At 42.0% G+C, this 288,358-nt stretch overlaps 1 protein-coding gene across 1 annotated transcript; it reads left to right on the top strand.

Annotated features, from left to right (window-relative positions):
* Positions 1–64,410: 64,410 nt before the first annotated feature.
* COLEC12 (collectin subfamily member 12) lies at positions 64,411–199,314 on the top strand. The gene is made up of 10 exons (XM_063451505.1): positions 64,411–64,843; positions 77,506–77,556; positions 170,598–170,720; positions 171,268–171,366; positions 180,764–181,810; positions 186,812–187,330; positions 189,173–189,309; positions 193,092–193,204; positions 194,029–194,174; positions 198,226–199,314. Exons 1-10 carry the CDS (start codon positions 64,837–64,839, stop codon positions 198,246–198,248), a joined length of 2,265 nt encoding a protein of 754 aa, XP_063307575.1. The 5' UTR covers positions 64,411–64,836; the 3' UTR covers positions 198,249–199,314.
* The last annotated feature ends 89,044 nt before the right edge of the window (positions 199,315–288,358 follow it).

The following is a 288,358-nucleotide window of genomic DNA, read 5'->3' as shown; positions in this document are numbered from 1 at the left end:
ATGGTGAACTCATGGAGGCTAGAAGAGCACTGAAAGATCTCATAGTGAAAAAACATCACCGCTCGCTACAACACTCGAAGGGCTTCTTCTATACCCATGCGAATAAAGTAGGCAAATATCTGGCACGTCTCCTGAAGGGCACCGCGCCCCACAAACAGATACGTAAATTACGCCTCGCATCAGGCACCGTCTCCCCCTTCCCACAGGAGATAGCAGAGGAATTCAAGAACTTCTATCGGACCCTCTACAACCTCCCCGCACCCGGAGGGAACGACCAAAGCTATAACGAAAACTAGGCAGTGACAAATTACCTACGCACATATATCACTGAAGTGGTTGATCCGGACACAGCATTAGCCCTGGAAGGAACTAGCAGCAGCCCTAAAAAATGCCAAACCCGGCATAGCACCGGGACCGGACGGCTTCTTTACAAGCTATTATAAGAAATTTGACGGAAAACTCCTGTAGTGGCTCACAAAAGCCCTAAACGCCGTGGCAGACGGCGAAAGCTTTGGGCCGGAAACACTGATCGCCACCATAACTGTACTACTCAAACCAGATAAGGATCCAATGAACTGTAGCAGTTATCGCCCAATATCCCTCCTGAACGTCGATACCAAATTGTTTACAAAGGTACTTGCAACTAGACTGCAACATCTCTTCCCATCCCTGATCCACATGGATCAAACGGGCTTCATTCCCAGAAGAGAGGTGAGGGATAGCACTCTGACTTTTTTCCATCCAACATCAGGCGATGAAGATGGGAGAATGCCTTCTGCTGCTGTCGACCAACGCGGAGAAGGCGTTCGACCGAGTAAACTGGCAGTATATGATGGCCACGCTGAGGGAAATGGGACTGGGTCAAAAGCTCTTAACGTGGATCACCTCCATATACAGCAAACCGAGGGCAGCTGTGAAGGTCAACGGGGCGCGAACAGTAGATTTTGAGATAAAAAACAGAACGCGACAAGGGTGTCCACTCTCCCCATTGCTGTTCACCATGTCACTAGAACCACTCCTCCAGCCGATTCACCTGAACCCGGACATTAGGGGATACAAGGGACCAGGAGTGACCCACAAAGTAACGGCTTACGCCAACGACTTGCTTTTTTCGTCAAACAACCGCGATTAACTCTCCCAAACCTTCTAGTGGAGTTCGAACGTTTTGGCAGAATGTCCGGGTTCAAGCTCAACCTGACGAAATGTGAGGTACTGAATTTAACATTCCCTACTGAGGAATATCTAGCACTGGATTCACAATTTGAATTCCAATGGTGTTACGGCAATATGAAATACCTGGACGTATGGGTTACCACAGATCCCAAACAACTATACGAACAAAACTTCCAACCCATGTTGCAAAAGATAACAGCAGACTTAGTTAGATGGGCTCTCCCACACATAACCTGGCACGGGCGCATAGCAGTGCTCAAAATGAATGTGCTACCAAGAGTTCTCTACCCCTCACACCACCGGCCACATTCTTCTCCTCACTAAAATCAGCAGTCATACGATACACCTGGTGAGGCAAAAGATCCCGACTTAGGCACGACATATTATGCCTCCCAAGGTATAATGGTGGACTGGCATTGCCAGATTTTAGAACATACCACCAGGCTACGGTACTACAGCGCCGCATTCTTGATTGGCACTCGAAACCCCCACACAAACACTGGGTAACGCTGGATAAAGCAGCCAACAAAAAAGCACTGGAAATGATGATTTGGGGGGTGTGGGGAACGGGGACCGAGAGACCTAGAGGTGGGCAAGGGACCAGTTGCACAAACACTACGCGGATGGCAATCGTTAAGAGCACAGTCACATATTTCGCCAACACCTAGCCCCCTTCTACCGGTGACGCAGAACAGCAAAATTGGCAGAGGGCTGTCAGGTAGGGCATGGAACTTCCTGGGTGCCGGAGACTATATCCCCATAAAAAGTTCCTTAAGATTGGCGGAATACGGGACCTGGAATCAATGCTGGAGGGCAGACCACGTACCGCTCTAGCCACTCTTAGATATATGCAACTGAAACAACACTATACCACGCTCACACATAGAGAACGCCTGCATAGGAAATTAACGTGGTTCAAGGGGCTTTGTGAACAGGGCTCTGGGCTTGAGCATGCAGTATCCACGCTATACCAACACCTGGTTACGAATGTGTAGCGGAGTAGAGGTATTATCCAAGGTATCTCCGCTGGTAGACAGGAAAGGTAATCCAAGACAGGTACAAGACAGGTAGCGTAGTTACAATCCCTTCCCTCCAAGAACTAGACGACACATAGCTTGGAGGTCAACTGAGGCTTTAATCACACACTTCCAGTATTTATGGGATTTCCCATGCAAGGGGTTTCCCTACAGACATTTCAGGGGTTATACAGTGGAGGACTACATGGGAAACTGAACAATGTGGATATCTCTCCCAGAAGCCCCTGCTGCACGCGAGGGATACTCCCACTAGAATACACAGTTAAGTGGATTATCCCTCGGTGCAGCAGAACATACAATTTACATTAAAATGCATAACTCTTATAATATTCGTCTGATTCAAACGAATAGACGTTCGGTAGATAGCTGGAGTCTGAGTGTACATTTCGTGAAAGTACCGCTCAGATCCCAGCATAAATAACCGAACGCTGCACGAAACCAACATTCCATTCAAGTTACATTCAAACTACCGATCAACTGTAGGGGACCACTTTACCGAAGGACCGGGGCTCCCGAACGGCTTGGAAGTCCAGCGGTATTCGTGCCGCCGACTAGCCGATTTTAGTTCCAGGCACTCGACGACCAAATACCGCTGGGCTAACAAAGGATCCAAGATGGCCGACCGCCGCATGGTCGGTAGTCGAAAGACGGCCACCCTGAATCCTCTTAATTTATCGATTGCAACAATGTTGCAATCCTTAATGGGAGCCACACAACCTCCTGTGTGTGGTCTCCCTTCGGTAGTTTGTTCGTTTCACGAACAGAGATGAAATTCACTGTTCGTGAAACGATTACATGAATGCTGACGGGTTTTTATGCCGCCAGCATACGAACGCCATAGACCTGAGCCACACATTATGCATGCATACACTTGGTTCTTAAAGTGGTACATACATATTCAAATAAACACAGTTTAAAAGTGGCTGTTGCTGCCACAGAATGGCTGAACAGACAACAGTACATTCCGGAGACAGTGGGAGGAATCACTCAGTATAACATTCACAACAGCGCAATGGGACAAAGCACTCATGTGGCAACATAAGAGCTCCGTGAGCTCCCACTATCAGGAGGTTAATTATAAATTGATTTCCTTCTGGTATGGAACGCCAACAGTACTACATCAAATCTTCCAGACAGTACCACCGACGTGTTGGAGATGCCAAGCGGAAAGAGGCACACTGCTACACATCTTCCAGACAGTTCCCATGGTGGGAATGCCAAGACATAGCCTCTTACTGGGAAATGATAAAAAAAGAGATATATCTCTGGTGTTGGGGGATGTTCCGGACTGGTCAGCAGAACTAGCACTCCTACATATTTCCCAGCAACCTATATCAAGCTATAAAAAAATCAATCTTGCACCACATGCTGAATGCGGCCAAGGCAGCCATACCAGCCTATTGGAAAAAAACAGAAGTCCCGACAAGGAAGGAGTGGATCAGGCGGATATAGGACATTCAGGGTGCAGAGTCGCTCCACGCCTCCCTGACAGGAAGGGAAACTAAACACGTGGAAACCTGGCAACCGTGGTTTATATATGTCTCTCGACATCACCGGAATGGAGGAGAACCTGGAGCCAAGGGCGATATGCGGGTGGACCCGGGCCCCTCTTAGCGTGGTGTCTGTCTTATCTCCCACCCCACCTGTTCTCTCCTTTTCTCCCTATCTTATTCCCCACCTCCTTACCCCCTCACACTTGCCCCCCCCCCTCGTACTCACACTGTGATTAAGACGATTTGAGGAACACTAGACACAGAGGGGGGAACCCCACTTTTCATTCCACATCCCACCAAATATGTATCACATCCTATCCATAACGCAACACACAAACACTCCACCCTCCAGACCACTTACACCAACAGATGATACAGAACACACACATACATAATATACCAACTGTAGAACACGGCAAGCAAGATACCTATAAGGACAACAACATCATCCCTGACCACTTTCGACACCACTTACATAACTCTCAAAATAAGGATAACTGTAATCTTCCCCATTAGGCCGCATACAAGGGAAACTAATCAAAATGAAACATAATGGCACATTAAAGGGGACCAAAAAAAAAAGCACTGCCATATAGCACCTAGTCAGAATGGCGTGAAACAAGCATGCCCCCGCCATCCCGCTAATATGGGCTTATCTGGAGTATGTGCAACATCATTAGGCTCTCACAGACCAGTCATAACCTGCATTAACCCACTTACCCATTTTCAAAAGTTACATATACCCATCTTGGACCTATATGTACCACTTCCAGGTACCCGTGGGCCGACATTAGCCTACAGAGATTTGTCAATGTCTCGTACATGGTCATAAAGCAACATTTTTATATATAATATCTTGAACCAGACCGGTATTCCGGTGCGAATCTGACTAGCACCTGACATAGCATGATCGCATAGTACTCTAAAAGCAAGAAGCGATGCAGTTACAAATTTATTTCTTTGAATTGTCTGAACAACGTTATTTTTGTTTATTTCCTTGCACGTACCTATAACGGTAGAACCGGCCTGCCTTATGTGTAATCACTAGTGCAGGCCAGAGTACCGTTGCCCCGGTGGTTCTGAAGCGACAGAATATCCTAGATAACTTACAGGAATAGATTTTATAAATGTACAGAGCTTAGTTAAGCAACGGAGGAACACCACAGTCACAATTGCTCATCCCACATTACCTGTCCTCCGTAAAACTACATCTAACTACGCTTGCCACGCTCTAGATATTAGACTCTCCCACCGGCCCTAATGCAATGTTTAGGCCATTACAGGGCTTTGAGCCAGGCATCTACAGGGGAAAGTAATTGCTCTGATCTGGCTGACTGATCGCTCCATTTAGCAACACACCACAAGAGTGCACTGAAGTACACTGCTCATCGAGGCGTCTTAAGCACAGCCCACATCCATATGTATGAAAGTCTCGTTAAAGCTTTAACCGTTTAAATCTTAACAGTTCTTAACTTTGTTCTACATCTTTATTGAATGTGCATTGTATTTTTCAGGAGTCACTTAAAACAAAAATTGGGCATTGTATCTCTATGGCTTGTCATACAGCAATGATGTTTACTGTTATATAGCGGGTGCCGACTGTTGTGACATGGCACGAGTACATGTGAATGTTAATCCTCCATATGCACTCGAAAGTAAAGAATTTCAAAAATATGCAGCTGACAACACTGTTAAGCTGGAATGTACCTACATATTTAGATTTAATTACTTTTCATAACTAGTCTAGCAACGACAAGCGCAGATGGTTTTTTCATTTGTTTTACATTTGTTTAATTCATTTAACTCTTGATGATACAATCATTTAGTTAAAACTACCTTTATAACTGTTATTTTATGCGTGCTATTAACCTATTGAAAAGTTTGCTTAATATAAAATATAAAATGAGGCTGTCATTCGACGGAGATGTACTATTGTGTTAAAGCGAACCCACTCTGTACAAATACTGTGCATCCCCTCTTCTTTATTCTGTACCCCATTTAACTCCTGCCTCAATAAAAGAAAGATTGACAAAAAAAAAGCACTAATCATATGTGCTGCAGGCCCCAAGTCCAAGGATGGGATAACAGCCGAGAGTGATCACAAGATTAGGGGACAGAAGCTCTGGCATCCCTCAGGGGAACTCGAGGTTTGGGACTGTCATGCCTTAACTACCGCTAATTCCTTGTCTCTTCCGGGTTGACGGAGCTTAGCCACACCCCCTTCTCTGACGCGGTCTCTCCGCGCTACATAATGCGACCGCGCCAGATACAAGACGCTGGATTATTGAACAGCGTTACCGCAATATCAAACCGGCTAAAGATTCTCTGCAACCTCTACTTGTGAACCGAACCGGACTGGAAATCTACATACCCTCCTTCTCCTCTCCTCGACCACGGCTAGTATCTGGACCTTCCTCATCCTGTTTGAGAAACTTCCCTCCCCGGAGGAGAACTCCGGGAACCTGAATTTCAACCTTGGAAGCTAAGTCAATTGTTATATCTGTAATAGGAGCTTACCTGCTCTCAAGCCCGCTAAGCATTCCTGCTACAGCCTGCTCTCAAGTCCGCTAAGCATTCATGCTAAATCCTGCTCTCAGGCCTGCCATCTCTAACTCCAAAACAAATCACTCCTGCTTCAACTTAATTTCTAATTTCCTCCGTTCCCATAAAACTTGCTGCTTACTCTGTTTAAACAAACAGCAAAGTAATTAAAGATACAGTACCTGTACTATCCATAATTGAATACACAGTTCCTATTCTATTCTCTAAGTATCCTAGTCAACAATCTAAGTCCTAAGAGATCTGCAGTTGTGCTCCATATCAATATATGTAAGCATTACAGAATAATCCAGCCTTTGTAATGGATCCAGCAGATTTCGATTCTAAATTTACTATGCTGAATCAAAGAGTCGATACACTTGCCCAAGGCATGCAAGACCTACAGGTTACAAATAAACGGATTCTTATTTATGTCAGAGACTTACAAACACATACTCCTCATACTGTTATGCACTCAGCTAGCGACCCTGCTGTCTGTAATCTCGTAAAGTTTTCTGGAGATCGATCCAAATACAGGGAGTTTCTTAATTCCTGCAAATTATTAATCGCTTTAAAACCTAGATCTTATCCCACTGAAAGATCTAAGGTTTGTTCAGTTATCTCCTTTCTAAGAGGTGAACCTATGGCGTGGGCCCATTCTTTCTTGGAAAATGACGACCCCATCTTAGACTCATTGGATGAATTTTTTGAAGCCATATCTCTTCTTTATGAAGATCCCAACAAACAATCTACAGCTGATTTAACCATTAGAACCTTACATCAAAAACATAGACCTGTCAAAGACGACATTGCTGAATTTAAAAGATGGGCAATAGAAACTCAATGGAATGACATAACCCTGCGCAACCAGTTTCGAATTGGGTTATCCGAAGCAGTAAAGGATGAACTTTCTAGAACTCAACTCCCTACTACATTAAATGCGCTGATTCAACTATCAATCAGCATTGACAGAAGACTTAGAGAAAGAAAGGCCGAAAAAGCTTTCTCGAGTTCATTATGGAAAAAAACATTCAGTCCTTCAAAAACAACTGAAAAACCATCATTACAAACTGAACCTATGGAAATAGGGGTAATAAGAAGTCCTCTCCAGGCCCGTTGCTACCGGACAGGCAAACCAAGCAACTGCTTGGGGCCCCGAGCTGGCCCGGGGCCCCAAGCAGAGCCGGCAGGGCCGCCATCAGGGCATGACAACCGCAACGGTTGTCATGGGCCCGGCGGTCCTGGGGGGCCCGGACTGCTCAGGTCGTCCGGGCCCCACATTCAGTGGGTACATACCGGGTCGCAGGGGGCCCTGCGACCCCGGTATGTACCCACTGGGCAAGCCTCTTCTCCTGGGGGGCCCAGCAGCCGGTCACCTCAGGGCCCCCCAGAGGCTGGCCCTGCTGACACCCGGCGGGCACGCGAGGGAGCACTCTCCCTGGCTGAGTGCTTCCTCTTCAGCTCCCTCGCGCACCGTACTGATGCCGGAGCCGGAAGATGATGTCATCTTCTGGCTCCGGCATCAGTACGCGGCGCACGAGGGAGCTGAAGAGGAAGCACTCAGCCAGGGAGAGTGCTCCCTCGCGCGCCCGCCGGGTGTCAGGGACAGGGAGGACATTTCAGTGAGTGGGGGTGGGGGAGAGGGAGGGAGGAAATTTGAGGGGGGAGGGGGGAGGAGAGGAGGGGGAGGGGGAGGGATGGAGGAAGGAATTTTGAGGGGGGAGGGAGGAAATTTGAGGGGGGAGGGAGGAAATTTGAGTGGGTGGGGGGGGAAAGGGAGGAAATTTGAGTGGGTGGGGGGGAGAAGGAGGAAATTTGAGTGGGTGGGTGGGGGGAAGAGGGAGGAAATTTGAGTGGGTGGGGGGAGAGGGAGGAAATTTGAGTGGGTGGGAGGGAGAGGGAGGACATTTGAGTGGGTGGGGGAGAGAGGGAGGAAATTTGAGTGGGTGGCGGGGAGAGGGAGGGAGGAAATTTGAGGGAGTGGGGGGAGAGGGAGGGAGGAAATTTGAGGGAGTGGGGGAGAGGGAGGGAGGACATTTGAGGGAGGGGGGGGAGAGGGAGGGAGGAAATTTGGGGGGGGAGGAAGGGAGGAAATTTGAGGGGGGAGAGGAAGGAAATTTGAGGGAGGGGGGAGAGGAAGGAAATTTGAGGGAGGGGGAGAGGAAGGAAATTTGAGGGAGGGGGAGAGGAAGGAAATTTGAGGGGGGAGGGAGGAAGGAAACTTGAGGGGGGGAGGGAGGAAGGAAATTGGAGGGGGAGGAAGTAAATTGGAGGGGGGGAGAAGGAAGGAAATTGGAGGGGGGAGAAGGCAATGAGAGGGAGGGGGAGAAGAAGGAAATTGGAGAGGGGGGAGAAGAAGGAAATTGACGGGGGTAGGGGGAGAGATTGACATCCATCACACATACACACACACAATGCACCCCTTGCACACAGAAAAACACACAATGCATTACACACAGACACACATACACAAGCAATGCATCCCTTACACACAGCAACACACAAAGCACCCCTTGCACACAGAAAAACACACAATGCATTACACACAGACACACATACACAAGCAATGCATCCCTTACACACAGCAACACACAATGCACCCCTTCCACACACTCAGTGCATCCCTTACAGCAGTGTTTCCCAACCCAGTCCTCAAGGCACACCTACCAGTCCAGGATTTAGGGGTGACCCAGTTGTGTCTAAGGTGTTTTCTTTTTTTTCTAAAAACACCTTAGACAAAACTGGGTAATCCTTAAATCCTGGACTGGTAGGTGTGCCTTGAGGACTGGGTTGGGAAACACTGCCTTACAGACACACACACTGCATCCCATACATACACAAACTCACCTTGCAGCCCTAACACATACAAACACAGATTCACACAATGCATTCCTTACACACATCAGGACATCCCCCCCCCCACACACACACCCCTGTGAACAAACTCATTGGTGGAACATGAAGGTGGACCCTGGGACCCAGACCTTGAGCTGTGTAAATGGCCCTCAAAAAATGGAGCTGCTTCCCGTTCTCCCAGAACATTGATTTTTGTGACCACAGTTACAAACCGCCTCCAGAGAGCCTGTTCTACACCAGACCAGTGGAGCCAGACGGCAGCTGAAGCCCATCATCATCCTCATCTGGTTGTAAGTAGGCAATCTAGTATATTATTCGTGGCACTAATCTCTAATTTACCTCACATTAAAGGGACACTATAGTCCCCAGAACCACTGCAGCTTAATGTAGTTGTTCTGGTGTCTATAGCCTGTCCCTGCAGGCCTTTTATTGTAAACACGGCGGCACTGCAGCACTGTGTTAGTTAACATGGCAGATCATATGGGTGGGGCACTGGGATGTCACATGGGGGGCGGCAAACTTTACTTTTGCCTAGGGCGGCAAAAATCCTTGCACCGGCCCTGCAGACACTGCATCCCTGTGGGCGGACTCGGGGGGGGGGGGGAAGGACCCGGGTGCAGGCGCCGGGGGGCCCAGATCTTGAGCGTGCATGTGGGGGGTGGGGGGGTTGGAGTTTGGGGGGGCCTCCATGTCCGTTTTGCTTGGGGCCCCCAAATTCCTTCAAACGGCCCTGGTCCTCTCACTCTAGAAGAGAAAACCAGAAGACGTCTACTAAACATCTGCATGTATTGTGCCTCGCAAGATCATTTGATCCCAGATTGCCCCTTATTGAAACGGCCAAAAGGCGGTAAGCATGCTCATACCACTTTTATACTAAGTGCACTTCCCTCCAAATCAACCACTCAATTCTCCTCTATTTCTCTCATATTACAGTGGGACAAAGAAAGAATTACGACTGAAGCCATTATTGATTCTGGTGCAAACGGGGTGTTCATCGATTCATCCTTTGTAACAAAAAATAAAATTCCTTGTGTTTGCAAAAGCACTTCTGTTTCTGTCAGAGTGAATGAAACCATTCCTGTCAGAGTAACCACTAATCATACTCATACTAATTATCTTATATTCGATGTTATCTCATCACCTTTTTATCCGGTCATACTAGGAATCAACTGGTTAAGGAACCACAACCCACAAATTACTTGGTCTCCCTTCTCTCTCACCTTTAGCTCTGCTTATTGTAAAGAAACATGCTTACAACATATTCCAATATTTCAGGTTATTGAAGAACCAATTATACCTTCCTGTTATTCTGAGTTCTCAGATGTTTTCAGTAAAAAGGAAGCAGAAACACTCCCACCTCATCGTCCCTACGATTGTCCTCAAGATCCTCTTCATCCAGTTGCCTTTTTCTCACTTTCAATGTCTCCTGCCGAAAAAAACTACCCTGTAGGAGAAAAAGAACTATTGAGTATAAAAGCAGCCTTAGAAACCTGGCGACATCTTCTTGAAGGAACACAAACTCCTATAATGGTTTATACTGACCACAAAACCCTTGAATATCTTCACTCCAACAAGACTCTCTCTGCTAGGCAAGTAAGATGGAATCTTTTCTTCTCCCGGTTTAATTTTCAAATTGTTTTTAGACCCGGATCTAGGAACAAAAAGGCGGATGCCCTTTCCAGAATTCACCAAGATCTTGAATTGGAACCTCCTCCGCATACAGTCATCGGAATCTTAACGTCCCTTATAGATGACATAAAAGGCCTAAGTAAAGAGGCTCTTGAACTTCCTAAGTCAATCAAGTTATCAAAGAAAGAAGGTCTCTATTATTTCAATGACAGGATTTACATTCCTCCCACATTCAGAAATAAAGTACTCGGATTTATTCATGATTCTCCTCTGGCTGGTCATCCTGGAATAAAAAAGACCCTATTATCCAAAAGATATTATTGGTGGCCTCGCCAGGACACTACCATCGAATCCTATGTCAAAACTTGTTCAACCTGCCAAAGATCCAAATCTGAACATCATCACCCATTTGGTCAATTATTGAATCTCCCGATTCCGGAAAGGCCTTGGCAATCCATTTCTATGGACTTCTTGGTGGAACTTCCCCCTTCTCAACATCATACCACCATTTTAGTAGTAGTGGACCGTTTCACAAAAATGTCCCATTTTATCCCCTTGAAGAAATTACCCTCATCATCTGAACTTTCAAAAGTATTCCTTGATAATATAGTGAAACTTCATGGACTTCCAGATGAAATCATATCAGACCGAGGAACCCAGTTCACCTCCAAATTCTGGAACGCATTGTGTTCTTCTCTTCGTATTCAACGTAAACTATCTTCCGCTTATCATCCCCAAACCAATGGGCAAACTGAAAGAGTTAACCAATGCTTGGAGCAATATTTACGATGTTATTGTTCCCACCTACAAGATGATTGGATCACATGGTTGTCCATGGCCGAATCTGCATACAACAACTCAGTTCATACCAGTAGCAAAATGACTCCCTTCTTCTCCAATTATGGGTTTCATCCCTCCTCATTTCCCACTCACACCATTCCTTCATCTAACCCCACCATTTCAAATCAAATTTCTCACATGTCTTCCCTATTTCTGAAATTGCATGAAAATCTTGAATTAGCATCTTCTAATCAAAATAAGTTTTTTGATACTAAGAGGCAACCTCCTCCCGCTTATAAAATTGGTGATCTTGTCTGGCTCTCCTCAAAAACATGTCCACCAACCGTCCTTCAAAGAAGCTAAGTTCCTTCTTTCTTGGTCCTTTTCAAATATTGTCAATTATCAACCGTAACGTTGTGAAATTGAAGCTTCCACCTACTTTGAAACTTCACCCTGTCTTCCATGTTTCCTTGCTCAAACCTCATCTTCCTGACCCTTTCCATAGAGATGCACTTACTACTCCTGATCCTGTTTTGGTACAAGGTGAAGAGGAAAACAAGATCCAAAAGATTCTGGATTCACGGATCCATCGTGGCTCTCTGCAGTACCTCATTAGATGGAAGCGTTACGGAATTGATGAGGATACCTGGGAAATCTCCTCTGTGATCCATGCAAACAGGTTAATTACCGCATTCCACAAACGCTATCCTTCTAAACCATGTTGATAGCACCCTGTGGGCGCTCCTTACAGGGAGGGTACTGTCATGCCTTAACTACCGGTAATTCCTTGTCTCTTCCGGGTTGACGGAGCTTAGCCACAACCCCTTCTCTGACGCGGTCCACGCTACATAATGCGACCGCGCCAGATACAAGACGCTGGATTATTGAACAGCGTTACCGCGATATCAAACCGGCTAAAGATTCTCTGCAACCTCTACTTGTGAACCGAACTGGACTGGAAATCTACATACCCTCCTTCTCCTCTCCTCGACCACGGCTAGTATCTGGACCTTCCTCATCCTGTTTGAGAAACTTCCCTCCCCGGAGGAGAACTCCGGGAACCTGAATTTCAACCTTGGAAGCTAAGTCAATTGTTATATCTGTAATAGGAGCTTACCTGCTCTCAAGCCCGCTAAGCATTCCTGCTACAGCCTGCTCTCAAGTCCGCTAAGCATTCATGCTAAAGCCTGCTCTCAGGCCTGCCATCTCTAACTCCAAAACAAATCACTCCTGCTTCAACTTCATTTCTAATTTCCTCCGTTCCCATAAAACTTGCAAACTCCAATGTGCTAGATTGCATGTATGTCAGAAGCTGCTTACTCCGTTTAAACAAACAGCAAAGTAATTAAAGATACAGTACCTGTACTATCCATAATTGAATACACAGTTCCTATTCTATTCTCTAAGTATCCTAGTCAACAATCTAAGTCCTAAGAGATCTGCAATTTTATCTCCATATCAATATATGTAAGCATTACAGGGACATAGATTAGTATTAGTTCAATCCACACACTCCAGAGAAGCAACCCAATACTCAGAATGCTGCTGTTTCTAAGAATCTTCAAATAATGCTTAACTAGTGATGTCGCGAACATAAAATTTTCCGTTCGCGAATGGCGAACGCGAACTTCCACAATAGGTGGGCGAATTTTAAAACCCACAGGGACTCTTTCTGGCCACAATAGTGATGGAAAAGTTGTTTCAAGGGGATTAACACCTGGACTGCGGCATGCTGGAGGGGGATCCATGGCAAAACTCCCATGGAAAATTACATAGTTGATGCAGAGTCTGGTTTTAATCCATAAAGGGCATAAATCACCTAACATTCCTAAATTGTTTGGAATAACGTGCTTTAAACCATCAGGTATGATTTTGTATCGATCAGGTAGTGTAAGGGTTACGCCCGCTTCACAGTGACAGACCAAACTCCTCATTTAATGCACCGCAAACAACCGCAAACAGTTCATTTGCACAACTGCAAACTCCCCATTTGCACAAGGTTGGATACAAAGCTAGCCATGTCCCATTCCTTGTCCTCACTGATGTCATTGAAGGTCTCTTCCTCCACCCAGTCACGTACAACACCAAGGGTCCCCGAAAGGTGACAACAAGCCCCCTGTATTTTTTTTTTTTTTTCAAATTGTAGTTTATTGAAATTTTTCATCACAAGAGGGATACAGAAAGGAAAAAAGGGGGAGAGGGGAGGGAGGTAAACAGACATATTTATGCATTTACAGGTTTAGCATGTTAAAGTACAATGAATCATGAATACGTTGTGCATTATGATAATAAAGGCGATCCAAATACGATCTCCATCCTTTCAACAAGGGATTGGTCGGCCTTTCAACGGTATGTCAACACACAGTTATATAATATTATACCTAATGAACATTACATGGTGATACAGTATGTGTAGGAAATGTACGGTGTTATGTTGGTACGTCTATTGTTACTCATTGTCTTGACAATATTGTCCAATGGGTTGTATATAAAAATAAAGTGTTGTCTCATGTACCAATATGGTGAGAGTTAATGCAACGATATGGCACCTCCGGTGGTACTCTAATTATGTCTATACCCTGAACAATGGGTCTTTCCTGACTATATGGGTTATCGACCAGTGTATCCCCATCCCCTAAGGGATTGCATCCCCTTTTCGTGATAGTAGTGTGTTTTTCAGAGGTGAACGATAGTAGCTCGTATCTAAGAAATTGCCTAGTCTTGTGCCACACCATTGTAGTCGGCGGACATTCCCTTTTTTTCCAATGACATGCAATAACATTCCGTGTTGCTAAGGTCGACAAAATCGTCAATTGTCTATCTGCATGTGATAATATATTTGGGAAGAGAAGAAACAAGCCTAGTGTAGTTGTGATCTGTGGTAGTGCGATCTCTAAAAGCTCCCAACCCTGTATTTTTTTTTAAATGTACACTACTGTTACACCAGATATGAGTTGCACTGGTGTGACACTGTGCCCTGGCAGGCTCTGAAACGCAAATGTGTGAAGGAAACTGACTGCTATTATTTCACAGTCAAATTTCTAGGTTTTTTTTAATGTACACTTCTGTTACACCAGAAATGAGTTGCACTGGTGTGACACTGTGCCCTGGCAGGCCCTGAAACGCACAGGTGTGAAGGAAACTGACTGCTATTATATTACAGTCAAAACAGTTTGTTTGTTTTTTAAATGCAAGCTATTGTGCCCCCAAAACGTTTGTGTGTGGGGGTGCTGGAATGACATGGGCCAATGGGAGACTGAATCAACTTTTGGCTCCCACTGCCCCTTTAAGAGCGAGCTTGTGACTCGAGCTGTGCTCCTAGTGCCAGGCGGGCCACGTGACCGATCACTGCGGTCAGTGCACACGGCTAAGTAAGAAGAAGAGATCAAGCCGCATGCGGCTCGTGTGGAGGCAGGAGTGATCCAGACACGCGCGGCTCAAGCTTAGGAGCCAGGTCGGTCCCAGGATAAAGTAAATACAGCCACAACCACTTATCCCAATCACACACCTTTCCTAACGTCCTATCCCATTAAAAGCATATGACCGTGTATTTAATAAAACAGATAGACCCCCTACTTCATCCAGGTTACCGATCGATGGTTCGATATTCTGAGCCCTCTCTGATTTACTGTATACGACTATTCGATATTCCCACAAATTTTATATCGCATTTTATGTTTGTTTGAGACCACCTTAAAAATATTGGATATCGCTAAAAATCATGATCACTATATACTTTCTCTACAAACCTCTAAAACGAACCAAACTACTCATCTATCCGCTATACCACTTTATACCACCTAGAACTAGTGCCCAGTTAAAATACTTGACTCTTACTTACCCACACTCAGTCATGCCACACACATTTCACCACTACTCTCACTGAATCCCTCTGACTATGGCTAAATTCATCTTCTACATCAGAACACTACTCCTAAGATTGGGTTGTATCCATGTCTCGGGTCTTTCATTTAGAATGGGAGCAGCTTCGGTCTCCTTCAACACTGACACTCCAGTGCATATTATTAAAAGATTGGGCAGATGGAAATCCTCATTCTACAACTGATATATTCCTCATCCCGAGAAAGAAATGAGGAAAGGTTTTAAAAGTTTGGCTTTGTAAATTTGATGCAATAAGTGTGTTTTTCTTTAATACCTTTTCACCCTCTTTGCATGAACCCAATTTACATATATTACTAATATGTTTCTGAACATATATATTATATTATTCACTCACTCACTCACTCACTCACTCTCTGGGCCGGCCTATGACATCATGCTGCCTAGGTCCAACGATAAATGACTATGGGGGATAATGTATAATAAACACATGTTACTGGCTATGGGAGGGATAATGTATAATAAACACAGGTTACTGGCTATGGGAGGGATAATGTATAATAAACACAGGTTACTGGCTATGGGAGGGATAATGTATAATAAACACAGGTTACTGGCTATGAGGGGATAATGTATAATAAACACAGGTTACTGGCTATGGGGGGATAATGTATAATAAACACAGGTTACTGGCTATGGGAGGATAATGTATAATAAACACAGGTTACTGGCTATGGGGGGATAATGTATAATAAACACAGGTTACTATCCAAGCTATCCAAATAGCGCTCAGATCCATGCAGTATAGGGGAAATGCCACCGTGTTAAAGTTCTGACGGGCCGAATATATGATCATATGCCCAAAATAGTTTTAGCGCATTTGGTGTTTTTGGCGGTCAATATTTGGGAGCTCCTGTGTCCGAATTACGGGGTGCTCCACCTGGCTTTCAGGTAGCACTTTTTCCCCTTATGCTCAGGCACCTTCCCTCCAAAAAGCGCTCTCCTGGCGGGTTGCAAAGTGGTTTAATCCCCGGACCAAGTTCCATAACACTTGCAGCGAAGTACTGAGCACCCACAAAGTCCTCATGCTGGAATTGGTTCCATAGCAGTCTCTGCTAAGTACCGCTGAGGACCATTCGTAGGGTTTGGTTCATGCGAACGACCGCCAGGGAGCTTGCATTCGGTTCCATTTGAATGAAGGGAAAGTGCCGAACTAGGGCCACCCAGAGAAAGCTGCTAATGGCGGCTGGGCAGGGTAACTCCCGAACGGGATCTCAGACCTGGACCATAGTCAGTGGGCAGGAGGCCAGCTTCCACACTCCTCCAGGAGTTCATGGCAAACGTTCCCTGGGAAGGAGCGTTTGTCACACCTTCCTATTTATAAGACCACATTTTTCTGATCTTCCTCTCTCCCTCGTTGCTCTTGGTGTGCTCTGTGTCTATCCATTGTCTTTCTTGACCTCTCTGTGTCTTTCAGACACTTAGATGTATGTTTCATGTTGTTCTTCTCTGTCTGTTCTGGAGCACAAACATCTGCAGGTTTCCATGGTTCATACCTATCTTTAATGACTGCCCACCAACATTGTTTGCCTGCTGTGATACTGACCTCCACATAGCAAACTGGAAAGCGCATTTTCTAAAATATTGCCAGAGCTATTATATTAACCCTTTAATGTTTAATGTCATAGTGGAAAGCAGCACAATGACTGCTCTTCCATGTGGCAGTCAAAGTTACATTAAAATGTATAAAGTATGTGAGACCTTTGCATCTAATTAGAGAAAGGTGAGTTTTTAAAGAAATGTTTATTAGAAAGAGGCAATCATACTGTATTGAGATTTAGTTGTTTTGAAATTGATTTCAATTCTGTACATCTAAAAATATAGGGTTTTAATATTTGTGAGATAGGAACAGTTGGTAAAATTTTGCATCTAAAATGTTAGTAAGTAGCTCTTATGAACTGCTATTACTCTCTATGGGAGACGTTAAATGTTTTATCAGCCATGAATTATGAGTCACTTATGGTAGGATTTTGAAGTTTGTACTCGCTAACGTTAGTGGCAGCCATTTAGCACACAGCAGCGTATCGGTAATATTTACTGACAACATTGGAAACAAGCCCTTGGTTAGTTATAATATCCTTGATATGACCCAATAGTAAACAACATATTTAGAATCTGCTGCCAGGCCTGTCAAGACGTGTATAAGCAGCACTTTAGAGCACATCAATAGGTTTTTTAGGTTTTCCTAGATGTAACGTATCAATAAATGTTTTATGACAATTAAAGGGATACTACTTTAGCTTAATGATCACACTACTTCAGTCTAAATGTTCCATTCTTTGCTGTTTAGGGTTACATCACTTAGTTTATGTAGCCTTAGCCACACACACAGTCTCCATGAAAAAGGGTTTCATTTTACATCATAGTGTGTTGTTATCTCCTGCTCTTTAATCACACACAGGTGACTGCTGTGGGCTTTAGCAGGCACTTAATGGATCAGGATATAAGAAATTCTAAATTAAACACACTGTGAAATAACGGTCAAAAAAGTAAAAAAAAAAAAAGGTATGCAACTTTTTCAGGCAGCGTATGGGGAGGCTGCTTGAGTCACAGACAGGGGAAGTGTGGCTAGGGCCGCATAATCAAAGTGATATCGATCCTAAATGGCAGATAATTAGGCAGTGAGCCTGCAGGAGTATAGGCTGTGCACTAAAACTGTTTGATTAAGCTAAAGTTGTAATGGTGCTAAGAGTGCCCATTTAAAAATACTGGTAGCCCAAATTCATTCCATCAGAGAAACCCATCATATCTCCCATTTGCATAGTGTATTTAACTACAAAACTGTTAGTCTACCACATTATAGAACGTTTATAGAACTATTTCATTGCATTCCTGTATTTATTTTTATAATTGTGCTTTGGAGCAACTGCAGAAAATGGTAAAGGTTTCCTAAAATCATGAAAGAAAAAATACAGTTTCAAATTTGGGCAAGGAAACTATCATCAGGATTTTTCAGTTGACTTTCAGACTTGATGTCTGTTGTTCAAACAGAGTTGCTAAGAGGAATAGGTAATTTTAGAAGGCCTTACACACAATCAAAAGAAGTCCTTATGGACATATAGAAAATCCAGGCTTGTGTTTGGCTGCCTACCAATCAGAATGACGACTGTGAGTTTCATTAAAGGTCTAATGTAAATACCCTTATTTTAGTTGTTATTTCCACTTTTTCTCAGATTGGAAGTTGTTCCCAGATTGTACTATAATTGTTTTCCCTAAATTTCAGGTCAGTAAAATATGGGATTACCCGAGTTCAGAAAATGTTTAATGCACATAAAGTCTAATTCCAGTGATCCCTAGTTATTATTGTACTTCTATAATCTAGGAGCCTTGAAAGTTTCTGTAGGTTTACTCACAAAATTGAATGGCAAATGCAGATTAAAGTAACAGAATTATCAGGGAGTGGTTAGGGGTATGACGTGAAAGGATGTTTTTGACGGGGCTCTGTCTTTCTACGGCTCAAAAGGCAGCAAAATAATAATAACAAAAAATAAATAACAGTAACTAATGTAAAAAAAGTTCTTTATTTTTTGTTACTTTACCCTCTTACATTTATACACCAATTGTTAATTACAGTATAATTACTCTCCACGGTTATAGAGTGGATAGTCTCTGATTCTTTCTATTTTTCTGATTTCGTCTTATTACTTTTGCTTCTTACACTGTTCAATTTCATCTATTTCTATTAATTTATACTTATCTAGCCATACTGTATGCTTGTAGGATTTATTAAGAATAATAGCGATTATGCACATGTGTTTTAAAATATTTTTAAGTGTATCCTAATATTGTTTTATATAACTATTCTACTTTATTTGTATTATCTTTTTTTAACAATAAAGGTAGTTTTACAATTAGAACAAGCTTTTCTTGAGCTCACTAAGATTAAGGGCATCATCTCAACTCAGAGTCTTGCCAGTGGTTATGCATTGAGTGATGTACTCTGCATGTGTGCTTATAAGAACCATGGAAGGGTTGCATCCTCAATGAACCAATGCTGACTTCAGCTGTGATGCGCAGTACATCTGTCTTCTCATTAACCCTAGCAGGATGGGTTAGAGATACCCAGCCTAGTCCATGTATGTTTAAGCCATATGAACTGAATCATGCATCATTCATCAGGGCAAGGGAAGTCTTAACTAAATGTACTGCAAGGTTCAATTGGCAGGAATTACATCTGTGATAGTTTCTCTGTCCGGGAAAAGGGCGCCCCCATTACCGTCATAGTAAGTTCGAATCCACTAGTCATACCTCCACCATTGGACCTTGAGGAAGAAGTGTTGATAATATGGTTCAGTGCGTGACTCTTAACAGAGCTCTGCCCTCCAGTTCCCAGGGCCCGTATCCAAATACAGTTAGTTTTTGCAAAAGTAAGGTAAGAAAAGATACAAATGAAGAGCAAGAAGGCGCAAGGCACACGCGAGTCCACCCGGCACCCCCTCAGCTAGTAGCATGTGTGTCTCCTACATTCTCTGCATGCACCAAGCACGCATACGAATTCTCTGTGTGTTTAGCACTTCGATACAAAAGCTCCAGTTGCTTGGCTTCTGCAGTATGAATCTCTTTAACCTGCATCAACCATTGTTCTATGGTTAGGGGGTGTATCTGATTCCAGAGGGTAGGTGCAATATATTTTATATTTAGAGAGTGGCAGATCAGTTTTGTGTAATAGGACTTTCTCAATGCAAAATTGTGGGGATTTACCCAAAATCTAATCACTACTATCCTGACCTCATTCCAGTAAAGCATTATCCTAGGGCAGTTCCACTATATATGTAGGGATGACCCCTGTAATCAGCTCCCGTAAATCCTTCACGCCTGCATTGCTGAGTATGGTTCTCAGAAGTAGAAATGCCTCCTGTTTCACAAAGGACCACACACTTGAAGGGAGTCCTCCACCCAGATCCTTATTAAACGTCAATAGGGTCAATGGGCTTGACTTCGGGGCAAGTATTTTTGTTCTGGTGGGAAACCTTGTGTACACCCCTTCATGGCAATGGTGTTCCCTGATGACAGTGGCCTGTTTCAGCAGGATAATTGCAAATATTGTTCAGAAATGGTTTGAGGAACATGACAAAAAGTTCAAGGTGTTGCCTTGTCATCCAAATGTCCTAGATCTCAATCTGATCTGATGTGATGGAATAACAAATCCGATCTATGGAGATCCCACCTCACAACTTGCAGGACTTAAAGAATCTGCTTCTCATTTCTTGGTGCCAGATACCACAGGACACATTCAGAGGTCTTGTGGATTCCTTGTCTTGATGCAGCAGAGCTGATTTGGCAGCATGAGGAGGACCTACACGATATTAGGCAGGTAGTTTTAATGTTGTAGCTGATTCTTATATATATATATATATATAAAGATTTCCAACATTAAAACCAAAGCTGGAACAGTGGAACAAGAAGATCACAAATTGATGAAATGATGCAGGTTCTTGGCTAAGTTAATCTAGATCCCAATTCCAACTCATTTGTTGGCATAAACAGCTGTTTAACAGAACTGCTGAATACAAGAAAGGCTTAGTATGAGGTGTGATGGGGTAATGTGCATAAACATCAGCATAAGTATCTCATGGAAAAAGTTAATAGAGACTAATATGTTCCAAGAAGGATGTATGCATATTTTTTTTCAATACTGTGAGCATTTATATATAAGTTATATTTTTATATATTTTTTTTTTAGAAACTCCAATTTACATCAGTCATGATTTTTATTTAAACTATATTAGCTCGCGCTATGGGCAGAAATTTCCAGGGCTATTGTGCTTAGACACATTGTAGCCTTTAACCCCTTAAGGACCAAACTTCTAGAATAAAAGGGAATCATGACTTGTCACTAGTGATGTACCGAACTGTCCGCCGGCGAACAGTTCCCGGCGAACTTAGCGTGTTCGCGTTCGCTGCGGCGGGCGGACACATGCGCAGTTCGATCCGCCCCCTATTCGTCATCATTGGGCAAACTTTGACCCTGTGCCTCTCGGTCAGCAGACACATTCCAGCCAATCAGCAGCACTCCCTCCCTTCCACACCCTCCAACCTCCCTCCCAGCATCCATTTTCGATTCATTCGGAAGATGCATGCTTAGTGAGAGGAGGGAAAGTTTAGCTGTTGCTGATTAGATGGGGAAATTGATAGCTAGGCTAGGGTATTCAGTGTCCACTACAATCCTGAAGGACTCATCTGATCTCTGCTGTAAGGACAGCACCCCAAAAAGCCCTTTTTAGGGCTATAACATCAGGCTGCTTTTTTTTTTTTTTTTTTTTCCTGTGTAATGTAATTGCAGGTGCCTGCCTGCCAGCTTCTGTGTGAGGTTCACATTGGATACTGTGCCTATTTGCCCAGTGCCACCACTCATATCTGTTTTAACAATTGGTTAAGCTTTAGATTTAAAATAAATAAATTTTTTTCACTGTAATAGAAGAGCAGTTGTCTGCCTGCCAGCTTCTGTGTCAGGTTCACATTGGATACTGTGCCCACTAGCCCAGTGCCACCACTCATATCTGTTTTAACAATTGGTTAAGCTTTAGATTTTAAATAAATCATTTTTTTCACTGTAATAGAAGAGCAGTTGCCTGCCTGCCAGCTTCTGTGTGAGGTTCACATTGGATACTGTGCCCACTAGCCCAGTGCCACCACTCATATCTGTTTTAACAATTGGTTAAGCTTTAGATTTAAAATAAATAATTTTTTTTCACTGTTATAGAAGAGCAGTTGTCTGCCTGCCAGCTTCTGTGTCAGGTTGGATGCCTTGCCCATTTGCACAGTCAGTGCCACCACTCATATCTGTTTTAACAATAGCTTAAGCTTTAGATTTTAAAGAAATCATTTTTTTCACTGTAATAGAAGATCAGTTAGTTGTCTGCAAGCGTCTGGGTGTCAGGCCTACTTCAGCGTGTGCTCTGCAGACCTGTGCCAGCGTGCTTTGACAGTTGCCAATCATATCTGGTGTCTCTTTAGCGTGCTTTTACAAAGAAAAAAGGTTTCCAGTGTAAGCTAATAGCAGACAGTCAGTGTCCTTCAAGCGGCTCTGTCAGGCCTTCCTTCAGCGTGTGCCCTGCACAACCCTGCCAGCGTGCTTTGACAGTTGCCACTCATATCTTGTGTCTCTATAGCGTGCTTTTACAACCAAAATTTTGTTTCCACTGTAATAGAAGAGCAGTTGCCTGCCTGCCAGCTTCTGTGTGAGGTTCACATTGGATACTGTGCCCATGTAATGCTCAATTGTTGATAAGATGGAAACAACTGCAGATTTCTGAGTTTGATAATGTTTATTACTTTAAATAAAAAAGATAATCGAATTGAACTGTCTCTTTAATTCCTGGCAGGTTATAAACAGCAGCGGTGTTGAAGTTGTTTTAAGATAAGGTAATTTTAACACAACCAGCGAGAAGTTCCAAATTAGGATGCAGATAATTAATAAGTAGGTGTTGAAAACAAGGTTAGGAGTTGATGTGGAGCAGATAGCGAACCCCTTAGAATTAGGATGGTTATATATTAAGCGTGAGCCAATCTGGTTTACTTAACTTATGAAGGAGCGATAATCCAAATTGGTGATAGAGATTCCACAGAGAATCGAGGTTGCAGCAGGCAAGAGAATATCCAAAAACAGTCCGAGGTCGTAGGAGAGGAGAAGGAGGGTAAACGATTAAACAGTCCGGGTCCGATACACAGTAGAAGTAAATATTCAGTTTGAATTTCGCGGGAGCTTTCGAGTTGATCCAGCACTGTGGTGTTGACGCGGTCTCTCTATGAACCCTGGGAACGACCACGTCATAGGAGGGGGAGTGGCCGCGCTCCGAGAACCCGGAAGTCCACGGGTAACGAATGCCGGAAGGTCTGACAGAACCCCCCTCATAAGAAGCAGCCACCGGATGCTGTCAACGAGGTCTGGATGGGTAGCGAGCATGGTACGCATTGATAAGTCGACGAGCATGCACCGCGGAGGACGACACCCATGAGTCTTCGTCAACTCCGTAGCCCTTCCACCGGACAAGATATTGTAAGGAACCACGATGGATTCGTGAGTCGAGAATCTTCTGGACCTCGTATTCCTCTTCACCTTGTACCAGAATAGGATCAGGAGTGGTAAGAACATCCCTCATGAAAGGGTCGGAGTGGTATGGTTTAAGCAATGACACATGGAAGACTGGATGTAGTTTCATGGTAGGTGGAAGTTTCAATCTAACCACGTTTTCGTTGATGAGAGACAATATACGAAAAGGGCCAAGGAAGAGTGAACTCAGTTTCTTTGAGGGACGGTTGGTGACAATGTTTTTTGAAGAGAGCCATACTAGATCACCAACCTTGTAAGTAGGGGAAGGTCGTCTACCAGTATCGAAAAACTTTTTCTGAGCAGATGATGCATTTTTAAGGTTATCACGTAACCTGAGGAAGAGGGCAGACATGAACGAGTTATGGTTGGAGACGTATGGATTAGAAGAAGGAAGTCCTTGATCGGGGAATGAAGAAGGATGGAATCCAAAATTTGAGAAGAATGGAGTCATTTTGCTACTAGCGTGTACCGAGTTGTTGTATGAGAACTCTGCCATTGGTAACCACGTGATCCAATCATCTTGTAAATGAGAGCAATAACACCGCAAGTATTGTTCAACACATTGATTAACTCTCTCTGTTTGTCCGTTGGTTTGGGGATGATAGGCTGAAGATAATTTACGTTGAATGTTGAGGGAGGAACACATCTCATTCCATAATTTGGAGGTGAACTGTGTTCCTCTGTCTGATATGATTTCTTCAGGAAGACCATGGAGTTTCACGATGTTGTTGATGAATACTTTTGCAAGTTCAGATGAAGAGGGTAATTTCTTTAAAGGAATAAAATGGGACATCTTGGTGAAACGGTCTACCACTACCAGAATGGTGGTATGATGTTGTGAAGGAGGGAGTTCTACCAAGAAATCCATTGAGATGGACTGCCAAGGTCTTTCTGGAACAGGTAGGCTCAGTAATTGACCGAATGGTGGATGATGGTCAGATTTTGATCTCAGACAGGTTGGGCAGTTTTTGACATAAGATTCTATGGTTCTGTCCTGGCGAGGCCACCAGTAATATCTTTTAGACAGCTCCAGTGTTTTCCTTGTACCAGGATGACCAGCCAGAGGGGAATCATGAATCAAGGAGAGTATTTTATTCCTAAGCAAGGGAGGAATGTATAGCCTGTCTTTGAAGTAGTACAAACCGTCCTTTTTTGATAGATTGCCTTGTTTGGGAAGTTCAAGATCTTCTTCTTTAAGATGTTTAATATCATCAATTAATGACGAAATAATACCTATGATTTTAGGAGGTTGAGTTTCGGTTACAGGAAGATCTTGGTGAATTCTGGACAGGGCATCGGCCTTTTTGTTTCTGGATCCAGGTCTGTAAATGATTTGAAAATTGAAACGGGAAAAGAAAAGATTCCAGCGTACTTGTCTGGCAGAGAGTGTTTTGTTGGAATGAAGATATTCAAGGTTCCTGTGGTCGGTATAAACAATTACAGGAGTGCGTGTGTCTTCAAGTATGTGACGCCAGTTTTCGAATGCAGCTTTAATACTTAATAATTCTTTTTCTCCTACAGGATAATTTCGTTCAGCAGGAGACAAAGATCGTGAAAAAAAAGCTACTGGATGGAGAGGATCTTGAGGCGTTTGGTGTTGAGAGAGGACAGCCCCGATAGCTGTGTCAGAAGCATCCGTTTCCATGACGTAGAGAAAAGCAGGATTAGGTAGTTGAAGAATGGGAGCACTTGTGAATCTCCGTTTTAATTCATCAAAGGCTGCTTGAGCCTCTTCGTTCCAAGCAAAGGACCGTTTACTGCTATTGAGCAGGTTGAGGGGATGAGCAACCTTAGAGTAATTTTTAATGAACTTCCTATAGAAGTTGGCAAATCCCAGAAAACGTTGTAAGTCTTTAGTATTAGTAGGAGTAGACCAGTTGACAATGCAATCTATTTTGGAGGTATCCATACTTATTGAATGAGGGGAGATAACATATCCCAAAAAAGTGATTTCATTGACTTCAAATATACATTTTTCTGGTTTTGCGTATAATTTGTGTGTTCTTAATCTGGATAATACCCATCTCACGTGTTTTCTGTGTTCTTCAAGGTTGTTGGAGTAGATGAGAATATCATCTAAGTAAATGATGACACAAACGTCTAGGAGATCTCGGAAGATATCGTTAATGAAATGCTGAAAGGTTGCAGGGGCGTTACATAGCCCGACGGGCATGACAAGATATTCGTAAAGACCATATCGGGTTCTGAACGCCGTTTTCCATTCATCATTGGCCTTGATTCTAACAAGGTTATATGCCCCACGAAGGTCAAGTTTAGTGTAGATGGTAGCTGTTCTTAATCTTTCAATCAACTCATTGATCAGGGGAAGAGGGTAACGATTCTTGATAGTTATTTTATTTAAAGACCTGTAATCGATGATTGGCCGAATAGTCTGGTCCTTGTTTCTTACAAAAAACATGCTGGAAGCGGCTGGTGAACAGGAAGGTCTAATGAACCCCTTACGGAGGTTTTCATCTAGGTATTCCTTGAGGGTTTTTAGCTCTGATTCAGAGAGAGGATAAATATGTCCAAAAGGGATAGGAGCACCAGGAACAAGGTCAATCGGACAATCATAGGGTCGATGAGGAGGAAGTGTCTCTGCTTCCTTTTTACTGAACACATCAGCGAACTCTGAATAGCTGGAAGGTATAGTGGATTCCCTAGTAACATGCAAAATGGGGATGTGTTGTAGACATGTTCCCTGGCAATATGCAGAGTTAAACGTGAGAGAGAAAGGAGCCCATGTAATAAGTGGGTTGTGAGTCCGTAACCAGTCTATCCCTAATATTATTGGATAAAGAGGAGAATTTATGACATCAAAAACAAGAAATTCAGAATGGACATAATTAGTAGTAGTCCTTAAAGGGACAGTTTCAAGGCGAATGGGCCCCGAGGAGATTAAGGAGCCATCAATAACTCTGACAGAGACGGAATTACGTTTTTGAACACAAGGAATTTTATTTTTTGTAACAAAGGATGAGTCCAGGAACACCCCATTAGCACCGGAATCAATAATGGCCTTAGTCGTAATTCTTTCTTTGTCCCACTGTAATATGAGAGAGACAGAGGAGAAATGAGAGGTTGGTTTAGAAGGAAGTACACTCATTACAGTCGTGGTAGAACCATGCTTACCGCCTCTTGGACGTTTCAATAGGGGACAGTCTGGGACCACATGTTCTTGCGAAGCACAGTACATGCAGAGGTTCAGTTGTCTTCTTCTGGTTCTCTCTTCTGGAGTAAGAGGACTTCTCACAACCCCTATTTCCATAGGTTCAGCGGGAGTTATAGGTTTCTCCGGTGTCTTTGAAGAGGTGAAGGGTTTTTTCCATAAAGAGCTAGTGAGTGATTTCTCAGCTTTTCTTTCCCTAAGTCTTCTGTCGATACTGATTGACAGTTGAATAAGTGTATTTAGTGTAGTAGGTAGTTCAGTTCTGGAGAGCTCATCTTTGACAGCTTCAGATAACCCAATACGGAACTGGTTACGTAGTGTTATGTCATTCCACTGAGTTTCTGGTGCCCATCGTTTGAATTCAGCAATGTAATCTTCAACAGGCCGATTTCTTTGCTGCAGTGTTCTAATGGTTAAATCTGCAGTCGCTTGTTTGTTTGGGTCTTCGTAAAGGAGAGACATGGCTTCAAAGAATTCATCCAGAGAATCCAATATGGGATCATCATTCTCAAGAAAGGAATGAGCCCAGGCCATGGGTTCACCTCTCAAAAATGAAATAACAGAACAAACTTTAGATCTTTCAGTGGGATATGATCGGGGTTTTAATGCAATCAACAACTTGCAAGAATTGATGAACTCTCGGTATTGGGACCTGTCTCCAGAGAATTTTTCGGGGTTGGAGACAGCAGGGTCACTAGCCGAGTGTGTAACTGTGTGAGGAGTATGGGTTTGCAAGTCCCTTACATAAGTAAGGATTCTTTCATTGGTGATCTGTAGATCTTGCATGCCTTGAGTAAGAGTATCCACTCTTTGGTTTAATCTGGTGATTTCAGAAGTGAGATCTGCTGTATCCATTAATTAGGCTGGATCAATCTGTAATGCTCAATTGTTGATAAGATGGAAACAACTGCAGATTTCTGAGTTTGATAATGTTTATTACTTTAAATAAAAAAGATAATCGAATTGAACTGTCTCTTTAATTCCTGGCAGGTTATAAACAGCAGCGGTGTTGAAGTTGTTTTAAGATAAGGTAATTTTAACACAACCAGCGAGAAGTTCCAAATTAGGATGCAGATAATTAATAAGTAGGTGTTGAAAACAAGGTTAGGAGTTGATGTGGAGCAGATAGCGAACCCCTTAGAATTAGGATGGTTATATATTAAGCGTGAGCCAATCTGGTTTACTTAACTTATGAAGGAGCGATAATCCAAATTGGTGATAGAGATTCCACAGAGAATCGAGGTTGCAGCAGGCAAGAGAATATCCAAAAACAGTCCGAGGTCGTAGGAGAGGAGAAGGAGGGTAAACGATTAAACAGTCCGGGTCCGATACACAGTAGAAGTAAATATTCAGTTTGAATTTCGCGGGAGCTTTCGAGTTGATCCAGCACTGTGGTGTTGACGCGGTCTCTCTATGAACCCTGGGAACGACCACGTCATAGGAGGGGGAGTGGCCGCGCTCCGAGAACCCGGAAGTCCACGGGTAACGAATGCCGGAAGGTCTGACAGCCCACTAGCCCAGTGCCACCACTCATATCTGTTTTAACAATTGGTTAAGCTTTAGATTTAAAATAAATAAAAAAATTTCACTGTAATAGAAGAGCAGTTGCCTGCCTGCCAGCTTCTGTGTGAGGTTCACATTGGATACTGTGCCTACTTGCCCAGTGCCACCACTTATATCTGTTTTAACAATTGGTTAAGCTTTACATTTAAAATAAATCATTTTTTTTCACTGTAATAGAAGAGCAGTTAGTTGTCTGCAAGCGTCTGGGTGTCAGGCCTACTTCAGCGTGTGCTCTGCAGACCTGTGCCAGCGTGCTTTGACAGTTGCCAATCATATCTGGTGTCTCTTTAGCGTGCTTTTACAAAGAAAAAAGGTTTCCAGTGTAAGCTAATAGCAGACAGTCAGTGTCCTTCAAGCGGCTCTGTCAGGCCTTCCTTCAGCGTGTGCCCTGCACAACCCTGCCAGCGTACTTTGACAGTTGCCACTCATATCTTGTGTCTCTAAAGCGTGCTTTTACAACCAAAATTTTGTTTCCACTGTAATAGAAGAGCAGTTGCCTGCCTGCCAGCTTCTGTGTGAGGTTCACATTGGATACTGTGCCCACTAGCCCAGTGCCACCACTCATATCTGTTTTAACAATTGGTTAAGCTTTAGATTTTAAAGAAATCATTTTTTTTCACTGTAATAGAAGATCAGTTAGTTGTCTGCAAGCGTCTGGGTGTCAGGCCTACTTCAGCGTGTGCTCTGTAGACCTGTTCCGGCGTGCTTTGACAGTTGCCAATCATATTTGGTGTCTCTATAGCGTGCTTTTAAAACCAAAATTTGTTTTTCACTGTTATAGATTGAATAGCAGTTACTTGTCTTCAAGTGGGTGTCTCAATTGACAGAGCCTGACAGAGCCGCTTGAAGGACACTGACTGTCTGCTATTAGCTTACACTGGAAACCTTTTACAAAGAAAAAAGGTTTCCAGTGTAAGCTAATAGCAGACAGTCAGTGTCCTTCAAGCGGCTCTGTCAGGCCTTCCTTCAGCGTGTGCCCTGCACAACCCTGCCAGCGTGCTTTGACAGTTGCCACTCATATCTTGTGTCTCTATAGCGTGCTTTTACAACCAAAATTTTGTTTCCACTGTAATAGAAGAGCAGTTGCCTGCCTGCCAGCTTCTGTGTGAGGTTCACATTGGATACTGTGCCCACTAGCCCAGTGCCACCACTCATATCTGTTTTAACAATTGGTTAAGCTTTAGATTTAAAATAAATAAAAAAATTTCACTGTAATAGAAGAGCAGTTGCCTGCCTGCCAGCTTCTGTGTGAGGTTCACATTGGATACTGTGCCTACTTGCCCAGTGCCACCACTTATATCTGTTTTAACAATTGGTTAAGCTTTACATTTAAAATAAATCATTTTTTTTCACTGTAATAGAAGAGCAGTTAGTTGTCTGCAAGCGTCTGGGTGTCAGGCCTACTTCAGCGTGTGCTCTGCAGACCTGTGCCAGCGTGCTTTGACAGTTGCCAATCATATCTGGTGTCTCTTTAGCGTGCTTTTACAAAGAAAAAAGGTTTCCAGTGTAAGCTAATAGCAGACAGTCAGTGTCCTTCAAGCGGCTCTGTCAGGCCTTCCTTCAGCGTGTGCCCTGCACAACCCTGCCAGCGTACTTTGACAGTTGCCACTCATATCTTGTGTCTCTAAAGCGTGCTTTTACAACCAAAATTTTGTTTCCACTGTAATAGAAGATCAGTTAGTTGTCTGCAAGCGTCTGGGTGTCAGGCCTACTTCAGCGTGTGCTCTGTAGACCTGTTCCGGCGTGCTTTGACAGTTGCCAATCATATTTGGTGTCTCTATAGCGTGCTTTTAAAACCAAAATTTGTTTTTCACTGTTATAGATTGAATAGCAGTTACTTGTCTTCAAGCGGGTGTCTCAGGCCCACAGTGTGTGCTCTGCAGAACTGTTCCAGTGCACATTGCCAATCATATCTGGTCTCACAGTAGTTTGCACGCATAGTACCACTAATCCACAAAAAAATGACAGGCAGAGGCAGGCCACCCCGCAGGGGCCGTCGTGGTCGTGGTGCTGTGATTCCCTTTTGCCCTAGAATAATGCCCAGTTTTCAGAAGCCACGTACCCTGAACTTGAAAAGTTCTGAGGACTTAGTTGACTGGCTAACACAGGACACCCAATCTTGTACAGCCTCCGCTCGGAACCTTGACGCACCATCCTCCTCCAGCTTAGCTTCGGGCACCTCTCAAGATAGCACTCACCAGCCTGCCGCCACCACCAAAACTAGCACCACAGCCGCTTTACTTGGTATGTCAGAGGAGTTATTCACACACCCGTTTGAAGAAATGAGTGATGCGCAACCATTATTGCTAGAGGATGTAGATAACAGGGATATGTCTCAGGCAGGCAGCATTAAACACATGGAGGTACGGTGTGATGATGATGATGTTGTAACCGCTGCTGCTTCCTTTTCTGAGTTGTCAGATACAAGCGAAGCGGTTGATGATGACGATGCGTCCATGGATGTCACGTGGGTGCCCGCTCGGCAAGAAGAAGAACAGGGCAAAAGTTCAGATGGGGAGACAGAGAGGAGGAGGAGGAGACGAGTTGGAAGCGGGGGGGGTCGTCGCAAGGAGCTAGTGGCACAGTCAGACAGCATGCATCGGCACCCGGGGTCAGCCCGACAGCACGCCAATCAACGCATGCTGTGTCCACCACCAGAATGCCATCATTGCAGAGCTCAGCAGTGTGGCATTTTTTTTGTGTGTCTGCCTCTGACAACAGCGATGCCATTTGCAACCTGTGCCAAAGGAGTCGTGGGAGGTCCAACACCCACCTCGGTACAACTGCTTTGCGTAGGCACATGATCTCACATCACAAACGCCTATGGGATCAACACATGAGTACAAGCAGCACGCCTACTCTAAGCCGCCATCCTCCTCCTGGTCCAGCATCTTCAGCCACGTCAACCACTGCTGTCCTTCTTGCCCCCTCTCAACCATCCGCCACTCCGTCTCCCGCCTTGAGCAGTTCCCGCTCATCTGCCCACAGTCATGTGTTTCTGTCAAGGACATGTTTGAGCGTAAGAAGCCAATGTCACCAAGTCACCCCCTTGCCCAGCGTCTGACAGCTGGCTTGTCCGAACTATTAGCCCGCCAGCTTTTACCATACAATCTGGTTGAGTCTGAGACGTTCAAAAAATTTGTAGCTATTGGGACACCGCAGTGGAAGGTACCCGGCCGGAATTTCTTTTCACAAAAGGCAATCCCCAACTTGTACTCGATTGTGCAAAAGGAAGTCATGGCATGTCTGGCACACAGTGTTGGGGCAAGGGTCCATCTGACCACTGATACCTGGTCTGCAAAGCATGGTCAGGGCAGGTATATCACCTACACTGCGCATTGGGTAAACCTGCTGACGGCTGACAAGCAAGGAATGCGTGGCATTGCAGAGGAGTTGGTGACACCGCCACGAATTGCAGGCAGTCCTGCTGCCACCTCCTCTACTCCTCCTACTCCATCCTCTTCCATAACCTCCTCGGCTGAGTCCTCTTGTGCCGCTGCTTCTTGCTCCACATCAACGGCACCCCCCCAGCTCCCCAGGTACTATTCCACATCCCGGATACGGCAGTGTCACGCCGTCTTGGGTTTGACTTGCTTGAAAGCAGAGAGTCACACCGGACAAGCACTCCTGTCCGCCCTGAACGCACAGGTGGAAAAGTGGCTGACTCCGCAGCAACTGGATATCGGCAAAGTGGTGTGTGACAACGGAAAAAAATTGATAGCGGCATTGAAGTTGGGCAAGTTGACACATGTGCCGTGCATGGCACATGTGTGTAATCTGATCGTACAACGCTTTGTGCATAAGTACACAGGCTTACAGGACGTCCTGAAGCAGGCCAGGAAGGTGTGTGGCAATTTCAGGCATTCCTACACGGCCATGGCTCACTTTGCCGATATCCAGCGGCGAAACAACATGCCAGTGAGGCGCTTGATTTGCGACAGCCCTACACGTTGGAATTCAACACTCCTAATGTTCGACCGCCTGCTCCAACAAGAAAAAGCTGTTAATGAATATTTGTATGACCGGGGTGCTAGGACAGCCTCTGGGGAGCTGGGATTTTTTTTGCCACGTTACTGGATGCTCATGCGCAATGCCTGTAGGCTCATGCATCCTTTTGAGGAGGTGACAAACCTAGTCAGTCGCAGTTGTGTGCGTGTGTATGGCTGTCTGCCTGTGTGTGTGTGTGTGTGTGACAGGGTGAAGATTTCTTGCACATGGGTGTGACAGGGTGAAGATTTCTTGCACAGGGCGCCCAAAGGCCTAAGGCTGGCCCTGCGCATGGGTCAGTGGCTCTGCACCAGACTTCCCTCCAATTGATCAAAGTTAAAGGATTTCAAGTGGACTGATTACAATTACAGGGCCTCTAAAGAGTCCTGTATTGTTATTTGTCGTCACTACCTTCCCGCGTCGGGAGTGGGTCATTTGCGCCCCTGCTGCCTTCCTTGCATGTGGTAGCTGTTTGTCAGGGATTTGTCAATCCATATCTGCCAAGTGACCCTATGTAGGGGTAACAGTCCCTATTCTGCTCTGTGTCAGTGTGTATCATGGTCTCTGTGGACAGGGAACAGTCTCTATTCTGCTCTGTGTCAGTGTGTATCAGGGGTTTTGAGGACAGGTGTCAATCCATATCTGCCAAGTGACCCTATGTATATCTGCTGTCAGTACACAGGAAAAGTTTAAATATTTCTTGTTCTACGTTCTCTGCAACTCCACGCACCGACTCATCCAATACGTGAAGATCTGGGGTTTCTCTGACTCTCCTCAGTAGTGTATCAAACAGAGTCTGCACTGTGGTAACACGGACATCTTCAGGACATAACTCAACTATTTGCAGATAGGCAGTCTGCAGCTTCTCTTTTTCACCTGTTCTCTTCTTTCTCTTATGCGTATTCTTGTCTATATGCAGGTGGTCTCTTGCCTTTCTTTTAACCAATTCGTTCCTTCCATATGGTTTCAAAAGATCTCTGGCATCATTACTTTCAACGCAAATAACGTCATCATAGTTAGTCTCCTCATTATTCACCGGGAAGAGAGTGTTTGCACTGACTACCCACAGCATGCTCTTGCCATTTCCTACTCCACCTTCAACGACAGGGTGCAAGTCCCAAGGAGAAGGATCATTCACTTTATTATCTGTCTTTATTTCACAAGTAGTGCCTGGAACATCCTCATGGGTCACAAGATGTAAATCTGGACTAATGTCAACCCCAGGGTCTGGAAAATCATCAATTTGAAATTTTTCGAATAATCCTAGTGGGCTGCCACATTCTTCCTCCTCTGATGGTATTAAAGTTTGCAGAGATTCACTATGGGGTGGTGTCAAGCATTTTGGAGAACAATTAAGCATCTCCATCCCAATACGTTTCAGATGTCCTATCAGCTCTTCCACCCTATGCGATACTATGGGCAGGCTACCCGTGACGTCATTACTCACGGCCCTATTTCACGCGGACACTCTGTGTCAGTGTGTATCATGGTGTCTGTGGACAGGGAACAGTCTCTATTCTGCTCTGTGTCAGTGTGTATCATGGTCTCTGTGGACAGGGAACAGTCTCTATTCTGCTCTGTGTCAGTGTGTATCATGGGTTTTGAGGACAGGTGTCAATCCATATCTGCCAAGTGACCCTATGTAGGGGGAACAGTCCCTATTCTGCTCTGTGTCAGTGTGTATCATGGTCTCTGTGGACGGTGAACAGTCTCTATTCTGCTCTGTGTCAGTGTGTATCATGGTCTCTGTGGACAGGGAACAGTCTCTATTCTGCTCTGTGTCAGTGTGTATCAGGGATCATTAGGATAGGTGTCAATCCATATCTGCCAAGTGACCCTATGTAGGGGGAACAGTCCCTATTCTGCTCTGTGTCAGTGTGTATCAGGGGTTTTGAGGACAGGTGTCAATCCATATCTGCCAAGTGACCCTATGTAGGGGGAACAGTCTCTATTCTGCTCTGTGTCAGTGTGTATCAGGGCTGGGCTTTGAGGACAGGTGTCAATGTTAGGTGATTTCTGCCCTTTATGGATTAAAAGCAGACTCTGCATCAACTGTGTAATTTTCCATGGGAGTTTTGCCATGGATCCCCTCTGGCATGCCACAGTCCAGGTGTTAGTCCCCTTGAAACAACCAGAAAGAGTCCCTGTTGGTTTTAAAATTCGCCTTCCCATTGAAGTCAATGGCGGTTCGCGCGGTTCGCCGGTTCGCGAACATTTGCGGAAGATCGCGTTCGCCGTTCGCGAACCGAAAATTTCGGGTTCGCGACAACACATGTCATGTGTCCTTAAGGGGTTAAGCAACACTCCAAGCACCATAACCACTGCATCACGCTGTAGTGAGTGTTCTACTGCTTGCCCAGAGTAAGTATTCAAATCATTTAAGAACAGTTTCACAACTTATCTGGTTGTGCCTGGGGACTCCTCACTTCCCCTGGTGGCGGAAGCTTCAGAAAGGAACTTTCTTTAGTTCCCCTGAGCTAAGCCCTAGCTCATTGGCTGAGACCATAACAAACTTCCCAAATGTTAAACCCAAATGTTAAAGTAAACTGGATTGTGACCAATAAAATGATTCTCAGAGAAGCAAAGTGGACACAGGAAGCATAATAATAATAATAATAATAATAATAATAATAATAATACAATTTTATGAGCACTTATTTGAGCTACAGTTTAATGAATAAATCTCAAACACACTTGTAATCTATAAAAACAAAAATGCAAATGGATATTAGTAAAACAAATATATATACAACATTATTGAATAATTACATATTGGATTTAGTTTATTTTTTAACAAATTATATAAAAATGTTTAAATAGTTACAAAAAGTCTGCAGGATTTCTTCAGTCTTTGGGTACGATCCCTATCTCATCTCAAACAGTAAGCTGCTGGCAAAAGCATTAACTGCCTCACATATCTGAGCAAGGAGATAATTTCTAAAGTAAACTATCCGATCACCAAGAAGACAGTATGAGACCAAAGGGGAAATATCATTCCAGGAAGTGTGAAGGGAAATCGGGTGATTGACTGGCAGGGAATGTGCGGATAGAACTACAGAAATAAAGTAATTTAACTGATAAATAGTAGAGAATAAAATAGAATATTCTAAGCAACAAAAACACTCATAGGGTTACTGCACACACAAAATGGTCATGGTTCCTGGAGTCTGCATGTGCAGCATTTACATTTACGCTGCAAATACAGAGTTTAACCCCTGTGCAGCTGGAGGGGCAACTCAACCTCCAGCAGTATCCCTGGGGCATCAATAGCCAGCCCAGTCTAGCTAACGTAAACTCTATGCATATAGGATATCTGACGTCAGCACACACAGCATGCTGGTGATAGGTGCCCACGGCCACCCTCACAGTCATACATGTCCTTTCATCACCCTGCCCTCTCTGACATTCATTCCCATCCAGCAAGGGGAGTACCTAGCCTCTGTGCTGAAACAGAGATCAGTTATTATATTTATTTTTTTTTAGCTTTTTTTATATTTAATTGGAGAGTGTACTACCCTAACCAAAAACAGTGTTTTATCAAAACACTGTCTTTTGGTTGTAGTAACCATTTATTAAGCTGAAGTAGCTTTGGTGCATAGATTGACATTTTAAAAAGTTACTATAATCCACTGTAAGCAGCATAACAACTTAGTGTGACTGCAAAACCGATGGTTCAGAATGTCCCCTGCAACCACTCTCAACATACAAATTGCTGCAGCTGTAAGCCAGCCCACCAGTGCTGTCAATTTTTGACCATATTGTTCATGCAGCATTCACACAATTTTGGATTGAAATTTTTCTTCTCAGAGATAGTCCCAAGCTGCAGATATCTGCACACAACCCATTTCATAAACTGGGCTTCATGTTAACTTATATCAGCTACTCTATGGCTGCTACCAGTCTACAGAGCATAACTGTTTACAAAATAGTGATGAGTGGAATTGCTTCTGGAGTTTAAACTACATATATAATAACCACATGCTGGACAGGAGTTTATGGGATAACAGCAGACCCCATAAACAAGAATGAGAGGTTCCAGATTGATGAACCTCTCCCTGGTGAGGGTGTCTGCCTGCTACTGACACTTGTTGATCATTGAGCAAATGATACAGAAAATTTTGATATTGTCATAGGATAATTCTGTCCAACATAGGACACATGCCCAGCCTGACTCTATCAGTGGCCAGGTGTCTAGCAGTGTATTTTATGTCTCTTCCCACATGGCAATTCTCACAAACTGCTCCTGTTACAAAATGGTCCTATCGAATTGTAAACGGCGGTCTAGATCTTTATTCAATGTGTTATTTTAATATTTGTTAGAATGGGAATAGGAGAGTAATCTGCTTAGAAGTTACTGATAAAGATTGCCGGAATTCGGGATCAAGCTGTATAACTACACCTGATTTCAGACTGCACCTTGCTTCGGCTTTTATATGCTAGTAATATATTACATGCAGCTACTTTTCAAAAACAACTAATAATTGAAGAAGAAAAGTCTTCTGTTGAGAAGTGTTGCTCTTGGCCATAAACTTAATGTTATGCAGTCATAAACTTAAAAAAAAAAAAATGTGTGACTTGGAAAACTGGCATCACCAGTCTGGCTATTTTTGTTTGAAGACTGTGGTTGGCAATAGCTGTACTTAAAAAGTAAGGAAGTTAAGTCCTCTGCAAGGAAGATTTACACGTTTCTCATACAGAACTTATTCCATAAACACTAATGACTCTGGGTGGATGCTAGCAGACCTCTGGTGAGAACTGCTCTTTGACAAGGAGCAACAAGATTAAGTGTGTGCCCTTAGCCCATTGAAGGTTACAGCGTTATACCATAAACAAAACAGCAATTCCAATATTACCTATATGGCTTATACAGTAGAAGTGAGGGTTCCCAAACAGAAAATAATATAATATGGGAGATATAAGCATGCTATTGTGATTGAAATAAAATAAAATAAAAAATACACAGCAAAAAATATGACAGAATGACTAATGTGTTTGTGCTAAAAATTATTCATTATATGTTGATTAAATGCTACAAAATACAGAAATAAATGAATCCCTTAATGCCTTAATCCCTGTATGCATTTTAATGTAAACCCTGTCTACTGTTAACATTGCTGTGTAAGGACACCTCCAGTGACAGTCACTAAGACGGCCACTAGAGGTGCTTCCTGGATGTTCAGCATTTCCCCCATGCTGAGCTTTTACCATAGATATGCATTGATTAAATATATATATGAGGAGATGCTGATTGGCCAGCATGGAGTTTGGCTCCTATCCTCTTTGGCTGAGATCATCAGAATTGATGATCTCAGCCAATCCAACACTTTCCCATGGGAAAGTGTTGGATTGGCTGAGATCATCAATTCTGATGATGGCAGGGCCAGTGCTGGCAGACTTGCATGGTTCTGGAACAAAGTTTAATTTTTATCCAATATAATGAGGGGTAAAGGGGGGGAGGGGGCACCTAAAGAGTTTTTTTAACACTATAAGGTCAGAAATAGTGTTCCTTTGAATTTCCTGATTGTTTGGCCAATAAGACTACCCTACATTCAATTAATGCAATGCCGTATGGATCTAGATAATTAGTGTAAACATTTAGGCATCCTTAAAGTGCATGAATAAATGAATAGAAAGAGCAAATGTTAATAGAGAGAATTGGGTCCAGTGAGTGATCTTACGGCCATTACAAAATTCCACCTTGTTTTTGACTTCAGCAGTTTGTTAATAATGGCGTGGGCTGTTTCTAGAAGCCTGAGGCCTTTGGCAGTGCTTTCATTCTTGAAAGGCATGGAATATGTAATGTAGTTAGCAATCTTAACATGTAATGTTTTCCTTTGCTCTAGTTGGTGTTTCTGTGTAATTTACTCTCTTTTACTAAAGAGAAAGGGACATGCAGACATAGCAGCAAACAGAAGTTTTTATGCAGCATTACAGAGCAATATATGGTAAAGATATTTTCTTAGATTATATAGATATGTATGGCAGGTGATGGCAAATAACCCATCTAGTCTGCTGGCGATTGTCACCATTTATTTAAATTCCTACAACAAAACTGCTCAATTTAGGTTTATATTTGATTATGAAAGCCTCTAAGGACAGCTGTCAATTGAGTACAGCTTTTTCCAAATATTTTTATCTAATGATTTTCCTAAAATAACCCCAATAAAAGTGGAAGTTTGTTTTTGGTTCCAAAATGTCCAAGAATTTTTTTTTTATATACCGTATATACTCGAGTATAAGCCGACCCGAATATAAGCCGAGGCCCCTAATTTTACCCCAAAAAACTGGTAAAACTTATTGACTCGAGTATAAGACTAGGGTGAGAAATGCAGCAGCTACTGGTAAATTTCTAAATAAAATTAGATCCTAAAAAATATATATTAATTGAATATTTATTTACAGTGTGTGTATAATGAATGCAGTGTGTGTGTATGAATGCAGTGTGAGTGTATGAATGCAGTGTGAGTGTATGAGTGCAGCGTGTGTGTATGAGTGCAGCGTGTGTGTATGAGTGCAGCGTGTGTCTATGAATGCAGTGTGAGTGTATGAGTGCAGCGTGTGTGTATGAGTGCAGCGTGTGTGTATGAGTGCAGCGTGTGAGCGTATGAGTGCAGCGTGTGAGCGTATGAGTGCAGTGTGTGAGCGTATGAGTGCAGTGTGTGTGTGTATGAGTGCAGTGTGTGTGTGTATGAGTGCAGTGTGTGTGTATGAGTGCAGTGTGTGTGTGTGTAAGAATGCAGTGTGTGTGTGTATGAGTGCAGTGTGTGTGTGTGTGTGTGTGTGTTGCAGAGCCTTGGTGGGGGATGGGCAATTTTGTTTTTTATTATTATTTTAATATTTTTTTTATTATTTATTATTTTTATTTATTTAATTTAATTTTTTATTATTTTTGTATTATTATTTAATTTCTTTTTTTTATTATTACTAATTTTTTTTTTTTCGTCCCCCCTCCCTGCTTGAAACATGGCAGGGAGGGGGGCTCTCCTTCCCTGGTGGTCCAGCATTGGCAGTTCAGTGGGGGGCTGTGGGGGCTGTAAGAGAGTTTACTTACCTCTCCTGCAGCTCCTGTCAGCTCTCTCCTCCTCCGCGCCGTCCGTGCAGCTCCCTCTGTCAGCTCCCAGTGTAAGTCTCGCGAGAGCCGCGGCTCTCGCGAGACTTACACTGGGAGCTGACCGAGGTGCTGAACGGACGGCGCGGAGGAGGAGGAAGCTGACAGGAGCTGCAGGAGAGGTAAGTAAACTCTCTTACAGCCCCCACAGCCCCAGTCTGTATTATGGCAATGCAAATTGCCATAATACAGACTATTGACTCGAGTATAAGTCGAGTTGGAGTTTTTTAGCACAAAAAATGTGCTAAAAAACTCGGCTTATACTCGAGTATATACGGTATATATATACCGTATTTCATCTTCAACTTGCATGCCAATCCCATAATTTGTCCGACTTTGCTTTCAGAAAGTAACAAACACGAGTATAGCTTTTTTAAAAGAATTTTAAAAAAAATCTTTTTTTATGTTCATCATTCGGAGGATACAGTGTTATGGCCAATCTCTTATATCCCAAACAGAAGTTATACCCTTCCGGTGGGGTACCCATGGATTCAAACTTTTTTGAAAAGAAAGGGATAAGAACAAGCAAAATCAGGGGGAGGGGTCATCATGAGGGGATGAGGAGGGGAGATGGGCACTGGTCCACCCGACCCTCTCTCCTTAGGGGAAGTCATCCAGGGCCCCAAGTCTTCAGTCGCTTTGCCATCCCTATTAGGTGCCAACATGTTCCTGGGCACCACCTCGGTGGCCCCCCAGAGGCTTATTTATGGGCATGAATGCAGTGACCTTGGACCTGGGCCCCCGGTATTTGTAGTGTTTGAATGAAGTGTTGCAAATGTGAGTAGTGAAAGATTTGTAGAGTATTCGGTGTAGTGTTTAATGTTAAGATGGATATGGGTTTCAGTATGTTGATGTGTAGGAGAGGGTTCAGTTGTGTATATGTGTTTGTCGTCTTGTGTGTCATTGGTAGGATATTTAATCCTCTTGTGTTGGTTTGGAATAATGGGTTATGGGATACAAGGTATTTAGGAGAGAGGGCGGGCAAGAGGTCTTTGAAGTGGGCTAACTATTTACAGATCTTAATGGTTGGTGAAATGGTGGGGTGGTTGGGTATGTGTGTTGACTTTATATGGGTAACTAGCCAGGGCAGAGCTTGCAGCGGGATTTCTGTAAAAGATTGTTCTACCGTTATCCATTTTTTTGGTAGACCAATCCAGTATCCGGCCCCATGTGAACTGCAGAGTGGTACAGCTCTATATGTGGAAGGCCTGCACCACCTCTGTCTCTAGGTCTAGTAAGGGTATTGTATGCTATTCTCAGTTTTCTCTTTGCCCACATATATTGAACAAAAAGCGATTTAATTTGGCGGAAGGAGTTGGGAACATGGATTGGTACAGTGTTTAGGAGGTATAATATCTTATTATATTCATCATGATAATATTTATCCTTGCCAGCCAGCAGAAGTGGGGTTTATTCCACCTATGTAGTCGTCTTCTATTTCTTGCAGCAGGGGCGTATAGTTAGGTTCATATAGATCTGAAAAGTTTGGTGTGATCTTGAGTGCCAGGTATGTTATATGTCGGTCTGCCCATTTGGACTGAAAGTTGTTTGAATCTATTGACTGTGCTAGTGGGGGCGTTGAGGTTCAGTCTTTTGCTTTTATCTATTGATTTTAAAATGGACATATCGCTGTATATTGTTAATTCGTTCATCAGCGGGGGTAGGGATTGAAATGGATCTGTCAGGGTGAAAAGAAGATTATCCGCAAAAGCTGAGACCTTACAGGTATCTGTCTTGCCATTGAATCCCCTTATGTCGGGGTTACATCTTATTGTTTGTAGGAGTGGTTCTAGTACCAAAATGAAAAGTAGGGCTGATAGGGGTCAGCCCTGCTGGGTACCATTACGTATCTGGAAAGGTTGTGATAATTGTCTGTTGATTTTCAATCTAGCGGAGGGTGTTGATTCGTTTGAGAAGATACATGTCAACCACAGCGTTCTGAAGTCCAACAAATTCAACATCGACATAAGAAAAGACCAGTGCACCCTGTCAAATGCCTTTTCGGCATCTGTTGATAATAAGAACATGTGATTTTGAGTCGATTCACGCGGTGGATTAAATTAATGATTTCAGTGGTGTTATCTTCAGCTTCCCTCGTTAGTATAAAGCCAACTTGATCATTGTGGACTAAGTGAATGTCAGTCTTAATTTCGTCATCCGTGTATGGGCCGGTGATTTGGCTATTGATGGGGTTATGATTTTGTCGAATTTGTCTGTTAGGTAGTCGATTTTGTCTTGGGGGGTTCTGTCTGTGGATGGGAGAGTTGAAGAGTGTTTGATAGAAGACACGAAAAGCATCTGCTATGTCTGCTGTGGTATGTACCAATTTGCCCAATGGGTTTTTGATTTTTGGTATGTATGAAAGTTGTCTTTGGTTTTTAAGGGCGGTCGAAAGCATTTTACCACATCTATTTCCCTGAGAGTAAAATTTATGTTTAGTCTGATGTCTGGTGTCACATCTAAACCCAACCCCTCCCCCCTTCCCCCCCCCCTCATCCACCCCCCCCACCCCCCCCCCCTTCTTCTCCTTCCAACAATATACGAGGCTTTTTACTCATCCCCACGCGACCTATTTCTGGGACACAGTGGCGGCGGCTCGGACTGCCCCAGGGGGGCCGGACCGGGGGTACCTGACTGTGAGGATGCGCGAGCAATAGGAGAACTTTGCAGTAGATCCCAGGGAGGCGCTCCAGTGCCATCACCAAAAACTGACTACAGGGACGACTAGGACACTGACCGAACTGACCAACGACTCCACAGTATGACTCAATAGACCGACGAGAGGAAGGGAACATTACATACGCCCTGCGACACTCCAAGGCACCTCATCAGGCATCTGACTGACGGACTTCTGAAGTGGACAGACGCACCCAAACCACTCCTGTAACATGGGTGGCCACTGGAGGTTCTCCTCCAGGGGACCCTAGACTAGGACGAGGATTTGAGGGTTACACCCTTAGTGGTGCATTGTATGTGCTTGACATTCACACTCTCAATTGCTACACAATGTACTTAGCTCATCGATAAATACTCACATGTCCTCGACACTGCTCCCACTTGGGATTATGCAGGGGCCCTCAGTCATATATGTCGCATCTCACCATGACTATAAATATGAATACTACCTACTCTCCCGGCTATTAGACTTATAAACCGGGCCACCTGAAGGTGCCACGGAACGGGGGCCCTGAGACATCCCATTATTTAGCTTTCATTGAGAGGTTTTTGATGTTACTGGAACGGTATTAGCTTTTAAAGATGCATCTATCTATATTTGATTGATTGTTTACTTTGCTCGAGTTGCCTACGCTTTATTGGTTGTTGAACAGCCATATGACGCTTGTTGCATATCAGATGATTAGAAGATAAAAATGCTTACTTTCGATGTTAATTTACGAACTGATTTGCCATATATACACTGTTGTGGTGTATGACTGTGTGTTTCTGTACTCACCTGTTCGTCATAATAAAGAATTTACAAAAAAAAAAAAAAAAAAAAAATTAAATAAAATGTATGTTTAGTCCACAGAATCGTCTGTTTGGCCCCGTAGTTTAGTCATATTTTTAATTCAGTTTGGAGGTTGAGTAGGGAGTCGTATTCGTGTATGGAGAGCGAGGTTTTGTGTGAGGATTCTAGTTTTGCTATATTAGTTAATGAGTCTTTTCTAGTCAGTGATCTTTCCCTTTTTAGGCGAGAACCCCATTTTATGAGTACCCCCCAGATGACTGCTTTGTGGGCCTCCCATAGTGTAAATATGTCTGTTTCCGAAGTGTTACTTTCCTGGAAGTAGAGTTGGATTAGTTTAGAAATGTCTTGTTTTACTTTATCGTGTTGGAGGAGATGAGGGTTAAATCTCCATTGCAATGATTTGGTTGAGAGTGTTGGTATATTTAGTGTGATAGAGATTGGTTTATGGTCTGACAAAGTTATGTGCCCTATGTCAGCCGACTTAAACCAGGTGAGGGAATGGTGAGTAAGTAATATGTGAATCCTGGTGTAGGTATTGTTAGGTTTAGAGTAAGAGGTGTAATCTTTCAATTAGAAGAGGGATGACATCAGATTTTTGTGGGAGTGGCGACATTGATTGATTACCAGTGCTGCAGTAGCTAATTTTATAGCGCAAGTGCAAGATTTTTTGTTGTTGTTTTTTTTTAAAGGAGGGTTACTGTTTTTTAAAAATGTATTTACATTTATCATTTTTTCCCCTTTTTTTCTATTTTCTATTCTTCTTTTTTCTATGTGAGTCTGTAAGGTGCTGTGTGTGTGAAGGGTGCTGTGTGTGTGTGTGTGTGTGTGTGTTTGCATGTGAAGGGTGTATGGTGTAGTGTGTGTGTGTGAAGGGTGCTGTGTGTGAGGGGTGCAGTGTGTGTTTGAAGGGTGCTGCATGTGTGTGAAGGGTGCTACATGTGTGTGAGGGTTGCTGTGCATGTGTGAGGGTTGCTGTGCGTGTGTTAAGGGGCAGTGCCAGTGTGAAGAGGGCAGTGTCTGTGTGAAGGGGGCAGTGTGTGTGTGAGAATCAGTGATTGTGTAAGGGGGTGCAGTGCCTGTGTGAGGGGGGGCAGTGTGTGTGTGTGTGTGTGAGAGGGGGGCAGTGGGTGTGAGAGAGGGCAGTGCGTGTGTGAGGGGGCAGTGTGTAAGGAGACAGTCTGTGTGAGGGAGCAGTGTGTGTGTGTTTCAGGGCAGTCTGTGTGAGGGGGAAGTCTGTGTGTTTGTGAGGGAGCAGTGTGTATGGGTGTGTGTGAGGGGTGTAGTGTGTGTTTGTGTGTGAAGGGTGCATAGGGTCTATGCTGTGTGGAGGTGGGTGAGATGTAAAAATCTATCTTAATGTCTCCCCCTCCCTTCTTCTTCTTCTTCTTACCTTTTACCAGGGAGGGGGAACATAATGCGGCAAGCCCTGGTGGTCCAGTGGTGGCATTTTCACTTTAGCTCCTCCAACTGCAGGCTGACTCTCCTGCACTCCTGCGAGCACAGAACTGTATCGGAGCGTTGCCATGGTAATGCATGGCAACGCTCTGACCAGTCTGCTTGCAGGAGGAACAGAGCCTCCCAAGTCCTTCCCTCCCTCTGCTGGAATTAAGGGCCAAGGGGCTGGTGATGGAGATCTTTGATCTCCTCACCAGCCCGAGAGAGCTTTCAGCAAGGCTGGCTCTGCATGGGCCGGCAGGGGTCCACAACCATCGAGGCTCACTGGGCGTTTTCTGCAAAACCCACCACTGCCCACCTGAAATCCCAAACTGCCCACTAGTGGGCGGTAGGGACTAGGTTGACTACCCCTGGTCTAATGATTCCCTTTCATAAGCAATCTCTTTGGCAATCACCACATTTGATTTTCAAATTTTGTCCTATAAGGAATGGAAGACTGAGTGGTGCAGTGGTGATAGAGGACTCACCGCTGATTAAAAGAGGTAAGTAATAATTTTGTTTGTTTGTAGATGTGCCTGGCATCTACATAGTTAAATGTGCACTCATTAACATTAAATATTGCTATTCCTAATAGTGGAGTGTCGTTTTCAATGGGTTAAGTATTTAAATTGGTATTGCCTTGGTCAAAAAAGATATTCATGCAATAATCACACTCTAAAATTGAAACATTGAAGTATTTTAGATATTATTCCAAAGAGGATTTAGGATTGGAATTGCATAAAGCATTGATTCGTTCTTGTTCTCTAGATTTTAATTCCTTGATTGCCTTAACCATAACCGTCATTTGGCATCTTTCATCAATGCCAGTAAATACCACATTGTACATTATAGTTTATATATTGTCTATAATTATAGTATAGTATACTTTGCCAGTAAAAGAAAAAGGACTCAGCAAATACAGCATGTGGCATTATATATGTAGAAGCCAAACAAACCTTTCCCAGGGCAAAGGTTGATTTCTCATATATACTTTATTCATCAAACTAAATTATTACATAATTCTGTCATGTGATAAAGTGGCATCCTTGCAGTGTACCTGCTTTAGAGAAGTCTTTTTACTGAACAGTGAGTTAGAGAAAGTTGACAAATGACTTTGAAAAGTTACAGTGGACGACCTGTATATAAAAAAAAAGTGTAGCCATAATATACTTGTATTTTCAAGCTTGGCTACATGTCTTGTGGTTTGAAAGATGATTGACACCTCACTACAATTTATGGTTTAGTGAGCAGAGCCTAAAATTGCTATGGAGTAGAATATAGATAGTATTATATCGTAGTTAAATTCTTTCATAGTGTACTTTACTTTTTTTGTAAATATATTCTTTATTCATGGATTGTTTATAAAGTACAATTGCATCAATAAAGGAAAAAAAACTGTTCTGCATTGGCATATACAAGGTTGGTCACGCAGGACCCTGATTGCTCATATGATCACTACTGAAACTTGTAGGTCTCCAACTTTCTAGCAGTAGATTACGTCAACATGCGGTTGAAAAAAATGTATCCTAGCAATGGTTTAGGATTTCACGACTGTATCACACTTGGCAAGACATTTGAGATTGCTAAGCTTAAAGGACACTATAGGCACCAAAACACCTATAGATTGATGAAGATTGATAACCACGCCCCCTTCCGATCACTCGCGTGATGTCATTTCCAGTTCGGCATTGTCTGTGTATCTCCTGACCCGGAAATACTGTAGCGTCCATTTTTAGAAATGGGCAACTTTACCCAAAAAGGGTCTTAATGTTTATCCTGTATTCTGCAAGCTTACAGACACTTATATTAGTATAAATAATGCATAACAATGTATAAATCCCCTAAATTTATAAAATTATTTGAAAATTGAAAAATTGCAAAATACAGGAATATAACATATATATAATATAACAATATGTACTTTAAAATAAGAACCCAGCAAGGCGGAAAAAGGAAGTAGTTATAAATAAATGGAAATATATCTAAATAAAGTATAGGTTATAAAAAAATGTACATTATAAATCTAAATTTAGGCTTTGAGTTTGCCATTTTTTTATAATATGTATTTTATATATAATATATATATATCTAGGATGATGGCGACTTCTTATGTCAATATAACTGTTAGCATCTGTTGGTTTAAAAAATTTCCTTGACTTAATGGCATTTTAGTCCACATAAATAGTGAGATCTAAAAAATCAATGTGTTTAATGTTCCATCCCAAATAATTAAAATATCATCAATATAGCAATGCCAGAGCACCAAGTTCACACTATAAGGATTATGGCTCCACACATGGGATCTCTCCCAAAAATCCATAAAAATATTGGCATAAATTGGTGCCCATGGCCGTCCCTTTGATTTGCAAATAAAACATGCACCTAAAACTGAAGAAATTATGATTCAAAATAAATTGTATAGAATCTAATAAAAATTATTTAAATCTTTGTCTTTGTCTTTTTTTGAGATTATCTTCAACTGCTGTAAGTCCTATAGTGTGGTCTATCGCAGTATAAAGAGAGGAAACATCTAGAGAAGCTAGTATGTATCCTTCTTTCCACTCGATACACTCAAGTTCCTGGATCAAATGTTTCATATCTTTCAAATATGATCATAAAGCCTGAGTACATTTTTGTAGAAAGAAGTCTATATACTCTGATGATCTTGAAGTCAGTGAGTCAAAAGGCCTTCCGGGAGGTTCATTTATAGACTCTATAAACTCATTTGTAACAAATGACTAATTTGTCCTTTTACCTAACTGAGGTCCCTTTCCTTCATTTTCATCTGTAAATACTGAACAAAAATATTCATTGATGCAGTCAGCTAGACCTTTATCCTCTTCTACATACCTTCCTTCTTTTGCTTTTAATCTAACTAATCCTTGTTTTACTTTCCTTTTCTCATTTATTTATCTAAAAATGTTTTGTCCCCTTTTTTATTGACAGTGCTATTTTCTCTTCTGTGTGTGATTTGGAAGCTCTTATAACTTGCTTAGCGTCTATCTCCCTAATCTTATAGATCTGTCTATCTTCCACACTATGTTTTTTTTTTTTACAATTACCAAATGCTAACTTTTAGTTTTTTACTATTTTGCCCACTTTTGCAGAGTACCACAGTGGTTTCTTTCATTTTTTTTGTTGTTTATACTGACAAGCCTAATGCAATTTGCTGTTGTCTTCGGTAGTGCAACTTTCAAATAATCCCATTTCTATTGGAAACTGCTCCAGTCTGATAATGACTCCTTTACACATATTCTAATTTTAGAAAAGTTTGTTTCAGTTATTTAGTTATGCCATATACATATCTATAAAACAACTATTATGGTAATTTCTGCCTAGTGAATTGTCCATTTAAAGCATTCTGTCAATTCAGAGGATTTAATTTTGTATGAAATACTAATGGTAACTTCTTTGGATCTTCATTGAAATTTCAACACAATCCAAAGGTACCACAGGACAAAGTATGGGCGTATTTGTCTTATGGGCAAGTCTGAGGGTTGACAAAAAGCGACTGTGGGATTTAGAGATCCATCTGGTTCATTGCAAGATGTGATCTATGGAGGCTCCCGTGGCGTCACAGGAAAGGTTACTCAGACCATAAAGTTTTTTTTAATGCAGCACTTGCAAAGTATAATATCACAAATTGTAATTTTTTGCTTAACATGACACTAATGAACTATGATTAATGTGACCAGATATGCCATATATAATAGGGAATTTTGATGAAATGCACAGCTGCTAGTAAAGCAACAATATGACATTTTATTTATAACTCTTAAAAAAGGGAAATATTACCATCAACGATTTGGGGCATATGGATAGTGTTTCCTGCTAAATTTTGCAATCCTCCTCTACAGTATGTTACACAATTTATAGGGTTATAGGGACTACGTTGGTTTTCAACAGACATTTTAGCAACAATAGGTGTGACAAATAAACTTGCCAAATAGTGCTGATCTTGTTAAAATCATTTATTTATTATATTTAAAATATATAAACTGAGATGTCACATTATAACAACTGTACACATGCACACTACATTTTGCCATGTAAAATTTGGGAACTAGAAAAGTAGATACAAGGTGTGATAAACCACAACTATTTTAAAAAGGGGGGCAGCTACATACATATAACAAGCGTCTGAAACTGAGTGGAAGCTCAAAAGTCAAAATAGTATGTGCGCTCAGAGTAAATACAATATGAAATGCGTAATAAATTTATTGAGTAATAACTCATATAAAATCACTTTATACAAATAAATCCATATAAATTAATCAATCAAGACATACAATAATAGGATAATAAAAATAAAACATAGAAATAAAACCTGAACCCACTGTTTACAACAATGCACAAATGAACTCTATATTATAGATACATTTTATGCATAGTGTAAAGAGTATCAACCGGCTGCCTAATAGATGATACAACGATAAAAAGAAAAATAGTTACAATATATACAAAACAAGTGTGAACAAGTATAGTCAAACACTCAAATATGTAGTATGAAAAATAATAAATACATTAAATACCTGCCTCGGTGTGGGCCCCCCACCGAGGTGTATATATCATGAGAATCCGTACTGGGAAAAAAAAAAAAGTTAAATGAAGATTGAGTGATGAAAATTGTAAAAAATTGCAGAGAGTTCGAAGTAGCAGACCTCCGTTAGATGGCAATAAAGGAGGCCGCGGTCGGGATCTTCGAAAAAGACCGCGGTGTAGATATAACGGACCACCCACAGGTACAGCTGATGCGATGCAAACGAGCTGGAGACTGATACCGCGGTCGGAGCCTTCACAAAAGACCGCGGTATAGAGGAAAGAAAGCAGCGGTCAGCAAGGACCGAAAAACCCTCCTTTCAGAGGTCCTGAGCAGGATACACTAAAGGACTCTCTTGAAAAAAATTAAAAATAAAACAATAACTGAAAAATGAGGATAAAATAAAATAAAAAGTCGGAAGCCGGGGAAACAGCAGGTCCAGAAGTAAACTACAGCCACATCTACGCGTTTCGTCCCACCCACGGGACTTTATCAAGACTAAGTAGCTGCAGAACTGGATTTAAATACCCTCAGCAATTAAGTAAAGTAATTAAACATTAAGGGAAAACACCCTAATTCAGGGAAATTGGTCAAATACATTTAACCAGATAACTGCAGTTTATATGCATATGTGTGTGAAAAAGCAATCTATAGAAACCTATGAAGTATATAATCTATGAAAGTTAAGCACCATAATATAAATAGTTAGATAGGAATATTGACAAGAAATATGAAATACGAAAATCCAAAGATATATGAAATTCAACCACGAGAATTCAATTACATAATCATTTCCATTTTCATTTAAAGGGACAGACTTGATTAATATAAAGACTCTTAATCGAAATGGGAATATCAATCCCAGTGACCAGAAACCATACATAAACTTATGGTAAAAGTATATACCTTGTGGGGAAAACAACCCCCCAAAAATATTATTATACATGGGGCAAATTGGACCAAAGGTCGGTATAGATATAATAGACACCCCATTAGACAGAGGAGTAGGTTAGACTATAATAACAATAGACACCCCATTAGACAAGGGAGTAAATAAGACTATAATACTTAGAACAGCTCCAACTCTTCATTTAAGCCATTCGGTGTCATAGAATTAAGCCTAAAAATCCAAAGTGACTCATATTTAATCAATTCCCTTTTCCTTAAAGCCCCATCTTGCTGGTGGGGAATATGTACTATCCCCATAAGTTGGATACCAGATGGATTTTTCCTGTGGAAAATGGCAAAGTGACGGGCTACTGAGGACCTATTGTCATTACGTATAATAGCTGTCCTATGTTCATTTCAGGGGTCTTGTGGTTTGGCCTACATATTGACGCCCACACGGACAAATTAGAAGGTATACCACAAAGGTGGTATTACAGGAGATATCAGATTGAACTGAAAAAATAGCATCGGAATTGTTAAAGGGGCTAAACGTAGAACTCTGTACACAAATATAGTTACATGTAAGGCATTTGGTATGCCCACAACGTTTGTTAGATAAACCATCTTTATGAACCACTTCATGTTTCTCAGTGGAATGATGAAGCTTGGAGGGAGCTAAGATGTTCTTTAAACTTGGGGCCTTTCTAAATGTAACTTTTGGAGTTGCCGAAATACAGAAAGAAAGCCATGGGTCCTTGATTAAAATAGGCCAGTATGTATAAAGGATATTAATAATATCATCATAACCCTTGTTGAACATGGTGGAGAAAATAGGTGAAGAACCTTTTCCAGGGGCGGACTGAGAACCCTCAGGGCCCCCGGGCAAAATAAATCAAGGGCCCCCTTACAGGCCCCACCCATACTCCGCAGCAAGCGCCACCCATGTCCCGCCTCCATGTCCCGCCTCCAGCCACACCCTACACAATCTTTAGACACACGGAACAAAAGTGCAATAATCCCTTCAAGGCCCCAGTAGAGACTACAATTGAGGGCTAATGGGCCATGGAGGGGGGTCTTTCTAGCAGAGGCTATCTCAGTGTCCTTTAGAGAGTGTGTTAGAAAGAATCCCCTCCAGGCCCTATTAGAGACTACAATGGAGTCTAATAGGCTTGGAAGGGGGTCTTTCTAACAGAGGCCATCTCAGTGTCCCTGCTGGAAACAGTCGCCTCCAGGCCCCAGTAGAGACTACAATTGAGGGCTAATGGGCCATGGAGGGGGGGAGAATTCTAGCAGAGGCTATCTCAGTGTCCTTTAGAGAGTGTGTTAGAAAGAATTTCCTCCAGGTCCCATTAGAGACTACAATGGAGTCTAATGGGGCCTGGAGGGGGGTCTCTCCAACACTCTGGTTCCTATTCACAATATAGCAACACAACATAGCTGATACCTAGGCCAAGTTGGCTCCTCTTACCTTAATTACTGTTGCTGGCTGGCAGTCTGTGGGCTTGCTGGAAGGCTGTGGGCTTACTGGCTGCGGCTGGCAGGCTGTGGGCTTGCTGGCAGGCTGTGGGCTTGCTGGCTACTGCCGGCAGGCTGTGGGCTTGCTGGCTGCGGCTGGCAGGCTGTGGGCTTGCTGGAAGGCTGTGGGCTTGCTGGAAGGCTGTGGGCTTACTGGCTACGGCTGGCAGGCTGTGGGCTTGCTGGCAGGCTGTGGGCTTACTGGCTACTGCCAGCAGGCTGTGGGCTTGCTGGCTGCGGCTGGCAGGCTGTGGGCTTGCTGGCTGCGGCTGGCAGGCTGTGGCTTGCTGGCTGCGGTTGGCAGGCTGTGGGGTTGCTGGCTTTAAGCCTAACTGGTGGCCTGTAGGCTGGCTGGCTGTCTACTGGCCAGCCTGTGGGCTGGCTGGCCTGTGGGTTGGCTGGCTTGCTGGCTACTGGGGCACTCGTAGATTATTTAAAGAAATAATCCATGCACAATAACCACTACTACTCTGTGTAGTCGTTATGGTGCCAGGAGGGCCGGGCCCCCCTCTCAGAGTAAGTAGTCAAACCGTTTAAGAACAGTTTGACAACTTACCTGGGGTCTGCTGGGATATGAGGCTGTAGTAGGGTATAGGAGCAGTGGTGCAATGTGTAAGGGGTGCAGTCTGTGTGAAAGGTTCAGTGTGTGTGAGGGGGTGTAGTGTGTGAATGTGTAGGGTGTGTGGGGCAATGTGTGTACGAGGGGGCTGTGTATGTGTGTGGCAATGTTAGTATGGGGGGCTGTGTGTGTATGTGTGGGCAGTGTATGTGTGTGTGTGTGAGGCAATGTGTGTAAATGTGTATGGTGTGTGTGGGGGCAGTGTGTGTGTATGGTGTGTGTGGGGGCAGTGTGTGTGTATGGGGGGCAGTGTGTGAATGTGTATGGTGTGGGGGCAGTGTGTTTATGGGGCTAAAGTTCACTCTCACCACTGCGACCACCAGGAATACCTGGTGGTCACAGTGTTGAGAGTGAACTCTAGCCCGTAGCTCCAGGGCTAGAGTTTACTCTTGCAAGAGCCGTAACGTTGCCGTGGTAACCGCGGCAACGATCTGTGCTCGCGCAAGAAGGACCCAGAGGAGCTGCAGGCTGAGCTCCCGGGTCCTCTCTTCCTTCCTCCCCTGCCGGCTGCCCGCACGGTGCCTGCGGACAGGGGAGGGGGCAATTGCCCTCCTCTTACTCCCCCCTCCCCCTCTTCTTACCCCCCCTCCCCCTCTTCTTACCCCCTTCTTACTCCCACTCTCTTCTTACCCCCATTCTTACTCTCCCCTCTTCTTACTCCCCCCTCCCCCTCTCCTTACTCCCCCTTCTTACTCTCCCCATCTTCTTACTCCCCCTCCCCCTCTTCTTACTCCCACCTCTTCTTACTCCTCCCTCTTCTTACTCCCCCCTCTTCTTACCCCCTCCCCCCTCTTCTTACCCCCTCCCCCCTCTTCTTACCCCCCTCCCCCCTCTTCTTACTCCCCCTTCCTCTTTTTACTCCCCCCTCCCCTCTTCTTACCCCCTTTACTCCCCCCTCTCTTCTTAATCTCCCCTCTTCTTACCCCCTCTTCTTACTCTCCCCTCCCCCTCTTCTTACTCCCCCCTTCCTCTTTTACTCCCCCTCCCCTCTTCTTACTCCCCCCTCCCTTCTTACCCCCTCTCCCTCTTCTTACCCCTCCCTCTTCTTACCCCCCCTCCCTCTTCTTACCCCCTCTCTTCTTACCCCCCTCCCTCTCTCTTTTTACCCCCCCTACTCCCCTCTCTCTTTTTACCCCCCTCCCTCTCTCTTTTAACCCCTCCTCTCTCTTTTAACCCCCCTCCCTCTTTTAACCCCCCCTCCCTCTTTTAACCCCCCCTCCCTCTTTTAAACCCCCTCCCTCTCTTTTAACCCCCCTCCCTCTCTCTTTTAACCCATCTCTTTTAACAACCCCCCCTCTCTTTTAACCCCCCCTCCCTCTCTCTTTTAACCCCCCTCCCTCTCTCTTTTTACCCCCCCTCCCTCTCTCTTTTAACCCCCCCTCCCTCTCTCTTTTAACCCCCCTCCCTCTCTCTTTTAACCCCCCCTCCCTCTCTCTTTTAACCCCCCCTCCCTCTCTCTTTTAACCCCCCCTCCCTCTCTCTTTTAACCCCCCCTCTCTCTTTTAACTCCCCCCCCCTCTCTCTCTTTTAACTCCCCCCCTCTCTCTTTTAACTCCCCCCCCCCCCCTCCCTCCCCTCCCTCCCTCTCTCTTTTTACCCCCTCCCCGTAGCGTGGCCGAGAGGCTCTGCGTCCGCGGTGCCGACCGGATTGATAGGAAGGTGCACACACACTGAGTGTGCACCTTCCTGTCAGTCCGGCCGGGTACAGGAAACAGAAACTCCTGTTCCGCGCGGAACAGGAGTTTCTGTTTCCTGTACCCGGCCGGACTGACAGGAAGGTGCACACTCAGTGTGTGTGCACCTTCCTATAACTCCGGCCGGCACCGCGGACGCAGAGCAGCTCGGCCACGCTACGGGGAGGGGAGGTGAGAAGCTGCAGCCGCCTGAGCGCTCTTAAGAGAGCGCTCAGGCGGCTGCAGCATTTAAAGGGGCGGCCGGGCCCCCTGATGGCGGGCCCCCCTCCCGGCCGGGCCCTCGGACCATGTCCGAAGTGCCCGACCGGTCAGTCCGCCCCTGACCTTTTCCCACCTCTTTGGTGCTAATATTGTACTTAGATCTTTTTAATGTGGAGACATGAGGTTTACCCAATAATTCAAGAATCGTATAATGCTCATTGGTGTATGATTCATGTTCCCCATAAGTCAAAGGAATTGTCAGGGTCGGGTTGGAAAGACTCGAAGTTTGAAACTTAGGCCAAAAATTATGGTCTGAATTGTGCCCTTTCAGATAGGCCCTTAGGATCTTGTCAGGTGGATAAGATTTTTCTAGAAAACGCTGACAAAGTCTAAGGGACTCTTTCTCATAGTCTGACACGAACGTACAATTTCGTTTGATTCTAGCAAACTGCCCTCCAGGAATATTTTGAATCCATGTGGGGTGATGGCCACTATTGGCATGCAGATACCCATTCACATCTATGCTCTTTAGGTATGTTTTGGTGGTAATACGACCTTCAGAACCCGTAAGAGACAAATCCAAAAAATCAATCTTAGATTTGTGTTTCTTATATGTAAAAGAAAGACCCCACAGATTGCTATTGATATAAGACATAAAGTCTTCCACTTCATTCCAGTCACCCCTCCAAACAATAAGAATGTCATCGATAAACCTGCGATAGAGGGCGAGTCGCTCCATCCAATGCGGATCAGAGAGTTTCATAGATTGTTCCCAACAACCCATGAACAAATTGGCATAGGATGGAGCGAAACTCGCCCCCATCGCGTTACCTCTGGTTTGAACAAAAAACTGGTCGTTAAACTCAAAATAATTATGTGTTAACATAAAATCCGTAAATCTAATAATATATTCGGCCTGCTTGGCTGGGAGGAGAGGGTCCGATCTTAAGTATGATGAAATGGCCTTAAGGCCCAATGAGTGGTCAATATTAGAGTAGAGTGCTGCTACATCGATTGTTAGCCCGCAATACTGTTCTAACCATTCCACCTCCTTAACAATAGATAACACATGTCCAGTGTCCTTCAAAAAAGAGGGCAGATGGGGTACATATCTCTGTAGGTGGAAATCAACCCACTTAGAGATGGGGGATATGAGCGAACCCATACCCGATATAATGGGGCGACCTGGAGGGCTGGTGAGAGATTTGTGCATCTTGGGGAGATAGTAAAAATTCGGGATCTCACCTTTAGCTGAGAGGAAAAAACTTTTCTCTTTTTTATCAATAGCACCATTCAGAAATGCCTGTTCTATGAGATCTCTTAGATCACTCCTAAAACGCGGAGTAGGGTCACATGTAAGAACCTCATAATAATCTTTATTGCTTAAAATTCGATCTGCTTCTTTTAGATAGTCCCCTTTAGTCCCCTTTGTCCAACAGGACAATACCCCCTCCCTTGTCGGCTCCTTTGATAATTAGTTTATGATTATTTTTCAAAGTGGTAATAGCTGTTAATTCCGATTTCTCCAAATTATTGCAGACCCTTGCTTTTTTCTTTTTAAAAGTATTGCAGAGGACCCTCAACTCCTTTAAGACCAACTCATAAAATAGTTGAATATATGGACCTTTGTCTGCCTGGGGATAGAATGAAGAAGGAGGTTTGAGTCCAGAAGGAATATTGGACTCTAACATACTCAACAGATCCTCATTCGGATCTGGAAAATCTTGTTCCTCCAAAAGTGAAATCAGATTATAAAAAATAATTTTATCTTGTGGGGTGTTAAGGAATTTGGGACAATCCTCCAAACCCTTTGATCCCCTGAGGTTAAAGGATCTAACAACAGTGAGTTTCTTCACAAAATGGTTAAGGTCTTTAACCCCTTAAGGACCAAACTTCTGGAATAAAAGGGAATCATGACATGTCACACATGTCATGTGTCCTTAAGGGGTTAAACAAATCAATTATATTCGGTAGTCTATCTGGAGCATATTTCAGACCTCTATTTAATAAGGACATCTCTCCAGCATTGAGAGTGTATGTTGACAAATTAAATAAACCTTTTATCAAAGGCATCTCATTTTGGCCGGGCTGTTTGCCCCCTCCTCTTGTTCCTCTGTGGGTACCCCCCTCCTTTTGTTAGATGAATTTCGGAATAGAGGAAAATTCTTCTCCTCCATTCTCCGAGGGGGGACTAACTCCAAAAAATCCTCTGATATGGTGCTGACCTGTTTCTTTTTATAATTGGGGGGTAACTGTTTTGGTTTCGCCCCTAGGTCTTTGGTTTTGTCGATCCTACTTGTAGTCTCATCCTCTCCAATACTACTACCGGGATCATTCCCCAAAGGGGTATATTTAGAGGTATATGATTCTTTCTTGTCCCTAGATAGTGGGAGTGTATTTCTCCTATTGGGGACAGATTGTACCCTATAGGTAGTAGATGGAGACTTTACTTAATTGCTGAGGGTATTTAAATCCAGTTCTGTCTGCAGGTACTTAGTCTTGATAAAGTCCCGTGGGTGGGACGAAACGCGTAGATGTGGCTGTAGTTTACTTCTGGACCTGCTGTTTCCCCGGCTTCCGACTTTTTATTTTATTTTATCCTCATTTTTCAGTTATTGTTTTATTTTTAATTTTTTTCAAGAGAGTCCTTTAGTGTATCCTGCTCAGGACCTCTGAAAGGAGGGTTTTTCGGTCCTTGCTGACCGCTGCTTTCTTTCCTCTATACCGCGGTCTTTTGTGAAGGCTCCGACCGCGGTATCAGTCTCCAGCTCGTTTGCATCGCATCAGCTGTACCTGTGGGTGGTCCGTTATATCTACACCGCGGTCTTTTTCGAAGATCCCGACCGCGGCCTCCTTTATTGCCATCTAACGGAGGTCTGCTACTTCGAACTCTCTGCAATTTTCATCACTCAATCTTCATTTAACTTTTTTTTTTTTCCCAGTACGGATTCTCATGATATATACCTCGGTGGGGGGCCCACACCGAGGCAGGTATTTAATGTATTTATTATTTTTCATACTACATATTTGAGTGTTTGACTATACTTGTTCACACTTGTTTTGTATATATTGTAACTATTTTTCTTTTTATCGTTGTATCATCTATTAGGCAGCCGGTTGATACTCTTTACACTATGCATAAAATGTATCTATAATATAGAGTTCATTTGTGCATTGTTGTAAACAGTGGGTTCAGGTTTTATTTCTATGTTTTATTTTTATTATCCTATTATTGTATGTCTTGATTGATTAATTTATATGGATTTATTTGTATAAAGTGATTTTATATGAGTTATTACTCAATAAATTTATTACGCATTTCATATTGTATTTACTCTGTGCGCACATATTATGTAAAATTTGGGACAAAATATCTGACTTGTATGAAATCTCCATTTTAACAGAATCGGATGCATATTTATTTTTGCCAACTCTGCTAGTTTGGCCCAGATATTTTGAGTGATGATATTATAATTCTATACTGTACACTATACAGAAGACTATTAGATTCATATCATATGCTTACAGTCCACTTCTACCAGGAACCACTGATAATTGTCAATAGCCCTCGCAACCAGCATGCTATATGGCAGTGATGGCGAACCTATGGCACGCGAGCCAAAGGTGGCATGCCGGGCCCTTTCTGTGGGCACACGGCCAAAGGTTCGCCATTAATGCAAAGTAGGCACCTGCCTGCCCAAAACGGCAGGCGCCTACTCTGCTTCCGGGTCGGGAGGCAGGGGGAGGGATCTATGAAGCAGCTCCCCACATCGCGCGGGAGGACAGGGGAGCTGCTTCACAGATCCCTACCCCTGCCTTCCGACCCGGAAGCAGTACTTACTACCACCGGACCACCAGGGATGGCTGTGTCCCCCCCACCTCCTTCATTAAAGGTAAGCAGGAGGGGGGGGATACAGATTTAGCATACTTTTATTTATTAATTTTTATCCACCCCTCCCCCCACACAGCACCCCTACCCACACAGCACCCCTACCCCCAACACACACATAGCACCCTTACCCCAACACACACACAGCACCCCTACCCCCAACACACACACAATCAAAGACCCTGGTGTGCATTCCATTTTCCTGGATATATATATATATATATATATATATATATATAGATAGATAGATATATGTCATATTTTTACATAATTAAGTAATTTTATTAACTACAATTTGCAGGACCTGCCTGATAACCAAGGCAGAAAGTCCAGAGAATTTCATTTGCTAGCACTATATTTACCCTGTTAACTTTCCAAGACACCATAAAACCTGTACATGGGAGTACTGTTTTACTCGGGAGACTTCGCTGAACACAAAGATTAGTGTTTCAAAACAGTAAAATGTATTACAACGATATCATCAGTGAAAGTGACGTGGTTTTTTTTTATTTTTCACACACAAACGGCACTTACACTGACAATATAATTGTTGTGATACGTTTTACGGTTTAATGGTGTTTTCAAAAGTTACAGAGTCAAATATAAGGCTTGTGTTTCAGTTTTTTCACATTGAAATTCACTAGATTGGTTACGCTGCCTTTGAGAGCGTATAGTAGCCCAGAAATGAGAATTACCCCCATAGTTAGCACTTGCAAGGCACAGAACATGGCTTTAGCTGTATTCCATCAGTAGATGGTGGGTAGTATATGGTATGAAAACACAAAATACATGAGTAGGTTAGTAGTCCTGGGTAAAGTGTAAGCATGTCAGTTCTACTATGTCTATTCGGCAGCCGCGTTTTCCAGCCAGTCATAACACAGTGTGTGGGTCATCCGATCCCTGTGCGCTGCTGGGTAAGGGAGCGTTCAGTGGGATTCAGTGGGTCTGCTGTGCAGCTCCTCGCAGGCATGGTGCCTCCTTGGCCCTGGGTCAGTGTGAGGGCTGGTACTTTTCAGGACCAGGATCTTTTCTGACGGATGGGTGCGTTGGGCCTTATATCGGTCGGGCATGTGTCTCCGCGTGGTTCCTACGGCCCTCCACTTATGTGGCCGGTACCTGTGGGTTTGTCCCCTCTGTGCCCTCTGTCCAGGCGGGCGTTTCATGGGAGTTGCAGAGGTATAGGTCACCTTGGAGCCCTTCAGAGGTTTCCCAAGCCTCCTTGTGCTGCAGGCTTGTGCTTTATTTGGGTCGGGGGTGTATATGACCCTGACTGGTCACATGCGGGCCATTAACTTAGCCCAGAACCGGTCAAAGATTTCCTCTAGGGAGTCTCTCGCTTTAAGTATGTGAATGGGTGTTACAGACTGTTGCTGCATGCCACGAGTTTTGCAGTCGCTTGTGTCCGCCATTTTGGAGGCCCTCACCTCCAGTCTGTTGGTGTCGGCTGTCGGCTCCGACTGCAGGTGTGTAGCAGGGCCAGCTCCGTGTGGCGGGGACCGGGATATCTCCCCCGGTCCATAGGGGGGGGATGCTTGGTGCCTGCCTGTGGCCCGGTGTGGCGAGCGGGAAGTGGCCTTCTTCCCAGCCCGTCGGTCCCGTATGCCCCAGTCCGCCGTCTCGGTTCTCAGGCATTCTGGGTGACAAGTCGGGTGTGTGCTGGGTTCCCCAAGCTACACAGCCGCAGTATGCAGGTCCTTCTGCGTTTCACCCCCAGATTTTAGGCTGAGTGTTCCGATCGGCGGGAGCTCAAGCAGAGCATGTCTTACTCGCTTGCTTGTCTGGCTCCGCCCCCCGGTTTTTGGGTTTTTTTTTCGTTCAAATGCCTAAACATGATATAATAATCCTTGAGCTCTGCCAAATCCAGAACTGGCAGCGATTGGCTATTTGAGACAGATAACCTTAATCTTTGTGTCATCAGCTTTAAACTTGTTGATTTGCCTGTTCAAGCACACATTATGTATGGAGAGGAGTTGACTAGCAGATTTAAAAGCTCTTTGTACACAGCCTCAGTTCTGTTCAGAGAGGGCTTTTAAGTACTTGTGTTTCTGTTATGTCCCAGAACTACTATTCCCAGAAACCTTTTCTAAAGACAAGTACACCTGTGTAGGGAGCTGTGACTTCATGTTTGCAAGTACAGTAACCAGAATGGGGTGAAATTCAGGAGACATAGTTAAGATTCAGATTGTTATAAAGCATGTATTTATTTATTTAGCAAAATCTATATAAAATGATGAGTATGAAAAATCCAGTGAATTATGTAGTCCAACGACAGCATGTCAAAGGATTACAACATTTAAAAAAGGGGAACTACAGACAAAGTCACAACCACCAGAGAAACTTAAAGGGACACTATAGTCACCCAGACCACTTCAGCTCAATGAAGTGGTCTGGGTGCCAGGTCCCTCAGGTTTTAACCCTTCAGATGCAAACATAGCAGTTTCACAGAAACTGCTATGTTTACATTTGGGGTTAATCCAGCCTCTAGTGGCTGTCTTCCGGACAGCCACCAGAGGCGCATCTGCGACACTGGAGTCCTGTTCTGAGTGTAACCTGTCCCGTGAAACTGCTGTATGGTCTTGCCCACCATGCTGCAGTTCAGTTTCAGGGTCTTGGCAATCTGACAGCAACAATTCTTTGCCATGAGGTGCCATGGTGAACTTCCAGTGACCAGTATGAGGGAGTCTGAGAGCGATAACACCAAATTTAACACACCTGTTCCCCATTCACACCTGAGACCTTGTAACACTAACAAGTCACATGACACTGGGGAGGGAAAATGGCTAACTGGGCCCAATTTGGACATTTCACAAATTGTGAGGGGTGTACTCACTTTTGTGAGATACTGTATGTGTGTGTGTGTAAATATATATATATATATATATATATATATATATATATACATATACACACACATACAGTTGCAGTTGTAATCAAAATTATTCAACCCCCATTGAAAGTCAGGTTTATTGTCAAAATGTACAGACTTTCAGCTATTTGCAATGAACAAAATAAACAAAAACAATTGAAATAGCTCATCACAATGAATGCTTCAATTTGTTTCCCCAAATTCAACTGAAAATGCAACTTATAATGACTTCACCCGTTTTAAAATTATTCAACCGCCATGAATAGAATCCCTCACAACAGCCCAAATATGCATAACAGTTGTTGTCTCAGGCACACCTGATGCAACTAATCCAGGGCTTCATCGGGTGTGCTTGAGTTGGAACACTTGAAATACCTGGACACTTGGAACACTTGAAATACCTGGACTGGCTAGGGGTTTGGTGAGTGTCATGTTTGACTGGATGCTAGAATTATGGCTAATTTAAAATAATGGTCCACAAAGTTAAGAGAAGAGATCGTCGCCCTTCAAAAACAAGGAACAGAATACAAAAAGATAGTGATGGCACTGAATGTTCCTAGAGACACTGTTGGAAGCATAGTTCGCAAGTTTAACGTTGAAAGAACAGTGGTTACACTACCTGGACGTGACAGAAAAAGAAAGCTATCAATGGTTGCAATTAGATTTCTGAAAAGGCGGCTTGTGAAAAAAAACCTTGAGTGACTGCAAAAGAACTGCAGCAAAACTTGGTGGCAACAGGCTCTGAGGCTTCAGTGAGCATAGTAAGGCGTGTATTAAACACAGAATGTTTCCATTACAGATCTCCAAGATGTAAACTTCTACTAACCCAAAACTACAAGAAAATTGCCTCTAATATGCTCAAAATCATATAAATTAGCCACAAAAGTTTTAGGATTCTGTTCTGTGGAGCACTGAAACAAAACTGGAACTTTTCAGACCAATATATCAGTGGTATGTCTAGGAGAAGAAGAATGAAGCATACGCTGAGAAGAGCACTCTGCCTACAGTTAAGCATGCTGGTGGCTTGGTCATGCTCTGGGGTTGCTTTGCATCCTCTGGCACTGGAAAACTGCAACATGTGGAAGGCAAGATTGCTTTATTGAAGTACAGGTACTCCTCACTTAGCGACCAGGTTCCGTTCCTACGACCCAGTCATAGAACGAATTGGACGGTAAGTGAGGAGTTAAGCGATTCCCTGCACTGGTGCGCTTGTCTATGTTCGGGGAAATTTCCACTAGAGCAGGGCATCCCTCTAATCTATCTTCGGGCAAATTTCCCTGAACATAGATTTAAGGGATTCCCTGCTCTGGTGCGCATGTCTGTGTTCAGGGACATTTCCCCGAACATAGACGAACACACAAGAGCAGGGTGTGAAGAAACGACACTTTTTTTTCGTTAACTGTGATTTTCCTCGTTTGGTAGATAAAACTACAGAACACCAACCACACCCCTGGCTCATTAATTACAAAGAAAACTGCAGATTAAGTGCTCTCTCTGTGTGGCCGTCGTTCGTATGGCCGAACGCCACGTGCTGGAGAAAACGGTGGCCATCGTGTCGCCTGAAAAGAAGTAGCGAGACTCGAGTGTCTGGAACTAAAATTGGACACTCAAATTCCTGAACGCCGTTCAACTTCGCGAACGCCTGCTTCATTTCACTGACCGGCCATGAGTGAGCGCTATTCGGTAGGTTTGTTCCCACGAACTAGGGGAACAAACACTACCCATGAGCCAGGGGAACAGTTTGTGGATATGTTCGGTTTTAAAGGGCAATACATCCCAGGGGCCATAGTCACATGGCAGGAGGCTGGCAATCAGTCTTCTCCAATGCCTAGTGGCGAGGTCGGTTTCACCACAGAGACTACTTATGTTTGTGATGGTTTTGAGCAGGCTAAGTATGGTGGGACTAACTATGATGGTGTTTGTCTTTGTGTGATAGTAATAAATTGTCTGCATGTGATGGGACTGCTTGTGGGTGATGGTAAAATACTACAGACATGCCAAAGCTTTCCATGATGATGTTGCGAATCCTCTTTCTACCCAACATTAGTGAATTTCTCTGAGTCACATCCAGGTGCCAAAGTTGGCCAAACTTTCCACATTAAGCACAGCTGTAGGATATGTTATAATCTGAATCCAGGATCCAATGTGGAGACACTGTGGGTAAAATGATAAAATGTAGAACTGCAGTGGGCCTAGTACCCCATCATGTAAATATTCATCTGTGCAGTCTGTGACCTGTATAAAGGTTTGTGAATCCTAGACCAATACAAACTAAAATTACTTGTTTTATTCTCATGCACACCATATGTAATCCTGCGTACATATATATTATTTACTCAAAAGCTTCACTTACTGTGTCAGTCGTAATTACACTGTCTGGAGTGTCCACTCCACTCACTCCCTAGTCCTTCTGCAATCTCCAGGCAAGGTAAGGTGTGGCTGCACTGTGTCCACTTGCTTCTACCCCCCTTCCATCCATGTCTGTTCTTCACCCCTGTCATCAATGTCTCTTTCTAACCCTCTTTCATTCTTGTCCCTGTTCCCTTCCATGTCTCCCCCATGCTCCCATCCATTCATGTATTTCCTGCTCCATGTCCACCCTACATCCATACCCTCCCCCCCCCCCCATCCATGTCTCAGGATCTACCTTTGGTTGGATCTCAGTTTATTTTTGCTCAAACCATATCAGCACACAGCAAAACCAGTCATAAATGCAACGTCATGAGCCTGTCATTTACCCCCTTAGGAAGTCCAGCCAACTTTCTAACAAGAACTGTTTTCACTGCAAAACCAATATCTGCCTCACAATGCTCATTTATTTCACTGCCACTCCAAAAGATGGTGCAACCAGAACCTTTCTCATATAGTTGTCTACCCAAACTAGCCGGGTCTCACTAAGGTGGGCTCAGTGGGCTGCGGAACTTCGCTGCTGCTCAGTGTACGTGAGAAATGACCCTATGGCTTGAGCCGCCTGTGTGCAGGTTTGCGGGTACGGCTGACAGTGTATCCATACTTGCACCTTCATTGCTTGCCTGTCGCCACAGAACTTGAAGTGAGTGGTATAAATGGCAGATGACAAAAAGTGACTTGCGCAGGTAAGTTGGATTAAAGTGAGGAAGAGTTGCGCAATGCGTCAACCTCACTCTCACTCAAGACCATCTGAATTCAGCAGTAGGATGAGGTAGGGATGGCTGTGCATGCTACAGCTGCAAGGAGCCACAGGTGAGAGCTGAGTGCCAGGTGGGCACCAAAGATGGACGAGCTACCCCCTAAGGGGTATGATTGCCCCCCATCAGAGATGCTTTTTCACACTGGGCACCCCATACACCACATTTACTCACATTAGTAAATAACCCTGAGTGTGTCCTAGTATTAAACAAGAGACTGGATAACTACTGACAGAAATAATGTTCACTCAACCTCAAGCATAGCGCTTGACAAATGTAGAGAATGATGCCCTGATGGAACCCTCTGTACTGCCAAGGAGCACCAGTTAGTGCCAACAGTTTGCCACCCCTGCTATGAGGCAAATTGGTACATATAAGTGCATGTACAATGGCACAGTCAGCTCTAAACTATTTTACAAATAAGATATCCAATACACTAGGTTTCTGGAGAAAAAGCTAGGGGACATTTTTTGTGATTCAAGAAATGGTTATATGCAATTCATTCATGCATTTAATTTGGACACTAATCTAATCCAGTCATTCTCTACCCTACCCCTTTTGCCAGTAAGACACCGTAACCCTATCCATTTCTTATGATGCTCCATCTTCCCCTCCCTTATCCTTTAGATTAGGAAAGAGGAATTTGAGAGGTATGGTATGTATTACCCCATCCTGTCTCTCCCTCCTCATATCTCAGTTGGCCACGGATCTCTTTGACCTCTTGCAGTGACACCCTGACAAGACCTCAGAGGGGAGGAGATGGAGCAGGAGGTAGTAGGGGAGTGGCACAGATCTAAGTCTCCTCTACAAAAAGCACATGGTTGCAGTCTACATTTACACACACACACAGTTCGATTGTACTTGCTCTCTGTCGTTTTGTCTGAGGGGACATTTTTTTTTTATTCTCCCAAAGGGATAGAGTGCAGCTTATCCCCAATAACAGTTTACAAACTCTAAACTTTTTCATCCTAAATCCCTGCCTGAAAAAAAAAAGTTGGAGGGAGGACTCAGCAGCAGCAAGTCAGACTGAGAGAGCCCGTTATCTCCAGTGCTTGAGCAGGCAAAAGGGATAGACCTTACAGCTGCGCTCTGGCTAAACTGAGCAAAAGAAGAAGAGGGGGGAGTCTTAAAATCCAGGCAACAGGAGTTTCTCTATCAGCTGACTGCAAGCAACATGGAAATCCAGTAGCCTAGAAGAGGACTAAACTATTGTCTACACTTCATTAATTACCACCTGAGTTTTCTGCGTGATCGCCCACTGTTACAACATGAAAGGTAAGATACAAGCCAGGAGCCCAGCGCATCCTGGCAGCTGTGGCTTCAGATACAATGTCCTGTCTGTGGAACGTTTGTGACAAGTTGGGACTGGGAGGATGTAGACTGAAGTAGAAACTTTCCTAAGAAATGATCTGCTGTTAAAGGCAGAGACGTGAGGTACAGATCCTGTGACATTGCCACTAAAATGAATTTAAGAGTCTGTTGTCTCTTTAGTCATGGGTGCACTTGATGCTACCTGAAAGGGGGTGGGGGCAGTTTGTATGTATTATTCCCCTATGATATATTGCATACTTGTTTTTATTCTCTGTGTCCTTTTTAAACACAGTTCTGAGCTGGGGTGTTCGTGATGGCTTGTGTTTTTTCCTCGGCACATCTGGAAACAATTAGATGCCAGTGGAGGCAGAACAGGCTTGTGAAATAAATTTGGCATCCATCTATTCACAATCCAGTGACTGGAATTGGAAACTATATATATGTGTGTGTGTGTGTGTGTATACTTTTCATGTACATGTGTGAATTCGCAGAATGAAAGTAGAAGTTACATGGCTGTGAAACATGCTGGTCTAATTAAATATGAGGACATTTAGCCCAAGGAGGCAGAACTTTGTGGAGAATACAGAAAGTACAGAATTCATTGGGAATTTAAAAGCCTCTCCAAGTACTTTAAACATTTTAAAGACATATGTTATTCTCTGCATTTATTGGAAGTAGGGTGGATTGATAGATTTTGTCCATGTGGCCAATTCTTTCTGGAAAATAATTGAGAATCTCTACTTGTAATGATCTTTCTTTTTATACTTTTAGAGGGTTATCTACTAAACAGTGAATAGTTATGTTGGATACTAGAATATCAAGCATATTAATGAGTTGGACCATTCTTACAACACATATATATATAGGACTAACTTTACTTAACTGCTGATTAGACTGTAAATCAGGGCTTGAATTGACATGAGAAAATAAGCCCAAATAAGAAAATTCTAAACCTTCTCCAACTATGTTTTTTGGCCTAAAGTTTGTAATTCTATTGAAATGTATTGATTAGCATATAAATGCCATTCTATTTCATATTTATAACAATTTACTGTTTATTAACCGCTTAAGGACCAAACTTCTGGAATAAAATGGAATCATTACATGTCACACATGTCATGTGTCCTTAAGGGGTTAAGTAAACCCTTTGCTGTTATTTTTACAAATGCATACATTGTTATTCTGGAACCTGTTCTAGATCAGCAGGTTTGGCCTTGTATTGATATTTTAGTATTAACCCCAGTTTTGTAGATGCTAGTACAAAGTTATAATTTCACAAACAGAGATCATGTCATCAGGAAGTGGAAACTCACCTGTGGCAGGTAATTGGAAATGGCACTTCTCTGAGGCATTCATTACATGCCTGAGGGAAACCATGTATATGTCATCTTTTACCATGATAAGGTTAATGTTATCATCCAATGTACAGGTTAAGTAGGTGCACACCATTTTGGAATCTGAGCACTTCCTTTGCAATTGCCAACAAGTCCCTCAGTAGAGTTTTGGCGATGATTGCTTTCCAGACCTCAGCACAACTGACACACAGGTGACTAAACAGATTTTATATTTAGTTAACTTGAAAATCTTAGGTATGAGTCTCTTTTGGCAAGCACCATATGGAAACCCATAACTCCTTTACACAAGTATTTTTGAGGTGAAAAGTTGAAAAGCATGTTGTTTCTTTCCCTTGTAATATAGCAGTATTTCCCTCAAGTATTAACTGATTCCATTTTAGAACCTCTCTTAAATATGTTCAATATTTTCCATTATCTGAATGTGATTTTTGTTTTTTCATTTTCAAAAACCCCAAATTCAAACAGATTTGTTTTTGACATTCTTACATAATTGACACTGAGGGGTGGTGATTTTTGCTTAGCTGTTTTTACTATGATTCATCGAGTTGTTGTTTTTCATTCATGGGATTAAGCAATGATCCCACAGGAAAAGGCAAATCAAAGGGAATCTTATTGCAAGGCATATTAAGCTTTAATTACATTTGGAAAAACTGCTGCCATGCTTTATAATGTATACAGTTCCAATTGCGCATGTATATATACATATATATAAAAATATATGTATATATATACAAAATAGTAGAAAATCCTTGCACACAGGCTATATTTTTAACGAGTACTTGCCGGGTGCTCAAACCTGGGACTTTCAATATCCAACAAGAAGTAGTGATGGTAGCACTCACGGTCTTCAGTTTAAAATATCTTCTTTATTTTGCAAGAATTAAAACATAAGCTCTAGGATCCTAGAGCTTATGTTTTAATTCTTGCAAAGTAAAGAAGATATTTTAAACTGAAGACCGTGAGTGCTACCATCACTACTTCTATATGTATAAATATATATATATATATATATATATATATATATATATATATATAAAAATAAAGCTACTAAGAGTAGCCATCTTGCTTTCTTGGCAGACATCAAATACAATACTACAGAGTTTTCATATCTTTTTTTTGGGGGGAGAAGATAAAAAGCAAACACAAACATTAATGTGTTTGCTACTTTTCAACTGCAATAAGGTGTTTTTTTCCCCCATATCAACCTTGCTTTATCTTAAATGAATAGTTACTCTGCTCTTTGTCTGATTGTGATTGAATTATTTGGTAGAGATTCACCAGATTTTAGCAAGCTATTAAATAGCTGCAACAAGGTCAGGATGATAACTGTTATTAAAATACTCCCTCATCAATTTCTATAGAGGATCTCTGAATATACACATTTGCGTGCACTAGTTATTCTTAGATTTAGTCTATAGATGCATAACATTGCATTTTTTATGTGGAAACATCACCATCCACCAGCTACCTTTACATCCTTTAATATAAAGTACATTTTTTAGAACATTAGCTGTAAAGTATTGATTAGCCAAGTGGATTGTGTGTATGTGCCTTCCAGCTGAAGTGGTAGAGGTTAACACAGTAAAGGAGTTTAAGCATGCGTGGGATATGCATAAGGATATCCTAACTATAAGATAAGGCCAGGGACTAATGAAAGTATTTTAAAAAATTGGGCAGGCTAGATGGGCTGAATGGTTCTTATCTGCCGTCACAAGTGTACATGCACCAATCACTATTAAAAACTGTAACCACAAAATAAGGTTACAATAGTTCATTTAAAACATCACCTAGTAGCATTTAAAATCAAGGACATTGACATTTCAATAACTGCTGCAAGCAAGTTTATTTCCCAATCTCATTGAAGTATATTAGTCAATCTCTGCATAGCAAAATATTCTAATAGTACTTTCTGTATACTTCATGAAGTTAATGAAACATAGTTGTTGTTTTTTTTTGTTTTTTTAAATGTCCATTAACTCCACTTCAAACAATATCTGGAGAGGTGTCAATCCTATGGAAAGCTATAGAATTGAGTTGTAGTGCAAGCATGGTTGGCTAACTCAGTTTTGCTCAAAAAATTCAAATCCATGTTGAAGTTAGTTGAGCCGAACTTGGCATGAAATCAGAAATGTCTATCCAAGTTTTCTTCCAATTCAGCCAATATGTGTTGTGCCTGTTTCAATACTAAGCTCAACAGATATATCTTTAGACTTTGTGAATAGAGCTATAAAAAATATTAAGTAAATAGAAAAATAACTATATCTCAACATACAGAATTTAGTTTTTTTTATATAGTCATACTATAAAATGAATGACAGAAGCAGACAAAAATACATTCTTTGACAGAGCATTCCGCATCTTAACTGCCCTCACTGTAATGTTCAATATCAGATTTCCTTAATAACTGTCCTGCTTTCATGAATTTCTTCCTCTTATTTTTAAATCATCAACAAATCCGCTGATAGTAAAGCACATTATTTTTATTTGACCTCAATGTACAGATGCAATAGGTTTTGAGTATCCAATAATTTCTTTGTAACTCACTAAATCAAAAACTTTTTTATATGATCCAATACAATTTAGTTTCAACTTCTATAAATAATACAGTTTTGATCAAAAGAATTTCACTGCGAATGAGTGGTATGGCAAGAGTGTATTGTGAATATGAATGAATGATCAACTTAGTTGCCAGATCTTAAACCAATTGAACATCAGTGGCATTCAGGTTATTTGGAGTGAAGATCTACTGGCCAATATAACAGAACCTTGGAAAGCAAGTCAAACACAGGATACTAATTTTTTTAGAATGCCTTTTAGAATCCATGTACCTGTGAATTATTGCGGTTGTTTTGAGGGCAATAGAGACCAAAGGGTGCGCATCTCAAAATATTCTCACTTATTTATTTATTTATAAAATATTTGACCATAAAGGATACATTGAGATTTCTCTAGTTTTCAAGTATGTCCCGGGTCCACAAAACATTGCATTGTTACAATTGGGTACAATAAGATACAAAAACAATATTAATACAAAATATATACAAAACTTAACATAGAACAGGTAGGAAATATATAATACTTGGTTATGTGCTGATAGTATTAATTAGTTATATTAACCAGTTTTCAAGTGTTTTTAAGAATGTTAGACAGATGGACAGAACTATTAGTAGATAATTGAAGCTCTGTAATAAGCATGTCCTACAGTTACTACATATAGATGTTAGAAGATTGGCAGAAAGATATCTCAATAAGTCCAAATTCAATTTGGCTTTTATAACATTTTTGTTTCCATGAATGGAGCCATACTGCACTCCCTAATGTAATTTTTTTACACTTTGCTTTAGGCACTCTTATGGGTTTTGAAACCATAAAGTCATCTTTTTGGCAGAAAAAGTTCAGTTTTACTAACCTTAGTAAAACATATTAATGCTCTTACTTGGGTGAGGGTAAAAGCAGAAGCAAAGTTATTGTTGCTGTAGGGTATTTTACCTCCATGCTCCCTAGATGACTTATTGTACACACTTTGATGTATATTTATAGGCGGTATGCAGTCATTGGATATTTTGTATTTTTGGGGGGATTTAACCCCTTAAGGACCAAACTTCTTGAATTAAAGGGAATCATGACATGTCACACATGTCATGTGTCCTTAAGGGGTTAAATAATATAACAACTAACAAACTAACAGGTAAAATTTTTATTTGCCAATATAAAGCGGATCTGTCATATAAAGCTGATCTGTCTCTGTCTGTGGTCTTTGCATACTTTGCAAAGACCCCCCTACAATGACATTACGGAGTGCAGCTGTCAGAAGCCGACAATAGCACTGTACTCCCGTACATACGTAGGAATACCTCATTTAGTTCTGTGGAGGATCCCACTGGCTTGCTAATTTTCCTACCACCGTCACTGGTGATGGCTAGAGAAATAACAAGGCTTGATGGCGGTAGCTCCATCTAGTGTCAAGATTTGGCAAACAGCGCAAAACTATTGAGACAAAGTAGCCCCTACTTTTTCTCAGTATATCTTTTGAATGAGTTGGATTTTTTGTGAAATCGCAACACAGCCAATATGAGCTTTTCTCAAGGATTATATCTCATTTTGAAGGGGGGGCAGCAGTGCCTCTCGAACAGATGTAGTCTCACTTTCAGTCTTGTTGGATACGGCACTTAAATGCTTTATTCCCCTAGTATAATGAGTTGTGATCAGTTGAATTCAGTCCAAACTATCGAAATGATAAAAAATAAAATACAAAAATATTCATCTACAAGATAAGCAAATTGTCATCTCTCTCTAAACCTCAATAAATCTCTAAGTTTGATTTTAGACTATTACAATTTAGATTTAAAGGTTTGACAAACATTTTTAACTACTCATATTAAAATACAATACATGTTATCTAAATAAATGAAAGATAAAAGTCTATTTCAGTTCCTGTCACTTTGGAAAGTTCTGCGGTTGTTTTCCAGTCTTTATTTTTTCAAGTTAATTATGTGAAAATAGCCCAAACAATAAAGTGTAATGTCTTAAAGTCTAAAAATGTATGAAAGTTTCTCATTTTATGAGTCTGTGATTTAGTGATGCTCATCTAGTTCTAAATCAAGCCAAAAGCTTTGTGAATAGTTTTTCTCATAAATCCGGTTTATATCCTGAATTACTTCCTAATCTGTTCCCGGCCTAAATCATGGGAAAGATACTGACAAAAAAAGAATTACAGAATTTTCAAGTCTGCATTATTGCCTTTAGCTTTGTCAGCAGAAACTGACCCAGAGTTCAAACTAGCCCTGCTCAACAGGGCGACATGTAGTAAAATACCAGCTTTGAGGATGGTTGTTTATTTACTTTTGATCCCATTCAACTATTTTTTTTTTACTAGGAGATACAGGGTAAGTTGAAATTCTCAAGGTGAAACCTGGGATGCCTGATCACTATATTATTTGATTTGTAAGTCATACCAGTTTTACACCTATATGGTGCTAGCTGAGATTTCGTGACACTTGGCATTGCCGATAGGCGGGGAGAGGGGTATTAGTCGGTCATTTAGACCTTTCAAGCTGAGGGTGATGGGTGCTGTCTAGCTTATTGCATGAGAAACAAAAGCAACAATAATGAGTAAACATTGATAAAACTGAGAGCAGTAGGCAACTAAAATATATAAATGTGAGCCACAGTGTGAGAGAGGTAGTCTCTCTGTGAGGATAGTCAGGTGGAGTCCACTGTTAACAGGTTCAGTGTGGACCGTTGAGGGACAAAGGGTCGTGCTGTTGCCAGATTCAACTTGTGAGGTGTCCAGTCTATTGCCCAGGTTCCCATAGGTGCCAGAGAGTCCTGTGATAGATTCAGGGTCGGCAGCAGAGATTTTGCTTCTTCCAGATCGTATATGAATAATTTTTCTTCGCCCTTGAGGACCATGAGGGTACGTACTGTGCGCCACCGATATTCGAGGTGGTGTTTTCTTAGCAAGGACGTAAAGGGTAGTAATGATCTCCTCCATGCCAGAGTACCTCCCGAGAGGTCTGAGTAGACTGTGAGTAGCATGTTCTCAAACTGGTAGGGTGTGTGATCTTTGATGTCTTCAAGGACTGCCCTCCTGTCCCCTTTGCTCCGAAAGCAGACTATTAGGTCTTGTGGTGCAGCAGCTGGGGCCTTGGGTGGTTTAGGTATGCAAAATAAATCCTCTAGCGCCACCGTTTTGCTCTGTTTTGGGGTCAGGAGTGCCACCATCAGGCGCCTAATGAAGTGTGGTAGTTCCGCTGCTGGAATGTCCTCACTGATTCCGTGGATTTTCACGTTCTTCTTACACCTTAAGTCTTCTAGCGCTGCAGAGCAATGGTTGTAGGACTTGTTTTGCTTCTGCAATCCCAGAATTGTCTGCTGCAGGGAGGCAATTTGTTTTGTGTGCTCTCCTGTAGTGGTTTCCTGCACTCCCAGCCTGTTTGACAGGTCTTTGATATCTGTGCGGATCGCTGCCAGGTCTGACAGTATGTTTGTCTGAAGGTCCGCTAGGAGAGATTTAAGCACCTCTGTGGTAACTGGTGCTTTGTCTGGGACCCGCGGTGCCAGGTCTAGAGGCCTTAAAATCGGTGGGATTCCATCTCTTTCTCGAGGGAGAAATCGTCAGAGTACTCCGAGTAGGCCATTTTGAGTCCGTGGCCATTTTGAGTCCTACCACGTTGTTTGCTTGGCGCAGGAGGTTTCCAATATGCAGGCCTGGACGCGGTTTATCCTGTTTTAATTTTTTTGCTTTTTGTCCCATAACGGTGCTAGGATAGCAGGTAAGTTCTCTGGAATCACCAATTTGGTGTCTTGGGCTCTCCAGTGGGTAAAAAGAGAGTCAAATGCCCGGAGCTCTCTCGCAGTGTGGCTACTCAGCTTGGTTGCTTGGCTCTGCCCCCTCCCATTCAACTATTTTCTATTCCATCTTGGTTTATTTGATGATCTCCAGATTTTTTCTCTTTCCTTCTCAACCATTTCCTCATCTAGACTCTTTTCCCAGGATCTTGTCCCTTTTTATCTAATCCTTTTTATCTCATCCTCTCCCATGCTTTAAAGTGTTCTCTTCCTTTGCCACCCTACCAACCATTTTTAATCTCTCTCCTTTGCCCTTCCTCTTTGTACTTGTTTTTCTTCTATTCCCCCTGCATTTACCTATCTAACTTTCTCTTTCTTGAAAAAAACGTGCATTATGAGCTGCTCTCTTAACTCCTAGCGGTGCATTTTTACCCTATACATTAATTTAGTATAAACCACACTGAAAATGAGGGTACTAAAACAACGTTGCAGAACCTAAAAATTAAAGACATACAGACATAGAGTCATTTTGGCACTCACCATTTTCCAATTATCACTACACTAAGATGCTAGTTCAAATGTTTTACTAAAACAGTTTAAAACTGATGAGTTATAGAAAGTAATTTTATATTGAATACTATTGAAAGGAGCAACTTGAAAAAAAATTTGGATCTATCAAATATATAAAATTCAAAAACCTTAGAGACTCTCATGCCTTATTTTATGTACCTCCATACAGTATAGAATCTGAGAAACCATATTACTTTAACAAACAGTTTATTGAGAAAAGCCTGCTTATTAAGCCTTATTTTAGATGTTTTTAACCAGCAGCAGTAATCCTTAACTAATGGCCTTGAACTTCTGCCACTGCTGAAACATAATAGCATAGTTGTGTGTGGGAGTGAAACAGCATCTTAGGCTAAGAATGGACCAAGTCGTGAATCGAAGAGGATTTTAGATTTTCATTTGGAAGGAGATGGAGCACGTAGAAGATGTTTCATTGAGTGTTGGCAGAAGATAAGTGTTGGACATATTAGTTACACAGCAATAACTTTTTGTTCAGGCTGAAGTTGAAAGACCACAAATTGCAGCATCAAGTGTCACGGGAAACATTGGTGAAATGTATGGTCCTGTTAACAGTTCTCTTTTTGTGCAAACACAATTTTTTGTTGTAGTTATACAGAAAATTATGGGCTCTTATTTGCCACTTGTCAACGTAGTCTTGCCACTTGCCTAGCATCTCAGAATATAAAGAGTGGCCTAGCGACAAGCAGCCTATGTGAATATTTAACTGGAAGCAGACCACAATACTAAAATCCCCAGTTATGAAAAAAAAACATACTAACATTAACCTTAATAGTACTATGATATCTTTATTAGCAGACATTCCCAATACATTTTTTATGTACCAACGGCATAATGAGAGAAAGCAAGCCCTTCATGATGTGAAGAGAAATGCTTAGTGATATTCTAGGAAATAGATAAAGATAAAAAAGAGAGATAAACTGTGTAACGATAAGAAAGTGGTGGGCTGTTTCTATTTATAAGCAGTTTAGCATCCCAGGAAGTCAGACAGACATCACAGAAAGAAGTGATGGTAAACAGACATTAAGTTAAAGGAAAGATTTAGTTTGGTTTTATTGGTATTAGATCTTGGTTGTATTTTACTTAAATGTAGCAAAACAGTTGCTTTATTCTTGTGCGGGAAAAGCTGAGACACCCAAGCAGGAACACCAACAACCAACCATGTTCCAATAATATGTTCTTGCCTGGTTAATTATGTCTCTTGAAGCTCCAGTCCTGGAGTTTTGCTTGTTTTGATGGTAACAATGTGGCAAAGAAGAAAATGTGGAATCTCCTATACAGCAGCCATCACAGATTTTCAATTAAGAAGAGTCATGTTCCAGACAGCAAATTAGATTTAGGTCTATACATAGTAAACATTATTAATTTTCAGTCTGCAGAGTGAGGCAACTGCTAAAGCTTTTGAATGAGACGGTTGTCTTAAAGTAGTGCATGTCCTGTTAAATTCATTTATTCATAAAATATTATACCAGGAAGGATACATTGAGATTTCTCTTGTTTTCAAGTGTGTCCTGGGCCCACAATAATTCCATTGTTTCGTGAGGATACAATATATTTTTAAAATTACAAAGAAACTTTATTGAAATGAGTTCGTAATACAGGGCTTACGTTACCACACATCAATTATTGTGGGTACAATAAATAGTAGGTTAGTCTCCAAGTGTTATTTTATTTTTATTTTTTTGCTAAAATAAAAGTGAATTGTCCAGCCCACCTTTATTATGTCTGGAACTAGGTTAGATACAGTGTGGAATAAAACCTATATGTGCAGAATCACAAAAAAATCTACCACTTGAAAGACCTACATCAGGATTTAGTAGTAGTTCTATGAAACAAATGCTAACATTCACATTGCATAAATGTCCAAACTTGCTTGTACAATAATAACCGCATACATAATCAAAATGACTCTTATCAACTCTGTATTTACCAATTATCTGACAAGCTCAATTCATGATTGACATTAAACGGAGTCAAATTGTCCTCACATGAAGACTTTACATATTGAGTCAACTTATTCTCATAAAACATCATGACCCTCTTGTTTGCTGCCTGAATCCATTACACTTAAAGGGGAACTATAGGCACCCAGACCTCTTCATCTCAGTGAAATGGTCTGGGTGCAGGGTCCCTGTCCTCCTTATCCCTGCAATGTTAAACATTAAAGTTTTAGAGTGACTACCTCTAGTGGCTGTCTACTAGACAGCCATTAGAAGCACAGCTTGACCTTTCACGGAGTTTGACTGCGTGAAACAATGCTGGATGTCCTTGCGCTTTCATGAGGATGTAATCCCCATATGAAAGCATTGAGTCAATGCTTTCCATGGGAAAGGCCTAATGCACCCTTCATTGGTTGACATTGGAGGCGGAGGAGCCCATCCCAGAGCCAAGGTACATTGGTGCTGGAGTAAGGCGAGTAGGTGTTTCATACCTTTCGCAACCGTGGGGAGGAACAGGGTGGGCCACTGGGACAGAGGGACACTAGTGTTAGGAATACATCTTTGTAAAGTGTTTTTTAGATGTTTTTTAGATGTTTGGACATCATAAAAATCTGTTTAGACATGAGGTACTGGTGGGGTACAGAGGTAGTTCCATACAAGCTGTGTAGACATTTGTGGTTATGCATGAAGGGTTCGAGTGTAGCCAATTTCAAAGTGATGACTGGGTCGCACATGACTCAGGTCACAGAGCCAATCATGTATTTTGCTTAATTATAGTGGCTGAATGCCAAGTTCTAGTCAGTAAAATAAGAACTGCTGGGCAGGCACACCAGGAAAGGAAAATCCAGACAGAAATATAAGAAGGGAAAGCCATAAAATAAGAAATATGGTGGATGAAACATGTTTTGACGTGTTCCACTTAAAACAATATCCTAAAGTTACCCCCAAAGCACACATTTTTACTTTTTTGTACTTTTTTTTACTACTGTAAGCCGAAGACTCTATTTTAAACACTTTTGAACATCTGAATATGCAACAGAAAGCTTCCAAACATAATTTTTAGTGTAATGAGCAACATGATAATTGTTTGCACGTACACGACTCTGACTCTAATATCCGTGTCAACACTGTCTCCGTAGACGGACAGTAGCTTACCAAAACGCATTTAAGCAGTAAATCAAATTATGTTAATGTACTGTATAAGGTTTTACTTTTTCATAATTCTTCATATATAATGTACTCCATCTGAGTTGAGTCTGACTGTCATATCATGCTGTCTTTAAACGCTAAATAACAAAGGATTTCTACATTTCTTAATTTACTTTAAGTAATTCATATGATGATTGTTTACTGTAGCATCATTGCCTTCCCGGTGGAACACTGAGAAAATTCTAATTAATTAAGGTGTTTTACAAAACTTATTTAAGGGGACTTTCTAGACATTTAGAGTGCACTGTAGAGGTTATGGTGTCAGAGATCAGCTGGGCTCTGTCTGCTGGTAATCTCCCAACACTTTTACAAATGATTTGAGAATGATGTTGCTGTGTGAGGCACCTGTGATCATTCTTCTGCACTATTACACCAACTAATATCATAATTGAATAATATTTAGTGGCTGAGAGTGTTAAATTATTTGACAGATTACCATAGGACACTACCTGAGACTATTTGCATTATAGCTACTACAGAGTATTGTTGTAATTATGGTGTCTAGAGTATCACTTTCATGTCAGTTAAAAGAGCACTGTAGGGTCAGGAATACACATTTGTTAAAAACACTATTTAGCCCTCTGACCCTCCATTGCCCCGCTTAAATAGCGTGAAAACTCACCCCCTATTTCCAGGGCCGTGCAGGTCTGCCATGATGTCCCTGCCCCCGATCCACCTTCTTTGTTGACATCATCAGAATTGACCATCTCAGCCAATCCAATGCTTCCCTATAGAAAACTATTGAATTGGCTGAGATTGTTACTTCTAATTATCTCAGCCAAGGAGAAAGAGCGGGGTGGGGGAGGGGCATTGATTCACTGTATCTCTAGGAGGAGTGTTCACTCAGTGCTTCCAGGCAGAGCATGGAGGTGCTCCACATAAGAGCTACAGATTGTGCAGCACTGGACAAGGAAGAACCTCTAGTGGCCGTCTGAGTCACTGCCACTGTCCCGAGGCAGCAATGTAAAACTGCCTTTTCTCTGAAAATGCCTGTAGGGACTGACAATACACACCGGAACAACTACATTAAGCTGTACTTGTTCTGGTGACTATAGTGTCCCTTTAACAAAAGATAAGATAACAAAAGATAATTTTCAGATCAAAGAATGGGAAGGCAAGCTATTGCCATATTCAAAATTTGTGTTTCTGTCAAAAAAAGCTATGACATACTGCTCTGATTAAACATACAATAGGTTTTATATTTAAAATTGGAGATTTATTAAATTACACCTTCTTGCTTTTACAGACGATTTTGCAGATGAAGAGGAGGTACAGTCCTTCGGATACAAGAGATTTGGTGAGTGACAGCAAGTTATTTTAAAGTAGGTTGTAATAGGAAATTGCATTTTATTTCTATAGTCCTTCTCTATAAGTAACATATGTAACACATATCTTTTATCAATGATAAGGAGCAGAGCCCAGATACATATAGGAGAACTATATTTTAGCAACGTTTGCAAACCACGTACACAAGACCGTCATGCAATATAAGCAAAAATCTGAAAGAAATATACATATTAGGGTCAGATGTTAATGTATTTGTTACAGTGGATTAAATATACAGTTTTATAGCAGACAGGTGGCTGACATTTGTTCTCAATTGTTTAATTTCTGGTTACCATCTGGATTTTGATTGGATGAAAGCACAGCAGCTCTCCACATATATGCAAATTAGTGATTGCATAATGTCATATGTTAATAACCTGTAAAACACTTCAAACCGAAAAGAGCACTCAATCCTCCAAAGATATCTGGGTAATGGCACTAATCCAGATGAACTTTAATGTCTGTGTTAGCTATGTGTTTATTTAAGAAAACAATTAAGTGGTCTTGCAATGCAACCAACTCATTGATTGATTTGATATAGCAAAAAAATGTGTCCACCTTAGACCAATTCTCAACACCTGCCTTTTGGCCCTCTAGTGAAAATGGAATATTTTCATGAACTGCCTTTTTGGATAATGTGTGTTTTGATATTTTATAGCAAATGGGAGATAACAAATAGGATACATATAAAATAGTAAGTAATCTCACACATTACATATTTGGTGTTGGACTTCAATCAGAAGTATGCCAAACCAACCAGTAAGTCCAGAGTGCCACTCAAACCCAAACAAAAATCAAATTAAATTCAATTACAACCTTAAAACACAGTGGGGGTTATCAACGTGTGTTCTAAAAAGTGCTAAAAGTCTGCCAATCACCATAGAGACAAGGGAAACCAATAGGCACATTCTATTGCTGACTTCTTCCCTTTTGCATTTTAGCACCATTTTTTTTAGACAGACCACTTTTATGTCACATGGACCTTACAAGATCTTCTTGCATTAAAAGAACTTTGATCTAGAGTACATGATGGAGTTAACTTAATAATATCAAGTACCTATTACGGAGTAGAATAGCAAACCTTTAGAACACCTTCAATCTCTCTTTGAATGCTGTCACAAGAATCCTAAACTGTGTATACAGTAGTGGGATATTTTGCTTTTCTTCAGAAAGGAACCTTGCAGTTAATTAATCAGTGAAAGAAATTATATTGCAGTTTGTGCTCCGGGATATTTCATTAATGTTTTAGTGGTCTATATTTGGTGAAAGTGAAGGTAGAGGAAGACAACTGACTTTAGCCTCTTGTTCATGAAACCACTAAAATGTGTTTAACTGTGTGTGAGTAGGTATTATCTACCTGAAATATAAGAACTTCATAAAGTGTTTGCACTGTAGGGTGCATTTGGTCCTGATAATGGCTTCATGTTCCGTGACAGTTACTGACCTTTCAGGACAATTATCATCAGTAATAACTTCCAAATAATGCCCATACAATTACAATGTCGCTGCCATATTTATTAACAGCTGGTAACAATATTGCATTTTTTGTTTAAACTACTTTATTGATAAAGATATATGGATACAAAAAAATTCAATACAAAAAAATTCCATATAAATCGTCTATCATGCAAATAAATATCCAAAGAATAAATAGAGTACATTCTAGACGTAATCCTTATATTATCAAGACTTTTGCCCCATACGTGATGCCGGCTGCCTTCTTTTTCCTTAAAATTCTAAAAGACATTAAGTACGCCAACAAATATTGGCCTGGTCTCAAAAAAGTATATCTAAAGATTGTATTTACAATGACAAGTTGAACATCCCATAACACATAACACATCCCCTACACACTCCACTCCCTGTGAGCAAACTCATGGGTGGGTGGAACATATAAGTGGACTTATGAGTGGGCCTTATGGGCATACCCACCGTCAGGCCCTGGGGCCCAGACCTTGAGCTGTTTAAGAGGCCCCCAAAAAATGGAGCTGCTTCCAATTCTCCCAGTATATTGAATTTTGTGACCACAGTTGCAAACAGCCTCTAGAGATCCTGTTCTACACCAGACCAGTGGAGCCAAACTGCAGCCCATCATCATCCTCATCTAATTGTAAGTAGGCAATCTAGTATATTATTAGTGACACTAATCTATAATTTACCTCACATTAAAGGGACACTATAGCTTAATGAAGTGGTTCTGGTGTCTATAGCTGGTCCCTGCAGGCTTTTTAATGTAAACACACACTGTGTGCAGCACTGGCGTTAGTTCATATGGCAGATCATATGGGTGGGGAATTGTGATGTCACATGGGGGGGCGGCAAATTTATATTTTGTCTAGGGCGGCAAAAATCCTTGCACCGGCTCTGATCCTGGGCAGGTGCACCAGTCTACTGGTGACCCACAGGAGGGGAGTGCACTGATTGCACTGCACTCTCCTCCTGCCCAGACCCGTCTTGACCGCAGTGCAAGTGCCCTCTGCCCTCTGCCCCTAATTTACAGTGGGTCACACTCACAACAAGCAGTGCCTGGAGCCCTTTGCAGAGACGGAAACAAAGAGGTTCTGCGGCAGCTGTCCGTCCTGCAAGCATTACATTAAACAGCTGTTCCCCATGCAGCCACAGGTGGCGTTGTGCTGGGAGACTGTGATTACTCTTCACTTCCTCCCAGCCTACAGAGCAGCGCATGGGGGAGAGAGAGGAGGAGGCATGATTTAATCTTACAATAAATCCTCTAAGCAAACCTTTTTTTGGGGGGGATCAGCTCTGTTTCCACAGTTTATTGGTGTTTACTCTGATGTCTGTATTAATATTGAGGGATGTCTAAGTAGTAACGTCAGTGTGTGTCAGCAGGGCCAGCCATTGGGGTGGGCTAGCTGTGCAGTCACGCAGGGTGCCATGACAACAGAGGCACCCGGCGGCCAACACAGCTCGCAAGTTGGGTACACCAGCATATTTAATTTAAACGATTCGCTGGTGGTCCACTGGTGCGCACCAGCAGTAGGTGCAGTCAGATCATATCCTCTCCCTCGTGGTTCCGGCGCTCAGTTAGTGAGTCAGAGCACAGGCTCAGAGATTCTCAGCCTGTGCTCTGACAACATTGAAAATCAGAGCCGTGAAGGAGCGGGTATGGCAAAGAGCTACTGATTAGCATAACATCAATATCCGTTATAAAACCAGGAAAAGGTGGGCATGGATGGTGAACTGATTTGGTGGCGCAATGGGCCACTTGACTGGTTTTGCCCCCCAGGCCTAAGGCTGCCAGCCCTCCCCTGGCACTCATACATACACACACTGCATTCATACACACACTGCACTCATACACACACTGCACTCATACACACACACACTGCACTCATACACACACACACACTGCACTCATACATACAGACACTGCATGCATACACACACACTGCATTCATTATACACACACACTGTAAATAAATATTCAATTAATATAATTTTTTTAGGATCTAATTTTATTTAGAAATTTACCAGTAGCTGCTGCATTTCCCACCCTAGTCTTATACTCGAGTCAATAAGTTTTCCCAGTTTTTTGGGGTAAAATTAGGGGCCTCGGCTTATGTCGGCTTATACTACGGTATATACGGTATTTTCTCTAAAGAAACCAAAACTTAATATGAGAAGCAAGGCAGCCTAAAACCTTCACAATAAGTTCTTCCTCCATAGAAAAACTATTTTATTTAGGTTTTTGATTTTCTCAGTAACATATCAGAGTCTGGAACCTGTTTTTCCATCTCCTTGCTAAGCCAGGATATTATGTGACACAACTTTAGTGTTAGGCCAGTCATTCGGAAGGCAGCTAGAGCTTCATTCAAGAGGTCAGTGTAGGCTCTGGTTTCATGGTCAAACCAAGAAGCCCGCTCAAAAGTACAAAAACACTTACCCAAAATTCTACAACCATCACACATGTCTACCACATGTGGGAGTACATTCCATTGTAGCTGCTAAATTTTCATTAACGGTTGTAAAAATTGATAATTTATGATTATTCTCAAAAGTAGTCTTCCCGGCTCCTCATCCAGGTCTCTCTCCCAAAGTGTCTGGAAAGGTAGCCAACACAATATGCAGTTTTTTGGGGGAAAATTTTTTTGGGCACAGACTATTCTTCTCCTCTTTGGGTGTCCTATTGCCTCAAGATGTTTTGAAACTCAAATTTCAGAACACTAATTGATCACTTTTGCAGTTGACGCAATATGCTAATTGGCAATTAACCCAATACATCTGCATTTCTCCTTTTCATGTGGTATTTACTTGAGACAAAGAAATTAAAGCTTAGTAGTATTTTAACAAAAAGAAAATGGCTAAGAATGGGTGCTTGTTATAAATCACTGGTCAGATTGCATGATAAAACTGTTATGTTAATATTTACTTTGTAAAATCATTTGCCAACAGAGCTGTTAGCTCAGTACTATGTATCTAACGGTGCAAGTGTGTCAGTATTGGCAAAATGGCTGCCTTCAGGCCATGTCGGGGCCTTTACTGTTTTTGTACGATAGCCAGCCTGACTGATTGCAGCTTTGGTTTTATTGTGTTACATCACTGATAGACTTCAGCCACCAGCAGGTAAAAATGATGTATTTTTGTGGGTCTGTGTTTAATTACTTCAAATTCTACTAGATCTAGTGATTTTACAAGTAATGCAATATTGTACTGAAAAAATAGTCCTAAACAAGCAAACTTGCTGATCCCACTAAAAACACTACAGGAGTATATTTAAACTGGCTTTCACTTCAGAATTACACACAGCTGGAAACATTTGCTGGTCACTTCTTGGCAAGAGTATCTCTGACCAAATATCCTCCTTAGAGTTCAGAAAAGAGTTATTGTTCAATTGATGTCTGTTTGCATTAATGCATGTTTATGACCTAGGATGATATGTAGAAATGCAAATCAGTTACAACTAAACATTAGGGTTATTTCCTTTTAACGTTCTTTTCAGTTTGTAAGCTCTATTTTATAAGTGAAAATATGACAGATTTCGTCTTGCTATTTCACTTGGCCATGATCCCACGGCTTTAGGCAGACTTGCTGTTAGTGTTTTGACCCTCCTGACTGGCTGGCTGAGGAAAGTATATCCCCCTATCAGGCAATCGTAGACATTGAAGTGGGTTGAGAATCAGTGCCAGCTGGGGCTAACAAGTTAGAGGGTTGTTCCAAACCAGCCCACCCTGATGTGCACCACAAGGGCAAACGATCAGCTTAATGAAACAGAGTGTTGGGAAGGAATATGAGACTAAGGGGTAAATATAAGTAGAACACACTGAAAATAAAAGAATCAGAAATTACATAGGGGGGGGACGGTGCCTGTATTGAAAGAAGAGGGAATTTAATTGGAGAAAGAAGTGGTAAAGGTTATTAATGGAGCCAAAATATCTGAGAGAACATGTTGGGGGCATACAAAGGTGAAACAACAACAAAGTACTGTGGAAGGAAATGCGAGAATAGAGGAGGACTGGAGAGAGAGACAAAGAGAGAGAGAGAGAGAGAGAGAGAGAGAGAGAGAGAGAGAGAGAACCGTGGACTCAGTGAAAGGTTGACTGAGGGCAAATGCTTTGTTGGAGGAAGTAGAATGGGAGTATAGAGTTCTGGTGAAAAGTCTGGAGGTTTTATATAACTAGCTTTAAAAGAATACTGATTAAGACATAGTTAAAAAATAAATCCACTACTTTCTGAGAAGATGTCATTTTCATACATACTGCATATGCATATTGATGTCTAGTATGCCAACATCGGAGACAGTATGCCCATCAGACTAGTGTACAGTGGAAGTTGCCCCCCTCTGCTCACATCCTTTGCTATGCCTGTGAGCTAGGGAAAATCATTTTTATATAATGTGATATTCCTATTAACTTACATTAGTCAAGGCTCTTTCCACATTGTCAGGTAATCAAAAGTTATATAAACACGGTAATGGCAAAAAGCCATGTGTGTACTTGCATATTCAGTAGTGGAAGCAGGAAATATGGGCAAGTGAAAAGATCTGAGGGATTTTGACAAGGGCCAAATAGTGATGGCTACTGATGGCTAGATGACTGGGTCAAAGCATCTCCAAAATGGCAAGTCTTTTGGGGTGTTCCCAGGGGCGTATTAGCCGCGAGGCAGACAAGGCATTTGCCTTGGGCGGCATTTTCCAGGGGGCGGCAAAAAAGCCGCCCCCAAATGCCCAAGGCAAATGTCTTGTTAGCCTTGAGGCTAACAGACATGCCGGCGGGCTGCTGGGCGATCGGGCGGCACTGCCTGGTGGGTGGGCGGGCGGGCGGCCGGCGAGGGAGCACTTCCCCTGAGCTGTCTGTTCAGCTCCCTCGCCAGCCGCAGAGTGAGGCTGGGAGGCGGAGCCGGAATATGACGTCATATTCCGGCTCCCAGCCTCACTCTGAGGCGCGCGAGGGAGCTGAACAGACAGCTCAGGGGAAGTGCTCCCTCGCCGGCCGCCCGCCCGCCAGGCAGTGCCGCCCGATCACCCAGCAGCCACTGGACCACCAGGGAGGAAGAGACATCCCCCCCCCCTCCCCAGCATTCCCAAAGGTAAGGAGGCTGGGGCGGGGGGGGGTTAAATAAAAAAAAAAATGTGTGAAAAATAAATTTTAAAAAAATGTGTGAAAAATAAATTAAAAATAAATTTAAAAAAATGTGTTCAAAAATAAATGTGAAAAAAATGTGTTAAAAAAATTAAAAAAAAATGTGTTAAAAATAAATTTTAAAAAAATGTGTTAATGTGGGTGGGTGAGTGTGTGTCTGTGTCTGTTAGTGTGTGTCAGTGTGTGTGTCTGTTAGTGTTTGTGTCTGTTAGTGTGTGTGTGTGTGTGTGTGTGTGTCTGTTAGTGTGTGTGTGTCTGTTAGTGTGTCTGTTAGTGTGTGTGTGTCTGTTAGTGTGTCTGTTAGTGTGTGTGTCTGTTAGTGTGTGTGTCAGTGTGTGTGTCTGTTAGTGTTTGTGTCTGTTAGTGTGTGTCTGTTAGTGTTTCTGTCTGTGTCTGTTAGTGTGTGTGTCTGTGTCTGTTAGTGTGTGTGTCTGTGTCTGTTAGTGTGTGTGTGTGTCTGTTAGTGTGTGTGTGTGTCTGACTGTGTGTGGCTATTAGTGTGTGTGTGTCTGTTAGTGTGTGTGTATGTTAGTGAGTGTGTGTGCTAGTTTGTGTCTGCTAGTGAGTGAGTGTGTGTCTGTTAGTGTGTGTCTGTTAGCGAGTGTTTGTCTGTTACTGAGTGTGAGTGTGTCTGTTAGTGTGTGTGTGTTTCTGTTAGTGAGTGTGTGTTTTTGTTAGCTAGTGTATGCATATCTGTCAGTGAATGTGTGTGTGTGTATTTAGAATGCGGGGCGGGGGGAAAGGTTGGGTGGGGGTGGCGCAGAGGGAGGGGGGGCACCTGAGTTTTGTCCTGCCTAGGGCAGCACAAAACCAGGATACACCACTGAGTGTGTGTGTATGTTAGTGAGTGTGTGTGTGCTAGTTTGTGTCTGCTAGTGAGTGAGTGTGTGTCTGTTAGTGTGTGTCTGTTAGTGAGTGTTTGTCTGTTACTGAGTGTGAGTGTGTCTGTTAGTGTGTGTGTGTTTCTGTTAGCGAGTGTGTGTTTCTGTTAGCTAGTGTATGCGTATCTGTCAGTGAATGTGTGTGTGTGTGTATTTAGAATGCGTGGCGGGGGGAAAGGTTTTGTGGGGGTGGCGCAGAGGGAGGGGGGGCGCCTGAGTTTTGTCCTGCCTAGGGCAGCACAAAACCAGGATACACCACTGGGTGTTCCCAGTATGCAGTGGTTAGTATCGACCAAAAGTGGTGCATGAAATGATAAGTTAAACTCCTTAGAGTCCAGGAAGTGCTTAATGAGGTTGACTTAACCCTGCAATGTAAACATTGCATTTTCTATAAAACTGCAATATCTGACATTGCAAGGTGAAGGGGACAGTGACACTGCACCCAGTCCACTTCAATTTCATTAAATGGTCTGGGTGCCTATAGTGTCCCTTTAAACACTCTGCCACTCTCAGTACATTTATCCACTAAAAGCTGTGGATAACTCAAAAGACCCAATAACAATTTAATTTGTGAATGGAGCTACTTGCTTGGTGCGTGGTCCAAAGCTCTGACAAAGAACAATTTAGCTTAATTTTTTTAAGCTAAACTTAAGCTAGTACAATGTATATATTACAATTTACTCTCTACTGTAATCATATGGGTGGAAAACCAGTACACGTTTAGCCCAGCATTCATTCTTACAAGCACCCTTTTTACAATTTGTTTCCTTAATACTTTTCCAAAAAATTGAATTGTTTATAACCATACCACCCACACATGCACACGGCAATTTAGTTAAGAGAATGAAACCAATCTGATTGCACGCAAATCAAATTATACGTTTATCTCTTTCTTTTTGGGCCAAGATAGGAATTCTGGCAAATTCAACTACAACCAGATCTTCATCTATCACAAAAGAATGTTTATAACTGTGAAATATGGAATTGAACAGTGGGTGGTCACATCAGAATGTATTGTATTGCTACAAGTTGTATTTCACAACTGCAGAAAAATATATGTTGAACAAATAAATATGATACATATCATAGCATAGTCTATGTCATTAAATTATTGCAAGCCATGGAAAAGCTGCAATTTATAAAATCTTGAAGACTCACAGTGGTACTGCAATCTCTTTTTATATGAAAAAAATGCTGATTTAGAACAAGCAGAACATAATGTATATAGTTCCTTTTACTATTGATATGTTAATTATGTTTATAAAATATGCAGATTTTTACATAAATATCTGGAGCAAATAGAATTCCTAAAATTCATAAACTGTACTAATTTAATAGACCTCTGTTTTCTAAACACTGATTACAGTGTGAATGTAAAGTATCACAAATATTCTTTGAGTTGCTAGAGTTGCAAACTAATGTATAGACACAGAGAAATAAAGTTATAATAAATGACTTTGTGGTAGCATTTCCAAAATTGGAAATAAACCTGGTTATCGAAAATGGAAAATAGAGAATAGTCTTGCCCCAATTAGGTATTGTGCCTTCTCTTTCAAAAGAGAAGAAGCAGAAAATTCCTTTTGGCCATACTTAAAAAAAACGAGTATTCTTGAAAAGATAAAATTGATACAGCTTGTAGAACTCACATAGCAGGTTGCTCCTAATAGTGTCCAAAATTATAAATTAGTACTCAACTCCAAGTGAATGCTTAAGCATTTTATGTTATATATATGATTATGTAGTCAAAAGTTGTTTAGGTAATAAAGTACTTTTAGAAGTGCTTTAAAACAAGCAGTTACCTTACGGCATTGAATACAAATATTGGCTCGCAGATGTATTCTATGTTCCATTTCCCAGTGATGAGGCATCTGGGGTACCAAAGTAAGCTATCACTGGTTAGGGTGATTCTATTTTGTTAATTACCTATTTTCCAGAATGCAGTTCAAAAGCCACTAGATATTTGCCTACTGGTCCTGCCTTCTGTTCTTGCTTAAAAATAGTTTACCCAAATATAAGAAACACGTGTTACCCTGCATTCCACATGGATTTAGGTCAACTCAGAGACTATTTGTCCAAAACAGTGATGTTTGTTTGATTGCGTTAGTAATGGTCAGAGCAGATGTGCATGTCACGTGACTGTTTCTCATCTTTAACCTGCCTTGTTATTGCATGACCACCCATACAAAGCATGGGGCAACATCTGTAATCGATTACATTGTATCCACACACTTCAATGAGAAAGGTTAGCAGTCAATGTGGTGCTCCTCTCTATCCCTGGAATGTCAAGTATGTCATTGTAATGGGGATGGAATTGTGAACACAATTCCTTTTTAATTTAGAGTAGATATGTAATATTAAATTTGGCTATATACATTTATAGAGGATGATCACTGATTGTAGGATTTGGTTGAGAGAAAACTTGAATAAATCTAAATTATTTCTACTGAGGCCAGTGTGTTTTTGATGGTGTTGACTGCGACCTTCTCTATTTTATTGTGTTGCAGTCTTTTTGTTTTGTTACTGGTGATGGATATTTTTAGTTAGTGATAGACAATATATTGGCATAGGTGTACACTTGTTTTATTTGGCAGGAAAAATTCTCAATATGTAATTTTTTAATAATTAGTAATAATTTATCATGTAGTGCTCAGGAATGTTAGTAGTTCTTAATGTGGACATGTCATGTTTGGTTTTGAGATTAATTACAAAACATATATGAGTGCTATATAATATATGTTAGTGTTGTTTAACAGTTAAACCAAACTGTGACAATTTTTTCAAATCTTTTATTATTCCTGTTATGTTATCATTAAATAATAATACCAAATTGTTTAACCAGGAAAGGTACGTGTATTATTTTACCAGTTTTTAAGAACCCTTTGACTGGGGTTGAGATATTCTTATCATTATCCATGGTAATAGTACACAGTATATTGACCCCGGAAGGATTGGTATACACACACATGTACACCCACTTACATACATGCACTACTGTACCTTAAATTGTTGTGAAACATAATGCTGGCCATGGTAGAAAGGTGTCAAAACACGCAGTGCATCGCAGTTTGCTGTGTATGGGGCTGCTTAGCTGAAGACCAGTCAGAGTGTTCATGGTGACTCCTTGTCCACCACTGAAAACACTTTCAATGGGAATGTTAGCATCAGAACTAGACAGCAGAGTTATGGAAGAAGGTTGCCTGGTCTGATGAATTATGTTTTCTTTTAGATCAGGTTGATTGTTGGGTGAGTGTGGACCATTTACCTGTTGGAAGAGATTGCAGTGGGATGCACTATGGGAAGAAAGCAGGCAGGTGGAGGCAGTGTTATGCTCTGGATAATGTCCTTCTGTTAATCCTTGGGTCCTGGTATTCATGGATGGATGTTACTTTGACACGCACCACCTACCTAGAGATTGTTGCAGACCACATACACTCATTCATGACAATGGTGTTCCCTGATGGCAGTGGTCTATTTCACCAGGGTAATACACCCTGCCAACTTGCAAAATTTGTTCAGGAATGGTTTGAGGAACATGAGAAAAGTGTTGCCTTGGCCTCAAATTCTCCAGATCTCAATACAATTGCATGTGCTGGAACAACAAGTCGGATCCATGGAGGCCCCAATGTGCTGGAATATGTGGTCATTTTCCAGACAAAAAGAGATTATGTTACAGTTATGATGTTAGACTTACTGGAAATATTGTGCAAAATATGTACAGAGATATTTCTATGTGTGATTGCCCATGTTTATGTTGCACTTTGCATGACTGTTTCAGCATGTGTTGATTTTATACATTTTTGTGTATAATCTAAATATTTACACATAATTCTCCCAATTTAAACTGCTGATTTGCAAGTACAGTAAGTCATTTTCATTATTCTGGAATTTTAGACATAAATTTTAGCTGAGGTATTTCATTTTTTTTAATAACTCACATTAAATTAACATTTTATTCAATTTATGTTCAATATATCAAAAAATATATGATTGTTTCTGTTATTTATTGGCTCCAAGTAGCAGTTCATTGACAGACTACTTTGAATGCAATTCTTTTTTTCAGTGGATTCCTGTTAGTTATTCCTATTTATGACCTTAGAAAGATCTGTCAAACCACATGACAGCTTTTCCGTTTTATTCTATGTAGTTTTGATCATAGCACAATCACTGTAGCATCCTATTTATGTTCTTAGCGGACAAGGGAAAAACCTGGTATGACCGTTTGATGTTCTAGAATCTAGATTGAACATCACCTTCCAGATTCAACACATTATGAACAAAGAGATGCTTTGCTGCAGATTACTCTTTTAATGAGTAGTTATTGAGTGTTTGTGATTTTTTTTTTTTTTGTCAAATAATTTTATGATAAATTTCTCAGTAACATCCAAAGAACTGCAGGTAAAAAGATAATTTAATTGATTATTGATTCTCTCTAAATACTAAAGATGGTTGTGCCATGAAGTCCGAAGAGGCAAAAACCACAGGATCTGGTAACAACCATCACTCCAATATTACAGATCCTTACATCATATGTCTTGTCCAAACAGCAACCAATCCATTGATCATGTCTGCAGGCTTTATGTGATGGGTAGAAGATGTATAATTTGTGTTTGGTTATGAGGTCCAACAGGCAGATATACCTAAAGTGGACGGGCATTCAAAGAGTTATTCACTAGATCTAATTATTGGGAACTTACATGGAAACGTAAATGATTTTTAATTTCAATTTGGCCATTTTGGCCTAACATTTTAAATTATAATTTCCTTGATAAACACAACGCAAATCTCGGTTTACTCAGTAACCCTGATCACCAACATAACATAGCCAGCCAAAGTAACATCTAAGGTGGCTTCAGGCTTTTAATGCGTAGGAATTTTTGACTCTCCATTGTTCATAGAGGAGGCGCCCAATGAACCCGAGGTAAGAAGTCAAACCATTCAACAACCAGCCAGGGCACTCATGGTGCCATAACCTCTACAGCGAGTTCTATCAATTGTGGAGCTTGAAATGTTTCTTTAACTATTATATCTTTAAATATTCACTTTTTTTTCCTTCTTCATATGACACATATTTGTTGTTCGTAATGTGAAAAGAGTGCATTTCTCCCCCTATTTCTCATATCCTAGAAAATTTTTATTATATGCACCTGAGCAAACTGACAGTATGGGCAGATTATTAATAAGGACCTAAGTATTCTATTGGCTAATTGTCTGTTACCTGAAACATAATTTTCCCAATTACAACTTTCTTTCACCTATATGTATAGCCATTATTTTATTCCCCACCTCACAATGTATTTCTAATTTTTTTTAAGACTTGCAGTTAAGAGCTTAAAACAACTGTATTATTAAAAAAAAATGCTATCCCTTCTAAGCATGCTGGATACCCCTGAGGATGTCTAAGTACAGGGTGACTGAACACATCAACAGTGTTTAAATCTATTGCCTTTACATCAGATTTTTGGAGGTTGTATGCTGGAAATCTCTTTTCGCGCAAAGAAAATGTAAATGATGATGGGCTTTTACTTTTTAACTGTCTTAAAGAACCACCATAGGCACCCAGACCACTTCAGCTCAATGAAGTGGTCTGGATGCCAGGTCCCCCTAGTTTTAACCCTGCAGTTGTAAACATAGAAGTTTCAGAGAAACTGCTATGTTTACATTGAGGGTTAATCCATCCTCTAGTGGCTATTTCCCTGACAGCCACTAGAGGCCTCTTCTGCGATCCTCAATGCGAAAATCGCGAAAATTGAGTAATGCTTTCCTACGGGCGATTTGAATGCGCGCGCGGCTCTGGCCGCGCATGCGCATTCGGAGCTAACGTCGGAAGGGGGAAGAGAGGTCACCAGCGCAGAGGGAGCCTGGCGCTGGATTAAGGTAAGTGGCTGAAGGGGTTTTAACCCCTTCAGCCCAGCGGGAGGGGGGTCCTGATGGAGGGGGGACCTAATAACCCTACAGTGCCAGGAAAACGAGTTTGTTTTCCTGGCACTATAGTGCTCCTTTAAGTTGGTAAAAGAGAAGAAAGAAGTCCCATCTGGTACCATTATATTCTGCCTGTTTTGCTTTATGCTTGTGCATTTTATATTTAGTGGTCTCTTGGTGTTTTTGATCTGCACTATTTGTAGTCTTTATTTTATTTATTTGTGTAGGTTGTTGTTTTTTCTATTTGTATTTACATCTTGAGGATCTTGAGGAATCTTCTTACAATCTACATTGATATAGGGTAATATATTTTATTATTTGCCTCTTCTACCACTGGTGTTTCCTTACTATCAGGGGTTAATATGCTTCTGAGCATGCACTGTATGCAAGTATGCATATTTGTATTAAGACGGCATTCTAGGTAAATGTAATATGCCTTTCCTACCACATCGAGTTTGCATGTGTATATTGGCATTGCTGGTCAGAGGATCATCTTTGCAGTCTGAGATAATTTCCCCATACAATCTTCCATCAAATCAGTAACTGGTGGTTACTAAGAAAATACCCTATTTTTGGTGAATTGGATTTTGAGAGCCCACAAAATGGATGCAGCTGGCCACAAGATAATAACGTGTATCAAATATAAAAATAATTTCTATTAAAAATATCAGGATAGTATAAATTGCTAGACAAAAATGTCTAATGACAGGAAATGCTTTCAAATGTTGATTGTGGGATACAATTTCCATAGAAAGGATCATTAGAATGTGAGAACTTTATAGATGTTCTGATTACAGCATATTTACAGGGTTCTACAGCAAACTTGTTGGAATAGACCCATGAAATGTACGTACTCTGCAGTTTTAATGAAGTGTAAACCTATATAACATGCCATGGACATATCCGTGGGTTGGATCGGATGTATATTTTTTCCGTTCGCAGACTTGTAGATATCCGTAGGGTCATTGCATTTGCAGCTGAGTGCCCAGACATTCTCCGCACCTGATTTGTATTATGAAAAGGTAACATTGCATCGTTTGCTCACTAACTCAGATCTGGTTCTAATCACGCTAGAATTAGGTAGTGTCAATGCTAACTGAGCTGCCTTTTGATGTAAGTTGAGTAGTTTAGTTAATTCAAATCTCATTCTCATGTTGTGGTCTTGATTAAATAATGTGTCTTGATCCCTTAGAGCTAGGGATTTGGGAGACTGGTATTACTATGTCATTGAACCAAGAAGAAGGAACTGCTATTTTTTCATTATGGAATTTAAATCATACCACCGGCCCTTTTTATTTTTATTAAGACAACCAGTGCATTTTACGACACATAAACTAGTCTATAAGTATATCCTGCATTGCTCTGCTTCAAAATTGCTTGGAGATTTATAGTACAAGTAAAATGCTTATTTATAGTTTTAGACTGGATTCGAAACTTGGTTGAATTTCAGAAGGAAATTAGAAAAATAAATGAAATAAAATGTATAACATATTTTTGTGATGTATGAGCAGTTGAAATGTTGGGGTCTTGGATGGGAGATATTTTTTTTCCCTAAAGCCCAGTGCAGTGTGATGTTACTATAATAACCATATAACATTATAACATTTATACAAAGTTTTTGCTAGTAACTATAAATCGAGGAACACCCTGAGCAATAAAGGATTACACGTAAAGGTGGCTTTGAGAGAGAATATCTTTCTAATTCTTTAAGTGTCAAACGGATGAACACATCGTTAATTCATCTCTTTTAGTACTTTTTGGAATATTGTATTTTTATTGCTGATACATTCAGGTCGATTTAACAGGCAGTGTAAATAGTCGCACATACGCTGAATTCAAGCATTCAAATGTCCTGAAAATATAAGTGCTTAGACAAGTATGTGGGGAGCCTTGGATAAGAGATGCATACTACCTAGCAGTCATATCAGAGGGTATAAGTGATACCTTCCTTCCATCCCCACACCTTTAACCCCTTAAGGACCAAACTTCTGGAATAAAAGGGAATCTTGACATGTCACACACGTCATGTGTCCTTAAGGGGTTAATGACCTTAATTATATATAAAAATGACTCAAAAGCAAAATAGGTCCATAACAGGGGATAGCAAGGGGTGTGGGGATGGAAGGGAAAAAGATTATCAATACAAGAAGTATGAAGGCATGAAGACTTATAATAGCACCGACACATTCTGAACTACTAAGTGGGAATACATATGATTCAATACGATTGATAAGTAGTAAATGGAAGAACAAATGAATATAACAGGGTGAATTAACAAAGTATATACAATCATATCACCTCTGGGGAGAGAGGGAACCATGTTTACAATATTCCAAATGTGACTGGCTGGGATTGGTAATCGGGTGAATTTGTGTACCACGGACCAAACCAACCGCCAACAAAAAACATTGAGGCTTCCTCGGGATTGATGGCTGTATACATCTTCACCTCCTTGGAAATTGTAAGTGTCCTGGAAGCAATGGCATACTAATATGGGGTGGGGGTGGGTGGTCCGCCCCGGGTGCCACTCTTTACGGTGGTGCCACCTACCCTAATAGCGAGAGGAGGAATGCCAAGGCTGTCCACGTGCTCTGCCCTCACGGTGTTCTGAGCAGAAGCGCTCTGGCACTCTGTGTGGGCAGAGCCACGGTGGGAGAGTCTAGGTTGTGTAGAGGGGGGTGCAGGGTTTTTGTAGAGGGAAGTATAGGATTTGTAAAAGGGAGACTGGGCAGGGGATTTTTAGAAGGGGGACTGGGCAGGGTTTTTTTAGGAAGAGGCGGTGCAGGGTTTTTGTAGAGGAGGGGGTGCACGGTTTTTGTAGAGGGGAGCCAGGGGTTTTGTAGAAAGGGAGGTTTTGTAGAAGGTGGACTGGGCAGGGGTTTTTGTAGAGGGAAGGGAGCAGGATTTTTGTAGAGGGGGCAGGTGTTTTGTAGAAGGGGGACTCGGCAGTATTTTGTAGAAGACAATTAAAAAAAAAATTTGAAAACATAAAAAATAAATAAAAATAATTTACATTTGATGGGGGGTGCCAAACACAGGATCCGCCCAGGGTGCCAAATGCTCTAGGTATGCCCCTGTCTGGAAGCAGGACAACAGTATCCGACACCACATCCTGGAGAAATTTAGTGATAGGTTGCATCAAATTCCTCTAGAGTAAGGTGGAGCCGTTTAAGTAATTAAAGAACGTAAGGTGGTGGATCTCAGTCGACAGCACCGTCCTCCTACTAGTAGGTGTTGACATCTGAATTAACTGGGTGCGTCAGCAGCATGTGGGAGTCTTTAGTCGTCGATGACTGCAGCTTTTGAGATCTACGACCCATTTCTGCCTCTACTGAAATGCAGCTGTACTGGGTATAAACTATGGAGGTGTGCAAATTAATCTGGGCTCCTGCCAGATCTACCACTGCCTGTAGGCCACTTGCGAGATTTGGCCACTGTAGGGGGAAAAAAGGCATCCAAGTGGTCCTCTAGACTTTCTGCAGTTATATTAGCAAAATCTAGGCTGGATGGGGAGTTTGTTCCATTGTAAACGTTCAGATGTCAATTAGAAAGCAAATAGCTCATGAAATGGTGTCTGTGCTGGTCTGCCCCGTTCAGTTCCCTTTTTTGCTACTTTATTACATTTTAATGAAGTGATGGCAGCATGTCTGTGAAATGGCACTTTAGAATTTATAAAGTTTTACAGAAAGCTGAGATGCCAGAAGACTTAACCCCTTAAGGACCAAACTTCTGGAATAAAAGGGAATCATGACATGTCACACATGTCATGTGTCCTTAAGGGGTTTTAAAGAAACACTATAGGGTCAGAAACACAAACATGTATTCCTGATCCTAAAGTGTTAAACCCACCATTTGTGGCTTCCCCCCCCCCCCCTTAGCCCCCTTAAAAGGAATTAAAACTCACCTTATTTTCAGCGCAGCATGGGTCCACCCCGATCCCCATCCTGGGTGACATCATCAGAATTGCCAATCCAATGCTTTTCCACAGGGAAATCAGCAAGGAGGCAGGATGGGGAGGGGCCAAATGCTGTTTTGGACAATCAGCACTTCTTCATAGAGATGCATTGGTTCCTGTGAGGAAAATTCAGCGTCCCTGATGCAGAGCTGAACAGGAGTGCTGCTTACTGTGCAGCACTGCCCCAGGAAGCATCTCCAGTGGCCATCAGAGGAGTGGCCACTTGGAGGTGTCCTATGGGGCAATGTTTGCATGAAAATGCCTGAAAAGGCAGTGTTTGCATGAAAATGCCTGAAGGCAATGATTATACTCGCCAGAACAACTACATTAAACTGTAGTTGTTCTGGTGACTATAGTTTCCCTTTAATAAATAATTATGTAGATTAGAATCTCTTAATAATAGTTAGAATACAATTGTAGATCTTCACCAGGATGGCAAGCAATTGTGCAGTCCCTAAAAGTGCTAATAGATTGGTGTAAGGAAGTGGCTGCTTCAATATAACATTACATCCTACTAGGCACAGTCTGCAGGAGAGCAGCAAGGAGCTTTCTTTTTTTATTTTTATGTTTATTTTGTTGTATTTTTATTGTGCATATGCTTACAAACAGGCTAGCAATGCCACAACAGCATTTGTAAGCAGTTAAAAGACAACATTGCAAGGAATGTATATGGCATATGATGGATCTGTACATTTTTTGATAATAATGACAGGCTAAGCAGAAAAGGCTCATTCACAAGTATGTCAGTTGGGCGTTAATACATAAACCATAAGCAAGTTTGGCTAATCTAACTGACTTGTTGTGGGGAGGGGTAGTATAATAAACACATGCTGAATCTCAGATGAAGGCTAACTGCCCAAACTAAGTAAAATGCTAAAACACTGGTGCTGGGCAAGACGTATATGGCTATTCAGTCATATGGAGCAGCATTGGGAAACACCGTTGCATAGTGCACTAGTTTAACACGAGTGCTGTCCTTGACAGGTGACAAGCTTTGCAATTCTCTGCTAGTCCCCCACTTTAGGGTGCTTAACCCCATAGCGACCAAGTCTGTATCAGGTACGTCCGACAAAAAAAACGGTACCTGATACGTCCGCGGGGAATTAGAGCGCTGTAAGCAATCATGATCGCTTCCAGCAGCTCTAATGGTATTGCAGCAATGCCTCGATGTTGAGGCATTGCTGCAATACCCCTCTCACTACCGGGCCACCGGTGTACACCAGGTGCTTGCTCCGCCCGGTGTGATTACTTCCGGTTTGCTCCATGTAGAGCCCAGCAGTGAGGCAGAGCATCGGAAGCCATCAGGCAGAGGTTCCAGGGGTTTAGGCACTCAGTAAAATAAATAATTAAATAAAATAAAATTTAAAAGAAATTAAGTCCCCCTGCTGGCGAAAAAAGTTTTTAAAAAAAAGTTGACAAAAATTACGTTAATAAATGTAATATATATTATATCTATATATAATATGTGTATATATATATATATATATATATATATATATATATATCTTATATATAATGTCATAGTAAGTGTATTTTTATATATATATATCTTAATATAAAAATACACAGAGTAAAATTACACATGTGTGTATATATATATATATATAATAACCATATATATTGTATATATTATTATAATAAATAATTCATTAAAAATAAATAATAAATTTAAAATAAATATAAAATGTAAAAATAATAAACAATATATATATATATATGTGTGTGTGTGTGTGTGTGTAATTTTATTCTAACTGTATTTTGATATATATAGATATATATATATATATATATATATATATATTACTATCAAAATACAGTTAGAATAATATTATATATTTTGTTTTATATATATATATATATATATATCAAAATACACTTAGAATGAAATTATATATAGTATATATAAATAAATAAAAATAATATTAAATATACCTATGTCCATATACATAATTACATAAATAATATCATAAATATACACGTAGACTTCAAATATACCGATATATTTAAATACTATGTGCATATTTATGTAATATTTTTACATAATAAAGTAATTTTATTGATTGCAGTTTGGGGGACCGGCCTGACAACCCAGACCGAAAGTCCAGAGAATTTAATTTGCTAGCACTATATTTAATCCTGTAACTTTCCAAGACACCCTAAAACCTGTACATGGGGGTACTGTTTTACTCAGTAGGCTTAGCTGAACACAAATATTAGTGTTTCAAAACAATAAAACACATCACAGTGATGATTTGTCAGTGAAAGTGACATTTTGTGCATTTTTCACACACAAACAGCACTTTCACTGATGATATAATTGTTGTGATACATTTTACTGTATTTGTGTTCAGCGAAGTCTCCCGAGTATAACAGTACCTCCCATGTACAGGTTTTATAGTGTTATTAAAAAGTTACAGGGTCAAATATAAGGCCGGTTTTTCACATAGAAATTTGCCAGTTTGGTTATGTTGCCTTTGAGAGCATATGGTAGCCCAGGAATGAGAATTACCCCCAGGATGGCGTACCATTTGCAAAAGAAGACAACCCAAGGTATTGCAAATGGGGTATGTTCAGTCTTTTTTAGTAGCCACTTGGTCACAAACACTGGCCAAAATTAGCGTTCATAATAGTTTTTTGCATTTTTAACACACAAACAAATATAAATGCTAATTTTGGCCAGTGTTTGTGACTATGTGGCTACTAAACATACCCCATATTGAATACCCTGGGTTGTCTACTTTTTCAAAAATATATGGTTTGATGGGGATAAATTACATTGGTCGGCTTCAATAATGTCCCAAATAGGAAATGGGTGCATGATGACCAGCTGTGAAAATTCCAAGTTGGAAAACTGGAATGCTCACCCTCCAAATAAGGTCTTTTAGCCCCCAGAGAACCCGACACACCTATACATGGGTGGTATCACTGTACTCGGGAGATGTTGCTGAACACATATTGGGGTTTTCTTTGGCAGTAACCATCAAAGTTCTCAGTACATGTATTCTTAAATTGCTATGTGCGTCAAAAAATCACCAATTATTATTATTTTTTTTTTATTTGGCATCGATTGGTGGTAAAATGGTTGCATGAAAAGAGTCAAAATACCCCAAGTTTAATACCTTAGGTTGTCTTCTTTTAAAAATATATACATGTGAATGGTTATTCAGGGATTCCTGACAGATATTAGTGTTACATTGTAACTTTTGTTAATTTTGAGAAAAAAAATGGTTTGGAAATAGCAAAGTGCTACTTGTACTTATTGCCCTATAACTTTAAAAAAAAAAGCCAAGAACATGTTAACATTGGGTATTTCTAAACTCAGGACAAAATTTAGAAACTATTTAGTATGGGTGTTGTATGTACGCCAGTGTGGCCAGCCTCTTCTCCTGGGGGGCTCAGGAGCTGGCCACCCTTAGGGCCCACCGAGGCTGGCCCTGGCACTCCCAAAGGTAGGGAGGCTGGGGGATCACATTTTAAAAAAAACGTGTATGTGTGTTAGTGTTAGAGTGTGTGTGTGGTAGTGTTAGTTTTTGTGTCAGTGTGTGTGTTACTGTGTGTGTGTGTTAGTTTTTGTGTGTGTGTGTGTGTTAGTTTGTGTGTGTCTGTTATTGAGTGTGTGCCTGCTAGTGAGTGTCAGTGTGTGTGTTAATTTGTGTGTCAGTGAGTGTGTGTGTGTGTCAGTGAGTGTGTTACTGTGTGTGTCTGTTACTGAGTGTGTTAGTTTGTGTGTGTCTGTTAGTGAGTCTGTTTGATGTCTGTTAGTGAGTGTGTGTTTGTCAGTGAGAGTGTATGTTTTGTAAGTGAGTGTGTATGTGTGTCTGTCTGTCAGTGAGTGTGTATGTATGTATGTCGCTGAGTATGTCTCTGTCAGTAAATGTGTGTGTCTGTTAGCTAGTGTGTATGTGTCTGTTCGTGAGAGTGTGTGTGTATTTAAAACCCCTTCAGCACTTACCTTTCTCCAGCGCCGGACTCCCTTGGCGCTGGGGATCCCTCCGCCCCGATCCGCCTTTCCGCGCACGCATTCAAACCGCCCATAGGAAAGCATTACTTAATGCTTTCCTATGGACGTCCAGCGTCTTCTCACTGTGATTTTCACAGTGAGAATCGCGAAAAGCGCCTCTAGCGGCTGTCAGTGAGACAGCCACTAGAGGCTGGATTAACCCTCAGTGAAACATAGCAATTTCTCTGAAACTGCTATGTTTTCAGCTGCAGGGTTAAAACTAGATGGACCTGGCACCTAGACCACACTTCATTGAGCTGATGTGATGTGGGTGTCTGTAGTGGTCCTTTAAGTGCGTGTGTATCTGCATGCACTGGTGTACATGCAGGGGTCGCAGCCCTGCGACCCCTGCGACCAGGTGCCCGCCGCCATGTGTTGCTGCTCCAGCCCACACAGAGTAAGCGCGGAGGGGGGGGGACCCACGGATCAATTTTTGCACCGGGGCCCCATGGGTCACGTGAATGCTACTGACTCAGAGGCCATCAAATGACCATCGTTGATAAGGGTCCTGGTCAGGCACCACAGCCCTTTAACAGCACAACCAGGCCCCCTGCTAAGTTGCTAAGTGTCAAGTTGCAGTGCTGGAAGGAAGTGACTAACAGTCACTTCCTCCCAGCTTACCAACAATCTCTGCGGGAGAGGGAGAGAGGGGAGGGCAATAGAGAAGAGCCGCATCAGCTTCAGCCAGATGCCACTAGACCCCAGGGAAGAAACCCTAATGAAAAATATAGAAGCAGGGGGTGGGTAAAAATATGTAAATTGTGATCTTTGTGTATAAATATATATATATCTGTGTGTGTGTATTTGTGTGTTTGTGTTATCTATGTGTGTATTTGTGTGCATGTATTATCTGTGTGTATGCGTCAGTGTATATCTGTGTGTATGAGTCAGTGTGTATCTGTGTGTCAAGAGTGTATCTGTGTGTCTTTCAATGTGCATGTGCGGGGCAATGTATGTGCATTTGTGCATACATCCCAACAATCAAACGCCATCACTACATGCAAATATATTAAATCACAAACTCTAAATACAAATATACCACTGCTTTCAAATAGCAATAGTAAATACACATACAATGGCATTCAAATACATACATACATTCAAACACAAACACTGCTCACAAATACAGCCCTGCAAGGATGGACACATGGTATATCCATGTGTAAAAGCATTGTGGGGGTTGTATGACACATAGGGATCTACCTTTTGGCCATGTTTGTGCTAGTGGAGGCCCCAAAAATAATTACGCCACTAATGTGAGTCTCTTTATGCATTGTCAATGTGAGTTTGTGTATGCATGTGAGTGTGGCTGTGTATGTGTGTTATTGTGTCTATGATTGCAGACTTTCACTTGTTAAATTTCAGCACAACTGCATAGCTAAAAAAAAGTTAGCTTTTGGTTGTGCTAATTTCTTTTAAAACATGGTTTATAATGTCTTTTATTTTAATTTATATGTCAATGCTTGGTAAATAGAATGTTATATTTTATATTGATTCCAAATATTGTTATGTTTTTAATAAAGACTGTATACACAGGCGCACCATGTAGACATTTTGTTGACTGAGCACAATGAGACTTGTAATTGCCGGCAGTTGCCAGAAGTGGCTGAGCTTGCTTATCCTGTATGTATATAGTGTCATGTATCCAGATACTTCAGTATCTAAAATCTGCGCATAAAGTACGGTTTTTGCTTTCAGAACATTTCGGTCTGCGTCCTTCCCTTGCCCACATCTGAGAGATGCATGCAGTGCATACAGGCATATAAATGTTTTAAGACATCTGCATTTTGAAACTCAGCGGTATCCCACGAGTGTATTAAATCTGCAGTGTGCTGATCTGTTTCCTGTCTTTGTTATGATTTCTTCTCTGTAACCGAATAGCCCTTATGAGCACCAGTGGATGGGAGTTATCTTGACTACAGCTGTGTCAGCAGGGCCAGTGGCTCTTGGCTTTCACTTCCTCTGCTTGCCTTTACGAAGTAAGGCTTAGAGAACCCCAGTGGGGTTTTTGTTAATTTGCCAGGTTTGATCTCTTCTAAGTTGGCTTCAGAATCATTCGACACTTGCACACATTCCACTTTCCAAAACACTTCATTTATTGGTTTAAAACTCTGTTAGAGGCAATGAGTGGGCTCAGGGACAACCACAAGCATGGCAACCCAAAAACCTCCAGAATTACAAGTAGATCACGTTACCATAATGAGTCCCAGGATTACAAAAACAGAGTAGTGAAGCAGACTAAGAACCAGTACATTTTTCCTACTTTTGTTTTGACCATTCTTTCTACACTCCCCCCCAGCCCCACAAAATAAAAACATTCATTTGAGTAGAAATTGCTTTTTTAAAAAACATGCAAGTCGTATTTTGTATATGTTGATATATTATTGTGTCATAAAAACTATATAAACTACAAAATGTTGGATCATATGTATATTTTAATGGCAAAAATTGTATCTTAAAATATTAATGTTTTTATATAATATAGAAAGTGTGAGTCATAAATGAACTCTCCGAGCACCATACTCCTTTCCCCTTATGTAAGGAGTCAAACCATTCCAAAACATTTCTACTACTTACCTGGGGTCCAACAGATTACAGGGAAGATATCATATCAGGTGCTGCTCCTTGCCTCCCTGCCAGAAGATTTGATTAGCTCTCCAGAGCTAAGTTTTGCAGTGCAGAGCCAGCTCATTGGCTGAGAGTGTCAGCTAAAGCACTGGCCATAGGTGGCACTGGCCACAGCGGATCCCAGGTTAGAAATCAAACCATTAGCTAACAGTTTGACTACTTACATTGTACCATAGCCAGTTGTTATGGTGCTTAGAATGTTCTTTGAATTGTAATTATGTTGGAATTGTATGTGTTTTGTAATGATTTTCGGATAGGGATATTGAAGAGAAAGATCTCTCTACCATCCCTCACATTAAAATCCACATAATTCAAGTCCTTTATTTTTACAGTCAGGTTAGACAGAATAATAGGGATATTTTAATTTTCACCTTTGTGTCCTGTCTGTTAAAACTATTCATCCACTTATATAAACACATTTAGGCATGTTTTAAAATAGTGCAATTGCAGAAGGTTGTGAAAGCACATAAATCATTTGTAAAAGCAGTATAAATTTGGTGGCGTATATAGTGTATACATCATGAAAGGCGGATGAGGAAATACACTCACAATGACATCTAGCTCTAGGTGTTATGAAGAAAGTGATTTATTCTTCACTTTAAAAAATTGTTTAAAACAGCATTGTAACCTGAGAGTTTCTTTGCATTCCTTTTGCAAGGACCCCTAAAGTGACATTTCTGCATCCAAGTGTCACCCGGCAGGAGATTGGAAAGCTTGTTCTAATTAGTGAAGGCTCCATGGTGGCTTCCATGGTGAGTCCTTCTGATTTATGTCTCTTTACAGTTCCAGGTGGACAAAGCTACCAGGACTATTGGTGTAGTGTAACGCACGCATGGAAGTACTGATCAGGGGTCTGTGGGAGATCTAATGAAACTGGGACCCTCCATTGATTTTCTCACATATGCTCAATGAGGTGCATGACAATATATGGTAGTAATTTGCACCTGATGTGGAATTAGTTAACTAATCACAGTGGTCCCTTTGGGATCACAATCAATTATTATTTTTTTTATTTTAACTAAAATTAATTCAAAAAAGTGTTAATCTCTGACCCATGTGTTTCTCCAATATATTAACATTTTCAAGAACCGTTTCCATTATAAGCCAGTCTAGACTATAGATGTTTTGAAAATAAACTGTCAAAATAAAGCACTAATATTTTGTCATATTTATCATTTTTAATTTAAAGAGGCATTGTGTTTCCATTGATTATCTGTCACCGGCATGCTATGTGTACTGACAACAGACGCTGAATATACACAGATTTAACAATAGCTAGCCAAGAACACTTGTGGCGCTACATTTCGTAGCAAAGGGCTTTAACTCTTTATGTGCAAATCGAAACGCTGCACATACAGGTTTCCAGCACCATGACCACTTTAAATCACTAAAGTGGTCATGTTGATTGGATCCTTTAAGTGCAAGAGAGTAAAAGTTATCAGATTAATTTGTATATATTTAAATAATTAAAATAAAATAAAGCAAAAAAATGATATATTGCCAAAAGCACAGAATCTAGGAGTAAAGGTAAAAGACTTGATACTCATAATAAAAATAAATCACTTTATGCTGTCACCCTCCTGGGTAGGCAATACTGGAAGGGACAAAGTCCAAACACACTCTATAAACAACTGCACTCCAAGACCCTCGCTTTGTATGGTAATGCTTGATTTCCATGCTTTGCATTCAAGTAAGTACTAGCATCCCAGGGGAAGTTACAATAGTTTGTTAATCAATCCATAGTCAGCAATGGCCACAGGACTAGAAAATCACAGAAATCTAGAACAGTGAAATGCTGGAGTACAAAACAATCATCAAAAATACTTGATCAGAAGACTCAAGTATCCCTAGAAAAATGCTGGGATTCATAAGGCTAAAAACTCCAGTAACCTCACGCAATTCACCAGCATTTCTTCTTCCTAATAGCATTATAGTTATTTTACTCGCAATGTGAGTCAGAAGAGAGACCTACGGTACATAGAAAAGCTTAAAAATAATCTCATATTTGGGACTTTAATTAAAATCAGAGAGGTTTAGTCACTAAACCAGAATTGTGGATAATTGACAACAAATGTTTTGTTCTAAAACTTGCCATATCTTGTAAATTGTCCCGGTTAAGCAAAAAAACCATAGCTGAAATAGAGTTACTGTTTTATACCTTCAGACAATTGCTTCCCCAGTAAGTAATAGTACCGTGACTGTGAAGAACATTAGCTGAACATAAACATTTTTTTAACCTGTTGGGATTTTAGGAAAATAGTTTTCAAATTGGTTAAAAGGATATGATGAAACCCGCTCCCACCCCCCCCCTCCCCTCCGCACCCCCCCCCAAAAAAAAAAAAAAAAAGATCTAATTCTTCATGTAAAATAAAGCAGTTTTTTGAGGTTTCCCAGGCAGGAAGTAAAAACTATATTTTTTGTTTTGAGGAAGTTCTCAGAAGAATCTAGTACACTGCCTAGGACAGGACTAACTAGACCAGGTTTCAAAATACTTAATAAAACTGCCTTATAGGAAACATTTCATCAGTAACCACAGCATGTATGGAGCAGTAGTTGGCTCTGCCTTACAATCTTTTAATATTTTTAAAAAAATACACTGCTCAGCCACAACCTTAAAACCACCACTGACAGGTAATAAAATGGCAAGGGGTGGGATATGTCAGGCAGCAAGTGAACAGTCAGTTTTTGAATTTGGGGGGTGTTCATTGTATGCAGTAGTTAGTACCTACCAAAAGTGGTGCAAAGAAAGACAACCAGTGACCCTTCATCAAGGTCCTGGGCGCCCAAGGCTCATTGATGCACATCAGAAGCGAAGGCTAACTGTATGTTGTGATCACACAAAAGAGCTACTGTAACTCAAATACTTGAAAAACATAATGCCGGCCATGATAGAATAGCATCAGAACACACAGTGCATCACAGTTTTCAACATGTGGCATAGCTACAGACCAGCCGAATGCTCATGATGACCTCTTACAAAAGCACCTTCAATGGGGTCATCAGCACCAGAACTGAATCATGGAGCAATGGAAGAAGATTGCTTGGTGTGATTAATCACATATCATTCAATCATATACAATCATATAGATCAGGTGGATGGCCGGGTGGGTGTGCATCATATACCTGGGGATGAGATGGCAGCAGGATACTCTGTAGGACGAAAGCAGGAGGGCAGATACAGTGTTATGTTCTGGGCAATGTTCTGCTGGGAAATCTTGGGTCCTGGCATTCATGTGGATATTACTTTGACACGTGCCCCCTACCTATAAATTGTTGCAGACCACGTATACTCTTTCATGGCAATGATGTTCCCTGATGGCAGTGGCCTCTTTCAGCAGGATAATGCATCCTGCCACACTGCAAAAAATGTTCAGGAATAGTTTGAGGAACATGACAAAGAGTTTAAGATGTTGCCTTGGCCTCTAAATTCTCAAGATCTCAATCCTATTGGGATGTGCTAGAACAACAAATTTGATTAAGTGAATGCCCCACCTCCCAAGTTGCAGCAATTAAAGGATCTACTGCTAATTTCTTGGTTACAGATACTACAAGACAAGTTCATATGTCTTGTTGAGTCCATGCCTTGACTCATCAGAGCTTTTTTGGCTGCATGAGGGGGACCTAAACAATATTAATAAGGTGGTTTTAATGTTGTGGCGGATCAGTATAGAGTCGAGCATCACAATAGATATACTGAATACATGAGTACCTTATATATATTATATTAACACCACACATGGCCTGGAAAGTGATAGAACAATGTGATGTTTTCCTGTTAGGCCTTAATCATGCATTACCTCCTTTTAATTCCTGATTCCCTTGTGGGAAGCCACCCATTCTCTATTCTGCCTTCTGCATTTTCATGTTGGGAGTTGCAGTCCATTTGTCAATTTCCCCCCCACATTAGCCTGCTTCGTTTGGCTTCATAGGGGTTCCATCTAACGGCTCCTTCTTGTGAAGCAATATTGCAGCACCAGCGATTCTTCCCTCTGTAGTACTGCTGCATAGTTTGTTATCTATAATATCTTCCCAGGTTCAACCCTATTTAATGTATAAATGGATTGTGGGTTCCTTATCCCAAATGCATAACTTTGCATTTATCTGTATTGTATCTCATGTGCCCCTTGCCTACCTGATCCCCCAATTTATCCATATTACTCTGTAGAGGAAGTACCGTATATACTCGAGTATAAGCCGACCCGAATATAAGCCGAGGCCCCTAATTTTAACCCAAAAAACTGGGAAAACTTATTGACTGGAGTATAAGACTAGGGTGGGAAATGCAGCAGCTACTGGTAAATTTCTAAATAAAATTAGATCCTAAAAAAATTATATTAATTGAATTATGAATGCAGTGTGTGTGTGTGTATGAATGCAGTGTGTGTATGAATGCAGTGTGTGTGTGTATGAATGCAGTGTGTGTATGAGTGCAGTGTGCAGGGGCGGACTGAGAACCCTCAGGGCCCCCGGGCAAAATAAATCAAGGGCCCCCTTACAGGCCCCACCCATACTCCGCAGCAAGCGCCACCCATGTCCCGCCTCCATGCACCGCCTCCAGCCACACCCTACACAATCTTTAGACACAAGGAACAAAAGTGCAATAATCCCTTCAAGGCCCCAGTAGAGACTACAATTGAGGGCTAATGGGCCATGGAGGGGGGTCTTTCTAGCAGAGGCTATCTCAGTGTCCTTTAGAGAGTGTGTTAGAAAGAATCCCCTCCAGGCCCTATTAGAGACTACAATGGAGTCTAACAGGCTTGGAAGGGGGTCTTTCTAACAGAGGCCATCTCAGTGTCCCTGCTGGAAACAGTCGCCTCCAGGCCCCAGTAGAGACTACAATTGAGGGCTAATGGGCCATGGAGGGGGGGAGCATTCTAGCAGAGGCTATCTCAGTGTCCTTTAGAGAGTGTGTTAGAAAGAATTTCCTCCAGGTCCCATTAGAGACTACAATGGAGTCTAATGGGGCCTGGAGGGGGGTCTCTCCAACACTCTGGTTCCTATTCACAATATAGCAACACAACATAGCTGATACCTAGGCCAAGTTGGCTCCTCTTACCTTAATTACTGTTGCTGGCTGGCAGTCTGTGAGCTTGCTGGAAGGCTGTGGGCTTACTGGCTGCGGCTGGCAGGCTGTGGGCTTGCTGGCAGGCTGTGGGCTTGCTGGCTACTGCCGGCAGGCTGTGGGCTTGCTGGCTGCGGCTGGCAGGCTGTGGGCTTGCTGGAAGGCTGTGGGCTTACTGGCTGCGGCTGGCAGGCTGTGTGCTTGCTGGCAGGCTGTGGGCTTACTGGCTACTACCGGCAGGCTGTGGGCTTGCTGGCTGCGGCTGGCAGGCTGTGGGCTTGCTGGCTGCGGCTGGCAGGCTGTGGCTTGCTGGCTGCGGTTGGCAGGCTGTGGGGTTGCTGGCTTTAAGCCTAACTGGTGGCCTGTAGGCTGGCTGGCTGTCTACTGGCCAGCCTGTGGGCTGGCTGGCCTGTGGGTTGGCTGGCTTGCTGGCTACTGGGGCACTCGTAGATTATTTAAAGAAATAATCCATGCACAATAACCACTACTACTCTGTGTAGTCGTTATGGTGCCAGGAGGGCCGGGCCCCCCTCCCAGAGTAAGTAGTCAAACCGTTTAAGAACAGTTTGACAACTTACCTGGGGTCTGCTGGGATATGAGGCTGTAGTAGGGTATAGGAGCAGTGGTGCAATGTGTAAGGGGTGCAGTCTGTGTGAAAGGTTCAGTGTGTGTGAGGGGGTGTAGTGTGTGAATGTGTAGGGTGTGTGGGGCAATGTGTGTACGAGGGGGCTGTGTATGTGTGTGGCAATGTTAGTATGGGGGGCTGTGTGTGTATGGGTGGGCAGTGTATGTGTGTGTGTGTGAGGAAATGTGTGTAAATGTGTATGGTGTGTGTGGGGGCAGTGTGTGTGTATGGGGTGTGTGTGTATGGGGGGCAGTGTGTGAATGTGTATGGTGTGGGGGCAGTGTGTTTATGGGGCTAAAGTTCACTCTCACCACTGCGACCACCAGGAATACCTGGTGGTCACAGTGTTGAGAGTGAACTCTAGCCCGTAGCTCCAGGGCTAGAGTTTACTCTTGCAAGAGCCGTAACCGCGGCAACGATCTGTGCTCGCGCAAGAAGGACCCAGAGGAGCTGCAGGCTGAGCTCCCGGGTCCTCTCTTCCTCCCTCCCCTGCCGGCTGCCCGCACGGTGCCTGCGGACAGGGGAGGGGGCAATTGCCCTCCTCTTACTCCCCCCTCCCCCTCTTCTTACCCCCCCTCCCCCTCTTCTTACCCCCTTCTTACTCCCACTCTCTTCTTACCCCCATTCTTACTCTCCCCTCTTCTTACTCCCCCCTCCCCCTCTCCTTACTCCCCCTTCTTACTCTCCCCATCTTCTTACTCCCCCTCCCCCTCTTCTTACTCCCACCTCTTCTTACTCCCACCTCTTCTTACTCCTCCCTCTTCTTACTCCCCCCTCTTCTTACCCCCTCCCCGCTCTTCTTACCCCCCTCCCCCCTCTTCTTACTCCTCCTTCCTCTTTTTACTCCCCCCTCCCCTCTTCTTACCCCCTTTACTCCCCCCTCTCTTCTTAATCTCCCCTCTTCTTACCCCCTCCCCCCTCTTCTTACTCTCCCCTCCCCCTCTTCTTACTCCCCCCTTCCTCTTTTACTCCCCCTCTTCTTACTCCCCCCTCCCTTCTTACCCCCTCTCTCTCTTCTTACCCCCTCCCTCTTCTTACCCCCTCTCCCTCTTCTTACCCCCCTCTCTTCTTACCCCCTCCCTCTCTCTTCTTACCCCCCTCCCTCTCTCTTTTTACCCCCCTCCCTCTCTCTTTTTACCCCACTCCCTCTCTCTTTTTACCCCCCCTCCCTCTCTCTTTTAACCCCCCCTCTCTCTTTTAACCTCCCCTCTCTCTTTGAACCTCCCCTCCCTCTCTCTTTTAACCCCCCTCCCTCTTTTAACCCTCCTCCCTCTCTCTTTTAACCCCCTCCCTCTTTTAAACCCCCCTCCCTCTTTTAACCCCCCCTCTCTCTTTTAACCCATCTCTTTTAACAATCCCCCCCTCTCTTTTAACCCCCCTCCCTCTCTCTTTTTACCCCCTCTTTTAACCCCCCTCCCTCTCTCTTTTAACCCCCCCTCCCTCTCCCTCCCTCTCTCTTTTAACCCCCCCTCCCTCTCTCTTTTAACCCCCCCTCCCTCTCTCTTTTAACCCCTCTCCCTCTCTCTTTTATCCCCCCCTCCCTCTCTCTTTTAACCCCCCTCCCTCTCTCTTTTAACCCCCCCTCCCTCTCTCTTTTAACCCCCCTCCCTCTCTCTTTTAACCCCCCCCTCTCTCTTTTAGCTCCCCCCCCCTCCCCTCCCTCCCTCTCTCTTTTAACTCCCCCCCCTCCCCTCCCTCTCTCTTTTAACTCCCCCCCCCTCCCCTCCCTCTTTTTACCCCCTCCCCGTAGCGTGGCCGAGAGGCTCTGCGTCCGCGGTGCCGACCGGATTGATAGGAAGGTGCACACACACTGAGTGTGCACCTTCCTGTCAGTCCGGCCGGGTACAGGAAACAGAAACTCCTGTTCCGCGCGGAACAGGAGTTTCTGTTTCCTGTACCCGGCCGGACTGACAGGAAGGTGCACACTCAGTGTGTGTGCACCTTCCTATAACTCCGGCCGGCACCGCGGACGCAGAGCAGCTCGGCCACGCTACGGGGAGGGGAGGTGAGAAGCTGCAGCCGCCTGAGCGCTCTTAAGAGAGCGCTCAGGCGGCTGCAGCATTTAAAGGGGCGGCCGGGCCCCCTGATGGCGGGCCCCCCTCCCGGCCGGGCCCTCGGACCATGTCCGAAGTGCCCGACCGGTCAGTCCGCCCATGGCAGTGTGTGTGTATGAATGCAGTGTGTGTGTGTGTGTGTGTATGAATGCAGTGTGTGTATGAATGCAGTGTGTGTATGAGTGCAGTGTGTGTATGAATGCAGTGTGTGTATGAGTGCAGTGTGTGTATGAGTGCAGTGTGTGTGTATGAGTGCAGTGTGTGTATGAGTGCAGTGTGTGTGTATGAGTGCAGTGTGTGTGTGTATGAGTGCAGTGTGTGTGTATGAGTGCAGTGTGTGTATGAGTGCAGTGTGTGTGTGTGAGTGCAGTGTGTATGAGTGCAGTGTGTGTGTATGAGTGCAGTGTGTGTGTATGAGTGCAGTGTGTGTATGAGTGCAGTGTGTGTGTGTGAGTGCAGTGTGTATGAGTGCAGTGTGTGTGTATGAGTGCAGTGTGTGTGTATGAGTGCAGTGTGTGTATGAGTGCAGTGTGTGTGTATGAGTGCAGTGTGTGTGTATGAGTGCAGTGTGTGTATGAGTGCAGTGTGTGTGTATGAGTGCAGTGTGTATATGAGTGCAGTGTGTATGAGTGCAGTGTGTATGTCTGAGTGCAGTGTGTGTGTGTATGAGTGCAGTGTGTGTGTATATGAGTGCAGTGTGTGTGTGTGTGTATGAGTGCAGTGTGTGTGTATATGAGTGCAGTGTGTTTGTGTGTGTTGCAGAGCCTTGGTGGGGGGTAGGCATTTTTATTATTATTTTTTAAGTATTATTATTTTATTATTATTTACATTTTTTTCGTCCCCCCTCCCTGCTTGATACATGGCTGGGAGGGGGGCTCTCACTCCCTGGTGGTCCAGTGGCATTGGCAGTTCAGTGGAAGAGGGCTGGCAGGAAGCTCTTACTTACCTCTCCTGCAGCTCCTGTCAGCTCCCTTCTCCTCCGTGCCGGTCCGGTCAGCTCCCAGTGTAAGTCTCGCTGCCGCGCTATGACCCCGCGGCTCTCACAAGACTTTCACTGGGAGCTGACCGGAACGGCGCGGAGGAGAAGGGAGCTGACAGGAGCTGCAGGAGAGGTAAGTAAATGCTCTCTGCCAGCACCCCTTCTACACAGCCCCTTGTCTGTATTATGGCAATGTAAATTGCCATAATACAGACATTAACTCCAGTATAAGTCGAGTTGGAGTTTTTCAGCACAAAAAATGTGCTGAAAAACTCGACTTATACTCGAGTAAATACGGTATGTCACTGTAAGCTCGTTTGAGCAGGATCCTCCTCAACCTATTGTTTTTGTAATTGTCTCATTTATTGTTAAATCTTCCCCTCTTATAATATTTAAAGTGCTACAGAATATGTTGGCGCTATATAAATGCTGATGATAATAATAATAATAATATTAATGTTCAGACTGTATTATCTTACCTAGTTTTGAGCCATCTGCAAACACTGACAAATGGATTTCAATGCCCACTTTAGGATAATTTATAAAGAGATTAAAGAGAAATGTACCCAATGAAGAACCCCGAGGCACTCTACTTTTGTAAAAACTGGAACAATTTACAACTATTCTCTGCACTCTATCTTTATACCAGAATTCTATCCTAGAACATGATTTTTCATCTGCACCAACTGATTTTAGTTTAGTAGAAACCTAGAAATATAATTGTATTTTTAGTAATTCCTGTTCTGTTACCTGAGACATGGGGTTAACTTATTAGGGATAGAGGCTTCTATAGAGAATAATGGGAACTGTTCGCTGCTACTTGGCAACTGGCTTTAAGTAATGGTAGCCATTCATTTCCTGTACCTATTGGTGAAATATTGCAGTTGGTAATTTGGTGCTAGTAGTGATAGGCATTTTAGTAAGTGAGACAACATTGTAAAAATGGCAATTCCTTTCTTTGGAGCAGGCTTCCCCAAACTTCGGCCCTTCAGATGTTGCTGAACTACAACTCCCATGATTCTATGAATGCAATAGATAGGGTGAGAATCATGGGAGTTGTAGTTCAGCAACATCTGGAGGGCCGAAGTTTGGGGAAGCCTGCAGAGTTCTTGATGGAAACACCTAATTGTGGTATACGTGATTTACATTTATTTTTGAGAATTTGTTTACTGCATGGAAAAATTTATCATTTTAACACATTAGAATTATACCCAGCAGTCATTTTAAAGTTTGTTTGCTACAGCAACACATTTGCAATCATTCAGTGGAATCCCATAGATCACTTCTTTTTAAATTATACTCTATAAATTAATTTTAGTTTGTGTCTCTTTGAGGTTGTGTGCCTGATATTTTTGTCTGAATCGTGTGTTACACTATTAAGAGAAAAATAAACATAGCTATTTGCCTTTTAATAACTAACACAGCCTGGATAGCTTATTTTCATAAATATATTCAAAAGCACTCAGTGTGCCTGGACATCAAACAAGTGCAAGCTGGGAACTTTCAGCCAAGATGACAGGATACATAAAATATGCCATTGATTTAGCAGTCTCAAAAACTAGAAACACAGAATATCTTAAATTCAATATGTACTGACCAATCCTGACCACAGTACTCCATGTTTTACCAAAAAGGTTTGTGTGGAAGGTCCAGAACCCAGGTCCAGAAAGAACCTAACCAGTCCAAAAGACTTTTGGCAAATTTAGCACAAACACCCCAATGTGGTCAAGGTTTTTTTTTGTTGTTGTTTGTTTTTTCTCCCCCTATTTTTATTTTCTTTAGCAGCAGTGTATAAACATTGCATTTTGTTGCATCCTTAGCTGAGAGCTATGCATACGTCTAGCTACATTGGTTTAATATTTTCTAATAGTATTTCAGATAGGAAACCCAATTTGAATGTAGATGCATATTAAGTAAAAAAAAACATTTTAGTACTGATTGTGGCACACTTTGTGGTGCTTTGAGACACATCATTGTGCCATGGCAGGCTGATTGAAAACCACTGGTCTAGCACACAGTTCCCTTCCTGGCCTGCTTATCCCTGATATCAAACATCTGTATTATATTCGGATACTTTTTACATTTTCATATAAGGTGACTATATATTAGAATAACACGCCAACAACCATAACCACTACAGTTCACTGCAGTGGTTATGCTGGCAAGACTTCCCTGGCATTCTCCCTGTGTAATTTGTCACACTGTTTTTAGAACAGTTTAACAAGTTAGCTTGGTCCCATTGGGCACCTGCACTTGCAGGGCTGTGCTCACTGTCTGTAAGCATCAGCTGAGCACTCCTGAGTCAATTAGTGCAGTCCTGTATAACCTGTGATTTAGCTCTAAGAAAATACCCAGCAATTTGCGGAGGAGAAGACCGGATGTGCCACGGGCGCCTGGAGAAATGATGGAAATTTTTTAATCTTTCAAAAAGTTACACTGTGAAGGTTCTAGAGTGGCTCTATAACCAGTACAGCAGAATGTAGAGGTTATGCTGCAGAGTGTTTCCTAAAACACTCTATCACATGTGTCTTTTTCTAGCTAGCAAACCAAAATACTGAGTGATGTGTGTTGCGTATGAGTGTGGTGGCTGTACGTGTGGTAGCTGAGTGAGATGTAAATGTTTTGGCTATCTATGAGGTGGCTGCATGTAGGATATATCTGTCAGTCAACTTGTGATATGTGTTGATAACGTAGAGACTAAATAGGATAAGGGATATGGGCTGTAGTGTATGGTAGTTAGGGGCTGATTTAAGGCAGGGGGCAAGAGCTGTAGTCTGGGGGATGGGAGTGGGGAGATAGGGTCTTAAGGGCAAGTATAAAAAAAAGAAAATGTCTTAATTACAAAAACCTAAACTAAAGTTTATTCCTCTCTCCCTGGAATTTACCATCACAGGGAGGTCACTGATCCCTGGTGGTCAGTTGCGAGATGCATCTTGTCTGTGCCCCCAATTAGGCACTGTGGAAAGTATTAGAGCATTGCCATGATAACCTACAGCAACAATTTATGTAGTTGAAGGAGCAGATAACTTGGTCTGTACCCGCAAAAGGCCATTGAGGGAGAATCTCTCGACTGGCCATCAAGGGGCCTGCCAGGAGATACTTTGATCTACCCTTTCAGCTTTGATCTACCCCATACTTTGTACATATGATAATATTCTTTCTTTATAAAATAGAAAAAGAGTAAACAATAATTGTTTTTCATAGTATGCACCATTCAAATAGATTAGTGTAACATGGTGAATACATTAGCAGTCCAAAAAGTGTGTTCTCATCTGGGATTAAAATATTGCTTACACCCACATGCAGCTTGACTAATGACGTGCTTGATGTGTTTTGTGTTCCAGTTTATTGCTGTGTGTTCAGTATAATGTTTTTTTATTCTTTATTTTTGAGGATGATATCAGAATTTGTCACATACTGTTTTCACAACATGTTTTGCCCATACATTTTACTGTTTTATGTAAAGGACATTTAGAGGAGAGAACTTGTGAAAAAAAAGAAGAAAAAAGCATATATCATTACATTTTCTTTTAGAACATTCCATATGAAACTCGACAATAACATGAATCGAGCACTTTTAAATGAACAGGTTTTCAGTATACTTTATCCAGTCTCTAACTTCAGCTATTTCATCCTTGATGCATTCTTCTCTTATTAATGGAGGATCCTAGTGCTCCTCTGCAGTCGATCAAGCTGTTCAGGTGATCTCATATATTAGATATTAGTGCGGTGTAAGTGACGGAGACCTACACCTATAAGTGGAGCGCTCAAACACATATATTGCTTACTAAACGTTGTCTCATTCAATGGTACAATGTGGGGTACATGTCAAATAAAATACAGAAAGATACAATATAGTGCAGATGGTACTTAAAGTGGCTTTGCAATGATTATAATAGTGTCATAATGGATTGTACACTCACATTTCAGGGAGCTTGTACATAGAAAACACTTGCTCTGTATTAAGGCTTGTGTGTTTTTTATGGTAGCACCACCCTTCTACTTCGACTTGGTGAAATTCTCGAAAATATAAAAAGAGAGCAGACCAATGTGTAGATTTGTAGCGATAAAAACACAGATATGTGTTAGTAAATGTGGTGCTCACCTGGTCCTGAGCCTATGGATCCCGGCTCTAGGTATATAGGTTTTGTGCCAATTTGGATGGGGATGGCACTACCCCTATGAAGATTCCTTAGAGGCTCCAAAAAAGGACTTGAGTGAGGTCTTAAATGAAAATGACAAATTTATTGGTGTAAAATCAATATAAAAACAAATGTTGTAAAAAGTCCTTAATAAAAGGCCAATATGCGTTTCACTCTCAAACAGAGCTTCTTCAGACAGCTGTAATGTTGGTCCTCTGAATCTTCCATTTTAAATGTCTCTTGGGTCTTCCCCTTTAATGAGCTAAATGCATTTTGTCCAATCATAGTCAAGTTTAGATCTTGCTTGTGTAGGAGGTTATGTGTGTGTGCCTTTAATAGGTTGTGTCTATTGGCGCCTTTATTTGCTATTCTTTTCATTGGTGGGCAGTGTTGGTTGGCGGAAGTGCTTTCACTTCGTCCGGGTGGTTGGCGGAAGTGACGTCACGTAACCACGTGATCGCCACTTAGCCGCCGCCCGGAACCTCCCAACCACTCCGACCCTGCCGCGCATCTCCCATGCGTGCAGGTCGGAGGGAGGGGATTAGGGTGTAGGAGGGAGTGGTCTGCGGGCGTGTCAGTGCATCACGCCCCTAAGGCGTGGCGCCACGTCCCTTGGCTCCTCCCCCTCCAAAATAATAAACAAATGATGGAAATAGCAAAATATATACATAAAGGCATAAAGATAATAATAGCAAAAGAATTATATAGTGATAATGCTAGATGCAATAAAGTATCAAAAAGGTTTACATAATGTAAATATAGTGAAAATATAGTTAGTGATTCTAACAATATTTAGAGCATCCATTAAAGGAGTTCCTCTTCACCCTCAACATAGAGCCTCGTCTCATGTGTGGAGGGGACAGCTATATTCATTCTGGGGATTTCTATAATCACTATATTCCCTTGGATTACAACATTTGCTCTTGTAAGAGCAGCCTGCATTACTCTCTGGGCTAGGAAAGGTCTGCCCACTGGAAGCTGGATCCTGGCCTTGGGTCCAGGGTTGGTGGAGGACAATGTGACCCCAACCATGCTGTAATGCTGGCTGTTGGGTTTACGGTGGTCATGGTGTCTGGTGGAGTGCTTAGGAGTACTCGGTGTTGCTAGGAAGCAGCGATTGGCAGAGGCACTCAGACGGGTGCCAGGTGGTCTGTAACAGGAGCGTAATGAGCCAATAAATGTTTCGAAAAATATGTACATAATATAAATATTATGTATTAATTTTACATTACCCTGTAAACCACCATTTCATGAATCAATTGATAAAAAGTAACTTATAACATGAAAAAGGGGAGGAGTAGTAAAGCTATATTTATATAATATATATATTTAAAAAATATATATGATATAAAAACATATAACTTCATATGTTTTATTGTTCCTCAAGTCTTCCCCCTATTGGCCACTTCTCACTTGATCTGTGAATAAAATTAACATTTAGTGACTTTCCCCTAGCCATCAATCATATTTTTCACATCAATCCTCTCTTTTTTTTGTGCCAGGGACAGACATCAGAATCACAAATCAAAACGAACATGTTTGTCCATGCATATTTAAAGGACCACTATAGGCACTCAATGGGAGTGGTGTGGGTGCCAGGTCCCTCTAGTTTTAACCCTGCAGCTGAAAACATAGAAGTTTCAGAGAAACTGCTATGTTTCACTGAGGGTTAATCCAGCCTCTAGTAGCTGTCTCACTGACAGCCGCTAGAGGCGCTTCCGCGATTCTCACTGTGAAAATCACAGTGAGAAGATGCTGGACGTCCATAGGAAAGCATTGAGTAATGCTTTCCTATGGGCTGTTTAAATGCGCACTTGGCTCTTGCTGCGCATGCGCATTCAAAGCTGATGTGGGCAGGGGGAGGAGAGGTCACCAGCACAGAGGGAGTCCGGCGCTGGAGAAAGGTAAGTGGTTGAATGTGTTTTAACCCCTACAGCCCAGCAGGAGGGGTGCCCTGAGGGTGAGGGGGACCTAATGACCCTATAGTGCCAGGACTATACTATAGTGATCCTTTAATGTGGTTCATGATTCAACTACATTTTGGTTCACTGTTCCAGAATTCAATCACCCAATTGGCCCAAATTTGGACAAATGCAGTTCCTAATGAAACAAACCTCCAAGTCTAGTTGATTTATCGAAACATTTCTGAAGCCATTGCCTTGTGTAAGGTGATAAATTATTGTTAAAGAATAACCAGTGCTGTAAAATCTGGATCTGTTGGTCGGTTTAGCAGGACTTGAGTCTGTAAACCTTTGGATTTCATTTTGTATAGGTGGGTCCACATTCCTTTTTAATATTCTTTGCCTGGGATCCTGTTGATGACATTAAAAACCATGTATGCTTATCATCATGTTCTGGGTGACATCTCGTTGTTTGGTTGCCCTTTAATACTTGAAATCACTCAGTCTTGGTTCATAGCAAGTGTAAGTCCTAGTAAAAGGCAGGACTGTCTATTAGATATTAACCACCTGCACTGCAAGATGTAAGTTGAAAAGCTAATAATTTGCAAATTAACAATTTTTGAAACTGATGATCCACTTTAAAAAATCCATACATTTCTCAATGCTCTGTTGATTAACGTCAAGTTATTTTTTGGCAAGAAATCTGCCTTATTTAAAAGTATGAATAATAATGGTGACAAGGTTGTACTAAGGCGTTACCGTACATATTTCCAGCTTAATTTCTCGGTTCCCAGTGGTATTACATTTTCTGTGGTTAAGTCTTAAATTCATATATTAATTAGTCATACATCACAACCTTTTTCTACCGTAGTGTTCATGAGTTAGTGCTAATTTTGCATTCTTTATTTATTTATTTATTTATTTATTTGTTTTGCAACTTTACATTTTTTTAGCAATCACCCAGTTTGCTGAGGATGTGAAAATATTTTATTTAAAAAGTCTGGCTAATGTCGACATAATTGACTTTACCACCATTAATTCACAGAGAGGCAGTATATTGCACAACGCTGTGCAATCTAAAATCAGAGCATCATGTGACTGATTTTTTGTTTGCTGGATCAGCACTTGGGGTAATGTAGAAATTTGCTTCTGTTGATAGACTTAGGTATAGCAGATACAGCCTCAAAAGAATGGTTGTCAGTGACTATGGTTATGACCCAGAAAATGAGTCTGACCAGATAAAGCTTAGTTTGTACTGTCATTGAGTTCCCAATAAAGAAAATACCACATACCTTGGCGTAACCTCTATGAATGCAATTTGCAACAAGTTAGCCCCACCGGGTAGCAATCAATCTATTTCATCAAACATATCAAGTCCAAATTACTGAATGACACTAGTGAGTTTAATATGTGAGTTGGCCTTTAGAATCCCATTAGCTTGCCTGATAAAAATGACTACACGTAGATGGTATTTTTGAAAAGAAATTATGTATCTTTCTGTTTTTAAGAATAATTTGTTGGAATTATAAAATAATGGAATTGAATAGGCTGTCAGGAATAAATGTATTTACTTATTGTTTCATATCTAGTCCCAGAGATTTAAAGCAGAATTCTATGAGATTGTTGTTTGGATATCCTAATCTTGAATACACCTGTGAACCGAGTGGACTGACATGTGTTAGTTGTCCTCTCTGATCTTCACTACATTGTCCTCAGGTCCATTTTTGAGCTAAACAGAATATGTATCTTAGCATTTGGTACTGTGACAAACCCAGCCCTACTCAATGAATATTCTTATGGATAATGACATTGTCAAGTGATTTTACTCAGGTAAGAGACATGTATTCTCAAGATAGCTATGAAGAAAGGTTAACAAATGTAAACCTCTTTAGTTTAGAAAAACGGCACCTCAGAGGGGATACGATACAATACAAACCATTATCTGGAAATCTATTCACAAACCGGACTATACATAGGACACAAGGTCCTGCGTTTAGACTAGAAGAAGCTTTAGAACAGGACACTGATATTAATGTAACAATATGTTGTTGTGGCATTCATAAACTGTCTGAGAATATTCTGCTAAAGTCTGTTATGATAGTGTATGTCAGTGGGGTGAGGCTACTACTATTTGTATACCTTTTATACATCAGTGTTGGACTCATCCCTGGGAATCTAGTAAGGAAGCAGCCAGTATCATATCATATCTAAGATGACAACATCATCTATTGCACTGTTCCCCACTCACATATTTTGCCAGCAGAAGCACAGTGTTCTGCTCTCTTGCATTTTTTTGTGAAATTGGCAATCTCCCTTTATCCCTTGGATATTCCTTGGCCATTATCTCCACCTTACCCATCACTGCTGGTAGTTCTACAACTTAAGTGAAAATACTGGCACATATTGTGGACTTTTTACGATACCACTAGGCACCACTATATGCTAGCCTGGTTTCATGCCAGTGACTTTTATGCAGCAATACGAGTCTAATCGTGACAACTATATTCCTCTCAAATCCAAGTTGTTGTTTTAAAAAAAAAAAGAAAAAAAAAGTTTTTTTAATCAGTTCCAGTATTTTGCAAAAAAAAGCTTGTTTTAGTGATCAGCTTGGAAGCTTTACACTTAGTCTGTGATATTCTAAGTGTCTGGAAGGCGAGCTGATAACTGCTTAGACAGTGGAAACAGAAGCCTAATCCTGACATTTAGTGGTAGATGCCTCAGTGGGAAGACTCAGCACTGACACATGTCTAACATAAAGTATTGCTAGAATGCTGAACAGTCTATCATAGCAGCAGTACTATGAATACATTTAACCTTTAAAGGAACACTAGTCACCAGTAAAACTTTACCTTACTGAAGCAGTTTTGGTGTATAGATCATGCCCCTGCAGTATCAGTGCTCAGTTCTCTGACATTTAGGAGTTAAATTACTTTGTTTGTGCAACACTAGTCACACCCCCTGCATGTGACTTACACAGCCTTCCCGAACACTTCCTGTTAAGAGAGATCTTATGTCTAAACTTCCTTTATTGCACATTCCATTTCATTTAGAATTTTCTATCTCCTGCTCTTTTCATAGCCTTCTAGACCTTACATGAGCCTCCTGTTTCTGATGAAAGTTAAATTTACAGAGCAGGAGATAAAAACTTCTAACGTAAGTGTGCCACAATGTGATATAGCAAGTGTGTGTTTTAGTGTTCATTTATTTAGTTGTATGTGATCTTAGAACAACAATGCCATTATCACGGTGAGTTGTGTGTGCCTAAGGTAATTTCTGTGACACAATACATCTGAAAATGGCATTTTGTAAGTCTTATCATCTACTTTCTGATTATTGTTGTATTTATGAACCGAGGTTCAGTATATAAATAGAACCTACAACTATCATCTGGCTTCTTATGGAAGTAGTTTCAAGTTTTCAAACAGTTGCCTAATCTAGGAAGCTAAAGCTATGACAAATTGTTATACACGGGCGTTTCCACACCAGAAATAGAGATACAGTAGTGTTGGCATACTTTAACGTTGCAGTCTTTCCTTGGCCAATTGTTTTGCCCAAACTGCAGAAATAATCGTTCAAGAACTATGCATACATTATTTTATGTTCATAGAAGTTCTGCCATGTGATAATTAAGCAAACAAGCAGATGCCTATTATTCTACGTGTCTGCAAACGCACCATGCTCTGCCAAATTTCAGAAAATTATTATTTCATAGTTTTGCTTGACAAAATGTGCTCCATGCCATGTGGCACGAGAAGATGGTGGCAGCTCATGAAGAATACATGATTATATTTTTATATAGCTTTATTTATGATATGCTATTGCAAGTAATTTTCTTTCTAAGTTTTCTGAAGGGACTGCATTTTCCACTTAAGAAATACAATTGTTCACAGAGAAATAAAAAAAACCTTTTGATTGTCTAAATTAAAACATGCAGTCTTGTGCTCTGTTCAATGCACTTGAAAAGAGATTTTGGCATCCCTTCATTTTATGTGTTCAGCACAATGGAATTATAAGAAAATAAAGATTTTCTTTGAAAATATAATGAAGGCATTGGCTTGCTTAATAACTTAATCTGGCTAATAATGCCTTTATACTTCTCCAGTCTTTATAGAGGCTTTTTTTCAACAATATTTGATATTAGACATACATTAAATAGTTGGAATGCAATATAACTTCATTTAATTTGTATAGAATTAGCATGATTATTTTCTAAAGTCAGGATTCAAATGTTTTTCAGGTCTGCTATATTGACCTTAGATTTGAAAGTGACTTTGAATCCACCTTGAATTCTAATTTTAGTCAATAGCCCGGTAAGTGTTAGTCCCCCATGCCATGGACATTACTCATACCACCCAAGCAGCAGAAAATACTGGTTAGTTTTGCATTATATTATTGATCATTAGGAACCTCTAAATGACAAATAAACCCAATTAGGCTGGATAAACAGACAAAACAAGCATGATTTGTATTTTTAAATGTCCTTTAAATGAAAACCTATTTTTATATATTTGTTTTTTTCACATGAAGACTTATTCTTGATGTTTTACCTTTAGAATAATACCGCAGTGTGATTAGACTGATTCATTAGAAAGTAATCATTCTTAATATTCCCCTTTCCATTTTGTAATAGGCCACTTTGAGCTGCTATTAAATATTTTGTTTGTAGCGAAAAAACACACGACAGGTGGTCATTCTACGAGAGATGTAGGCCAACAGGTAGCCCTGCAGGTCTTAACCCTACTCACACCCCTAAAATTAGACCTATTTGTCCAGTTGAAATGTTGGAAAGTATGTAGAGTCCTATATTGAAACCAAAATTACTTGAAAACCAAATGGAACATGTGCACAAATGAATGAGGTACTGAGATAGTTCCTGCTTTTTATTTGCAAACCCCCTAAGACACAAGATGACACAAGGTTTAGGAATTACACCTGTATTACCTTGTTAAATCTCCCCCATTGTTTCACTCTGTTATCAAGTTGTTAACTTGTACATACTTTACACATGGAACATTTATCTACTCAGTAGTTTCTTCTGTAGCTAATAAACTAATAATTGAAGATTGCTACAGAACGTGCTATATATAACGTGCTATATATACTAAATGTGAAGTAGGTCATATCTGGAGCAGACGTGCCTAAAAGCTATATCCCTAGATGTTTTAAACTCTACAGCTTTATGATGCTTTGCCATTCTGAAGGAGGGAGGGGGGGGAGGGGGCGGGCCGGGCCGCCATGTTGAACAGTCGCACGATAGTGCAGCTCCTGCAATATCTCCCAGGTTTAACACAAAAACTCGACCTTATACTTACCTGGCAGCGACTGGCAACAGCAAATCAGTGCAAGTAGTCACCCTGGTTCCAAGGAGAGGCTTGCTGTGAAGTTTTAGTCCCTTGGAGGGGCGCTCTCCGTCGTCCACGATGGAGGACGCTCGAGCGGTGAGTGGGGTGGACGGCCACTGCCCAGCTATCCTGCCCACCAGCGGTGTGAGCAAAGCGCGGGACTAGGAGGGTCTGGCCCTGTCCCCCCCCCTCTGGGTCGGTGGGGGTGATCCTGGTCCCCACCCTGGGCCTGCCAGTGTGCAGAAGTACCGGCGCTCCAAGCTGCGGCAGAGCTACCCCTAAACGCGGAGGCCGCACCCAAAAAATGGTGGAGACCGCATGGCGAGCCACCCAAGCATGAAGGAAGGCGGACGCACCTGCCACACACTGTCAGCGAGCCAATATGAGAGGCAAGGAAACCGGCAAGCACCTGAACAGACCCAACCTGGGACCAGCCAAACCGAGGCGAAGAAGCCGGGGCCACGCTGAACCACTGAAGGCAGCAATACAAGCGGCTGGCAGAGGTCGACACCTACGAGCTACCACCAAAGCACAACCAACTACACTCACGGAATGTGAACCTGCGGGGAGGGACGGGACCCCGGCAACGAACTCGTACACGCTGATCCTATCAGATAGCCGCTCAGAAACCGAGATCCATAGACCGACAGCCCGCGGCGGCGAGAACACACTGGGGAGACAATAAGGCTGCGGCACTGGACTGAATCGCAGGTACAACAGCGGCAATATTACCCTGCCACTCAACCGGACTGCAACTCACACGACAGTCCCCGGGCTCTTGTCCCTCTGCCAACAATATAACACCTGGGTGGGTCTCATGTCATGCAGTCCTGGACTTTCATCTTGCTGGTATGGGGTGGGCCTGGGGTGGAAAACCTCAAACATGTTTGATGCTCACATTTTTGTTTCATTAATTTAAGCGTAATGGCCCTTTATCTCGTTGGATTACTTCTATCTCAGGGAATACCTATTTCAAGGGGTCATAGACCTTGTCAGCTCTAGAGGCAGCATCATAGCACTTTTGTTTAAGCACCTAGGAGACTGCAATCAGGGCCTAGATATGTTATCACAGCATGTAAACCATGGAGACCACAGGGCTAGCCAGAATCTAGACTACTCAATAATATGACATATAAGCTACTACTAAATAATAAATAAGCTACTGCTAAATAATACTACTAAATAATGTGACATATAACTGTATCCATGCATGTTTAGTTAATACTCTACACGTAATAGACGCTACATCGAGAATAACAGTGTTGAACGCAAACTAACCATTAAATTGTGCACGTACTAACATACCCCTTGTTATACATGTTTATGACAAAGCTTGGGGAGTGCCGTTGGGGTACCCCATGCGCGTTGTTCCTGCAATTGCACTGCAAAAATAAAAAATATAAAAAAAAAGTTTTATTCTCCGAATGTGTCTTTATGAGATTAAGGCAGAGCATCTTTACGGTAAACACTTGTTGGAATTAGAGGGTCACAATCCATGAATAATCCTCTGAAATTACGCAAACACAAAAGTCCATCTGAACTTACCAAAAAAATGAGGAAAACTCTTTCTCTCTTGCTAGTTGGAATGTGTACAGCAATTGTCAATGGGATTTATGGAAAACAATGGATAAACAAACCATCAGTACAAACAGGATTCCTGGCAAACATTCAAAAATGTAATAATGTAATCTTTTAAAAGGTTTAATGAATCTTGTTCTCTCTTTTTTTTTCTATAAAAAGTACACAAACTCATTGCTGTACTTTTTCTATTGCACCAAAACAACTTTAGCTTAATAAAGTGTTTTTTTTTGTGTATAGATCATGCCCCTGCTGTCACACTGCTCAATTGTCTGCCATTTAGAAGCTAACCTGCTTTATTTTTATGTATTTATTTATTTTACAAAACAAATTATAAGGTTTATTGTACATGCACACCAAAACATGAGTGACAAAACTCGAGAATGCACAACATTTTATGTACACTGCAAGAACATATGTAGTTTTATTTATTTATAAATTTTTTATTGAGTATATTGCATTATTCAAAGAAATCATTAATGGCACAGCATACAACAGTTTAGTAGTACAAAGTGTGCCTTTAGGTAATGCTATATCTACACTTCTGGGTTACATTACAGTATTGTGCATGACAGATGTGTATAACAAATCTTACACTACCACAGGAAAAACATGACAATACATACATATACATAATAAATCATAATAACAATGAATGGAGTAATTGTGGTGCAAGCGGTATCTAGGAGTTCAGTCTGTTTGAACCATATAAAAATAATAGATAGAGAGGTCATTTCAGTGTGACCCCTCTTAGAAGTTTTTATGGTAGATTTACACAACTGAGGGCACCCCAGCCTTTCGGTTGGCCCTCCAGCCGTAGCGCTCTATGTGCCCTATCCAACCACACTTTGTCGGGAGGTTTGGCCAGGATTAAATTAAATAAGTCCGTCAGCGTAGACGTGAGATTTTCTTGGTCTTGCTCCGGTATCCCCTTAATGCAGAGGTTATTTTGCCTCCCGCAGTTGTCTATATCGTCCATGGATCTGTGCAGGTATGATAGGTAGGAGATGTGGGACTTTAGGAAGGATTGCAGTTGATGTATTTGAGTCTGCAGATAGTCCCTATCATCCTCTAGTTTGCTCACTCTGTCGCCTACATGGTGGATGTTCCTCCTGATGGCGTCCAGTTTGTGTTGAAAGGATCGCTCCAGCTTCACCAGCATGTTTGCATTATCGCCTTTGGTAAGTAGATTTTTGAGTATCTCCTGGAGGTCGACATCTGCAGAATGTGTCGAGTGCTCGGATCCTCCCGGGCTTGACGGTGCTGAACCTTCTTGCGGGGAAGTCGGTGCCATCTTGTGGCCCGATGGGCCTGGTTGGGAGTCCGTATTGTCGCGGAAAAACTTCAACAAAGCTCCTGATTTGCTGGCAGAAGTCTTTGCAGTAGTTTGTTGAGCTGCCTGTGATTTTTTGGGGTGTCTGTTTGTATTTCGGAAGTCACAGATGGCAGAATTAGAGCTGCAATGTAAACATTGCAGTTCTATGGAACTGCAATGTTTAACATTGCAGCGCTAAGTGCAAAAGGGTCACAACACACTCAGTTCGCTGAAGTGGTCTGGGTGCCTACAGTATCCCTTTAAAGTTCAATTCACAAATCAAAAAATAAGAACTTGTAAACCAAACATTCCACACTGATTGAAAATGAAACCTTTTTTTCATGTTTAAATACCTTTCCTGGTTAAATAAGTTATTATTATGTAGACTGTGCGATTCACAGCAGGCAGAGGTGTGGCTAGGGCTGCTTAAACAGAAACAAAAGTGAATTAGCACCAACATGGCAGAGAATCGAGCAGTGACATTTCAGGGGCATGGTCTATCTATACACTAAAACTGCTTCATTATTGTCTTGGTTTTTGGAGTATCCCTTTAAATGATTATACAAAAGGCTCCTACAATAATTGTTCATTTTCCTTATAGGTAGGAAATGTAAGCAGGACTCAATACTGTGACCTCAGGTGGAAACAGTAACAGAAAACACATCAAGTAGGATAAACTCATATATACACGTGCTGTAGTTCAATCTACTGAAGTTTGTTAATCACAATCATTATATGATGATCACTAATTATGCTGCTCCAACACTGCATTTTACCATGTTTATCATCATGTAATGCGACAGTTTGTGATGTTAGACTTCCCCTTCTTGTTTTTAATTGTCTATTCATTCATGACTGCTGACCCAAATACCAAACCCGTTACCCCCAATAACGACATGACACCTGATTGTTGGGTAAGGGCAACAACCACAGCTTTATTAAACTTTAACACAGCAAGCATTTCCACCAGTCAGCTGTTGGGGTGACTACAGACTACAGTGGTGACAACAGACAGATACTCCAAGTCTTTATCCAGAGTTCGTACAGCCTGCCTTCGGCCATCAGCCCTAGCAGGCTGCGACTCCCCAAATCCTTTTCGTGCATTACGTGCGCTGGCCAGGAACTCCGCCATAGCTGTGACAAAACAAGAACAGAAACAAAGAACACCACAAGCCAGAAACCATCACATAGCATAGGAAGCCGGGGAGGGCGGGCGGGAAACTGTTCCAGACTGCTCCTTCTGCACTGGTGAGTCCCTCCCATCTGCTCTCCTTCATATATCCCACCATATAGGCAACAATGTATCCCTCATACTCCCACCTTCCTTGCAGTGCAGGGGATATCTTTCTTTTTTTTCTTTTTTTTTTTTTTTACTGTTAATTTATTGTTAGCGTGCAGAAGCTTACCTATTAGGTTTACAAACTGTTTAAAAAAAAAAAAAAAATTCAAAAGGATTCTGTCTGTCTACTGAACAGCATTATGCAGTTTGGGAACTCATGGCCACTACATTCTTCTGCAATGCTCTTACCACGAGGTAAGATGACTTTCCTCTGAAAATAAAAGTTTTAAAATAAGTTTAATTTACCTTAATCCAGCACTGGGCAAAGCTCCCGGAGATGCTCAACACGCCCCCCCTGTGATGTCATGGGAGTCACGCAGAGATTCAATAAAAGACTTCTCAGAGAGAAGCATTTGATTGGACGATTTAACCAGCTCAGAGCACATGTGCGCATTCTGAGTCGGTGATGGGAGGATGAGAGGGAGTGGTAAGGGAAAGAAGGAGGAGAGAGAGCTGGAAAAAAATAGCCATGGGGAAAGGAGGTGGAAGGGCTGCAGTAAAGGAGGGAGGGGAGACACAAGCTTTCCTTTGCAGGGAGAAGCAGAAAATGCTTGTCGGTAGTGTATAGCATAAATTTAAAAAAAATCTAAATATTACAAACTTAAAATATGTTTCATAATATTAAATACTTCTAGAAGTTTATCCAAACATATTAAAGCATTTGAAAAGCTCATCCAACAATATTAACTTAATATTAATTATATTAACTCTGTAACTCTGTTGGATATTTGACTCTAAGAGTTGTAAATTCTCTATTAAGCTGAGTTTGGTGTGCCACAAATAGCCCCGATATATCTCCGACCCTTTTAAACTGTTTGACACAAAAGAGAGCATCCAGAGACTACAGGCAACAAAACCACTACACAGAGCTCTACAATACTCTTTAATCTTGCAGCAGAGATACAAGTATGTAGTGTTCAGCACATGAAATATGACTTGTTTCCTAAAATTATTTAATTTGTTACCTGTGCTTCGTATAGCTTTTTTCTTTTTTATCTATGACACTTGGTTGGTAGTTGATGTGCTTCACCCTTCCATTGCGTGTCTCCCTCATTTAGTAGAAAAGTGAATGCATGTGCGGCACTTTGGTTCTACAGATTTGTGATTTTCTGCTTGTGTACAAGCCTATCTGTATGATATGAGGGACACAGACCAGCACACTGCTGGAGAAGTTTGGATGATGTCACAATTCTTACTGAAAAATGTAATCATTAACTTGCTCCATTACAAATTTTAACAAAATGTGCCACTTAACCTTTCCTGTCCTTAGGTAACACCTATCAATTCAGGATGTGGAAATAGTTTACATTTGGTCAGACGTGTTTATTTATAAGAACACTACCAGCTGGCCAATTTCATGTAATGGGGAATGAGTGGTGAATGTTAGAGGTGCAGTCATAAACTCTTTGACCTTAGCAACGTGTCCACTGACCATGACTGCTTCCATATGTGCTAGTTTATCTGAAGTGAGTTGTGTGTATATATATATATATATATATATATATATATATCTCCATGTATAACATTGAGTGTTCCTGAAAATCTAGAATGGAACAGAAGAGAACTATACATACCGTATATTCAGGACAACTGGAATTATTCAGCAAATTCCCAAATGTAAAGTACAAATGTAAATATTATTAAATAACTCTTGGCTTAAGTGACCTTGTATAACATTAATTCAAAATATAATACATGCATTCCTGAACTTGTGTGTAAAAAGCCCTAAAAATTCCCTGTGGATTGGTGTAACACAAGGTCATTTGTCTCTACTTTGGCTCAAAAAAATTAAAATAAATTTGTCTGTGTGTAACTTTTGGAAGGTTATAGACATCCAGACATTGGGACCGGGAAACAACCCGTTTTTTGCGCCAGTTCTTAGAACGTTAATTTGTAGCACACAAAGGCTTGTCAAACAGGCAACTCTCAGCATTGTTAAAGGATTCCAGAGTTCCAGGGCTCATTGTCCGTGGTAGTAAGGGAACAATTTACTGAAATACTGATTAACCTGACCTGTACTAGAACACAGAGATTGTGAAACCCCAATTCAGTTGTAGGATCTGAGGACAGATTTTTGAGTAACATTGGTCTTAATTTGTACATTGAGCACACATTTCACTCATGCATCGTGACTGCTGAGGGAGCAGAGAAAAAAAGATCTCTTTCCTTTCCACTAGACCACCAGGATAAAAATTCAGAGGGGGAAACTGCTGTCAACAGTAGTTTACCCGAGATGAAGGGGCTAACACAATCCCATGCATCCCCTGTGGCCTACTTGTTAGATGGTAGCCTTGATTTACATACTATTATATGACAGAATACAAAATGTATTATTAACAACGTATACAACGCAAATATTTTTTGCGGTGGTATAATCTTTTCTGGATACAATTTATTCTGCAGCCTAGGCATATGTTTCAGTATTTAATCTGTTAGGGTCTAGACTATTTGACTAATATTACTTGTCTATTTCAAACTTGCTTTTCCAGAAATAAGTGGCTGTTAACATCTTACACATTTGTTAATCTAAGTGTGTTTTTGTTCATGTTAGTTTTAATATGATGTAATATTTACATCAGCTTACTCTTTATTTTGTTTTTAAAGCACTAATATGTTCAGTACTATGCAATGGGTAAATGCAGCAAATGTAGACCCTGGAAACAGGGGCCTGATTGTAAAAAAAAAACAAAAAAAAACGTTAGTATTGAAGAATACCATCTGATACAAAATAGTTGATGCACTTATCATAACCTTGTTAACTACCAGAAGTGTAGAGTTCAGATCAGCTCAGATCTCAAAAGTAAATAAAGTGTGAATTTAGATTTCTGCATATACAGTAGATTACCAAATTAAAAATGATTCATGAATTACACCTCTCAGATGTAAATGCAGCAACTTAATACAAACAAATAAAGCATTTTGGCTTTGCTGAAGTTCTCTAAGGGTGTCCTCAAATTGCAAATTGTTTCTTTTTATAAATTAACCTTGTTACAACCCCCCATAGCTGTCAATCAGACAACCGGCCCGGTTCCTTCCTGGTTGTTTAGCCCAGTGAAGCTAAACTGAAGAGGTGGGCATTTGCTCAGAGCACCTGCCTTGCAAAGACTTATCAATGGGCTGCACTGTAGCTTTTTGCAAGCCGGTTTTAGATATACCCCAAATGAGCAACTACATAGCTAAATGCATGTATGTTTTCATTTATAGTAAATATACTAAATGTGGATTTTATGTTATTTTTAAAAAAAAATTATTTGGGGAGTGAAGTGTTCTTTTAACTAAGCTTAGAATAGATGGCTTAAAGATATCATACAAACTCCCATTAAGGTTGAAGCAGGTGCAGGGCTCAGGTGTTCATTATACAAAATACTGCTCTCAGAATATGCCACTACTTTCACGAAGTTCTTCATTTATTCTTGTGCCAGTAACAAATGTTATAAATGTGGATGATCTACTGATTTTAGCTGGTTCTAGAAACATTGAATGAACACGTCTAGCACGACCTAGCCACAGTAATGTGATAAAGCAACCTTCAGCTGTTACTGGACTGCAAATCCCATCACTAGCAACAATTGGAAGACCACAGTGTTTCCTACCATCCACTTGAAAACAGTTTTATTTGGGTTTAATATGTATGGACATGGGCATAACACAAACATTATAATAGACATCAGTAATTGTAATACAGTACAATATGAAACAATAATTAACCCATTGCAGTACTCAGAATAAAACCTATGCAATGGCAGACTAGTCTTCCACGATCAGTGACATTTTCATTCTTTGCAGAGACATCTGTAAATAATCAGGCAGAAGACATTTCATAAAATAACACAGAGCAACCTCAAAGAGTATTCATAGTCTGCTACATTCAAACAAGATTTTAAACCCACAGTGAAGCCAAAGTCAATATAATGCTTCCTGAGCGTAAAAGCCAGGAATGTCATAGCAGCCTGCGTAATAATGGCTCTCATATTTTCTTTGACTTTGCTTAGCTATCATAGCAGGCCCACTTCAGATCATCCAGCCTGCGTTTCTTTAGCTGTTAATAAACTGCAACTCCCATGATTCCCAGCACTTGACATAATAATGGGGATTGCCACGTGTAAAGTTACGTAATGACAGTATACATAGAAATGTAATTTTTACTGACAATTATTACCTTAATTACAGATGAATCAAGATAAACATCAGAGAAAAAGTACTTTAAACAATGATTTTGAATATGTAACGTTTTTCAATGTTCCACATACCCAGAAAGTAGGAAGCAGGAATCAAGGTGGGTACGTGCTTAGTGAAAATTGAGGATATTGCATGAAGTGAATTTGATTCCTCTAGGTAGGATGGAATAAGGAGATAATATTTCAGTGAAGGTAAGTACTGCTGGGGAAAGGGTGAAGAGGGGCAGGTACAAATAAAGGAAGGGGGAATATGAAGCATGTGGTGTTTAAAAATGAAATTTTGCCCAACAGAGTAGATGTCCCCAAACATGAATAATGTACAGTAAATACTAATAGACTGCATATGCAAAAAAAAAAAAAAAAAACCCTCATGTTCCATTTTTAACAATGGAAGAAAGAAAAATAAAACAATATGTAGCCACAGAGGGAGTAAGCAAAGGGCAAAACAATGGTACTTTAATGCTCCAAATATATTCCTCCCGCCTGCCATTTGTAGTCACATTACCCCATATATATTCCCCCCGCCATTTGTAGTCACATTACCCCATATATATTCCTCCCGCCATTTGTAGTCACATTACCCCATATATATTCCCCCCGCCATTTGTAGTCACATTACCCCATATATATTCCCCCCGCCATTTGTAGTCACATTACCCCATATATATTCCTCCCGCCATATGTAGTCACATTACCCCATATATATTCCCCCCGCCATATGTAGTCACATACCCCATATATATTCCCCCCGCCACTTGTAGTCACATTTCCCCATATATATTCCCCCCGCCCGCCATTTGTAGTCACATTACCCCATATATATTCCCCCCGCCATATGTAGTCACATTTCCCCATATATATTCCTCCCGCCATATGTAGTCACATTACCCCATATATATTCCCCCCGCCATATGTAGTCACATTACCCCATATATATTCCTCCCACCATTTGTAGTCACATTACCCCATATATATTCCTCCCGCCATATGTAGTCACATTACCCCATATATATTCCTCCCGCCATATGTAGTCACATTACCCCATATATATTCCCCCCGCCATATGTAGTCACATTACCCCATATATATTCCTCCCACCATTTGTAGTCACATTACCCCATATATATTCCTCCCGCCATATGTAGTCACATTACCCCATATATATTCCCCCCGCCATATGTAGTCACATACCCCATATATATTCCTCCCGCCCGCCATTTGTAGTCACATTACCCCATATATATTCCTCCCGCCATATGTAGTCACATTTCCCCATATATATTCCTCCCGCCATATGTAGTCACATTACCCCATATATATTCCCCCCGCCATATGTAGTCACATACCCCATATATATTCCTCCCGCCCGCCATTTGTAGTCACATTACCCCAAATATATTCCCCCCGCCATATGTAGTCACATACCCCATATATATTCCTCCCGCCATATGTAGTCACATTACCCCATATATATTCCCCCCGCCTGCCATTTGTAGTCATATTACCCCATATATATTCCCCCCGCCATATGTAGTCACATTTCCCCATATATATTCCCCCGCCATATGTAGTCACATTACCCCATATATATTCCTCCCGCCATATGTAGTCACATTTCCCCATATATATTCCCCCCGCCATATGTAGTCACATTACCCCATATATATTCCCCCCGCCATATGTAGTCACATACCCCATATATATTCCTCCCGCCATATGTAGTCACATTACCCCATATATATTCCCCCCGCCTGCCATTTGTAGTCATATTACCCCATATATATTCCCCCCGCCATATGTAGTCACATTTCCCCATATATATTCCCCCGCCATATGTAGTCACATTACCCCATATATATTCCTCCCGCCATATGTAGTCACATTTCCCCATATATATTCCCCCCGCCATATGTAGTCACATTACCCCATATATATTCCCCCCGCCATATGTAGTCACATACCCCATATATATTCCTCCCGCCATATGTAGTCACATTTCCCCATATATATTCCCCCCGCCATATGTAGTCACATTACCCCATATATATTCCTCCCGCCTGCCATTTGTAGTCATATTACCCCATATATATTCCCCCCGCCATATGTAGTCACATACCCCATATATATTCCTCCCGCCATATGTAGTCACATTACCCCATATATATTCCTCCCGCCTGCCATTTGTAGTCATATTACCCCATATATATTCCCCCCGCCTGCCATTTGTAGTCATATTACCCCATATATATTCCCCCCGCCATATGTAGTCACATTACCCCATATATATTCCTCCCGCCATATGTAGTCACATTTCCCCATATATATTCCCCCCGCCATATGTAGTCACATTACCCCATATATATTCCTCCCGCCATATGTAGTCACATTTCCCCATATATATTCCCCCCGCCATATGTAGTCACATTACCCCATATATATTCCCCTCGCCATATGTAGTCACATACCCCATATATATTCCTCCCACCATATGTAGTCACATTTCCCCATATATATTCCCCCCGCCATATGTAGTCACATTTCCCCATATATATTCCCCCCGCCATTTGTAGTCACATTACCCCATATATATTCCTCCCGCCATATGTAGTCACATTTCCCCATATATATTCCCCCCGCCATATGTAGTCACATTACCCCATATATATTCCCCCCGCCATATGTAGTCACATACCCCATATATATTCCTCCCGCCATATGTAGTCACATTACCCCATATATATTCCTCCCGCCTGCCATTTGTAGTCATATTACCCCATATATATTCCTCCCACCATTTGTAGTCACATTACCCCATATATATTCCTCCCGCCCGCCATTTGTAGTCACATTACCCCATATATATTCCCCCCGCCATATGTAGTCACATTACCCCATATATATTCCCCCCGCCATTTATAGTCACATTACTCCAGATATATACCCCCCGCCATAAGTAGTCACATTACCCCATATATATTCCTCCCGCCCGCCATTTGTAGTCACATTTCCCCATATATATTCCTCCCACCATTTGTAGTCACATTACCCCATATATATTCCCCCCGCCATATGTAGTCACATTACCCCATATATATTCCTCCCGCCATATGTAGTCACATTACCCCATATATATTCCCCCCGCCCAATATGTAGTCACATTACCCCATATATATTCCTCCCGCCATTTGTAGTCACATTTCCCCATATATATTCCTCCCACCATTTGTAGTCACATTACCCCATATATATTCCCCCCGCCATATGTAGTCACATTACCCCATATATATTCCTCCAACCATTTGTAGTCACATTACCCCATATATATTCCCCCCGCCATATGTAGTCACATTACCCCATATATATTCCTCCCGCCCGCCATTTGTAGTCACATTACCCCATATATATTCCTCCCACCATTTGTAGTCACATTACCCCATATATATTCCCCCCGCCATATGTAGTCACATTACCCCATATATATTCCACCCGCCATTTGTAGTCACATTACCCCATATATATTCCCCCCGCCATATGTAGTCACATTACCCATATATATTCCCCCCGCCATATGTAGTCACATTACCCCATATATATTCCTCCAACCATTTGTAGTCACATTACCCCATATATATTCCTCCCGCCATATGTAGTTACATTACCCCATATATATTCCTCCCGCCCGCCATATGTAGTCACATTACCCCATATATATTCCTCCCGCCTGCCATTTGTAGTATCCTTACCCCATATATATTCCCCCCGCCATATGTAGTCACATTACCCCATATATATTCCCCCCGGCATTTGTAGTCACATTACCCCATATATATTCCCCCCGCCATATGTAGTCACATTACCCCATATATATTCCTCCCGCCATATGTAGTCACATTACCCCATATATATTCGTCCCGCCCGCCATTTGTAGTCACATTACCCCATATATATTCCTCCCACCATATGTAGTCACATTACCCCATATATATTCCCCCCACCATTTGTAGTCACATTACCCCATATATATTCCTCCAACCATTTGTAGTCACATTACCCCATATATATTCCCCCCGCCATATGTAGTCACATTACCCCATATATATTCCTCCCGCCATATGTAGTCACATTACCCCATATATATTCCTCCCGCCCGCCATTTGTAGTCACATTACCCCATATATATTCCTCCCGCCCGCCATTTGTAGTCACATTACCCCATATATATTCCTCCCACCATATGTAGTCACATTACCCCATATATATTCCCCCCACCATTTGTAGTCACATTACCCCATATATATTCTGTGACGAAACCAGGAGAAGAGACAGTCGGTCTCCCTCCGCAGATGATGGAAGTATGCATGGGAGAGGAGCTTATTACCACCTCTCCCCAGCGGCGGATTATTAATGGGCAGAGTGTTCTATCGGGAGAGGAGCTTGTTACCCCCTCTCCCCAGCGGCAGTTTAATGTACCAGGGGGAGACTGTAAGCCCCCCACCGGTGCAGATGGGACCGTGGTCTCTGCACTTACCACACAGGGGGTAGGGATGGTCGGTCCTACCCCCCCACGACAGAACTATGTATCCAAGGGGGAGACAACCGGTCTCCCCATTCAGCAGCAGAGCTATGCAACGAAGGGGGAGACAATCCGTCTCCAGCAACCAGGCTCCAACCAGACTACTCCGGTGGTAGTGCTGGCACCAGGACAGAGTACCGCTGGTCTCTGCCCACTCAGCAACCCACAAAGGCAGCCTACCAGTCCCCTGCACAGCCGTGGTGAGGCACCTGGACATGGACAACTTTCTCCTCTACCCAGGTGTAGTAACCATTTATTGTGGGTGGGCTGTACTGATTTTTCTGCTTTGTGGGTGGGTTGCTGGACTAACAAGGGCACTGACCGGCAGGAGGTCAGGTACCCTGTTAGTCTTTTTGGAAAGGGGGAGAGATGTGACGAAACCAACCTCGCCACTGGGCCCTGGAGAAGCCTGTTTGCTAGCCTCCTACCTACTGACTATGGCCCCTGGGTTATTTGGGGCATATTGTACTGTATATTGCTGCTACTGGCCCTTTTAACAGCATCTATGGACACATTGGGACTTTTGGGACTACTGTCCCTTTAAGACTGTGAAGCATATTCTAGTGTACTGCCTGTAATATTATATATGTATTTATATATGTGTTAAGTTTATCCTGGGTGATTTGTATGCAGCATTCATCTGATTGTTCGGTAGAATCACTCCATTCAGTATATTGAGTGAAACTACCGAACAACCAGACCACCCAGGAATAAGTGTGCCTCCAATTACCGTTTGCAACAATGTTGCAAACGGGTAATTGGCAATCAGTGCAGTGTGGTCTGTGTCCTCTGGGTGGCCGCCATTCGGGAGCCGAACACGTGGCGGCGGCCATCTTAAACTACCGAACAGCGGTGTTTTGCCGTCGAGTGTCTGGAACTAAAATCGGACACTTGACTAGGCAAACACCGCTGAGACCTCCATACTTCCAGAAATTCGTATAGAAACTACCGAATGACCCGCCGTTCGGTAGAAAGAACCCCACAAACAAGGGAATTCATTCAAACCCTCTCCAGGCTCTATAACACAGGCAATTCGTCTGTTTTCATTCCCTTGTTTGTGACCGACCGCAGGGCCAAAATGCATGGAACTGTTTTCGGATACTTTATCCATGCGGTCGGTCAAATCTTTGGAACCCCATATCTCCCGAACCGTTCATCCGAATGACTTGAATTTTGAATATGTTGTCCCCCTGAATAAGGGCTATCCAGCTGATTTAAAGGTGTACCCCCTGTTTTTGGGGTACATCCAGAACTTGGCTGAAAAGGTGTACCGGATAATTGGGTTTAATGTTATCTGAGGGGAGGGGATGTGTGGGCTGAACCATGTATGTGATTGGTTATTTTATGCCTCCCCCTGGGTGTGGCCTGTATGTGTACTCATGTAATAAAAACCAGGCTGGGTGCCCCAGCACCTCAGACCACTGCTTGACCTTCAACACAGAGCCTTGTCTCGTTCTTGGGGGGATTCACTGTATGCTGTTGGAGATTGACTGCTAGGAGTGTAAGCTGATGTCTGCTTTTCCTATTCATCTGCTAGCAGCTATTCGTGAGGTTCCAGCTTGGAGTGCTATCTTATTCCCTGGTATGCAGTTTGGGAGTTTGATGCATTCGCCTATATCCAATTAGTGAGTTTTTGATGTTCTGCAGTAGCTGTGCCTTTCTGAGAAAAGGGGATTATCGCCTAAACGGATTTTAACCCCTCATATGCTGAAACGGTCCGTTACATATTCCTCCCACCATTTGTAGTCACATTACCCCATATATATTCCCCCCGCCATATGTTGTCACATTACCCCATATATATTCCTCCAACCATTTGTAGTCACATTACCCCATATATATTCCTCCCGCCCGCCATTTGTAGTCACATTACCCCATATATATTCCCCCCGCCATATGTAGTCACATTACCCCATATATATTCCCCCCGCCATTTGTAGTCACATTACCCCATATATATTCCTCCCACCATTTGTAGTCACAATACCCCATATATATTCCCCCCGCCATATGTAGTCACATTACCCCATATATATTCCCCCTGCCATTTGTAGTCACATTACCCCATATATATTCCTCCAACCATTTGTAGTCACATTACCCCATATATATTCCCCCCGCCATATGTAGTCACATTACCCCATATATATTCCTCCCCTTTATGAAGTCACAATGCCCTATATATATTCCTCCCATATATATATTCCTTCTCCCATGTGAAGTCACATTGCCCTATATATATTGCCCCCATATGCTGCATAAGTACCGTACACTAAAACTTTATTTTTCCTTTTCTAGCCCATTCCTGGAGATCATACTTGCAGCATCCCTGGTGTCATTCTGATCTCCAGCTGTGAGTAGGATCCCCAACACCCATTCATCTCCTACACACAGCTCTGCTTCCTGGGCTTATGTAGACCATGGCTCCCATTTCCTCTGTATGCTGCCCAAAAGTAAACTCTAAACTCTAAACTCTGAAATAATTAATGCTAATTGAATCCATGGTGAATACAGGAGTTTTCTTGTCACTCTGTGTCCCACCATGCAGTGGCTCACAACTTCAGCAGTCTGCAAAATCTATAAGCCTCTGACATTCAAAGAGGATAATTTAATTACTTTTTTGACATCCAAATCCATTAAAGTCGTGTGTATTGTGCAAACAGAAAAATATTGCAGTTATAGCTAGGCCACTTTTGTCAGGTATACCAGGTGCAGGATACTCTTTGTACCAAATCCTATCTAGTGATGCAAAGTTGTTATGGCACCTCCTTTTCCCCCATTGTAAGTAGTCAATCCGTTTACTGATGGTTTGACAACTTACTTGAGGTCTGCCAGGGGCCAAGCGAGTTTCTGTCTCTCAGTGGATTAAAGGAGTAAGCGGCTGGCACTTAAACATTTTGAATTCATACATTGGGGGTGTACCCTGGCACTCCTGGTATCATAGCCACTATGCACCACATTCGTTTTGGTGCCAAGAGTGTTCCTTTATGAACCTTTATGAACCAGGGGTTAGACAAATCCGTCTGTACAAAGATACATCTTGCATGTGATTGGTCACCAAATGGTTAAAATGCTGCTTTATTTCCTGAACTTCTGTGCTACATGTGTCTTTAGTCTGCATGTTGCACCTTTCTAAAACGTGGAACAACCTTATCCCAAAATAGAAATCCATTTGTATTGTAATTAAAGTCATATTTGTAGCCATATGAGTTTTTTTCTGGAGATACCGGTATTCTCCTTAGCAGTCACTGTCCAATCACATGTTGGAAGCACTAAGGGTCTGTATATTTTGGCACAGCTTGAATCTATCCATTTTCATTTTTTTTTTTTTATATCTGGCAGTGAATGGGAAAGATAAACATTATTTGATCTTCTTGTCTTCCTTCTATGATAGATCAGTCTTAAACATTTCGAGTGAATGTGAAATTCAGATGCAGAATAAAAGATGTTTGCTGTGGTGTGGACTACACGGCTCATCATGCTTCAGAAAACAAATGCTTGAGTGACGGGAGGATGGAGTTGGATGTTAAAGTGGGGTATAGGTTTCAGAGAAGCAGTAGAGTGATTGGAGAGATGGAGAGATATACGGGAAAGGGAGCATGGGGAGTAAAAATGAAATAATGCATTCAGAACCACACACTTGTAACATAGAAATAAACCCCTGCATTCACACAGTCTCCATCTACATCCAAGCAAGCATTCCTGGTCACAATATACACACAATATATACACAAATGTAGACAAGCACATATGAGTATAAATGAACAAATATAAACATGTGTTCACATAGTCATATACACATTCAAATATGCTGCAATAACTATTCAAAGGAGAGCAAAAAAAAAAAAACAAGGTGCAAGAGAATACTGAGAACGGACAACAGTTCAAATAGACTGCTCTTCTGTGGTTCCCCTCTAAGATCTCAAGCTGGTTTTAGCTCATCTTGTTCCATTATAAAGAAAACCAGGGTTATTTGCATCTCAGACTGATCACTCCCAAAAGGGCGGAAAAGATCTAAAAAAAACGGGGGCCGTCTCTCTGCACGAGAGATACAGCAACCCCAGAGGATCGTTTCAACCTTGTAAGGCATCATCAGTGAGGTAAAGCTCATATCCCGGTATTCATTATTAAAAATCATAAGAACCCATTTCCATTTTAAGGGTACCAGAAGTCCCTGGCTTAGTATCCATACTCTGTTGCTTATAGCTGCAAAAATTTGCAAAAACATTATGTACAACTACTTGTATGGCATCTGCATGCAAGGAATGCACACGCCATGCAAAGGAGTATAAACAAACCAGCTACACAATCCAGTGCATGGTATACGAAGGATACACACTGAGATATAAAGGTCCGCCATGAAAGTGAATTACATGATGTGAAATCACGACTACTTTTTTGAGGGATAGGTGGCTCCCCCTCAAGCTGTTGTGACTTTCCACAAACTATACACATACTTTGATACACGTCATTGCTATCTCTGACAGAGTCCTTCTGTGAAGGTTCTTGTTCCACCTCCTGCTATCTCTCGCTGGTGCACTCATAGAGTAAATGTTTGTTTTTCTCAACAGTAGGATTGTCCCCATAAAATGACCAGCAGTCACCTATATGGCTTCATTTTACAATATGCTGCACAGTTTTCAGACAGTGTACAAGTGCTTTAAACAACCCCATGTTTGATCCAGGTATGGTTCTATTAAATAAGCTCAACTCGAGTGTCAAACACCTGAAGTATCACTTAACAGTCTGACAGTATAAAATGATGATATAATTAGATAAGGCCACTTACCTGTCATCTGAAACCTGGGGGAGCTATGTGAAATAAATAAACTGGAATCTTAGATACAGGGAGAATATTATACCCTATATAAAAAGACTGAGCTAGTTCTGACATATTGCGGGGAGGATGTTCCATTCCCATAAAAAAATGGTGCTTGTATTTATTGGCTCTGTATTCAGAGTGGTACTTGGATTTCGCTGTGTTAGTGTTACACATTCATTTCCCACCCAGAGTGAAACCTCAGTCCCAGTCTTTTGTGGGAGTCTAAGAACTGTAAGTGTATATTATAGAGTTATAATGAGTGAATATTTTATTTTTCGTCTAAAAAATGTGCATGGTCAAATTTAAAGTGCAAATGGTACAGTGTGTGAGTGTGTGTGTGTGAGGGGGAGTTTAGGAGTATTTCGGATTTACAAATCTCATACATTTTATAATGCATCTTTTAAAGCAAACATTGCTCTGTTTTTTATTGTTGAAGATGATAATATCAAAGAACATTGCAAAGAAGATGTATAAAATGTGCTATATTGGTTCCATATGGAATTGGCTTAAATACTTGGGACAGGAAACCTATGAAACACAGTCATTGGTATGAAATATTTGTGAGTCTTTCTAGATTTGTGATATGATTCTGCTGTAGGACATGACCTTCTCTATCTTGGGTGCAATATTTCAGTTTCACCGCAACATTTCAACTGGATTCAAGTCAAGAATTTTAGCTACTAAAATACATTAATTCTCTACGTGTCCAAACAACACAATGGTGTTTTGGCTTTCTCTTTAAATTCATGACCCACTGGCCAGTTGAACTGAGAATTTGCTACTCGTAGTTTGTCACTAGGATGCTTAATTTATTGGTTTATTTATGTGAAAGGTGGCTTTTTGCAGTCCAGCTGTTATGTACCAATTGGCTTAATTGGCTTACTGGGCATCACTTTTTAAAAGATAACATTGCCTAAGGGCCTAGGCCTATCATTTCTTTGGCATCAAAATTCTAGCACATTTTCACACTACTGAATACAGCATTTCCAAATATTTAAGCCTGCTCTCACCATATTTATAAGCTTGCATTGTACACAGTGTATTTTATTTGTACAATATTTTTAGCTTTTGAAGCTCAATGATTTTCTTGTCTACTTATATAAACTAATTTTTACATATAAGATGTATTACACGCACAATGTGTTTATAGGCTTTAAATAAAATCTGTACCAAACTTTGGAGGTCTTTGAAATGTTATTCTTGGCCACAGAATGACATCTCAAATTAATTTCCTGCTTTTATGTAGTTCATTTTTTAGGAGTGTGAACTGATTAGGTTCGTGTCTGGGTGGTACGATGCATGTCCCATTAAACTTCACTGTGCTGAGATGGATAATAATGACATTTTGTAGATTTTTACCTTTTTGTGTTTATTATCTCTATACTGCTATGTCTAGGACTTGTTTTAAAAACGAAATATTATTAAATCCAAGTGAGTTGCGTTTTAGAAAACGAAGAATCTTAGAGGGTTATTTAGTTAACTGCGGAATGGCCGAAATTCAAGAATTCAAAGTGAATTTAACATTTTAGACCTAAAGAGCTATCAGCGCTGTTTTCAGTTCAGCTAACGTAGCCTGTAAATATAAATTAACTTTATAAATTAACAATTCCTGATATTTCACAGAAATCCATAAAATAGCAACAAAATAGGATAAATAGCATTAAAGTAGATAAATAGCACATATAAAGGGGAAATGGATGACATAGACCACAATATAATTAGCAAAAAGTAATGATGGTCCAGGCACTCAATTTCAATCCAGTGGGCAGATTTATTGGAGCAAAATAGAAAGTTTCTATTTTGCTTCAATAAAATCTGCCCACTGGATTGAACTTGAGTGCCTGGACCATCAATACTTTTTTGCAAATCACAGTGTGAGGATTGGCCAACCTCAGGCCTGGTTGCACCCTGGGATCCAGGAGAGTGCGGTATCCATATTGGTAATTATATAGACCACAATTTACAATATATACAAGTGTGAAGTCTGCTATTCAATCGTTAACCCAATGTAATGGGAATTGGTCTATCTTGTTACAAGACCAGCTACAGAATGAGGCATTTGGGCAACACATTTTTATGTTTCTTATGTCAACACATGTTGTATGTTAAGTGTTCATTTGTTTGTCCAATGTAACAAAATGAATGTTCACATAGGGCTGGATTGACATATTATACATCCCAACCCAATGTGTTTATGGATCTAATTATAGCAAGCACCCAAACAATTGCATTTTAGGATTTTTAGAATGCTGGCAGGGAGCCAGGTGTTTGACTGCATGGCATTATGGTTATGCTGACACAATGCTAGCATACTCTACTTTGGCCTATTACACGTCATAGGGATGGGGAACACATGCCTCTTCAACTTCTGTTATAACCAACACAGAGATCAGAGCTGTTGAGACTTTTCTATTTGAATGTTGGTATTACCTATATGATTATTATTATAGTTTAGGGGTGTAAAAGCCTGAGAAAAGTGTTGAGTGGTTTCTCAACAAACCTGACATGAGTTCTGTAATCTGGAAATAAACATAGTACTTAACTGATAAACACAAATGTAATGTATTTAAATTAACACCATACACATTATATAAATTTACAATACAGCTTTTATCTGTAAATACCACATTAGCAATTGCAACTGTTATATACAAAGTGACCTCAGTTGATCTTGCCTACATTCCAGGTCCCATGACTCCTCTAGCTTCCAGCCCTGGGATTGCAGACTCTCTACATCCCAACCAGCCATTCTTGGCGCTAGGTGACTGGGTGTCACACAGTCAAGTTTGATTAAGCTTAATACTGACTATCATATGCCCTACTCTTTCATTATGCCCAAGTAGCACATAACTACCACGCTATTCAACCAAGGTCCCCTTAACAGCTTTTGAACAATTTTGTAAATCAGGATGTCACCTGGTTGGTGGTAACTTATCTCATACACGCTTTATGGCCAGGAGGGAGGAGGATGTCGGTTGGTCGTTCACAGACCTTGCAATGGTCCAAGATGTTCATCTTGGCTTTGCAGGGTACTATATACTCCAAATTACAAGAATCCAATTATGAATTGTTAATGAGATGCTACCTAATCCCTCAACTTTACACAACATCAGTGAGGCCATTTCAGACAGGGATGGATTTACTCTGTTAGCCCATAATATATAAAAAGCCTGGTGTATGTGTTATTGGATGGATGAATGTGACTAGTTTGGGTATGTCTATATGGTGAATCTAACTAGGTTGGTGGTTAGATAGCAACAAGTACAAGAAGGGTGGGGGTAGGTGGCATGTTATGTTCTTAAGTGTATGAATGCGGCAGGGTGAGTGGGTATGACTGGGAGGTACAACGTGACAATCTAACTGGGTGGATCAGTTTGGAGTATGTGGCTGGTTGGGTGGCTGAATGGCAATGTTTGTGTAAGAGCATATTTGTGTGGATGGCTACTTAATTCTTGTGAATGACAGGTGTTTTTGTGTGGAGTGCTAGTGTGTGAATTTAGTTGTGTGTTTTTATAGAGTGCCCGTCTGTGCATGAAGGAGCATATTTGTGTGACATTTTAGTTTGCATGTGTGGGTATTTAATGTACAGGTGTGTTTGTGCACTGTGTTTCCAATTTCCATCTGCCCATCTTTATCTCTCCATGACCCTCAATTGATTTATCTCTCCCTCACATGTGTCTCTCTCCACCTTTTCCCAATTAGGCTCTTCTCCCCATTTATTACTTGTTTCCCTCTTCCACTGCTTCATACAATTGTTCTCCTTATTTTTACCCTTATCCCTCATCCGTGCCCTCTAGTATCCCCTTTTAATTGCATGTTAGTCTCTTATGTCCCATCTCCCATCCACTCCACTCCACTTGTTCTCCTCCTATGCCCCCCTTCCCCTGTTGTCCACTTCTAGTCTTACCTCTTTCCCCTGTGCCTCTCTTCTAATTTGCCCGCTAAGCACACCTTACTTTTTCCCCAGTGGTGTGGGGACTTCAGCAGTAACTGAAGGCAGCTGGAGATTTAAGAGGTTGTGCAAGTTTATGAGATGGAAGTCATCTTTGTGTGCTCTCCTTCGGATGTCTGGGGGGGGGGGAGAAATCAACTGTGTGTGCCAGTTGAGAAGGAGAAAATGCTATTCTTCTTCTTGACTGAGCACTCCTGCTCTAACACCAATGATACAGGGTTCCAACAGGGCTACCCCACTCCCATGTGCTACGGCGATGCTGTGGCCTTGGTTGCCTTGTGGAAAATCTGGCCCTTATTTACAACAAAAGTTGGCAGTGCCAGGGAGCGGTTGGTACACTGTTACATCTATGTTGTCAATGTCCACACATTTATCTATTTTGCTTAACATACTTTCCCTCTTGACAAAAACTATGGATGACTCCCCTTATCCCATTTGCCCAAAGGCTATGCTCCTCTGTTTCACTTCTCACCCACTCTTGAAGAAAAGTTTGATAGGACACTTCATTAACACTGCTAGAGTGCTTATCACTATCTCCTGGAGGCAGGCAACTGTCCCAACCCATAATCGTTGTGTGGTACAAGAATGTAGAAGTGGAGAAAATCAGAACTATGTAGGCTCTCTTTGCCTCTTTGAGACATACTCAGGATAAAGATAGTGAGCGATCAACTTTTTTTTCTGGTTTTCCCCTTCTCTTTTATCTTTTTCCAAATTTTTCTCTCATTTAATCCATGTGCTGCATTTCTATTGCAGCTTTCCTGAATCTGACTTGTGATTATTTCACCATTGGACTTTGTTCATACTTTCTGTCTCTTAATCTTTATTAACATAAAGATTGTCAACAAAGCACCTGAAAACATTAAATAATGATCAGCAGAGGTGACAGTGTTTCCTGATTGTGAATTTGTGATTTGACATTTCACAATAACAATTAAGTCGATTTTTTGAAGCAAGACTGATAAATTAGATATTTACAGTTGTGCTCAAAAGTTTGCATACCCCTGGAGAATTGGTAATATATCTAGAATTGTTAAAGAAAACATTAGTGAGCAGGCAAAACACATTTCTTTTCTTTATTATAGGATTCATATTCACTGTAGCTTATAACAGAATGGCACAATCATAAAACAAAACATGGCAACAAACCAAAAAAATTAAATGACCCCTGTTCAAAAGTCTGCATATCCTTAGTTCTTAATACTGTGTTTTGCCCCCTTTAGCATCAATGACAGAGTGCAGTCTTTTGTAACAACTGTCTATGAGGCCCATAATTCTTGCAGGTGGTATAGCTGCCCATTTGTCTTGGCAAAATGCCTCCAGGTCATGCAAAGTCTTTGGTCATCTTGCATGAACGGCACATTTGAGATCACCCCAGGGTGGCTTGATGATATTAAGGTAAGGAAACTGTGATGGCCACTCCAGAAACTGAGGGTCAACTTGGCCTTGTGCTTAGGGTCATTATGATGCTGGAAAGTCCAAGAGCATCCCATGCACAGCCTTTGTGCAGGATAATGCAAGTGTTCTGCCAGTATTTTCTGATCTAACATGCTGCATCCATCTTGCCATCAATTTTCACAAGATTCCCCGTGCCTTTAGAGCTCACCCCCACCCCCTCCCCCAAACATCAGTGAGTCAACAACATGCTTCACAGTGGCGATGGTATTCTTTTCACTATAGACCTTGTTGACCCCTCTCCAAACATAGCGCTTTTGGTTGTTACCGTAAAGCTCTTTTTGGTCTCGTCACTCCAAATTACAGTGTGCCAGAAGCTGTGAGGCATGTCAAGGTGTTGTTGGGCATATTGTAACTGGGCTTTTTTGTGGGATTGGCGCATTAAAGGCTTCTTTCTGGCAACTCGACCATACAGTTCATTTTTGTTCAAGCATCACCGTATTGTGCTCATTGAAACAACCACACCATCTTTTTCCAGAGCAAACTGTATTTCCCCTTGAGATTACCTGTGGGTTTTTCTTTGTATCCCGAACAATTCTTCAGTTGTGGCTGAAATCTTTCTTGGTCTACCTGACCTTGACTTGGTATCAAGAGATCCCCGAATTTTCCACTTCTTACTAAGGGATTGAACAGTACTGACTGGCATTTTCTCTGTCTTTTCATATCCTTTTCCATGTCTTTTTATATCCTTTTCCATCTTCATACAGTTCCATTACCTTGTTACACAGGTAGGGTGACCACATTTCCTAACTCCCATTCAGGGAAACTTACTTTCACAAGTGCATTTCATCAAATTTATACTTGAGACTTCACAAGGCCCCAACTGCGTGACATGAGACGTCCAGTGTTCACACAATCATGCTACTCTGTGCAGCAGGGCAGGTGAGGAGCCACACACAGTGCCATCTTAACAGCATTATGGGCCCCCAGGCAAAGAAGTGCACTGGGGCCCTGCCTACACAACAACTAGGGGAATAAAAATTTAAATTATCTATAAAATTAACACTGCTGAATACACACACACTGCTGAATATATATACACACACACACTGCTGGATATACACACAAAGACTGCTAAATACACACATTCTGCTGAGTACACACACACACACACACACACTGTTGAGTACACACAGACAGACTGCTGAGTACACACATACAGACTGCTGAATAGACACACATGCACTCATACTGCTGAATACACACACAGATACTGCTAAATACACATAGACTTCTGAATACACACAGGCTGCTGAATGTACACACACACACACACACAGATGGCTGAATACACACACAGCGACTGCTAAATAGACACATACTGCTGAGTACACCCTGACTGCAGTGAGGGTGCAGTGTATATGTGTAGGGGTGATGTGTGTGTGAAGGGTGCAGTGTGTTTGAGAGGGGTGCTGTGTGTGTGTGTGCTGTGTATAAGTGGTGCTGTGTGTGAGAGAGGGGTGGTGTGTGTGAGAGAGGGGTGGTGTGTGAGGGGTGTGGGATGTTGTGTGGGGGTGAGGGGTGCTGTGGGGGTGAGGGGTGCTGTGTGAGGGTGCTGTGTGTGAGGGGTGTGGGATGTTGTGTGGGGGTGAGGGGTGCTGTGTGTGAAGGTGCTGTGTGTGAGAGAAATTTGGGGTGTTGTGTGGGGGTGAGGGGTGATGTGTGTGTGTGAAAGAGAGGTGCTGTGTGTGTAAGGGGTGCTGAGTGTGTGAGGGGTGCTGAGTGTGTGTGAGGGGTGCTGCTTGTATGGGGGGTGCTGTGTGTGTAGAGGTGTTGTTTGTGAGGGGTGCTGTGTGTGAGTGAGGTTTGCAGGGAAAAATAATAATAAATATCCATTTATAAAATCTTTATGTCTCCTCCACCCTTTTTCTTACCTTTGGGGAAGGAGGAGGGAACACTGCCAGCCCTGCTGGTCCGGTGGTGAGTAGTGATCTATAGCCTGCAGCTCCTCTGGCTGCAGGCTGTCTTCACTCCATCAAGCAGAATGCTGTGTGGAGCGTTGCCATGCTTGCATGAGCAGCGATTTTCCTCCCAGATCGCTCCTCCTGCCTCCCAGGTCCCTCTTGCCCTCTTTTTCCCACTAACAAAGTGCCTTTAGGCCGGTGATGTAGATCTTTGATCTCCCCACCGGCCCGAGAGGGCCCACAGGAAGAAAACGGGGCTGGTTAAAATCAAAGGATCTCCCCTGTTGACGGTGGTGAAGCTAAGCTCATTCTGGGACACTACATTGTCCCGGAATAAGGGTGCCCGGGACCCGGGACAAATTATCAAAATGCGGGACTGTCCCAGGAAATCCGGGACATGTGGGCACCCTATACACAGGTCATTTGACAGTTCTTTTCTGCTCCCTGTGGCTCAGTATCTAGAATGCTCAGTGCATCCATGTGGGACCTAACAAACTCATTGACTATTTATATACAACCACTAATTGCAGGTGTGGGAAATTAACCTTTAATTGGCATTTTAACCTGTGTGTGTCAACTTGTGTGTCTGTAACAAGGCCAAACATTCAAGGGTATGTAAACTTTTGATCAGGGCCATTTGGGGTATTTCTGTTATCATTATGATATAAAAACGAGTGTGATAATAAATGGCTTCATTTGAACACTATCCTTCCATAAAATATTTTTTTTTTTTTTGCATGATCAGTCATATTTTAAAAATCAATGCCAGAATTTTACAATTTCTGCCAGGGTATGCAGACTTTTGAGCACAACTATATATAAGACTTGCAATTTACACAAACATTGATTGTTTATGTAAATATTTTAAAATCTTTTCATAAGCTTTGCACATAAACTCCACCTACTCATGGCCAGCAACCATAGCTGTAGAATCCATCAGCTCAAATAGATATACAAAACCAAAAAAGTTATCTGCACAGGTACATTTTTTAAGACCGACTGTGATAGTGTAATGTATTTATTGAACCATAAAGTGCATTACACAATCCAAACCAACATACTTACAAGAGATGTGCCAGTATACAGGCACTATTAATATAGCACACTATTGTGAAAAAGACTGTGTTCCCTGATGTACTGTTAGTTCCTTTGCCCATAGTCCATAGTACATACACACTTGCTACTCCAGAACGGTTTGTGGGAGGCATCAAGACAAGCAGCAAAACAGAACACTGTACTGTGATCACTCAATTCCTACGCGTTTCGCAGGACTTCTCCTATTTCATCAGGGAAAAAAAAATTAACACTAGACCTGGCGTGTCACGTGTTATTTCTGTGTGACACACAATTTTTCTTCAGTAATCAGCCAACATTCCAGTGCCACCCCCCAATGTGAAGAGAGAAGAGCGAAAGTGCATTGCGAGTTGAACTGCACTTAGAGTTAAATTCAGGGCACTTTACACCCATACTCAAGCAATACAATAGCATTCCTCCCAACTTTGGAGTTCAGAAAATCGTAAGGGTGCACACGCTGCCTGTCTATCATTTAGGCCGTCCCACTGAGGGTAGACCCTGCAGGGAGCACTGTGATATGTTCGCTATATATATGTTGGGAACAGTTCCCTGATGTCCCCAAAAGCAGGACACCAAGGAACTAAGTTGGGGCACCGGTACAGGCACTGAAAATCAGGATCACCAAATTGCACTCTTTGCCATTATTTTCTACCACATAAATATATGGTTTTATGTTTTATTGATAATTATTATTCACTCTATATATGCTTTTGTTCTTCCTGTCGGTTTTCTGGATCAGGATATATGATTTCATATCATACATTCGGCTTCTAATTTTTGATTCTTCCCATCAGGACTGCTTATAATTAATTTCCTCCTTACTTTCTTTTAATATCATCGTTCCCTCTGGCATTAAATGTACTAGATACTTTGCGTAAATGTTTACTGTTTGGCTTATTGTATTATTTAGACTTTAAAATGTACCTCCACTACTGAGAGGTTTTAATAAAATAAATAACAAGCCACAGTTTAATACAGAATGACACATGAAATTAATTGGCATTTGTATTAAGTAATTGTACAAATGATTTATTTACTCCCTCTTAGACTAATAATTTGAATCTTTTGCAGGCCTTTACGAAATTATCACAGATGATGTTTAAAAGCTTGGTTAGTGTTAATAGACATGCTGTCACAACAGTAATATAGCAAGAACAGACAAGAAAGTGGGACACCGTTTCAAAATACATCGGGGCTGTATTTGCTGCAAGGCAAACAAAGCATTTTCCTAGGGCGGCAAAAAAAAACGCCCTAAGTGCCAAGGCAAATGCTTTGTTTGCCTCACGTCCTGGGGGGGAACAAGAGGTGGCCGGCTGGCTCATAGTGTAGGCGGGCGGTGAGGGTGCGCAGTCCTCTGAGCTCTTCCTGCTCCCTTGCATGCCCTTCTATAATGCCTGGAGCCGGAATATGACATCACTCCGGCCCCGGCGGTGCGTGAGGCAGCAAAGCAGGAAGAGCTCAGTTCCCTTGCTACCTTTATTAAGCGCCTGTACGCACACCCACCCAGCCGAGCCTGCAGAAGCCAGCAGCCCCAGGAGTCTGTCCGCCTAGCTAGCAGCCCCAGCAAGGAGCCCAGCAACGGTGAGTGTATGAGAAAGTGTGTGTGTGCCTGTCAGTGTGTGTGTGTGTGTGTGTCTGTCAATGAGTATGTCTGTGTCTTTCAGTGAGTGTGTCTATGTCTGTCGGTGTGTATGTCAGTGAGTATGTCTGTCAGTGAGTGAGTGTGTGTGTCTGTCAATGAGTGTGTCTGTGACTGTCAGTGTGTGTGTCTTTGTCTTTTAGTGAGTATGTTTGTGTCTGTCACTGTGTATGTGTCTGTCAGTGAGTATGTGTGTGTCTGTCTGTCAGTGTGTGTGTGTGTGTGTGTCTGTCAGTGTGTGTGTAAAACAAGTGCATGACGGGAGCGGACCAAAGATGGCCGCCGACTACGATGACTTCTCAGACTCCTCAGGAGAGTCACTGCTGGACAGGGGAACACCTCTCATGCCACATCCACATCACACCAAGGCAGTACCTCAGAGTGCCGACACCCAGCCCGTGACTACGCCACCCTCATGGAACTACTTGACGGCCTCCATAAAATGCTTCAGGCCGACGTGGCCTCCCTGAGCTCCAACCTCTCGGGTCTCGTGAGCCGCATAGAGACCATGGAAACTACAGCCAAGCAGCAGTCCACACAGCTTGCCTCATTGGAGGTCGAAGTGCGGTGTCTTAAAAGGCAACAGCTAACCTTTGAGCAGCAGTTTGCCTTCCTGGAAGATGCACGGCGCCGCAACAATATAAAGGTAGCAAGTGTACCCGACGATCTACCAGCGGCAGAACTCCCACACATGGCACGGAGACTGTTCTGTACCTTACTGACTCCCAAACAGGCCAAAACATCCACATAGATGGGAACTTCCAAATTCCAAAGCCACAGAGAGCACCGTAAACCGCCACTGGCAACATAGTGGTGCGACTTACCTGCAACATGGTTAAAGCGGCAGTACTGGCGGCGCTGAAGGGGTTATCACCTTACCGGTTTGAAAATATGTAATTGACATTTTACACTGATCTCTCAGGGGAAACACTGAAATGGAGAATCTCCCTGCAACCCTTCATGGCAGCACTTCGAAATGGAGACATTCCCTAAAGATGGCGTTCACCTTGGAAACTACAGGTCATGCAGGGAAATGCTACCCATGAGGTTCTAGACCTGGACCTTGGGTCTCCCGCAGGACTCTCTGTCCAAGCCTCTGCACCTTTAGGCGATCCCTAAGCCACTGAAGCTAAACCCAGGGGCATAAAAGGCCCAGAATACTACCCAGGTGACGATAACACACCAACATCGCTTTAAGCGGTTTTGGATTCCACGCAGTCTACAGCCAATACACTATTTTATTTAAAACTCACTGATACCGGCACTGATACACTGATTCCGCACAAACAGCCCCTAGCTCAAGCACCTCAGAGCCAATCATACGATCTAGCAACACAGAACTCAAGGAGCATACTGTTGCCCATACGACTTTTTGGTTTTTCATAAATGTGCCTACCACAACTGCTGATTTACACAACCATTTAATGCTTACCATACGTAAATGTCATGTCTATTTTAAAAAAACAAAAATGTGCAATTCCACCTTGTCACGTTATTGTTTGCTTTAATATGCCTGTTCCTGCTATCTTGGCACAGCAGGCCTGTTTGTACACCCCATTGCACGAAAAAAAAAGTGGACTTGACACAAAGTGGTGATGCAAATTTAGATTAGGGGGGTGCCTGATACACCACTGAAATACATAGAAGTTAAATCGGAACTGTCCCATCTTATCTGCCTATCAGTCATTGTTTTAAGCTCTGTCCTTTGCGCCCAGCAGTCAGTTTAGAGAAAATATGGAAAGAAGAGGAGAAATTAAATAATGTTATTTTTCTCGTTGGCTGCGTATGCTCTGGCCACAACTGGACTGAACTGGAGTCGGGATGTTAATTTCTAAATCTTTAATATAAATTTAAAATGAATAGGTTCATCAAATGAAGAAAAAAAAAAGTTACCAAACGTTATCGGTTACTTTCAATGTTTCTTTTAAATATGTAAATTGCAGAGAAATGAAGGTACCACATTATGTTCTGTATGGCTAATGTTATCAGCTCAGAGCAGAGATGGGAACCTTTAGGTTAGTGCATTGTTGGATCAATTTTCTCCAAATAACTTAATAAATGAGAAGTAAGGTACAATGATAAAGGCAGTTTTGTTCCTAATCTGAGCAAGACGTTAGAGGCCATGAGTACCTTGAGCCGAGATCTGACCAACAAATTTAAAATCAAGGCATACCGTACTAGACATTTAAAGTGTTCAATTTATTCATTTAAGTTACATGTAAAACAAAAAAAAATATGTTTACATTCACAGTGGAAATTGTGTAATTTCTGATTTCATAGCTTGAGTTTATGTTTGCAAAGCAAAAAAAAGCCTAAAGTTACCAATTTTCCATCATCAAGGCCAAGTTCTCCCCTTAAACCGATTCTCCTTGGCTGATGTCACTCCTCCTCACCAGAGGTGGGAAGGATGTCGAGGAAGGCAGACCGAGGAAAGGACAGGGGCGGCACTGGGGCAGAGTGTGCTGCCATTGGCTGTCTGGTGTCAACATGCTGTGTATGCTTGTATTAGATGCCAATTTGTTTTTATAGAATTAGTAGTAGCCTGCCCAAAACTCTGGTTAATGATATCAAATTGCCATATGTGCAGTGTTTCAAGCTAAAAGCTGCATATTTAGATAAGCATTGGCTAAAAAGGTCTCACTCTGATACGAGGATCTTTCCTGGAAACAGTTGTGTTTCTTTTGAAGACATTGCAAAATAAAAACAACAACAAAAAACATACAAACAAGTATATATAGGGGTGGCTGAAGGGTAAATATACTAGTTGATGAACTAAATGTTAAGTGAATTATGCGAATATAGTTCAATAACAGTTGAAGATCTGCCTTCGGCCATTCACAATGTTCATTTCAATTGATATTTCTTTATCAAAGTGTTTAATTGGTCAATATTGTTTTTTCCTGGGGCTGGGGGCAGTTACTTCCACTGTCCATTAACAAATCTTGGTTCTTTATCGTGCGTTTGAGAGTATTAAGGTTCTAATCCCCAGGTGATCAGAGTGTTTTTCTTATGTCCTTTGTGGGTACTAGGTGAAAAATTTACTATGACAGCCAAGTTACCTCTTGAGATTAATTTTTGGCAGGTACCATATTGTGTGCTGAAGGTCACTAAAGTCCTGTAAATTCCATAGTGTTGGATTCCACATCGCAATCTAAACATGTGCTTTTAGTTGCCCTAATGAGTCAGACACTGTGATGAAAATCAGAACAAAATCCAGATGTTATAATTAAGTTTTGTGTAAAAAATACTTTATCAAGCAAGTTAGCAATATATTTTTTCATCAAACTCTTCATGAAAAAAAAAATGGTTCCTTGCCTATTTAACAACTGCTTTTTTACACTTTCATGGCCAGAACATGCAGATTATTTTGCATGATTTGGACTGACTAAGGAAATATTTTAAAATCGAAGAGAAGATAACTCATGGTTGCTGCCTGCTACATTATCCGCCACTGTCAACCTCTCTCTGCCCCTCCCTTCCCAAATGGGTGAATCTTTATGAAATACTCATGTTGACTGTGTTGGAATAACACTGAAATTCCAACCATGTGACAAGATACACTGAGACAAAGTAGTGATCCCCACAATTACATCCACTGATAGCCCTGATCTGAGTGACCAACATATCCAAATATCACCCAGATCAGTTCAGGGGTTCAGGAATTCTATGGAAGTCCCATTTTGACCAATCGCACGCATGGTTTCATGCCCAAAACAGTTCCAGAGAATCAGACTGTGCGGCTCGTCTACTTCAAAGATTCAAAATAACGTTCGAATTACCGAACGAAGCCGTTCGTGGATATAGTCAGTGTATGTCTCTTGTTCTGGGGCATTTTCTTACCGAACGCCGTTTGACTCCCGTTTGAATAGCCGAACATGCATGGAAGGTAAAGTTTGTGCCGCCGAGTGTCCGATTTGAGTTCCATGAACTCGACGGCTAAACACTGCTCATTGTACTCGCGGCTTAAGATGGCCACCGCCACGTGTTCGAATGTCGAAAGGTGGCCACTTTGACTCACTTCGAGTGTTTGGGAGTTTGAAGTACCACTGTACCAGTCCAAAAGGGCACAAATAGTATCTTTAACCCAAAGTTCACCACAGGGGCCATAGTCACAGGGCAGGAGGCTGTCAAACAGCTCCCTCCAAAAACCAGTGGCTAGGTCACCTTTGCCACGCCACTCACAGGTGAAGTGAACATTGATTATATCATTACAATGGCACCTGCCAAGTGGTGGGATATATTAGGTAGCAAGTGAACAGTCAGCTATTAAATTTAATGTGTTCAAAGCAAGAAAAATAGGCAGCGAAAAGATCTGAGTGACTTTGACAAGGGACAAATAGTGATGGCTAGAAAAATGGGTCAGAGCATCTCCTAAACAGGAAGTTTTGTGGGTTTTTCCCAGTGGTTAGTACCTACCAAAAGTGGTCCGAGGCTCATTGATGCATGTGGGAAGCGAAGGCTAGCCTGTCTAGTCCAAACTCACAGAAGTGCTACTATTGTTCAACTTGCTGAAAAACCTAATGCTGGCCATGATAGAAAGGTGTCAGAACACAGTGCATCACAGTTTGCTGCATATGGGGCTGCAAGTCTGTCAGAGTGCTCATGATGACCTCTGCGCACCGCCAAAAGCTCCTTCAATGTAAAAGGCTGCCTGGTCTGATGAATCATGTTTTCTTTTATATCAGGTGGATAATTGGGTGCCTGTGCAATGTTTACCTGGACTGCAGTATGCAATATAGGAAGATGGCAGGCAAGCAGAGGCAGTGTTATGCTCTGGGCAATGTTCTGCTAAGAAACCGTGTGTCCTGGCATTCATGTAAATGTTACTTTGACATTTACCACTTACCTTGACATTGTTGCAGACCATGTATACCCCTTCATGGCAATGGTGTACCTTGAAGGAAGTGGCCTCTTTTAGCAGGATAATGCACCCTGCCCCACTGCAGGAATGATTTGAGGAACGTGACAAAGATGTTGCCTTGGCCTCCAAATTCCCCAGATCTCATCCCGATTGAGTATCTGTGGGATGTGCTGGAATAACAAATCCGATCCATGGAGGTCCCAACTCACAACTTGTAGGACCACTGTGAAAGGATCACTGCTACTGTCTTGGTGTCAGATACAAATACAAAAAGAGAAGTCCTGCGCTTAAGCAGCAAGGACTACAACACACATCAGCCCCAATATATAGTAAAAACCAAAGAAAAGAAAATGTTACTTGCGCTTTCTCCTTAATCCCTATGTATATTTAGACAAATGGAGGTCATTTAGTTGCTCCAATGGCCATTGGAGGGATGCCCGCCTGCCAACGTCAAGGCAGACCCCCCTAAGCGGGTCCTAACACTGACCCTTCAGCCTGCTTCCAGCTTGCTTGGTGTCAGATACCACAGGACACATTCAGAGGCCTCATGGAGTCTATTCCTTGACATATCAGAGGAGTACTGGCAGCACGAGGCAGGCCTACATGATACTAGGCAGGTAGTTTTAATGTTGTGATTAAACATTTTAACTTCACAGGTTGCGTTGTTTAGATGTTATTATTAACTTCATTATTAACTTCAGTTAGGGGTTACCCCCCATTCTTTCTAGCAACCTCATTTGCTTCATGTACTAGCTCTTTTCTTGCTAATAATTGACAGATGATCAGAGAGCCGAGGTGAAGGCACCCATGATAAATAAGTGCAATTTGTTTTATTATTTACAGTTCCCCTTTAACACAACATGCATCTTCCTCCTAGTTTGAAATGTTATATATATTAATATACATATACAAGTTCTTCCCCAAATACATCATAACATGAAATGCCACAGTTATTAAGTAATGACTGACAGAGAGACTAAACTGTTCACAGAAATTGTCAGGAAATTAAGGAAATTAAGCAAAAACATAATTCAAACACACAGCTATGTCATGGTACAGACAGATGTTTGCAAATACAGGGGATGGGGATGGGGGGGGGGGTAAGCGAAAGGATACACAGCAGAGTTTGGGTACTGAGTGAATACAAATTGTAACATTATTTTGCAGTGACTTATTCCCAGGGATATTTCTGTTCTCACCCTTTTTATGGTTTTTTTTTTATTATTTTATTTTGTGTGCAAAGCAAGTAAATCAAAAAAGTATTTTCAAAAATATGTGCAAAGTTTTCAATATTAAAGGATGCTTTTACTAATCAGACTCAACTGAAAAAGGTTTAATCATTTGTGAAGTTGGAATAATAATTTCTTATATTTTTATTTGTGCAATTACTGCCATAAAAAAAGATAACTAAAATACTACTGCTACTTTTTACATTTAGGGCTGCAATTAACATATTAGAAAAGAAAATTCAAAATTCTTTGCTTATTATGACCTAATACTTGCAAGTTTTCCATTAATTCTCCTAAATCAAGGTTTTAGGGAATAAACCCATTAGCACGTATTTATAGTGCTTGACTAGCCAAGGCATAAATGCAAGTGACAGCATGTGATTGAATATATTGTATTGAAATAAGCTATAAAATATACCCATACTATAGAATATAAGAGGTTTATGAAAACCAAGTCTAGCTATGCAGATACTATTTTACCACAATTTGCTTGTCATTTGGGGAGTGTAAGCCATGAGTTCCATTATAAATCTCAGAGGGCTCCGCTGCAGTCCCCAAAGTTAGTATCTATGTCCTTGGATGGGAATAAAGTTACTTGTTCATTCTGTGGAATTCAATGGGAAACCCAGGAGGTCAAGCATAACAAATAGGTATGGCTATTCCGATTTGTCAAATATCATCTCTGCATGCTTCTAAACAACATAGCAGGGAAGGCATTGGAGTATCATACACCTGCGTATTAGGCAGTAATCCAATCAAATCCATTGGACTACATGGCACAATATGCCTGTGAGCTTATTCACGAGTATCTATACCAAAATGTTTACATTAGTATTGAGACGTAAGATCAGTTGGTAACAGGGAGCCTACATTTTTAATTATCGGCCCAGGACACTGACATCTCCCAAGCCCTATGATATATAAATATATTACCCACCTCCTCGTACATGTGTGCTGAGAGCTAGTAATAAGTCGGGAGTAGCTGACATGTCTCATACCAACAGCAGCCATATTTACTTGAAAAATTGTCACAGCATGAGCATCACTGAAGATGAGATCAGAATATGGAGAGCTAGAGACTCAGAGAGGGCTTGAGAGTCAGAGTTAGCGAGAGCTGGAGCATTATACATCGTACTGGATAGGTATCCATCGCAGTTTCCCTGGCTGTTTAGATAGTTATGGCTATCTCCTTATTGTGCCCAGCTCTGTGTGTTGTATCTCTGTATTATACTCAATTCTGCCTGTTGTATGGATATCTGTGTAGTCTTCTGAGTTCTGTGTATTGTATGAGTACCTGTGTATTGTGCCAATCTTTGTGTATTGTATGGATATCTCTGTACTGTGCTCAGCTTCATGTATTGTATTGGTATCTCCTCATTGTACCGAGTCAATTGTATTGTACCTGGCTCTGTGTATTGTATGGGTATCTCTGTATTGTACTCAGTTCTGTGTACTGTACAGGTATCTTGGTATTGTAGCAAGCTTTAAATAATGTATGGATATCTATATTATAATTAGCTCTGAGTGGGTAACTTTATATTGTATGGAGCTCTGTGTACAGAATGTGGCAGGAGCTTAGCTAAAGCATTTGCACCCGGGGCAGATCCCCACAACTTTAAAATATAAAAAACAGCCGCTACATTTTGTAATGTTTTCAATGTATTTAGCACTGAGAATTTTTTTTAAATAAAAAAAAAAAAACAAGTGAACAAAAGGGGCTTATAACTGTAGTCCTCTATCTATTTACCTTAACAAAAAGGGACAATCTGTACACATATCCAAAAAGCAGCACTGTGATCAGTGTAGTGTAATAGCTCATAAAACACACAATCAATACAAAAAAATCTATATAGGTGCGCTGTACCTTTAAGACTAATATATTAATAAAGTTCAACAAATGTTCTGTAGAGTGCAATCTGCATTAAAAGTGCAATTTGTAGTGCAATTTGTAGTAGAAAATAAACTCACTCTAAATCTTTTCTTTACACATGGAGACAATTCCATATGCTTGTATTTCCATATATCACAATAAGCATAGAAAAAAAAAGAAAAACAGAATACAAATAGTTTACATTTGTAAAACCAATTAACCAAATGTATATGATGTTGAATAAACTAATAAAAGTAGAGCAGAGAAGCCTGCTCTAAGTGTGAAGGATCCAAAACACATTATTCAGAGCGGCCACTCTGTGATGCAGCGTGAGAGCGGCGTATGTGGCCGAGGTCAGTACGTGGTGATGGGCACGTCCACGCTCCTCCATCCCATCAAGCCGTGCTGTCTGGGTCGAGCGCAACTCGCGAGCAAAACAGATACATTCAGATGGTGTCAGACCAGGAAGGAGAACAAGTAGTAAACTGAATAAAGCATGCTGTATGCATGCTATCTTAAAACGTCACCACCAACCACTGCTAATCACAATAGATGCACTGCAAAATGTACTGTACATTCAATGCAAATATACTGTACATGCTATAGAGCTAAACTGTAAAGCCATTATGTGTATTAAAGGGCTTTAATACCCCTTAAGGACCAAACTTCTGGAATAAAAGGGAATCACACGTCATGTGTCCTTAAGGGGTTAAAAGTACAGATTATGATATTGAGATAAAACTTTTGAAAATGATTAAAATAAAATGCATTATGTTTCTAATGTTTATTCATTGTACATTTTCTGTATCTGTGTGAATGCAAATGTCACGTCCAAGGACTATGTTGTGTGGCATTTTCAAACATGGGAACTAAAATTTACTGTACATGTTACATAGCCAAACTCGCTATTATGTGTACTGACGGACTTTGAAAAAGTGTTATAGTACAGATCAGAATGTGGTATTTAGATGGGACTTTTGAAAACAATTAATATAACAAACATTATGTTTTTAATGTTTATTCATTGTAAATTTTGTGTCATTTGTGTAAATGAAAATGTCACGTCCAAGGAGTGTGTGTTCTGTGGCATTTTCAATATGGGAACTCTCCCTGGAACCCTCTGCTCAGGAAAATATATAATTGCATTATTTCTTCAATAATCTTCTTTTTTTGTCTCTAATTCTCACACTGTCAGACATTGTTATAATATAACTAGAGACGAGGAACTAAGCAGAGCTACTATTAAACATCAGCACTAATCAGAATGGATAGCTACTGGCTCGAACCTTCCTATCACTCACTGTCTATTGACAATTACAATGCAATTACTCACAATTGGGCACAACTTTATGCAAGGTTTACTCATTTGCAACAAAGTACACAATGGGCGATTCATAATTTTCCTCCAAAAATTTCTCTTGGTTGGGAATTTTGTTGAGCTCTAACTAATCATTTTAATTAATGTTTTAAATGCTCGTTTTCTTTTTCTTTTCTTTTTTTTTTAAGTAGTTTGGCATTGTTCCATTCACTAGCAAATCATGGATGTGCAATTTAAAAATAATAATATGAGCATATGTTTTAGAAGTTTGGTGACTCCGGCACATTTTAATTTTTGACACCATGTACGTGATCGCTATAAAGAAATTCATGTTACAATATTTGGTTACTGGACATTTCAGTCAAAACAATTCACTTTACGATGGAGGAACTAACAAATCATTGCAGAATGTAAACTGCTTTACTATAAAAATAAATACATTTATTTCTGAAAGTCAATAGCTGATTTATTTTTGTTAATGCAAAGCTTGCTAAATACACTTGTATGCTAATATTTACATTTTAGTAATTTTAGTGCAGTAAACAATGCATTGCGTTGAATATACAAATGACTGTAAAACGTTAAATTAGTTTTTTTAAAAAATCCTCATTTTTTTATGCTGTATTTTTTTCCCCCAAAACAAGTATTTTTCAAATGATTTTGCAAGTTTATGAGACAGACCTCTTTTGTTGTGTTTTTTTTTTCCCAGTAAATATTTTAGATAAGTAAGTATAATTTGTCCCATTAGTCTTCCATTCATGTTCTTTGGGATAACCTAACCCACATACTTAGCATTCTTGATTCTTTTGCTGTGTTATTTGAACAAGTAGATAAAGCATTTTTTTAATTGAACCAAAAAGCAATTTGCTATTTGCATAAGTTTCTCTTTAACCCCTTAAGGACTGAGCCAAATGTACACGTTGTGATCAAAACAAAACGTAAACAAAACCTTGAATTTGACTATATGTCTGTTCAGGCGTAATTCACCTCTTTCATATTATGTGCACCCACACTTATATATAATTTTATTCAGGGGAAACAAGGCTTTCATTTAACATAAACTATTTAGGTATGAAACATAATTTAATATGAATGAAATATAGAAAAATGGGAGATAATAAGAATTTTTACAAAATGTTTAGTTCGATGTGACATTTTAACTGTGAATGTCATAATACTGTTTACCTTTACTGCAATAAAATACACATATTTGTATTCATCGATGTCTCACGTGTAAAACCGTACCCTCTATGTACAGGTTTTATGGTGTTTTGGGAAGTTACAGGGTGTTCATATATATTTGTGTGTGAAAATTGCAAAAAACTAACTTTAATGCTAATTTTGGCCAGTGTTTCTGAATAAGTGGCTACTACAAAAGACTGGACATACCCTATTTGCAATACCTTGGGTTGTCTACTATTGCAAATTGTATGCCATCATGGGGCTTATTTTCATTACTGGGCTACCACACGGTCTCAAAGGCAACATAACCAATCGAGCGAATTTTAATGTGAAAAAAACTGAAACACAAGCCTTATATTTGACTCTGTTACTTTTGAAAACACCATAAAACCTGTACACAAGGGGTACTGTTATACTCGAGAGACTTCGCTAAACACAAATATTAGTGTTTCAAAACAGTAAAATGTATCACAACAATTATATCATCAGTGTAAGTGCTATTTGTGTGTAAAAAATTCAAATAATTTCACTTTCACTGACGATATCATCGTTGTAATACATTTTACTGTTTTGAAACACTAATATTTGTGTTCAGCGAGGTCTTCCGAGTAAAACAGTATCCACCATGTACAGGTTTTATGGTGTCTTGAAAAGTTACAGGGTTAAATATAGTGCTTGCGAATTAAATTATCTGCACTTTCTGCCTGGGTTGTCAGGCATGTCAGTCAAATTTTAATTAATAAAATCACATAATTATGCTAAAAGGTTATTAAAAATATACACGTAGAATTTTAATATATATACATATATATGTATTTAAATTCTATGTGTATACTTATGTAATCATTAATGTAATTATATTTTTATATATATATATATATATATATATATATATATATTTACGGTTATTTGTATTTTATATATAGATAGATATATATAGAATGTAATTCTAATTGTATTTTGTTACATATACTTATATATATATATATATAAAAGATATATATGTATTATATATAATATATATATATATATACAGGGAGTGCAGAATTATTAGGCAAGTTGTATTTTTGAGGATTCATTTTATTATTGAACAACAACCATGTTCTCAATGAACCCAAAAAACTCATTAATATCAAAGCTGAATATTTTTGGAAGTAGTTTTTAGTTTGTTTTTAGTTTTAGCTATTTTAGGGGGATATCTGTGTATGCAGGTGACTATTACTGTGCATAATTATTAGGCAACTTAACAAAAAACAAATATATACCCATTTCAATTATTTATTTTTACCAGTGAAACCAATATAACATCTCAACATTCACAAATATACATTTCTGACATTCAAAAACAAAACAAAAACAAATCAGTGACCAATATAGCCACCTTTCTTTGCAAGGACACTCAAAAGCCTGCCATCCATGGATTCTGTCAGTGTTTTGATCTGTTCACCATCAACATTGCGTGCAGAAGCAACCACAGCCTCCCAGACACTGTTCAGAGAGGTGTACTGTTTTCCCTCCTTGTAAATCTCACATTTGATGATGGACCACAGGTTCTCAATGGGGTTCAGATCAGGTGAACAAGGAGGCCATGTCATTAGATTTTCTTCTTTTATACCCTTTCTTGCCAGCCACGCTGTGGAGTACTTGAACGCGTGTGATGGAGCATTGTCCTGCATGAAAATCATGTTTTTCTTGAAGGATGCAGACTTCTTCCTGTACCACTGCTTGAAGAAGGTGTCTTCCAGAAACTGGCAGTAGGACTGGGAGTTGAGCTTGACTCCATCCTCAACCTGAAAAGGCCCCACAAGCTCATCTTTGATGATACCAGCCCAAACCAGTACTCCACCTCCACCTTGCTGGCGTCTGAGTCTGACTGGAGCTCTCTGCCCTTTACCAATCCAGCCACGGGCCCATCCATCAGCTTGTGTGTCTTGTTCAGTGGTGGTCGTCTTTCAGCCTTTCTTACCCTGGCCATGTCTCTGAGTATTGCACACCTTGTGCTTTTGGGCACTCCAGTGATGTTGCAGCTCTGAAATATGGCCAAACTGGTGGCAAGTGGCATCTTGGCAGCTGCACGCTTGACTTTTCTCAGTTCATGGGCAGTTATTTTGCGCCTTGGTTTTTTTTCCACACGCTTCTTGCGACCCTGTTGACTATTTTGAATGAAACGCTTGATTGTTCGATGATCACGCTTCAGAAGCTTTGCATCCCTCTGCAAGATATCTCACTATTCTTGACTTTTCTGAGCCTGTCAAGTCCTTCTTTTGACCCTTTTTGCCAAAGGAAAGGAAGTTGCCTAATAATTATGCACACCTGATATAGGGTGTTGATGTCATTAGACCACACCCCTTCTCATTACAGAGATGCACATCACCTAATATGCTTAATTGGTAGTAGGCTTTCGAGCCTATACAGCTTGGAGTAAGACAACATGCATAAAGAGGATGATGTGGTCAAAATACTAATTTGCCTAATAATTCTGCACTCCCTGTATATATACATTTTATGTATATGTAACTTCACTGTAAGTGTATTTTAATACTAATATTTGTACTTATATTAATATTAAAATACACTGCGTATGACGTTACATATATATATGATGTATATATATTATAAATATTGTATATATAATATATATGTATATTTAATTTATTTTAAACATGTTTAATAATTTTATTTTTTTTTACACCTCCCACCAGCAGGGAGACTGTCTGACAGCCCAGACAGTCTCCCTGCTAGCAGATCCTCAGCCAGCTATAGGGGGCCATGTGATCGCCCTTTGAGAGCGATCACATGGCCCCCGGGGGCCTGATTTGCCGTGGGCTGTCAGGCAGTCCTCCCGAAGCGGATCGCCGGGAATGTAAGTATTCCCGAGGCTCCATTCCCGAGGCTCCAGCCGTTATGGCGTTCTATGCCCCCACAACGCCTTTTAAGCCCATTTAAATTGGGGCGGCATAGAGCGCCGTAATGGCGTTAAGGGATTAAATAAGTGTTATTATCTGATAAGAGAAATAAAATAATTCCTATACAGTCTTTGGTTCCACAAACTTGTTTTCCTGGCAAAATAGGGTCTGTAGGTAAAATATTTATTTATTTATAAAATATTTTAACAGGAAGGGTACATTGAGATTTCTATCATTTTCAAGTATGTCCTGGGGTACATTGAAATATGTATATGTAAGGGGTACATTGAACAAAATTAATATTGTAGGTTGTTACACTAATTTTCCTGATTACAGGACTGAAGCGTGCATTTTTAAATGTCCAGGTCATTCAATAAATACTGTGCTCAATGTAATCTCAGATTTTGATTTTGTAAACGATTCTAGCAGCTTGTTAGCGGTCACCATGTTGCAAAACATTCTTCTCAGCTGAGATATGTTCGGTATGAGTTATAGTTCAGGATGTTAGTGCTTCCCAGAACTCAGAGTGTCCTGCACATGTGGCCAGCATTTACTCATCAAGACATGCAAGCAAAACAGTTTTCTTATGCAACATACTTTGTTTAAACATAAACATATTAAAAGCAAAACACTCTACGCGGATTCAAAAGGGGCAGTGGAGTCCGTGAAGTATATATGTAGTTGTGGTAATTTTTTTGCCACAGTTGCTGTCCTCTACAGTTATGTTTCACTGCTTAAGATAACTAATGTCATTGTAATTACCCAAAGTGCAGTTGGATGTGTCAGTATTATTCATAATATTATGGACTGCTAATAGTATGACAGCATGACAGCTAGCAACCCTCCCCCCCTGTCCTCCCCCTCCGGCATTCCTTCTATGCATAGCTGTTTAATGCCCTTTGTGACCAGCTAGTGTTGATCTGTGGTCACTTAGATGTTGATGGAGTACAGCTTTACTAATCTGCCATCAGTTCTTTGTCAGGGAATGATGGAATTTTAATCCAACATCATCTGGAGGTGTCGTCTACACCCATATCATAGAAGAATCAATGCAGACAGAATCACACTGTGATCCAGATTCATCATTGATGGACTTCTTATTTAAAGTGATAGGAGACCACATTTTGTGAGTATAAATCTGTCATAGTTAAAGGAACACTATTACTAAGCTATAGTATTGCCCAACCTAGTTTGGTGTCCTCCTTCCCCCTGTGAATTGTTTTAAAGGTGACTATTAGTTACGTTTCAGCCATTGCCGTGCTGGTCTTGCCTTGGCTGCCCTGCCTCCCTGGATGAAATCTGCACTCTATGAGCAGTCTTTGATTGAGGAGCCTAGTCTAACCTGGTTCTCAGTGCAGAAGCACCCCTAGTTGATGTCTAGAAGACAGCCTCTAGAGGTGTGTTAACCTTGCAATCATAACATTGCCTTATCTACTGAACGGCAATGTTTTACATTGCAGGTTTAAAACTAAGGGCCACTGTACCCAGACCACTTCATTGAGATGAAGTGGTCTGGGCACCTTTAGTGGTCATTTAAAGTAGCACTTTAAGCACCACAGTCACTACAGCTCTTTGTAATGCTTGTGGCACACGGCACCTGTGGGAGTCTTTGGTTCAAACTGCCCTTCTGAAGCAGTTTGACAAAACGAATACTTAACCATTCAGCTCCAGTTCAGCTTATATTTGAGTGAACCTCTACATTAACCTGTATGTATAGATATATACAATATATATTGGAGCGTATTTTTGTGGAGTGAATACAAATATGCATTTGTGTATTGCAACAATAGACAAATGCAGATTGGTGTTTGTGGGTGTACATTTATGGATATAAGTTAGTTGTTTTGTGATTTGCAAATTTGCATGAAGGCAAAGTGGTATTTTTTGTGCAAGTACTTTGCAAGTATTTTATTCTGAATGCATTTTTTTCTCTCCATTCCAATGTCTCTGCAAATGTATTTTTGCCTGTGTTTTTGTAAGTCTTTTTCCATCTTCATCATCCTTCATCGGATTCCATACCTGCATACGTACTTGGGCACTCCATTGCGGGGTTGGTGTTGGTTGCATTTAGAAGTGTGGGAACACCATTCCCTCCAGCGAATAGATCTCATCGCCATGCATCACCACTCTGCATATATCTTGCTGGAGAGCAACAGTTTGGGAAAGAGAAGTTCTTAAGGGGTTTTAACAAGCAGGCATTCCATGGACAAATGAGAATAGCCAACAAAGAATGTTGTTTTTTTTGGGGGGGGGCGGGGAGGGGGGGGAGGGGTTGGACAAGGCATATACACAGTTGAGTGTATGATGGGCAAAAACATTTAATATATTACTGAAGAGAAGTAGCAAATGATCACCAAAAACTGTAAAGCAAAAACCAAGGACATTTAATAAAACTTTAAAAACGAAATGCTAGATGTCCAATATTGCATATTGTAGATAATGCTTAGGTTTGATATACGCCATGCAGAAGCATTAAGATAACCCTAGAGCAGCGTTCTAAGAGTTTGGAGAACCCTGCCCTAGAGGACAGCATTGATATAATTCAGCCCTCTATAACTTCAAAAGTGGATAATGGGTTGGCCAACAGCAGGGCACACGAGTCATAGTGTTAAGTGTATTTTATGATTCTTTACATAATTGTTTTATTAGAGATCTGAAACTAGATGGATTCTCTATTTAAAGCATAGTAGACAGTAACAGAACTGCATAAAATAAAATACAAATCACACCACAAAGTTGGCAGTTTACCCTTTCAGTGCCATGAGAGTAGCATTGTCTGGCCCCCTTTTAATGCCATAAAGGTTACACTTTAAAACAGAGGTAAAAACAATTAAACAATAGGTCATAAGTTGCAAGATTTGGCTTTTCTAAAGAGGTTTAGCACAAACATGGTATCTATAGGAAGCCTGCACTGCAACATACACTACAAGGGCTGGTGACAGGACTATTAATAAATGTGACCTTGCTGGTAGGTAGTGTGCCACCCCCACCCCCTGCTCACGGGACAGTGGTGTGTTTTTCTCTTGAACCATTCTTTGTTTTTACAGATGTGTTCTACTTCAATTGAGTGAAACCCTTATGTTATTAAAATAATAAACAAAGAAATGGCCCTAGGGTTCACAAAAGTGTTTTATAACATTTAATAATTGCTATTGGCTAATCATCATTCATGTTGGATAGCAGCATCAAGTCTGCATTGGAAGAAGGGTATATAAACAGCCACAGTAGTAATATCCAAAATCCCTGTACTGTTTGCTTGGGTTCTGACGGGAACAGTACAATGTGCAGTAATTTGGAAAAGAGTACCAAGAATAAATCTTAGTTTAATTTCAATAGAAACAGCTACCAAAACAATCTTATCTGCATGAGATACACCATAAAATATCCAACTATGCATGTTCGTAATTACTCTTTTTTTATTAACGCTGATATATTGGGGGAAGGGAAGCAAAAATGCTTTGACAGAGAAACGATAGTTTAATACATTAATTCTCCTATTTACTAATCAGTGTCAGTGACCTATGCGCATTTGAAAACAGTTTTTTTTTTAATATTGATACACTTACCTCTAATTCCACTCAAATCTAGAAATCAAATACAAGAGGCACAAATAAACAAATGATAAACTGTACACTACAAACTATTGTTTCTCTTTTGCTACAAAAACGGTATTTAGAAAGGAGGTTCCTGGTAAAAATGAATAGGAGGCGCCCAGTCCACAGGTCCAAAATGGTTAAACTCCTCAACAACCCATGGCTAAGGTTCTCCAAATACCTAGCTATTTACAAAAAAAAATAAAAAATTCATGCTCATATATACTTTTTTTCTTAGAGTGCATGAGTTATTTTGCTGCATTTGGGTTTCAGTCCCTCTTGGACATATATATGGACACTAAGCCTTTCTATGTGGTTCAGTAAGGAATTTAGATATAAAGCCAGATATGTAAAAGTAACAATTCTTCTTCCGTACAGTAACCTGCCCATAGAGGAGTTCAACCTTGTCATAACATAATGGCCAATCTTGATCCACCTTTTATTCAATTTTAAGGTCAAAAATAGTGTGACAAAAAAACTGGAAAGACTTCACAAAAAATACAAGTGATAACCATTGCAATAAGCTGTATTGGTTAAGATAGAGTCCCCATTTTAAAAAGACACTGTAGGCAATTTGACAACTTTATCTTATTATATTAAGTTGCTATAGTGCCTGCAGTCCTGCCCCCACCGTCCTACCCCCGAAGACCCAATAATAAACTTATTAGAAGGCTTGGAAGCACAGCTTCAAGCCACGTCTACTAGCCCTCTAGGTATGAGATCCGGGAATCTTACTCCCTGACTCTCATACTGTAGCATATGTGATGTCATGCGTGCATGCACAGTGCCGTCACGGTTGGCCATAGGGAATAATGGAATATGCGAATTAGTGATGCGCCTCCACTCCCCAATGCTCCTCTACGAGAAGCATTAGATTAGCCCGTCATCCAGGGTGACGCAACCCGAGGGAGACTCCCTGCTGGAGAAAAGGTGAGTCATTAGTTTTATTTTCATTTATTTCACTTTTATTTTTTGTACAGCTGGGGGGGGATAATAAGGGGAACCAGGGATGTAGCGTTAGGAATACAGATATCAATTCCTAACGCAACAATGTTCCTTTAAGCTTTGCCATATGTTTTTTCTTATGCACACATCTTGCCATCTCCTAACTTAGTGTTTTCTTCTACAGTATGACTAAATGCAAATTGTGTGGTAGATTTCAGATAATAAAGCGTAGCCTCCCCTGCAATTTAATTTCCTGGAGACAGTGGTTTACTTTGTGAATTCCTATACAAATATTGTGATAATCTTGTGACAACCAAGGAAAGAGCTCCTAGGAAAGGAATATTTGACATTTATATATGTTTATATGAATTTGTTTATATTTCATCTTTATATATTATTTCTGAGCTATGAGTGGGTCATTTAAGTTACTAATCTGTTAAGGCTTTTCTTGTGTTTAAATATTATGTTTCTGACTGCTAATTGTGTTAATTATGTTGATTCTTTTGCCCCCTCTGGTCAGATGTGGTTTTTGAAATTGCTGAGTAGAACATTTAAACCAGACATATTTACTAAACAGTCTCTTGGTTTACTTTTCCCTAGTCGGTTTGATCTATAAATAGAAATCATGTGCGCCCGTCCTTTAAATGGAAAATTCTACATTAGCCTTTGGTCATATAGCTGGGCTATGTTGACTAAATTCTAAACAAAATTGTAGTGAATTCAAAATGTAAAAACGTATCCACTTCAACGTTTTGCCTATGTTTTGCAGTTTAGATTTGAATTCCCTATAATTCCCTGTTAAGTGAACATTGTGAAATGTCATGACTTGATCTGGAAATTGTAAATTGTATACCTAATTTGACGAATCGGAAAATTCTTCAAGCTTGCTATGTTTCGAGAGTTTATTTTTTTGTTTCAGAATGGCGATGACCAATAGATGCAAAAACATTTGTATAAGTGAATGATAACCAACATACATAGATCTATTATATATAGAAAGATTAAAATAGCAAAAAAAATATATCATATATAAAAATATGTTAAAAAACATATTTTGAAAAATATAAAAATAATTTTAAAAATGTATCCAAAAATATTTAATTATTTGAGAAGCGTATCCAAAAATATTAGAAGCCTTAATTATCTATACAACGTGTAGTCATCTGATCAAATGTTCTTTTTATTATATGCGACCCCCCCCCCCCCCCCCCCACATCTCAAGCCTCGGGTTATATCTTACTTTTTAAATAAGACAAGAGTGTAAAGCTCTTACTATTAATGCTTTAACAGAATATGTTTAAGCAGGTACTAGAATAGAAAAAGTTAATCATACTAACTCCCCTATTTATGGTTGTTTGTAAATATCTGTACATTTTTGAGAAACTTGAGAAACATGACTAGAAGTCTTTTGTAAGAATTATAATTCGGATGAAAATCAACACATTTTCCAAATGACACAATGGAAGAATGAACTAATAAACAAATCGTTGGAAATTAAACGTTTTTGTTCAGTTGGTTAATTTGATCATTCATGTAAAATCCATATTTAAGGGTAACCCTACAAATTAGGGAGTTGTTGTGTTTGGTCAATAGTTCACAAATTTGGTGTCCTTAAATAAGGCAATATTGCCACATATGAGTAACAAATTAGGGAACAATCTGGTAAAAAGCTGAAAGATCAAAATGAAGAAAAGGGTCTTCCTGTTGCTTATCACACAGCTCCATAATGTGATATCCTTATATGGGATTGTCATATTTAAGGATACCAAATATCAGTGCTATATCTACTAAATAGCTCCCTAATTTGGTACCCTAAATTATGTCAGTCCCACAAAAGGGTAGCAATTTTATTTAAGGAGTTATCTACTAAACAGCTGAAGCGCCTTTCTTAAAGCGGCACTGTCACTATCTGGGGGTACAGTGGCTGGGAGGGGGCAGGCATTGGGGAGATTTACATATCTGCACCTGTCCCACGTGGGCATTACCATCTTCTTCCAGCCAGGAGCCAGCATGACTGCCGTACTCTTGCAAGTCCATGGGATCTTCCATAAAGAGAGCCAAGCCCCTGCAGCCATCACTAGTGACAGCTGGGGAATTGACACTTATAGACTACTCAGTGTCTAGAAGTATCAGACATAGGGAAAATACTGCTTTATATAATGATATCACTGGGGGCTATCTACTAAACACAGCTCCCTCCCTAATTTAATACCCTTAAATATGGCAATCACAAATACCAAATTAGGGGCCTATTTATTTCCTAAATCAAAGAAAGATTTGCCGGTGACCATACATTCTATTCCATCGACTGGTTATTCCAAACTGAAAATATCAGAGAAGTTTTGGCCGAAACAAAACGACTACTGGATTAAATCAGACTAAACTAAATTTATTTTTTGGACAAATTGAAAAATCCTGCCATGCACAAGTATAATGACTAGTGGACATAGTATCTAAAATGTCTTAGGATCGAAAAATATTTTTTTTATTCTAATAAAATCCGTATTCTGTGCCAAATATGTTCATAAAACTTTGTGTGCTGCCGCTGTTGCAAAATGTGTATTCTTATTCTTAATAAACTGCAAAGTCATAAAAATATTCCTAAAATGTATAGTGCTGTTAGATTCTCCAATTCTCATCCAGTATCCGGATGTCACTGTGAAATGCAGTGTGATGTTTACAGACTCTTTAGTCTTGATTATGAAATTTTCCAAAATGTGTCAGCTTCTATCAGCTTGCACATATAGTTTCAGTCATTGTGTTTATGAATGAAGATCTGAGTCTAAAGCAGTCCGTACAGCTGTCAACAAAAAAACTGGCAGCTCAACAACCTGTGACGAAATATATGGGGTATGCACAAAGCTCCCTTGGAAAAATTAATTGAGAGCTCACTGCAGAAACTGCAGCAAATGCAGTACTTTAAAGGTGAGAACACCCCCCCCCTCCCCCATCACCACCACCACCACCACATTTTTATAGAAAAAGATTTGCTCTTATAATACACTAGAAAGAATAAACTAAAACCAGAAGGAGATATGAAGCAATCATTTAGAAATAATAGATTGTGCCTTAATTAACCAGATATTTAAATAGTTTATTAATGTTTGTGTAAAGTACTGCATGTATGACAAGAATCAGGTAAATATCATTGTGGAATTTATGTATACTCAATTGAGGATGATTTCTCTTTTTTAGGTATACAAGAAGGCACACAGTGTACAAAGTGCAAGAGCAACTGGGCACTGAAGTTTTCTATCATACTGCTTTATATTTTGTGTGCCTTGCTTACCATCACAGTGTCTATTCTGGGATACAAAGGTATGTGCATTAAGAAGTTCAACATATTATTCAGTTCAAGTTTTTGAAAAAACAGTATCGGCAGGTTTAAATGTTATCAGGTATTCATACTGGTTGTAAAATACATCTTCCTATTTTTTATTGAAGGAGCACTCCAAGCACCATAACCCTTAAATCCTGCTGTGGTGGTTATGGTGTCAGGCGTGCGCTTGCACCCCTCTAGTGCCTCTCACCTGGCATCTGCTAGAGGTAACTGACCAAAGTAGGTAAATTGTGCAACCATTGAGAAATTGTTTGACTACTTACATGGGAAAGGTCAGAGCACTACCGGCACCATAATCACTGCAGCATACTCTTTCTTTTATCAGAAAGAAACATTTTTGGCATTAGATGCGTTAGATGAAATTGTTGTGCATGATAACATTTTACTTGTGCAATCTACAAAGTACCTTCATGGATCTATCTATATGTGTATTTTCCATTCAGATTATAAAATAAATTATATAAATTTTTAGTATAAATCAAAAAATAATATACGTGCTTTCCTTCTATTCCCTTTATCTTTCAGTTATAGAGCGAATGGATGGAGTTTCAGATGGCATGGAAACGTCACACAAAGAATACACTCAGAAATTCTCCACTGTGGATGAGAACTTGAAGAAATTAGGTATATTTTTAGAAACTCAGAGCTTCTATGGGTGTTACTAGGGCACCATCAGGGTGCATACTGTACTGGGCCTGCACCACCCAGCGAGGCCAGGCCCTATACCCCAAATGTGTGTGTATATAAATATGGTGATTATTGCTATATATATATATCTATATATATATATATAGCCAAAAGTACAAGATAGCACTCCAGGGACTTCCAAGTTGAATGAATAAAACTTAGCTTTTATTGGCTCAAAATAAAAATCAACGTTTCAGTCTGTATCAGACTGAAACATTGATTTTTATTTTGAGCTAATAAAAGCTAAGTTTTATTCATTCAACTTGGAAGTCCCTGGAGTGCTATCTTGTACTTTTGGCTGTATCTGTTTGCTGATAAGCACCGGGCAAGTACATCAAGGAAGGTGGAGTGCATTACCAGAGGCGGCTCTCTAATTAGGCGGTTTAGGCGGCCGCCTAAGGCCTCGCGCTGGCTGGGGCCTCGCGGCCGCCTAAACCGCCTGTGGCCAGAGTGTGTCAGGTCCTCGGTCAGTGACCGAGGACCTGACACCAGGAGGGGGCCCGGCGGCTTGCCCGGTATGCCGCCGGGTGCGAGGCCCCTCCTGGCTGCCCGGCCACCATCGCAGACACTGGTCTGCAGCTCCGCAGTGAGCAGAGCTGCAGACCATGTGACTCGCGAGAATTGGCCAATCAGAGCGTTGCCGCGGGTTACAACGGCAACGCTCTGAAATCTCGCGAGATTACACGGTCTGCAGCTCTGCGGAGCTGCAGACCGGAAGTAATGGCCACCGGACCATCAGGGAGCCCACTGGACCACCAGGGAAAGGTAGGCTCTCCCTCCCCATCACCCCCCACCACCATCACCACCCCCAGCCGTTCCCCCCACAGCCTCATCACCCTCAGCCTCACTCACCATCACCCCCACCACCCTCACCCTCACCCCCCTCACCATCACCACCCTCAGCCTCACTCACCATCACCCCCACCACCCTCAGCCTCACCCCCAGCCTCACTCACCATCACCCCCACCACCCTCACCATCACCCCCCACCACCCTCAGCCTCACCCCCCCACCATCACCACCCTCAGCCTCACCCCCCCTCACCATCACCACCCTCAGCCTCACCCCCCCTCACCATCACCACCCTCAGCCTCACTCACATCACCCCCACCACCCTCAGCCTCACCCCCAGCCTCACTCACCATCACCCTCACCATCACCCCCCACCACCCTCAGCCTCACCCCCCCCCACCATCACCACCCTCAGCCTCACTCACTATCACCCCCACCACCCTCAGCCTCACCCCCCCACCCTCACCATCACCCCCCCACCACCCTCAGCCTCACCCCCCCACCACCCTCAGCCTCACCCCCCACCACCCTCAGCCTCACCCCCCCCACCCTCAGCCTCACCCCCCCACCCTCAGCCTCACCCCCACCACCCTCACCCTCACCCCCACAGCCTCACCACCCCCCATCACCAACCATCACCCCTCACAACCCTCAGCTTCACCCCCCCACCACCCTCAGCCTCACCCCCCACCACCCTCACCCTCTCCCCCCACCACCCTCAGCATCACCACCCCCACCACCCTCAGCTTCCCCCCCACACCACCCTCAGCCTCACCATCCCCCACCACCCTCAGCCTCACCATCCCCCACCACCCTCAGCATCACCCCCTCAGCCTCACCACCCTCAGCCTCACCCCCCACCACCCTCACCCCCACCACCCTCAGCCTCACCCCCACCACCCCCCTCCACCCTCACCACCCCCCACCACCCTCAGCATCACCCCCACCACCCTCAGCATCACCCCCCCACCACCCTCAGCATCACCCCCCCACCACCCTCAGCCTCACCCCCCACCACCCTCAGCATCACCACCCCCACCACCCTCAGCTTCACCCCCCCACCCTCAGCCTCACCACCCCCCACCACCCTCAGCATCACCCCCTCAGCCCCACCACCCTCAGCCTCACCCCCCACCACCCTCAGCCTCACCCCCCACCACCCTCAGCCTCACCCCCCACCCACCCCCAGCCTCACCACCCCCCTCCACCCTCACCACCCCCCACCACCCTCAGCCTCACCCCCCACCACCCCCAGCCTCACCACCCCCCACCACCCTCAGCATCACCCCCACCACCCTCAGCATCACCCCCACCACCCTCAGCATCACCCCCACCACCCTCAGCATCACCCACCCACCACCCTCAGCATCACCCCCCCACCACCCTCAGCATCACCCCCCCACCACCCTCAGCATCACCCCCCCACCACCCTCAGCATCACCCCCACCACCACCCTCAGCATCACCCCCCCACCACCCTCAGCATCACCCCCCCACCACCCTCAGCATCACCCCCCCCACCACCCTCAGCATCACCCCCCCACCACCCTCAGCATCACCCCCCCACCACCCTCAGCATCACCCCCCCACCACCCTCAGCATCACCCCCCCACCACCCTCAGCCTCACCCCCCCACCCTCAGCCTCACCCCCCACCACCCCCAGCCTCACCCTCACCCCCCACCACCCCCAGCCTCACCCTCACCCCCACAGCCTCACCACCCCCCATCACCAACCATCACCCCTCACAACCCTCAGCTTCCCCCCCCACCACCCTCAGCCTCACCCCCCCACCACCCTCACCCTCTCCCCCCACCACCCTCAGCATCACCACCCCCACCACCCTCAGCTTCCCCCCCCACCACCCTCAGCCTCACCATCCCCCACCACCCTCAGCCTCACCATCCCCCACCACCCTCAGCATCACCCCCTCAGCCTCACCACCCTCAGCCTCACCCCCCACCAACCTCACCCCCACCACCCTCAGCCTCACTCCCACCACCCCCCTCCACCCTCACCACCCCCCACCACCCTCAGCATCACCCCCACCACCCTCAGCATCACCCCCCCACCACCCTCAGCATCACCCCCCCACCACCCTCAGCCTCACCCACACCACCCTCAGCCTCACCCCCCACCACCCTCAGCATCACCACCCCCACCACCCTCAGCTTCACCCCCCCCACCCTCAGCCTCACCACCCCCCACCACCCTCAGCATCACCCCCTCAGCCCCACCACCCTCAGCCTCACCCCCCACCACCCTCAGCCTCACCCCCCACCCACCCCCAGCCTCACCACCCCCCTCCACCCTCACCACCCCCCACCACCCTCAGCCTCACCCCCCACCACCCCCAGCCTCACCACCCCCCACCACCCTCAGCATCACCCCCACCACCCTCAGCATCACCCCCACCACCCTCAGCATCACCCCCCCACCACCCTCAGCATCACCCCCCCACCACCCTCAGCATCACCCCCACCACCACCCTCAGCATCACCCCCACCACCACCCTCAGCATCACCCCCACCACCACCCTCAGCATCACCCCCCCCCACCACCCTCAGCATCACCCCCCCACCACCCTCAGCATCACCCCCCCACCACCCTCAGCATCACCCCCACCACCACCCTCAGCATCACCCCCACCACCACCCTCAGCATCACCCCCACCACCACCCTCAGCATCACCCCCCCCCACCACCCTCAGCATCACCCCCCCCACCACCCTCAGCATCACCCCCCCACCACCCTCAGCATCACCCCCCCACCACCCTCAGCATCACCCCCCCACCACCCTCAGCATCACCCCCCCACCACCCTCAGCATCACCCCCCCACCACCCTCAGCATCACCCCCCCACCAAGCTCAGCATCACCCCCCCACCACCCTCAGCATCACCCCCCCACCACCCCCAGCATCACCCCCCCACCACCCTCAGCATCACCCCCCACCACCCTCAGCATCACCCCCCCCACCCTCAGCATCACGCCCCCCACCCTCAGCATAACCCTCCGTCACCACCCTCAGCCTCACCCCACTCACCATCACCCCCTCCTTCTCACATTACCCACTCTCACTCTCACATTACCCCCCCTCACTCTCACATTACCCCCTCTCACATTACCATCACCCCCCTCCCTTTCACATTACCATCACCCCCCGCTCCCTCTCACCATCGCACCCCCGCTCCCTCTCACCATCGCACCCCCGCTCCCTCTCACCATCGCACCCCCTCTCACCATCGCACTCCCTCTCACCATCGCACCCCCTCTCCCTCTCACCATCGCACCCCCTCTCCCTCTCACCATCGCACCCCCTCTCCCTCTCACCATCACCCTCCCCTCTCACCATCACCCCCCCCCCTATACACACACAACACACTTCAAGCAGCTACCCCATTCACATAGAGTCTCAGACAAAAACGCAAACATGCTCACAGAGACATACATTCAGACACACAAGGATACTCTCTGTCAGACACACTCTCAGGCACATACACAGGTAGACAGCGCATCAATGTGTATATGTGACACTTTTTTGTTAGTGGGGCCTCATGTTTGCGCTTCGCCTAAGGCCTCATAAAGTCTAGAGCCGCCTCTGTGCATTACTATTTTTGTTATATATATATATATATATATATATATATGTACAGTTGAAAGAAAAAGTATGTGAACCCTTTGGAATGATATGGATTTCTGCACAAATTGGTCATAAAATGTGATCTGATCATCATTTAAGTAACAACAATAGACAATCACTGTCTGCTTAAACTAATAACACACAAAGAATGAAATGTTGCCATGTTTTTATTGAACACACCATGTAAACATTCACAGTGCAGGTGGAAAAAAGTATGCTTCTACAGGGAGTGCAGAATTATTAGGCAAGTTGTATTTTTGAGGATTAATTTTATTATTGAACAACAACCATGTTCTCAATGAACCCAAAAAACTCATTAATATCAAAGCTGAATATTTTTGGAAGTAGTTTTTAGTTTGTTTTTAGTTATAGCTATTTCAGGGGGATATCTGTGTGTGCAGGTGACTATTACTGTGCATAATTATTAGGCAACTTAACAAAAAACAAATATATACCCATTTCAATTATTTATTTTTACCAGTGAAACCAATATAACATCTCAACATTCACAAATATACATTTCTGACATTCAAAAACAAAACAAAAACAAATCAGTGACCAATATAGCCACCTTTCTTTGCAAGGACACTCAAAAGCCTGCCATCCATGGATTCTGTCAGTGTTTTGATCTGTTCACCATCAACATTGCGTGCAGCAGCAACCACAGCCTCCCAGACACTGTTCAGAGAGGTGTACTGTTTTCCCTCCTTGTAAATTTCACATTTGATGATGGACCACAGGTTCTCAATGGGGTTCAGATCAGGTGAACAAGGAGGCCATGTCATTAGATTTTCTTCTTTTATACCCTTTCTTGCCAGCCACGCTGTGGAGTACTTGGACGCGTGTGATGGAGCATTGTCCTGCGTGAAAATCATGTTTTTCTTGAAGGATGCAGACTTCTTCCTGTACCACTGCTTGAAGAAGGTGTCTTCCAGAAACTGTCAGTAGGACTGGGAGTTGAGCTTGACTCCATCCTCAACCCGAAAAGGCCCCACAAGCTCATCTTTGATGATACCAGCCCAAACCAGTACTCCACCTCCACCTTGCTGGCGTCTGAGTCGGACTGGAGCTCTCTGCCCTTTACCAATCCAGCCACGGGCCCATCCATCTGGCCCATCAAGACTCACTCTCATTTCATCAGTCCATAAAACCTTAGAAAAATCAGTCTTGAGATATTTCTTGGCCCAGTCTTGACGTTTCAGCTTGTGTGTCTTGTTCAGTGGTGGTCGTCTTTCAGCCTTTCTTACCTTGGCCATGTCTCTGAGTATTGCACACCTTGTGCTTTTGGGCACTCCAGTGATGTTGCAGCTCTGAAATATGGCCAAACTGGTGGCAAGTGGCATCTTGGCAGCTGCACGCTTGACTTTTCTCAGTTCATGGGCAGTTATTTTGCGCCTTGGTTTCTCCACACGCTTCTTGCGACCCTGTTGACTATTTTGAATGAAACGCCTGATTGTTCGATGATCACGCTTCAGAAGCTTTGCAGTTTTAAGAGTGCTGCATCCCTCTGCAAGATATCTCACTATTTTTGACTTTTCTGAGCCTGTCAAGTCCTTCTTTTGACCCATTTTGCCAAAGGAAAGGAAGTTGCCTAATAATTATGCACACCTGATATAGGGTGTTGATGTCATTAGACCACACCCCTTCTCATTACAGAGATGCACATCACCTAATATGCTTTATTGGTAGTAGGCTTTCGAGCCTATACAGCTTGGAGTAAGACAACATGCATAAAGAGGATGATGTGGTCAAAATACTCATTTGCCTAATAATTCTGCACTCCCTGTAGATAAATAAAAGTATCAATGCATTGGTCAATTTCAAAAAAAGGTATATACAATTGTAATCAAATCTCAAAAATAATCTCTTCTACCATCTTGTGGTATACAGAGATTATATACCTGTGTTAAAAAAACTGCCAATATATAGGTGATTTTATTATATTGTGTGTATTTACATGTACATTTTATGTTCCTCTAGGTAGAGTTTCTTCATTTCTCTCCATATTGATTTCAATCACTCATAGCTATCAAAAATGAATTTTATTATGCAACAAGTTAAAGATTTGTTACATATACCATTTGGGGCAACAAGTTAAATAATTTTCAATACTTTCCTGTGGGGAGGTCCAAGGCTGCCCTCTGTTACTATGTTACTATAAACTTGGCAGCCATTGTTGCCCTGTCACTACAATGGCCCCATCCAATTAGGATGCAGCAAAGGGGGGAACCTGGATTAGGCATTCCCATGGGTATCTGGTGGAGGCTGTAAATGACCTAATGGGGGTGGACAAGACACTGTTTACTCCCCTTTCTCCATTTGTGGCCAGCATGTGGGGGTTATTAAATAAACAAAGGGACGACATTACAGTGTCCTTCCATGTCCTCGTCTATGGGCAACAGTCAGCTCTAATGTTCTCCACAGACCCCACCAACCTCCCATGGACCTATTAACCATGGAAAACTAACTTAATTGCTTTTTATGAAGAAGTAAATAGAAGTATCGATCAGGGTGTTGCAGTGGATGTGATCTACTTGGATTTTTCCAAGGCATTTGATACAGTTCCACACAATAGTTTAGTGTCCAAACTCAAAGAAATTGGCATAGATGAAAATTCTTGTTTTTGTGTAAAACATTGGCTTAAAAAAAAGAGCACAGAGAGTTATCGTTAATGGTAAATTTTCAAGCTGGACAGAGGTGGTAAGTGGTGTCCTTCAGGGTTCTGTTTTGGAACCAATTCTATTTAACATGTTTATACATGATCTTGAAATAAGCATTGAAAGTTATATTTTAATGTTTGCAGATGACACAAACTCTGTAAAGTAAGACAATGTGAGCAAGAAATTACTTTGCTGCAGAGGGATTTAGATAGACTAGGGGTCAAAGTTATGTATTTCAGGGTAAAGAATGCACAAGCAAATTACACCCTAATTGGTAATCAATTAGGGAAAAAACACACGAGAAGGATTTGGGAATTGTTATAGACAACAAACTAGGCAACAATGTGCAATGTCAATCAGCAGTGGCTAAGGCCAGTAAGGTTTTGTCAAAAAAGGGCATTAATTCTCAGGATAAGAATGTCATTTTGCCTCTTTATAAACTGGTAAGACCACTTTTTTAATATGCTGTGCAATTTTGGGCATCTGTTCTAAAGAAGGATATTATGGCCCTAGAAAAAGTGCAGAGACGGGCTACAAAATTAATAAAAGGAATGGAGCGTTTTAGCTATGAAGAAAGGTTAACAAATTTAAATCTCTTTAGTTTAGAAAAACGTTGCCTCAGAGGAAATATGATAACATTATACAAATACTGTATTCGTGGCCAAAACAAACGATTGTCTGGAAATCTTTTCACAAACAGGACTATACATAGGACACAAGGTCATGTGTTTAGACTGGAAGAAAGAAGATTTAGTCTAAGGCAAGGGAAAGGTTGTTTTTTTTTTACTGTAAGAACAATACGGTTTTGGAAATCTCTGCCTGAAGAAGTGGTATTACCAGAGTCTGGACAGATGTTTAAACAGCAACTAGATGCAAACTGCAAAAACATATTATTATTATAATTATTGCCATTTATATAGCGCCAACAGATTCCGTAGCGCTTTACAATATTATAAGAGGGGGGGGGGGGGAATTTAACTATAAATAGGACAATTACAAGAAAACTTACAGGAACGATAGGTTGAAGAGGACCCTGCTCAAACGAGTTTACAGTCTATAGGAGGTGGGGTGTAAAACACAACAGGACATTTAAATAATTTTTTAACTTTAGGGTAATAGCTTCTTGATCCAAGGATAAATCTGACTGCCATTCTGGGGTCTGGAAGGAATTTTTTTTCTAGTTTGTTGCAAAATTGGAAGTGCTTCAAATTGAGTGTTTTGCCTTTTTTTGGATCAACAGCAAAAAACAGATGTGAGGAAGGCTGAACTTGATGGACACATGTCTCTTTTCAGCTATGTAACTATGTAACCTATGGGCCGCTGGTAGGGGCTACCATATAATATAGAAGGGGCACGGACATACCCCCTCAATTTTTTCCAGTGTCCTCTAGAATTGGTGTTAATAAATATGAGATTGCTATTCTGTCTGGAATTCAGTCATCTTCACCTAATTTTGTCCATTTTATGTTTACTTAAATAGTTAGCAAATATGTATTTGTGAGTCAGAACAAAAAAAAACCATCTTGGCTCCCTGCAGTTGACAGTCAGCACAGAGATTGCTTAAAAGAATACTATATAGTTAGGAATACATATATGTATTCCTACTGCCATAGTGCTCTGGAAGCCACCTGCAGGCTGTAAAAAAGGTATTTTGCTTTCTTTTTCGCCCTCGTAGCACAGGTCTCCATGCCTTCTTGGCTGAGACCATCAAGATTAATGATCTCTGCCAATCCAATGTTTTCCCATAGGGAAAACACCATGCTGTGTGACTATCTGATCGAAATAGCTAAGGTTTCAATCTGACATCCATTAGAGGCACTAAAACTATGAAAATATTCCTGTTTTGCAGAATAGCAATATTTGCAGCTGCAGGGTTAAACCGGTGGGCGTTAAGGGGGGAGTACATGGCACCCAGACCATTTCCTAAGATAAAACCGTCTAGGTGCCTATAGTGTCCCTTTAAATCATGTCAAATTTTGCTACATAAGTTGTAAATTTAAATTATCTGAGGGAGAGGGATAAGGCAGTAATTATACCTGCTAAAACAACAAAGCGGCACATAAGCCCTGCAGAATGGCAATGTTTTCATTTGCAGTGTAAAAGTGATAGGGGCATGGTACTGGATGCCTTTAGTGTCCCTTTAAGTTGATCTCTTACAATCCGTTCCAGCCATATGTTTTGAAATTAACTTGTATCTTGTATTTAACAGGTTTATAACAGTACTAAAATATTCATGTTACAGGTGTTCAAGCAGGAGAAAAATCCGAAAGCACCAACTCAGAGCTTTCAAGTGTAAGGTCAGATATTGTGGCCATTCGTCAGCAACTCCGTGAAATCACTGAAAAAAGTAACGTAAACAAAGATACCCTGGAGAAGCTGCAGGAAGCTGGAGAGCTACTCGATGCTAAACAAGGTCAAATGAAAAACGCTTTAGATGCAAACTCATTAATGATCAATGGAGTTAATCAAACATTACAGGTGTATAATACCTACGTTTCTAGCTTGCAGCAGGATACCAGCAGCTTACAGTCAAACCTACAGAGCCAAATGCAGTCAAATAATATGATCTTAATGAATATAAGTAATCTAAATTTGACTCAGGTCCAGCAGAGGACAGTTATAAGTAGTTTGCAGAGGTCTGTGGATGATACAAGCCAAGCTATCCAGAGGATCAAGAACGAGTTTCAAAGTTTACAACAATCGGTTCTCCAATCAAATAAAGACTCAGAGTTTCTCAAGGAGAGGCTTGCAATTCTCCAGAACATTGTATCTAACAACTCTGCTCTAGTGAAATCTAACAATGAAACCCTTGAAGATATGAACAGCCAACTTAACACTCTTGGAAGTCAGATTGACAATATCACAATCACAGCACAAAGTAATGAACAAAGCCTCAAGGATCTTCAAGATTTCCACAAAGAGTATGAGAACAGAACAAACGTTAAGTTCAACGAAGTAGAAGATAGTTTTCAGAAATTTGAATTGGATATAGTGAGCATTATTAACAACATAAGCAAAACAGCTTACAACCTGAGGACGCTAACTAGCAATTTAAATGATGTTCGGACAACATGCACAGAAACATTGAGTAAACATACGGACGACTTACTTAACCTAAATAACTCGCTAAGCAGCATGAATATAGACACCGCTTTCCTTAGGAATCAGCAAGAAGCAATGCGGCAAAGATTAGACACTGAAGTGGCCAATTTGTCACTTATTATGGAAGAAATGAAACTGGTGGATTCGGCGCATGGACAACTTATCAAAAATTTCACAATATTACAAGGTAAGGTGACATTTTATATTAAATCCAAGGTGCCATAGTTAAGGTTCTTTACTTCATTACCATTTATTTTCATAGCACCAACATACGCTACAACACTTTTTTTTAAAGTACTACACATTTGCCCTAGCATATTGAGAAAAATAAATGAGAAAGAAAATACAAATATTTTCCCATATCAGCCTTACAGGAACGTTTTCCAAATTCAGCAAACCAAAGAAACACTGGTTATTTTTTTTAAAGTCCCTGTCATTAAGCGTATCCGTCAAAACTAAACAGCAGTATCCATAAATGTAGTCCAGGCTGCCACATGCCTTTTAGAAACATAGGGCACATTTCCAGATCATGGGCAGTCCCACCATAGGGCAAGAAGTGAAAGTGTCTTCCCTCAGAAATTCCCATTCCTTTGATGTTGATATTGTCTAAGTATGACAGGTCACACAGATTATAGTTTAGCACCCTCGATTTTATGTCTGATATGGATATTGTTAAATTAAAGCAATGTGAAAGGGTCCACTAATCTGGGGTAAGGTGTGGCCACAAAAATAAATCTTGGAGAACTCTTTGCCTTCAGTTAAACGGCAATGTAGTTTGCTTTATTTAAGCTACCTTCTTCCAGTTCTGTTAATAGTCTACTGGAGCCTGTAGGAGCCTCGTGTGTCTGATTAAGTTTAATTAACAGAATAGGAGATACAAAACTTCTAAAGTAAACAAAATATGCTGTTAGATCTGATTGAAACAAACTTTTTTTTTTTTTTTACATAAATCATTTATATCAGATAGACCACCTGATTGACTCAGCATGGCATTTTTTTCACGTATGCGTACTAGCCTCCTAAATGCTTTACTGTGGGAAATTGGCTGAAATTGTCGATCTCAATGATCTCCGCTATGGAGGTAGATTAGCCGCAGAGAGAGCACAGTGGCATGGGAGAAAGGTACGTGAAAAACCTTTTAGACACTCGGATGGGTGGAGACTAAATAGCTACTTAAAGGGACACTCCACTGCTCCAATAAAAAAATAACTTTTTAGTAGATATACTCCAAATGGAAACTTGTATGCATTTAATTTTGTATTTTTTTCCCTTGGTGGTATATCTAAGAACAGAAGCAAAACCTGCAGTTCTCTTGTTTGCTGCCTTAGTAAACCCTCCCTTTCTAACTTTCTATGGCAGTCCAATCACAGACTTCCCAATGCAGCTAAATGATAAGTCTTTGCAAATCAGATGCTCTGAGCAATTTATATTTCTATTGAAATCTCCACTTTTTGCAAAATGATAAAATAGGAGACATTCTTAGCAAGCTAAAATACTTTAGGGGTCTGGAGCATCCATTTAACACTATAGCATTAGGAATGCACATTTGTATTCCTAACTCTACAGTGTTTCTTGAATTTCTAGGTTTGTTGATGAGCATCCCCATATATAATACTAGTGTCCTATTGCTTTGTGGTTTTGCATGTTCAATTTATGATGCCTTTCCATCAAAGCTGTCAGACCCATGCAAACCTTTGCTAGAATATATAAGGAAAATGCAGAAAATTTGATACAAAATAAAGTAATATTATAATAATATTACTCACCCACTACTCTAATAAGGAACTTGATACAAAATAAAGTAATATTATAATATTACTACTACTCTTTTACGTTTTCATACACATCAAACAAAGCTGGTGTTACTCGATTTGCTCTTACTGGTTAACTCCATTGTGGCATGCATGGCTAACTTTGAAGGAATTCTTGGACAAATATTCTATAGGAAATTCCTACATGAGGTAGTTCAAATATATAGATATATTCCGTTGTTCATTATTAAATGTAAATGTTTTATCTGTTCCTTATATGCCGGTCATGGTGCATGTTGAAGAAGAGTCTTGTAAAATAATGTATATGCAGGAGTTTGTACAAGTGTTTAGCATAAGTGGCATATTTTATTTTCATTTAGAACATTTGTCTTGATGTTGTAATCAACATTATTCAACCCCCATTGAAAATTAGGTTTATTGTCAAAATGTGCAGACTTTCAACTGTTCGCAATGAACAAATCAAACAAAAGCAATTGAAATAGCTCAACACAACGAATGCTTCAAGTGGTTTCCCCACATTCAACTGAAAATGCAACTTATAATGACTTCTCCAGTATCAAAATTATTTAACGCCCTAAATAGAATCCCACAACAGCACAAATATGCAAAACAGGTGTTGTTTGTCTTAAACACACCTGATGCAACTAATCATGGAGCTTGAAATGGAACACTTGAAATACCTGCACTGGCTAGGGGTTTGTTGAGTTTAACGTTTGACTGCATGTTAGAATAAGTCAAAATAATGGTTCACGAAGTAAGGAGAAGAGATCAATGCCCTTCACAAAGAGGGAACAAGATACAAAAAGATAGCAAAGGCAGTGAATGTTCCTAGAATCACCACTGCAAGCATAGATCGCAAGTTCAAAGTTGAAGGAACAGTGGTTACACTAACTGGACGGGGTAGAAAAAGGAAGCTATCCATGGCTGTAACCAGATTTCTGAGAAGGTAGGTTGTGAAAACCCATCGAGTGACTGCAAAAGCCCTGCAGCAAGACTTGGTGGCAACAGACACCGTAGTTTCAGTGAGCACAGTAAGGTGCATACTAAATGCAGAAGGTTTCAATGCCAAAACTCCAAAATGTTCACCACTACTGATTCAAAATCACACAAAAAATTAGCTCCAATATGCTCAAAATCAAATAAAAAAGCCACAGAAGTTTTGGTATTCTGTTCTGTGGAGCGATGAAACAAAACTGGAATTTTTCTGCCCCATGGATTAACGGTATGCCTGGAGGAAGAGGAAGGAAGCATATGCTAAAAAGAACACTTTGTCTACAGTGGTGGTGGTTCGGTGATGTTCTGGGGCTGCTTTGCACATCTGGCACCATCTAGCACTGGAAGCCTGCAGCATGTGGAAAGGAAGATGGGTTTATTGAAGTATCAGGAAGTCCTAGGAGAAAACGTCATGCTGTCTGAAAGCTGAAGCTTGGGCGTCATTGCACCTTCCAACAAGAAAATGATCTCAAGAATACCTCAAATTCTACCAAGGCTTGGCTGCAGAAGAAGTCCTTTAAAATTCTACAGTGGCTATCACAGTCACCTGACGTGAACCCCATAGAAATCTCTAGTGGAATTTAAAGAAGGCAGTTGTAGGTTGCACGCAAACTCAAGAATAGTACTGAAATGGAGGCCATTCCTCATGCACAATAGGCTAAGGTTCCTCAGGAACGCTGACAGAAACTGGTATCTGGCTGTGTATCTCGTTTGCAGCATGCCATTACAGCAAAAAGGTGCTGTACTAAGTCAGTACTAAGATGCTTGCCATGAAGGAGTTGATTCATTTTGAGACTGGAGAAATCATTATAAGTTGCATTTTCAGTTGAAATTGGGGAAACTACTTGAAGCATTCATTGTGTTGAGCTATTTCAATAGCTTTTGTTTGATTTGTTCACTGCAAACAGATGAAAGTCTGTAAATCTTGACAATAAACCTGATATTCAATGGGGTTCGAATAATTTTGATTACAACTGTACAATCATTGTCTTGCATTGCATGTCTGGATTTTCACTAAAATAGTCAAAAATCCTTCAGAGATTAAAACGTAACATTTTAATAGAAATACAGTTTTAAAAAAGTATTTTTCATTAATTATCAGATACATAGACACTTTTCTAAACAATCACCAGTTTTATGGTCATGTTTAGTTTTTGGCAGACTTTCAGGGAAAAAAATATTTCTACTTCTTAGGATTCTGAGAATTGGTACACACATTACTTAATACTGAGAAGCAATAATATTAATGAGCTGAACATGTGCTCATTTCCTCCAATCCTCTTACATACGATTCATTTTACTTAATTACTCCAAGCTCTGTGACCACCGAGTTTAACCCCTTTGCTGCTGCAAGTGTATCTCCGCCCCCGGCAGTGTCAGGGGGTTTCATTAGCCAACTTGGAACATGAGTTACAGGCTGGCTAATGTCAATTCTGTGCATATTTCTATGCACAGAATGTCATTCATTTGCTGAGAGCAATCATCTGACGCTTTCAGCCAATGAATGAGCAAGCTGTAGTGGTTATGAAGTTGGGGTAACCTTTTAACATGCAGTACTTGTGTACTACTGACATTCATATTAAAATTCCGAATATGTGTTCCTTTGTAACCTGTCATAACTTTGTTCTTTGCAAAATATGTTTAATTATTGACCCACAATAATTTGCTGCTACCTAACGTAAGCTACCTGGTAGCTAAATTAGTAAAACAAAGAAATCTGCTCAACTGAGAATAAAGTAATTTTAACTAAGTATTTCTAGAATGTAAGGCCTGATTTAAGCTTCTCATGTGATTTTATATGTTTGGATAAACCTTTACAATTATTTAATTTTTTTCTTAAAATATATTATTTTTTATTTTTTGATTTTTTGAAAAAAATGATTTTAAAACTTTATCCAAAAATATTACATTATTTGAAAAGCTTATGTGAAAATATTAAATGAAGGCTTAAAGTAGAAAAAAAAATTGAATTAATTTACTTCATTCCATCGCAAAGAAAGGAGGAGCCTGTTTTATGGAGTGAAAACCTTACAAGCAACAATATTCTTCTTCTTCACTGGAGAAGTATCAATGAAATTCTTTCAGAGACTTTAATTGTGATTGTGTCCATAATATTCTAAAATAGGGTTATTTACTAAAGTGGGAATTCAAACTGAATTTCAAGTTTAAGGCCAGGTTAGCTAATCTGAAAGCATAGCTGACTTTTAAAATTTCAACTATTTTGACCTTAAATTTGAAGTTCGCTTTGAGTTTTCACTTTAGTGAATAACTTTGAATATGTTTTATGGGCATTAAATTAATATTGCATTACATAATTAGTTGGCTTCACTATGGCTATACTTCTTATCATATATCTGATGATAGTTAAACTAATTTTGTGGTTTACAGAGAAATGTTGTTTATTTTACATGTAATCATTTCAGGACCACCAGGCCCTAGAGGACCTAAAGGTGAAAGAGGACCACAAGGTCTTAGTGGATCTAGTGGACCAAAAGGACAGCCAGGAGACAGAGGAGATCCAGGATCACCTGGACCTGTAGGTGAGAGAGGACTACCAGGTCCAATTGGCCCTCCAGGAGAAAAGGGCTCAAAAGGTTCAAGAGGCTCGCAAGGCAATAAAGGCCAGAGAGGATCTCCTGGAAAAACTGGTGAACCAGGTCCAAAAGGATTCCCAGGACCTCCTGGACCACCTGGAATTAATGGACCACCTGGGCCTAGTGGACCACTAGGATTGCAAGGAATGAGAGGCACAACAGGGGAACCTGGTGTACCTGGTCCAAGAGGTCCACCTGGGGCAGCTGGGCTTCCTGGTATACCAGGACTAATTGGACCTAGAGGTCCTCCAGGCCCTCCAGGCCCTGCTGCTGAACTCACACTTGAAAGATCGTTAGCATTACAAGCAAACCCTACTTCAGAATTTGATCTTGATCCTTCAATAACTGGTAAGTTAAACTTAGAAATACTCTCAGCAATGTGTTCCCTAGACTTCTTGTTTATGTCTGAAATGATACGAAGCTAAAGTCGCTATATCTCTCGTGTTTGCCTTGCTTGCATAAAATATGTTTTAGCTAGTACAGGGCAAGATGAAATGAATGATTTGTTCTTAACATAAAAGAAGACTTATGAAAATTATATTTTAATACAGTAAAGAATGAAAAATAAGTATCTTGAATGTTGGAAGAGGTATGTTGGATGTTGGAATGTCTATGGGTCACATATGGTCTATAACTGCATTGTATGATGCAATGACCTCATGATAATTGATATATAGAGGTATCACTATTCTTACAAGCAACTGATGCTGTACCAGGGTTCATCAAGGTGGAATTAAAGTCAGTCTGCTTGGCATGCTTGTATGTACTGTGATGGAGATCTTATGGAGATCTGGTAGCAACGTTGGATTAATTACATTCCTTGGAGCTCTTAATATATGGTATACTCTTGGATGTTCTCTGTGTACATAGAAGGAATTTTACAGTTTCTCAGTAAATATTGAAATATTTTTCTTACGACAATAAATGTATTTGAATTTCTTAAAATGATTAACATTCAAGCAAACTAAACCAAAACATTTCCAAAACCAACACCAGTGATAGTGTAAATTAACTTACACTAGATAATTAAGTTGCTTCTCCCTGGACCTTCCAAGTTCTAACATGTTATCACAAGCAAAGTTCTAAGCAAAGTGAGAAACAGCAAACCTATAAAAAAAAATAAAAAATGTTTATAGTGTAAACCTGTGATTAAAATAGGGATATGGTGGGTTAATAATTGCACTCACAAGCCAGAAGATTATAATAGGCATTGAATATAAACTCAATGCATGCAGGGTAGGATGAAATCCTTCTTCTGTGCTCTCCTGTAGTGCTGAAACTAAAGCAGGAGATAATAATTATGTAGTAAAATCGATAAAGTCTTGCAAGTCACAGATTTATTGCACTTTTTTTGTCTTGACCATATTTCCTCAGGGGAGGTGTGAAGGAGTTCCAAGTAATGCGGCAATACAATACAATAATACAATAATACAAATGCTAATTTTACTTTATAAGCACTTATTTTTATAGGTTTGCTGTTCCCCACAATGTTGGTGCTTGAAATTATTAATGCAAGATATTTTAACAATATATCAAAAGTATAACCCAATTCAGGCCTCGATTCAATACGGTTATAACATTTTTCAAATGATTTAGCTAAAAAAAATATTGTAGACTTCTGTAGATAAATCATGTATTGAATCATTTTTATGAGGCCCAAACAGATAAAAAAAAAAGAAATACTAATTTGAATAGAAATCCATACTTTCTATCAGTCCAGAATTCACCAGGTTAGTCTCTATTTTGGAACCCTGTCTTGTATTGGTATGTTCTTCCTTCTTGGGAACACCCTAAACCAGAGTGTCTATAAACAATAAGCCAACCCAGTTTTTCTATAGTTCCAGTCAGCTCGACATGCATGCATGCCAGAGTGGTATGCTGCCTTTAGATTGTACGTATCATGGTGACACAGTTTGCTTCACTAATCAGATCCTGATGATATTATTTCACCTTCCAATATCTGTTGATATGGAAATCAGGTACCCACACTCATTACATGCAATTCGTAGGTTGTGTTGCAGTTAGATATATTTTGTTGCTTTTTTTCTTATTCTTATTCTTTATTTTAATTTCAAAAATATGAATTTTCTTCTTTATTTTTATTAACAAATTACTTTTTGGATGCATTTGCCCACCCTTTCTAAAATATAAATATACTAAATGTAAACTTCTTCCTTCATTTTTTTCCAGGCTGCCCGACAAATTGGGTAAACTTTACTGATAGATGTTACTATTTCTCAACTGTTAAGCAAATGTTTGATGAAGCCAAGGTCTGGTGTGAAGAAGAGAGTTCAACATTAGTAATCATCAATAGCAAGGAGGAACAAGTATGTCTGCTAAAAAATATGCTGTGTGCCATGTTTAACATTGTGAACGTTAAAGTAGCATGAATGCTAACGTTACTCATTAAGCTGTGTTCCTTCTTTATTATTTAGATCAGGGCTGGAGTGCAGTGGGAACTCCATTCCCTTACTCCCTTTGCAGGAAGAGCTAAGGCTCTACTCTTCTTAATGTGAATGAAGGAGTGGTGCTCACAGTAGAGGAGCTCTGGGTATTTTAAAATTGCGCAGAATCAGATGTGGTTTTGCTCTATCTTAACATGATAAGTGTCCTTGTCATACCTACTGCCACAATTGCATGCCCACCATCCCGGACAGAGGTGGGCAGGCAAGGGAGCAGGCTGTCCAGGGGCAAACCGCCCAGGAAAGGGGCAGGGCTGCATGTGAAAGGGCTGGTTTTGCTTATAACATTGGCAGGACAGTCCCCAAAGTGGAAGTCAGCATACCCCCTCAAGGCAGACTATGCACTGAGTACAGCTGTAGCCCTCAGCACATTGTCCTAGTGCCCAGTCCCCTCCAGCATCATGAACTCTAACCAGTAGACTGAACATCTGGACAGTAGAAAAAGAAAAAACGTCTCTCCTGGTATACATTTCCAAATTAGGGCATAACCGTATATATTATAACCAAGAAAAATAAGAAAAATACTTCAGTCCCTAGATACATAGAGTCAGGAACAGAAGTGAGGAAATTCCCAGAGTAGATGAAATAAATTCTTGCTGAACTGGAGAAACCCAAGTAGCAACTATTAGGGAAAGCATCAGTGATACCTGTGAAAATGAAAAATAAAATAAAATAAAATTCCACTTAAATGCACATCTATATAATCGTGGATATTTCCTTTAATAAGCAAGGGCTTGAAAAAAGTGATATATTAGCTAAATCACTGATAGGAGAGAGAGGGATAGGTAGAAATAGGACAAAGTAGCTATAACATTAGTTCCCAAATGTAACTAAATACTTAGTATTTAGTTATATATCCAATTAAACCACCTAATACCACAGGATAAAAAATCCCTACATAACTCATTTAGAGGATAGGTCACTATGATGACGGAATAACCCTTGCAGAAACCTCACTATTGATTCAACCCTGCATATTTAAATCGAATCCTACTAATCTCCTATAAACTAGGAAATTCCCATTCCCCTAACCCCTCCCCCCCCCCCAAAAAAAAGTGTAAAGAAAAACTAACTTGAATTAAATCATAATGCTGGCTATGAATAAACAAAATAGAGCATATATGTTAAAAGTTAGTAACGCCCAACACACGTTTCGGCGCTAAAAGTAGTGCACCTTCATCTAGGGCTAGCGTTGAATGAACTCCCATAGTCTGCTTTATATAGGAAAGCGCCAATAAGTAGGACAACCTCTAAATTACTTTCAACCAATCAAGTGTGGGAATTCCCTTGATGTAAAAGTAAGCGTCTCTAGGTCCACCCACTATATTACTGTTAGTTAATTTTAAGTTTTGGCACTAGGTATTTAGTCTTATAACACCACGTATAAATGATCACCTGAATGGAGACTGGATCCATTGCAGCATGTAAACGAACATGCTCGCCCTGGATAGTCAACCTGAAAAGAGCCGGGGATTGAATACCCCAAAAATCGCCCCCAAAAATCGCCTGGCGAACCAACTCGGAATGCCTATGCCTGAAAATAGCAGTGCTGGGGATTCACCCGAGACTCAAGGTGATTCCCCTGAGATTGTGGGAGTGCACTTTCAACCAAACAAGTTTTGTTAGAGGCGGATACTATTCCATTAATGTAAGTGGGTGGGCTTATGTCGTAATAGCCCGCTCATCCATGAGTAGGGGTGTCATTTCCTAAGTGCACCCACTAAATTACTGTTGGTTAGTTATTAGTTTTGGCACTGGGTATTCTGTCTTATAAAGCCCCATCACTTAAGGGCCACTGGGAATTAAATACCCCAAAAGTCCCCTGAGATTCCTCCCGCCCATAGTGAACCGCCAGCGAATGCCAACGGTTGAATATATTTTGTGGGCGGGGATCAACTCGAAATGCCCATGCCTGAAGATACCAGTGCTTGGGATTCGGGATTATCCCCTGAGATTGTGTTAACAGTATGTATGTCCAGATGGCGATCCCTACTTATAAACTAAAAAGCTGACTTTGCATTAAAACAAGGGAATAAGGGGAAAAGGTCAATATGATGGCAACCTTCTATTATTTACATTAGTACTGGGAGGTAGACAACAATTAAAAACAATAGGAGAAAAAAAAATTAATACTTAGATTTATAAAGTAACAAACTCAAAATAGTTTAATATTTACATATATAAATAACAGGACTTTTGTGATGAAGTAATATGAGAAGTTTATGACAGTTTTCTATATTAAAGAATGGATACAATAATGGGTGTAATTTCTCACTAGATACACAAGATAGGGAGTGTAAGTGAAACCTTCATTCAATCCTAGGGGTGCTTTAGTCTGTAGTTCATATATCCAATAGCATTCCCTTTGTTTGAGGACGCAATCTAAGTCGCCACCTCTTTGGTTTCACTTGTTCAATCCCAGTTCTTTTGATAATCCTGAGTGGCACTCCCACAAGTGTCTTGAAATCGGTGTATCATTCTTATATTTAACAGATCGAATGTGTTCCAAAACGCATAGTTTAAACTGTCTGAACGTCTTCCCTATGTATTTTTTTCCACACAAACAGTTTAGTAGATACACCACTCCACTTGTTTTACAGTTAAAAAAGTGTTTAACTGAGAATTTCTTATCTGAGGAGCTGCCTTCAATGGTTTTAGAATTATGTAGGATATATTTGCACGCTGTGCAGTTGCCACATCTGTATGTGCCTGTCAGGGTATTTAGCTCTGTGCGAAGGAAATGTGTTCCACTGCGTGAGCCAAATGGTGGTCACAGCAGATACTGACTGGTTTTCGGACACCCTTTTGGTTATTGAGGACTGAACTATGAACCATTGCTCTGAAAGTGGACCAACCATTATAGGAAAAAGAAGATATAGAATGTGGCGTATACTGCGCCCAAATATTATACGTACATACACCTCTGCGAGGAAAAGTTGGTAAAATACCTCGGAATAATAAAACAGAAAAAAATAATAGTGCAATACAGTATATAACAGTGCAAATATTTGTGCTAGGTAACTGTAGGAGAAACACTCACATACGGTAGAGCTATATAAGAGCTCTACTTTTTTCAGCGTGGACGGTATAATCCCCGTCTAAGGATGTAAGGTGGTGAAGATGGTACTGGTCCTCCAAATGCACAATGGGGATAAAAGAGAAAGAGACGCTCTGATAGTGTAGTAAGTACTATAAAATCAGGGTAGTAAGATAAAGTAATGTACTTACAATTTGTAGAGCAAGACTTGCTCTAGTTATCACAGCATGGGTGGTACTATCCCCACCTAAGGATATGATGGCACCAGGTAGTTGAACAGGACATAGAGGAATAATAAATATAAAATAATAAAAAATAGATGTCTAAAAGTATAAAATAGACTATTTATTATAAAATATCACATATAAAAGTATAGGTACAAATGTCCAAAATATAAGGGGGTCCCACTTAGCAGCCCCCATTGTTATCTTACGGTATAGTGAGCGGAGCGCCTATAAACCCTGTTTTTTCATTGTAGGAAAAAGTTTAGCTACCACTGCTTTCAAATTTAGTTTTTTCCAGCAATGACATTCCATCTTATCAGGTTGTTGTGCCACAGTGTTATATTTAATAAACGAATTTAATTATTTATTTTTTATTTTTTGCATAGCAATTCTTAAGAAGATATATAGGGGTTACGAGAAGAGGCTTTTGGATTGGTCTCACTGACACTGAAGAAGAGAATTTGTGGAAATGGGTAGATGGCACAATACCAACCTATACGTAAGAAACAAATATAAGAGCCTTTTATAAGTAATTTGGAACATATCTTCATAAACTGAATTTTTCATTGTATTTAGTAGGGATATCCTTGAATAGTTTTATGCTATTTTAGAATGTGCCCTAGACTTTATTTATCTATGTATTATTTGTTTATTTATAGTGAAGCGCTGCTGAATAAGTTAACGCTATACAAATACCAATAGTAATAATAGAAAATGCACATATGAAAGGTTGTTATGGAAACAATGGAATGTTTACTATCTTGTTAGAACTTTGGCACACAGTTTCTACTAATAAACTACCATTGAATTTCATTGTTTTTGTAAATATATGAAATATTACTTAAATGCCTTTGAGGGATGGCATTGTTAGTTTGATTTTTTTTATGTGTGCACTATAGACTATTTAATATATCTTCCATTCCATCCTCCCTTTAACAATGCACCTGCTATCCAAAATTAAGCCAACATGAAGCATAGGTAATGTTTAAAACATCTCAATATCTTTAAAGACAGGACATCATGTAATATTCCTTACGTTGGAGAGATTACCATTATATGTAGACTTTGACGCTATATAGTATTGAAATTGTGGAGAAATGACAAAAAAAATTACATTTCAGCAAAATAGTCCAATGAGAAAAAATCCCTAACTCAGATATTCTAGTCTAAAATGTGTTTTCACCTTTTAGCCACAATTCTGGTTCAGGGAATAAACTTGTTTTTCATTGGTGTAATATTAAATATACATGCAGTTCAATGTTGGTATGTAATAATTTAATGTCTTGCAAATTAACTAATGTTAGCGCTGTAATGTTTTTACAGGAACTGGAAGCCTGGGCAACCTGACAACTGGGCTCATGATGAGGGACCCGGAGAAGATTGTGCAGGGTTAATAAATGCAGCCTTATGGAATGACTTCCATTGTCATGATTTTAATAATTTTATATGTGAGAAACCCATGAATACAGGTAAGCAATAATGAAAATGTGTCAACATATAGATATCTATATAATACAAGAAATTGTTCAGTTTATAAACAAACTGGAATGTTAATGACAGATAATTGCAATTATTCACTTTAATAGTAATTGTGGATTATTGTCAAAGGAGTTGAAAATATTAGGCCAAAATGCTGAACTGAAAAATAGTCTAATTGAAAATTGTTCTTCAAATCAGCTGTATTGAGCTAGAATCAGTTCTCTTCATTTTTGTGACGCCTATCCGAGCGCGGACTTTGACCCGGCCAGCGCACCTCGTTGCACTGCATTCCCACTAGACAGTGGAAATGCCGCCGGTTTCTTCTCTTTCCTAAGCATTGGACAGGTCTGAAAGTATCGGAGACACTGCTCGCTGTGCACCAAAGCCTCTTAATGCTTCGGAGGTCCCCCTAGTTTCTGACACTCGTGGCTGTGCATACATCGATGTCATGTGGCATCCATGGGCCAATCAGTGCCCTCATTTATTCATTTAAACTCAGGAATGACCAGTTTTCATTGCCCTGTCATGGTTTCCAGTTTGGTAGTTCGAGAGTGTGTTATTTCTTGCCCGTGACTTGTTCTTTGACTATTCTGACTTCTGTATCCCTTGACTTTTGGCTCGTCTACCATTTATGTACATTCTGTTTCCCTGACCTCGGCCTGTCATGTACTATTCTATATTAACATTAAATCCGTCCATTCTAAGTTCCGGTAACATGTTTTATGGTTTATTTGTTTATTTATTTTTGTTACTTAAGTTCTGCGTGTTGGGTGTTCCTAACAATATTATTACCAATAGAGTATCCTAACAATATTAATTCTTCTTGATTCTCTGCTCAATCTGTTGAGGCTTATTCATAGGGGAAGTCAGGGGAAATACTCCACCAGTTTTTGCAATAAAAATAAGTAAATTAATAAATTGCAACTAACATCAACCATAAAGCCAAAGTAGGGTGTGATAGAGGTCTTTACATATGAATGCCCCACTCATGTCAAATCGAGATTTGGAGACATCCCTTGTTGTGCCCGCTTTTGCTGACTCGTGCAAAAGTGTCTGAGCACACCTTCATAGAAATGGAACTTTACTGCTGCTTTACTTTGAAAAACTGAGCAGATCTGAATCTTTTTCCAACAATGGCTTCAATGAATATGTACATTTTATAGGAGGACCCTGTTTAATTATTTAACACATTACCTAACATATGCTGTGATTTAACATTAAAGCTGATTAATACGTTTGTCCTTATCATATTGTAGTTAATATTTATTCCCGGTAAATCAAGGAACACTATAGGGTCAGGAGCACAAACATGTATTCCTGACCCGTAGTGTTAAAAACACTATCTAGCTCCCCTGCCCCACCTAGATTGTCATTTCTGATGATCTTTGCCAAGGAGGTGGGCCGGGGGTCGGAGTCAAATGCCACCCTGGCCAATCAGCATCTCCTCATAGAGATGCATTGACTTAATGCATCTCTATGAGGAATGTTCAGTGTCTCCACGCAGAGGGTGGAGATACTGAATGTCAGTGCTGCATACTGTACAGCACTGCCCCAGGAAGCACCTCTAGTAGCCATTTGAGGAGTGGCCAGTGGAGGTATCCCTAGGGAGCAATGTAAACACTGCCTTTTCTCTGAAAAGACAGTGTTTAGTAGAAAAAGCCTGAAAGGACTGACTATACTCATAAGAACAAATACATGAAGCTGTTGTTCTGGTGACTATAGTGTCCCTTTAACCATAGTAGACGTGCTACTGTGTTCGTATAGGGGAAAGCTGGGGGAAGCAATCACACAACTGTCATTTCTTCTAGTGTATGTTATAAGTAATGTAGTGAGGTTTAATCTTATAGGTAGCCGAAAAAGTTTGGATTATGTTCTAACCATAATCTAATTAGACCAGTGAGGAGTGTTTTGTAATATTTAAGATGGGAGATAAAAGCATGTACAAGCATTTTAGTTGGAACAGTCATTAGAAAGGAGTGGATACAATATTTTTATGATTAAGGGAGGAGGAGGTCTGAACCAAAGAGATATCCTGCAGGGTAGAACTAATTATAGTACATTTTACATGTAGGGATTGGATAGATGATATATCCTTCATAACGAATTAGGTTGTATAACACCTCCCTATTGCCACAAGCCATAACTGATATCCTGGTGAATCGTCTCTCGGTGGGAATGTGGGGTGTTTAACCACTATTATATGCACAGATATAGGCAGGCTTTAAATCTTGGTACATACAAAGAGAGGTGTATTCATTCACAAAACAATGATATCCTCTCCAAAAGATTACAGGTTATGTTTTACAAAGAAAGACATACCTAACATCTAGCACATTGTGGCTGTACAATTAAAACTTATTCTTTGACTTCTAGCCATATAAACATAGGTAGATGTCAGCCATGATGGTTTTCTCACACTCACAGGATATAATGCCACAGACACTAAAGAAATCACTATTCTGCAACAAAAAGCTAAGCAAATTGAAGGATGGATAGATATATGAATAATATATATTTTGACATGTGTTTGTGTGTTTGTGTGTGTCTGGGAGTTGTGTGTGTGTGTGTGTGTCTGGGAGTTGTGTGTGTGTGTGTGTGTGTGTGTGTCTGGGAGTTGTGTGTGTGTGTTTGTCTGGGAGTTGTGTGTGTGTGTGTCTGGGAGTTGTGTTTGTGTGTGTATCTGGCAGTTTGTATCTGTGTGGGTATCAGTGTGTACCCCACTCTATTTGAAAGTCACAATGCTGTCTTCTGGAAGAGAGTTTAACCAATAGGACCTTATGGCTTTAAATTGTGTACTTTGTATTCCCCACAGTAAGTAGACATAAAACCTAGGTTATCTACGCTCAGTGATTTTTCAGCTGGTCAGGCATTTTAAAATTAGCTGCAGAGAGTATTCTATTGTCTCTGCTCTCTTCTTTTAGATATTTCGCGCTCTTACAGGGTTATTATTTACTAAAGTGAGAACTGAATTCAAAGTGGACTCCAAGTGGTTTTCAGATTTTAGACCAATATAGCCAAACAGGAAGCATAGCTGACTTGGATAGTTTCCCAAAGCAGATATTTTTGCGAGTGAGTGAGGGTGTGTATCTTTTTTTGATTAAGGTGTTTTCATCTGTTGTTAATTTCTTGTGTGAGTTTTAAATGTGATGGTTTTAAGATAATATAAAAGTTATTTTAACGTTTGGTTTCGGCTCTGTAACAGTAAATAGAGGGTAGAAACCATACTGTATATGATAAAACAGTATGTAAAAGGATATAGTTCTCAATTGTCATTCCCCCATTGTGAACATCACAAAAACTGCACTCCCAAAAGTAAGTAATCAGATCATTTTAAAAAGCTTTGACTTCTTACCTGGCTTTAAATAGTTGGACACTATTTCCCACCACATCTAAAACCTTTAAAGAGACAGAAGCTCTCTGTCTGAGCTAAGCCCAGTCATGCAGGGGTTAGCTCATCAAGAGAGCTAACGGAAGTTCCTATGGCTCTAGTGGAGGTGGGGAGCTGCACCCTCCAGACCCCAGGTAAGAGGTTAAACCATTCTAAAACCGTTTGACTACTTACTATGAAAGGTAACAGGACACTTTTGGCACCATAAACAATACTGGATTATGTTGTGGATATGGTGCTAGTAGGAGCGTTCCTTTAATTTCAGGGCGAGATGAGAAGGGCTGAACTTTGGGACTTTCATCTTGCACAGTCCAAACAGTAAAACATATGATGGGGGTGAGTGTATTTGTATTAACAATCATTTATCCCATCGTGTTACAAATCAGGCAATGCTATTTTTTTACAAGCTTCAATCCATTAGCAACAAAATAGATGGCTGCTACATCAGTTATTTTGCAAAAGGCAATATCTGTCTAACCTTGGATAGCAGCGCTCTCAGCCCATCATTGTCCTCCAATGTTAGACAGAAATTTAAGGAAAACTGTTGACAATTCCAGATGTTGAATTGCATAAAAGGAAAAAACCTAAGTATTATAAAAAAATTATGAAAAGTTAGTTAATTCATTTTTGTTTGTTTATTTTCCAACTTGCAGCTCAGTTACCACATTCATCATAACGGCAAAATTCTTCAAGACCTACATGGAAGAGTCAAGCCGTTCAAAGAAGAAGCTTTGGAAAATGGATTTTGCTTTCCAATATTATTAATAGAGCAAGCACTGAAACAGGGACCACTCAAAGCTCGATAATATCCTTAACATTCCCACTAATTATCCTGAAGACTGGATTTAGATAATTAACAGAGATTGTGCCATCTATTTGGTTGGGACAGTATCCATTTCAACACGGAAAATACTGATTGGCGCCTCACTTGCTCAGTATCTATGCAATACGTGTCTTTTAAAGTACGGTGTATATTCAGATAGGATCAAGATTCTGTATTCACTTTATTTTATATTACTAAAACCCAAATGACATTATAGAAAAATAATAATAATACAGGTATATAGTGCAATTCATATTCATCGGAATATACTTTTAAAAAGCTTTTAAAAACGTATTTTTCTACAAGATGTGTTTCTGATTGTTTTGTGTGTACTACAGATTTTTAATGCCAAAGAATACTATAATATTCATGCCGTAGAATCAACTAGTCAGTTAAAGAGAATTTACCATGTGAAGATTTTTAAGGTTTTTGTGGGTTTTGGGGGCGGGGGGGGGAGGAGAAGTCATATGTTTTCTTATATCCGTATTTTTTTAGGTACCATTTTTTTTATTAGTATATTATGCAAATGTTGCCATTTTTCACAGTGACCAGTTTTAGAAAAGGAAAAACAATTTCAGATGAACATTTTACGTCTTGTGCCTTATTGGAACAGAGATTGTATATCCCACGAGACATCTTCATATTGTTACCAAGGAGAGAGCCAGCAGGGCTGCCAATTGACCTGACAGTTCCCCCTGAACATGAGTCCTTATGGAGACTGCCAGTAAAAATCATTTATTGGTAGCAGCGGTCTCATAGATTTCAGTGGATTCTTGGCGTCTAAAATACATGTCGTTCCATTTTACCCTTCAATGTTCAGTTTGAATACTTGGATGTTGACAATTATGCTGCAGACTGACATTTATTTTTTAATAATGCCAGTAAATATTATATTGAAATAAAACAGTTTTCCTTTGTTTATTTTTCTATTTCCTTTTTTTCTTTTAACTGTGTGTGCGGTTTCTTTATAGGTCTCGTCAGATGGCTTTAATTATTGCACAACATTTTTGCGTCTTGTTTAGTTTTTTATTTCTCTTTGATTTATTTTTATGAAAATACCATAAAATGAAATCTCAAGAATTTAAAATTATTTAACCCCTTAAGGACCAAACTTCTGGAATAAAAGGGAATCAAGACATGTCACACATGTCATGTGTCCGTAAGGGGTTAAAGGGGCATTATTATGACAAAAAAAGTGTTGGTCATGTATAGGGGTGTATACAAAAATAAATTAGAAATAATGTCCTAATAAACTCCCCAAAATGTTTGTTAGATGCATCTTTCCCTATTTTCACAATTGGGTTCAAATTTATCAATCCACATGTATCTTATCACCAAAAAGTTGGTTTTGCTATCTCTGCACATATAACTTCACTTGACTGATGACACTCTAAACATAAGTATCAGCATGTTTCTGGCATATTTCCTTCACCCTTCAAACATACAACCGCAACACCGATTCTGAAAAAGCCCAACCTTGACCCTAACTCTCAATCAAACTACAGCCTTATCTCACTTCTGTCATTTACTTGCAAGACCTTTAAAAGAGTTGTGTACTCAAGATTGACTAACTTCCTTAAATCCGACTCTCTGCTTGACCCGCTTTAGTCTGGATTCCACGCTCATCACTCTGTTGAAACAGCTCTGACCAAAGTATCCAATGATTTAATTGCTGCAAAATCTTGTCACTATTCTATCCTAATTCTCCTAGACCTTTCAGCTGCTTTTGACACGGTTGATCCACGGTTGATGCTGTTCCAATGTACCTATCCTCCCTAATTCCCTAATACCTGTCTGTCCCGTATGTCCTGTCTAGGCCCCTATGCTCTACTGAAGACCTGCTTGTATCCTCTTTTCTTACTCTCACCTCTGATGTTTACCTTCATGACTTCTCTAGGGGTGCACCATTCCTGTGGAACTCCCTTTCCTTTTCCATTAGACTTTAACCCAGTCTTCATTACTTCAAAAAATCATTGGAAACTCACTTCTTCAGGAAAGCATATCAATTAAACTGTTGCTAGCTTTCCCTCCCTGCACCCTGATCCCATTCCTGCTACTGTCGTAAAAAAATTAAATAATACATTTAAAAAAATACAAAACACTAAGCCTTCAGTGTACACTATTCTAGCAACCTACCTTTTGTGTCACTTTACCCCACTCACTCTAGCATGTAAGCTTATTGAACAGGGCCCTCAACCCCCTCTGTTCCTGTGCGTCCAACTCGTCTGGCTACAAATACGTGTCTGTTAGCCCATTCATTGCTTATTCATTCATTGTTAGTCCAGTGCTGCGGAATCTGTTGGTGTTTTATAAATAATAATAATAATAATATGTAGTCACTGTTGCTATATATATATATATATAAACACTGCTCCAAAAAATAAAGGGAACACAAAAATAACACATCCTAGATCTGAATGAATTAAATATTCTTCTGAAATACTTTGTTCTTTACATAGTTGAATGTGCTGACAACAAAATCACACAAAAATTAAAAAATGGAAATTAAATTTTTCAACCCATGGAGGTCTGGATTTGGAGTCACACTCAAAATTAAAGTGGAAAAACACAGTACAGGCTGATACAACTTTGATGAAATGTCCTTAAAACAAGTCAAAATGAGGCTCAGTAATGTGTGTGTGGCCTCCACGTGCCTGTATGACCTCCCTACAATGCCTGTGCATGCTCCTGATGAGGTGGCGGATGGTCTCCTGGGGGATCTCCTCCCAGACCTGGACTAAAGCATCTGCCAACTCCTGGACAGTCTGTGGTGCAACGTCACGTTGATGGATGGAGCAAGACATGATGTCCCAGATGTGCTCAATTGGATACAGGTCTGGGGAACGGGCGGGCCAGTCCTTAGCATCAATGCCTTCGTCTTGCAGGAACTGGTGACACACTCCAGCCACATGAGGTCTAGCATTGTCTTGCATTAGGAGGAACCCATGGCCAACCGCACCAGCATATGGTCTCACAAGGGGTCTGAGGATCTCATCTCGGTACCTAATGGCAGTCAGGCTACCTCTGGCGAGCACATGGAGGGCTCTGTGGCCCCCCAAAGAAATGCCACCCCACACCATTACTGACCCACTGCCAAACCGGTCATGTTGGAGGATGTTGCAGGCAGCAGAACATTCCCCACGTAGAGGAATCGGATGACTGTCCCACAAAGCAGCTAGAGGGGCGCGCTTGGATGCCCGCACCTTATGTCCACCAACACCACCCTGGACCCAGATACCAAGCTTTACAGATGGTGGCACCAGATTGGACAGAATGACTTTGCAGCGGAACGAGCATACCACAAAGAAATGCCACCCCACACCATTACTGACCCACTGCCAAACCGGTCATGTTGGAGGATGTTGCAAGCAGCAGAACATTCTCCACGGCGTCTCCAGACTCTGTCACGTCTGTCACATGTGCTGCTTTCATCTGTGAAGAGCACAGGGCGCCAGTGGCGAATTTGCCAATCTTGGTGTTCTCTGGCAAATGCCAAACGTCCTGCACGGTGTTGGGCTGTAAGCACAACCCCAACCTGTGGATGTCGGGCCCTCATACCACCCTCATGGAGACCGTTTGAGCAGACACATGCACATTTGTGGCCTGCTGGAGGTCATTTTGCAGGGCTCTGGCAATGCTCCTCCTGTTCCTCATTGCACAAAGGCGGAGGTAGCAGTCCTGCTGCTGGGTTGTTGTCCTCCTACGGCCCCCTCCACGTCTCCTGATGTACTGGCCTGTCTCCTGGTAGCGCCTCCATGCTCTGGACACTACGCTGACAGACACAGCAAACCTTCTTGCCACAGCTCGCATTGATGTGCCATCGTGGATGAGCTGCACTACCTGAGCCACTTGTGTGGGTTAGAGACTCCGTCTCATGCTACCACTAGAGCGAAAGCACCGCCAGCATTCAAAAGTGACCAAAACATCAGCCATGAAGCATAGGAACTGAGAAGTGGTCTGTGGTCACCACCTGCAGAACCACTCCTTTATTGGAGGTGTCTTGCTAATTGCCTATAATTTCCACCTGTTTGCACAACAGCATGTGAAATTGATTGTCACTCAGTGTTGCTTCCTAAGTGGACAGTTTGATTTCACAGAAGTGTGATTGACTTGGAGTTACATTGTGTTGTTTAAGTGTTCCCTTTATTTTTTTGAGCAGTGTATATATATTTGCTTTCAAAATCCCCCTTTAACGCTTTAAATCATGCTGACCAAATCATTCCTGTTTCTGACAATTGCAATTCAATAAAAAATAATGTTGAAATCTAGAATATTTAAAGGGATGCTGCAAGTGCCTGGATAACTTGAAACACACCTTAAAGCTTATAAGGGGTTTTTCATTAAAGTGTAAATTTTTGGCAGTTCAAAGTGAATGTCAGAGTTTGTCTCAATAGCTATAATTGCATGTTCTTTCCTCTATCATTTTAGCCATACAGACAGAGGCATAACTAGAAGTCACAGGGCCCAGGTGCGAAAATCCCCCCCCCTATACATCTTCCCTCCCCCCCTTCTGCCCCTCCATTTGTATCCTATTTTACATACAGATACATACACGGACACAGAATTACACACATTCAGATACACAGAATGACAATTCTACAGATACATGAGAAAACAAGGGGCTGGCTGCACTCACCTGAACATGCATAAATAGGCTGCTGCTGGGAGCCAATAAGTACAACAAAAATGAAAATCCAGCGAACTCCCTTATCTACTAAACAGCAACTTTAGTACTGACAAATGTTGTTAGTTTTTTAAAAACACCTAATCTAGGCAAATAATAATGGGGGTTTAGTTACATTATATTATTTAGTTTCACAAACAAACCTTATATATATGATATATATACATATAGTTATATATATATATATATATATAAATATATATATACATATAAAATTAAAATAATCACAATCTATATACATAAATAACACCCCTATATTATAGAATAGAATATTATGTGTGCCATAATTATATTAATAATATAAATGTGTAAATAGCATATATAAATTATAATGAGTGTGTGCGAAAAAAGTGTCACTGTACAAATAAGGTGCATGTGTAATGTACACAGTGTACACTAACCAAACAAAGTGCATTTGTAAAGTCTCACAATGTGCCTTAATAAATACATAGGCAAATAAAATGATGTAGATAAAATAAAGTGCCCATACTTGTATTGACTGAATTTGATAATTAAACAATCTAGTGTATACTTATCAAAGTGCCATAATAGGACTATAAAGTGCATATGGTGCAATATAAATATGAAAGTTAAATTATCATCATATAAAAATACTTATAATGCAACAAAAGAAACAATATAATATGTCCAAATCAAAGTGGTCCCACAAAAGTCCAGAATTCCATGCTAAGCTATGAAAGGATTAGGGTGTATACAAGAACTAGCACCAAATTTCTACCAGGAGTCCTGTAAAAATGTAAGATAAGAGTGAAAATGAAAAGTTAGCTACTGTGACGAAACCAATCTCGCCACATTGCATTGGAGGAGCCTGGTTGCCCGCCTGCTGCCTTTGGACTATGGCCCTGGGAGATTGGGCCCTTTACAAACAGTATTCGGCCCTAACAGAGTGCATGTCACTCATTCTGGCCCTTTAAATACAGTGGGGCCATTCGGTACTTGCCCTGTGTGAGCAGTGATACCCCCCAGATAGCTATGCCATGGAGCCTATTCATATAATGAAAGACTATGGGAAAGACTTTGGCTCCATGGCAATTAAACTGTATTTGTGTGGTCTGCGTGCCATTCACCTAATAATGTGCACGCAGACCTGAGCTATCTGGGGATATGTTAAATGTCTGTGTTTAATGTATAAAATGTGACTTTATGTATTTTAAAGAGTTTTATGTTGTTTTGCAACCATGTGGTTAATGGAGTCTGCCTCTAGTCCTGGATAATTAGATTTCTTCTCCAATTATCTCCAGGGCAGAAGGGAGGAAGCCAGGATGCATTGTGGGGATGTTTTACTTTTACTGTTTGAGCCAGGGGGAATAAAAGATACTTTTACTAACTTTTGAACCCCTGGTCTGATTCATGCCATTTTTTAATATGTTGTTCCCCTGAATGGATTGATTGTGGATATGTATTTTTATGTGAATGTGATGTATGGTTTTAAAGTTATGAAAGTTGTGTAAAAGTATATTTTGAACTGTACACATAATGGGATTAAGTGTCACACTAAGGGGAGGGAATGTGTGGGAGGTAACATCTATGTTATTGGTTATTTTATGCCTCCCCCTGGGTGTGGCCTGTATGTGTACTCATGTAATAAAAACCAGGCTGGGTGCCCAGCACCTCAGACCACTGCTTGACCTTCAACACGGAGCCTTGTCTCGTTCTTGGGGGGATTCACTGTATGCTGTTGGAGATTTGACTGCTAGGAGTGTAAGCTGATGTCTGCTTTTCCTATTCATCTGCTAGCAGCTATTTGTGAGGTTCCAGCTGGAGTGCTACCTTATTCACCTATATCCAGTTCGTGAGTTCTGATGTTCTGCAGTAGCTGTGCCTTTCTGAGAAAAGGGGATTATCGCCTAAACGGATTTTAACCCCTCATATGCTGAAACGGTCCGTTACAGCTACATGTAGCCAAACAATGGTAAAAATAACAATACAAGCAACCATTACTTAAATTAACATAGATAAATCGTATTCATAGTTTAAATCTTTAGGATGTAATGTGTCAAGTTCACGAATCCAGTAAGCCTCACGTAATAGTAGTCTCTAATTTCGGTCACCTCTCCTGGACAATTCCATAATTTGTTCTAAAATCTTGAACCTTCATTGAGGGCCATTATGTCTTGCTTCCAAAAAGTGGGCAGGAAGAGGTAAGTCAATCAATCCAGTACGGATTGTGGCTAGTCTGGCCCACGTACAAGAGACCACAAGGGCACTTCAGTGCATAAACCACAAAGTCAGAATTGCATGTCAGAAATTGTCTAATAGAATATTTCTTGCCACTTCGTGGGTGATATATAACATCACCTCGTATCATAGAGTGGCAAGAGATGCAATTGTAACCCAGAAAATTGTCGCTCTATGATATGAGGTGATGTTATACATCACCCAGTATCACACAGTTTTTTGTGATCTATTGGTATTTCATGTACCTAGTTTCGACTATACGCATGCGCATATTGATCTCTTTTCGGCAGATTGTCTGGATACGCATGCGCAAGATAATTGGAGGTTTGTATGACTTGTTCGTGCTTTAGTGCGCATGTGCGTACGAACATCTAGTGCCGTTCATACATAAGATTGTACGAACATTTTTTCCTTTTTTTAATGATTAGACTTTTTTAGACTGCACTTGCACCATTCCTATGAGTTCCAGAGTACAGGAAATGCTGTCTTGCGTTCCACTTAACCGTAAAGTTATTCTTTGGTGTTTCGGTAAGCGCTCTTTTTTACTCTTAATTTTATCTCTCCCTCCTCTGACACACAGAGGTAAGTCATGGATTGTTGCATTTATAGATAATTTGTGTAATTTGTATGATTTGTGTTAATTACTTTTGTTAATATTTACTTAAGTGAATTATTGGTTGTCCTTTTATGCACTCTTTGCTATATATACACTCATGTTCGCTTTGTGGTGTTAGCTTGACAAAGATCTCATAGTAGGTCGAAACATTGCTGTTCTTTTTGTTTAATTAAACCTGCCTGCGACTTTAACACGTTGAGTGCCTGGAGAATTTCTTTCACTGCCTTATCATTGTGGTATTGCTGGTCCTATTTTTATTTATTTATATATTTTTTTTCTCTATCTTTCTTTTCTTTTTTTTTAAATTTCATATTTGTTATTTTTTGTATTCAGTGCGGGCAGTTACAACCAAGTTTGTGATGCCACAACAGCATCAGCAGACAATCATTATCATATATATTGGTAAATCGGCATGGCATGGAAATACGTTGCACTATTTTTAAAGAAAATTAAGTAAAGTAGATTAGACATAAGCTTTCACTGAGTGATGTAAACTGTTTGATTATACAGGTAGTTATTAGGGATATGCATTGGAAAAATATTCAGTTCGGTTCTGCATTCCGAAATTCGAGACGTACGAAATTCGTTTCGACACTTTGGAACTTCGGCACTTCAGGACTTAGGGTTAGGGGTAGAGGTAGGCTTAGGGGTAGGGTTAGGTTAAGGTTACGTGTAGGGTTAGGTGTAGGGTTTGGTGTAGGGTTAGGGTTACCCCACCCCTACCCTAACCCTACTCCAACCCCTAACCCTACTCCAACCACTAACCCTTCCTCAAAATAAATGAAAAAAACGCAATGCAATGCAATTAAACAAGGCATATCCTAAGCATAAGTAACAAGAAGATTATATGACATGAGTATTTGTTCGATTGGAGAAACATCTTATTCTGATTAAGAAAATATGCTTAGTAACTATGAGGGATATCAGGAGAACAGAGAGTGACTGAGAAATATTGCATGATAGGGCTGAAGTTAAGCTCAAGAGGTAGTGGTACCCTCTTAGTTCAGCAAGCATAGTCCGATCAGCCCACGCCTGTAAGGGCTAAGCTGGGTCTTGACAGGAGCTTTGATTTTGTGGTATGCTCGTTCCGCTGCAAAGTTATTCTGTCCAATCTGGTGCCACCATCTGTAAAGCTTGGTATCTGGGTCCAGGGTGGTGTTGGTGGACATAAGGTGCGGGCATCCAAGCTCGCCCCTCTAGCTACTTTGTGGGACAGTCATCCGATTCCTCTACGGGGGGTCATGTTGTAGGCATCGGCTCAGTCCACTTTGGGGAGCAGTGTGGCGGTGAGAAGGCAGGGTGCCCCTCTTGCCCCAGGGTTGTGGGAGAGCTGGTACCTTTTTGCCACAAGCCTGGAGCCTTGGGGACCAGGGTCTTCCCGTTCAGGACGGGAGGGTTGGCGTTGCGTGCTGGCGGTCTGGGCTGTCATGTGCGCTTTGGGGCCCTTTGTGTGTGTGGCTGGTACTTGCGGGTCGGGACCCTCTGTGCTCTCAGCCCAGGTTGGCAGCATTTGTTTGTGGTGGGTGCGTGGGATAACATTCAGCCGTTAGGAGGTTTCCCAGGCCACATTTTATTGCTTTTCAATTCTCCCGTAGTTGACTGAGCAGCATGGCGCAGAATCTGTCGAATATGGCTTCAAGAATGTCTGTTGCTTTGGTACTAGGGCCTGCTGAGTCAGGCTGTAGCAGTTTCAGACCATGTGTTGTTGAGCCTGGTATATCCGCCATCTTGGATGCCTCTGCTCCCATTCAGCATGGGAGTTTTGCAGGGCCCACTGATGCGTCTGAGAATATGGCAGCTCAGATCGTCGGGGACTGGGATAACCCCCACCGGTCCACGGGGGGAGGAGGGGATGGCGATTTGGGAGTCAGAAAGCTGACTGTTCAATGCAGGCCCAGTCGTTTGACCAGGCCGTTACTGGAGTACTGGCTGTCACCCCCTGATGGCGGCCCTAGATATATCCTAGAGGCAGGGCTGTATTATCCATTAGGCAGAGCAGGCAATTTACCTACAGGAGCCTTTCCTGTAGGGGGTGCTTATTTACAGCATTTATTATGTGCCTTGTTGGAACTTGGGCTGGCAAGGGGATATAAGTAACAGGAGCTTTGGCAACTGTCTTCAGCCTCCTATGCTTGATAGCAGAGCTGCATGAACAATTACATAGTAATAGAAAAGCTCACTACTGTCCCCAGAGCCGGTGAAAGGATTTTTGGCTACATTGGCAAAGATGCATTTTGCCACCCGCCTGAAAAAAAATTAATATTCAACTGTGTCTCTCTAAATTTCCGTTCTGGATTTTGACCCCCTTTTATATGTTTCACCCCTTTAGTGTCTTTTATGCCCATTTCACCCTTGTGTGTCACTTACTTCCTCCCAGTCCTTTTGTGTGTCTCTGTGGCAAAACTAGCCACTTCTTGTGTAAAAAAACTAAGTTGGTTCGTCAATTTTGACTTCACGAACAAAACAGGGACATATCATTCGTGAAGTTGAACAAACTACCGAATGAGAGACCACACAGTGGAAACCGCAAGAGCATAAGGGTCGGATGGGTGGTCGCCGTTCGTATGAACGAACACGTGGCGGCGGCCATCTTAGCGCACAAACACCCAGTGGTGTGGTCGTCGAGTGCATGGAACTAAAATCGGACACTTGACCTCACGAACACCGCTAGACTTCCGTCTTGTTCGATCGTGTACTTCCGTTTGTCGAAACAGAGCGGCGTCGACTAAATGCAACCACTGACCGCCAGACACATGACTACCCAGTTTCTGAATATGTACATTCGTCTGTTTTACTCATAGGAACTCTCGAAAGGAGACCGGTCAGCGCCTCCAATTGCCTGGAACTAATTTGGGACTTCACCTTGTGGCTGACCAGTCCAAAACTTCACTCAAATGGCTTTTCTATTCTACCGAACGGATCTGAGCGGTAATTCGACAGATTGAGTGCTCAGATCCCAGCTATTCAGTGAAGAGTTCTGATGGTTTTAAAATATTGTTTAATGTTCTGTACTGGGAGATAATTTAATTAAAGCAGTCCTCTTACGCAATTACCCTCCCAGTACAGAAATGGAATCATGGGAAATGTAACTTTGTTCCCAGTCTTCCACAAGGTCCACCAGGGGAAAACCCCTGGAATGTCATTAAGGAAACCCCTTGCATGGGGATGTGTATAAAACCTGCTGTGGTTCCATAAAAGTTCAGTTGACTCCCAAAACTGTGTTTCATCCAGTTGTTTCGTCCAGTTGTTACCCTTTATTTGTATGCTGATTTCATCTACCAGCGGAGATATTACAGTTTATACTTCCACTCCGCTACAGTCATACTTTCCCCAGTCCCTTTTTGTGTCTTTTATTCTTCCCAGTTTATTTGTGTGTGTCTTTTTCTCTCCCAGCCCCTCTGTGTGTCTCTTTCCCCCAGCTCATTTGTGTGTCTCTTTTTCTCCTTCTCCAGCCACTTTGTGTGTCTCTTCCTCCCCAGCAACTTACCACTTTCTCACCTCAGCCCGTGTGTCACATTCCCCCCAGAACCTTGTCTCTTCATCCCCAGCAACTTATCTCTTTCTCCCCCAACCCCAGTGTGTGTCACATTCCCCCCAGCACCTTGCCCCTCTGTATGTCTCTTACCCATTCTATTTTGTGTGTCTCTTCCACTCATCCCATCATTTGTTGTCTTTTCCACTACTTCCCCCCCCCCCCCCCCCATTGTGTTTTCACCCACTCGCTTTCCTCCTGTGGCTCCTTATCTCCCTCCTAAAGCACGGCTGGGTGGACCGCTGTAGAGGATCTTCAGTATCTTCTACCCAGTCTGACAAAAAGCTATCTGTTGCAATCAGCGAACAGCTTCCTGTCAGACCAGGTAAAGGATACATCACGGTCCACTCAGCCATGCTACATGGGGTGACTGGCAGGAGGGGAGCGCTGGACACCCGGACATTGTACTCTCGGGCTGGTGAGCTTTAAGGCAACCATGTGTGCTGCCTTATAGTTGTGCCAGCCCGGGCTGTTCCAGCTCCTCCAATGTCAGGAAGTGACCAACAGCCTCTCACATAAGAAGTGCCTTGCAGGAAGTGTAGGGACAGCACTGGGTGATACACACTGTATAAAAGCTACTTCAGCTCGATCAATCATCCCGCAAGCCATATAGAATATCCTGACATATAATGTGTGTGATTTCCAGGATAATATATATGACTTGCGGCCAGCCGATGATACTGGCTAAACAGGGACCCGAGAGAGTCACTCGGGAGGAATTGAGAGAGGAGGAGTCTGGAGACACCACCACTGGAAGCATGGAGAGGCTGGAGTGAGCTCCTGCATGGTCACTCCCATTAGTCTCAGTCAGCACCAGGATTCCACGTAAGCCACCCTCCCGGACACAAAAGGTAAGCTAACAAGAGGGTGGCTGCAAATATAAAACTTATAACATGTGTCTATGTATGTCATATTGTGTGTATGTGTGTGTATCTGTGTGTCAGTGGGTATCTGAGTGTGTGTATGTGCCAGTGTGTGTATCTGTGTGTCAAGATGTGTGTATATGCCACTGTGTGTATTTGTATGTCAAGGTGTGTGTTTATGTCAGTGCGTATCTATCTGTGTGTCAGTGTGTATATCTGTGTGACAAGGTGTGTGCATGTGTCTGTGTAAATCAGTGGTAGTCAACCTTTTTCTAACTACCGCCCACTAATGCATCTTTTTGGTTGAAAAAATTTCCTTACCGCCCACCAGTTTTCGCGCAAGTGCGGAATATTTTTTTCGAAAGGAGGGTGTTTTTAAAAAAATAAATGTACGTACATTTATCTTTTTATTTGCAATTAATGCATGTTTATAATGTTTTTAACTTTATAAAAAGTTTAATGAGAAAACAATAAAGTAAATTGAAATTACCTTTACTAGTGATTAATGAGATCCTTGAGGTTGTAAGGAACAAACGAAGGTCTCCTCTTTCGGTGATATTCAGACGACTTCTCTGTTTGCGCATAATATGATTTGTCATCTGTGTGTCAGCTCCCCTCTTCTCCCTCCTCAATTCCCCTCCCCACCTTTTTCCCCCCCTTTTTTTAACCTTCCTTATAGCAATGCCCAGTAGGAAGGCTGAGCTAGGTATCCCACTATAACAGACTGGCACACATACATACAGACATACAGACATACAGACAGACAGGCACACACACACACACAAAGACATACATACAAAGACACATACACATACAGACAGACACAAGAAACAGACACACATACATACACACATATATACAGACAGACACACACACGACACATACATACACACATATATACAGACAGACACACACACACGACACATACAAAGACATACATACAGAGACACACACACACACACAAAGACATACATACAAAGACACACACACACAAAGACATACATACAAAGACACACACAAGACATGCATACAAAGACACACACACGACATACATACAAAGACAAGACACACATATATACAGACATACACACAGACACAAACAAGACATACATACAAAGACAAGACACATGTATACAGACACACACACATAAGACACACACAGGACATACATACAAAGACAAGACACACATATATACAGACATACACACACACAAGACACATACATAAGACACACATACAGACACACACACAAGACATACATACAAACACAAGACACATGTATACAGACATACACACAAGACACATACATAAGACACACACACAAGACATACATACAAACACAAGACACATGTATACAGACATACACACAAGACACATACATAAGACACACACAAGACATACATACAAAGACAAGACACACATATATACAGACATACACACACACATAAGACACACACAAGACATACATACAAAGACAAGACACATGTATACAGACATACACACACAAGACACTTACATAAGACACACACAAGACATACATACAGACACACACAAGACATACATACAGACACACACAAGACATACATACAAAGACACATACACAAACAAACACACATTATATTTAAGTCACCCTCCTGTTTCCTACCTTTAAGGTGCAGGAGGGTGACTTTCCCTGGGGTCCAGTGGTGGCTCAGGTGCATGGGAGTCAGAGTTCCCACTCTGACTCCCTCCTCCTCCTTCCTCCCGCGCGGCTCTCTGTATGCTGGGAGGAGTGACCGGGGAATCACTTCCTCCCAGCAGATTTGATGTCATCACAGGGGGCCCGGTCGCGCTGTTAAAGCGCCCAGCGCTGACCGGGCCCCCTCACAATCCACATCCATCGGGTGGCCCTGACAGCATGGGCCACCCGATGGACCCCTCCATATGCGGCCCCGGCGGTTTGCCGCCGGGGCCGCAAGTGGTGATGGCGGTACCCAGTCACAGTGGTACCGCCGGCTCGCGCCCGCCCGCCCGCCTGCCTGCCCAATTTATAAAAAAAAAATTGAAAATCCCTACCGCCCACCTGGAATCCTGAAACGCCCACTAGTGGGCGGTAGGGACCAGGTTGACGACCCATGGTGTAAATAGTAGGTTAAATAAATAGTTGTGTTCTGTCATAATAAAATGTCATGTCCTTGTTCATGTTTGGTGGCTACGTGTGTGTGATCAGGCGCGTGGGGGGGGGGGGGTGCAAGTGGCAGGGGATGCGCAGTAGTTGTTGAATCCACATCCCTGAAATGGGCATATCACTTTGTTTGCAAACACAGTACAGAATACGCAGAAATACACATGCATTTATACAGATGCAGTAATTCATTAAACGGAGGTGACATAGAATTCTGTGTCTACATGCATCTGACATGCACATTTGGCTCTGCCCAGATGGGTATATATGTCAGGACAGTAGCTATATTGTAACTAGATAATCAGTCACATCAAAAACCGTGCTATGGCCTCTCAAAGACTACGGCAGTGTACACCTACAATGGAAAGAGGGATTTACATAGTAAACCAGTGTGCATCAAGATTGTGTGCATCACCAAAAGGTGAGAGTGTGCTGACACTGGATTGATTAGTCACTCACGAAGTGATACCAATTCCTATAATATTAATCCAGTAGTGGAATATAAGTAATGACATAGGAGCATGAAAAACATACACATCACTTGTGAGAGTAGATGTACATAAAAATAATGAAGTAATTTTATATAGATTGATTTTATATAATGGTGGAGCATATTGCAATCTGTGCCATCTCTCGTTTGAATTACATTTTCTAAACTAAATAGGTATTGAGCTAATTTGTCCATGCAGTTGTGTTATGTAATTGTGTTTTGTTCTACAAATAATATAGATACTGCTACACTTATGTGAAGGCAGGGAGAGATCCAGAATCTAATCTCAGGAAGGGCACTGGTAGTGTGCTATAGTGGGGAGATAGGAGCTGTAGTGGAATGATGGGGCTGTCGTGGAATAATGGGGCTGTAGTGTGGGGGGATAGAGTGCTCTAGTAATAGGGAATAGGGGCTGTAGTGGGCCAATAGGGGCTGTAATTGGGGAGTTGGGGACTGTATCAGGGGGCTAGGGGCTATAGTGGGGAGTTAAGGGCTGTACTGGGGACACAGGAGCTGTAGTGTGTCAACAGGGACTATTTTGGGGAGTAGGGACTGTAGTAGGAGGGTTAGGGGCTATAATGGGTTTTATGGTCTGTAATTGGAGTTGTTAGGGGCTGTGGCTGGGGGGTAGTAGCTGTAATGGGTGTAAGGGCTTTAGTTGGGTGTAGAGGCTTTAGCCAGTAGGGACTGTAGTGGAGAGTAGGGACTGTAGTAAAGTGATAGGGATGGTAGGGTGGGTATGGAGTGTAAAAGAGGGGTTATGGTCTGTAGTAGGAGATTAAGGCTGCAAGTGGGGTTAGTGTTGTCATGGGGTTATAGTCATCAAAACAAATGTAGCTTAATTAAGCAATATTAGTGTATAGAGCATGCCTCTCAAGTCACACTGCTCAATTCTCTGCCATTTAGGAATTAAATCACTTCGTTTCTGGGATGTAGCCAAGACCTTGAGCTGAGCTGATGCATGCCGTGTAAGCTCCTGCTTGCCTTGGAGCTGTTTTAGGCGATCCCCCCTCAACCAGCATCGTTCCCACAAACACCATACCTTACCTTGGTTGGGTGTACTGTGCTGACTCCACAGACCCCTTCTTTGACCTCACAGTTGATCGGGGGGCTATGGTAGTGCATTGAGGCCTACAGGCAATAGAGCTGGGGGAAGGCAGATGATTTTCCTGCTCTACAGTTACTGTACAGATCAGCCCCACACCCAGCCTCCTCCCCCTCTGGACCGGTGTGGGTTATCCTAGTCCCCACTGGACTGTCTTGTTTAATTTTTGTAATCCTCTGGGTACAGAGGAGGGCACATTGTACATACCTGTACACGAGAGCAGAACTGAAAATGGCGGACAGGCCTACTCTGACAGCACCAACTCTAAAACAGACACATGGATACTCCGCCATAAGCCTCATGACAAGACTGTAAGCAACTTTCACCAAATTCTGGGCTATGCTGGAGGAAGCTGCTCTGCAGCTTCACCTCTTTTACACAAGAAAGTGAGTAGGCAAGACAAGCATTGAAGGTCAGGTGAGCACCCTCTGTGTATGGCATGCAGACAAGTTCCTGTTGCACTCTCATATCCATCTGGGCTGAAGACTACCCGGGGCTCGATTCCACCATGTTTACCATACCAGCAACAGTCAGATACCTGTCGGAATGGGTCCTCATACCGTAGCCTGATTGGGAAGGACTTGGTTTCTTAGCAATTTCAAGTCTGTGAACAAGACATTTGTGCCCTTGAACATGCCTCGGGCTGGAGGGATATCCTCCCTTGACAGAGTCACACCGAACACCCCAGCAGGGTTCTCTCAGTGTACCTTATTTGGCTCTGTTTCACCCGTTGTGGGTATTTATGTGCGGTTTTGTTTTAGTATGTGTACTATTGGTAGTATCTCCATGGTCACCGAGTCCAAGAAGAGGTATATTAGGATATGGTTAGAATGATATCTGGTAATGCTCAAAGTCTCAATACTTATATAAAAAGAGGTTTTCTATATGATACATTAATAAGAGAGAAAGTACATGTAGGCTTTATTCAAGAAACTCACTGGAAAGAAGAGTCTAGACAACTGTGGAATTATAAGAAATTCCCAATAATTTATTCAGCTTCATTGATGGATAAAAAGAAGTGTGGAGTCTCAATTATCTTTTCGAAAGAGGTTAATTTTCTTTGTCAATATAATAGATTTGACCCAGAGGGGAGGTTTATTATTCTAGTAGGACAGTTGAACGGAATTGATTACACATTAGTAAACATTTATTTTCCCAATAGAGATCCGATTAAAACGTTGCCCAAAATCTTAAAACTAGTAGAAACTGTTAAAAAAAAGTAGTGATAGCAGGAGAAAGGGAAAGTAGTGATAGCAGGAGATTTTAATTGCATTATGGATTCCGCTATGGATAAACAGTTGGGTTCATCGCAACGGATTGACAAGAATATAACAAAACAGGCAGCGGCGCTAAACAGATTAAATAAGAAATATGAGCTATTTGATTGCTGGAGGCTAGCACATCCAAATGAGAAAAAATCTTACACATAGATCCATACCTCATAAATCAGTAGCAAGAATTGATATGATGATGGGAGATCTGAATCTTATAAGTGTGTTAAAAGCAATTACAATAAAGGAGAAGCCTTGGTCAGATCATGACTTACTAATTGCAGATGTATTAGATACTCAAAAATAGTTGCCACCACTTTGGAGACTAGGTGATGCACTTCTGAAAAATTAGGTGAATATAGAACATATTAAGAACTTATCAGAATTATTTTTAGCGGAAAATTCCGCAGAGGCTATGTCTAAGGAATGCTTATGATGCGCATACAAGGTAGTAATAAGAGGATACTGGATTAAGTTAGCAAGTCAACAGAAGAGAAATAGAGATATTAATTTGGCTGATTTACGACACAGAATTTTATACTCTTTCAACTACTAATAAAATCGACTTTCTAGAAGAGTTAGCAAATCGTATTGAGGAATGCCAACAAAAGCTTAATAATATGATAACAGAGAGGATAGAACGGTATCTACATAAGCTTAATATTTAATTCTACTTCAAAAATAATAGAGTTGACTCAATGTTGACAAATAAATTAAAGAAACGCAATTCAGAAAAAAAAATATATAAACTAACGGAAGAAGGTAAAGATATTTTAAAACCTGACGAGATAGCTGATAGATTCAAGGATTATTATGCTAATTTATACAATTTGAAATACCCTCCTACATCGAATACGATAAACAAATACTTAGAGGATACAATTATCCCTAGAATCACGCCTATACAGAAGGAAACACAAAATAATGTTCTCTCTTCAGAAGAAGTAGAATTTGTAATTAATAAATTAGAGAATTAAAAAGCTCCAGGGTCAGATGGTTATTCTAATATTTTCTTTAAAGTGTTTAAAAAAAATATCCTTCCAGAATTAACAGCCGCTTTTTATGAGATAGCAGATAAGGGACAAGCATTGCCAGATCTATTAAGAGCCCATATAATGCCAATACTTAAACAAGGAAAGCCATCTACTGAGATGGCTAATTATCTCCCGATATCTTTAGTGAATGTCGATGTGAAATTATATGCTGCAATATTAGCTGAAAGATTTAAAAAAATATTACCTTCGATAATTCACTCAGGTCAAATCGGGTTTATGTTAGGAAGACAGTCATGTAATAATACGCAAAGGGTGATAGATATCTTGGATTGGGCACGGTGCTCGGGAATGCCCCTTCTGACCCTGTCGGTGGATGCAGAGAAGGCCTTTCGACAGGGTCGGTTGGGGATTCTTAAGAGGAGTTCTGACTCATTTTGGTTTTGAGGGGTGGATTATGGGGTAGTGGGCGCCCTATATTCAGTTCCTGCGGCTAGGATTGTGGACCGAGATTTACGTTCTGATTGGTTTAACATTTTAAATAGTACTAGGCAGGGCTGCCCGCTATCCCCACTGTTGTATATTCTCTCAATAGAACCGCTTGCTAATAGAATTAGATTATACCCCTGAATAAGGGAGTTGAAGCGTACGGTAATGAATTAAAGATCTGCCTCTATGCAGATTATATATTAATCTCAGTTATTGACCTGGATAAATCTTTGGGTAATTTAATGGAAGAATTTACTAATTATAGTCTAGTGTCTAATTATAGATTAAATATGAATAAAACTATAGACCTTATTACTAACATGGGAAGTAATAACCTCCAATTTAAGTATTTGGGTGTTACAATAATAGCAGAAACCAGATGCATTATGGAGGGCAATTTTTTAAGACTCTTGAAAGAAACCAATACCTCCTCAAAAGAATGGAGAAATTACGAGATCTCCTGGTGGGGTAGGATAAACACTGTAAAGGCTTATATTCTGCCAAAATGGGCCTAAATGTTTCGTATGCTTCCCCTCTCTATTTCTAAACATTGGTTGAGCATGATCCAGAGCAGTTTTACAAACTATATTTGGAGAGGTAAAAAACCTAGATTGGCAATGTGCACTGGAACAGTTCTGCAGAGCACACGCTGAAGGAAGGACTGACAGAGCCGCTTGAAGACAAGTAACTGCTATTCAATCTATAACAGTGAAAAATAAATTTTGGTTTTAAAAGCACGCTATAGAGACACCAGATATGATTGGCAATGTGCACTGGAACAGTTCTGCAGAGCACACGCTGAAGGAAGGACTGACAGAGCCGCTTGAAGACAAGTAACTGCTATTCAATCTATAACAGTGAAAAATAAATTTTGGTTTTAAAAGCACGCTATAGAGACACCAGATATGATTGGCAATGTGCACTGGAACAGTTCTGCAGAGCACACGCTGAAGGAAGGACTGACAGAGCCGCTTGAAGACAAGTAACTGCTATTCAATCTATAACAGTGAAAAATAAATTTTGGTTTTAAAAGCACGCTATAGAGACACCAGATATGATTGGCAATGTGCACTGGAACAGTTCTGCAGAGCACACACTGTAGGCCTGAGACACCCGCTGGAAGACAAGTAACTGCTATTCAATCTATAACAGTGAAAAACAAATTTTGGTTTTAAAAGCACGCTATAGAGACACCAGATATGATTGGCAATGTGCACTGGAACAGTTCTGCAGAGCACACACTGTAGGCAGGGCCGGATTAACATAGGGGCTGATGGAGCTGCAGCTCCAGGCCCAGGCCCATGGAATAGGCCCATTGTAAAAAAACAAACGTTTTTTTTTAACTTTTTTTTTTTTTTTTTTTTAGCAGACTACTCTTAGGTTTACCACCTGACTGTTATTTTAAGGCACAGCTGGTATTGGAGGCTGCCTGGCAATGACGGTACTGCAGTAATACCAGCAATACAAATGCAAATATTTTTCTCCGTATAAACGGAGACTACTCTGCAATACCAGCACCGGCCAGTAGGGGTCACTGTGTGTGGAGAGAGGCAGGGATAGGAAGTTACAGCATCTCCCTGCCTCTCTCTACTCACTGATCCGCGGGGGAGCAGCTACACAGCACAGAGAGTCCAGACAGCAGCTCCCAGCCTGCAGAGACAGACTACAGCTCAGGTATGTGAAGGATGGGGGGAAAGGCAGCAGGGAGACATGTGGACACATGTCTCTCAGTGTCCCCATGTCTCTCAGTGTCCCCATGACTCCCAGCCAGTGTCTCAGTGTCCCCATGTCTCCCAGTGTCCCTATGTCTCCCAGCCAGTGTCTCAGTGTCCCCATGTCTCCCAGTGTCTGTGTCCCCATGTCTCTGTGTCCTTAGTGTCCCCATGTCTCCCAGTGTCCCCAAATGTCTCAGTGTCCCCATGTCTATGTCCACAAGTGCCCCATGTCTCCCAGTGTCCCCAAGTGTCTGTGTCCCCATGCCTCCCAGCCAGTGCCCCTAGTGTCTGTGTCCCTATGTCTTTCAGTGTCCCTAGTGTCTTAGTTTCCCCAAATGTCTGTGTCACCATGGCTCCCAGTGTCCCCTAGTCTCCCAGTATCTGTGTCCCCATGTCTCTGTGTCCCCATGTCTCTCAATGTCCACATGACTCCCAGCTAGTGTCTGTGTCCCCATGTCTCAGTGTCCCCATGTCTCCGTGTCCCCATGTCTCCCAATGTCCCCATGTCTCCCAGTGTCTGTGTCCCCATGTCTCTGTGTCCTTAGTGTCCCCAAATGTCTGTGTCCTTAGTGTCCCCAAATGTCTCAATGCCCCCATGCCTCCCAGTGTCCCCATGTCTATGTCCACAAGTGCCCCATGTCTCTCAGTGTCCCCATGTCTCTCAGTGTCCCCATGACTCCAAGCCAGTGTCTCAGTGTCCCCATGTCTCCCAGTGTCCCTATGTCTCCCAGCCAGTGTCAGTGTCCCCATGTCTCCCAGTGTCTGTGCCCCCATGTCTCTGTGTCCTTAGTGTCCCCATGTCTCCCAGTGTCCCCAAATGTCTCAGTGTCCCCATGTCTATGTCCACAAGTGCCCCATGTCTCCCAGTGCTCCCAAGTGTCTGTGTCCCCATGCCTCCCAGCCAGTGTCCCTAGTGTCTGTGTCCTTATGTCTTTCAGTGTCCCTAGTGTCTTAGTTTCCCCAAATGTCTGTGTCACCATGGCTCCCAGTGTCCCCTAGTCTCCCAGTATATGTGTCCCCATGTCTCTGTGTCCCCATGTTTCTCAATATCCCTATGTCTACCAATGTCCCCATGACTCCCAGCCAGTGTCCCCTATGTTTCCCATCCCTAGTTAAAGAAGCAGTTGAGGCTGTACAAAATCATAAGGATGATCCATCCTTTGACTCACAAGAACTGAAACTCCAGCATAACCTAAACAAATATAAGGATACCATTAAAAATCATAAACACAAAAAATTCATCAGGGACAACTTGGACTATAAAAATGGGAGGGTGTACAGGAAGTTCAATAGAAAAGCTGTACGCACAGACTCTGACCAATACTCGACTTCGGAGTACGAAACCTCCGACACGGACACTGATAGTTCAAATACAAGTTCAGTACCCCCCAATACCACCCAAACGAGAGGCATTTTGAAAAAAGGGGTGGCTTTTTTAGGCCAAAACCCCCGAGAGGGGGAACCCCAATCACAATACAGGCAAACACGTTACAGGGGGAGGGCACGCAAATGGTATTAAAGTCTAATAACAAAGTCATCAATCTCTCTGATAAGACACTCACTGAATCCCAGATCCAGGTTCTTGCAAGAGGTTTATCCTTCGTCCCTGTCCCCGCATTCAATAAATTTGAATGGATAAAGGATTTTCACCTCTTTGGGCGACGTTTGGCCCTTCACAAATTCTTTCTTATAGAGAAAGAGAAACGAGCTAAGGATCTTGGTTTTAGTATGAGAGAATACCAGTGCCTGAATGACCTAGTGTCCCTACTTGATGAGAATGACGGCCCCGAGATGCTTCCCTACACCGATTTACGAACCAAAAGTAGGTTTACCCCTAATATCAAAGAGTACAGGAACATTGACATGTTCGTAGACTCCACCTGTAAGATGATACAAGATCTCAGGATGGACTCCCTTGAACCTCGACCACACAGTAACCTTTCAAGGCCTGAATGGCAGGCCCTCAGTGAGCTACAGGGTGATGAAGATATTATCATTAAGCCAGCAGACAAGGGGGGGAACATTGTGGTACAAAATAAAATACAGTATATACAAATGACTCAAAACATACTGAAAGACACTACCACTTATAAAAAACTATCAACAGACCCCTCAGTTAAATTCCAATCACTTCTGAAAAGTCTGTTGGATAAGGCCTTTGATGAGGGGGTTTTGGGGAAGGATGAATACTCATTTATCTATGTAAAATGCCCTACTGTGTCAACTTTCTACTGTTTACCGAAGGTTCACAAACAGTATGAGAACCTGACAGGTAGACCCATTGTGTCCGGCTCCAACAACCTAACATGTAAAGCAAGCATCTATATTGATAAGATCCTTCGTCCCTACGTAGAGAAACTACCATCGTATCTTAAGGATACCAAAGATACCCTCAAATACCTAGCATCCATTACCCTTCCCAAAGATGCCATCCTGTGCAGCTTGGATGTAGAGGCGCTGTACTCTTCGATTCCACACTCTCTTGGAATAAGACACACTAAGCATTATTTGGAGACTCGTGGCTCCAGACATCAACGTCACACATCCTTCGTACTGGACTTGCTACAATTTGTCCTGACCCATAACTTCTTCCTGTTTGATGGCCAGTACTACCACCAGGTGCAGGGAACAGCTATGGGCACGTCTTGTGCTCCATCATATGCCAACCTGCACCTGGGGTGGTGGGAGGAGAATGTGGTCTTTAGGGACTCCAACAACGGTTACACCCAATTCATCTGTATGTGGAAGAGATACATAGATGACGTCCTAGTGGTCTGGACGGGCACAAGGGATCTCTTCACACTGTTTGTGGAGAGCCTAAACTCCAATGACCTCAATCTGAGGTTCACAATGGAGATAGGGGGCTCTTCCCTGAACTTCCTTGACTGCACATTCAGTACTACCCCTGAGCACACAATTGAAACAACCCTATACAGGAAACCTACATCCACCAACACTATGCTGAGATGGGAAAGTCATCACCCGACTACATTAAAGAGAGGTATTCCTGTAGGGCAGTATCTCCGGCTCAGGAGGAATTGTTCAAACCTGGAGGAGTTCATTACTCAGGCCAAAGTCCTTAGACTTAGGTTTAAGGAAAGGGGTTATCCTAATCGCTGTCTGAAGCAGGCGTACCAGAGGGCCCTACACAGCGATAGATTGGACCTCCTCCAAGACAAAGTGACTCTCAATGAGCAAGCGCCGATCCGCTGTATTGCGAATTTCGACTCAGGCTGGGATCAGGCAAAAAAGATACTAGGGAGGTTTTGGCCACCCCCTCATCTGAGTTACTAGTGCACTTGAGAACTATTTTTTCACGTTGGGGGGATCATTGAAGTGTCCTCCAGGGAACTCATTTCGGGTACACTTCACCCCATCTAACGCGTGTGTGTTTTTTTTCTCTATTATAACCTCCCATATATTTGTTTTATTTTTTCCTTTTTGTTTATCGCTTATTTGCGATCTTATCATAGGTTACTATACCTTTTTATACAGCATTCATTAAAGGTTACGCTTTACCCTCTGTACATATGCATAGATCCCCACAAGGGGGCGCCCAATTTTTTCTGACCCACCAGGTCTGCTTCTCTAATTTTTCATACAATTGTGTAAGGGTTACCCCCTATTCTGGCCGCCCCCGGACACACATGAGGTCTTTTCCCCTTGCTGGGAATCGAACTCATTTCTTTCTTACCGACCATCCCTAGTGTCTCAGCATTCCCATGTCTCCCAGTGTCTGTGTCCCCATGTCTCTATGTCCTTAGTGTCCCCATGTCTCCCAGTGTCCCCAAATGTCTGTGTCCCCATGTCTCTCAATGTCCCCATGACTCCCAGCTAGTGTCTTTGTCCCCATGTCTCTGTGTCCCCATGTCTCTGTGTCCCCATGTCTCCCAGCCAGTGTCCCCAGTGTCTCGGTGTCCCCATGTCTCCCAGTGTCTGTGTCCCCATGTCTCTGTGTCCTTAGTGTCCCCAAATGTCTCAATGTCCCCATGCCTCCCAGTATCCCCATGTCTATGTCCACAAGTGCCCCATGTCTCTCAGTGTCCCCAAGTGTCTGTCCCCATGCCTCCCAGCCAGTGTCCCTAGTGTCTGTGTCCCCATGTCTCCTAGTGTCTGTGTCCCCATGCCTGTGTCCCTAGTGTCTGTCTCCTCATTTCTCCCAGTGTCCCCAAATGTCTGTGTCCTCATGTCTCCCAGTGTCCCCGGGTCTCTCAGTGTCCCCATGTCTCTCAGTGTCCCCATGTCTCTCAGTGTCCCCTAGTATCCTAGTGACACGGACACACTGAGACATGGGGACACTGGGAGAAATAGGGACACAGACACTGGGAGACTAGGGGACTGGGTGACATGGGGACATTGACAATGTGATACATAGGGACACTGATGCCAGGCTGGCCTTCCAATTCTTTGGACAGACATGCCCCCTTTTTGGGCATGTTTTCCCCTTTTGGCAGTTCGGGTCACGTGATTCGCGTCAATGGTGCTCCCTTTTACCCCGCCCATGGACACTGCTGTTATGGGGTATGGATTTACTTGAAAGATGAAAGCATTAATTAGATAAAGAGATTAGCATAGAGTATGTGTTTTCTTATAGCTGCATCCTTTAAGTTTCCCTCCAACACCAACTCCATCAGATACATGACTCTTGGGAGGTATGACTGTTTTAGTGTTTTTGGTCGATAAGTTTCTGTAATTAGGCCCCATCATAATTGTCAGCACCAGGCCCACTGGGCTCTTAATCTGGCCCTGACTGTAGGCCTGAGACACCCGCTTGAAGACAAGTAACTGCTATTCAATCTATAACAGTGAAAAACAAATTTTGGTTTTAAAAGCACGCTATAGAGACACCAGATATGATTGGCAATGTGCACTGGAACAGTTCTGCAGAGCACACACTGTAGGCCTGAGACACCCGCTTGAAGACAAGTAACTGCTATTCAATCTATAACAGTGAAAAAAAAAATGTGGTTTTAAAAGCACGCTATAGAGACACCAGATATGATTGGCAATGTGCACTGGAACAGTTCTGCAGAGCACACACTGTAGGCCTGAGACACCCGCTTGAAGACAAGTAACTGCTATTCAATCTATAACAGTGAAAAACAAATTTTGGTTTTAAAAGCACGCTATAGAGACACCAGATATGATTGGCAATGTGCACTGGAACAGTTCTGCAGAGCACACACTGTAGGCCTGACAAACCCGCTTGAAGACAAGTAACTGCTATTCAATCTATAACAGTGAAAAAAAAATATGATTGGCAACTGTCAAAGCACGCTGGAACAGGTCTACAGAGCACACGCTGAAGTAGGCCTGACACCCAGACGCTTGCAGACAACTAACTGCTCTTCTATTACAGTGAAAAAAAATTATTTCTTTTAAATCTAAAGCTTAAGCTATTGTAAAAACAGATATGAGTGGTGGCACTGGGCAAGAGGGCACAGTATCCACTGTGAATCTCACACAGAAGCTGGCAGGCAGGCAACTGCTCTTCTATTACAGTGGAAACAAAATTTTGTTTGTAAAAGCACGCTATAGAGACACCAGATATGAGTGGCAACTGTCAAAGTACGCTGGCAGGGTTGTGCAGGGCACACGCTGAAGGAAGGCCTGACAGAGCCGCTTGAAGGACACTGACTGGCTGCTATTAGCTTACACTTTTTTTTTTACTTTTTTTTTATTTATTTTTTTTAGCAGACTACTCTTAGGTTTACCACCTGACTGGTATTTTAAGGCACAGCTGGTATTGGAGGCTGCCTGGCAATGACGGTACTGCAGTAATACCAGCAATACAAATGCAAATATTTTTCTCCGTATAAACGGAGACTACTCTGCAATACCAGCACCGGCCAGTAGGGGTCACTGTGTGTGGAGAGAGGCAGGGATAGGAAGTTACAGCATCTCCCTGCCTCTCTCTACTCACTGATCCGCGGGGGAGCAGCTACACAGCAGCACAGAGAGTCCAGACAGCAGCTCCCAGCCTGCAGAGACAGACTACAGCTCAGGTATGTGAAGGATGGGGGGAAAGGCAGCAGGGAGACATGTGGACACATGTCTCTCAGTGTCCCCATGTCTCTCAGTGTCCCCATGACTCCCAGCCAGTGTCTCAGTGTCCCCATGTCTCCCAGTGTCCCTATGTCTCCCAGCCAGTGTCTCAGTGTCCCCATGTCTCCCAGTGTCTGTGTCCCCATGTCTCTGTGTCCTTAGTGTCCCCATGTCTCCCAGTGTCCCCAAATGTCTCAGTGTCCCCATGTCTATGTCCACAAGTGCCCCATGTCTCCCAGTGTCCCCAAGTGTCTGTGTCCCCATGCCTCCCAGCCAGTGCCCCTAGTGTCTGTGTCCCTATGTCTTTCAGTGTCCCTAGTGTCTTAGTTTCCCCAAATGTCTGTGTCACCATGGCTCCCAGTGTCCCCTAGTCTCCCAGTATCTGTGTCCCCATGTCTCTGTGTCCCCATGTCTCTCAATGTCCACATGACTCCCAGCTAGTGTCTGTGTCCCCATGTCTCAGTGTCCCCATGTCTCCGTGTCCCCATGTCTCCCAATGTCCCCATGTCTCCCAGTGTCTGTGTCCCCATGTCTCTGTGTCCTTAGTGTCCCCAAATGTCTGTGTCCTTAGTGTCCCCAAATGTCTCAATGCCCCCATGCCTCCCAGTGTCCCCATGTCTATGTCCACAAGTGCCCCATGTCTCTCAGTGTCCCCATGTCTCTCAGTGTCCCCATGACTCCAAGCCAGTGTCTCAGTGTCCCCATGTCTCCCAGTGTCCCTATGTCTCCCAGCCAGTGTCAGTGTCCCCATGTCTCCCAGTGTCTGTGCCCCCATGTCTCTGTGTCCCCATGTCTCCCAGTGTCCCCAAATGTCTCAGTGTCCCCATGTCTATGTCCACAAGTGCCCCATGTCTCCCAGTGCTCCCAAGTGTCTGTGTCCCCATGCCTCCCAGCCAGTGTCCCTAGTGTCTTAGTTTCCCCAAATGTCTGTGTCACCATGGCTCCCAGTGTCCCCTAGTCTCCCAGTATATGTGTCCCCATGTCTCTGTGTCCCCATGTTTCTCAATATCCCTATGTCTACCAATGTCCCCATGACTCCCAGCCAGTGTCCCCTATGTTTCCCATCCCTAGTTAAAGAAGCAGTTGAGGCTGTACAAAATCATAAGGATGATCCATCCTTTGACTCACAAGAACTGAAACTCCAGCATAACCTAAACAAATATAAGGATACCATTAAAAATCATAAACACAAAAAATTCATCAGGGACAACTTGGACTATAAAAATGGGAGGGTGTACAGGAAGTTCAATAGAAAAGCTGTACGCACAGACTCTGACCAATACTCGACTTCGGAGTACGAAACCTCCGACACGGACACTGATAGTTCAAATACAAGTTCAGTACCCCCCAATACCACCCAAACGAGAGGCATTTTGAAAAAAGGGGTGGCTTTTTTAGGCCAAAACCCCCGAGAGGGGGAACCCCAATCACAATACAGGCAAACACGTTACAGGGGGAGGGCACGCAAACGGTATTAAAGTCTAATAACAAAGTCATCAATCTCTCTGATAAGACACTCACTGAATCCCAGATCCAGGTTCTTGCAAGAGGTTTATCCTTCGTCCCTGTCCCCGCATTCAATAAATTTGAATGGATAAAGGATATTCACCTCTTTGGGCGACGTTTGGCCCTTCACAAATTCTTTCTTATAGAGAAAGAGAAACGAGCTAAGGATCTTGGTTTTAGTATGAGAGAATACCAGTGCCTGAATGACCTAGTGTCCCTACTTGATGAGAATGACGGCCCCGAGATGCTTCCCTACACCGATTTACGAACCAAAAGTAGGTTTACCCCTAATATCAAAGAGTACAGGAACATTGACATGTTCGTAGACTCCACCTGTAAGATGATACAAGATCTCAGGATGGACTCCCTTGAACCTCGACCACACAGTAACCTTTCAAGGCCTGAATGGCAGGCCCTCAGTGAGCTACAGGGTGATGAAGATATTATCATTAAGCCAGCAGACAAGGGGGGGAACATTGTGGTACAAAATAAAATACAGTATATACAAATGACTCAAAACATACTGAAAGACACTACCACTTATAAAAAACTATCAACAGACCCCTCAGTTAAATTCCAATCACTTCTGAAAAGTCTGTTGGATAAGGCCTTTGATGAGGGGGTTTTGGGGAAGGATGAATACTCATTTATCTATGTAAAATGCCCTACTGTGTCAACTTTCTACTGTTTACCGAAGGTTCACAAACAGTATGAGAACCTGACAGGTAGACCCATTGTGTCCGGCTCCAACAACCTAACATGTAAAGCAAGCATCTATATTGATAAGATCCTTCGTCCCTACGTAGAGAAACTACCATCGTATCTTAAGGATACCAAAGATACCCTCAAATACCTAGCATCCATTACCCTTCCCAAAGATGCCATCCTGTGCAGCTTGGATGTAGAGGCGCTGTACTCTTCGATTCCACACTCTCTTGGAATAAGACACACTAAGCATTATTTGGAGACTCGTGGCTCCAGACATCAACGTCACACATCCTTCGTACTGGACTTGCTACAATTTGTCCTGACCCATAACTTCTTCCTGTTTGATGGCCAGTACTACCACCAGGTGCAGGGAACAGCTATGGGCACGTCTTGTGCTCCATCATATGCCAACCTGCACCTGGGGTGGTGGGAGGAGAATGTGGTCTTTAGGGACTCCAACAGCGGTTACACCCAATTCATCTGTATGTGGAAGAGATACATAGATGACGTCCTAGTGGTCTGGACGGGCACAAGGGATCTCTTCACACTGTTTGTGGAGAGCCTAAACTCCAATGACCTCAATCTGAGGTTCACAATGGAGATAGGGGGCTCTTCCCTGAACTTCCTTGACTGCACATTCAGTACTACCCCTGAGCACACAATTGAAACAACCCTATACAGGAAACCTACATCCACCAACACTATGCTGAGATGGGAAAGTCATCACCCGACTACATTAAAGAGAGGTATTCCTGTAGGGCAGTATCTCCGGCTCAGGAGGAATTGTTCAAACCTGGAGGAGTTCATTACTCAGGCCAAAGTCCTTAGACTTAGGTTTAAGGAAAGGGGTTATCCTAATCGCTGTCTGAAGCAGGCGTACCAGAGGGCCCTACACAGCGATAGATTGGACCTCCTCCAAGACAAAGTGACTCTCAATGAGCAAGCGCCGATCCGCTGTATTGCGAATTTCGACTCAGGCTGGGATCAGGCAAAAAAGATACTAGGGAGGTTTTGGCCACTCATATCACAAGATCCCCACTTCAAAGGAGCAGTCACCCCCTATGTATCCCTTACAGCAAGGCGAGGGAAAAACCTTAAGGAGACACTGGTACCAAGCCATTTATCCTCTGGAAAAGCCGGGTGCAACTGGCTATCTTTACAGGGCACGTATAAATGTGGCAAATGCGTGGCATGCAGCTACATGTGTAGAGACTCCAAACATCTCAAGGACTCGTGTGATCAAGTAGCCTGCAGTGTTAAGCAATTTTTCAATTGCTGAACCAAAGGTATAGTATATCTCCTGATATGCACGTGCGGTCTCAGATATGTGGGCAAAACAATCCGCCCCTTCAAGAGACGCATTATGGAGCATATACACTCCGTGAGAAGTCTGAGGGATACTCCTGTGGCAAGACACATAAGAAGCCAACACTCTGGTGATTCCAAGGGAGTGAGGTTTGCAGGTATTGAAAAGGTGACTGTAGGCCGTAGAGGAGGGGACTTGGATCACATGTTGCTCAAAAGAGAGTACTTCTGGATCTATAGATTCAAAACCTTGGCCCCCAATGGACTAAATGAGGGATTCACATTTACTCCCTTTATTGAAAAATAAACCACACCAAGATCATCATCTTATGATTAAACCATATATGTACATACATTTCCATTTTTTCTTTATTATGACTGTATATACTTTAGTTATCGTTATTATTATTTCCATTTGGTATGCTCATCCTTTTCTGTAGCATCAGGGGTCCAGCTTAATCCTTTGCGCATACACTTATACATGGCAAGCACCCCCCTACATGTGTGAATTCACTCTATATTTGAAATTATAGAGAGAGGGACATCCACGAACCCAGTAGACAGTCATTAGTAATTCCACCCGGCGGTCTACCCCAGTGGATGCGCCGTGTGGTTACCACTGCCCTGGTCCCAACGTTAATATAATATTTATTTGGCTCGCGCTAGCCAGTAAGTGACTGGGCTAAACGGTCGTGTTATGTCCACCTTTCCCTCCCTTCACGCTGCAATACTGTGACTTATTGCAGTCACAGCAGCTACTTTACCTATTGCCGTGCTGAATCTTGGGTTTACCCTAACATAGGAGCCACTACTATTGGTCCTACGATTTCCCCCATCACGAACCCATTTTCTCCACGATATGGGGTTGGCACTCGAGGGGTTAATCAGGCCTCATTAGCATAACCCAATTACATCACAGCACGTCATGAGGGGGAGGGACTTGTCTGAATCCGGCCATTTTGGCGCGGACACTATAGTACACGCCCACAGGTTATGGGCTATTTAAGGAGCCCCCTGAGCTCGCATACCTTTTTTGGTTAAGCCTCCGAAGAAGGCGCAGATAGCGCCGCCGAAACACGTGTCAGGCAGGCAGGGAGGTTATCCGGTGCCATTGCTCTCGGCAAAGATTCAGTTAGCAATCAAGGGTGTTTACCACGAGTGATACTAGAAAGCTGGATTATGAGATAGTCACCTCAGAGGCAGCAAGAGGGAAAGGACGTATGGGGTTGGGGTGGGGAACTCTGTTCAGCACAGTTGATTCTCTCTCTCCCACAGTTCTGTTCCCTAGGCCACTGGAGGCTAGGCTCCGATTACCAGATCACTGTCACAGCAACATTGTATATATCCTGGACAGTGAGTTATCACATCAGTATACATACCTCGTTTTGTTATTCCCATTGCTACAGCCCTCTCCTGAGTATGCAGGTTTTTGCTACTCCATCTACCCTCATTGACCCCGGTTTGGTGGGTTCGACTTTTGGGTACTGACTGGAGAGTGCTATATAGTATTACTGAATCTGAGTTACTAGTGCACTTGAGAACTATTTTTTCACGTTGGGGGGATCATTGAAGTGTCCTCCAGGGAACTCATTTCGGGTACACTTCACCCCATCTAACGCGTGTGTGTTTTTTTTCTCTATTATAACCTCCCATATATTTGTTTTATTTTTTCCTTTTTGTTTATCGCTTATTTGCGATCTTATCATAGGTTACTATACCTTTTTATACAGCATTCATTAAAGGTTACGCTTTACCCTCTGTACATATGCATAGATCCCCACAAGGGGGCGCCCAATTTTTTCTGACCCACCAGGTCTGCTTCTCTAATTTTTCATACAATTGTGTAAGGGTTACCCCCTATTCTGGCCGCCCCCGGACACACATGAGGTCTTTTCCCCTTGCTGGGAATCGAACTCATTTCTTTCTTACCGACCATCCCTAGTGTCTCAGCATTCCCATGTCTCCCAGTGTCTGTGTCCCCATGTCTCTATGTCCTTAGTGTCCCCATGTCTCCCAGTGTCCCCAAATGTCTGTGTCCCCATGTCTCTCAATGTCCCCATGACTCCCAGCTAGTGTCTTTGTCCCCATGTCTCTGTGTCCCCATGTCTCTGTGTCCCCATGTCTCCCAGCCAGTGTCCCCAGTGTCTCGGTGTCCCCATGTCTCCCAGTGTCTGTGTCCCCATGTCTCTGTGTCCTTAGTGTCCCCAAATGTCTCAATGTCCCCATGCCTCCCAGTATCCCCATGTCTATGTCCACAAGTGCCCCATGTCTCTCAGTGTCCCCAAGTGTCTGTCCCCATGCCTCCCAGCCAGTGTCCCTAGTGTCTGTGTCCCCATGTCTCCTAGTGTCTGTGTCCCCATGCCTGTGTCCCTAGTGTCTGTCTCCTCATTTCTCCCAGTGTCCCCAAATGTCTGTGTCCTCATGTCTCCCAGTGTCCCCGGGTCTCTCAGTGTCCCCATGTCTCTCAGTGTCCCCATGTCTCTCAGTGTCCCCTAGTATCCTAGTGACACGGACACACTGAGACATGGGGACACTGGGAGAAATAGGGACACAGACACTGGGAGACTAGGGGACTGGGTGACATGGGGACATTGACAATGTGATACATAGGGACACTGATGCCAGGCTGGCCTTCCAATTCTTTGGACAGACATGCCCCCTTTTAGGGCATGTTTTCCCCTTTTGGCAGTTCGGGTCACGTGATTCGCGTCAATGGTGCTCCCTTTTACCCCGCCCATGGACACTGCTGTTATGGGGTATGGATTTACTTGAAAGATGAAAACATTAATTAGATAAAGAGATTAGCATAGAGTATGTGTTTTCTTATAGCTGCATCCTTTAAGTTTCCCTCCAACACCAACTCCATCAGATACATGACTCTTGGGAGGTATGACTGTTTTAGTGTTTTTGGTCGATAAGTTTCTGTAATTAGGCCCCATCATAATTGTCAGCACCAGGCCCACTGGGCTCTTAATCTGGCCCTGACTGTAGGCCTGAGACACCCGCTTGAAGACAAGTAACTGCTATTCAATCTATAACAGTGAAAAACAAATTTTGGTTTTAAAAGCACGCTATAGAGACACCAGATATGATTGGCAATGTGCACTGGAACAGTTCTGCAGAGCACACACTGTAGGCCTGAGACACCCGCTTGAAGACAAGTAACTGCTATTCAATCTATAACAGTGAAAAAAAAAATTTGGTTTTAAAAGCACGCTATAGAGACACCAGATATGATTGGCAATGTGCACTGGAACAGTTCTGCAGAGCACACACTGTAGGCCTGAGACACCCGCTTGAAGACAAGTAACTGCTATTCAATCTATAACAGTGAAAAACAAATTTTGGTTTTAAAAGCACGCTATAGAGACACCAGATATGATTGGCAATGTGCACTGGAACAGTTCTGCAGAGCACACACTGTAGGCCTGACACACCCGCTTGAAGACAAGTAACTGCTATTCAATCTATAACAGTGAAAAAAAAATATGATTGGCAACTGTCAAAGCACGCTGGAACAGGTCTACAGAGCACACGCTGAAGTAGGCCTGACACCCAGACGCTTGCAGACAACTAACTGCTCTTCTATTACAGTGAAAAAAAATTATTTCTTTTAAATCTAAAGCTTAAGCTATTGTAAAAACAGATATGAGTGGTGGCACTGGGCAAGAGGGCACAGTATCCACTGTGAATCTCACACAGAAGCTGGCAGGCAGGCAACTGCTCTTCTATTACAGTGGAAACAAAATTTTGTTTGTAAAAGCACGCTATAGAGACACCAGATATGAGTGGCAACTGTCAAAGTACGCTGGCAGGGTTGTGCAGGGCACACGCTGAAGGAAGGCCTGACAGAGCCGCTTGAAGGACACTGACTGGCTGCTATTAGCTTACACTGGAAACCTTTTTTCTTTGTAAAAGCACGCTAAAGAGACACCAGATATGATTGGCAACTGTCAAAGAACGCTGGCACAGGTCTGCAGAGCACACGCTGAAGTAGGCCTGACACCCAGATGCTTGCAGACAACTAACTGATCTTCTATTACAGTGAAAAAAAATGATTTCTTTAAAATCTAAAGCTTAAGCTATTGTTAAAACAGATATGAGTGGTGGCACTGACTGTGCAAATGGGCAAGGCATCCAACCTGACACAGAAGCTGGCAGGCAGGCAACTGCTCTTCTATTACAGTGAAAAAAAATTATTTCTTTTAAATCTAAAGCTTAAGCTATTGTAAAAACAGATATGAGTGGTGGCACTGGGCAAGAGGGCACAGTATCCACTGTGAACCTCACACAGAAGCTGGCAGACAGGCAACTGCTCTTCTATTACAGTGGAAACAAAATTTTGGTTGTAAAAGCACGCTATAGAGACACCAGATATGAGTGGCAACTGTCAAAGTACGCTGGCAGGGTTGTGCAGGGCACACACTGAAGGAAGGCCTGACAGAGCCGCTTGAAGGACACTGACTGGCTGCTATTAGCTTACACTGGAAACCTTTTTTCTTTGAAAAAGCACGCTATAGAGACACCAGATATGAGTGGCAATTGTCAAAGTACGCTGGCAGGGTTGTGCAGGGCACACGCTGAAGGAAGGCCTGACAGAGCCGCTTGAAGGACACTGACTGGCTGCTATTAGCTTACACTGGAAACCTTTTTTCTTTGTAAAAGCACGCTATAGAGACACCAGATATGAGTGGCAATTGTCAAAGTACGCTGGCAGGGTTGTGCAGAGCACACGCTGAAGGAAGGCCTGACAGAGCCGCTTGAAGGACACTGACTGGCTGCTATTAGCTTACACTGGAAACCTTTTTTCTTTGTAAAACCACGCTAAAGAGACACCAGATATGATTGGCAACTGTCAAAGCACGCTGGCACAGGTCTGCAGAGCACACGCTGAAGTAGGCCTGACACCCAGACGCTTGCAGACAACTAACTGATCTTCTATTACAGTGAAAAAAAATTATTTCTTTAAAATCTAAAGCTTAAGCTATTGTTAAAACAGATATGAGTGGTGGCACTGACTGTGCAAATGGGCAAGGCATCCAACCTGACACAGAAGCTGGCAGGCAGGCAACTGCTCTTCTATTACAATGAAAACAAATTATTTATTTAAAATCTAAAGCTTAACCAATTGTTAAAACAGATATGAGTGGTGGCACTGACTGTGCAAATGGGCAAGGCATCCAACCTGACACAGAAGCTGGCAGGCAGGCAACTGCTCTTCTATTACAGTGAAAACAAATTATTTATTTTAAATCTAAAGCTTAACCAATTGTTAAAACAGATATCAGTGGTGGCACTGGGCAAGTAGGCACAGTATCCAATGTGAACCTCATACAGAAGCTGGCAGGCAGGCACCTGCAATTACATTACACAGGGAAAAAAAAAAAAAAGCAGCCTGATGTTATAGCCCTAAAAAGGGCTTTTTGGGGTGCTGTCCTTACAGCAGAGATCAGATGAGTCCTTCAGGATTGTAGTGGACACTGAATACCCTAGCCTAGCAATCCTCTCACTAAGCATGCAGCTTCAGAATGAATCGAAAATGGATGCTGGGAGGGAGGTTGGAGGGTGTGGAAGGGAGGGAGTGCTGCTGATTGGCTGGAATGTGTCTGCTGACCGAGAGGCACAGGGTCAAAGTTTGCCCAATGATGACGAATAGGGGGCGGATCGAACTGCGCATGTGTCCGCCCGCCGCGGCGAACGCGAACATGCTAAGTTCGCCGGGAACTGTTCGCCGGCGGACAGTTCGGTACATCACTAATCTATATATATATATATATATATATATATATATATATATATTTGCGGTTATTTGTATTTTATATATAGATAGATATATATAGAATGTCATTCTAAGTGTATTTTGTTACCAATATATATATATATTAATAACAAAATACAGTTAGAATGAAATTACATATGAATATATAATTTATATAAAATTTTGTTTCAATATTTTATTTATTTAATTATTTTATTTATTTGTTATTGTAATTATACGTGTATATATATATATATATATATTTAATATATGTGTATATAGCTATTATATATATATATAATATATATACATATTATATATATAACGTCATTCTAAGTGTATTTTAATATTAATATATATACTAATATTAAAATACACTTTGTATGACGTTACATATATATATATATATATACACACACAATATGTATACATATATTATATATATAAAAATACTTTTAATTTAATTTTAAAGAAGTCTAATTTTTTTTTTTTACACTACCTACCAGCAGGGGGACTGTCTAATATTTTAGACAGTCCCCCTGCTGGCAGATCCACAGCCAGCTATAGGGAGCCATGTGATCGCTCTTTGAGAGCGATTACATGGCCCCCGGGGGCCTGATTTGCCGGGGGAGGGCTGCCTGGGCTGTCAGGCAGCCCTCCAGAAGAGGATCGCGGCGGAGGTGAGTACATCTCTCCTCCTGGGGCAGAAAGCCGTTACGGCGTTCTATGCCGCCGCAACGGCTTTAAAGCCCTTTAAAGCCGGGACGGCATAGAACGCCATAACGGCGTTAAGGGGTTAATACAGCAACTGACCTAGCCAATAACACATACCAGTATATTACTCAGAAAAAAAATACTAAGAAAATTAAAGTTGGAGATCACTGTCAAGTCTAAATAGTTCACCAGTGCAGCTAACTAAAAACTGGTGAGCTAAAATTTAAAGATTTAAATATCCCAATCTCTTTAGCGGAAATATATACCCAAATCATTTAATGAAAGATAAGGCTCCTGGCCCAGACGGCTTTGATGGCTCTTTTTGTAAAACATTTATAAATGAAATCTCCCCATATATAGTAACTAATTTTAATGAATTTATGGTGGGTGTGGAAATACCTGAAGAACTACTTAAGGGCAATATTATATCAATTTTAAAAACTGGTAAAAAAAAACAACAACAAAAATACGGAAAAAGTTGATGGCTATCGCCCAATTTCGCTATTGAATGAAGATATTAGGATCCTTCTAACTCTCTAATAAAATAAATGTTCCCTGTTTGGGATCTATCCAGAAATAAAATTGGTCTAAAAGGAAAATTAATACTGACTTTACAGCTGAACATACTGTCAGATCTAATAACCAATATAAAGGTGTGGCTTGCTAGGGGATTACATATCCCAGAGATATATTTGCCAGAAGCTCAAGGAAGCAAGGTGCATTGTTAGTGTAGGACCCACCTACGAGGTTTGCCTTGAGGTGGCAGGTGGGCATCCCTCTAATGGCCATTGGAGTAACTAAATAACCTCAATTTGTTTAAATATGCATAGGGATTTGGGAAGAGTGCAGGTAACTTTTTTCTTTGGTTTTTACTGTATGTATTGGGGCTGATGTGTACTATGGTTGTTGCTGCCGCCCAATAGTACTGAGAGTTTGAGCGCAGAACTTGTTTTTTTGTATTTGTATTCATATATGTATCACACAGCTATGTTACAATGCTGCCGCCCACCACATGAGTTCCCTAAGTTGATAAGCATGTAGGGGTTTATAAAAATACTCCTTTCTGTCTCATTAGAGATATCTTTGCCAGAAGCTCAAAGAAGCAAGGTGCATTTTTAGTGTAGGACCCACCTTAGAGGTTTGCCTTGATGTGGCAGGTCGGCATCCCCTCTCATGGCCATTGGAGTAACTAAACAACCTCCATTTGTTTAAATATTACAATTGCAACATAATTTAACTTACCAACAACAGGATGATTCAATAATATAAAAATTACATTGTTCATAAAAAAAAAAAACAACATTTAAAATCAGATCTGTCAGCAGTTCCTGTTAAGAGTCTGATGGATCTATTTGAACAGGAAGATTATAACCATTTATTAGCAAAGTGCCACAAGTTAGTCAACAGGTCCCAGAAGAAACTAAACCCCCCTGCAATTGCTAAATGGAATTTATATTTGAATATACATATTGATATGAAAGATTGGAATAGCTCCATCACTGTGTTATATAACACTTTAAGACTTGCCACTGTTTAAATATACACAGAATTCATTATAAGATACTAAACAGATGGTATCTAACCCCTTCTAAATGGAGGAAAATGTTTCCTTTGGAAGAACATTTTTATTAGAGATGTCTCTGATATATGTGGTGGGAATGCCGATAGTTAAACAACTTTCTAACAATAACAATCTTTTTATGTCAACTCTTCTTGGTAAAGAGTTTATATTGACTCCTGCAATGGCATTGTTACGATATTGTCACGAACCAGATATGGTCACCCTAGAAGTGCCCAACAGGGTATTTGAACTCTGGACTATTTCTGCCTCTGTCCTCCTGTCTTGTTTCTGCCTAATGGTTATCCTCCCCTTGTCTCCAGCACGGGGGACTGGACTTTACCCGTGGCTGCTCCTGTCTACCCAGCCCATCTGAAGTAGATCATTAATTAGCTGGGTATATAAGCACTGCCTCGCCCTGGGAACTTTGTCAGTTCATTGACTCTGGTTCACGCTTGTGGTTCCTGTTTCTGTGTATCCAGAACGTGTGTTCTCCAGTTTGTTCCCAGCTCCTGTCCTTGGCTCTTCTCATCATTTTCTCTGACTTCCCCTTACTTCGGCTTTCCATGACTACTCTCCTGCTTGTCCTTGCCTGTACTGCGATTTGGAGTTATTTCCCTGCACAGCCCCCATGCACAGACTTACAGGCCAGGTGGATTCTTACCTGGTCACCTTGGGTCTGTGTTTATTTGCAAGGGTGAGCGTATAGCCCTGCATACTGGACATAACCCTGACAGATATGAAGACGTTAAATAAAGGTCTTAAACCCACTGTCCTCCATATTCTAATGGATATTAAATCATTGATAGTCTTGAATTGGAAATCCTCTCTAATGGACAGTTGACCTAAGATCCATTTAAGAGTAGTTGAGCAGTGCAAAATGGAACGCGCCGTTGCTAGCCATTTTTTCCTCAGTGAGTTCCTGATATACTTTTTGAGATAAATGGGTTAAAAATTCAATCCGTATGTAAGCCCCTACTAAATGTTTGATCAAATGTCTCTTAATAAACATCAAATCCATTGAAACAATACTCTTATCTTAACATCATATAAAATCGATAGTGACTAATGGAGATCCAAAGGAGCAGGAGGAAAGCTGTGTTAGGCATGTATTTAAATCCTTACAGGATTTAGTTATAAACAATAGAATAAACCTTGTCAGAATGAAACCGAAAATAAAATAATACAAAAAGAAATGCCAAAGTTGTCTATGATTTTTTCAACATAGAACCTGAAGGTGATTTAGGTTTGGAAAACTGTTCCCGTGCTGGCTCGAAAGTCTGGAATTTAGTAACATCCCAGGTATGTTTCCCTGTAGCTTTCTTCGAAGTGTAACAGGTATGATGTGAAGTAGGTTGCAGGCCATGGGTGGCATTTATACCAGGTATTTCCATTGGGTCTTAAATCAAAGAGCACCAAGAGTGCCAAAAAAGTAAGCTGGATTATACCTTACTGCTCTCATTAGTGTGTTGTGAAAAGTTCTATAGGTAGTTTCTAATCCCCACACAATTTGAGGATCTGGAATACTTCCTACAGGTTTGAAGAGTTAGACAACTTCAAAGGAAGTAAAGTGGTGAGTAGGTGCTGTACAAAATGTAATAACGCTTCCAGATCAATATAATCTGAAAAACCTTCTACTTTGACTTTCAATTAGATGACAGATCTGCCTGTGTTTTTTGTTTTTGGGAGGTAATCACTTTCATTGAGGTTACTGTAGATTTGCTCAACTCATCACACTAGTTCATCCATTTTATTAATGTTTCCTAAGATTGCCATTATATCTACAGAAAATATATTCTATGTCATGCAAAAGCTTTTTGAAGTCTTGTTTGGACAACTGGTTATATCATCTCCGATTGCTGGTATTCAATCCAAGGAATCAAGCCTGTACTTGTTAGAATATAATGAAATTAGAGTCTTCATGAGCAGCGGGCTCTGAGGAGGTTGGACTCTGTGTAGGCCACAACAGGTTCTCTATATCATGATATCTCTGTGTTTTAATTACTCACTTTAGTCTGGCTCTCTTGCCTATAATGTCAGGCTTGACTTATATAGCTCATGTGACCAAATAGAAGAGGTATCTCCCCAATTAATCAAATAATTTATATATGCATGCCATGCGCCTACTTGCCTTAATAGCTGGCTTAATAGCTATAAAACTATTAAATTGAAATCGCGTTCTACAAACTACACACAATTTATTAGGATATAAACATTTTTCTTGATTAAAAATACAAAAAAACTTTCATAATATTTATTTATATTTTTAATGTAACTTCTTAACCAGTTGTTTTACGTTTTATTTGTACCCCAATATATAATATCATTGCTTCCTACTATCTCTCTTAACACAGTTTGTAAAATGTACTAATATTTTGCTAAAATATGATTTACTTATTTAACATTTACATTAAATATAACATAATAGGAATACCTTTATAATTATTATCATATACTTTATCTTTATTTATTTTTATTTGTCTATATTTTTTTTTTTTTAAAACACTTTTTTTGGATTTGTTAATATTTGAAGAATCATAATTCTTAAAAAAAAATTTCAACAGACACTTGCTTCTCATACTGTTAAGCAATCTAATAAATTACCAAATTGGAATATTTTGTAACCATGGGAACAAATTACAGCTAGTTGTGTCACAATAACTATTGACATCAAGATTTAAAAAAACAAAACGTAGTTTTAAGTATTTGATTTTCAACATAGATATTCAAATCCTTTATTGTTAAAATCACATGTTAAAACAATTCCTCTATGATTACTATTTAAAAAGTGACATTTCTGTTGAAAATTCTATACCATCAGGGGGGCAGAGTCAGCACCTGCACGAGCTGGACGCACATCGAGGCAGCTCTGCAAACTTACCCCACTACACCTGGCTAATTCCCATCATCGGCCCCGCTACCGAGCTCAAAGGACACCAGCCAGACACCAAGCGATATGGGGAAAAAGAATAAAAAGCAACAAGCAGACCCGGGCTCGGGATCCCCTTATATAGGGGTCTTCCTACGCATGACCCCGCAGCCTGAATCCACCAAGATGGCGCCTTGTCTATACCTCGATGTCGTCAGATGATGACAGTGTTACCGCCGATCTCTTCCCTCCATTTAGGTCATTCACAGTACCACAGACACCCGTGGAGCTGAAGGACTCTGCTCCATCTACCAAAGCAGATATTAAGGGACAAATGAAAGAAATCAAGACAATGTTCAATGCGGATATGGCACCGGTCCGGAAGGCAGTCTCTACAATAACAGAGTGCAGGCAGGGGAGGAAGGCATTGAGCGCACCAAGCTAGCACAATCAGCTACTGATGCTGATGCTGATATAGGAGTGCTTCAGAAACAAAGCCGAAAGACCAACAGGCGCAGATAGCCATCATGGAGAATAGAGCAAGGCATGAAATTTGGGTGGTGTGTGTGTGTGTAAGTATGTATTTTATTTGAAACTGTTTTTAACCTTTATTTAACCTTTTTACAGGCAGCAGGGGGACTACCCGTCATTCCAGGCACTCCACCTGCTGGCACTGCTATGGACGGCTATTCCGTCCATGTGAACGTAAGGTCCTCGCAAGGACCTCACGATCACATGACCGAGGAGGGACGGTTCAGCAGCAGGGGGACTGCCTTGGATGCCAGGTAAGTCACTCCATCATGATCGCCGGCAAGCAGTTAAGTCCCCTGGACTGCATGGACGAGCTATACTGCCCACCAGCGTTTAGAGTCGGGTGCCCAAGGACGGTATAGCACGCCCGCCATCCTTAAGGGGTTAAAACACAAAAATGATATACACCCCTTCATTCAAACACCAACACTACACACAAAAAGCACACCTGCATTTAAAGTAAAACACTACATTCAGACGCGAACATTACACACAAGTACACCACTACATTCCAATGGCAACAGTACATACAAATAAACCCATTAATGCACACATATACTTTATACAAAAACATTTCTCCTGAATAAAATTATACATAATAAGTGTGGGTCCACTTAATATAAAAGGTGAATTATGGTTGAACAGACATATAGTCAAATTCAAAGTTTTGTTTACGTTTTAATTTGATCAAAATGTGTACATTTGGCTCAGTCCTTAAGGGGTTAATACAGGGGTGTGTTTGTATGTAATGTTTGCGTTTGATTGCAGTGCGTGTAGTGGATGCAGTGTGTGTATATTGTGTATATAAAATATACATATACATAATGTGTGTTTGAATGTAAGCATGTTTTGTATGGAATATGTGTGTGAATGTTTGTGTTTGAATGCAGGTGTGCATTTGTGTGCAGTGTATACACTTCCACACATGCAAATACACAGACACACACTGACACACACTGACACACACAGACATACACACAATGACACCTAGTTTCCCACACACAGATACACAAACACTCAAACACTGCTCGCAAATATAACCCTGCAATGATGGGCAAATTATTATTATTATTATGTTATTATTTATATAGCACCAACAAATTCCACAGCACTTTACAGTGGGTGGATGAGCAAACATGTAGTTGTAACCAGACAAGTTGGACACACAGGAACAGAGGGGTTGAGTGCCCTGCTCAATGAGCTTACATGCTAGAGGGAGTGGGTTAAATTGACACAAAAGGTAAGGATAGTATTAGACTGATGACAGTTGCAAGAGAGGAATCATTCGGGAGCTATTAACAGTTTAATTGATACGCTTTTATGAAGAAGTGGGTTTTTAATGATTTTTTGAAGGAGTGGAGACTGGGTGTGCATCTAACAGAGGAGGGAAGGGAGTTCCACAGGAACGGTGCAGCCCTTGAGAAGTCTTGAAGGCGAGCATCAGAGGTGGGAGTACGGACAGATGATAGACGTAAGTGTTCAGCACAGTGTAAGGGCCTAGACGGGACATACTTGTATATTAGGGAGGATAGATAGGTGGGAGCAGCATTATGTAGAGATTTGAAAGCAAGAACCAGAATTTTAAATTGAGCCCTATATCTTACAGGAAGCCAATGTAGGGACTGACAGAAGGGTGAGATGTGGGCTGTGCAGGAATACAGGAAGATGAGCCTGGCCGCCGCATTCATTATGGACTGTAACGGTGCAAGTTGGGAGCACATAAGACCACTGAGAAGCGGATTACAGTAGTCCAGGCGAGAAAGGACAGGGGAATGGACCAGCAGCTTAGTCGAATCTGGTGTTAAGTAGGGTCGGATGCGCGCAATGTTTTTGAGATGGAACCAGCAGGATTTGGTGATAGACTGAACATGAGCGAGAGGTTGGAGTCAAAGAGAACACCTAGGCAGCGAGCCTGCATGGTGGAGCTGATGGTAGCACCGTTGGCTTGGAGGGAGACAGACACAGGAGTAGCAACAGCTGAGGGAGGAAAAAACAGAATTTAAGTTTTGGTCAAGTTGAGTTTAAAGAAGTGGGCAGCCATCCAGTTATAAATAGCAGAGAGACAGTCAGAAACACTAGTCAAGAGGGTACTGGTAGATCCCCAGCTGGCATAGCATTCTTGATGTTCTCCGACAGATGGGGAATCTACCTTTTGGCCACACTTGCACTAGAGGGGGCCCCAGAAAACATACTTGCACCAGGGCCCTCTCTACATTAGTTCCACCACTAGGCTAGTCAACGTGAGGTGCCTGGATGAAAGAGCGGTACTCAGAACTTCTGGTTCTGACCAGGGGTCAAGCCCTGGAGAATAAAAGTGTGGGAACTCACCCATGATTCCCCCCCCCTCCCCCCCACACACACTATATATAGTGCAGTGCAGGGTGTGTATAATGAATGTAGTGTGTTTGTAGTGAGTGCAGTCTGTATAATAAATGTAGTGTTTTTGTAGTGAGTGCAGAATATGTATAGTGAATTTAGTGTGTTTGTAGTGAGTGCAGAGTGTGTATAATGAATGTAGTGTGTTTGTAGTGAGTGCAGAGTGTGTATAATGAATGTAGTGTGTTTGTAGTGAGTGCAGTGTGTATAATAAAAGTAGTGAGTGCAGACTGTGTATAATGAATGTAGTTTGTAGTGAGTGCAGTGTGTATAATGAATGCAGTGTATGTAGTGTGTTTGTAGTGAATGCAGAGTGTGTATAGTGAATGTAGTGTGTAGTGAGTGCAGTGTGTATAGAGAATGTAGTGTGTTTGTAGTGAGTGCAGAGTGTGTATAATGAATGTAGTGTGTTTGTGGTGAGTGCAGCGTGTGTATAATGAATGTAGTGTGTTTGTAGTGAGTGCAGAGTGTGTATAATGAATGTAGTGTGTTTGTAGTGAGTGCAGAGTGTGTATAATGAATGCAGTGTGTTTGTAGTGAGTGCAGAGTGTGTATAACAAATGCAGTGTATGTAGTGTGTAGTGAATGTAGTGTGTAGTGAGTGCAGTGTGTAGTAAATGCAGTGTGTATAGTGAATGTGGTGTGTTTGTAGTGAGTGCAGAGTATGTATAATGAATGCAGTGTGTGTAGTGGATGTAGTGTGTTTGTAGTGAGTGCAGAGTATGTATAATGAATGCAGAGTGTGTATAGTGAATGTAGTGTGTTTGTTGTAAGTGCAGATTGTGTATAATGAATGCAGTGTGTGTGTGTGCTGGATGAAGTGTGTGTGTGTGTGTGTGTGTGTGCGTGCTGGATGATGTGTGTGTGTGTGCTGGATGATGTGTGTGTATGTTGGATGATGTGTGTGTGTGTGCTGGATGATGTGTGTGTATGTTGGATGATGTGTGTGTGTGTGTATGTTGCATGATGTGTGTGTGTGTGTGCTGGATAATGTGTGTATGTGTGCTGGATAATGTGTGTATGTATGTATGTGTGCTGGATGATGTGTGTGTGCGCGCGTGTTGGATGGTGTGTGTGTTGGATGGTGTGTGTGTGTGTGCTGGATGATGTGTGTGTGTGTGTGTGCTGGATGATGTGTGTGTGTGTGTGTTGGATGATGTGTGTGTGCTGGATGATGTGTGTGTGTGTGCGCTGGATGATGTGTGTGTGTGTGTTGGATGATGTGTGTGTGTGTGTGTGTGTTGGATGATGTGTGTGTGTGTGCTGGATGGTGTGTGTGTGTGTGCTAGATGATAGGGGGTAAAGCATTTTTTTTTTAAACTTTATGTGTTATATTTTTTTTATTTTATCCCCCTCCCTGCTTCTTACCTTGTCAGGGAGGGGGGAGATCGCCTAGTGGTCCGGTGGAGGGAGACCAGCCGCTGCACACAGGGACCATCACACGCTGTGTTCCCTCTCCAGCTCTAACTCTCGCGAGACTCGCCTGTGCGGAGCGTTGCCATGGTAACCCGTGGCAACGCTCTATCAGCCGTGGGTCTCGCGAGAGTTAGAGCTGGAGAGGGAACACAGTGTGTGATGGTCCCTGTGTGCAGGTAGCAGGGCAGGTTCTGCAGGATCACTAGCGGGAACGGCGTTCCTGCTTTGGAAAAAGTGCAGGAACGCCGTTCCCATGCGTTCGTGCAGGACTCGAGCCCTGATTCTGACAGAGTCTGTGAGTAAGCATTTGTATGCCTCTAAAACAGATTACCATTATGTGCCAAGTTGCTGCCTCTAAAACTGCCATAATACCCCAAATTATGCCTCTAAAACTGCGATGATATGCCAGGTTTCTGCCTCTAAAACTGCCATGATATGCCAAAATTATTGCTCTAAAACTGCCATGATATGCCAAATTATGCCTCTAACACTGCCATGATGTGCCAATTTTATGCATCTAAAACTGATTGTCATGGTGTGCCAGTTGCATGCCTCTAAAGCTGATTGCCCTAGTGTTGCAATTGTATGCCTCTAAAGATGACTGCCATTATGTGCCAATTGTATGCATCTAAAGCTGCCATGTGTCAACTTTATGCATCTAAGACTGTTTATGTCATGTCATTAGATTTTCTTCTTTTATACCCTTTCTTGCCAGCCACGCTGTGGAGTACTTGGATGCGTGTGATGGAGCATTGTCCTGCATGAAAATCATGTTTTTCTTGAAGGATGCAGACTTCTTCCTGTACCACTGCTTGAAGAAGGTGTCTTCCAGAAACTGGCAGTAGGACTGGGAGTTGAGCTTGACTCCATCCTCAACCCGAAAAGGCCCCACAAGCTCATCTTTGATGATACCAGCCCAAACCAGTACTCCACCTCCACCTTGCTGGCGTCTGAGTCGGACTGGAGCTCTCTGCCCTTTACCAATCCATCCATCTGGCCCATCAAGACTCACTCTCATTTCATCAGTCCATAAAACCTTAGAAAAATCAGTCTTGAGATATTTCTTGGCCCAGTCTTGACGTTTCAGCTTGTGTGTCTTGTTCAGTGGTGGTCGTCTTTCAGCCTTTCTTACCTTGGCCATGTCTCTGAGTATTGCACACCTTGTGCTTTTGGGCACTCCAGTGATGTTGCAGCTCTGAAATATGGCCAAACTGGTGGCAAGTGGCATATTGGCAGCTGCACGCTTGACTTTTCTCAGTTCATGGGCAGTTATTTTGCGCCTTGGTTTCTCCACACGCTTCTTGCGACCCTGTTGACTATTTTGAATGAAACGCTTGATTGTTCGATGATCACGCTTCAGAAGCTTTGCAATTTTAAGAGTGCTGCATCCCTCTGCAAGATATCACACTATTTTTGACTTTTCTGAGCCTGTCAAGTCCTTCTTTTGACCCATTTTGCCAAAGGTAAGGAAGTTGCCTAATAATTATGCACACCTGATATAGGGTGTTGATGTCATTAGACCACACCCCTTCTCATTACAGAGATGCACATCACCTAATATGCTTAATTGGTAGTAGACTTTCGAGCTTATTTAGCTTGGAGTAAGACAACATGCATAAAGAGGATGATGTGGTCAAAATACTCATTTGCCTAATAATTCTGCACTCCCTGTATATTAATATCAAATTACATGTATAAATAAAAGTACAGAGTCACAGCGTGTTACCCAAATATATACCAACAACACTCAAAACACCCGTGTGGTGGGGGGCGGAGTCTAACTGCGAAGCAGAGAGGTCGCATGGCGCCGGAGCTCCTGAGCAAATATAACAAAACACGTTGCTACGGCCCGACAAAACCGTCTAAAAAAGCCACAACTATCGGCACAAGGGTGCAGAACACTAATGGGTCGAAAAACCAAAAAGCCGAAGCCGGATCGACCAAGCCAGAACCACGATATTGGGGCAATGTGGAGACAGGCCCATGAAACCTCAGGGCCCAAGATGGCTACCTTCGCCGACACGTACTCAGACCTCTCGGACGAATACTCCCTGGAGGAGGACACGATAGCAACACCGAGACAACCGGTGGCCGTGTCCAAGCCCCAGGACCCTGACGGAGCACCGATTACAACAGCGATATTGAAGAATCTGCTGGCAGGCCTGCAATCCACGCTCCAAGGAGACATCGCCACCCTCCGCGCGGAGCTACAAGGCATCACCTCGAGGTTAGACACCCTGGAAGGCACCTCAGCAGCACAAGACCTAAACATCACCTCCATGCAATCGGAGATTACGCTCCTCAAACAAAAGACCACAGCACTCGAGCGGCGATTCACCGCGGCGGAGGATGGGCGCAGAGCTGCCAACATTAAGGTACGGGGGATACCTGATGACGTGCCCACCGAAGAGCTACCTCACTATGTACGCAGGCTACTCACTGCCCTACACACACCAAAAGCAGCCAAGGCCATCTCACTAGAAAGCATATTCCGGATCCCAAAGCCAGCCAAAGCCCCAGCGACAGCCTCCCGCGACCTTATACTACGCTTCCAGTTCCGAAAAGACAAGGCCGCAACCATGGCAGCGGCTAGGGACCGGGCGCAACTCATATTTGAAGGCCATCCACTATCATTCTTTCCAGACCTAACGGGCGATATCTTGGCCTGGAGAGGCACATTAAAGCCCTTTACCACGCTCCTCAGACAGAGGGATATACCGTACAGATGGCGTCCAGACCGCTCCCTTCTCATCACAAGGGGTGAAAACAAGCACGTGGTCCACGACCTCCAAGAAGCCCGAAACATGCTACAAGTATTAGGCCTACCCCAGGACACCGTGCACCATACGGCGCCCCGGAAGACCACAAGACCTACCCTTGAATGGAACCCGGAACGGATTCAACCCTTTGTGCCGAGACAATCTAGACAAGAACCATCTGAGGAGGCTGGGGCACGGGGACCCTGAAGGGCACACTAGCCGCATATTGACTCTACTAGGACACTGCATAATAACATGTTTTTCCGTAGCCCCATGGCGCCAGGATCTGATCTGATCCGATTTTCCAATATCCCTCCACATGGTTTTGTGACCGATAACTATCTCCAGATGCCAGCACTAGGAGACCGACTACATAGACACCTCTCTGCTCCCACCACACATAGCCAACACGACTAGGACGTATCCAGACACCCCCCCCCCTGTTGGTCAAGTGGACCCTCGGGGTGACACGCAAGAGAACATCAAAAAGTACCACCACTACTTATGCAAACACTACCCCAACTGAGTACTGACCGACCCGACGCCCACTACACAAGCCCAAGCCCAGCTCCTGACAAAGAGTGAAGGCCAGCAAACAAAGTACTGCCACCCACATGACTGCAAGACAGGAGGGTTCACAGTTTTGGGGTGACTGACCCGACAAAGCTTAGCTAGCCGACTATTCTGCTGAGACCCTCTTGTGCCTTCACGACTACCCTCACAAATTAAATCCAGTTGTCACTCTACCCTAACGCCAGATACCATTGTTACCTGTCTTCAGCAACAACTGTTAAATTTAGCTAGTTCCTTCCTTTTTACCTTTACGTTACTATAAAAATGTGCAATGCCTATATGTCACTATCGTGTTATACTGTAAAATGTTCAGGCTTACGACCGCTATCGTGGCAGAGTAAGCCGTGTTGTAAACCTCGTGCACTCAAAAATAAAGAATTTAAAAAAAAAAAACACCCGTGTGGTAACCTCTCTATCCACACTAAAAATCACAGCAAATCATATACATACAGTGGGTGGAATGTTGTGGTTCAGGATAAGATACAGTAATGTTAAGGTCGATGAAGTAACTGTGGAGATATGAATATACAAATACCTAGTGCAATATTGTACTGTAAAATAAAACTTCAACATACAGTGTATAGCTCAGTACTCACAAGGAGGGAGCCAATCGGAAATGGCTCAATCCTGACGCCTGTGGGATAGTTAGAAGGGATCCCACTCCCTTCCAAAGTGCAGGTGCTTTTCTGTATCTTTCAAAAAGGAATGTCCACGCCAATATGAGCTTGGGGACTAAGTCCTTTTATTGGTAAAATAAAAATGGATATACAGCACAGCAAAGTGCAATGAAATAAAAACAAAAACAAAACAAACTTGATAAAATCACTGAAATAGTGCTATAGTAAAAAAGTCCACTATGGGATAAAAGAAATTATTTGCAAAACGCGTTTCGCCCAAGTCCTGGGCTTCCTCAGTTGCTACAGGTGTCTTTCAGATATTTTGTTTATATACCCACTTCGGAGGGTGTTCATTTCCGGGTTCGCGCCGGTATCTCCACTTCCGGTCGCATATCAGTGACGTACTTCCGGTCCGCGGTCCTGTTGTTGGAACGCATGTGCGTTCCAAATCGTCAATAACTTTATTGTTCTTTAACAAAGTCCCATATACATGTTAAATCCGATGTCCACTTAATGGAGTGGATAAAAGAGCAAAAAGTGATAACAGATCTTCATATTTAGACCATCCAAATGGCTAGAAGTATATAAGTTAAGTTAGTATTGGGAAAATGTAATAATGGGGGAAACAGTAAGCTTGTTGAGAAGGTGATTCATAAGTGGAACGTGCTTCATTTAAAAGTGCATAAAATAAATACTGTGGTAAGAGATTTGTGGTTAGAGCATCAATAGGAGTATATAATTTCTAAACAGAATTTAAGGCATAAATAATTATAAAACGGAATAAAGAGAAATACAAAAAATGAAAATTGATATTTAAAAAGTTATAAACAGAATTAAAAACTGTGTAAAATCACTTTTCCATACATGTTATAAGAAATGGCATATTTCAAAGTCTGCATTGAGGCCGTTAGGTATGAGGGTGTTGAAATTAATTAATTTTAATTTCAACACCCTCATACCTAACGGCCTCAATGCAGACTTTGAAATATGCCATTTCTTATAACATGTATGGAAAAGTGATTTTACACAGTTTTTAATTCTGTTTATAACTTTTTAAATATCAATTTTCATTTTTTGTATTTCTCTTTATTCCGTTTTATAATTATTTATGCCTTAAATTCTGTTTAGAAATTATATACTCCTATTGATGCTCTAACCACAAATCTCTTACCACAGTATTTATTTTATGCACTTTTAAATGAAGCACGTTCCACTTATGAATCACCTTCTCAACAAGCTTACTGTTTCCCCCATTATTACATTTTCCCAATACTAACTTAACTTATATACTTCTAGCCATTTGGATGGTCTAAATATGAAGATCTGTTATCACTTTTTGCTCTTTTATCCACTCCATTAAGTGGACATCGGATTTAACATGTATATGGGACTTTGTTAAAGAACAATAAAGTTATTGACGATTTGGAACGCACATGCGTTCCAACAACAGGACCGCGGACCGGAAGTACGTCACTGATATGCGACCGGAAGTGGAGATACCGGCGCGAACCCGGAAATGAACACCCTCCGAAGTGGGTATATAAACAAAATATCTGAAAGACACCTGTAGCAACTGAGGAAGCCCAGGACTTGGGCGAAACGCGTTTTGCAAGTAATTTCTTTTATCCCATAGTGGACTTTTTTACTATAGCACTATTTCAGTGATTTTATCAAGTTTGTTTTGTTTTTGTTTTTATTTCATTGCACTTTGCTGTGCTGTATATCCATTTTTATTTTACCAATAAAAGGACTTAGTCCCCAAGCTCATATTGGCGTGGACATTCCTTTTTGAAAGATACAGAAAAGCACCTGCACTTTGGAAGGGAGTGGGATCCCTTCTAACTATCCCACAGGCGTCAGGATTGAGCCATTTCCGATTGGCTCCCTCCTTGTGAGTACTGAGCTATACACTGTATGTTGAAGTTTTATTTTACAGTACAATATTGCACTAGGTATTTGTATATTCATATCTCCACAGTTACTTCATCGACCTTAACATTACTGTATCTTATCCTGAACCACAACATTCCACCCACTGTATGTATATGATTTGCTCAAATTACATGTAGACTGATACTGATTAAATATATATATATATATATATATATATATATATAATTATTGTTAGATATATATTTATATATAATATAAAAAAAATGTAAATACGTAAAAAAAAAAAATAAAAAAAATAATTAAAAATCAAATATTAAAAAATATATAGATGTGTTTTATTTCGTTCTAACTGTATTGTGATATTAATATATATATATATATTTATATCAAAATACACGTAGAACGAAATAATATATATATCTATATACATAAATAAATACGTATATATCACTATATATATATATATATAAATAAAAATATTTAAAAAAAATTATACAGGGAGTGCAGAATTATTAGGCAAATTAGTATTTTGACCACATCATCCTCTTTATGCATGTTGTCTTACTCCAAGCTGTATAGGCTCGAAAGCCTACTACCAATTAAGCATATTAGGTGATGTGCATCTCTGTAATGAGAAGGGGTGTGGTCTAATGACATCAACACCCTATATCAGGTGTGCATAATTATTAGGCAACTTCCTTTCCTTTGGCAAAATGGGTCAAAAGAAGGACTTGACAGGCTCAGAAAAGTCAAAAATAGTGAGATATCTTGCAGAGGGATGCAGCACTCTTAAAATTGCAAAGCTTCTGAAGCGTGATCATCGAACAATCAAGCGTTTCATTCAAAATAGTCAACAGGGTCGCAAGAAGCGTGTGGAGAAACCAAGGCGCAAAATAACTGCCCATGAACTGAGAAAAGTCAAGCGTGCAGCTGCCAAGATGCCACTTGCCACCAGTTTGGCCATATTTCAGAGCTGCAACATCACTGGAGTGCCCAAAAGCACAAGGTGTGCAATACTCAGAGACATGGCCATGGTAAGAAAGGCTGAAAGACGACCACCACTGAACAAGACACACAAGCTGAAACGTCAAGACTGGGCCAAGAAATATCTAAAGACTGATTTTTCTAAGGTTTTATGGACTGATGAAATGAGAGTGAGTCTTGATGGGCCAGATGGATGGATTGGTAAAGGGCAGAGAGCTCCAGTCCGACTCAGACGCCAGCAAGGTGGAGGTGGAGTACTGGTTTGGGCTGGTATCATCAAAGATGAGCTTGTGGGGCCTTTTCGGGTTGAGGATGGAGTCAAGCTCAACTCCCAGTCCTACTGCCAGTTTCTGGAAGACACCTTCTTCAAGCAGTGATACAGGAAGAAGTCTGCATCCTTCAAGAAAAACATGATTTTCATGCAGGACAATGCTCCATCACACGCGTCCAAGTACTCCACAGCGTGGCTGGCAAGAAAGGGTATAAAAGAAGAAAATCTAATGACATGGCCTCCTTGTTCACCTGATCTGAACCCCATTGAGAACCTGTGGTCCATCATCAAATGTGAGATTTACAAGGAGGGAAATCAGTACACCTCTCTGAACAGTGTCTGGGAGGCTGTGGTTGCTGCTGCACGCAATGTTGATGGTGAACAGATCAAAACACTGACAGAATCCATGGATGGCAGGCTTTTGAGTGTCCTTGCAAAGAAAGGTGGCTATATTGGTCACTGATTTGTTTTTGTTATGTTTTTGAATGTCAGAAATGTATATTTGTGAATGTTGAGATGTTATATTGGTTTCACTGGTAAAAATAAATAATTGAAATGGGTATATATTTGTTTTTTGTTAAGTTGCCTAATAATTATGCACAGTAATAGTCACCTGCACACACAGATATCCCTCTAAAATAGCTATAACTAAAAACAAACTAAAAACTACTTCCAAAAATATTCAGCTTTGATATTAATTAGTTTTTTGGGTTCATTGAGAACATGGTTGTTGTTCAATAATAAAATTAATCCTCAAAAATACAACTTGCCTAATAATTCTGCACTCCCTGTATATATATATATATATATACATATATATATATAAATATATATATACCGTATATACTCGAGTATAAGCCGACCCGAATATAAGCCGAGGCCCCTAATTTTATCCCAAAAAACTGGGAAAACTTATTGACTCGAGTATAAGACTAGGGTGGGAAATGCAGCAGCTACTGGTAAATTTCTAAATAAAATTAGATCCTAAAAAAAATATATTAATTGAATATTTATTTACAGTGTGTGTATAATGAATGCAGTGTGTGCGTATGTGTGTGTGTATGAGTGCAGCGTGTGTGTATGAGTGCAGTGTGTGTGTATGAGTGCAGTGTGTGTGTGTATGAATGCAGTGTGTGAATGCAGTGTGTGCAGGGCCGGTGCAAGGATATTTGCCGCCGTAGGCAAAAAATGTTTTGCCGCCCCCTCCCCCCCCCCATATGTCCTGACTTCCCCTCCTCCTCCCTCAGTGGTCCTTACCTCCCCACCCCCGTGTTCCTTCACCCCCCCCCCCAGTGGTCCTGACTCACCCCTCCCCTAGTGGTCCTTACCCTCCCCTCCCCTAGTGGTCCTTACTTCCCCCTCCCCTCCCATAGTGGTCCTTATCCCACCCCCTCCCATAGTGGTCCTTATCCCACCCCCTCCCATAGTGGTCCTTATACCCCCCCTCCCTCCCATAGTGGTCCTTATACCCCCCCTCCCTCCCATAGTGGTCCTTATACCCCCCCTCCCTCCCATAGTGGTCCTTATACCCCCCTCCCTCCCATAGTGGTCCTTATCCCCCCCCTCCCTCCCATAGTGGTCCTTATACCCCCCCTCCCTCCCATAGCGGTCCTTATACCCCCCTCCCTCCCATAGCGGTCCTTATACCCCCCTCCCTCCCATAGTGGTCCTTATACCCCTTTTGTTATTATTATTTTTTTATTATTTCTTATTTTATTTATACATTTTTTTTTTCGTCCCCCCTCCCTGCTTGATATATGGCAGGGAGGGGGGCTCTCCTTCCCTGGTGGTCCAGTGGCAGTTCAGTGGGGGGGGAGAGGGGTGCTGGCAGAGCTGTACTTACCTTTCCTGCAGCTCCTGTCAGCTCCCTCCTCCTCCGCGCGGTCTGTGCAGCTCCCTCTGTCAGCTCACAGTGTAAATCTCGCGAGAGCCGCGGCTCTCGCGAGATTTACACTGGGAGCTGACCGAGGTGCTGAACGGACGGCGCGGAGGAGAGAGCTGACAGGAGCTGCAGGAAAGGTAAGTACAGCTCTGCCAGCACCCCTCTCCCCCCAGTCTGTATTATGGCAATGCAAATTGCCATAATACAGACTCTGACTCGAGTATAAGCCGAGTTGGGGTTTTTCAGCCCAAAAAATGGGCTGAAAAACTCGGCTTATACTCGAGTATATACGGTAAGTATATATACACATATGTATATATATATATATATACATATATTAATTCTACACATATATTTATGTAATAATTTTACATAATTAGGTATCCTAATTAATTACAATTAGCGGGACCTGCCTGACAACCCATGCCGAAAGTATAGGGAATTTAATTTGCTAGCACTATATTTAACCCTATAACTTTCCAAGACACCATAAAACCTGTCCATGGGGGGTACTGTTTTACTCGGGAGACTTCGCTGAACACAAATATTAGTGTTTCAAAACAGTAAAATGTATTACAACGATGATATCGCCAGTAAAAGTGAAGTTTTTTGCATTTTTCACGCACAAACAGCACTTACACGTACGATATTATTGCTGCAATACTTTTTACTGTTTTGAAACACAAATATTTGTGTTCAGCGAAGTCTCCCGAGTACAACAGTACCCCTCATGTACAGGTTTTATGGTGTTTTCAAAAATTACAGCGTCAAATATAAGGCTTGTGTTTCATTTTGTTCACATTAAAATTCGCCAGATTGCTTACGTTGCCTTTATGACCCTATGGTAGCCCAAGAATGAAAATTACCCCTATGATGGCATACTATTTGCAATAGTAGACAACCCAAGGTATTGCAAATGGGGTATGTCCAGTCTTTTAGTAGCCACTTAGTCACAAACACTGGCCAAAATTGGCGTTTTTTGCATTTTTCACACACAAACAAATACTAACGCTAACTTTGGCCAGTGTTTGTGACCAAATGGATACTAAAAAAGACTGGGCATACCCCATTTGCAATACCTTGGGTCGTCTACTATTGCAAATGGTATGCCATTATGGATGTACATTTATTTCCTGGGCTTCTATCCAGTCTCAAAGGCAACGTAACCAATCTGGCGAATTTCAATTTCAAATGTAACACGCTATATTTGACCCTGTAACTTCCCAAAACACCATAAAACCTGTACATAGGGGGCACTGTTTTACACGTGAGACTTTGCTGAATACAAATATGTGTATTTTATTGCAGTAAAAGCAAACAGTATTATGACATTGACAGTTAAAATGTCATGTAGAACTAAAATAAATCTTTTTTTCTCCCATTTTTTTCATATTAAATTATGTTTCATAGCTAAATATTTGATATTAAATAAAAGCCCTGTTTCCCCTGAATAAAATTATATATAATAAGGGGGGTGCATTTAATATGAAAGAGGTGAATTACAGTTGGACAGACAGATAGCGCAAATGCCAGGTTTTGTTTACATTTTGTTTCGTTCACAACTTGTACATTTGGCTGCGGTCTTAAGGGGTTAAAATATGCATTAAAAGCAAGTGGGTCTCGAAAGATTAGTTTTCTAAAGTGGGTCTCGACCCATAAAAAAATTGGGAAGCCCTGTATTAGACCGTATGTGTGTATGGATGCATGTATTAGGCAGTATGTGTGTATGGATGTACGCATTAAGCAGTATGAGTGAATGGATGTACGCATTTATTTATTTTTTATTTATTTATTATTGCCATTTATATAGTGCCAACAGATTCCATATCGCTTTACAATATTATAAAAGGGGGAGATTTTACTATAAATAGGACAATTGAAGACTAAAAGTGGTAAACGATGTAAGTGCCCAAAAAATTCAAACACCACGTTTTCCACGTTTAAGTGTCAAATGAGCGATGCTTTATAATGTGGTAAATGTGAAAAGTGCCTGGTAGTCCTCTAAGTAGTTTAAAAGAGCGTGTAAAGAGGTCACTAGTTCTAAGTGCCAGATACGTGCGAAAAAAGTTTTTTTGCGATTTCCCAACATTTTCGCTTTTGGCACTTACTACGTTTACCACTTTCAGTCCTCAATTATAAGAAAACTTACAGAAACGATAGGTTGAAGAGGACTCTGCTCAAATTAACTTGCAGTCTGTAGGAGGTGGGGTATAAAACACAATAGGACAGGAAAAAGCAAAGTAGCATCTTGCGTAAGAAAGGGGCGGATGCGAGCTATGTTTTTAAGATGGAATATACAGGATTTGGTAACATACTGAATGTGAGGCTCAAAGGTGAAGCCATAATCAAGTATGACAGCGAGCTTGCAAGGATGGATTGATGTGGATACCACTAACTTGAGAGCAAAAGAGGAGGATCAGTATTAGGAGGAGGAAGCAGTGCCAACAGGTATCCGGTATTGTGCTGTTCTGGGTGTGTAGAACTGCGGATGATGATGTACCACCTTGTGAATAATTTCTAGGAGTTTTCTTGCAGTCGTGCCGATCCTGGAGTTTTTTGAATATGGGTGATGATCTTATCCCATTCTGCCTCTGTTAGTGTTGCGTCAAGATCTTCCTCCCATTGTCAGTGAGGAGTAAATCAGGTAGATAGCCATTGGTGGTAGTGTGTCTTGTAGTCAAAGTGTCAGGATTACAAGTTGATCCAGCACGCAGAACTGTGTCACACCTAGAACTAAGGATAACGTATAACGGACCTTAGAATGGCCGGACTTAGCGTATCCAAGAATAGTCAAAATACTTGCCGAGGTCAGGAACACAAAATCAGACACAACGATGAGGGAAAGCCAAAAGTCAAGGATACCAGAATTCAGGGAAGTCAAAACGAAGCCAAAGTCAAATACCAGAAAATCAAGATCAGGAACGCACTCTTGGATTACCATCAGGATGAAACCACGACAGGGCAATGAGCAAAAGGAGAATTGGGTTTAAATACCTCTCCTGTGGATCCGATTGGCTGTAACTAGCCTTTGACCCCAAAAGCAATCATGTGCATGATTGCTGCTCAGCACAAACCTTCAAGTGGATCTGATTGGCCATGACCGGCCTTTGACCCCAAAAGCAATTACCAGGTTTCCATCTGCAGGATTGCTGCTTGGCACAACTTTTCCTGTCCGGACAGTAAGGCTGCTCAGCACAACTTTTCCTGTTAAGACGGTAAATGCCATTAACCACATTTTTATGTGCGGATTAATATGTGACACAAAGTGTGTTCGGTCTTGGAGTAGACTAAGTTTCTGTGGGATTGACTGAGCATAGTGTGTGATTTGTTCTCTTGCCAGCACATGGAGGAACATGTGCGTTTTTCCCGGGAAGAGTTCGGCTATTCGGCAGATTGTGAATGGCAATACTACGACGCCGGCTATGCAGAGTGTCGGTATGTGCTTCGTCAAGTGTGGAGTTGTGGGTGTAGAAGTGCGTGGGGTCCGGTGTGAGCCAGGACACTGGCCAGTAATTCAAGATCAACATCGAGGATGCAGAAGATTGTAAGAAGGTCTTCTAATATAGGAGAGGGAGACCATCCTGGTCCCGGTTATTTGCCAATTTTTGCCTTTTTTAAAGCAAATGCCAATTCTTCAGTGGTGATGGAGGTTTCCGGTGTTACCAGGTCTCGGTCCTTGAACCAGGTTAGTCCAGTCGTATCTAGGTATCTCTGTAGTTCTTCTTGTCTGTGAGGGTCTCCGTTGTCTGGTAGTTCCTGGTGGATATTATACAGTCCCCTATAGTATTGGAGGAATGTGGCAGAGATTTTTTCCAGGAGGTGGTGGATGCAATGCGTGGAGTCTTTGATTTTAAAGATGTACAGTTGGGTCCTGTGCTGTCTAAGGAGGTTGGCCAGCAGTCTGCCACACTTATTTCTGTGCACATAAATAATGTATTTAAAGAGTTGGAAAGAGCGCTGTATTGAGCGGTTTAGGAGTGAGGAAAATTGCCTTGTTTGAGAAGGAGGTTCCGATACGTGGTTTCATCTAGTGTTCATTTGTGGCAGCTCTCTAGGGTCGCTATTTCACTGCTGTGATCAGAGACTGCCCGTGCAGTTTCCTTCTTGTGCGTCAAGCGTATTATATTTCTTGTACAGAGCTTCACTGGGTGGAAGTAATTGTTATAACTGTTTATGAGTTTGGGAAAACATTAGTGCAATGGGCTTGTTCTACAAATGTGCAGGCCTTAAAATTTAATTAAGTAACAAACATTTAAGTAAGTCACAGCCTGAAGTATTGCTAAATGGTTGATTATTAATTATTAGTGATGTCGCGAACATAAAATTTTCCGTTCGTGAATGGCGAACGCGAACTTCCGCAAATGTTCGCGAACTAGTGTTCAGCAGCAACTACACTGTCCCTCCTCTCACTAATAATGCAGCTTCCGGGGGGGCGGGGCCTAGCTGTCATGGAGGAAAGACGCACTTCGTGTGAGCTCCCTCAATATCTCACTTTAAGCAGCTATCAACAAGCGAATTTCACCCCAGAAGGGGATGACCCATCAATGTTGCTCCTACCTGACCGACCCGACATGCTTAATAGCGGTCAGCAACTCGACAGAGTCTTACTTCCCTCCGCGTGGCAAGTGTGGCCTGGTGCTCACCGGGAGGGAGAGGCGGCCGATCTCCCGATCCTGGGATTCCCAGGAGCAGCTACTTCCCAGCAGGAGCTCCGTTACCCCCTCGGACCGGTGGGGGTTATCCCGGTCCACCCCTGAGAGGCTGTCTGGAGCTAATGGACGCACAGAGCACAGCCGCCCAGGCTGACATACTCATCTGCGACTCTCCCAATATGGCGGCAGCCGCGTGTCCTCCTGGGACCATCAAAGCATGGCAGGATATTGAGTCTAAGCTGGACAGACTCTTTAATCAATTTTGGAAGCAAATAACAAGCAGGAAGCCCCAACAAGCTCCACCACAGCCCCAACAAGCTCCACAGCTAAGCGAAGCAGTCCCCATTAAAATCCACCAACGCAAAAGGCGTCGAAGACGGGACCGGAGGCACAAACAGAAATGCAGAGCCTGCCCCACGTCAAGCACTCGCCTCCACCTTAAGCCACCACAATCCCGCACCGGACGTGAAGCACCACCGGGACAGATCCGACCACCCGACAAAACAAGCTTCCACCACCTCAAGCCGCGAACCCAGCACTCAGCCAAAGACTTGCCTTTGTTGTTCCAGGTATCAGGGACTTCCAGGGTCTGCACCTGGCGCCCAGAAGGGATCGGATGAGCACAAGCAGTAAACAGCAGCCTGCCAAGCATGTCCCACTATAGCCGATCCTCCACACCATGCCTTTGATCACATGAACTGCTCTCTGCAAATTAACTAATCGTAAAGTAGCAAGCGTTTAAACATGTCATTATTTCACCTCCTAAAGAGTTTATTGTCGTAGTTCCTTACATGCCTTTACCTTAACCGTTCATGTATTATGTTATTCACTAATCTCATCTCATGGGGCGACTCACACTTGATTTATAACTAGTGGTGGAGCTGCTGATATAAAGTTGATAACGTGCAAGCTACACCCTAAACATGACAGCCATCTTTCACAACAATGTACTGCTATATACTCATACCCTCAGTGCAACTAGCCATGATATACGCACGTTCAGCCTAGCATGCTCAAATATAACACACTTCTGTCTAAAAAAAAAAAAAAGAATGCAGCTTCCGAATGAATATAAAATGGATGCTGTCCAGGAGGTGGGAGGGTCTGGGAGGGAGGGTCTGCTGCTGATTGGCTGGAATATGTCTGCTGACTGTGAGGTACAGGGTCAAAGTTTACTCAATGATGACGAATAGGGGGCGGACGAAACATCGCATATGTTCACCATCTGTGGCGAACGCGAACAAGCTATGTTCGCCAGCTAACTATTCAGGACATCTCTAGTCGGGATTGATGCCTCTGGAATGGGAGGTACGGGTTGAGATGGTACGCATACCAGTGTCTCAGGGGTCAAATAAGCATTTCTGGACAAAAGTGTCTGATGGGCCTGGGCAATCTGGTCCATACGGTGATCCTGTTCTTAAAATCTTGCCTCATAGGAGGCCATTTGCTGTCCTAAACCTGCAGGGCCCATGGTCCTATCATAATGTCATGATGTAATACCCCAACACGCAGAGTTTAGGATAGCAAGGGACAAGACTAGGATATAACTTATTACCTGGACTTAGAATGGCCAGACTAAACATCAGACAGAGATAAAGCGTAATCAGAAACGAGACGAGGTCATGGTAACAGAGAGACTATGAAAACGAGAACAAGCCAGAGTCAGGTAGATGGTAATCAGTCACACAGGCAAACAAGACAGGAAAGGGTTAAAGATAAATTCAGAGTCAAGAACAAAGCCATGGTCAATACCAAAATAAACAAAACAGATCAAGGAACTCACTAAAGGGTACTGACACAGAAACCACGATAGGACAAAGTGGATAGGGCTAGGGAAGTTTAAATATCCTTTAACATTTGATTGGCCCATGTCATGCCTACGCCCCCAAAACGTTCGTGCGTGGGGGTGCTGGAATGACGTGGGCCAATGGGAGCCTGAATCAACTTTTGGCTCCCACTGCCCCTTTAAGAGCGAGCTCGTGACTCGAGCCGTGCTCCTAGTGCCAGGCGGGCCACGTGACCGATCACTGCGGTCAGTGCACACGGCAAAGTCAGAAGAGGAGATCAAGCTGCATGCGGCTCGTGTGGAGGCAGGAGTGATCCAGCCACGCGCGGCTCAAGCTTAGGAGCCAGGTCGGTCCCAGGATAAGGTAAATACAGCCACAACCACTTATCCCAATCACACACCTTTCCTAACGTCCTATCCCATTAAAAGCATATTACCGCGTATTTAATAAAACAGATAGACCCCCTACTTCATTCAGGTTACCGATCGATGGTTCGATATTCTGAGCCCTCTCTGATTTACTGTACACGACTATTCGATATTCCCACAAATTTTATATAGCATTTTATGTTTGTTTGAGACCACCTTAAAAATATTGGATCTCTCTAAAAATCATGATCACTATATACTTTCTCTACAAACCTCTAAAACGAACCAAACTACTCATCCATCCGCTATACCCCTTTATCCCACCTAGAACTAGTTCCCAGTTAAAGTACTTGACTCTTACTTACCCACACTCAGTTATGCCACACACATTTCACCACTACTCTCACTGAATCCCTCTGACTACGGCTAAATTCATCTTCTACATCAGAACACTACTCCTAAGATTGGGTTGTATCCATGTCTTGGGTCTTTCATTTAGAATAGGGGCAGCTTCGGTCTCCTTCAACACTGATACTCCAGTGCATATTATTAAAAGATTGGGCAGATGGAAATCCTCAGTCTACAACCGATATATTCCTCATCCCGAGAAAGAAACGAGGAAAGCTTTTAAAAGTTTGGCTTTGTAAATTTGATGCATTAAGTGTGTTTTTATTTAATACCTTTTCACCCTCTTTGCATGAACCCGATTTACATATATTACTAATATGTTTCTGAACATATATATTATATTATTCACTCACTCACTCTCTGGGCCGGCCTAAGACATCATGCTGCCTAGGTCCAACGATAAATGACTTTGGGGATAATGTATAATAAACACAGGTTACTGGCTATGGGGGGATAATGTATAATAAACACAGGTTACTGGCTATGGGAGGGATAATGTATATTAACACAGGTTACTGGCTATGGGAGGATAATGTATAATAAACACAGGTTACTGGCTATGGGGGGGATAATGTATAATAAGCACAGGTTACTGGCTATGGGAGGATAATGTATAATAAACACAGGTTACTGGCTATGGGGGGGATAATGTATAATAAACACAGGTTACTGGCTATGGGAGGATAATGTATAATAAACACAGGTTACTGGCTATGGGGGATAATGTATAATAAGCACAGGTTACTGGCTATGGGGGGATAATGTATAATAAACACAGGTTACTGGTTGTGGGGGGATAATGTATAATAAACACAGGTTACTGGCTATGGGAGGATAATGTATAATAAGCACAGGTTACTGGCTATGGGAGGATAATGTATACTAAACACAGGTTACTGGCTATGGAGGATAATGTATAATAAACACACAAAAAAAAGAATAATAAAAAAAAAAAAAAGAATGCAGCTTCAGAATTAATCTAAATTGTATGCTGTCTAGGAGGTGGGAGGGTCTGGGAGGGAGGGTCTGCTGCTGATTGGCTGGAATGTGTCTGCTGACTGTGAGGTACAGGGTCAAAGTTTACTCAATGATGACGAATAGGGGCGGACCGAACATCGCATATGTTCGCCATTCGTGGCGAACGCGAACAAGCTATGATCGCCAGCGAACCGTTCGGGACATCACTATTAATTATACTTGTGTTCATTTTTTATATATAATTTTATTGAGGCATAAGTACAGCATTTGAGACAAGCAATACTTTATAAATCATTGTATCCATTATGATTTTTCTATCAAGGGAGTTTATTGACCCATTTTATGACTATATGAAACGGAAAAAGAGTGCATTGCACAACACATAATATATATGAAATTAGAGAGTACACATTTACCAGTAGCTTATATGGCTATATCCAGAGTTGTTTTGGGTTAATTTTGTTTACAGGACTGGAGAGTTTACAATAGTAATTGTTGAATTAATTCTGGTGATACTCATCGTGCTTAAAGAACTATAGATTTTTTGTTTTAAAAAGTACATATACCAAAATAAGTTATGTAGCATTTGCAGCTTAATTGGTTTTATCAAAGGTGGCAAGAAAGCAACAAAAATCATGATAACATTTTAACTAACTAGATTTTAAGATATGACAAAATATGTACAAAATTGGTATTTAATTTTTGAGAATATTAGTGGCTGCTTAATGATAAAAAAAATAAAAGACAAAACAATAATTTGTTAATGGTAGTGGCAGATGTAATAGCAGCATGTATTCCCAGATGTTAACACTAGGCATGTATAACCTATAACCTGTGCACTCAATAGTTAGGTCATTATAGCACTTAGTCATTACAGTGATATTGACTTTATCTAATTACATAGACATTAATTGATGGATGATGTTATATTGTATCAATATACAAGCTATGACCTTTACAACCCACCATAACATTTTCAGAAAATGTTGTCCATGTTATAATAAAAGAATGGGTCCAAAGGGAACGATAACTTAGAATTTTGACAAAAGAAGATAATTTGGGAGTTTTCACAGAAAAGGATGATTGGGAATTTAGATAGATTAGGACAACTTTTGTCAGAATTTTGGTAGAAAAGCATTACTACGGGGGGCGTGGTTTGCAGCCGAGCGAGCTGGACGTGTCCGGATAGAGCTCTGCTGAGCCACGGTGCCAACAGCCTATATCAGCAAAGATACACCCGCAAAACCTACGGATTTAGGTGGGTAAACTGAAATGGATAAACGGGCCCCAAGAAAGCAGTCCAAAAAACCTTCGGAGCCGGGCACTACGGTGCTGGAGCTGTTTGCGGCCTCCCGCGCCATGCGCATAACCTCCCAAGATGGCGGACGGGACGGCCGGGGGACGCCTCGCTCACCCTCCAGCCCGGGGAGCGGGGTCTCTTCGGTGGCCCTGGAGACCGATACGGGCCAAATACTGGCGAAGCTGGCGGAAGTTAGGACTTACCTAGCCACAGAGATTGCTCGGAATACAGCCGAGGTCAAAATGGAGATCCAGGCCTTGGGCGTCAGGACGGCTGCCCTGGAACAGCGTGTAGAGTCTACTGTGGTGGCCCACAATGAAGCTGCAGCGCAAATTAACCTCCTGACGTCCCGACTATCCCAAACCGAATCCGCTATCGATGACCTCGGCAATAGACCACGGAGGAACAATATCCGTCTCCGCAGTCTGCCGGAGCAGGAGGGGGAGGGGTCTCTCATCGAAGTGGTGGTGAGCATTTTTAGACCGCTTCTCCCTGACATACCGGAACATCTTTGGCATGTTGAGCGGGCCCATAGGGCGCTACGAGCCCGGCGAATGGAAGACAGGCGGCCGAGGGATGTGATCATTAGGTTCCTGTCGTTCCACACTAAGGAGGCTATCATGAAGCATGGTAGAAACAACAAAATTGTATATAAGGGGGCTGAACTGGCCGTTTACCAGGACTTAACGCCTGCTACGCTGCAGAAGCGGCACGAGTGGCGCCCAGTTAAAAAGCTTCTACAGCACAACAACATTAAATATGCATGGGGCCACCCTTTCCGATTGATGACGTTTAAGGATGGCCGCACCAAAATCTTGCTGGCTGACGGTGACCCGGTGCCTTTCTTGCAGGAGTTGGGCATTCCGGTTCCAGAGGATCTGGCAGTACAGGCTGCACCGGCTGGCACCTTGACTCCTCTACCTCGGGACTGGTTCACGGCGGGAGAGTGATGGAGTCGGCTCATTTGGCAATCTACTGTTTCGGATGTCCGTGGCTCCGGGCTCTCAGGTTTTCAGGGGGGGCTCCTGTTGTTTTGGTGGGTGGCCCCGGAGGGTTCCCCGATCTTTTTTCCCTGTTCCCCCCCCCCCTCCCTTATGGCCCTGGGTCGGCCCAACCCTATTTGATTTTCAAGCTTCCCTTTTGGTTGGGGTTGGGATATCTATTTGGGGTGGGCTAGGGCTTACTTTCGCTACGGCCTGTTGGTTTCGGCCCGGCGAGCTTATGTGTGAGAGCATTCTGTTTTCGGGACAGAGGAGGCCATTCACATCTGGGATGCCGGTTCTCTCTTACCCTGGCTCTCCCACCGTCACGCACAATCTATCTAAGGGACATCGGCAGGATTTTTGCGGTTAGGGGTTTATTCTGTGCAGCGGGCGGGGGATTACACTAGCTAAGGGGGACCGGCATGGCATATTTTGTTCGTTAATTACCTATCGGGCTACACTCTAGATGAGGTTATTTTTCTGCAAACTGGTTATGTCGGGTTAGCCTGGGCGGTGGGAGCCTGCCTATATGGCGGGAAGGGGTTATGTGTTTATGTTTCGGTTTATGTTGTACTATGTTGGGAGGCTATTGCCTCCCCCCCCCCTCTCTTCCTTTGCTCATTGATGGGGTGATCGGGTTGCCGCGGGTTGCAATGGTATCAAGATGTTTGTACTAGTTCCGGTTTTTATGTGATGTTGGACCCCTAGCTAAATTTGTCTGGCTCTGCTCCGGGTGGTGGACGGCTACCAGCCTGCTCAATCATGTTTTTTTTCTTTTTAATGGGGCTGTTTGTGGTCGGGTGGGGGTGGGAGGCGGATGCCGCGGCGGGTAGGGGTCTGGGACATTTGTGTGCTGTGTGATAACTGTTCGGAATATGCTATGGGGTCAGCCTGTTGGGACTGTGGCAGGGGGTAGTTATCCCAGGTGGGGGTTAAGGCCCCTGAGAGTTGGTGTCCCCCCCCCCAAGTTGATCGATTAGCCGTGCCTTGTTAGAGGGCCCGGTGTAAGAGGGGTTGCCCAGTGGGGGATGGATGGCTTTATTGATTCTGAGATCATAGTTGCTGAGGAAGGGACACAGGGGTCGGTTGTTAGCCGGGGCTTTCGGGGAAATTCCTGGGGGGGGGGGTTGGCGGGGTGGCTCTAACTGGTGGGGTGGACCCCTTGGAGTGGGGGTTGGTACGCTGCACTGGGACCCACCTAATGGTTGTGTATTTAGTATCTCTTGATTAGTTAACATTGGCACCCTTGTGGTGCGTTATGTAGTTGGTCTATGTTCCTGTTCCTATGGAACTTCATAGAGGTTCCGAGGCGGTTGGAACTTACACCCCAGACATGCCTGGCTATAGGTAAGACCAGGCTTATTTCGTTATTTATGTTCTCTCTCTCATTTTTCTTTGTCTTTCTCTTCCCCCTTACTTCCCTTTCCCTATCCCCTCCCTTGTGTTTTCCCCTCAGGAGGGGGGAACAGGTGAACCTAAATGTGTCACGTACTATAGTCCTAACCAGTTAGGCCCGGGACCACCGATGTTTATGAGCTGCGTTATGACGGACCACGCCTCTTGGCCCCAGGGCGAGTTGGCTCACGAGATTAGCTGGATAACATGTAGGCTACGATGCCTCTAAAGTTACTATCCTTGAACGTGAAAGGCCTTAATGCTCCGAATAAACGGTGCCTTATGTTTCGGGAACTTAAGCGCCTTAACCCTGATATAGCATTCTTACAGGAGACACATATTCCGGCTGTAGCTAAGCTGGCTTTGAAGGACCATACTTTTCGGACAGTCTATGAGTCCAGGGCCTTAAACAAAAGAAATGGGGTTGCGGTGCTTATTCATCATAGATGCCTGATCAGGCGGATCAGGGAGGGCGTTTTATTCTGGTGACGGGGAGTGTTCATTCACACCCGATACACCTGCTCAACATCTATGCACCGAACATCCCCTCTACCGACTTCTGGGAGGATATGGCTCAGTTGGTGAATTATCTACCGCACGGCATGGTGATAGTTGGAGGCGATTTCAACGCGGCTCCATGTCCGGCGGTGGATAGGGGCCCATGCGGGGGACTCCCTCGGTCCCATGGGAGAGGGGGACAGGATAAGCTGTTATATAACTTTATTCGGCGTACGGGTCTTCTGGATATCTGGAGAGCACATCATCCTGATGAGCGGGATTACACTTTTTACTCCGCTCCCCACGATACCTACTCACGGATCGACCTTTTTCTTGTGAACCCCCATGTGGTGCCCAAGGTATCCGGCTCCACGGTGGGGTCGATAACCTGGTCAGACCACGCAGGGATCACAATGACCTTGGACAAATTGTGCATGGCTTCTCCGTGGTCTTGGAAGTTGAATACTTCCCTGCTCCAGGACCCTATCGTGGTGGAGAAGGTTAGGGGGGAACTGGCTGAGTATTTCACTAGAAATGCTGAGGTCGGCGTCCGCCCGTCCACGTGTGGGCGGCGCATAAGGCGGTTATTCGGGGTGTTCTGGTCCGAGAAGCCACCTTAAAAAAAAAGAGAAAGACTCAACGGTTAGCGTCACTCCTGGAGGCCCTGGGAAAAGCAGAAAAGAAACATAAACTAAACAATTCGCCTAACACTCTAGCTGACGTTCAAACCTTACGGGCTTCGATACGCGAAACTCTCCTCGACGAGACGGCTAGGGCTATTGTTTGGTCCAAGCGGACTTACTACGAAAAGGCAAACAAAATGGATACACTATTAGCAAGGTCTCTCCGACCGAGACAGAGAAATACGCACATTACAAGCATTAAGGATGCCTCGGGCACATGCCATACCGACCCCACTAAGATAGCTCAAGTCTTTACGGACTATTATTCCAAACTGTATAACCATTATGGAGGGAATGGCGACAATCCCTCTAGAGAAACTGATAACACCCGTTCTTTCTTGTCCCGTTTGTCCCTCCCGGCCTTGCGGGGTGCGGACTCAGAGGCTCTAGGATTGCGGATCTCGGCTGAGGAAATCGATGCGGCTATCTCCTCATTAAAAGGCAACAAGGCTCCGGGCCCTGATGGCTTTGAGGGGGGTTACTATAAGATCTTTCGGGAAGAACTGACTACCCATTTGGAAAAGTGGTTTAATGATCTCTTGGAAGGGGGCGCACCAGATAGGGATATGTCATTGGCTGATATTGTTCTCTTGCCAAAACCAGGTAAGGATGATACGGTGCCGGAAAGCTTCCGCCCTATCTCCTTGATCAATCATGATTGCAAAATTCTGGCGAAAGTTTTGGCTCATAGGCTGAACCCCTTGCTGCCGCACCTGATACATCCGGATCAAGTGGGTTTCATTCCAGGTAGGCAATTGTTTGAGAATACTAGGCGCAATGTAGACCTTATCTGGCGGCAGACCGCTAGGGACACCCCAACCTTGATACTATCACTCGACGCTGAGAAGGCTTTTGATAGGGTGAAGTGGCCGTATCTGTTCGAAGTACTTAGACATCTCGGCTTCCCAACCCCGTTTATAACAGTGGTTAGAGCCATGTACACGGATGTTAGGGCACGGGTCAGGATAGCGGGGCCAGATTGATGCCTTTCAGCTTAGGGAACGGAACCAGGCAGGGCTGCCCTTTGTCGCCCCTGCTGTTTTGCTGTTTGCCCTCTCCTTGGAACCCCTTCTGCAGGCTATCAGGGAGAACGCGGATATTAAGGGGGTTATGGTTGGAGGGCAGAAGTACGTTGTGTCGGGTTTCGCTGATGATATCTTGCTTACTCTGACCGACCCATTGGAATCCATGGAGGCATTGACGCTTCTGCTGGATGTATATAGCGGAATAGCCGGCTATAAGGTGAACATGGCCAAATCGAGCGTGCTTCCAGTAAGGGTAGGAGACGTGAAAACAGACCTTATAGGACGAACATATAAATTACATGTAGCGAGGGACTATATCACATACCTGGGAGTCCGACTTACGGCGGACCCTGCTCGGCTGTTCCAACAAAATTACGTCCCCATGCTGCGAACACTGATTGACGATATGGAGAGATGGGTGGATAAGCCAATCTCTTGGATTGGCAGGATACATTCAGTAAAGATGAATGTCCTCCCTCGAATCTTGTTCCTGTTTCAGGCACTCCCGGTCCGACTGACTAGAGACGACTTGGGAGCACTTCAGAAGGCTGTGGGTAAATTCATATGACAGAATAGGAACCATAGAATCTCGCGTAATGTTCTTTATAGAGCGAAAACGAGGGGAGGTTTGGGGCTGCCTAACTTCTATTTTTATTATTTATTACATTCGAGGGATTGAAATCCCGAGCCCCTTTACGTCCGTCTGACTTTTTTTCGATACCTCCAACTGAGGGATTTTGCCCAGACCCCGGAGGTGAAAACAGCCGCATTGACCCCGCTCACGTTCTTTGAGCGGATGTGCATGAAAGAACAATTCCCGAAATGTCTGATTACAACTTTATATGCGCATTTAAGCACGACTACGACTGAGTGGGGGGATCTCGCCTATATTGCCCAATGGGAGGCGGACTTGAACGAGGAGCTAGAAGGGGTTGAATGGCAGGAGATCTGGGAGGCCGCGGCGACCTCGTCGATGTGTGTCTCCATGCAGGAACAGGCTTATAAGACCATGTTTAGATGGTACACCACTCCGGTAAAGCTTTGCAGGATGAATAGGTTGCCCACTGATCTGTGTTGGAGAGGCTGTGGCCAGAAGGGGACTTATTTTCACATGTGGTGGGATTGCCCGGAGGCACAGAAGTATTGGAAACTGATTGCAGACCTGCTATGGGATATTTTTGACAGGGAGGTCCGATTAGTTCCCTGGGTCTTCCTCCTGGCCAGGTCCATGGATGATTGGACCAGGACTGAACAGAAATTAATACTTAAGGTGAACTTGGCTGCTAGGAGGGCTTTAGCACATGTCTGGCTGCAGAGGGGGATCCCTTCGATAGACCTGGTAATTCAAAAGATTAGAGATAATTACCTAATGGATAAGCTGACAGCGCAGGTCAGGGGTACTTTGTTTAAATTTGAAAAGGTCTGGGGCCCGTGGATAGAGAGTGGAGTCGGCGAATAGGCGATGGGGGAGGGTTCTCCCCCGGCCCCCTGTGTCTCTTGCTGGCCGTCTTGCCCCAGCCTTTGAGTCACCCACCCTGCGCTCCCACGCAGAGACGAATGAAACAGGCAGACTATCCCTGCGCAATGACCTTCTGTGTCACCGTCGTGCTGTTGCTAATTGTTAAGGTTCCGTTCTGGGACTGGACCGCATAGACCTGTCGAGGTCGTGGCGATTGGTTCCCTGTTCCACCCCTCCCTGTCCCTCTCTTTCTCTTCATACCCCCCCATACCTTAATCCTCTCTCTCTCTCCTTTTTCTTTCCTTCTTAGTAGTTTTGTGTACTTCCGTTTTTCTTCACATTACTTTCTTCTCGGATCTGACCGGTAATGGCGTCCTCTACCACCAAGTAGGTGGGCACGGATTAGCAGGTGTAGAGTCTCGGGCGGTGCTGGAGCTAGAGGCTCTATGCTGATGGCTCTGTGAAAGATCTAAGCTTCCTCAAACACTCTGATCCCGCCTGTACTTTATATTGGTTACTACATGTAGACGTGGTCTGAGAGGATACAGTACTTGATAACTGGTCGGATTTCGATTATTTCCATTTTTATATTATTTCTTTTATCTAAAAACCTGGCGGGGCACTTACAGAGCATAGGATGTGACAGTCTGTACACGATTTACGCATGCACTTGGAGATTGCCTTTATATACTGTGTTCGTTTTTCTCACTTGTGCAATATTGGATGTATATTATGCTATTTGTGTCTTACTGCATTGTGATGTTTGTACTTTTCTGGTGTTTTGCCTTGAAATAAATAAAGAATTTAAAAAAAAAAGAAAAGCATTACTACAAGTTTTGACAGAGGAAGATAATTTGGTATTTGTCCAGAAAAGGGTACCTGAGTTTTGGCACAAATTATAACTTTTGTTTTAAATATGTTTATTGGTATCATATCTTGAGTACTCTTATCAGACAGATTGTTATGAAAGCAAACGGTCGCCTGCGCAGAGGCTTAGGTATCGGTTCAAAAAGGTCAATGCAGAACATCACCTGCGCGGAGGCGAATTAGTCAGTACATATAAACATATATAAACTTTGCATGAATGCATTAGCACATATTTCCGCACAAACTGCGCATAATGAACAGATGTATTATGTTACGCTAGCTGCTCGTGGGCGTTAAGCTTCATGGTTAAGTATCTGATAACTGCGCTTTGCGGGTTCAAACACATATATGCCTTAATAAAAATGCTAAGAACGCCAATAGTGCAAACAACTGTATGCATGGTATACAAGCTCAGAGTAAGGTATCGGTTCAAAAGGGTTAGTGCAAAGTAACACCTGCGCTGAGGCGAGTTATGCCGTACATATAGACATATATAAACTTTGCAGGAATGCATTTGTACATATTTCAGCACAGGCTGCGTATAATGAACGGGAGTATTATGTTACGCTGGCTGCTCGTGAAGCTTCATGGTTATGTATCTTATAACCGTGCTTTGCGGGTGTAACGGATCACCTGGCACCCAGACTTGGTACCTCCGTTAATGGATGCTCCTAGTGCTTCCTGAGGACTCCAAGCACTCTGGCAGACACCATAATCACCGAATCCGAGAAACCTTTAAATTCTCCCAAGCGTATGAATGCTGTAGACCATTGAATAGGAACCATACGAATAGGCTTGTACTCCTAGCAGTCAACTGGAACACCATGCAATAAATCCTTCCCCCCAATAATGAGACGACACATCACTTTGAGGGTAAAACAGGAACTCTGGACTGGCTCATCCAGCCTGGCTTTTATTCACAAACAGGTACATACAGGACACTCCCAGGGGGAGGATGATATTGACCAATCACATAGATGTACCTCCCACACATTTCCTCCCCTTAGATTACCACTTAACCCAATTATACAGTACACACTTTTCCCCAATTCCTGGATGTACCCCAAAAACAGGGGGTACACCTTTAAATCCAGCATCGCTGGATAGCCCTTATTCAGGGGGGAAACATATCCAAAATTCAAGTCATTCGGATGAACAGTTCGGCAGATATGGGTTTCCAAAGATTTGACCGACCGCATGGGTAAAGTATCCGAAAACAGTTCCATGCATTTTGGCCCTGCGGTCGGTCACAAACAAGGGAATGAAAACAGACGAATTGCCTGTGTTATAGAGCCTGGAGAGGGTTTGAATGAATTCCCTTGTTTGTGGGGTTCTTTCTACCGAACGGCGGGTCATTCGGTAGTTTCTATACGAATTTCTGGAAGTATGGAGGTCTCAGCGGTGTTTGCCTAGTCAAGTGTCCGATTTTAGTTCCAGACACTCGACTGCAAAACACCGCTGTTCGGTAGTTTAAGATGGCCGCCGCCACGTGTTTGTTTCCCGAATGGCGGCCACCCAGAGGACAAAGACTACATTACACTGATTGCCAATTACCCGTTTGCAACATTGTTGCAAACTGTAATTGGAGGCACACTTATTCCTGGGTGGTCTGGTTGTTCGGTAGTTTCACTCAATATAATGAATGGAGTGATTCTACCGAACAATCAGCTGAATGCTGCATACATATCACCCAGGTTAAACTTAACACATGAATACATATACAATATTACAGGCAGCACACTAGAACATGCTTCACAGTCTTAAAGGGACAGTAGTCCCAAAAGTCCCAATGTGTCCATAGATGCTGTTAAAAGGGCCAGTAGCAGCAATATACAGTACAATATGCCCAAATATAAATCTTTAACTGTACCAATTTTCCAGGGGCCATAGTCAGCAGGTAAGAGGCAGGCAGCCAGGCCCCTCCAATGTCCAGTGGCGAGGTAGGTTCCGCCACATTTCTCCCCTTTCCCATTTAGACTATCCAGACTCCAGACCTCTAGTCGGTCTGGGGCTCTGATAGTCGGCTGGCCTTTCTCACAGGGGGTAGTTGTCCAGATGGCCCCCTGCCACTTGTGTCCAGTTGTAGGTCCAAGGCTTGGGGAAAAAGTACCCAGAGTGTCCTCTCCTCTGGTTGAACAAAGCTGTGGTTGGGTAAAAACGACTGTCTCCCCTTCCGATATTTTGTCTGGCTGTTGTGGACTAGGACCGACTGTCCCTATCCCCAGTGGTGTAGGTGCAGAGACTACGGTCCCATCTGCACGGTTGTGGGGTTTACTGTCTCCCCTTGGTGTGCTAAGCTGCCGCTGGGGAGAGGGGATGACAAACTCCTCTCCCTGAACCGTAGACTGCCGCTGGGGAGCAAGGACGGCTCCTTCAGCTCCCTGTAACTTGGGCACAGAGACCACGGTCCCATCTGTGCTGTTGTGGGGCTTACTGTCTCCCCTTGGTGAGCTGTGCTGCCGCTGGGGAGAGGGAATAACAACCTCCTCTCCCTGAACCGTAGACTGCCGCTGGGGAGCACGGACGTCTCCTTCAGCTCCCTGTAACTTGGGCACAGAGCCCACGGTCCCATCTATACTGGTGAGGGGCTTACGGTCTCCCCTTGGTGAGCTGTGCTGCCGCTGGTGAGAGGGAATAACAACCTCCTCTCCCTGACCCGTAGACTGCCGCTGGGGAGCAAGGACATCTCCTTCAGCTCCCTGTAGCTTGGGCACAGAGACCACGGTCCCATCTGTGCTGGTGTGGGGCTTACTGTCTCCCCTTGGTGTGTTAGGCTGCCGCTGGGGAGCAAGGATGGCACCTTCAGCCCCCTGTACTACACACTGCCGCTGGGGACCTGGGCCAACTGCCCAGCCTCCCTGTAGGGCCGGCAGAGAGACCACGGTCCCATCTCCACCTGCCATCTGTGGGTCTTCCCAGGACCAGTCGATAAGGTCCCCCATTTCTGGGGCTGGTTGGGCAGTAGGGGGTACTAAATGCAGGTCTCCTACTGGCGGGCTTAGTTGTTGGGGAGGGGGAACAAAACTCACCGCTCCCAATGGTGTACAGTCCAGAAGCCCCATCAGGTTAGAGACAGGCGGTGTCACTGGATCATATAAGTCCGCATAATTCTGTTTGATCTCCCACTGCTCTGGTGGTACTTGTGGGGTATATGGTAACTGATTGGCGCTGAACAGGTGTTGGTAATCCTGCTCCAGCTCCCATTCCTGGACAGCCAGTTCAGTCAAGTCTGGCCTTAGGTCCTCGGCCATAGGGAGATCCAGCACGGCTTCTCTGTAGTCAAATATGTCCCAAAGCCGTGACTCTGCCGCACTCCCAAAGTCTGGTTCTGCAAATGTCCCCCATAATAAGCCAGGGCCATTATAATCCTCGCCCTCGGGTTTGCCAAATTTGGCCATTCCAGGCACCCGCTGAACCGCGTACCAACGTAGCGCTTGGTATGCGTCCTCGAGACCCAGTTCTCTCCATGCCAGTGAATCAAGTTGCATCACCCATTCCTCCTGAGCCTGTTCTCCCAGCATAGGTATCCGTAGGGCCACTCTGGCTTGTAATCGCTGCTCCTTGCTGGGGAGACGCTCACCTCGCCAACGCTGGACACCCTCTAGGGTTTCTTCCCACATCCCCTGTCGGGCATCCTCTCTGCATGCCAACCTGGATGCCTCTGCTATCGGCTTATCCAGTGTGACCAAGATGCTCTGTAATCTCCAGTTAAACTCCTCTTCCACTTGGAGCACTGTCCAGGGACTCGCTGGTTCTATGCCGCTCCATAATAATTCCTGTGTCTCCAGGGTGTTGTTCCTCTCACACCAGGACGCCATCCCACCGCTTGCCACCAATGTAACGGATCACCTGGCACCCAGACTTGGTACCTCCGTTAATGGATGCTCCTAGTGCTTCCTGAGGACTCCAAGCACTCTGGCAGACACCATAATCACCGAATCCGAGAAACCTTTAAATTCTCCCAAGCGTATGAATGCTGTAGACCATTGAATAGGAACCATACGAATAGGCTTGTACTCCTAGCAGTCAACTGGAACACCATGCAATAAATCCTTCCCCCCAATAATGAGACGACACATCACTTTGAGGGTAAAACAGGAACTCTGGACTGGCTCATCCAGCCTGGCTTTTATTCACAAACAGGTACATACAGGACACTCCCAGGGGGAGGATGATATTGACCAATCACATAGATGTACCTTCCACACATTTCCTCCCCTTAGATTACCACTTAACCCAATTATACAGTACACACTTTTCCCCAATTCCTGGATGTACCCCAAAAACAGGGGGTACACCTTTAAATCCAGCATCGCTGGATAGCCCTTATTCAGGGGGGAAACATATCCAAAATTCAAGTCATTCGGATGAACAGTTCGGCAGATATGGGTTTCCAAAGATTTGACCGACCGCATGGGTAAAGTATCCGAAAACAGTTCCATGCATTTTGGCCCTGCGGTCGGTCACAAACAAGGGAATGAAAACAGACGAATTGCCTGTGTTATAGAGCCTGGAGAGGGTTTGAATGAATTCCCTTGTTTGTGGGGTTCTTTCTACCGAACGGCGGGTCATTCGGTAGTTTCTATACGAATTTCTGGAAGTATGGAGGTCTCAGCGGTGTTTGCCTAGTCAAGTGTCCGATTTTAGTTCCAGACACTCGACGGCAAAACACCACTGTTCGGTAGTTTAAGATGGCCGCCGCCACGTGTTTGTTTCCCGAATGGCGGCCACCCAGAGGACAAAGACTACATTACACTGATTGCCAATTACCCGTTTGCAACATTGTTGCAAACTGTAATTGGAGGCACACTTATTCCTGGGTGGTCTGGTTGTTCGGTAGTTTCACTCAATATAATGAATGGAGTGATTCTACCGAACAATCAGCTGAATGCTGCATACATATCACCCAGGTTAAACTTAACACATGAATACATATACAATATTACAGGCAGCACACTAGAACATGCTTCACAGTCTTAAAGGGACAGTAGTCCCAAAAGTCCCAATGTGTCCATAGATGCTGTTAAAAGGGCCAGTAGCAGCAATATACAGTACAATATGCCCAAATATAAATCTTTAACTGTACCAATTTTCCAGGGGCCATAGTCAGCAGGTAAGAGGCAGGCAGCCAGGCCCCTCCAATGTCCAGTGGCGAGGTAGGTTCCGCCACAGCGGGCTTAGACACCTATGATGCCTTAATAAAAATTTAAAGAAACTAATAGTGCAAAAAACTGTATGCACGGTATACAAGCTCAGATTAAGGTATCGGTTCAAAAGGGTCAATGTAGAATATCACCTGCGCTGAGGCGAGTTAGGCAGTACATATAAACATATATAGACTTTGCAGGAATGCGTTTGTACACATTTCAGCACAGACTGCGCATATTGAACAGAGGGATTATGTTACACTAGTTGCTCGTGAGCGTGAAGCTGCATGATTATGTAGCTTATCACTGCGCTTTGCGGGCTTAAACGCATGTATGCCTTAATAATAATTTAAAGAAAACCAATAGTGCAAAAAAAAAAAATGATGAAATATACATGCTGTTAGGTAAATTAAGCGTACATCTGGGCAGTACCTATGTCTAACTACGCGTGCAACTAAATAACAAGGAAACAGTATGTTTCTGATTAGACTGCTAAATTAGGGCTTATTATTATTTTTTTTATTTTTTTTTCATTTGTTTTCCCTTTTTTTTTTTTTTGTTGCTGGGTAAGGCCCCTGGTCCTTAAGTACAGGTCCGGGCGGTCAATCTTTAAATACAGCAGCATAAAAGAGCATCTACATATGCAGAGTACGCTACAGGTATGGTTTAGCTTGACAGAAACTTTTGTTTTCCTGTCTGAGTATGAAGCATTGGAAATGAAATATGCAAGATATAGGAGGCAGCGTAGAGACAGAACCTCCTAGTTTGCATCTAGAAACTCTCTTTTGGCGAGCTGCCATTTTACGATTGCATAGTCCGTAACGGTCTAAATAGTACAGGCCTGGTTGATGCTATCTGCGTGAAGAGTGAATGCATGAAATAATAAAGGAAAGAAAAATAATAAATGTGAATTATAAACCGGCAGGACCATTATGCAGTCTAACTGGGTCAGTTCAATATGTGGATTGGAGTTACTTCACTGGAGAGAGCGTTATAGCGTCTGGGGGGAGCATCCCATGGCATTGCTATCACACTGTCCCTGGGTCGCCAGGCCTCCTTCCATCACCCCCATGCCGATCCCCGCTCGCCTGTCTGGCCCTCCGCAGTATTGTGGGCACTCAGGAGCACGAGCTGTCCGTTGGACCCCACCACAAAAGTCCTCCGGTCGTCTGCTCCCTGCACCTCCCCAACTCCACGTGGGCCCCTTGAGGTGTATACTCCTGTGTCTCGCCCGGTGCCGGCCACATATTTGGAGCTGGTGCCCAGCCCTCCCGACCACCGGTCCGTCGGGAGGTTGGTGCGGTCCCGCCCCACCGGGCTCACAGCGTCGGGGACAGGGCCTTCCGGGGACCTCCCAGACCCAGAGGCCCGGGTATCCACCTCTCCAGCGGCTGGGGACGCCACACAGGGGATCCGTCGGGCGCTCGGCTCCGCCAGGGCCCGCGTGAGCCGCCCATGGCAGCCCCCTCTGGTGTTTCTCTGTTCGGAGTAGGTCTTCGGGCGGGCTCCATTTCGGTCGCCTTTGCCCGTACAGGCGGTCAGCTCCGACCCCACGCGGTGTCTTCCGCCCTGGAGTGTGCCGCCGCCATGTGGCCGGGGGTGTCCCCCCTCCCGGCCGGTTGGGGGGGGAAGCAGGGGCCGGGCCGCCCCGCGCAACCGCGTGGTCTTCCATCACAGCTTGTGCTTTGTTGCCTCCATGCTGCCTGCTCGCGATCAGTGTGCCGTGGGGAGCCGCCATTGCGATGGTGAGTAGGCCTGCTTCGTTATTCGCGTTGTCCCGGCTCGGAGCCCGTCATGTTTGGGGTCTCTATAAAGCCCGGGTGCTGCTCAGTAAGCATTTTGTTAGTCCCTTCTGTTTTGGAGCGGTCTGAGCGCTGTTATTTGCAGATTTTTCCGGGCTCAGGCCGGGAGGCATAGTGCTCTGCTGCCTCACGGCTCGGCGGCCCGGCCCCGCCCTCCAAATTATAACTTTTGAATAAAAGGAAAATCTGGAATTTTGACAGCAGGATGTCTTCTGGCCATTCAGCTCTCCACCCGGGAGGCTATCAGTACAGATCCCCCAGACAGCAACCCATGTGCCTCACCATTCATCATCCACATTCCAGATGCCTGACCATTCCTGTTGGAGCAAGAAAGAGAACTGAGGTCTCTGGGCTGGTTGGTCGGAATTTCGACAGAAAAATATGCTTTGACAAAGATAGATAGCTTAGACCAGGGCTGCCCAAAAGGTAGATCCCTAGAATTCGTACAACTCCCATCATGTTTTGCATGCTTTTAGAATGACAAAGCTGTAGTTTTAAAACATGTGGAATCAACTTTTTGGGCACCTCCAGCTTAGATGTTTGCCCGAAAAGGATACATTGACATTTTGTCAGATGAGGATTACTTAGAATTCTGCCAGAAAATAACTACTTTGGGTTTTGAAAGAGGATGACAACATTTGGAGTTCACCAGAGAAGGATAACTGGATTGTGACAAAGAGAGAACTTAAAGTTTTGAAGGAAAAGGATAAGTTGGAATATTGAAAGATGAGGATAACTTGAAATTCTAGAAGAAAAGGACAAATTTGAGTTCCAACAAAGAAGGATAGCGTAGAGTTTTGCTAGTGATGTCTCACACTAATTATAGCTGCATAGCAATCTTTTTTATGTCATCATATAAGAGGATTAATTAGGTAATTGATATTAATTAGAGACTGATGTAACTTAGATGGTATAGCAAAAAGCAGCAATGCTGCTGGGGTAATTACTCTTACGCGAAGGCAGATTGTTTTTATAAACGGTATAATAGGATTGGGCATATTTGAAGAAACACAAGATGCTAATTTTCCCAAGGAAAAAAATGGAGTAATAGGCGCTCTCTATAGTAACTAACGTGTAGGCAGCAGTATACAAACAAGGATTCCCAAACCTTGTGAACAATGTACAGAAAAAAGAAAGAAAAGTGTATCCCGCGCCTAATATATTATATGTGAAAAAAAGTATACATACATATATTCACAAATATATCTGGAAAAAGCCGAACCTCAGGATAAAAACAGAGAATAAAACACAATAGTGCAATACAGTAATAAAAAATATTTTATGGTGGTGAGTACGGCTATATAAAATCCACTCACATTTGTATGAGCTATAACAGAGCTCAGCTGTGCAGCGCTTGGACGGTACAATCCCCGTCTTGGGATATGTTGTAGTATATGCAGGTGCTTCCAAAGTGCAATATGCGTGGTATATGCAGACAAAAGGAAAGAAAGTAGCCAATAGTGAAGTACGTCCCAATAGTGATGCAAATAACGAAAAGTAATGTACTTACAATTACTAGAGCATGTAACCTGCTCTAGTGTAGTCAGCTTAGGTGGTATAATCCCCACCAAGGATATACTGGATCCAGGGGGTAAAAGAATGAATATAAAAAGTAACTTAAAAAGTATACTTTAATATTAATACAATATAAACAAAAACCATAAAAGGTATAAAAAATAATGTCCCACTTAACGCGTTTCGCCTCACAGGGCTTCTTCAGAAGTGTGGTACAACCTCCTCTCAGATCCGTTTTTATATGGTGGTAGATTGGTTAATCTTCGTCCGGTGTGTTCCTTTTTCCTAGTTCCGGGTGCCAGTGGAACGCATATGGCGCACACGCGTCAAACCGGAAGTGACGCGGTGCTCGCGTGTAGTTGGTGGCCGGCATTTCGCTGATGTTATTGCGCTGGAACGCACGTAACGCCCATAATTCGGCGTACGTTGCGTTCCAAAAGCGCTTGTGGAGAGCCGGCTTGGAAAAAATAAGAGCATGGAGAGGTGCATATCTTCACTCTCCATGCTGGTCGTGGTATTGCGGCGGCCATCTTGGTTGAGGGCATAAGGTATAAACATATGGGAAAACACATATTAGTCCATGGGGGTACTTATTAGGCTTCCATATTATAAATACATAGTGCAAACATAATCCAAATAGATAATATATGTATATACAGTAAAAATATTGTCAAATACAAACACCATCCAGTCTTTTATATATGCTAATAAAGAGCAGGGGGGAAAATTTAAAAAGCAGGATCTGAGAGGAGGTTGTACCACACTTCTGAAGAAGCCCTGTGAGGCGAAACGCGTTAAGTGGGACATTATTTTTTATACCTTTTATGGTTTTTGTTTATATTGTATTAATATTAAAGTATACTTTTTAAGTTACTTTTTATATTCATTCTTTTACCCCCTGGATCCAGTATATCCTTGGTGGGGATTATACCACCTAAGCTGACTACACTAGAGCAGGTTACATGCTCTAGTAATTGTAAGTACATTACTTTTCGTTATTTGCATCACTATTGGGACGTACTTCACTATTGGCTACTTTCTTTCCTTTTGTCTGCATATACCACGCATATTGCACTTTGGAAGCACCTGCATATACTACAACATATCCCAAGACGGGGATTGTACCGTCCAAGCGCTGCACAGCTGAGCTCTGTTATAGCTCATACAAATGTGAGTGGATTTTATATAGCCGTACTCACCACCATAAAATATTTTTTATTACTGTATTGCACTATTGTGTTTTATTCTCTGTTTTTATCCTGAGGTTCGGCTTTTTCCAGATATATTTGTGAATATATGTATGTATACTTTTTTTCACATATAATATATTAGGCGCGGGATACACTTTTCTTTCTTTTTTCTGTACATTGTTCACAAGGTTTGGGAATCCTTGTTTGTATACTGCTGCCTACACGTTAGTTACTATAGAGAGCGCCTATTACTCCATTTTTTTCTTTCCATATCTGTATATTCCCTGTATAGGCAGCCCTATAGAATGACTTTATTCGAATACCGAGACAACTACACTATAGATATTAATGATGTCTTTAATGAATTAGAAGAATTCAATATAGATGAACCATTAATTGTCTTCGATAACTTACCTGAACTACTGAAAGAACTAGAATTTTCCCTTACAAAAGAAATGAAATTAAGGTGGGAAATCGCAACGCTAACCAAATATATAGAAGAGAAAATAACTCCGAGAGGCCTGAGATTTTTTAAAATGCCTACATCAGATACTGACAATAAAAATTTTATGGAGGAATGGTATAACCATCTAGAATTTTGTTCTTTTGGACTAATGAAAAGTCTTATAAAAGTCAAAAGTGAAAAACTATCTATAATAGACAAAAAAATAAATGCATTAAGAGAACAATTGATTCCTTTTGGTGACACTGAGGAGTTCTACAACTCATCACAAAAAATTAAAAAAAATGTAGAAAAAATTGAAATGGATATAAAAAAGATAAAAATTCAAAAATATAATCGAGACAAACACGATTATGCACAAAAACAAGTTCGCACATTTAACACAAAAAAATCTAACACACAAAATCAATGGAAAAATGGGGGAACACATCACAACCCTTACACACAAAATAGCCACCGATTTAGACCTAAAAGACTACAGAGTCAAGAAACACGTGAAAGGAGACATTTTTTTCACAACCGTCACAGATCACCAATCAAATCTCCTGTAAGATTTAACACTAGAAATGATAGATTTCACACTAATCACCATCAGAATAATAACCACCACCAGGACACTTATTTTCATAAAAAACCTTTTGAAAAGACAAATACACACTACCTAGAAAAGAGAGAACCCAAATACACCACACAGCGAGATGCTCCTATATCACCTCTGATTGTGAGACCCAAAACACACAGATATACCTATATATGAGACTCCCCCAAACAGAAACAATCAAATAGAAAATACTCCTGGGAGATCCCAAAGAAGTCATACAAGAGACAAGATGATACCAAACCACTATCACCACATGATCCAATTAAAAATAATAGATATCATGCCCTATCTTTCTGCGAGCAGTTTGATGAAACTTCTTTTTTAGAAATCCCTTCCAACCGAGAGAGACAAACCCATCGTCTGAACATTACACCAATAAAAAGCCGCAAGAGAGAATTAGAGGAAGGAGATCAGGGAGAAGACAGCAAAAAAGGAAGGCTAGAAAGCTTCTAGATCAGAAGTCACAGAACACAACTACAGGCATTTTTAATTTATCCGACAAAATTTTAAACACTACTGAAATTAACATTTTAAAACGTGGTCTTAAGTTTGCTCCTACTAAATCATACAATTCGTTCCTTGCATATATAGATATAAACAAATTTGTAAGGAACGCCACCTTAAAACGTTTTTATACTATTAAAAATAATTCTGACACCAATTCAGGTACTAACATAAGTGACACCAACACAGGAGAATATAGAAATAGCGAACTTAAAAGTAAATCCACTTTTTATCCTGCATATTTTAAATCAAGTGCGTTAGATATATTTGAGAAGAAAGTGTGCAAAGACTTAAAAACATTAGATACCAAAAAAATTGATAACAGACCAAATATGACTAGCAAGGAAATGAAAATACTCAAAGATTTATATAATGATACTACCATAGTGATAAAACCCGCTGATAAAGGCGGGGGTTTGGTTATCCAATCCAAGGAGAAATACGAAAGAGAAGCTCTGAGGCAACTGAATGACGGTGACACATATGTCAAGCTGCAGAAAGATCCAATAGTAGACATTAAATCTGAATTTAAGGTATATTTAGATAAAGGGAAAGATATAGGAATTTTAAGTACAAAAGAATATAATTATATAAACATAAAATTCCCAAAAACCCCAGTGATATACTTTCTTCCCAAGATCCATAAGAATGTGAACAACCCCCCTGGACGACCCATCGTGTCAGGTATTGGATCTCTTCTTTCTAACTTATCGGAATATATCGATATAATGTTGCAACCGTATGTCAGACAAACAAAATCATATTTAAAAGATACGATAGACCTTTTAAAAAAACTGGAAACTATTACTTGGAATGAAAATTATATATTTATCACTTGCGATGTGCAATCATTATATACTATTATCAAACATGATAAGGGATGCAAAGCTATTCGATCCATTTTGGAACAAGATGACTCAATGCCTCAAGAACAAATTAATTTTATAATTGAAGGCATAGATTTAATTTTAAAACACAATTATTTTTGGTTTAAAGATGGTTTTTATTTACAAAAGACCGGCACAGCTATGGGTACCAGGTTCGCACCCAGCTATGCCAACTTATATATGGCAGAGTGGGAAGACCAGTCTGTCTGGAGGGGGCATGGCTGGGTGGGGAACCTGGTATCCTATTCTCGGTACATAGACGACCTCTTGTTTGTTTGGAATGGGCCTATGAGTACTGCTAAGGATTTTATCTCTTTTTTAAACAACAATGAAGAGGGTATTGTTTTAACTGCGGATTTTAGTAACACGATGGTGACTTATTTGGATCTAAATATTTATGTTGAAAACAATAAGATACAAACTAAAACACACTTCAAAGATGTTAACGTAAATAACTATATAAGTACAGATAGTTGCCATAACAAAATATGGCTAGAAAATATACCAAAAAGTCAAATTATGCGCCTCAAAAGAAATTGTTCTGATACATCCATGTTTCTCAAACAAGCCAACACAATAAAAGAGAGCTTCATACAAAAAGGGTACAATGCCAACAAGATCGAGTCAACAATAAATGAGGCAGCTATCATAAATAGGAACCAGCTTATACATAAAACAAAAAAGGCCCAAGTGAATCAAAGCAATCCAGACTTCACTTTACCGATTGTCTTGGATTACAATAATAAGAATAAACAACTGAAGAAGATTTTAACAAAGCACTGGCACCTATTGAAAGAAGATGACATTTTAAAAAAAATAATTCCCGATAAACCCAAAATAATTTTTAGAGGGGCACCAAATCTTAAAATGCACCTAACGAAGAATTTTACCAAAATTAGCCCAAACAAAATTAATAATTTTATGGATAAAAAGGGTTTTTATAAATGTAACAGCTGTATGGCATGCAAAAAAAAAAAAAACCACCAATAGAACCATTACGAATTTTAAGTCAAATAATACCGGTAAAATATATAATATCAAAGAGGTTATTACGTGCAATAGTAAAAATGTAATATATTTATTGGAGTGCCCATGCGGCCTCCAGTATGTAGGTAGGACTATAAGATCACTTAAAACCAGGATAGCTGAGCATTGTAGAAATGTAGAAAAGGGTTTAAGAAACCATTCAATACCAGCTCACTTCTGTATACACGATAATAATCCTAAACACCTTTCTTTTATTGGGATTGCAATAGTTAAGAATCATTGGAGAGGAGGGGATGTTGTTAAAAAGATCGGTCAAACAGAGATGCAGTGGGTATACCAGCTAGATACCCTACACCCTAACGGGTTAAATGCTGACTTTGATCTATACAACTTCCTATAAACCCTCCTGCAATATTTTATATATATTCCATATATTTTTTTAATATTTGGTTTTACCTTAGAGATTTTATATAGGTTCTTTTAATGTATGTGTTTATATTTTTTTATCTTTTTTATTGCAATCCTATATATATGTACCCTTTGACTACCACTGCTTTTTAAATTTTCCCCCCTGCTCTTTATTAGCATATATAAAAGACTGGATGGTGTTTGTATTTGACAATATTTTTACTGTATATACATATATTATCTATTTGGATTATGTTTGCACTATGTATTTATAATATGGAAGCCTAATAAGTACCCCCATGGACTAATATGTGTTTTCCCATATGTTTATACCTTATGCCCTCAACCAAGATGGCCGCCGCAATACCACGACCAGCATGGAGAGTGAAGATATGCACCTCTCCATGCTCTTATTTTTTCCAAGCCGGCTCTCCACAAGCGCTTTTGGAACGCAACGTACGCCGAATTATGGGCGTTACGTGCGTTCCAGCGCAATAACATCAGCGAAATGCCGGCCACCAACTACACGCGAGCACCGCGTCACTTCCGGTTTGACGCGTGTGCCGCGTCACTTCCGGTGCGCCATATGCGTTCCACTGGCACCCGGAACTAGGAAAAAGGAACACACCGGACGAAGATTAACCAATCTACCACCATATAAAAACGGATCTGAGAGGAGGTTGTACCACACTTCTGAAGAAGCCCTGTGAGGCGAAACGCGTTAAGTGGGACATTATTTTTTATACCTTTTATGGTTTTTGTTTATATTGTATTAATATTAAAGTATACTTTTTAAGTTACTTTTTATATTCATTCTTTTACCCCCTGGATCCAGTATATCCTTGGTGGGGATTATACCACCTAAGCTGACTACACTAGAGCAGGTTACATGCTCTAGTAATTGTAAGTACATTACTTTTCGTTATTTGCATCACTATTGGGACGTACTTCACTATTGGCTACTTTCTTTCCTTTTGTCTGCATATACCACGCATATTGCACTTTGGAAGCACCTGCATATACTACAACATATCCCAAGACGGGGATTGTACCGTCCAAGCGCTGCACAGCTGAGCTCTGTTATAGCTCATACAAATGTGAGTGGATTTTATATAGCCGTACTCACCACCATAAAATATTTTTTATTACTGTATTGCACTATTGTGTTTTATTCTCTGTTTTTATCCTGAGGTTCGGCTTTTTCCAGATATATTTGTGAATATATGTATGTATACTTTTTTTCACATATAATATATTAGGCGCGGGATACACTTTTCTTTCTAATTTTCCCAAGGGTTTCTTTCGATCCACACATGGAGCACATCTGTGCTTAGGGAAAGCTGAAACCACACCTTTTCTTGCTTGAGTTCAGTATCAAAGAAAATGGAATGGTCGATTTCAGGAGAAAATTGTTCTTTTAGATAATGGATTTTATTTAACGTGTCTAACCTGTGATGGCGCATAGTCCAATATAATAGTAACCATAAATTAATGACACCATATGAAACGAGAGATGCGCCATTGCATTCTAATAAATCACTTAATAATTTGCTAGTTTTGGCAATCCTAAGTATGATGCAGTCATAAATACGAAATGAAATATTCCAGTTTCAGAATTAAATTATGGATTGAATTACCTAAACAAGACTAAAACTCTAGACCGGGGTATCCAAAAACTTGCTTGTTAGTCACCATCAGCAGAGGAACTACCTGTTGGCTAAACCTGTGAATCGGTTTGTGCATCTGACTGTGCAAAATCATCACTGACAGCCTCAACATGACACCATCACAGTATGATGTGGGTTAACCAAATTACTTTGCTGACAAGCTTTGATTTAGGGTAGATAAATCACAGAGTACACTTATAACATAGATAAGCAATGCTTGCCAGGTGTTTTCCCCAAACATCCTATATAAACTAAATACACCTTTTTTTCTGCAGCATGTGGCCTTATGTTACCATAAATACCATATGCATATTCCATCCTGCTGTGACAGTTTGTTGGTTTATGTCATTATAATATAACTTGTAGTGTGTGAATTACAAATGAAAATCAGAAAAGCATGTGAAGTCATACAGGTGGATAAACAACACTAGACGAGGTCACAGTTAAAAAGCAGTCCTGAATTCCAAGCTTAATAAAGACTCAGAGGGTAAGTTCTATGTAATGTGGCGATACGGGCTTGTATTTTCACGCAAAAGAATCACATTACTGTATCTTTGAATAAAAAAACAAAAACATACATTTTCCACGTTTAGCTATCACCACATGTTTAAGATAACTGTGTCATACAAAATAGAAATAAAACACACAGTACCAATACGAATATTGTTAATGATAATTAAATACATGTCAATGTTACAATAGCCTGTATTAATTATTTACAGTCTGCACTGTTTTAGTTTTTTTTGTAATTCTTTGAAACATCTGTTTACTCATTTACCATCCCATTGGTGTTCAGAAATATAGGGACTTATTTGCAAACCAGTGAGTTGATAGTTCCTCACCACACTAAACAATTTAGAGAGTTTACCAGGGTGAGTAATATATCAGGAAATTGGTGCCAACAGTCTTAAATTTGCCAGTACAGTCCTGCATTTTGAGGCACTGAATCTGCCTGGAAAGGTCTGTCATGCATTTTTAATTCTACCTAATTGTTCAAATCTGCCAAGCAGAAAACAAGATGCAGGAGACGATTGGATGCTATGACAAAGCACTGGCTTCAGTTGCACTCCATGCATTGTCTGCCTTGAGGTACCAGGCCGAGTGTTTTAAACTGGTGCTTTCCAAATCTGTCTTTAAGGAATACAGAATATTGTACAGTATCAAATAATATTAACAAAAGACAATGCCTAAGATCACAGATACTATCATAGGGAGAACTTTACCACCAACTAATGACTCACATTTGAAGTTTAAAGAAACACTATAGTCACCAGAACAACTACAGCTTATTGTATTTGTTCTAGTGAGTAGAATCAGTCCTTGCAGGCTTTATGAAGTAAACACTGTATTTTCAGAGAAAAAGCAGTGTTTACATTACAGCCTAGTGCTGTGGGAAACTCTGTTACAAAGTCACAGACCAATAATAACAGTGTTACAATGCATGACACTCCCAAATACAATACAATAAGCCTTCCCCTTTACGTAGGAGTTAATTGAGTCAAGTACTACATATACTAAACTCAATTAAAAGTTACACCCGCCGATAGACCTTATCTGGGCTACCAACATATCTAAAAATCACCCAGATCAGTTCAGGGGTTCACAAATTTCCTGGAAGTCATAGTTTTTACCGATCGCACACATGGTCCATGCCCAATACGGTTCCACAGAATCGCGGCTAAGTGCCGCTGGTGACCAACCGGGAACCGCAAAGTCTTCATGCCAAAAATAGTTCCAGGGCTATGTCCCCTGAAGTCTATTCGCTGTTTTGGTCCATGCGAACGGTCACCAGGGAGCGAGCATTTGGTTCTATGGAAAGTGCCAAACCAGAGGGAATAAAATATGGGTCTATACAGTCGTTGACTTGGCCCGTAGTCTTTTGGCAAGAGGCTGGCCAGCAAGCCCCTCCAAGCACCCGTGACGAGGTTCAGTTCGTCACAAGCGGTAAAGTCCCAAATGGATCTTTCTGCAGCTGATGAACTGACTGCTGCACTACCAGTTATTTATGTTAGCTACAATATAACAATATAGTCCTCAGAACACATCTTGTAGGTCTGTAGGACATGGACCTCTTCAAGCAGGATATTGCGTAAACAGTAGTAAATATGCAACATAATTGCATATTAATCCATGACTGTGTATTCATGTCACCTGATTTAATAATGACAGATGTCACATCTGTTCTGGATGATATGCACTGGAACACAGTCAAGAATTCTAGAAAATGACTTTGACCTTTGCACATGGGATATAAGTACTGTGTCAAACTTACTTCCCTGTGTGTGTTTTGGCAACTGCACAGCCATCTAGGGTAAGGAAACCAGGCCAAGGCAAAGGCAAAGTCTAGTTTCAAAGGCCTCTGGCCTGTTTATTTTCTGTTGTTAAGAAGTAGCAGGCTACAGGCTACAGGCTGCAGGCTGCAGGCTGCAGGCTGCAGGCTGCAGGCTGCAGGCTACAGGCTACAGGCTACAGGCTACAGGCTACAGGCTACAGGCTACAGGCTACAGGCTACAGGCTACAGGCTACAGGCTACAGGATACAGGATACAGGATACAACACGCTGCAAACCTTCTTTCTCCTCAAAACACTTCCCTCACTCCACCCTGCTTTAACTGCAGTTAAATAGCTGCTCACAGCCCCTACAGGTGAGGCTAATGACCTTGTTAGGCAGTGAGCCAGAACTCCTCTGAATACCTGGGCTGGACTCATGCACAGCCACTCTGACAGTGGGTGGAGAATCGGCCCACTCTGCTCTTCCAAATACTCTACCCCAGGGACCCAAATAACAACATAGAAAAAAAACCTACATTTCAACTTAACTTTCCCTGGGGCTGCATGTGCTTACCCACATGTCAGGATAGTGGCTGCGTAAAAGTCTTGGTGCCAGATATACACCCCTGACCACCATCCCCAACACTCTGTCACAGTAACTTTGGGAAATTAGTCAATTCCTTAAAGATATTTTATTTTAAACTAAATTGAATAGCTCTATATGCTTCTTAGTTACAAAATAAAATTGACCGAGCAGCTTCAGTTAAGGATGAAATAAATTAGAATGATAAGAGTTCAGGAATCAATTGTTCGTTAACATAATAGATAACAATACAATTGTGCACATGAACTACAAATCTATGTGAAAAGTTGTCATGTTTGATCAATGATCTTTCCGCAAAGTGAGTTACCATCTTTATAATATATTTAAAATCTCAAGGACCAATGTGTCTTACCATTTTAACAATGTGGTCTCCATGCACTCCAGATATTTTGGACTATATCTCCCATAATACTCTTACCGCCATAATACTGGCAAAGCATCATGTGAGATTGATGTAGAATTATTTAAAAATCTTTATTGCACCTGTATTGAATTATTGTACTAACTCCATTTTAACCCACATTACCTGACAGATCCTCCATATTAAACTACATTACATGACAGAATTTCCCAGCAACATTTAGTACAATGAACAGAGACTGTATTTTCTATAAAGACATAGCTGACTCCGGAATTATTGAATCTCCTGTAACATGCAACAAAGTATAACCAAGGCCAGAGCCAAGGCCATGAGAACACTGTACTAATGAAATGTTCTATTCATAAAAGAACCTTGCACCTGATCATGAGACTGACATCACTAACTACGTAAAATGACGCCCAAGCCCCCCTTTCCACCGAGTAAACCTCATGCTGGGAGAGATGGCGCTTGAGCCATCTGTCCACACCCGTGTCCAGAACAATACCACCTCCCGGTGGGAGGACACCTAGCTAGTCACTCAAATCCCTGAGCCAATTAATAATATTGATGGGTGGACACTGATAAAATTGAATAGCTCTATATGCTTCTTAGTTACAAAATAAAATTATGCACTTAACATTTAATCCAATTAATGATGTTTATTTGTTATTATCTGATATTCAATGATGATGTCATTTTGCCTTTAAAAGGGTCTGTATACCCGTTTTCTAACCAGATGCCATTAAATTTTCTGAAGTGCTTTTAACCTGAACTCCATGTGTCAGTGTGAACTTACTTCTGCGTATACGCAATTTTAATAATCTCAGATTTGGACAGGAACAGATAGACATTTAAACATATTTGTTTATTTCTAAATTAATCTACATCAATTTGGCACATTCCAACGTGGGGCATCGGGCTATGTCTGGCCGGTGAGCCGTCCTAAGGAAGACGCTGTTGGACGGGGGAATCCGGGGGGAAGGAAGGGAGACTGATCACCTCCAAGTACACGGTAGAGACTTCTGCAGAGCCACCGGTATGTTCCGGCCCCTTTGATTGACCCGTCCACGTGTCTGTGACTGCTTCCCGGGAGGACATCAAAGACAGGTAATATCTTGCCCGGTGTCTCGTTACTCACTTGTTTACCTGCATTTAGTCTATCTGTTGCCTGGGTGTGTTTGAATTGGCCTGTTTTGGTTAAGTGCCCGGGTTGAGTGTTTATTTGTTTCCCCTTTTTGGGATAAAAGGGGGGTGGACCTGTGGTAGTT

This window comes from Pelobates fuscus, chromosome 4 (genome assembly GCF_036172605.1).
Source record: "Pelobates fuscus isolate aPelFus1 chromosome 4, aPelFus1.pri, whole genome shotgun sequence".
NCBI classification, from domain to species: domain Eukaryota; kingdom Metazoa; phylum Chordata; class Amphibia; order Anura; family Pelobatidae; genus Pelobates; species Pelobates fuscus.
Note: the sequence above shows the minus strand (reverse complement) of the source record. Positions and strands in the feature narration are given on the sequence as shown.

What these genes read in the sequence shown, in the direction of transcription:
- COLEC12 (XM_063451505.1), top strand. An exon ending in AAATTTCACAATATTACAAG is followed by an intron (nt 181,811 to 186,811) that starts GTAAGGTGACAT and finishes TAATCATTTCAG; the next exon opens with GACCACCAGGCCCTAGAGGA. An exon ending in GGCACAATACCAACCTATAC is followed by an intron (nt 193,205 to 194,028) that starts GTAAGAAACAAA and finishes ATGTTTTTACAG; the next exon opens with GAACTGGAAGCCTGGGCAAC.